Source organism: Anarhichas minor, unplaced genomic scaffold, assembly GCF_050575085.1.
Source record: "Anarhichas minor isolate MPS153535 unplaced genomic scaffold, ASM5057508v1 ptg000011l, whole genome shotgun sequence".
NCBI lineage: Eukaryota > Metazoa > Chordata > Actinopteri > Perciformes > Anarhichadidae > Anarhichas > Anarhichas minor.
The window spans coordinates 11,651,267-11,931,786 of NW_027466457.1; the positions used below are offsets into that span (position 1 = coordinate 11,651,267).

Below are 280,520 nucleotides of genomic sequence, written 5' to 3' on the forward strand. Positions count from 1 at the left end.
TAACTTGTGTATGATTATATTTTGGATGTATTTTGTGCTTGTATTATTGTCACCGGTCGTAAATCACAGTGTAATAGCCTACTTGTACAACAATTTTCAAAAGTTCATAGAAATGTTTCTACGACTTCTTACACCGGACCGTTACACGACGGAAAACTCTAATCGGCATCAGTGCCCTAAAATCACAAACGGGTCGTCTCTGATCCACGTATGGCGACAGTTCAGAAGTAACATGCTGAGGGGAACCACCTTTAGCATTTACCAGATTATAATCTGATGATAATCTGGAGTAACAGTATTTTTCTTCTATGCTGGGATGCCATATGTTACAATAGCAGATGTTTATTTAGTAGCTTCAAACTGTTCAAGAACATTAAATTCAGAGTTATTTGGAAATACAGTGTGCTGTGTTAATAATCTTAATTAACAAGGCCCTTGCCGTGGAGGGCAGGGCTTACTTTCAGTCATACTATCTCCATGACTCATGTCACCTCTTCCCCTGCAGGTGTGGACACACATGCAGTGCAGCAGAGAGGGCTCCTGTCTGCAGCGGGTAGCTAGCCATGCCTAGTGTCTCATCCGGCCGGACTCCACCCTTCTACCTGACTCTTGGTTGACCTCAGGGACGTCCCTGGCCTGTCTCTGAACCGGACCATGGAGGAAAGACGTGCACAGTCCTTTCAAATGACGTGCCACGTGCAACGCAACTATGGCAGCAGGATGGGGAGCTCCTTCATAAGTTGCAGACCCAATGGATATGGCGGCACGAGCCTCAACCTCAGCCTAGACCAGGAGATGGACGCTGACCCCGCGACCTCCACCGGCACTACATCCTCCAGTTCTACCCTACTGGCTCCTGCTGCTGACAGAAGCTGCTACTCTCCCGTTTCACTGGAGCTGGACCCCACGGCGGGGAATAATGGATCAGGCATTCCCTGCTATCCACCAGCGGACACAAATATCCCAGTGCTTCCGTCCATACTCGGCGAGCCCTCCATCACCTCTGTCCCTCTGACTCTCCCTCGTTCGAGCTGGATGCGTCATCATCAAAAGCAATTCCAGAGCCCGTACACCAAGACTAGCATGCAGGGGGATGTTTACAACTTCCTAGAGAGGCCTGCTGGAATGAGATGCTTCCTCTACCACTTCCTCGTGTGAGTACCTGTCTGGTTCTGTGTGTACTGATTACAGCAACAGACTGCGGGTCAGTTTGGCAGCAGTGTTGAATGAGTAGACATAGTTACAGAGAACCATAAACGCTGACGAGCATGTGTGAGGCTCAAAATGCTGAATCAGAGTAAATAAACATTATTAGGAGCAAAAGCCTTCATGAGAACCCTAACAATCATAAGGCTTTATTCCTCAACATGTTAAGACTTTGATGGACGTGCTAAAAGCTGTTCGGTTAACAGTCTCATTGAGTGTCTAACTTCAAACACAGGTCTGTGTGGTGTCTCTCCGTTAGCTCCAGCCCCTCTCTCGTTAATTGCATCTAGTGCGGCTCCTTCCAGTATTTGGTTCTGGTTCCCAGTAACAAACGAAGAGGCCTGCTGGCTGTCTGCGGTTGTTTTAAGATGGCCCAACAGGAGCAGGTCAGTGTGATCTGGTCAACCACACTTTTGGCACTGATAAGCTCAGTCTATTTTGCTCTTCCTCACAGTCAACATATCAGCAACCACATCCATGAATCATGGAACGTCCTTCTTGATGCTGCTAACCTGACCTGCCAGAAACCCACACTGACCTGCAGCTAAAACACTGCTTGCATCTTTTTATTAACTGCCACGTCGGTACGCTCTCCTCTCCTTTGTTAGCATTGATGTTCTCGGAGTGTGATGAAGTTGGATTGTTTTAGCATGGCGGGATGACTGGAAAAAAAAAACGTGCTGCAGAATGTCACACACATTCAATTTGATAGATAAACTGTATTTTATCACCGGTAGACAAAGTTAACTTTGACCCCATATTTCATTTAATTAAAAAACTAGTGGAAATAAAAAATATAGTAAAACTTTTAATGAATTGTATCCTACTTCCATATGTTTTCATGGCCAATAAGTGCTTAATATCTAAGTAATATATTGAAAAACAAAAGTAAATATTTTTAAATCTGGCTTCATGTATGTCTTTTTACTCAAATATGTTTTGCACATTTTCACATTAATTTAATCAAAATAATTTACCCAAATCAAGAAGTGAGTGTTTGTGATGAATACTATAATGATGGTGAGATACATTTGAGTTAGCTTCCCTTTTTGCAAAAGTGAAAATATAACTCTTTCATGGCCAAGAATGCCCTCCTAACATGTGACTAAAGAGTCATCTGTTATCTCTCTGAAGTATCCCTCAATGTGGTCCCAGATATCACAGTAAGCCCTGAGCCCATGGATTTAGACCAGATTAGATGAAAATATGAATGATAATAATAGAAGTTCAAGTGACGGGCGTCTACTGAACTCTTTTACATTCCGCTGAACAGTGAGTCAAATAAATCCAAAGAAAGTTTTTCAGGAAATGGTAGGGTTAATTTGGAAGTAAAATCCTTTTGTGTACAAACTCTAAGAATATTACAACATACTGTATAAAGATCATTTTGTCACATAAATGACATCACAGTAGCCATTACACCTGAGTAGTAAGTTTCCATGTGGTTTTTTTTTCCACTGTAGTTGCCTATTGTTACGAACAGTAAAGGTAAATGTTAAAACCTAATGTTTAAGTTTATAGAAGGTCATCTATATAGATATATATTTCAATTTAAACCTTCAAAGCATCTCACTTTTGGGTCATGACTCAGCAGCTCTGGCCGAGACTAACCAGGAGTGTTTTGCGTTCTGTGCAACGTCTTGCAACAATCTCAATGCCTGCACCTCCTAAAGGTCCCGCTCCTCCCAAATAATCCATTATCCAAACGTATTCATCTCCCTCTACAGCGCTTCAGCTCAGCTTCCTTCAAATTACCTCATCCTTTAAACATAATCCAGGCCTAATGTGTAGTCGTTAAACATGGCAGCTACACCGACCACTTTTCAGCTTTGTCCACGTGAAATTGTGCTTGAAGAGAAGTAGAGTTAGTCAGTCTCATTAAGATAGTACCTTTGTCAGTCAAAGACGAGTGGAAACAGAGCGGGGATCCTCTGTTGTCCTGTTTGTAAATGTGTTTTGTGTGCCCTGCCTTGCTGATAACTCGTCCCAGCAGTAATTGAGGCTCTAATGTTCTCCCCTCACAGAGGAGAGAGAACCTGAGCCTGTGCTTCATTTAATATTAAACCCCTCTGACTGATCCTCGCCGACACTCCTTTAAGTAACTCTTACTTGTCGATGGTTATCGCTGGTGGCCATCTATTCTCCTGGCCTCTTTAGAGATTGGCAGGGAAAAAGAGACTCCTCCTAAAAGGCCGCATGCAGCACTCGTGATAGGCCTAATAGGCCTGCTCTACATTAGGATGACACACTGACGAACCATGCACGCACAGGTCAACGCTCAATTCACTGCTGCCGTTATTGTGCTTATAAATCTGAAAATGCACTCGTCAACACTGCATCTGGCTGTGTCGGAACATCTGTCCAATCAACGGGTAGCGTAATGGGAGAACACACACACATCAACGGTGGAGACAGTTGTCACAAATTAATACTTGCACAATGTACGCATATGTGCATCGAATGTGTACACAAACACCCTTTCAGTGAGTCCTCATGCATTTGACCGATTTGTTTTGTTTTGTTTGAAAAGAGGGTTTTATTTCTTTTGCAATACTCATTTGGAAAAACCCATTTGAAACCCAAACAGATAAAAAGTTTTCATGTGGATTTATATTAACTTCGGCACATTGAGAGAAATGTGGTTATCTTCCTATTTTGTTAACTTTCTTTTTAGATTAGTGCTTTACATACATCATCGTTATTTAATGAAGAATTCATAGCATAAAACTAATTCAAATATAAATGATTTATTTGATGAACTTAAGCATATACAGTTACGGACTTTATTTCGGGGTCATTCGGTCTCCTCTTGATGTTGGAAAACAATCAATTATTAATACATGTTTTAACAAATTAATGTATTATATATGAAATGTCACGTTTGTCTAACCGACAGACACACAAACGTACACGCACATGTCACTCTGACGACAGAGTTTAGTCAGAGTGGGTAGAAATCCCTTGGGCTCGGGACAGCATATGATAAGAGTGCCCGAAAAGACTCTTATGCAATGGCATGCAGTCTCACCAGCACAGAGACAACCTGGGGCTGTGATCTCCTTCACGTTTGGGCCACTCCCTCTGGATTCTTTTACATAACCAAAAGGAATGAACATGCATGTCCACATGATTGCCCTTCTTGCTCAAACTGGAAGCAGATTACAACCATACATCTTCATTTAAGTAGACACGTAAATTCTTTTGAGACAAAATCAAGAGCTAAAACAGTAGAAGAAAGAGAGATTATCTTACTGACTATTAAAAAAACGACCTCAATATTTTCATTTGCAGTGGCTGTAATCAAAATGTGATCGTCTCATGAAGGGGAATTTCTACTGTGGCGTCATTACACCACGACCAGTTTGCAGTGGAGGAAGAATTGCACCCGTTTATCCTGGTGAAAATGCAGCTGGCCAGATGTTGTCTGGAGTACTTGGTTCTGTTGTGTGTTTTCATATCTGGACAGATTATTGAAATGGCGACAGTGAATCCCCTCCATCTATGTGGAAAGGGCAGAAAGGAAACCTCGTGTTGGATATCTGCTTACAAGAGATTACTGACTGAATGAAGAGAACTGTATGGGTCACGTCCATTTCTCAGTAAATGATGTACGCTGGGGCATATTTCATAATGCGAAGTCCATTGTCTTTTGACCCTTTTTGCTTCAGGAATTTGTCCAACAGGTTTAACAATTTAAAAAGTCAATATTGTGCAATATTAAAAGAAACTAAAAAGATAACTGTTATCATAATAGCATTTTTATTTAGTCATTTCTCCTTTTAATATACATGAAATATTTCAACAACCAATGCACATGCAGATATTAATCTGTTGCACTTCAACTTGTAAGCAGCCTATAAAGGGGACTGCTGCTCCTGAATTAAAGAATAAAAGATTGCTATTAAAATACTGACATGATCCATTGCATTACAAAGTAAATTCTATCATAAGATGAACAGAATGCATAATATACAATTTTGGCTTAAATTTAAACCGTGAGTTAAAGGAATATTTTGCTAATTCCAATTAGTCTTGTCAATAAAGGTGTTCGTGTCGGCTCTAAACCTTTACATACTCGTCAGTTATCAACCTCCAAGAAGATTTAAGTTATGGATATTATTTTTGCACCTCTCATTGTCTTGGCCGTCCTTTGTGCCGTTTGCAGTTGGTACAGATATTTAAACTCTGCTTGGTTGATTGTAACGTATCTTGTATACTTCCAATGGTGTGTAACTGTACAACTGAATTCAAGTTGATGCTGTATCCGACATGCATTTAGCGAAGTTGCTAGTTGTGAATGACACTGCTTCTATAGTGTGATACCCCTCCTAACTGTTTCTCTTTTCATTAACTTTGCCCTGCAACCTGTAAGTTGATTTACCTCTTTTTTCCCCCAAGTATTTGGTGGACAAGATGATAGCTAAACCAGGATGGAATATCCATGTTTGTGACTGGTGGCGGATGCGGTGTAATCCATCCTAAGCTCTTCCATGGATGGGATGGGGAGGGGGGGCCAGTAAAGAGGGCTGTGGAGGGCAGCTCCGTCTCTGTCTCTGACCGTGCTTGCTAGCAGTGATGGACAGGGCAATGTGCGTGCCCTTGGCTTGACCTTTGTGCTTGTTTAAGTCACAAGCACTTTTTTTAAGAAGCAATCTCAGAAGCAGACACAGAATGCAGAGGTGTTTAGTCCCAAAACAAATGCGTAAACATTATGGGAATTCTGGAAGTCTGCCAACTCGCATTGGGCAGATTTATTATGGGAGCACAAGTATGCAGACAGTACAACGTTTATACTTGTATTTGACTCATTGTTTACAGCTGGTTGCTGGGCCAGAGATTGGGCACATTTTTGTTTTTATAGGAGCAGCATATAGTGGTATCATCTGCTAACTGAGCAGCATTGCAGCGGCATAGGCATAGCACTATCCGCTTAAACAGACCACCTAATTGTAAAACAACATTTTACAATGTACTTCTTTATTTGACCTTTATTTGTGTGGCTGAGAAATGAGTGAATTGTGCAAAGGCGAGTAGATGTAGGATCTTCAAGCTGGAGTTCTAATGACTTAAGATGAGGTTGAGATAGTTTGCAAGTGTAAACTGGTGTTTTATCAGACGGTCCGATTTATGACGGCACAACCTGTTATCCACTGCTGGATTGAATGAGATTAAGGTTAAGACATCATTTGGATTGGAATAGCGTAGCACCATCTGTATTGATGACTTGTAATCAAACGCAACCAGCCTCTTTGGCCCAACAGCTAAATGTGTACAATTAGCATTGCAGTGCTACTTCTGATTGGCTACATGTGTGAGTTTGCATACTCAATTTATGAATGCGCAATGCACAAATCTGCAAGTGTGAACCTTTCACATTCTTGTCACCCCCACTTTTGAGATGGCATTGTCCCCGCTGTCTGTTTATAGTTGATGTTCTCTTATAAGCTTATATTGCCATAGTTTCCCAGCTGATTGAGTAGAGGGTTTGGTATGGCTCTACGCCTTACTTATTTTAGTCAAGCTGGACAGATCTGCAGTCAATAACACTCGCTAAAGCCCCAGCTGTTTTGTTTTAATCAGATCCCAGGGGTTTTGGCCTGGCTAAATAAGGTTGGCTAATGGTTGTGAGTGACCCAGTCCTGTCCGCAGCAAACACCTCCCCATGGTGTCAATGCAGAAAGCTTCAGGATATGACATTTAGGGAAATGCTTCGTCTAGCTACAGTACACAGCCTGACTTAATGCACAGCCTTGAAACATTTAATGTCTCCAGAGAAACTGTTGGTAAACTTGAAGAAATGACAACTTTAAATATGCAACATTTTGTTTGCATGTTTATGCTCTAACCTCCTAGCTTTAGTAGAACAGTGCATAATGTTGCAGACTGGTCTGCTATTACGAAACACTGCAAGTAAAATGCTGCTCACTGTACCCAAAACAAACAAACACGATAGTCCTATCCAATTAGTCATTACTACAGACTATAATCTAATCTAGTACAGCTTTCTGTCAGTGGTCTTCTATGACACATTGTATGTGGAGTCTCATGGGTATTGCATTTCACTGTTGTGCTTTCAAAAACAGGACAAATATTATAGTCTCATGCGCTGAGGGAAAACACACAGATTACATGACCTTCTCAATGGCCTACATGACTATGACATCGAATTTATGCTCCTAATAAGATGATCTCATAGGAAATGGGGTTTGAGTTTACTTTGCCTGCCCTCGTTTTCACCTGCCTGTAAACATTAAATCTTTGTCATGTGACTAATTCTAATGAAGTTTCAACCAATAGGAGGAGGTTATCTTGACGAGGCAGTTGCAGCAGCAAGTGATGAAGATCAGCAAAGTGCTAAATGCAGAGAGCTGGTCTTTGATGTTTTATGCAGCGATACCAGTGATATTCATCAATGTCCGCAAGTTCCTGTGCAATATTATCCTTTATATCTCTGAAATTGAGCAATATGACTGCTTTTACAGCCTTGTCTTAATGACTGCTTTAATACAACTGGCTCATTCCTCATTTGCACAACCTATCCTCTTCCTATTTGACTTTACATGGTGTCCAGGGTGTTGAATCATTGGCTTTTAGTGGAACTGTACGGCCTACAGAGGGATGGATTGGCTGTAAGTTCTTAGTTGTCATGCACACCTCAAATCTTCCAGTCCCATATGTCGAGGACGCTGCACCAAAGCCTTGTCCAGCCATGAAATCTCACTTTCCCCAGCTGCCACTGCAGCATTCCATCATGTGACTGATCTCAGTGTTGGACATTCTGTCTTCTTTTTGTGGAGCAAATAGAAGATCCAAACCAAACTATAGCATCCTCATTGCCACCCTGGGTTGAGTATCACCTTGGTCACCTCAGTCAAAACGAAAGTACGTGACACTTGTACTAAATCAGAGGTGATGACGTCATCTCGGCTCACCCTCTTGTTGATGATTGGCCTTCTTATAGGTCCAGGAATACTCTCAGAACATTATGCTCTAATGCATTTTTGCTTGCATTTGTGAATCAAAGTGAGGGTGGGAGAGAAGTGTGTGTGTGTGTGTGTGTGTGTTTGGTCGTAAGCGGTAATCCTCACTGTCCCATCTGGCCCATGTGTCAGTCTGTGTGCAAGGGGAATCCTCCTTCAGGAGTGTTACCCTCCATCCCCTCACTTTGTCTTACGCTCATTCTACTACCGGAGAGACCAGAAATGAGCACGATCTTTTAAGTAAAGCAAACTTTACCTCCGTCTTTAAATAAACTTAGGTCACACGGGTGTCCAATAAACAGGTGCGGCTCACATGGATGTCTAACGTGCTTCTCTTTTGGACATATTCGATTCAAAAAATCTCATCTAGGATGGCAAGCCTCTGCGAATGCAACATTTGAAAGTCTTTCTTTAGCGTGGGAGTACTTACATTTCTGCATTATTTTATAGGTTACATGACTAATGATAAACAACAGACACTTACGTAACTCTTCCAGCCTATGGCCTGTAATCCCTGTACCCAGCATCATAATGCATCCACTGCTGTGTGTTTTTAAAGTGAGCTTGGTCATGATGCTGATGATGGTGCATGCAAACACTCGCATACTGTAGTATGTCATGTAAAAGCACTTAAAAGATGTGTTCTAAGGATTATTAATGAGATGATGCACACAACGGACTCTGCTCTTAATCCTGCAGAGTCTGGAGAGACCAAGCAAAGCCCTGCATGAGCCTCTTTAACATTTTAGAATTAACTAGTAAATGAACAGTGCAGTGGTTCAAGAAGAAAATACTGTTTCTAACTAAGTTCGAAAAAGATATTCACTTTATTCCTTTCCTCTCTTTCCCCTCTGCTATAGTCCTAATTATTTCCTCTAGAGCTGAAACAAATAGTTAAAACAGTTGGTAGATTATTAAACTGCACCTGTTTACGTAATCAATTAATGACATTCTCTGTTTTTGGCTTCTCCAATGTAAGAATTTGCTCCTTTTCTTTACATCTGTGATAGTAAACAGAGTATCTTTACGTCCGTTGGTTGGAAGAAACAAGCTAATTTAATGTCACCCAGGACTCTTGGAAGTTATAGGGGGCAATTTTCTTTTTTCCCCTGGCATTTTATTAAAAAAAGACAAATCAATAAATCGAGAAGTAATCTGCAGATGAATTGATAATAGTTGCACCCCATCCTTCCTCTCACACTCCTTTTCTCTTTGCCTTCACTCTCAATTTAATCCCTTTAATTCCCTCTATCCACCTCTGCTTCCTCTACCTTCATTTAGTTGTGCTGGTGCCAGATGTTCAAACATAAACGTGGAAACATCCTGTCAGCTCTTAATACAAGCAGATTGATGAGAAAAAGAACGATGGTTTAATCACATCGACGTAAACTGCATGACTGGTTGGGGGAGGCATGCGGTTTTTGTTTTCTTTTGCGACTCAAACAGTGAGTAGTATGTGCTGATAACTTCCTGAAGAATTGTTTTCTCTCCCTGCAGCTTCATCATGGTCCTGGTGTGTCTAATCTTCAGTGTCCTGTCTACTATAGAGCAATATGCAGAGTTCGCCACCGGAACACTCTTCTGGATGGTGAGTACTGTCATTGTGCTGATATCCCAAACGTAAAACTCTTACAACCTCCAGAATCGTCCTCTTAAATCCCTGAACATGGAATTGTGTTGCATGTAAATGATTGTATTTAATGTCTGTTCATTGCTCCTTGTCTGCCTGCCCAGGGACTGCAGATGGAAATTAGCGAATATATAGATCTGACTTAAATCATTATACTTAATATATGTTTGAGATTAATGTTTTTTTGTGCATGGTCCTTGTTTTAATAAAGACTGATAATCAGTATGCATTGGTGTGTAGGGCCTTTAGAAACACATGCCTGATGACCGTCATTAAACAATAAATTCAGTTCATTGGCAGAAAATGGGCCATTTTTAGCATTTGTTGTCAAGCTAAAAAGCCCAACATTCACCAGTTTCATCTTCTCAAATATAAGGATTTTCTACCTTTTTTGTATTTAATTTCCCTGTAAATTGTTTTATTTAGGTTTTGGACCATTTAAAAGGGAAAAACAAGCATTTTATATTGTCAGATGGGCTGTGGGAACCTCTCCTTTTTCCCATCTTCTAAAAGAAACAATTATTAAATAGATTATTATAATTATTATTGTATGTATATATATATTATATGTATGTGTATATTTATTGCAGGACAAAAGACAAATCACAAACGGAACAAGATGAAGACAAGAACAGTGAATACAGGCCACAAGCACTGGTGATAATAATAACCACGATAATAATGATAATAATAATGAAAATCAGAAAAAAACCTATACTAATACTAATTCTACCTTTACAGCCACCAAAGCTATTATTATTATTATTATTATTATTATTATTAAGTCGATTAAAATAATAATCGCAGCCCACATAATTGCACATATATCGGTTGTTGAAGGTTGTATTACTCCTATATTGACAGAAGGGATGTAGTGATGCTTCCTTGACATCCTTGAATTTTCTTGTGTAAGTTTTCTTATATTAATGAAATTTCTATACCTTTTTTTTTTTTTAAGAGAAACTGAACCAAAGAGTGACAGTTGGCTTATACTATTATAACTGCACTGCAGTACCCTTCTCTATCCACATGATGGACACAGAAGATCGTGGCTGAGAGGGACTCCACCCGCCATCTTACACCTCAGCCCAAAGATATTACAAAGCTTAAAAAGACTAATCCCTTTCAGTTATTGCAAATAACATCACACAACACCTGGCAGCTTGTATTGCATTCATCCAAAACCCCTTACAGTAAGTAACTTGCACATATTGTACATTAATAGTGTGGGAATGCTCAGGAGTCACTGTTTTTAACCTATAGTGGTGACACTTGTTATGCAGAATCATTTGGCTCCTCCAGACTGTACTTGCTGGTAAATTGACCTTTTTTTGTGGCTTATTAGGCTATTAAGGCTGCTAAGTGATGCAATAAATCCAGGGCTTACAACAGGTAGAGACAATTTTGGCTGCTGCTGGAAACTCTACAAAGAGCTTGCATCATCTGTCTCTTGCCAGAACACTGGTTATAAATATACATGTAGCTAATGTGCACTCACACACAGTTTACACAAAAACTGTACAGACACACACACACACACACGTACCACCTCCTGGGTCCCGGGGGCAAACAGTGGACGGAGTGGACACTGTGTTTCTGTAAACTTCTGGCCAGTGCCCTTTGAAGTCCTACTGTCGTGGTTATTCATTTATTTTCACCCAAGAAGAGCCAAATACTCTCTCTCATTATCTCTAACTCTCGGTTTCCCTCTTTCTCTATCTCTCTCTCCACCCTCCACCTTTTCTTTCTGTTTCATTACTCAAGAGGCCAGCAGTAATCGGCCTCATAAAGATGTAGAGAGAAATTAAACACTTCTGCACACAAAACTACTGTTAGACTTTTCTCTTGATTTGTCAAACCCTGTCTATTTGTACACCTGGCTGTGTTGGGGTGTGCGTGTAAGCATGTCTAATAGTAATTCATGCATTTGGTTCAATATAAATTGTGAGATAAGATAGTACCTTATCTTCTGTGTGTGTGTGTGTATATATATATATATGAGGGGGTGGAGCCCAATGAATGGTGTCATTGTGGCATATAGTAGTGATAGTAGCTATACTTAGAAAGTTCAGGGTTAGCTGACATCTGTGAATCACAGGCTGCTTGTTTTGGATGGCAGAGGGGACATAAGTCCTTTAGGATATTTGGCCTTCAGGGCAGCTGCCAAACTAAAGCTGGCCAGACTGGACCGGAGGCACACAAGCATTCATACAGTACACACAAGCATATCACATGGATCTCTTCAATATCGTCTTTTCTGACCAGGTCTTCTTCAAAAGCTTTGTGAAGGTGAATCTAGATGTAAGTGACTTTGTGTGCCTGTATACGTGCACCTGGCTTGTAGTGGGAGACACAGGTGAAGCAATCTAATCACATTTTTTTTAATCTGTTATTATAATTCCCAAGCAGCTCTCTGAATGAGCTTCATCCTAGTCTGGCTTGACGAGATTATCACTGCGCAAACAGGCGGCTGTTTTCAGTAAACACGTAGTTGCCAGTTTCTGATACACATACAAAAATTTCCCAAAATCTGGGTGACCCAATTTATGGAATTATTGTGACTAATCCCATCAAATTCCCCAAATTCATGCGTTCCTTTGACTTTCAAATGTTACCCATATGTCAAAATTACTGAACTCGATGAATTGGTGATGTTTTGATCTTACTGTCTGCTTATAGATTTGATAGAATACTTATATCCACAATAATAATATCCCCCCAATTATAACAGCAGAAGCTTTGTATACAGGATGCAACTATCAAAAGTTCCCACCTTCTTTGTGAGTAAACTGTGCATAGTCCAGAATACAAAGAACTGTAGATAAAACCTCATCTGTTCGCAAAATTGACACCTTTCAGTCAGAACCGATTATACAGTCTTATATTACAGAAACAGCATCAGGGACTTGAAACACAGTCTGTTACTCTCCTACACAAACAATAAGGCTATGGCTGGCTGGTCGAGTTGTTATAGTCATCTTGGTTCCAGATCTCAGAATGTCTGCACACGTGATTCAAATTTAGATGAATAAAGTAAAACCAAATGGTAATTCAGTCTTATTATCAGGCTATGTTATATAGATTTACTGAACCATTTCTGCCTGTCTGTCTTCACTTCTGCCTCTTTATTCTCCTCTCTTTGTCTTTAACTCAGGGACAGAAAATGAGCAATTCATGGGGATGAATGAGGGTTATAGGAATCCCAGGCCAGGCAACTCAAGCGCAAAGCTGTAAACATAATTAATTAATGAAAATGGGCAAACTGAGAAATTCAGAGAGCAGCAAAAGGAATCTGTCCATCTGGCTGCCCCATCCACATGATAACCCTGATGGAGGCCTTTGGTTGATACATATTTAAAAAGTTGTTTTTCATAGTACTGTTGCAAAAGTATTACTAAATGTATAGGTCAGTGCATTTTCTCTTTGTGCTGACATCTTTGCCAGCCAAAATAGTGTCTGATTTGATTGGCAGGTCATTGTTTAGGGGCTCTGTGGTGCTGTGTTATTGCAGCAGGGCTCATAGTATTAAGTTTCATACAAGGGGTGGTCAGGGAGCAGCCAGTTCAAGCAATCAGCGGGATGACCACCCACATGGCCTTAGGTTTTAACAGACAGTAGAGTGACTAAATATTATGCATGCACGGTGGCCAGGAAAACGATCCCCGTCAGACGGGCATTATTAAGTCACAGAGGCTCACATGTATGCACATATTAGAAAAACAAATGGACAGTGGTACATATTGGAACACAATTTAAAAGCACCAACCTGAACTGATATGCAGGTGCGTATGATTATAATTTAAAATCAAGCCCTCATTTTTTTCACAAGTATCTTATCCTGCAGTGTGGCAGAAAGATTTACAATTATAACAAGATCTTATCGCCCAAGTAATGCATTTGATTGTTTAGCCTTCTTATCTGTGAGGCAGCAGTGTGACAGCATTTCATCCTGTGGCTTCAATCACTTAGCCATTGACCCTGTCTCAATATGAGCTGTCATCAGCCATGTTATCAACCTCCATTTTTCCTCCTGGGTGGTTGGGTGGTCTTAGTACTACTAGACCACCTAAGTGTCTCTGTCTCACACACCAGTCATTACCCATTCATATCATATTGTAAATCTTGGTGATTGATTAATGCTTTGAGATTAGTCTTAATGCGAGGCACAGTGTTATCAATGCTTTTAGATAATGAGACCTTATCTACTTCCACATCCACTCGTCCTGCATGCGCTTTACAATTATTGTTGCTGTACCAATGGATTAATGTAACCCTTGCTCTGTGTTTGCATTGTGCTCCACAGGAGATTGTGCTGGTGCTGTTCTTTGGCACGGAGTATGCGGTCCGGCTGTGGTCGGCAGGCTGCCGCAACAAATATGCAGGCATCAAAGGACGCCTCTGCTTTATCAGGAAGCCCATATCAATCATAGGTGCACCTGGAATTTTCTTTTGCTCCCATTTAATACAACGGATGTCATGTATTGTTCATGTAGATCAACAACTTAGATATTTCAAGCGATGTAAGGCTTTACTTTAGTACAATGTGTCCTTGAAGCTGAAATGATTGCAACCCTGATTTGATTTTTTTTTCTATCTTTATCTTTCATTACAGATTTGATAGTGGTCATTGCCTCAATCATTGTGCTTGGTGTAGGTTCCAATGGCCAAGTGTTTGCCACGTCTGCCATCAGGTAGAATGACTGTTTTGTTCTGCATTTGACTTCTTACTGATACATGTAGCTGTAAGAGGGATCAGGAGATGATGAGATGACGTTGTGTGTTGCAGGGGCATCCGTTTCCTCCAAATACTGCGTATGCTGCATGTGGATCGACAGGGAGGAACGTGGAGGCTCCTGGGATCTGTAGTCTTTATTCATCGACAGGTAGGTTGAATGAATTCAGGCTAATGCTAAAACTATTTGCTTGTTTTTTGGCATTATTTTCCTTATCACATATCGGATAGATCAGAATAGGACAATAATAAGTCATAACTCCTATCACTTAGCCTTAGTTTCTTCTATAGGGTGACTGCACAGACTTAACTCCACCTTCCTCCAAATGGCGATGCATGGCAGTCGTAGTATAATACACTTAATCACCGAACGCGTGATCCTCCTGGTGTAAATAATAAAAATGTACCACTGATGACATATAACTGAGCATACCGCCACTTGCTACCTAACCTGACTGAATGGTTTAGGGTGGATTGGAAGTGCTGACTCAGAGTTCTGGCAATGCCACAAGCCTGACTGATTGTAGACCATTGTATGGTTGGCTATAATAATTGCCACATTCCCGTTTATCCTTTTTGCTATGCGGAAGTTGGTGGGTGACCTAGCTGACACAAAGTGCACTATATGATGCCAACACTATTAGTTCTGAAGCAAGGCCTTAGAGCACTCATAAAAGTCAGGGAAATGTGAAGTGTAGCTCATGCAAACTCACGCCTCTACTCCCTTCACCACACGTGAGCGCGGGTAAGACCCAAACAGCACATTTGTTATTTGGGATGAACTAACCTGACACGTCTTACTAAATACAGAAGGATGAAGGTTGGCGTCAGTCAGCAGAAGCATACAGCGCGTCACTCACAGGTCATTTGAAACATACACGTTTGAAGTAACGCTGATGTGCACTGTCACCAACCTGGCTCTCTTAACCAGAGAACGTTCTTTCATTCAACATTTTGATAGTATCGCCTTCGGCTGACCGATCGTGTTTTTTCCAGGAGCTGATCACCACGCTGTACATCGGGTTCCTGGGCCTGATCTTTTCCTCCTACTTTGTCTACTTGGCGGAGAAGGACGCTGTGGACGAGGAGGGCAAGACGGGCTTCTCCAACTACGCCGATGCCCTGTGGTGGGGCGTGGTAAGCCAGCTTAACTAGAAAATAGAATTACATTTTACAGAAGAAGCAAGCCCTTCACTGATGTTTTTGTACTCTCAGCATATTTGTACGAGTATATTATCTGAATTTTGTCTTTTGCAATGCATATATTACTTGGATCCTTGAACGCTACTTGCAATTTACAACCTAGCCTCCACTCTTGAAAGGCCACATCACATGTAAAAAGACTTCTCTCTCGAAAGCTGCAACAAAAAAATCTGCACAATGGAATCTCAAGTGGAGTCTTAACTGGAAAAATGATTGAGATGGCTGGCCACCCTGGCTGGTCTAATTATTAATCTCCTTGTGTTTTTATTTTCCTCATTGGGTCTTTGTGGAGCATGCACGTAATGCTGCGACACTCGACACAGACGCAGGCGCGTTGATGTTTTTTGTGCGTAGAGCTGGTTTCGCTTATTTCCCTCTGAACAGAGGCTCAGGTTTCCACAGTAGTTAATTAAACATTTGAATTGAAAGCGCAGAGTAATGAGAAACCTATGGCAGCCTTGTGCAGGGGATCAGCGTGCCACAAAGAGACGGTAATAAAGCATTCACCTCTGGGCTCTTTGGCTCAAAGAACTTTTAGAGCACCAATATAAAGTGTCAGTTCCCTTAATTAAAACTTTAATTGTGGGATTACTACCTTTTTATGTAACGAGGGTTAGAGGGGTCACAGTGCTCCTCACTGCTCTATGGAAAGTTGAAGAAAAGCTGTCGTTGGTGTTGCTCTGTTCACAATGTCGAGAAAAGAAACGCGGTTGGGGATCTGCACTTTCTATTGTTTTTCTGAGACTGTAGACTTGAGAGTCATGATATGCCATTACAATGGCTTTGGTCAGGTTTGTGTGTGTGCAATGAGATTACGTTGATTGGAGGATGCTAAACTCTCCCCCCCCCCCCCCCCCCCCCCCCGTCTGTATTCCTTCTCTTGGCATGATTTCCACATTCGGATGTGCAGGTGCAGGGCACAGCTGGAGGACAAGCCAATGCCATGATTCATATCCCCTTCTCTCTCCCTCCCTCACCTTCCCTGCCTCTCTCCTTCTTTTGCCAATTGCTGACGGTTAGGTAATGGCTGTTTGTTTTTAACAACCTGTCTAACTTCAACCAGGACAAAGCATAAAAACGAGACAATTAGGAAAATGAGATCTGCTAAACTTGATGTTTTGTAGTTGTGGTGCTTATGTACAATTTGAATTGGGTACAATCACTCAAACAGTATGTATTCATGCAGATCAGCATTCATATAAACATGCATACAGACATGTACACACTTACACATATTCAAAGACCAGGTCTATGACCTTTGTGTAGACATGAGGAGGTTTTTGCCACACACCCTACATTGTGAATAAGAGGGGTGTCTTTGAGTAGACCATTCCACTCTGATGGTCAGGAGGACATTGTTTAGTCATCGGATTTGTGGACGAGGGATTAAATCCCCCAACACTCCTCCCGCCCCCAACATACACCCAGCCACCCTTCCCGCCCTTGCTCCTTCTTTTTTACTCCCAAAGCCCTTTTAAGTATCTCACCTTACATCAGCCGCTTTGTGTTTGCGCACAACGGCGGCGATACTCCATCGACGCCCGCGGTAAGCCAAGTGAGTTCTGAATGTGTCAGAATTGGCTCGGCTTTCAGAGTGGGTGTACATGCAAATGCAAGAGGTATTTGTCCCCCCCCCCCCCCCCCTCTCTCAGACCGGCAAATTCCTACACTCACTGAGGATTAGTGGGTTGGGAATCTTATTCCCTTTGAGGAGCAAGAGCCTCAAACGCCCCCGGCCATCGCTGACAGTTGTGGAACGGGGCCAGAACGGCTTTATTGTCCAACTCTTGTTATAGACTGCTCTGGTGACGCCTTGCATTGACTGACATTTTCATTATGTCAGTTTGTTACAAATTAGAGTGAATGTTGATATCTCTCTGAGTACAACTATACATTTTGACGTGTAAGGAGGAATTATTTACATCTATTTTACATTTTTATCAGCTGCATCGATGGTTAAGGAAAGGATAAAGGTACCCTCCGGTTTCACGGCTCAACCTGCGATGGTGTGGATTAAATTTAGCTTTTATCACATCAGCCTCAAATGTCTTGACCTGTTTTGCATCAGTGAAGGGCCGTGTGCATTTCAGGATTTTTCTTTCCGTCACACATATGCCTACAATCTGCTAATGATCCTCTAAATAGATATAAGAGGAACTTCATCCACTCTCTGTCTTTAGGTGACTGTCACCACCATCGGCTACGGAGACAAAATTCCTCAAACGTGGATTGGCAAGGCCATTGCCTCCTGCTTCAGCGTCTTCGCCATCTCCTTCTTCGCTCTGCCTGCTGTAAATATAACTTTAATCTGAATCACGTGAAACTCACGACCAGAAAGGAAAGATTTATTCAAATGTTTTGTTCCCATTCGTCCAAATCTTATTACTTTGTTGACTTCTGTTTTGGTCAGGCATTACTCTCTGCATTGAAGCACAGTTCAACCATTTTTGTCTCTAATCTTTTTTTTTTTTATAAATATTGTATACAATATATATATATATATATTTATATATTATTATTTTTTGTGAGATTCTGGATCTACAATCCTAACGTCCACTTACTGTTCCAACTTTAATATGACAGGTTTTCTTACGACTTGATTATTTCCAATCAGGGTATCCTGGGCTCAGGGTTTGCCCTGAAAGTCCAACAGAAGCAAAGACAGAAGCACTTCAATAGACAGATCCCTGCTGCAGCTTGCCTCATCCAGGTACATTTTTGGCATTCAGCTTTACGAAATGTAGTGTTGTAATCCACAAAGTATATATTAAAATCTAGGTCACAAACAATGATTTAATAGTAGACCCATGACCACTTTCAAGAAGTTGCCAGTGAAAGACAATATTGGAAACTGAAAAGAAAAAAGTAACGGTGTTTCAATCAGGAGAGACAAGTGACTGATTAGTAGTTAACATTTATTATGACAGATGATGCGTTCATGAGTTACGCAGAAATTATTTGGCGCTTGAACTCGACAAGGAGATTTGTGATCGCGTTGCGATTGCCCTGAGCGGCAACAATATATAAATCCCCCTGAGGAGTCCAGACACTGGTGGTGGTGGCTGGAGGTTCTGCTGGAGTTGGCTGGAGGTTCTGCTGGAGTTGGCTGGAGATGCTGATGGAGTGCTGAATCTCCGAAGACGGATGGTGCTGGGGAGGAGGAGGGTCGCATGAAACAGCAGCAAGAAGCTGGAGGCGGGGATACAGCACATTTAAAAGGAGGCAGCAGCAAGCTGATAGGCTAACGAAGAGGGTGTGACTCAGCTGTTAGACAGCTGATAGAGTCTCTGACAGTGACAACCGAATAGAGAATGTGCTGCTTAGTGAGGGAGCAGTACGAGAGAAAGGCCTACGAGCCTAAGCGTGCAGGGATAGTCTTCCTGTCTGAACTTGCGCTAGAGCTTCATTTGTTGTCTGCAAATTTCTGCTGTGCCATGGAAAAGGTGAGCAGTATCCCACTTGCCAAGAGTGAAATGGTAGACAAACAAGCAGCTATCTTGTGTCAAAGCTAACCATTACAAGGATTACAATTACCCTTAACACAGAGAGACACAACCGCAGACAGTTTAGACACCTGTGACACAAAGACACCTACATTTCTGCAGTGCTTTACATGTGACTAACAAATCACAGTACAACAACAGTACAAATAAGTTAGGGTTAGTTATAGTCTCAAACAATTGAGACTAATGCACAAGAATAAAAATAAATGAATAAATATATTTACAAACAGGAATTTGTGTGGAACACGACAAATAAACGCTAGCAACAGAAATGTAAAAATGTAAATGTTCAGTATTTGTTCACACATCGCTGAATTTGTGGCTCATATTGTAGCGTCACTGGCTAATGGTTCCTAATCACTGGCTTGCTATCCTATGGTTGGTTCTAATTTGTTATTGGGGGAGTAGAAGAAAATATGATATGTGCATCAACTGACTAACACAAATTCTGCCCTCCTCAGACACTTTGGAGGTGCTATGCAGCAGAGAAACCAAACGGCTGTGATATCACATGGAAAATGTATGTTCTAACTCCAGAGACCGTCACCACAGTGGAACCTGAAAACTTCAGCCCTCATGTCAGGATACTGAACATATCGGTAATTATCTCAGTTCAACTTATATTCAGAGCAACGGGTATTTTGTGGCTCATGTTTTGTGCAGTTTTCAGGAGTGATTGATTTACTTTCCTCAACAGAACAGGACAAGCCTTCTTTTTGAAACCACTCTCATGTCCTTAAATATAAAGTATGTCTTTGACGCTGTGGGCATTGTGACATGCTGGCTTTGAATTCAACCAGGGACATTTTTCACATCTTTTTCTCCTCCACTGTTTATTGTGGCTCTTACCTTTGATCCATCCAATAAAGGTGAAATCCCACCCAGAAAAAAAGTAACGGCGCTCATTTTACTGGTTGTAGACGTCTCATTTTGAATAAACACATGTGGTATTTCTCATATGTGAGAAGAACATTTTATTCTTAAATAACCCTTCTAACCTGAGGTGAGAAACATCAAGAAGTCTACAAAAGAGTGTTGTCAGAAAAAGTCGTCGGACTGTGAAACTGCGGTGGAGGGTGGGGTGGGGGGAGATTTGCATATGTCCGGCCCACACTGTATTGTCTCCTTGTGCAGCTCACCTTTCACAATAATATTAGCCATGTTGTGTCCCGAGGCCATACAGCATAAAAGGGCAAGTTAAGTTCCCACAAACGTACACGCACACGGAAGGACACACACCTCCCCCCAAGGCCTGACTCCACCAGGATGACTCGAGGCCTTTGTCTCCGCCGGACAAAGACTCAGTGAGTTGAGATGATGTCACCGCGGCCTTTCTCATGGGACTAAACCTTTGTCTAGTAGAACAACAACAAAAAAATCTTTGTGTAGCATTGAACCCACATGTATTGGGAAGAATGACTGCTGCTCTTTTCTGCTTCAGCATGTGACTTTCTCTTCTGACTCGTCTTTCCCCTTTCCCCGTCTCTAAAGATTCCTCTCCTGTTTCTTCTCTGTTTAACAAACCTATTTCTCTCCTTCTTTTTCTTCCCTGCTCTTCCCATCTCTTTTTTTGCATATCATCCTCTGCCCCATCTCTGCCTCGTCTATTTCTTTCTGATTCATTAATATTTTTTTCTCCCTCTCCTCTTTATATCTAACTCGGTCTCTATTTCTTTGTCCCTTCTCACTATTAAACTCAGAGTCTGTTACAGTTTCTTCATGCCCTTCCATCTTTCTCTCTCTTTCAGTCTTGTGACAGCCCCCCCCCCCCTCCAAATCACTCTCTCACTCTCTCCACTAATGAGTCATTGAAATTGGGTATTTGGATTGAACTGCTGGCCAAAAGTCTGATCCACTGAGTCCAAATAATTGAGTTTCCATAAAGGCCATCGTCCATGATGTTGTTGTGGGTCAGAGGGTCTAAAGATTGGACTGAAGGCACCATTTAGGCAATATTTAGTTTGCAGAAACCCGCTGACTCACACATCCGATAGCTATGATCTCAAAGAAACTGAGATTTAACATGTAGGCTACCGCTGATGTCACCAGCGTGCGAGCACACAATTTGGTAGGAGAATGTGAACTATACAGGTACTAAAAGAAAACAATGTGATTTTGTGTATCAATGTTTTTGGCTTAGCATGGCTTTTTAACACGATGCTAAAATGGCTGGATAAATTCACATTCGCAAGTTTCCTTGACAATGTGTCACACCTGAAACGTATTCAAGTGTTCTGTGTTGTTAACAGGCTAGCACTTTGAACAAATAATATCCAGCTATAGTGCAAGAAATCTTGATGTGCATTTTTAATGGAAGCAGGAAGACTTATTGTAAGTCCTTCTCATAATGTACAGCATTGGAGAAAAGTAAACAACCAGCAGTTTCAATGAAGATGTTCATAAAGCTAAGTGAAGAGGGTTGGTTTCGGTTACAAAAAGTGGCTGCTTTGTCTCCATATATTAACGGTTTTGCTGGCACATTGTGCCTCTATAATACTATTGGCTCAAACTTCAGTGTGAACTCTTTCGTTTGTGAGATTAAGAGACGGTCCAAATCGAATAAAGTCCTTCTTGCCACAACAGTCCCATACTGACATTCCTGTCTGCACAGATAATACACAAAATACAGAAACAAAAGAACAAAACATGATAGGCAATGAATGGTTTTCTCAAACATTATGAAACAGTAGCTCCACGCGTGAACCCCTGTTTTGTTTGTCTCCCAAAATAATATGCAGCACCTGCAAGGCTGTGTGTCCAGACTGATCTCTGGCTACACAAACTGGGTATTGGGATGTTGAATGTCACCTGTCTAGTCGATGAAGGTAGAATGGTCCCAACTATATACTAATTATCAGAGGGAATACGTGAAGGAAAGGGTCATGTGAGGAAAGGTGTATGTGAGGGTCACTTCTGAGGTTCACAATTCTTTCGATTATTTTAAACTATTTACACAACATATCAGAAAGGCTCTTTAAAGATTATTGATTATGATTACAATTTCTCATGATAGTCACACACTTCTTGTTTATTAACCGAGTTGTTGTTTCCTCTGTCTGTCAGAAAAGGGGGACCAAGAGAAGGTTGAAGCCCAGAAGTAACTGCTCTATGGGTGTGGCCTCAGAGAGGGCCGTATCGATCCCCCAGATCACCCTCGATCACATTGATGACTCCGAGGAGAAGAAAGATGCCTCTTTTTCCCTGGAAGAGCCAAGAGGTGCTGTTGAAGGTAATATACTTGCTTTTATGTTACTGTAATGTACAGTATCCAAACTGATATCAAGTATATAAAGGGTTCGAGTCACACACTCATTATTCAGTCTGAGATCCACTAATTCTAGTCCTCCAACTCAGTCCAAGAAAAATCAACTCGCCAAGATTGAATTGGTTGAATAAACTGACTTTATTTTGGACGTCTTCATGAATGAACTTCATCTCAGAATGCCATGTTCTATGTGAGTTACTGCAGTGATCTGTTCCTCTTGATATATAGTACATCTTATTTTTGATGAACTATTGTATGCTGAGGGCCTTGGAAATTCATTATTTTTATAAGCTTTTTTTTTTCTTCCCCCCACTGTTTTTGCATTTATGACATTTTTATATGGCCAACTCCATGATGGATTACATTTTTATGGCAGTTGATTTAAAAGTATTAGTTGTTAGTTCGTACTTTTGTTTTGAATGTCTTTGAAAAAATACAGTAGATACACTTGAGATAGTTCTGATAATGTTAACAAATCTAATCATATACTTATTTTTACACATTTTGCCTCGAGAAAACATTTTACAAGGCATTCACACTTTTACTGTGTTGGGTGCTGACTGCTCTTCCTGCTGCTGCATGGCTGAGATCGCACTCGGCCATCTCATTAGTTCATTCTTTGTGGAGCTATGTATTGGTAAAACATGATACATGTGTGAGCAAATCTGGCAGTGATTACATATATACTGTATGCTATGTATACATGCTGGTGTAAATACAAGTAAAGCCTCACAGAGCTTAAACTTAGACTTTCATTATCATGTTATCATTGTTGGTCTTGAAGAAAGAAGTAAATACAGATAGACAACCTCTTTCAATGTGTTTTTTTGGAGCTAATCTTTTCGCAAAAGATTGCTGTTCGGAGACCTTAAAACAACATGGGATGAGTTGTTATGTGCTGGTTCCTCATTTTCACACAGTAAATAGAGGCCCTATCCTGATCCGCTTAGACCCCAAGATGGCTGCCAGGTGTCTTCAGTAGTGCACATGGAAGCCATTTCAGTCTCAGTGGTGATTAGAGGTCATGGTTACAAGCTCTTTACTGCCTCGCTTGTCCCCTTTGCCGGCCACAGACACTCAAACTAGGCTTAATTGGAAAAGAAAACTTTAAAATGCAGACTTGTTATACTCATTGAAGATCACCAATATTGCTGCAGTCATGCCAAAGCCAAGTTGTGCTATCTTTTTGTCAACTGGCTGAAAAAAGCTCGGACAAAATAATGATGTTGGTTTCAGTACCCAGATAATTGTGGTTCTTAAGTGTTGACAGCACTTGTACATAGCAATAGAAACTATGTTTTTTAAAATGCCAGTCTATACACAGTACTTGATCGATGGCTGGTTGGTTAAGGGGGCAGTGGTTTAACTTCCTGTCTTAAAAGCCATCCCCGCCAAATGAATTAACCCAGACTCCAGGTTAATAAATGCACTTTATGAGTTTGTTTTTAGGTGTGCCATCATAAAAGGAACTGGAGTGACACAAACTTGACATAAAGGCAGACCATCACTGGAGGAGAGACCACTTATGAGGGGAAATGTTCTTTAGTTTCCAGCTTAATTGGGTGGATCTTAGATAATGAAGGAAAACACATGTCTTAAGTTCATGTGAAAAAGCAGTCAAATAAAACTTTATGTCAAACCAGTTAGTTTGCACATTTTATCCAGTATTCATTGTCATATTTACTAGCAACAAAACAAGCTGTCAACATGCAGATCTTATTATTTAAAATAATGTTTTGCTTTTATAATCATTAAATCAACATAAACACACATGCTGGGACTGTACAGTGGAAAAAGGAATTGGCCAAGCTGTGGATGACATGAAACCATGTCAAGAAGCCTGCAGCCTGCTGTCAGTAATGATGATGAGTAGAGTTGAAACAGCATGGGACTGTATGATCTCTGCTTTAGATCCAGCCATAAAACAGACATCTGCAATGTCAACTGTCCACACCAGAGCCCCTGCTTTTTTATTTATTGTTTAAACCACCACTGTTTCAAAGAGTACTATAAGCCTAACAGGTATTAGATTTATTTTGTTTAGTTTTATTAAATGCTTGTCCTAAATAGCAAACTGGTTTAATTGAGATTTTGCTGCTGGGGTTTATATTGTGAGTCTGCCAATAAAAACTGCATGTAATGAAGATTAGCTTTTGCAAAGTTTTGCTGAGCGAAGTTTAGACCAGTATGTTTATCATTTGCTAAACTTTGCTTAGCAAATGATAAACATACTGGCCTCTCATGTACATAGATATATGCATACATACATACATGCAATTGTCTTACCTAAGCGTGCAAAGGAAGTGGAAACGAGTCCAAACTGAAGGAGTTGTTCACTTGCAGCCCAAACCGGCTGGAACAGAGAGAGCTGATGGGTCCAACAGTATTGGAGATGAGCTTTAGACAGTCAGACATAGATATGCACACACACTCATGCACTCACACACAACAGAATACATAATCTCCTTGCAGAGATAAACACATTCTTTGGCCATGATATGGCAAATCTTTGAGCAAACAGTAGAGTGGTGTCTCGGTCCACCTGGTGAACGCAAGTCCAACACATTAAAGTTGCGGGCCGGACAGCTAAACTCACTGTGAGAGCTTAGGGGTGCTTAGGAGAGCTGTAGATTCTGGTGATAATTCACTGCAGGTTCATCACAAACAAGCCCCTTCACCTTGTCACATTGTTTTCACATTGTTGTTTGATGCTTGAAATGATTATAGCTTCTTTAAGTAAATACATTAAATGGAGGTGCATGGCAACACATTACTTGTTGTTAAAAGTGACTACTTATACAGAAATTCTAACTTATTCTAATTCTAAAGTACATTTTCAGGCTGTTTCTGGCCCAGAAATGAATCCCATTTCATAAAAGGAGAAACTAATTGTGCAACAAAAATGCTGTTGTGCTGCAAAGCAGGAACTCATGGGGATTGTTGATGACATAAGTTGGAATGACGTCAGTAATATAAATTTCCGCTTTTCTTCGCAGGAACCTCCGAAATGTTTGGACAAACAGGTGAGTCCTTCCTATCACAACTGAGGTGCACTAAATGGGATTTCCAGGGTTTATGACATTTTGTTCCAGAGATGATGTCAACACATATTTTAGTGCCTCAAGTTTCCTTTTCATAATCTTGTATGTTAAGGCATGAGCTGTACCAAGAAAACAGGAATTGGGACTCTTTTACCTGTTATTCCTATAAACTAAAGCACAAAGGCTGAGTACATAGTGTATATGTGAGCACTGCACTGTCTAACCACTAGCCCCTGTCACTGGTTAAGTACTTCATTTTTCACTCCTATTAAAAAGTCCTCTGTGTTAATCATTAGCTAGCCTGCCTTTTTAATGTGGCCCAGACAGTATTTTAATTAGACTCGCTGGCTGGCTGGGCCTTTGTCCCCAACCGGACCAAACCAGAGCCAAGCAGGGAGACTCAGACACTGGTCCTGGGTTGACCTGGCCTGTTTTCTTTACTGGGTGCCCTGCCAACACCACGGGTGAGGAACATGGCTGGCCTGGCTCGGAATGGACAGGGGCCTGTGGGGATCTGGACTAGGACACTAAAGAGAGGGAGGGAGGGAGGGGTGTGGAGTTGGTAAGCTGCCATTGTGGAGCTCCAGTAGTCAGAAATAAACTGGTCATTGTTTGATTTAGTCAGTGTCCGGCTTATCGCTCCACTTATCTGTCTGGCCACACCCACCTCCCAGTCTGTGAGAATCTCTCAATGGAGCGCGCTCTCTCGCTCTCTCGCTCTCTCGCTCTCTCGCTTGCTGTACTTCTGTCTTTTTTCCCCCTGCATTTGTTCCGTCTTTCTCTCTCTCCCTCCTGCCCTTGACTCATACTCTCCAAGCCAAACACGTTTGCACTGATGGGCCAGATAAAACTACATATTGTTAATAAACCCTTATCCTGTTTGTGTAGCCGATAAGCCAGTTCACGTCTCCTTCAGTGAGCTGAGGTTGAGGCTAAAGGTGGCTCTTGTTAGCTCTGGTCACCCTCCCCCCCCCCCCCCCCCCCCCCCCCCCCTTCTCTCTCTCCCTCATCAGCTTCTCTGCTTCCGGATTGGACAATGTTAAACAAACTTGATGATGGAATACAAGAGAGGCTGAATGGATTTAGCTTGAATTGGACTGGTCATTCATACAGATTTGCCTCTCCATTCTTTATCACAATGGAGGCCTGGTGGTTTGGTGGAGAGACATGTCAAACTCAGACGCTGACAGTCTGGCTGCAGGTCAAGACCTCGCTACACATGTTGTTCTTTGCTGTTGTTTTTAGCAACATGCCAGCAGCCGGCCAGCTGCACTGTTGAGCTGGAGCTCTGCAATTTCTGTTTCCTCATACAAACTGTTAAAAATATGTAACACACACACTTTTTCCCAACTGAAATAAGATAATTTCACCCTAGATTTACCAAAGATTTCCATCCTTTTGAAAACCTCCTTGTTAATTCAACAATTTAGCATTTCTATTGTGCACCAAACAGTTAAACAATGAGGACTGATTTCTTCTTCTTTTCCCTTCTTCTCCTGTCTCTTAACTATTTTTCATGGCATCAGGCCGTCCTCAACATTCTTGGTCGTCTTTCACTCTGAGCTGCCCTGGCTCCCCAGGTATCTTTCTGTTTCCTTATTTCTGCTTTTATGTTTCTGATACTGACACTTGAATATATTCGCACTTCTCAGCTTACTTGGACTGCATATTTGTCATTTGTCTTTGTCTTACAATTTTACTATTATTCAACATAGCACATGAAATTAATTCCTTTTTGATGTAAACAACTATGTGCATCAATATTTACTTGAACGTTTGTTGTCAAGTAAATTGAAAAAAAAAAATACAAGTGCCCTGGAATTACTATCTGTTATGTCTGTCCTTTTGCAGTGAGGGGGAATCATGATCACAGCATCGACATCTCCCGCGCCAACAGCTTAACAGATGAGCTGGACTACATGACTGAGAACATTCCCCTGCCAGTGGTGAAAGCTAAGTAAGTCCCAGAAAATGTCCCTTCTGCTCTTCTCTGGAGCCCCCGTCTCCCTCCGATCCATCACCCTATGCTGACCTCCGTTCTTTGATACATATAATACTGATTTCCCTACTTGTCGGTTGTACCTAAAGGCCTTTTGTCAGACCAGAGAGCCCCTCTAGCTGCTCTCTAAATGAAGTTGTTTTGTTGAACTCTCTTGAGGTTTAAAAAGACTCTCGAGGGCCAAGGCCATATCAGGTACAGAGAGTTATAAAGGGGATTATCCCTTTAGTCTTGAGGGAAATGTCAAAGAAATCCCTCTCAATAGGTTGTAGGACATGTTAAGGTACCGGATGGCTTGTCACCACATGCCCTCATAGGATTGAGAATTCACTGCTGCTGTTTGCTGTGTGAATTGTGAATACATGTCGCTTCCTCCGGCTAACCCGCTCATTCAAATGAGCTTCATTAATGTCAACCAAAATGTAATTCTGATGTAATTCTTTTTCTTTGCTTCCTGTTTTGACGTGCCGTAGCAGAGCAAATTAATGACTGCTATTATTTCTTTACTAACTATTGCTTTTTCACCATTATCAACAGACCAGTCCTCCAACGTTGTGCTTTCACAAGTTTACATTATCAACAGTTACTACGAGTGTTCACAGACAATATGTCAACGCTATTGTTTGGCTTAATTCCAGTTGGAGACTGCTGGAGTACCTCTGCCACTGGGACTGAGTTATGTAGCATCATTGCATACAGATTAGGGGATTATATACTTAGCAGGCAGGTAATACCAAGTCCCATAGGACAAAATGCAGAAGGTTTGAGGTTTCAGTAGATTATGGGCTTTAAAAAGGTCTCAATGCTACATGGGGCTGCCATGTAGTTGATGTGTACGTGGTTTGATCCCTTTCATTATTAATGGATAATGGCTTTATGAAGATTGAGAGATGTAGTTTGAGTGTTGCGACGTTGACATGCAGTGTTTTTTGTATTTATGTTACATTAACTCCTTTGTATGTTCTTGTAGTATATATTTACTATATTTTAGTTCATTTGGGTCAACAGAGAGTTGGCTTTATTGTTTTTTTTCCCCGTGATGGGTGTTTTGGTGGTTCCAACATACTGCATGTAGGTTTTTTTCAATGGACTGAAATGGATTTGATGTAATATCGACACAATGTGGTCCTTACTATGCACCATACTATGTATGCAGCATTCTCCCTCCGTTGGCCTTGCAAATCTAGGATTACCTCTGCTCTACTCACCTCCATCTCTGGCCTTTTGGCCTATTCATTCTACATTCTCCTCTCTGTGCCCTCTTGAAAACAAAAAGCTGAGTGCACCTTTTGTACTAAGGAACAAAGCGTGATTACCATATAGGGTGCAACCTTACACAGTTCCCCCTGAATTTCCAGTTGTAGTTCTAAATATTTAAAGGGAGATAAAATGCTCCCCACTCACAGACGATCATGTACATGTAAAAGCATTAACCTCACAAACCTCTACAGTAAACCGAGAGTAATGAGCAGCAGAACGGTTCTTGTTTCTCTTGCAGCGTGACTGTTCGTGGCACTGGTCCAGGACTCTTTCTCCACCAAGCACTTGAATTCCACAAGGCACTGTACTTCGTTCTTTCTTCTCTCTTTTTCCACTTTTCCCCAACTCCCCATCCTTCCATCCACCCTGATCTTATCTGCTGGTCAAAGGGAGACCGTGAAAAATGTAATCCTTAACATACCGTGACTCGCACTACCCAAACTCTTATTAATCATTTAGAATTTGATATGTGCGCCACTCCTGGAAAATGTGATTACAGTTTCTCATATTTTATTTTCTGGGCTGTTTTTCTCTTTTTAAATGGAACCCTTTTTTCTCTTTTTTTCTGATGCAGGCTTGAACCTTCCTAGCATAGCCAAACTTTTGTTTTCACACGTAATAACTATACTATTTTAGTGTATAAAATGATGGTGGCCATCCTTACATCAAGGAAGGTAACTGAGCCCTAATTCACTGTGGTAATGTGGAAAGAAATTCAATTATTTAGCACCGGGGCCCGTTTAATATTGGGTTTCGAAACGCACCCCTACCTTTTTAGATAACGTGAAAGGATATTATATTCAATATCTGCCAATAAATCCCCCTTAATGTTACACACTGTTCTTTTAATCAATGCACTAATAACCGAATCCAGACTTATTTTCCTTTCTCTGTTCATGTGAATGAGCCCGAGAATGAGGCTGGACTGAGGGCTGGGAGGCGGGGTTAAAGGAAACACTTGTGCGCTTGCTCTTTGGGCCCAGTGATGCAGAAGATCACCATTAGATTCGTGTACTTTTTTTTACTCTGAAGTCAAACTTTTTTTGCTTCATGTCCCACTGAGCAACTTTCATAGGAATGAATGGGGCGCTGCCTCCAACAGTGTATCCAGTTATCTTTATACATCCATGCGTTAACTTGACTGACTAACGACTCATGTGACTACCGAGTGACTAGCCACCCACGTGACTACCTCCTGTGGTGGTTTAACCCATCCACCTCCTCTCCCGTGCGTCCTGTGTAGACTATCAGTTGCTATGCCCAAAATGCAGTTTACTGCTGTAGATGTTCATGGTTGTGGTCCTATCTATACACTTTTTGGGTAGTTTAATCTGCAGCAATGCATTATATATTATAAAACATCATATGTTTGTAGCTGTGAGATCTTTAAGGTATCTCTGAAAAGTCAAAAACTGACCTTTTTTCAGCTTTGTGATGATGCATTGTACAGCTGTTTTTAAATAGTTTATTTAAAACTTTATTTATAGAAGTATAAAGTTGCACAAAATGGAAATACTTAAGTAAAGTAGTAAAGTACTTAAGTACAGTACTTGAGTAAATTGTTGTACTTATTACATTCCACTGCTGGCCTCAGCAATGCCGTTGCCATACATCATGAAATGACTGATAGAGTTAAGAAAGGAGTGTTTGGATTCAAGTTACGCTAAGATAATAACGAAATGTTTAGACGTGAATGTAAACACAGATGAGTTGAGGAACTGCAAGGTGATAGGTTACATCTTGACACCAGCTACCACGCTCGTTACGTCAAAGTGACACTGAAAGCTAAAGTGCTCCCGAAGTGATACTTCAAGTGTGAGCTTAACATGTCACGTTGGAGCCCTTTTTCTCTTAACAGAAGATGGCGCTACTCTTTTACAGGCAACGCACTGCTGCAGTACGCCATAAAACACCCCGTAGTCTGTTGTTTCAGGGTCATTGTCATTCATGCAACCTTTGGTACAGTGAACTATTTTAAAACATTCCATGCCACAGTTCATCTTATACAGTTAAATACAGTATAAACATGCCTTCAGATTTTTTGCCAGTCAATTAATAATTAATGTCCCGTGAAGAGATGTAGGAATCATCTGGACATTATTTTTTTAATTACTTTCATGGTAATGCGATGGGGAATTCATCGTGTAACCTCCCGGACACGGGTACATGTACATTTTTGTGTGTGTGTGTGTGTGTGTGTGTGGGACCTCTGGGTGTTGATGCCTTAGTGTGTGTGAGAGTGAGTCTTCCAGCTGCAGAGACAGACAGTGTCTATATGTATCAACTGCGGGGTTGCTGTGCCCATAACTCAGCTGTAAACAGCCGAGCTCAGATTTGGGCCGTGCTGGGCACATCTCCAGGCCTGGTTTTGTTTTGCTCCTGGTGTCACGCCACCAAGGACAGCGCTGCCATTTGGCATCCTTATCTGGATATCTGCAGACAGCTACCAGATCCACCCGTACTGCCTGAGGCGATCTGCACGCACACACACCGGATCAGTTTTCTGTTGTTTTATATCCAGGAATTGGAGTGTCTCCACACATCTGACATGAGCTGGCACTTTGCTCGGTTTAGCTTGGTGCTTGTTCAAGCAGCCTCTTATTCTTCATCTCTGCTACCTCGATCACTTTTATTTCTCCGCGGCAGCACTGGCTGGAACTTTCCATTGTTTGTTTGGCTTTACGGAAGCACACTACCCCCAAAATGAGTGTGTGTGTGTGTGTGTATTTGTTAACATGTGTGAGAAGCATCAATACAGCTGGCTGTGACGTCTCTGGGCTCCTGAAGAGGAAGTGGTGCAGGGCAGTGTCCGCACGCAATCATGTCTTTTGCCCCTCTGAACCCAAAACATAGACACACACACACCTACACAAACACACATCTGGCATCTGGATAAATCTTTATTATAGCCTCGTTTGTTTGTTTAAAACCAGCTTACAGTGATTTGTTGGACTGAATGAATTATCTCAAATAGAAAAAAAAAAACAACTAACATAAAAAAACAACAGCACATTCACTTGTTCCACAACCGTCAACATCCTATTTCCCTTTTTGCTGTAAACACTTCACACTATCGCTATTTGTTTACTTGGCCCTGTGTAAATGAGGCTTGATTTTTGTTAGGGTTCGGTTTTACGTGATGCAGTGTGGGGGTACAGCGGTACATTTTCAGGACGTACATTTTCTGACAATCACTGGTTAACTGTATAATGAAATCACAACAAACCCCAGCGGGGCTCCTGATCCTAAATCCAAGTACACTTATTGGGCCCCAAACAGAGGAAGGCCGTGTTTAGCTGATTGCACTGATTGTGTCCTCTCTCTCTCTCTCTCTCTCTCTCTCTCTCTCTCTCTCTCTCTCTCTCTCTCTCTCTCTCTCTCTCTCTCTCTCTCTCTCTCTCTCTCTCTCTCTCTGAAACAACCTCCCCCCCCCTCCGTTCTCTGTATTACTGCATCGTGTCTCTGCCTCTCCATGTACCCAAAAGATCTGTCCTGCTTTTTTTCTCTGTCTAGCAGCACCAGATCAGTAATGTCTGTCATCTTGTGACCTGAGGCAGTCGGCCCTTTCCTCCCTGCTGGGTGTGTCCAGGTTCTCCGCCCTCCTCCTCCTCCTCCTCCTCATACTTCTCGTGTCCTCTCAGACCTGTAAAAGCCTGCATGGGCCACCTGCAGGCGGCCCTTAATTAGTTCCCCCTCTTACAAGCTAGCCAGAGATAAACAATGAAAACCCACTGCAGCGCCACAGGAGGGATTGCAGGCAGAGACACATGCATCATGGCCTGTCCTCTTCAAGTATAGGGGCCTCTCTCTGCTGAGCAACTGGCGTCTTTTGTGCAGAGTTCTGAACAAATTGACTTTTTGTCTGTGTGGCCTCTGTACGCCTGTCCTCTACACTGTACTCTGATATTGATGACACGGAGGGGTGTTTCAAACATATGGTGTTTAGTCAAAAGACAAAAAATCTAAAATGCATTCATGGTGTCTGTCACAGAAGTCTTTTCAAACCTCAAATATTTTCACTTTGACAAATGTTTTTGATACAAGTTCCACATCACGCCCCCCCCCCCCCCCCCTCCTCCCCCCCTCCCCCCTCCTTCTCCTCAGCATTCTGCTCCCAAACATGTGCTGACCACAAAGTTATTTTATGGGGCTTTATGCAAGTTTCAACAGTGAATTTAATGTGAAAATATCCAGCAAATCCTCTTAATATTTTTGGCTTTACTGCCAAGTATTAGAATGACAAACTAGACAAGGCAGGGGCCCCACTTTGGGCACATGCACACACACACACACACACACACACACACAGACAAACGGATGGGGATAAGATCCGTGGCCTCCTGCCCTGCAGCAAGAAAAGCTGCCTGGGTGCTGCTGCTTTATGAAAAGATAGAGAAAGAAACGTAGAGAGAAAAGAACAAATTGTGCCCCAGCTTCTTGACTTCCTGCCAATTTTCTAGAGCATAAAAAGAGACAGAAAATAGTCTTGGTTCAGTAAAACAGCCACACACTGATTCATATTGTGTGGACGACAGAGTCGTGCATTGAGGGATTCAATAGTTTATCTCGTTACACACTCCGGGCTTTTTATGTGATTGCTGACCTCCACTCTACCTTTATTCACTTGGACGCATTCAAATAGTTTAATTGCTCTCGCTTTTCAAAAATTCAACCAGCATTAATGCTACAGTCAAGCTGACAGTACAGTACAGTCCAAAGTTAAATGTTGGGGTTGGACTTCTGCTGTGTGTACGGGCCTCACATTGTTAATACAGACGTTCGTTGGCTGTCTTGTGCTGTGTCTGCAGTTGGTCATGTGAATAGTTCAAACATTTCACATGTGGGCTTATGATGCATGTTTGTGGTTGGACTGTTGTTGTTCACATACTGTATATGTCTACTTTGGAAAGATGGAAGGATCGCTGCTCTAAGATAGATCCGATCCAATGTCAGGCCGTTTGGAGATAAACTCATCCTCTGAATCAGCCCCGTCAATGCACAAGCTCCATTGAGCTTCGATGTATTTCACAATGTTGCAAGAACATTTTAGCTACATGTGGGGATTCCAGTTTTCTGAATATGCTAAATGTATTGCACCAAACCTTCTTTAGAAGTACTCTTGCGTCACATTATGATAAGTCAGAGCGTCATTTGTCATTGACTTCTCTTATTTAATTTAGTTTAATCTATTTGACCGTGTCCTATTTGTTTCTTCTGCATTGCTTTACACTGAGGTGTGACTTGTCAGTAATTGGGCAACAATTTTTCAAATTTGGCATGAACCTCAACTAAGACTCAAGGATGAACTGATTCGATTTTTTTTATTTTTTTATTGGTGCAAAAACAAAACGGCAACTTTACAGGTGGTACATCAATGATAAGAAGATAAGAACAGCGGTGGAACTCCAGAGAAAAGACTAAGAAAACAAGGTGACATACAGAGCTCGACATGATGCATAACAAACCAAACAAGTGCAACAAAACCACAAACTTAACCAGGTTGTTTTCAGAATTCAGATAACAATCAGTGACTGTTGTATGCTTTGACTTGCAGTGCGTTTTAGCCACAAACGTCTACACGTGTTGATCAAAGACAATTCAATTGATTAAGTTTTACAAATGTCACCACAGTCCAATAGATCCTGGGTTCTCAGATTTTGGTGAGAAGATTCTGTTCGTGCAGAGTACAGAATGGTGAGGACGTTTTATTCTGGGGGGAGCAGACACCATACCTCATTCCAGGTCACCAGTGACTTTACTGTATAATTCAATTCTCTCATGCACTACATGTGTTATGTCTTCTGCAGTAAAAGTCATCAACAGTATTTCTGTTACACTGGTTACATAAATGAAAGTCATGTGAAAAATACAAGTTCCTGATTGGATCAGAACACACAAATCTAAATGGCACACTGTGAACAGAGTAAGGGTTGTGCTGTGTGTTTAAAATGTTACTCTTCCTCAGAGGGAGATCATTGGAGCTGGTGGAGCAAAGTCTCCTACCGGGGCCAAAAACTGAATCAGCAAGCCATCTTATTTGATATACATGTGACACCCAGGGCAGTTAAAGGCATTTTCATACTTAATTAAAGAGTGCGTTCAGTCTTTGGGCTCTGGTTGCATTAATGAAGGCCGTCTGCTGTTACAAGGGGGGGGGGGGGGGGAGAGTCTTATTCCCCCACAGTGGTGTTGGTGGTTCTGGGAAAGTTTTATGGTGAGGGACCATCAGTGACTGGGAGAATGTCCTGCTTCATGGCCTCTCACCGCAGGTTGGAAAATCCTTAGAGTCAGCAAGCAAGTACTGCATAAATAATCCAGCCCAGACCAACAAAAAAAAAAAGAGGATACTTTCACCATCTTGATCTCTAACGGCTGCATCCAGATTATTGACTGGTCCGTGTGCAGTGGTTGGAAATGATACATGCGCCATTTTGGCTCTATTAGCTCCACTTAAGATTGCACGCAGTGGCAGATTGAAGTGAGCCTGTCACAGCATGCTGGTTTGGTAAGTGTCCCGGTGTGGTGCGGTGGATCAGGCTTCAATCCAAAATCAGCATGAGTAACTACACATGAATCAGGCCAGACTGAGTAGCCTTCACAGCTGCAGCAAGCCAAACTTAGGGGGACAAGAGTTAGGTTCATAACCGTATGATGCTTTAGACGGATTTGTTGTTGTTTACTCTTTCTTTTTCTCTGAAGTCCAAACAAGACGGGGCGGTGCCCTGGCAAATTTTTTTTACGGATATTACTGTAGTCAGTTGCACTGTTTGATAATAATATAATATACTCACAACTGAAGCTCTTATTCATTCTAACAATGAGGAGCAATTCTGCTAATATGCTCAAACCTCATGAGGTTCGGTCACCCTGACGCTGGCTGAAAGGCCAATAAAATATACAAAGTCGTTGGAAAGATTTCTGTCTGGAGCAGATACGTACTGTGTGTTTTTACAACTGGGTGGTTTATGTGTAACGTACGTGTGGCCTCTGGGGGGCATTTCAAATTGGCAAAAGTCTGCCGGACCTACTTTCCTCTGTGCCCTGCATTGCTTTTGTCTTTGGCATCAGTATCTCTTCACCACCACAAATGTTCGGAAAACAAAACAAAGGAAAATTGTCTCTCAGGAAATTGCTGTTTTCACAACATGACTCACTGAGCAACTCTGTGATGTCATAGCTGCTCTGGCTTTTGTTTCGGGGCAAGACGATCTAAAAAAAATGGAAACGTGTTTGTTTTGAGTGCTGTTAACAATTACACACTCGGAGGACGAGGTTAATGACCATTAGCATTTTGTGTTTCTTTCCTTCATAATAATTTAATCCTTGCGTGCAGTTATTTGAAAATATTTTTGTCCTAATGGATTGCAGCATTACAACATTGAGGTTAAATGTACAATTTAAACTAATGAACCGAAATAATCACGCAAAATAGAATTATTAGGAGCCGCTTAATGGAAGAGAAAATAAGGTAGCTTGAGGATATTTATTTCCACACAAACACAGCCATAAACAAACTGATGATTTCCAGATGATTTGGGAATGTTTTTCCTCTTCATTAATTATTGAAGAGGAACCCTAACAAACATCTCTTTTGTATTTCTGGGATAGAGACCCACGCAAACAAAGGGTTTTCTTCATGGTAGTCATCAGCACTTTGTACTTTGCGAAAAGACCTTGATAACAAATAACATCAAACAAATAGTCAATTGGTTCTGTTGAGATGACTTTAGGGGCCTAGTGCTGCTCTAACAGCTGTGGAGAGTCCAGCACTCTGGTGTGTATTAGTGGATGTAGTAGTATTTGTAGTAATAGTAGTCGTAGTATACCGATAAGAGGAGGAAATGTGATTGCGCTTACATTTATATATCGGCTTGTTTTCTCACACTGTTTTTCACTCGTACAAATTTTTGTTTACGCTAATGCTGGAAACTTCTACTCTGACTGTAAAGAAATCAAAGTAAGGCCCAACCCAGTCCTTACTTGGAGGATTCCCAGACTAGTATAGATGCTTCCCTGTCTCTTAGAGGTGTGTCTCCCTCCTCACTCCAATATTAGAGGCACCTGTATAAATACACTCTATCCACTTTTGTGTGTGTGTGTGTGTGTGTGTGTGTGTGTGTTTCTGTCCTCGTTCTCCTCCTTCTCCTCCTGCGCCGGGCTCAGTTTCTGCTTTGCTCCTGTTAATGAAAACAGTAATCTGCAGTAGCACCTGAGTGGCCTGTGTGTACAGCCAATGCTTTAGCCCTCTACAACTCTCTTGGTCACCTCCTTTTTTTTTAAATTTTTTTTTTTAACTGAACTCTCTCAGCTCTCGGGTTTTCAAATAGGCCAGCCGTGCCATTTGATGTGGGCTGGGGTGGGGGGGGGGTTATTCAGGTGTGGCGACCAGTGCTGCACCACCCAGCCTTTTGATGTTGCGTCCATCTGCAGCCAGGTGCCGGAGCTTCGTCAGAGAGCCTAGTGTTCCGGCCCTGGAGATGAATAGAGAGCCTGTTGATGGAGCTCGTCTGTGGGGCCCTGTGGTTTATCCCCTCTTACACGCAGAAGCAGGGACACACTACCGGCCAGGGCGTTTACCTGCTGGAGAGGAGATGGGGTGGACTAAAGGGGAGCTACAGCGCTCTGGCCCACGCTTTGCCCACAGAGGAACGTAAAATATGATGCATGTATTTGTGTGTGTGTGTGTCCATGTGTCCCCATGCGTACATGTGTTTGAACGTGTGGCCGTCCCACCTGTGTGAGTGAACACCACTCTGTGTGTTTTAACTAAGGCTGGGTCCGGGTCAGCGGAGGTTGAATTTGGCTAAAATGGGCCACCTGGCATCGCCTCAAGGATCCCATTATGAGCTGGGAGGGTTCACATGTATTTTCTTTGGAGGTGTGATTGTTCTAAAATATCCCTTCTCTTTATTTTGTGATAGAGAGAGGTGGGTTATTTATATAACATTGACAGAGAGGTATTTTGGTTGGCTATAATTGCATTAAAATATGAATTTAACACCCAATTTTGGAAGTGAAATGGAGACTATTCTTTAGGAAAAGCTCTACAATGTGAATAACTTCACAGCAGGTTTATATTAGGCTTGCTATAGAGGAATTTCAACACATTTTAAACACTGACACATCTTCACGGTGAAGTCTTTAAAAAGTTTTGAATTGAGGCCTTGAGGTACTAAAACGTTTCTAACATTAGTTCTTACTTTTCTATGCATGTGGTTGTGCAGAAGGCTGTTTAATATCTAGTTTCAGTCAATGCCATCAGAGATGTGGGAAACACCGTTGCTTCTGTTAACCACAGTGTCAAATTTAGCAAAAATTTGTTTTTTTAAATGGTTAATCTGTTGCTTTTCCAGATCATGGTCATGTTAATTGATACTAGGAATTATTCTTAAATACAGTTTAAAAGTACTGAAAAAATGTGTTTTCAATTTAAAAAAATGAATGTACTTATTCGACAACTTTAATAGTTGTAGACCTTACTGTATTACTGTGAGAAGGGTATTCAATTATGTTCTACGAGGTCTGAAATCATTTGCTGAGCCCTGCAGAAATCCTGCTAGAGAATTTGTTGCTGAATGTCATGAATAAAACAAACACTTCAAAGCTGACCACGAGTTCTGCTTACGAATCAGCATTACGATTCTGAGAAGGGGCCGGTTTCAGTGGCTTGAACTTCCTGGTAGCAGTGTTTATTTGAATAGAAGATTTCTCTGAAATGTTTTCAATGTGTCGAGTCTCATCCTCAGAACCTTTTTTTTTTTTTTTTTTAATCACTCTGACCAACGTGAAAGACAACCAGGAGAGCGAGTCAGGCTGCTGCTTCTATCACACCACCATCACCAGGCATTGCACAGGGTTTATAGGCGGCACCCCTCACAGCCACACATTTGCAGCTGCACCACAGAGAGTAGGCTACACTGGAATTTGCCACGCTCTTTGCTTCTGAGAGAAAGGCAACCACAGTGTTGCTGTGGTTGGATATCTCACAGATGTGGCGCTGGGAGTTTATCTTGCACGTGACATCTTGGCAGTACGAAGAAAAAGATATGCAGATTAAAGCGAAGAGAAAGAATAAATACTTTTCTTGTTGCTGCTCTATGTCAAATATTCTCTGTAGTTGGAGATAAAGAAGCAGGTTATCCATCAAGAACTTAAATGCCTCTGGAGCCAGATGTTTTAAAGCAGTAGAGCGAAAGAAAAGCTTTAAATTATGGAAGTGGAACAGGTAAGCCTGGGTCATACGTCTGTCACCTCCACTATACAAACTCACTCACACACGCACACTTCTTTCTTCTCTGTGTATTTTTTCCACTGCCGTTAATAGCAGCCATATAGAGCCCAGTTCATAATGAAAGACCCCCCAGGGACCAAGGCGGGGACTAATAACCCTCTAAATAAGTCTCTTCTAGTGCTGAAAGGCCGGCCTCTTTATACTGCAAGTGTATATGTGCTGTAAAGTCCTTTCCAGTCTACTACTGTAATTTTATGGCCTTGTTTTATCCTTTTCTTTCAAAGCTTGTCAGATAAGTTGGGGGGGAAGTCAGAGAGGTGTCTTTGGATCAAAGTGCTGAAGGCCCTTCCAGTTTGAGCCTCTGAAAAGTAGAAAGAATGCATAAAATTACATTCTGATCTGTTTTTAGTTGTAACAATTCAGGGCTTTGTATTAAGTGGGTGTCACCATAAAGAGTCATCAGTCTTAAAGTCATGCGATGAAATCAGAGTGACAGTAAAATTCAGGATTTTCTAGCTTTGAATGAATGCTTGTAGGTGCAGATGGTGTTCATTGTGTGAATAAACTTGACTGGCTGCATTATGAAGAGAGGGTAGAAGTCATACCAAATAACTAAACAATAAAATTAGATTATAAATTATAAATCCTAATCCTTAAATCAAAAAATTCTAGTTCAATTGAAATGGTTGATAAAGAGCACTGTAATGTTAAATCTTCCAGACCAAACTATTCATGTGTGTGATTCAATATAGATACCACAACAATATTATCAACATATTAATGGAACCATGAAAATGGTACACCAAAATATACACGCTCTGTGAAAAGATTGAGACTTCAGTGCAAATATAAGAAGGCTTTCAAAAGCATGTGTTTGAAAACTAGGACAACGCTCAATTGGGTAGTGTGATCTCATCAGAGATATTTCATTGGTTACAGAGATGATGATAATGTTCCACAGTTAGCTCATAGAAATACTGTATATACCACTGGAGTTTGTCAGAGCAGGGTAGGGCAGGGTGGTACATCTACAGTTAATGTTACAAACGTAGTCAGAGGGTGGAAGAAACTGTGAAACATCAAACAGCCCCGCTGAACAGGTCTACAAGAGAGAAAACATTGAAAATGCTAGTGCATCACATAAGTACTAATGTAAAAAAAAAAATAGAAACATATATATATATATATATATATGTAGATGTAGATTAATTAAATGCAAATTATGACTTTTCATTTTTGTGTAATTTATTATTAATTTAAAGTATTAATGTGTCTTAGATTTCAGTTAAGTAACGTTTCAGTGCAGTCACCAAACTTCTAGGAATAAAAGGGACATTATAAATCCTCATGTTTTTCATATTCTTTAGTCTTCTTAGAATAGTCTAATTAAAAAGCAACTAAGCCTGAACACATTGTAACAGACAAAAACCCTGCACGTGTATCCTTTAACTGTAGAATATGACCTCTGGTCACTAAGAGATTCAAAAAATCCCAGAAAATATAATCCCGGTTCACTAAAGAGTAGCTACAGCCCTAGTGATCACAACTGCTTTAGAACAGTTTGAAAAAATACATAGTTAAGTTAATTCATTGTATAATGAGAAGTGAGTGTAAACAGTGTATTCTCAAACACAGCAAGTGTGTTTGTGAATTCCTTATAAAGTATAATAGAACAAACTAGACTAACATAATCATACATGGTTCAATTTTATCATCTGCAAGTGTTTTTGTTTATGCTCGTTTTGTTGGTGATAAACAGGTTGCGTCGGACTGAAATGCTGAAATAACACAGCAGCGTCAAAAAGCCAAACGTCAGCAGTCAGAACAGCGTGTGGAGGAGGGGAGCCGAGTGAATACGTTCCTCTCTCTGACCAGCAGGCTGTGCTGTAGCAGCATCACTCCTCCACTCCCTTCACCTCCTCACTGACAGACAGGATACAATCACTGCCCTCTTTTCTTTTTTTTTGTTTTAGCTTTTTTGTGTGTGTGTGTGTGTGTAGATTTAATAATTCTGCCTCTGCTGTGTTTCCACAGAGAGTAAGAAGGAAATGGTAAGTGTAGGGTTGAGCTCAAGTGGAAATGTCCTTGTCGGTGTGTTTTCATGAGTTTGGTGTGCAGTCGGGTGTGCCCATTACCGAGACCATCAACACCATCTCCACCACCACCACCACCACCACTACCCCGGTCAACATCCTCTGCCTGCAATTCATTATTACGTTTCTATTCCACTTTTCCATTTTAGAGCAAGAAAGAAAGAGCATAATTGACAAAACCACACTTTCCCTCCTCTATCAAAGCTCTGTTTTTCTCTTTGTGGCCCAGAACAGTGTTCAGGCCTTTTTTTTTTGGGTCGAGCTGCGAACAATAGCTGTGGTGTGCCAGTTCCGAAACGGTTGATAACAGTTTGGTTTGAGATAAAGATTGTGAGCAGGCACTTTTATCTTTGAATATGGAGCTATCTGGGTTGGAGCAAAAGCTATGAGTGTGTGTTTGCATGTGTGTATTGTTATGTGTTTCTCTGATTTTGCAGTCTCCATTTGGTGTCACTCCAGTATGTACAACATTTTTGAAGTCACCCACTCTTTTTTTCTCTTTATCTTCCTTGTCTCTCTCCCTCCTTCCTTCCTTCACGTTTGCCCTGGCTTCGGTTCAGGTCCTAGCAGTTGTCAGTTTCAGGAAATGCACTGCGCTCTATTGGGAAGTGAGGTATCTGCCTCAGGGCCAGCCGTCTCTCTCTCTTTTTTTTTTCTTAATTATTTTTATCGGCTACTTACGGGAAGCAGAGCTCCTTCGTGCAAACAAGTCTGTTCACTCAGCCCTCTCCTCTCTTGCTATGATTGTATGCAGAATGTCATCCACTGGCTGGATGAATAGATACGTATTTAAATGAATGGATAGCTGGGTGGATGGATTTAGCACTCTACATGTGCACACGCACAAATATATACACACACAAACAAAGCACTGTACTCCGCTCTCGGTAATCCAAATGCTTTTACACTTTGTTTGACTTGTGATTGCTGGAGGGGCCATATTGCTATTGCTGTGAAACAACGTCAGCTCGCCTGTAAACCCCACCACCCACACCCAACCAACCTGCACACACTTTACGCCCCCAAACAGCGTATCACATTATAAGGCTGTAGAACCAGCCCCACATGATCTGCAGAGCGTCGTTGCAGAAGTGTGTGCAGAAAAGCAACGAAAACAAAGCCGTATGTTTTTTGGCTGGGTGCGTGCGTGTGCGTGTGCGTGTGTGTGCGCGTGTGTGTGTGTGTGTGTGTCAGCAGCAGCTTGAGTCCAAACAGGATATTGTAGTACACGGGAGCACAAATTCTTCCCGCGGCAGTTTGGCTGTGTGGGTTCAGGACAGACTCGACGACAAGCAGGCAGCACCCCCTACGTTGTCTCTCTCACACACACACACTGAATCTCCTAGCCTATCAGATATCTGACTCAGTAGCCGGCCTCCCTTTCTACGAGGGAAACAATATTTGGACTCAGTGACAGTTTCCTGAGAAGAGAGCAAGGTCCATAGAAACAGAATACAATCAGTCAGTTTAAAGTGTTAAAGGAAATGGTCCGGAAAAAACAATTATCGTGTGAATGCAGATAATTCACACTAAACACATATCAAGCTCAACATTTTTAAGCTAGGTACTTAAAAAGTAGACAAATGCTATTCAACTTTTTGGACATAATTTGCTCCCTCAGCTCGGAGTTAATAACAAGTTGGCCTTGGACTTTCCCTTAATGTTTTGCTCTGTGCAAATCCCACCACAGTGGACTGGATGCAACCTGATCAATCTGTCATTCAATAGAAACCATTTGTCAGACATGTTTTTCAAGAGGCGAGAAAACTTCAACCGGCGAGATGTAATTCAAAGAATAGATTCAGGCCAGTGTAGTAGAATAACCTTGCAGCAGTCAGCTCTGAGTACTGTATGATACAACCGACTCAACACTTATGCTAATAGAGCAATGACTTAGACATCCCCAGACTTTCTCCTTAAGATAGTTTGTCATTTGTGCACAAACTCCAAATTAGAGTGGAGGAGGGAGGCCAAGGAAAATCCAGCCGGAGGGAGGGTGGAACGGATTCACCTCGTGTTTGAGGCTTGGAGAGGAAAGAGGAGGACAAGAGGATCGCAGTGTGTGTTGGTGTTCATCTCATGGGGTTGTCAGGAGCATTAAAACAAGCTGTTTGTCAAGCGCCAAAGCCGGCAGCACCCGTCCACTTGCTCTGTCCTGGGTGCTTCACCCGGACCACTGCTGAGGCAGGTTTTTAAATGTCCTTGTCCAGATAAACAGGACGAAGACGGACAGATGTTGAGCTGGATTGTTAGATACATAAATAACATACTGGAAAAAGGAAAATATTTGTTTATAAATAATGAAACAATTTGGACATGTGTAGTTTTGGGTTAAGACCAACAATTCTCATTTTCCTCCGTTCCCCTGTGTTTTACTGTTTTCCTTGGTAGCTCTATGCAGACAGTTAGTTGCCTAAATGCTATTAGTAAATATTACTTCATGAGTTCCCATCATTTCTGAGTGTGCTATGAAATCTAAATTGAGTGCTCATTTGTTACTGAACACAAAGTATTTTGTCTTGAAAGAAAAGAGCCATAATGTCGTTATTGAATTTGTGTTTCCAACAGAATTGTTTATGAAACAATCAGTAATAAAAAATCTATTTGTTCCAAGGAATCTGGAAAGAGTTTTCATTCACAGTTTTGTGTAAAAAAAAAAAAAAAGAAACTTGGCGAAAGATATGAAATGCTATTTAGTCAGCCTAAATATGCATGCACACTATGGGAATGGTTACAATATATTCTGTTCATAATGTAAATGGAAACAGATTGTTGTTGCATCCTCGTTTCCAGACACTTTGTTTAAGTGTACATCTTTATAGTTCAAGTAATCAGAAATGAAGTACACGTGTGCAAAGCTTTTTCTCTCTATTTCACTGATTTCTAAGTTTAAGAGTCAACATGGACATTGTGAAATGTTTTTTTCTTTTTAATTCAAAATAGAAAGTAATTTCAAAACATCTAAGTGATACCACAAAGCAGCTCTAAAAGGCCTCACTCTTATCCCACTTAAAACAACCCATGACCTTTTTTTCTTCCTTTTAATCTCGGGTCATTCCTCATGTGTGCTTACTTAATTGCCAAGGTTATGACTGATGAAAGATGAACTCATCCCACTGCCTTTGCGAGGAGTAGACTCATACCAACCCCCAAGCAGGGAAAAGCAATAGGAAGCCAAAGCAATAAAAGGCTTTGACATTGATGGGCCTGTTTCCCAAACACTTAGGACCTTAAGTCGTCTCCTCTCAAGTCTGGCTGGAGGGGCCGGGGCTCCACTTCTTATTGCCGTGTCTGACCAGAGTCGCCATGCTCCAGAGAGGGTCGACGCTTGGTCTTGGTCCCTTAGTTCCTGTCTGTCTCTGCCACTGAACATGCTACAGGACTTGGCGTGGTGGTGGGGTAAGTGGGTGAGGAATTTCTGTGTGTGTTGAAGGCCTTCAGCAAACAGCCCTCACAGTGTTAAAGCAAATACACAGACCTGTTCTCTTGTGCAAAAAGAAAAAAAAAGAAAGAATACGTTTGACGGTCTACTGATTGGACACATGGGCAAAAGGGAAGAAGGAAGAGATCACTAGAAATTGTAATAGGTTTTAACATAGTTTCTTTTTTAATGCACAGTAAATTCATCTAAAGATTCTCATGACAAAACGACAAAGCAGAAATTATAAAAGATGTTTCTTTCTTTGAATTTTGTGGCATATGGTGGCCCTTTCAAAGTTACAAGCACCTGTGCAAAAACATGGAGGGGATCCATTCAGACATACAAGAACGATGCCCTGGCTTCATTTTCATGTTACTTTGAGAGGATTAAAAGCCAACACAACCTATTTTTTTTTTTTTTTTTGCAGGTTGCTGTTGAACAACTTCTTAACCCCCTCCGTCTGTCCATTTGGCATCGTTGGCTGGATTAGGTTCATGCACAAGGCCCCTACTCATGCCAATGGATTGCTTATGACAGGCCCTTATGCAGACACCTTGACTGCCATGAGCAATTACTTTAAATACACAGGAGAGGGCCAGAGCTGTGCTGACCTGTGGGAGGGTGAGAGGTAGCAAGGGGTGATGAAAGAGGGAGAGAGAGGCACTTCTGCCTCGTTTCCACTGCGTGCGACGGCTCGACTTGACTCAACTCACTTTTGGTACCAGGTCATCTTCTCTATTTTGTTTTTCCACTGCGCATAGTACGTCAGTGTAGGCGGGATTCTCAGCTGATTGACAGAGCGACGCAGCAGGAAACTGCAGCGACATCATCTTTGACGCGATTCGTGCACTTTGAACGGCGTAGTTTTGTGGGCCACCATTTAAAAAAACTCTGGGTCTAGTAAATAAAAAGATTGTGGTCGCTATTGATGTTAGCGTGGCTATTTAAAAATGGCGGGTTTGTGAAGGATGTTCTGTCACGCAAGTGTCGCTTCCCTCTGACCAATCAGTGGCCTGAATTGTTTTCACTCCACCTTCTAGAATCGGCTCAGCTCGCTTGAAACCTCAACCGAGGTGCTGCCAAAAATTCGCAGATACCAGATACTATCCACAAGTTTTGCTAATGGAAAACGAAAAAAGAGCAACGTGAATTGAACAGAGTCGTGCCGCATCATGCAGTGGAAATGGAAGGAAAGGGAAACGCCCCACAGTTAATCTGAATCAGCTTTATTGGCAATGCACGCTTACACATACAAGGAATTTGACTCTGACTACTATGACTGATAGTAGTGCACTATGACTGATAGTAGTGCACTATGACTGATAGTAGTGCAGTATGACTGATGGTAGTGCAGTATGACTGATGGTAGTGCAGTATGACTGATGGTAGTGCACTATGACTGATGGTAGTGCACTATGACTGATAGTAGTGCAGTATGACTGATGGTAGTGCAGTATGACTGATGGTAGTGCAGTATGACTGATGGTAGTGCAGTATGACTGATGGTAGTGCAGTATGACTGATGGTAGTGCAGTATGACTGATGGTAGTGCAGTATGACTGATGGTAGTGCAGTATGACTGATAGTAGTGCAGTATGACTGATGGTAGTGCAGTATGACTGATGGTAGTGCAGTATGACTGATGGTAGTGCAGTATGACTGATGGTAGTGCAGTATGACTGATGGTAGTGCAGTATGACTGATGGTAGTGCAGTATGACTGATGGTAGTGCAGTATGACTGATAGTAGTGCAGTATGACTGATAGTAGTGCAGTATGACTGATAGTAGTGCAGTATGACTGATAGTAGTGCAGTATGACTGATAGTAGTGCACTATGACTGATAGTAGTGCAGTATGACTGATAGTAGTGCAGTATGACTGATAGTAGTGCAGTATGACTGATGGTAGTGCAGTATGACTGATAGTAGTGCAGTATGACTGATAGTAGTGCACTATGACTGATGGTAGTGCAGTGTGACTGATGGTAGTGCAGTGTGACTGATAGTAGTGCAGTATGACTGATGGTAGTGCAGTATGACTGATGGTAGTGCAGTATGACTGATGGTAGTGCAGTATGACTGATGGTAGTGCAGTATGACTGATAGTAGTGCAGTATGACTGATAGTAGTGCAGTATGACTGATAGTAGTGCACTATGACTGATAGTAGTGCAGTATGACTGATAGTAGTGCAGTATGACTGATAGTAGTGCAGTATGACTGATAGTAGTGCAGTATGACTGATAGTAGTGCAGTATGACTGATGGTAGTGCAGTATGACTGATGGTAGTGCAGTATGACTGATGGTAGTGCACTATGACTGATGGTAGTGCAGTATGACTGATAGTAGTGTAGTATGACTGATAGTAGTGCAGTATGACTGATGGTAGTGCAGTATGACTGATAGTAGTGCACTATGACTGATAGTAGTGCAGTATGACTGATAGTAGTGCAGTATGACTGATAGTAGTGCAGTATGACTGATAGTAGTGCAGTATGACTGATAGTAGTGCAGTATGACTCATAGTAGTGCACTATGACTGATAGTAGTGCAGTATGACTGATAGTAGTGCAGTATGACTGATAGTAGTGCAGTATGACTGATGGTAGTGCAGTATGACTGATAGTAGTGCAGTATGACTGATAGTAGTGCAGTATGACTGATAGTAGTGCAGTATGACTCATAGTAGTGCAGTATGACTCATAGTAGTGCAGTATGACTGATGGTAGTGCAGTATGACTGATAGTAGTGCACTATGACTGATAGTAGTGCAGTATGACTGATAGTAGTGCAGTATGACTGATAGTAGTGCAGTATGACTGATAGTAGTGCAGTATGACTGATAGTAGTGCAGTATGACTGATAGTAGTGCACTATGACTGATAGTAGTGCAGTATGACTGATGGTAGTGCAGTATGACTGATGGTAGTGTAGTATGACTGATAGTAGTGCAGTATGACTGATAGTAGTGCAGTATGACTGATAGTAGTGCACTATGACTGATAGTAGTGCAGTATGACTGATAGTAGTGCAACTGAATCTGTCTCCTCCCCGCGGTTCTTACAACCTGTTACTAAAATCCATGTCTCCGTTCATTGCTACAGTTCAGATAGACTTACCTGTCTGTGCGCCCGACAGTGTCAGAACTGACGGCGGTCCTGATCCCTCCCAGTCTCCTCGAGCCCAGTCTGTCTGTCGATCGGGTTTCATACAGATCTGGACTAGCTCTGTTACACTACAGGCCTTGTCCCAGCTGCTGTGTTTTTGCTGGCTCTGCTCTGTTTCACCTAAAATTAGGGAGGGTACTCAGACACTGACTGGGCACGAGTGCAAAGAGCTCATCGGGTTGTTGATGTTGAGGTATAGCAATGTATATGAAAGAGAAGGACTCGTTCTTACGAGGCTGCGAAAGGCAATGGTGCCTGCTTCTTAATTGCATAGTCTTGTGCATCATTCCTATCAGTAAAATAACATTGTACTCTTCCAAGGTTATTGTCGAGAGCTGGGAACATGGCAACATTACTAAAAAAAAAGAAAGGCAGGACAAGATACACAAGCAGTTAGATGATCAGACAGGTTTCAAACAAACTTATCTTATTTTAAAGAGAAAATTAGGGCCCAAAATGTGTTTCAGACATGTTGCTCACTTAAAGTTGTTACCTTCACATTGAGTGGCTAAACTGCTTGTTTAAAACCTGATTGTCTGCTAGTTTCCTGCTTCCAGACTTTGTTGCAGTGATGCAGCTGTGTTTCCACATCTTTGCAATTAGTTTGATGTGTACAATCAGGACTAGAAAGTACGGCCCAAAACAACCTTCATTAAAAAAACCTTGTAGTTTACAAGAATTTTCATATTAATTTGGTTGAGCTGAGGAGAAGCTTTCCCTTTGTGTGCGACTATGAGGGGTTGCTATATCTAGTGTGTGGACAGCACTATAGAGAACTGCTGATGAGAGTGTTAGATCTGTGAGAGAATGAAGAAGTGGTGAAGGCCAGAGTTTGTGTGAGGTGAACCAAAGCTTTTGCACAAGCTTTACTCCACTCTTTTCTCAGTAGACGTTTTTCTCTAGAACTCCCTCTCTGCGTCGTCTTTTCTCCTCTTGACACACACAAATACACACACACACACACACACACACACAGTATAATGACGAGAAGTGTGTGGAGCTGCTGAGCTGTTCCACATGTGTAGGGTGTGTCAGTTCAAATTAGGCCTCGTTGACAAAGGGCCTTTTACACACAGGTGGATGATGGGGGAGTGCGGGGCTGCAGTCAGCCAGGCAGTCCAAAACCCCAGTCAGTCAGCAAACCAGCCGGTCAGTAAGTTAATCAGTCGACCTGCCACTCAGGCAGCGACTTCAGCTGCACCAGCTGTGATGTTTGGACCGACTGACTTGACAGCTTTTCATTTCACTCAAAACGCTCGTTCCAAAAGAATGCGAAGAAAATGTCTGTGGATGTCTGGCTTTTCTTACCATCATCCTCATCATCAACATTTTGGAAATCTTGGACCCTTCACACTATCTTATATCTGTGAAACCGCGTGGATTGCAGTTTTTCAATGGAATATCGACGCACGCCTTGACACTCGCGGTTAACCCCGTCCAATCACAACGCACACCTGAAATCACAGCGTGTCAGCTGGCTGCATTTGTGAAAAGGAAAATGCAATTTCCAAGTGTTTGGGACTGTGTTTACCTCTCTTTCCTTCAGTTTATTGCATTTTCTCTCTCTCTGAGTTGTCACTTTTCATAAGTGAGCATAAATCCCCCATGACACACACCCACAACCCCCTGGGTGCCAGGGTAACCATAATGCAGCTGCGGCAGTGCAGGCTGAGTTATTACGTTTAATCCGTCTAATTGTTGAGTTTCATAGAATGGGACCCAGTCTGCCTTGGAACTAATTATGTCTGGGCATTCTATTTAATTCGCCACACTGGGCCCTAAGCTCTTCTAATGGCGAGATGCCCCCTCCGCTCCCTCCACCCCACCCTTTAAGAATATAAACCCCTTATCTTCTCCTCTCCCTCCCTCTCGTGCATGACAGAACATTGGGTGACTTGTGCTGGAGAGTGATTTCTCAACAGTCCATAAAACATTCTTCTGACATTTTGGACATCCACTCTAATGAGGCAGCATAATGGGAGCAGAGCTATCATGAGCAGCGAAAAGGCCCAGCAGCAGCCTTGCAAGCAAAGACACTTTTAAACAACAACAATATGCAAGTTGCATGAAGACGTGGGGCAAGGCATGAAATGAATGGAAATTGAGATGCACGTCTTGGATGGCTAAAGAGAAGCGTATTGACAGCGTCACGTGTGCGGCCTAAACCCGTGCTAGGACACAAAAGGCTTCTGAAATTAAATCTAGTCTGAAAACCGGTGGCGGATGTTGCGTGTGTGCGCCGACGTGTGCGCTCCAGCTGGTGTTTAATTGTTGCCACTGTACCAAAGTAAAACGACAAACTCAAGAGTGTAGCTTAGCCAACGTGGCTGCGGTCTCACTGGAAAACAATGCTGCTTTAACTGGTCAGATTGGTGGGGGGTTGATTGGTTGGATGGTTGGTTGCGTGGCTGAACGGCGATAATCCGCATTTGCAAATCCCATGCGTTTAGTCAAATTATTCCAGGCCTTAAGGCTCCCATTGTGGCCGCTGGCTGGTGCGCTGCTGTCTGAGCCCCCCCACGGGGACAACAATGCCACCATTCAAGGCCACTCGCTGCTACTGACGGGCAATTTCAGGTGTGAATTGGCCGTGTAGCCAGTGGCTTATATTAAATGACCTGAGACGTGACCTCCAAGGGTAAGAGAGGATAGAAATGGGAGGGGAGGGAGGAGAAGAAACAGAGTAAGCATCGGGAAAAGAAAGAGATTATGAGAAAGAGGGGGCAGCACTGCAGTTGTTTCAAGTCCTGTTATCTTCTTTGCTCTGTTCGTCTTAAAAACTGGCGAGAGCTGCGTTATTTTAGAGAAGAGATGACGAATGAGAGGGAGAATATGTGAGAAAGGTAAAGAATGATCCTTTCGACCCGATATCCTCTCTTCTTTTCCCTCCACTCCGCTCCTGCTAAACCTCTCCTCTGTCCTCCCGCCTTCCCCCAATAATGTGCTTTTAATCATATCTCCTTGGCTGGCTTGCTTGCGTGGGTGAGCGCTGCGTCCAGGCCCTTTGATGGGAATCTGCGATGCGCCCAAAAGTCTTTTGAAGTGGCCGGCTGGGGAGCTACAGGGGGGCTAGCTAAAGGGCCGGGAGCTTTGATGTGCCAGGGTCTGGAGAGGCCGGCTGCACGCTGCCCTGCACCGATCTGTCAGTAGCACAGCTGCACTGCTCGCTGGGGAGCCCCTGCCTCCAAAACTGACTGACTGTTTGGCTGGTTTACCTAGTGACTGCATACACTATGTACCTGCAGAAATAAGTCCCAGCACTTAGGAAAGGGTTAACTTCAGTAGAAGTTCTCACAGAAGGTGAATTTGTCTTTTTCTGATGTCGCTGTTGGGTCAACTTTATACATCCACTACTACTGCACTGTATATGGATTTATTAATGTGTTGTTTTGAGTGAATATATCCCCAGAGTTCAAATGAATCCAAGTCCTGCTGCAGAGCGTGGAGTTTCATTTCCCCCCCCCCCCCCCCTGTCTTCTCCTGCTATTTCCTTTATTTCCTGTCAAGCAGCTCACAGAGAAAAAGTACGTAGTGGACGGCTGTTTTCTGCTCAGTCTATGTAAATGTGCCATTGGGAATTTTTCAGTTTGACTCTTGCCAAATGGAATCTGTTTTCTCTGCAGCTGCACGAAACCATTAAAAAGAGACCATGTGTTCTAACCTGTTAGGTTTCAGTCGAGCTCAACCTTGGCTCAACTCTCCACCTGGAGAGGAGAGCAGTTTCCAAGGCCGAAGCTATATCGACACTTAGCTCACTGCACAACTTTTCTCTCCTTTGGAAGGGGGGGATGCATTAATTGCCTGACTGCAACTGAGAGCATTATTTAACGGCACAAGTATTCTTTTTATATGCATAGCTGTCCCACATTTGTTTTAACAAGATTTATTTCAATCTTCCCTATAATAAAGAGTGTTACATTATGTTCAATGGTACAAATGCACAGCCAGTTACTTTAACCTGTAAATATTATGTCTTTTTTCATTAACTGACGAATGTGAATATTGAATTTTCCTGATAATATTGTGTTGGAGCAAAAGTGTTTGGTTTAATGCACAGATGTTGCCTTCACAGATGCTTAGCTTTTGGCTTTGTATACTTGATGCAGAAGTGAGGTCTAGTTTAACTCCTGCTCTCACCTTTAGAGGGTTTGTAAGGTTCTGTCCGGTGTTTCAGAAGTCGTAAATTTGGCCTGCTTTGACAGCAAGAATAAATGAATACAATGCATGATCAACACTTGCCCAGTTACTGTACACATTTTCACACCTGGGAGTTTGTACTCTGTACAGTGAGCCACTGCACATTTCCTTTGGATTACTGCCTCACAGTAGTTGCTGAGGTATATAGCAGAGCATTTCTTTTTACATTCACTTTTTATTTCAGGTTTTCCCTGCCAGTCTAGAATTCACACCTGCAGACAAGTGGCCATAAGCCGGCTTCTGAGTTAGCTGCATTTCTAAAAGAAGAAAAGATTTAGCAACTACTGTGATAGTCATGGAATATGAACAGACGGGTAGATAAATGTAAATCGTGAGAGACTAATGCGAGTATACCTCATTTATTTTTGAAAGATTAGCTTGACTGCAATGAAAAATAATGATGGTGAATAGCTCTCAAGTGTCGGTTTGTTTGTTGACATAGCCTCTGGATCTTTCCCTCCTCTGGAGGAAGGATCATCCTCAGTTAACCTCGGCCTCAGTGAGCATCGGTTAGATTTATGGCTCTCCTCCTTTCACCTGTGGAAGTACTCCTCTGCAACAGGACAACCGATTCATTGAAAAAAAAAAAAAGGGTACAGATTATTTTTGAGCATTTTAAAATAGCCTGGCTGAAGTCGTGTTTCACTCTTTTGTTGCTCTTTCGCCCCCTCGTTTGCTTTAAGGTTGGAAAAATCATCATATTTTTAACTTTCTGACTATCATTTACATCCTGAATCAGCTTGTTCCGCCTCTTTATTGAAACTATATGATGTTGACCCAAGACCCAGCTGCTTTTTCTACATGTCATGAGCATCATTTTATAAGTTTCAACCTGACATATTAATGTCGGTGTAAGTAACACTTAATAGGGCCAACCAACTGTAGTCTAATGTTGCCTCAGGTCGTTGTGTTCTGGCTCTGCTGACCCTGAATCTGAAATATGGACACACAGCTCTTCACGATTGTCGGTAGAGACTCCATTCTGTTAGTGCTAGGCTCCTCAGATGCCCTCGGTATGACCTGTGAGTGCAAACCCGCTATCTTCAACACATCTGTGCCTAGTTAAGTGAAGGTTGTATTTTAGGCCTATTATAGTCGAGGAGACAACACGGCCTGACTGCTAGCTTGACCACTCACCCCTATCTGACATGCACATGTGGTCAGGCACCATGGCAACCCGCTGAAAAGACTGCTTCCTGAGACTTTGTTGTGTTTGGGGCTTGGCAGGGCATTGTAACCTAGATATTATTTTTAGTCTGTAAAGGCCCGGCGTGTGTTGATTTAGGATGTGAGTTGACTGCCTCACACAAGCCCTTGAGTACACAAATTCACAGACCTACCGATGCTGCAGGACAATATCCGACATTTTTAAACTTGCAATATACTACTACAAAATCACATGTTGATGCTTTACATCTCTGAAGGCGCAGCCGTCTGTCAGCCAATCTTAGGTCATTGAAGTCATCAATAGCAGTGACGGTATGTGAAAAGCTCTCTGTTTCTCTGTTCGTCAGCTGGGATGTCCCACACCCATCTGTGGCCTTTTATTGCTTTTCTCTCTCTCTTTCTTTTTCTGAGTCTCTCTCTCTCTCTCTCTCTCTCTCTCCCTCTCTCTCTCCCTCCCTCCCTCCCTGTGGCAGCCAGTAATAAAGGTCTGACAGGGAGAGCGTGAAGGTCATGGTTATTAGATGGTAAAGGCGAGAGCCACAGCTGGGCTGGGCAGGCCTCCTCTCTGGCAAAAGTGATGAGCTGTGTGCATTGGGACAGGGGGGGCTTTTATTTGACACATTTTTTTCTTTCCTTACGGCCACCTGGTTTGGTGAGGGGCAAAAAAGCCCCAGGGTCTTTTGATAAAGTGCGAGGTGTGAGTGAGAAGAAGGGGTGGCGATTATGAGCAAGCCAACAAGTTCGAATACTGCTCAAGTGTTGTGTGTGTTTGCGTATGTGTATGTGAGCTCATCTGACAGCCCCGGAGGCGTTCACACCTGCTGCTTCTTCAGCTCTATTTGAGCTTCTGTGGCCAAGGTTGCTAGAGCTAAGCTGTGACACATGTGGACACATCCATGCTTTGATCCTTTTCTGATTAGACGGTAGCTTTTTAAAACCCTGAGTGGCTCAGATGACTAAAACCAAACCCAAATAGATTTACGTTTCACTAAAGTTGAGGAAGTTCAGTTGAAATCGGCATCTTCTAATGTGGAGAAACTGCGAGGCGAGGCGTCCATTTACAAGAACCAATTGAAATCCATTTTCTCTGACATCGCAGTGATTTAATATATTCATTCAAATTAAACAACCATTATAATACATCAGAACAGCTCATGCATAATATTGTTCCCTCTAAGCAATGTTGGCACTGTTTAGAAAAATGTGACCCCTTTTATAGCAATTTATTTCACTGTTAATGACAAAACACCATCAACAGCTACACCATTATTTATGAGAAGCTTTAAAGCAGCAGACACTGTAATGGGACTACATTGACACAGGGTTTGATTTATGCTGTTGGCAGGGTAAGGCATATTGATAATTAAGCTAATAATGGGATACAGATAGCCAAAGTGGACATTAGATCATATTAAACTCCTAAACAAAGTCACATTTCACGAAGTTGAAGAGGTGTTTGTGCATCATAGTGACACCAACAGCTGGATTAGACCTTTGTCTTTGCCATATTGCAATATATTTTTTGTCTCCTGTGGGCAGGCTACAGATGATATGAGCTTCAATATGAGGCCCAAGACAACTGAGACAGTATAGTCAGCAAATTCTGAATTTTCTTGAAAAATTGAAGTCTGTGCAAGTTGAGCTGTCGTCGACCAAAGAAATTATTATTCTCAAACTAACGCTCATACCATTTTGTTGTCTAATCTATCAGTTGATTAAATCAACAGATCTGTGAAACAGAGTTTGTCCGCAAAAAAGAGCACCACTTTAAACTCGTACTTGGAAATAAGTCATTCAGTAGGAATAAAGCATGTCAAATGACTATTTGACTGAAGACATCTTAGTCGTTTAAGATCAAAGTGACCAATCAGTCGACTAATGGAATAAGAGGGGCAGCCCTAATGCAAACAGTTTGCTTTCTTATCAAGGATCATTGCCAAGCTGTTCTGCCTCTTCATCTTACACAGAGGAATACACAGTGTTCTTCAACTTGGCTACCATTGCTGATGGATTCTTTGATGGACTATGTTGAATAAATGATCAAATCAGATGCACTCATCAAATGTGGGCCTTAAATAGATGCCTCAAATCGAAGTATTTGCTGTACCACTGTTGTACAATCTAAATGTGATTACTGCATTGGGGATTTTGCCTTAACTGGTGCGATTTTATACATTGTACATAGTTTGGAGGCAAAGCGGTGCAAATGTTTAATGTTATCAATAAGTATAGGATTATTATCACATTCAGCCATTGGCCCTATTGAGCTTGAGCAATCAATAAGGAATGTAAAACTACCGTCAGATTGTAGCTCCACCTGAAAGATCTAATGCCTCTGTTTTCAGGTTTTTGGAAAAGACTGTGTTGATTTATCACAAACCAAAACAATATCTATAACTTAATACCCATATAAGTGGTCTTCTGTTGGGAGCAAAACGCACAGAGAATCAAACAGAAATGTAATAAGTATAGATGATTTGTCTTATGTCCTCTTTTTATCCAAAATATTGCCTTTGGGCGACATCCAACTTTTCTCATAGTTACTGCCAAAATCTGACTCTTCCAAACCTCAAGTATTCTCAAGTGGGCTTAGAGCTGTTTTGGAAAAATAGTGCAGAGAGAGAGAGAGAGTGAGCGCAAAATGGAGTAGCTCCACATTGTAATCATGCATTCAGCAGAGGCTGAATCTGCCCGCTTCTCTCCAGCGTGTACACAAATCTATCATCTCCCAAAGCGTTCTAGGATGAACTCCTCTCCAACCCCATTTGCATTGATATGAAATTTGGACAAAAATCCAATAAAGCGGGGACACCCCTGGGTGATTACGGGGTCACTAGCCAACCATAAAGGACGATCCTTGCAAGCCCTCGCCGCCGCCAAGAAAAGAAGCACCGCGTCGGACGAAAACAGGACTCAGACTAGGGCTCATTGTGTCTGCTATCTGTTGCTACACAATGAGCCGTCTCATTCTTTGGGACGGGTGTCAGGAGTTCAGCCTTTATCGCCACGACCTGCGTTTGACCTCGCAGGAGGGTAAAGATGCAGCTGAAGAGGCCTCTTCGAAGCTGTGGAGACAGAAACGCACAACCCGGGGGTGCTTCTCTTCGGCTCATCACTCAGGAGGAGCTCGTAAAACAACAACGACGCACACTGACATACAGCACACAAAGACCTAAATGCACATGCACAGAAGAAATATCTAAAACATGTCAGCCCACCCTCCACTACTGATTGCTTATGATGGGCAGATAGAGAGCTTAAGTAAACACCAAGAGACACATAGTGATGTGCAGCATTACGGGTCCCCTGGCAACAGCGTTTATTGTTTTGTGTGGAGCGAGGAGGTGAGGGAGAGGATCAAGAAGTTGGGAATGACAGGGTTTCCACCATATCTGCAGCTGGCGAGCAGGTTGGGCTGGATGTTACTGACGTCTACGGTCGAATGACATCTGCGTGGATAAACATCTGCAGACACGCACAACTAATACATGGGTATGTTGGAGCTGGGTGATAATTTCACATTTTTACACACTTACGATACTTGAGTACCACAAGGATAAAATAATTCCAACTTTTGAAATGTTTGTCAACGAACACAAGAATCTGCCTGAATACAATTATCCTAAATTGGCAAAAATCTTTTTTTTGCTGCTTTTAGCACATTGTTTTGGTTTTCTGACCCACAAACTCTGCTGTCATCAAACATTTTTAAGCACCAGCACTAAAAGGCAGAAAGACAAATCTAGTGAATATCTTGTGACCATAGACGAGCATTAAGTAGCTTAGGAGCCAGATAGACGGGTCGGTATTGGCCTTAATTCAGGTGACAAGACTCCAAATGAATGCTTCTGTTGTATGTGTCGAGCGTGTAACTTTAGTGACGGGTTTGGACACTAATTCAATTGGAGTTTGTAATTACTTCCTTAGCGAGATCATTCTTCATGGGCATATGATTCTGTAGTTGATATTCTGTTTGTTTTGTGTGTGGTAAAGGTTTGCGTGTATTTGAAACATTTTCCATTGATGATTTCTTGGCCAGGGCTCCCTTGGAAAAGAAATTGTGTCATCACAATGGGACTTACCTGATTAAATAAAGATTTAATAAAAACATAAATAAAAAACTGTTTGCCGACATATTTGCCGTAACATCAATGTAAGTTCTCGGCTTGTTCATTGCCTCCAATTGGCTAAAAAAACAAAAACAAACAGTGAATGTAGCTTTAAATCAAGAACACTCTAATTAAGGAATCAGTTAGTGTGTAATTTCTCACCCAGTACTGTACGTACACACAGCACCACTATGATCATAACCGACTCTAATTCTCATCACTGTTGTCATTTTAGCTGTCATCAGTTGAACCAGTCATTTTTTTGTCAGTATAAATTACCCAGATCTCAACCTAACCCCAACATTATATAGTGTTATTCTTCCTTAGGCAAAACACCCCACCACACCATGCCCAGCACTCTCTCTCACACACACACACACACACACACACACACACACACACACACACACACACACACACACACACACACACACACACACAGGAGTCATCCACTCGTGTTTGATTTCCACTGGTTTCGGAACAGATTAAATGCCAGCTTGCGCGGGTCTCGGGTCAGCACCGTCGCTCATACTGTGCAAACATTCCACGTCCGTCTGAGGACAGGGCGGACCTGCCATCAGTCAGAGAGGGTGGAAAACATTTACAGTCACATCATTTGGGTGCCCAGCATGGAGCTTATGTCAGCTTCCCCGTCACACATACATATGCAGGATTTTAAAGGGGACATATCATGAAAAACTGCCAACCCACAAACTGTGAAATAAGACAACCCAGTCAGTTTTTTGTGTGCTGGCTAGATCAGAAAACATGTGTTTTCAACAAGCCATTCATATTTGGGTTCCCTTCCTATTTCACATGCAGGCTCATCAGAATATACCCCCCCCCCCCCCCCCCATCAGAGTATTTCCCCCCATAGCTTGGGAACTATACCTTTGCAAAGGTGCACCATATTTTTATCGCAAGCCAATCAGAGCAGACTGGGCTTTTTCGGGCAGGGGACTTAAAGGGTGAGACGCTAAAATGGAGCGTTTCAGACAGAGGTTGAATCCAGGTATATTCAGAATGACAGTAATAGAAAAATAATGTGTTTTTTGAACATTAAACATGATCTAATATGTTCGCTTTTTAAGTCCCAGTGAAAAGAAAGCTAGAGCATCTTTAGCTTCTGTACTGTGAGTATTCCCCGGTGAAACAGATTATTCAGAATATGTACAGTTACATGAGGGATTTAAGTCAAATCCTTCGTGTTTGATTGGACAGCTAGAAGGGCGGCCTTAAAATGTAGGAGCTACAAAGCACTGTGGCTTTCATTTTATCTCAACTTTAAGATGACACATAGATGGTTGTGGTGGTGTTCAAGTCACTTAACATGTAAACTAATTAGCCTTCCTTTGTGATCAGGTAGATTAGTGATTGGAGTAAAGGTGAGCCAGCGAGGGATGAAGTGTACCCAGGTAAACAGGTGGCTGTTTGCAGCTGTTTTAGTTTTACACCTCACATCAGTCTGCCATTGTTTCTCAGTTTTTATACTGATTTTCACTTCCTGGCTTTATTTTATTATCCTGTTCTCTGTCTTCTCTTTCATTGCCGGTTTGTTTCTTTTTCCTCCCCTTTTCACCTCACTTCACACCATATGCGAAGAAGACAGCTGCGTCTTGGATGTGGTGGGTTTCTGTTTGTGTGCGCTCATCTCGCTGTTCGGTCTTGGGTGAGCATGTGCTCATAATCTGTTAGGTGTTTTTTTCTATGCCTATATATGTGTATGTCAGCCAGCTGTGGATATAAGCAGGTTACAGCACCTTTGCAGACTTCTCCTACACACGAAGGGGATAGATGTGGTACCAGCATCAAAAACTATTTGCCACATGAAACAACCTTTGTTCTGCCAGTTGTAACTTCTGTCAGCATTTCTAGAATTTAGAGAATCTGCTTTACGTTTCTGAAACAAAGTTTTTCGGACCCCCGATTCATGAAAACCTCACAGTAAGTATAACCATGTCTTGATGCATGGCTGTACAAAAAATGCAGGGCCCTGGTAACAGTTTTAAAAGATGATGTATAACTGTTTCACCTGTCTGGTTTTCATTTTCTTGAGAGCTTTTAAAGATTTGTGTTTCTCAGTTATTTGCCCTGCCGTTCACTGTAAGTGTGGCTTGATATGTCTCGTCTTGACAATAATATCGTCTTCATTGCATTCCCTGTTGACACAACACCCTCCATCACACTCCAGCTCTTGTCTCTTAGTGTAAAGTCGGGAGAGGAAAACCAACACACAGTCCTAACTCTGCCAATCCACTCCCCTCCTCTCGTTTCGGTGTCGCTAGGCAGCCCCCTTTTTTTTTCGGCACCCTCTTTCTCTTCCTCCTTTCGTGCATCTGAAAAGGGTCAATGCCTCTGCATGATGGAACCACAGGGCTAAAAGTCTTTGGGCCAGACACTGGAGGAGTCCACTACTAATTGCTCTCAGCGAATCCCCGACCATTGTCCTCCACTGGGTTTCAATTTGAATGTGAATGGAGGTAGCTAGCTGGTGCTGAGAGTGTAAGGTACACAAATGACTGTCACTGGGAATGGATAGCAGCGCTACAGGGATTGTGAACTTGTCCCCTAAATAAGCACTGTTGGCTTTTTGGCTCTGCATAAGTTACAGTGTGTTTGCACTAGCATAAGCGCCATATTGATGTACGCTTGGCTGAAGTAGTATTGGGATTGAATGAGAGATGTTTTGGGGTGGACATTTTGTCGAGAGGATTTCTTTTTGGCATTCATGGTGAGGTGCCAAGTCGCGCCTTGCCCTTTTGCAGACTCGCGTTACATCCTTTGACACAGGCATACAGAGTTTTAGAAAAATAACTAGTGGCCCAAAGATAGTCCACTTGATACTCCTGCTTTTTTTTATTCTTAAAGCTATTTGCCTTTCTCTTCATCTGTGACTTAGAGGACACTGTAAGACAAGTTGAAGTTGCCCCTCAAGTGTAAAAGCTAAGTCAATACATCCAGAAAGATGGATGGAAAGACAGTGAGACAGACTGTCCAGATCTGCCCCAACAGACAGACAGACAGCTGAACAAATTGCTAGACCCCCCCCTCCCTGCAGTTCACTTGTTCCTTCTCTATAGAGGCGAGGGTCCTGGTCCGTGTCCCCCTCTTCTCCTGCCCCACTAGTGGTTAATTGAGCCCCTGCCAGGCCTCGCCCCTTTATTGCCTCCATTTGTCAAAGCCTGCAGGCCTGAATGGTGCCAGAGACCTTATACAAATGAAGAGCCTCCTCGCCTCTCCATCCCTCCATCCCTTTATCGCTCTCTCCATCCCAGAGAGCAAACAGGTCTGACCCAGGGCAGTTCAGGGCAAACAGTGGCTCAACAAAGACAGTGGCTCAGTTGGTGGGTGTGGGCAGGTGGCTGATGTTCTCCCTGACACCTCCAAGGTCAGTGGCGCTAAATGTAAGTGCCAACACCCAGAAAGTCACAGATTGCGAAATGAGCATCATGGTTTTGTTGTGGATTAGCCCAGACCTGTAGACCTCAAAGTGGGAGACAGGTGTACAGTGAGAGGTATTGTATGGCGCCAGAGTCTGTCCAGTGTGAGGCTGTCATCAGCACATGTGCTGCTGCCGTCCCGTGGTCCGCATACTGCAGATAAGAGCAGCCATTGAGCCAAGAAGCCATTCACTATAGCCATCTTTGTTTGCCTAGGCAGAGACAGACCTGTAACGTACAGAGAAAGACATAGGAGGGGGGGGGGGGGGCTCTTAGAGGCAGAACAAAATACAAGGGAGAATGACAGACTGAAGGAAAGAGAATCGGTGCGGTGCCATATGGAAACACAAGAGACTGTTTGTCTGTGCTACGTGTGTCGGCTGCCACACGTAGCATATCAGATTAACGCAAAATTAGAATTAGAATTGAAGTCGGCCCAGACTTTCATAAAGCCATGCTGTGGTAGTTCTTTGTGGATTTTCTCCTCATCGTAGTAGCAACTACTATCTCAAGGGGCCTTTTCATGCAGGGTCAGTCAAAACAATTATTATATCTCCATATAAGAACAAACGGATGGAACATTTTAAACACATTTACTGTGATACGGAAATGTGTCAAAAACCACAAACACCTGCCTCACCAGCTTGTTAGCAGGAGGTATGATAAAGACTACTTTGCCGGGAACCGTCAGGTACAGATATGACTGGTCATATCTGAGCCCCAGGGCAAGTGAAACTCAGTTTGTGCAGCGTCATGGTGACTGGAGTTTTATTCTTCGGAGCAGAGGGAGTGCTGTTGTTTTTGATAGTGAGGGCTTCTAAACTTTCCTCAGTTGTAATGATATTAAGTGCTTTGTTGGTCACTAAATGCTCTCTGTTTTACTGTATTAATAGAAGCACAATTTTTGCACATTTGCACAAATACTTTCTCCTAAACACACATTTTGTCACACTAAAGTGTTTGGCAAAAGTAGATGAATCAGCCCAACTTGGCATTTAGTTAAAGGTGGCATAGGTGCCTTAAATACTAGCTAACTAGTATTACTAACTACCAGTCAAAACAAGTCAGTACTTGACTGTCAATAGGAATATGTTTTTTATTTGCCAATATATTTTAACCTCACTTCCCTAATAATAATGGTAAAATGTTCCCTTGATTTGATATGTCCTTTTTACTTTACTATAGTGCCCAATAGCAGGCCTAAATCTCCACATTTTCTTCCAGCTAACTGTTACTATTTTCAGTTTAGAGTCTCGGCAGAGAGCAATTCCATGGAAGTGACAAACTAATGTGCCGCTTTTTGCCGATACAATGGTGTTGAAACAGGAACACACTGCTCAGACATTCAAACTAGTGTCATCTGGCTTTTAGCTTAACCACATTCTAGATTTGAGTTCATCCTCTCATGCATCATCCATTGATTTTCTAGATGGCCTGAGACATTATGCCATATGCGCCTGTCTTTTCCATGGATGACCCACTCTCTATGCTTTTGAAGTTCAAGTTCACTACCAGGATCCTAAAAAGGGTTCATGTCCAAGTGCACAAAACATCATGATATTCCCGCGGTCGTAAAATTCTCAGAGCACTGTGAGACAGATTTATTTGTGTGTGGATGTGGTTGACGTGGAAACAGACACATACAAAATATTTTAAAATGTATCTATCTATGAATTAAGTACAAAATTAAAAACGTTGCATTTAAAAAAAATAAGTTTGTTTGGGCAGCTTTGCTTTGCTTTTTGTGAAGTGCAAACATAATATATCTATATCTGGCTGTATTGTATATTGTTTGCGCAAGTATGTTTGATGTGCGTGTGCACATGTGTTGTTGTATGTATTTGCATTCATGTGTTTTTGTGCTCCACCCGCCGGGGTGCCATGCCCCGGCATAGAGGTCTTTGTTGTGAGTCAGGCCTGTGGGAACAAGCCCAGCTTTTTCTCCTCTCTCTCCCACGCTTTCACACTCATCCCATCCTGTGTACCTCTACTTCACCCCTGGTGATGGGGAGGTGGTGTGTAGTGAACACCGGCGTGGAAAAACTCACACGCACATGTGTAAGGGTCATCAGACCCTGAGAAAAAGAATGTGCAAAGGATTGTATGTATATATGTTTTTGCATGTGTGTGCATGCGTGTGTGACTTTTTTTCCTATTGACTCATGGTGTTATTCTGGCTGCTGTTCTTTTAACAACCCTGCCTAACATGAAGTAGACTGACGTACTAATAGATTCCACATAGATAGAGAATAGGGGATAAATGAAAAAAGCCACGCTCACTAAATTGTATGTGAACCTCTTCTGTGCATTTGTAAAGGTTGGTTTTGTCACTGGTGATAGTTACACGTACAGTTCATAGTACATTTTAATGTCTCTGTTGCAAAAACATGTAATCAACAAAAACACCAAATATATAATGCTCACAACCACAAAGAGGGGCACAAGTGCTTAGATTGCCTTAACTATGGCTGTATGTATAGTCACAAATACAGAATATATATCTGTATCTCCTCAGACTTCTCTTTTCCGAGTCATTGTCATTTATTGTTTTTTTGTTTTTACATTTTGTAATGGATAGACCAACATCAGACTCGAGGTGTATCGATCCAATGGTCAAATTATCCGTAAGTAAGAGGGTCTACACTAGCGTAGTGCCCTGGCTCCCGTGAAGTCTTGCCAGTGTTGTATTTTTCTCCCAGTCTCAATCTGGCCCCAGTACCCACTGATCCCCATCCAGTGGGTGCCATCTGGCTGGCTGTGCCCCAATCAGAGAGCTCATTCGGGGACTTAACTTAGCAGCAGCAGAGCGACAGGGCAGGTTGTGAGGGGCAGAACCAGGCTGCCAGACCAGACCCAGGCCAGGGGGCTTTGAAGCCCCTTACCCTAGCCCACAGACAGGGGGTCTGGGCCAAGCAGCCAGAGCCAGCGAGTGAGAGTGAGAGAAAGGCCTCTAGCAGCAAGCCTGAGTACAATTGTGGTGTGCAGTGTGGGAGTTGGGGGAGTTAACTCTTTGTATAGATGAATGAATGAATAGGAGAGGAGGGCTGAAACACTAGCATCTCCCCCTCCTCACTAAACCCCCCCCCCCCCCCCCCATTCTGGATCTGTGTATGTTTTAGGTTGGCCATCTCGGGGGCCCCGGGGCCCCTCTCCATGGACAGCCCGACAGATACCATCAATTACCAAGGCCAGCCCCTGGCCACCATATGGCCGGTGGCTGTATAGGAAAGTAGGCTGTTCACTTCACAGCACCAGCCCTGCATATGCTGCAAGCTAACTAGCAGAGATGCTGTGTGTGTCTTTGTGTGTATAGGTGTGTGTGCGTGAGTCTGTTATGAAGTGTGCTGGCATACGTTTGGCTAGTGTTACATGGTGGCCTCCGTGTCAAAGGGTCAGGATTGCGTTACAGGATTGAGTTATACCTGTGTGTGTGTGTGTGTGTGTTGTTGTATAACTATCTTTGTGGGGACCACATTGAGTTGTAGACCTTAAAAATTTGGACATTTTAGTCACATTTTGATATGACCCCACTGCTTCAAAAGCTTCTTTGAGGTTTCAGACTTGGTTTTAGGGTTAATATTAGAATTAGATTTTTGTACATTTAGGGTAGGGTACACCGAAAAAGGAGAAGAATAAATAGTCCTTGTTACGTCTCAAAGTTCATTCTAAAGTTCAGGCAACGCTAGTTCTTCTGCATTGAAGTTGACGAATGCAGGAAAAGGTGCGCTTGATGTCTGTTGAAGCTTTCACATTGGATGCGCGTCACTATTTCACAGTACATGTGTTGTTTTTATGACCCAATCATCAACAAGGAGTCCCATGGGTACTGGGCCTCAAACCGTGATGTTTCAACTTTTGAGAGGCATGTGCGCAAGGTTGTCCTTGGCAATTACATAATTGGTGCAATTGCATGGTTTGCAGGTGCGCACGCGAGATTGCAATGACTTTCACAAGAACCATGCAGTGGGCCTGAGCCAAACAAATCATCCAAAATTACAGTCTTTTAGCAAAACTTTCCTCTTTTTGTTTCCCAGGGAGAGTGTTTAATCACTGACTCCAGCGGTAGTCAATGAAGGTATGCTGCTGGGCCACAAAATTGTTGATAAACACACACAGACACATACACACACACACACACTGCTGCAAGGACAAATATTTGGCTTGATTTGTCTAATTCAGATGATGATGAATCCTCAGCTTTCACTGAACTTAAGAATGGGAACAGAAGTCCAAGGGTGTGTTTGTGTGTGCGCAACTGTGATTCATGTTTCATCTGCCAAAGTCATTATGGTCTCCTGACAGCCAGTCAATACACATGATCAGACACCTGTGAACCAGACACTCGAGATTAGGGCTTGTTTTTGCAAAATGAAAGGACAAACAGTAAAGAAGCCAAGCTGTTCTGCTCTGCACTCCAACTTCTTGAACGGACAAATCTTCCCAAACGCACTGTAATTTAATTAGATGTGTCTGTTTGAAATCAAACTGCAAGTGGAAAAGAAATCCTACTCTCGTTGGTCCGCCTCCACTCACTGCATGGCCATTAACAAAAAACACATTGCCTTATGAGAGAGAGAGAGAGAGAGAGAGAGAGAGAGAGAGAGAGAGAGAGAGAGAGAGAGAGAGAGAGAGAGAGAGAGAGAGAGAGAGAGAGAGAGAGAGAGAGAGAGAGAGAGAGAGAGAGAGAGAGAGAGAGAGAGAGAGAGAGATCTGTTTGATATATGATGTGAGAAAGAGCCAACAGCAAAACAAGGAAACATCTGGGTGATTAATCTTTTGGAAGGGAGGAAAACAGGGAGGCAAATAGTACCAGCCAGAATAGGCACACATACTTACACACATGAACACACACACACATGCACGCACAAACAGCTGGGAGCCAGAGACAGTGATCCATGTGAGTCACGATCCTCATTAATATCGTATCAAAGCCTTTTTGATTAAGGCTCTGGTTGCATTAGTTAGATGAAAAAAAAGAATGGAAACTTAACTTTAACTGGTTTGTGCTGGTGTTTTTTTTTCATAGTGTTGTTTTCAAGACAGTGTTGTTTTTCTCTCTATCCAAGGCACTTTTACTGGGAACATATGCTCTTCCCATTCATTCAGTAACACACATTCACACTTAAGAAGCTGCCCAGTACAACCGCAGCAGTTACACATTTTGCCGCCATGCTTTACTCCACTGGAGCAGCTGCGGGCAAAGCACCTTGCCTAAAGGAGGGAAAGTGTTACTCATTCACTTTCCCTCACCCAAATTATGCCTTTCCTGGGATTTTAACCACGCACCTACTTATCACAGGCCAGCCTCTGTAACATCTAGGCTACCGTTGTGTTACTAACACAGCACACAAAGTCAGAAAAGCCTTTTGGTGGGATGGCGTGACTTTGGAAAATCGTGCTTTTGCCAATATGGGACGAGTATGTGTGTTCATTATCTCCGCCTGGAGACTCATGCAATTGCTCGCATGTGTGCGCGCGTCAGCGAGTGAGTGTGCACCTCTGCGTCTGTCCACGGCCAATCCTGCATTCTGCTGCAACAAACTGCGGAATATTTTGGGTGGTCAGTTATGGCTGCATGCTCAAGGACCTCTCTTGGTTGCAGTGACTCACACTCACTCAAACACCTTTTTATTGCCTGTTTCATACTGTCATTGACTGCCTGCTGACTCCTCACTCACTATTCTTAAACGGCCCACAGCCAGTAGGGGCCGCTAGTGATGAGACCGCTGAGTGCATCGTCGAACCCCAGCCGCTGCTCTGTGGCCAGAGACACAGTGGGGGGAAACTATAGACTCTGTCTATGGGGAAACAGTTTGCTGACTTGGCAGTTTGCTTATATTGTATAGGGTGGTGTGTTTGGCTATCAGCTAACAGCTAACGTAACTACACACACAGTTGAATGCATCACCACTGCTCTGCTGCTGCTCTGCCGCCAGAGACGCAATTATTCCAGTCATTTTATTGTCAAAAAAGTAGACTTGAAGCCTAAATATACAGGGAGTTAGCCAATTGTGGGTTCAATGAAACATGACAGCAGTGGTCGTTGCAGACACACCCGGAAGAGATCTGCACTCTACTAAGTAAACCTTTCCAGTTATTTAGTCATTTAGTTACAGTGCTTGCTTTAGGTGTTTTTAGTGCACAGTGTGAGATTAACCTGCATCATATCACTCCTGAGCACCGTAACACTAACAATATTTTTTTTACTTAGAACGTGAATCTAGAATGCATTCCATTAGTTTAGCGTATGTTTACACTAATCAGCCTATGTCCTCCATTTTTTTTGCCATTTCTTTACAGCATTGGTACATTTATTCCAACACATAGGCAGCTGCAGTTGTGCTCTGTTTCATTCCCTCTGGCCCCGGGCTATGAATCCTTGAGGCAGGACAGGGCACTGCTGTTTACTTTAGCTGAAGCTGACTTACAGTAACAGTACAATCCAAGTGGGGATGAGTTGAAACTAGCACATTTTTTGCTGCTTCACAACCTGATGAGATGGACAGATAGACAGGGAACATCTGTTACGCTGAGCATATTGCACTCACAAGCACACACACTCACACTCACACGCACACACACACACACAAACACTCATACACGCACACACAGTATATACGCCATTGATATTAAAGCTCAAAAAGCACATCGCCCATCTCACGCAGAGTTGGTGCTGTGATACTGTGACATCCCATATTGGCACCATCTGTTCAGAGGGAATTCATTGTACAATTGTTTCACATGGAAGTCACCGCCATTGTATCGTCTTCCTATTTGCAGGAGTTAGTAACTTCTAAAAGAACAAGGTTAAATGTCAATGCACCAAATTGTGTCCGTTGTTATTTGCATACACTTGTGAACCTCTTAAATGGTAACCACGATAAAGCAATATGATGCAAATCTCATTCAACAATTGACCCTTTGCTAGGGCCCACCCCCTCTGCTACTCCATTAAGCTGTCAGAAATACCATGGAGCCCACATTGTTACTAACCACACTCCTGAATATATATGTTCTTAGTTCAGACAAGTAGACAGAAGGGTCCACACTATGCGTTTGATATATCCAGGATGTCAAACTTACTCAGCAGTGAAAACAGGTCGTAAACATAAAGATGTGAACTACCCCATCACTTGGCAATCGAGACAGAAGACAATGTAATTAAGGAACAACACTGTTTCTGTGAAGCCTGGTAGGTCTTTATTTAGTTACAATGATTAAAAAGCAAGAGCAGCATATGGAGACACTCAGTTTACCTTCGACAGCTTGCAGAGTATAGAAGTCCTAACGCTAGTTAATGATTTAAGCGCAACGGGTTTTTACTAAAAGACGTAACATTTTAGAAACGTATATCTCCTTCCATCCTCTTCGGGTAACGAGTATCACTGCTACACAATGTTTAACCATGACTAGCTCCAAATCCACAAAACCAGCTCTAAAATAAAGAAAATCATAAGCAAGAGACTGAATGTGGCAGAGCTGGTTAGTTGGTGGGAGCTGGCCGATGCTAAGCTATGATTCCCAGTCTGCGTTTTAGGGACGGGATTTATTGAATGATTAATTATCATTCAGTTCCATTCTAATGCACACTAATATGTTTTATTTTAATTTCTCAACTGCCAGTCCACAGCTAGTAGATGTGCTCTTGTCAACAAACACATGTACACAGTCACAGATACACAAGTGCATTGACCCATGAAGTCATACACATAGGCTGTTGTGAAGGCCTCAGTGCCTCTGCCAGGGCTTGAGTGTGATGTCTGTCAGTGTTCCAGGTTGGTTGGAGCTGGAGGCCATCAACAAGCTGCCTACAGGTTGTATAACATCTGCCCCAGCCAGATGGTCTGGGGGTTACTTCTCGCCTGGCATCATCTTGTGTTACGTAGTTATGGTAGGGATGTGCGCAAGTAGTTGATTAAACATTGCTACCCTCACTTGTCGGCACCATAGACTGTATATAAGAATGGGACTTAGTCATCGTGACATCACCCATTGGTTTGTTGACTGCCGCTTTGAAGCCTTGAGTTCGGCAATTTCGCCGTTGCCACTATAGGTTTTTTTGCAACCAATGAACGGAAGTTACCATATTTGGAATGCGGAGGAGTGATGTAGAGACGCAGTATACGGCTCTGCTCTCTCAGTTGTTGCTGTGGAGAGCCGCCACTGTTGCAGGAGGAGCGGCGCTCTGATATCAACTCATCAGCCGCTCCTGATTTTCTTCCAGCCCTTTGCATTCTCCTGGCCCCTGCCTGCCACCACCTCCTCTTTCAGACTGGGCCCAGCAGTCAGTTTGATTCTCTCCTGATTGACTGGATTGGCCAACAGCACACTGAAACTAGCTTAGTTAGCTAGCAGGCTAGCACGTAAGCAATTTTTTTTTCAATTGTGCTTAATCTTGACTGCTTTCGGAATGTTTTCTTACTTTTTGTCGGAACGCCCGTTTCTCTGTCAGGGGAATAGTCATAAGTTATTTAGCATTAATTCAGATAAACTGCGTTTCCCTGTCAGTCCCATCTGTTAGAGTCAACATTTTTGTTACATTTGTTGAACAAAATGTATCTCTTTTACATTAAATCATTTTGTTTTAGTTAATCCCACGTGTCGTCAGAACCGGGTAGCAACATATTTAAGTCAGCTGCAATTGGTTGACAGTAAGATCAGTTTACTTCTGTAACACACACACACACACACACACACACACACACACACACACACACACACACACTCATTGCTCTGTTAGTGGTGGCGGATGGCCAGTGTGAAGTCCCGGCCACGGTCCCATTGTGCTGGGGTTTTCCATTCAGACACACTGGCATTGGAGGGCCCCGTCAGCCTCATGTGAACCTTCCTACAAAACAAAAATGTACTCACAGACATGTGTTGACGCACATGCACAACTGCACACATGAACTGCACGGTGCACTACAGAGGTTTACACAAAGTATAATTAGAAAAAGCACCTAACAAAACACATGCACAGAGGCAGGAAGTGCAGCCAGTGGCTCTTGGCTGCCAGTTCAAAGCTCCCCTGTTCGTCATGAGACCAGATCCTTTATGAATGTCTTTTCTCCAATTCAGTGGATTTAGAGTGACAGACAGGCTGCCCACTCCAGTGGAAGGGGCATCCATAGTCCAGTGTGTATGTGTGTGCGAGTGTGTGAGACGCTTAATCCAGGATGTGCCTCCTCTCCAAGGAGTAGTGCTCAAAAAGGAATGCATAGTAGTAGTTTTCTTAGGTCTTCCATCTGATTTATATAATGATTATAATATTATCAATATTGGTAATGTTTTGAATAAGTGCTTTGCCCTGCAATTCATGTAGATGATTAATATACTGTTTCTGTTTGGTTTGTTTGGCTTTTTTAGCTGGATAATCCGTTTTAAATACTCGAATGAACAAGTAATACAGTCACTCTTTTGGCTGTTTGATTGTCAGCTACCTAAATGTTATATATTCCAACTCGGTCCTTCTTTGTTGCTGTGCCCTTGGCCTTGATATTAAATTGGGAACGCACTGATATGAAGCCTTATTTTAACCATGATCATGTTTGCTTCTTCTTCATCTATATTATACTCATATTCAATGTGATCATCATTATCATTGACGGTAGCATCTATGCGGTCAATACTGCCACCAGTGTTTTCAATGTTAATGTAGACAATCCCTAACCAGTTCCAACCAGAGCCGATGGTTCAGTTGCTTCAGTTAGTAGCTACAATAACTCTCCCACAGCCATTGAGGTGGAAGCAGTGGATGTGGACCCGAAATCCCCTCTTCCCCTCCTCATTCCCATACCGCTTTCTGTCCCATTCCTGTTGTGGGGACAGAAAGGAATCCATCCGGTCACACGCTGTACAAAACCACGCAGTTAGGTCAAGGGGATCGTCGCTGGCTGCACCGTGCCAGATTGTTATCACTGGATAATCCTCTCTGCGAAGAGGCAATGACACACCGGCTCTGTTATTCTGGTGACACTGCAGAAGATCATTTTACAGTAAAGCTACACATAACCTGCTAGATATTGTTTTTTTCAAGGTTAATTTGAGCACACAGCAACTCAAACTACATCAACAAAAAAAGGTGGGCAAGAAGTCACAGTGTAATCTCTACAATGTATCGCACTGCATGATTGCATGTGTGAGATCAGTGAGAACTGCAGTGCAGGAACATCAAATTCAACCCGAATCAAAATACCATGTTTTATGTGAATTTGTATGTAATGTATTGCAATAAATTAGGGACGTGAGCAATCAACAACTAACAGGACAGTACCACAGGACCAGAGGGATCTGAAAGAGGCAAACCTTACAAGCGTGTCCGAAATATAAGCAGGTGCTAATCTGTCAAGTGGAGGATCTTAAAGTATGTTCAAAGACGAACAGGCAGGCAATGAAAGGAAGAAATTGTTGCTTCCCTTCCTGACTTGGCTAGCATGTGTGCTGTTTCATTTTGGATAACATGCAATTGATATAAGGCTTATTTTGGTAAGACCACAAAAGAGAGCTGGTAGGGATGAAGGCATGCATACAGTAAGGCTTTCATAGTCTGCCAGAAAAGGCTACATGTACTTTTTCATTCTTCTTCTTGTAAGAAATAAGTGGCTATGCAATAGTCTAATAATATAATCTTTACAACATGGTAAACACAATTTGCCCACAGCAGTGACTGCTTTGCACTAAAAATATTACAAAAATGTAAAATATTATATTGTTATAACCACTTTATAAGCATCAATAATATTTTGGTTTATTTATGTTCTACATGTTGTTTTGCACAGTTGTATGTGCGCATGTATGTGAATGCATGTAAGACAACTACAAAGGAAAAGACATTATACATCGCTGTTGTGTTGGAATTAAGATGTGAAAAATCGTCTCAGCAGGAGATGTGACAATGGGGAGAGGTTAGTGCACCGAGGGCCCCATAGCAACAGCCCGAGAGACAGGGATCCATATCATTGTCCATATCAACTCAGGCTCCCCTGGGTTTGATGCTTTCAACAAATCCCTGCTCTTCCTATCTCAGTCACAACACTCCCACTGCGGCAGAGCTGCAGCCCTGTGTGTGTGTGTGTGTGTGTGTGTGTGTGTGTGTGTGTGTGTGTGTGTGTGTGTGTGTGTGTGTGTGTGTGTGTGTGTGTGTGTGTGTGTGTGCGTGTGTGCGTTTTTGTGTGAAATCAATTTCTAGGGACAGTGCAAGACAAAGTGGGAGAGATGCACTATGACTGGTGGTCTGTGTTTATTGTATAGCTGTTCAGAGTTCAGTTGGATGAAGCCCAAAGTAACATTACAATAGTGTTTGTACCCATTGTGTTTGTTTTGATCAGAACTACTTTGATGTAAAAATTGGATTATTTAATCTCCTGTTTTTCATGACCCTCTCAATGTTTGTCATCTCACCGTCAAGCATTTATGAAAGATAGATTTCTGTAAATGCTCATGTTCTATAACGGTACCTTTAAATCTGCTAACCAAAGGGTGCTTATAATGTCTCGGCTAATTAGCATCAAACCAAACTAGCATGAACGCTTCAGTTCCAATGCAAATTCCCTTTCCTGGGTCTTGCCCTAGGAGATTGTACTACGTGGCCCGAGTGAGCGAACCAAAGTGGAGCCACATATGTCTTGCATTTGGACATTAAAGCCGACTATTATAAGATTAAATCAGGGACTTGTGATATTCGGTTCAGATCTCAGCTCCCACCAGCCCCAGTCACGCAGAGGGAACTTTCAAACTGATATTATGTTCAGTTTCTGCCAAAGCTTCACAATCAACCGCAATGAAAAGGAAGTGGACGAAGGTGTTTGGTCTTGAATTGGAGCTCAGATAGATGTGGGCCATGGCGAAGATTCAGCTGATACTGGAAAAAGCCATTCAAACTGCAGGTTAAAAGGGTCGCAGGCCTAAACATGGAGCCTTTCCACTTCCATGAACTCATATAGCACACATATACACACGCATGCATGTTTGTTTTTCCCTGAGAAGTTTGAGAATGCAGGTATCCGTTTTTCAGCACTAGCTGCAACCTTTTTCTTTTTTTTCCCCTCAGGGAGATGCTACAGTTGACAGGACAACAAGGACTTGACTGGCAGGCAAATTAAACCGTTTAATTGTATTTAAAGCAGAAATACGCCATCATGTGTGATGAATTATCATAATAACAGAGTGGTGATATTGGATATTAACGTTGTTATTTGCAACAACTCCCTCCACTGATGAGCCTGGGCCACGTAAAAAGCCTTTTTTTTATTAGACTGCAAATACTGTTACATGCAAAATAACAATCACAAACCTGCCACATGTTAGTGCACTTAAGAGTAGGGAGAGAATAAATTGTAATGAGCAAGTGTGCTCATGTATTATTAGTGTGTGTGTGTGTGTGTGTGCGCGTCTTGTCTTATCCATGCGTACATCTCAAGTTGCCTTGCTTCCTGTACCAAACCTCCTGGTGCCTTTTTCATTTATTGTGTGTGTTTCTGTGTGTGTGTGTGTCTGGCAGAGTGGAGGCTCCTCTGTCCCTTTCTTGTGGGCCTGTTAGGTGATGAATGACCTTCAAGCCCACTAGTGACATCTCGGCTCCTAATGACCAACTGGCTGACTGACTGGTCTTAATGGAGGACCTGCAGAGCTCTGGGAAGCCTTGGCACACACACTTTTATGCTACACATTACACATACTGAATAGGTGGGGATGTATTTCTCTCTTCTCTCCCTGGTGAAAGAAACACATGACAGAAGTTGTTCCTACAGTATTTATCACTGACGCGGGGTATGATTGTATCATATTACTTAGGCCAAAGCCCTGACATTTTACGAGGCAACAAGCTTTTTTTTTTTTCTTTCCCCCAAGTCCATATTTTCCTTTCCAGCTTCTGAGTCCCCTTCCAAAGAAGATGAAGCGGGAGTCTGGGGTGGAGGGGGAAGGAAGACAAAGAGAAGGAGCAAGACGGATAGCGGGAGAAGGAAAAGGAGAAGCAGAAAGAAAAAGAAAGGAAAATAAATATACTGAGAGTGAGAGAAACGGTCTCGTCACTGCCTTCAGTCAGCCAACTGGGCCCGGTCCAGTTACCAGGGGTTCTGGAAAAAGAAGCCATCATCTGCAAACCATCATTCAGTGTCCACACTTGGACCGGCTTTCAGCACCTGTCACCCGTCCCGTCAGTGTGACAAACTCAAATAAACATCCAAAATTAATCAGACCATTACCACTGAACCCAACAACTATCTTCCCCTTGCTCTCACTATTACATTTTGTAAAAACAGCAGCTGTGGGGTATCTTTGGCTCTTTTTTTCAACTTTCTTTTCCTCCGAGCCCTTCATTTGTGCTTAATTGCTGCGAGGCACATGTGTTCGTACGCAAAAGCTGTCAAAAGTTTGGGTGCGGTTGACAAGCTATTTAGTCACGGGGCAGTGAGTGGGGCAGCACCTCACTGGTTGTTTCATTGCTGGGTTTAGCCCGAGGTATTTTTACACTGAAATGCACGGTATTATCAGCAACTCATTCTCTTTATTGACAGCTGTCTTTGGGTGCACACATGCTACAGGATTTACTTGGAATTAATTAAGCTAGTCAATTGCTAGCCTTGCTCAAATTTAAAGAAGTGAGTTGCTTGTAATTAAACATAGGATGAGGCCATGAGCAGGGTGTGAGTGTGAGCTCAACACACTGGGATGGACCTGTTGCTAGTGTCTCATATAGTAGGCAAGCAGCCATAATGAAAGCAAAACAAACTGTGCAAATGTCACAGCGATAAAGTACTGCACCTCATCATGATATTTAACTGTTAAGTTGAATTCATTAAGTTGCTCTCAGGACTGTGGTGTTCCTGATGGCAAAAAAAAGATACTTTTAGAACTAGTGTGTTATTTCTGGTCAATTATTAAACATCAATAAGTTTTCTTGTAATGCAAACTACTGGGCTCGATAGGGATTGGCAATGTTGATGGGTTGTGGCAGTGCACCACTTTGGTCTCGACAGAAATTTTATGGCAACTATCAGATGGGTTGCCATGAATTTTGTTACCGATGTAGTTTTTCAAAGCTCAAGTTTGAATGACTTTGAACGAATGCCGAATTTGTTTGACATAAATAGGAAAGCAACCCATATAGTGCAAAGCAGCACCCGTCCCAGCGATGCCTGTTTATCGGTGGTCAGAGACGGTGTCTTTTTCTTCAGTACAGTCTTTATATTTTCATTCAGCTTCACTATGTGTCTTGAGACATGTTCATTTTGAATTTAAACAGGTCATTACAGTTTATATAATCAATTTTTCCCACTTTCTAACAAAAATTCTAATTTAAAATAGTGGGTAAATCCTGATGAATACATTTTTTTTGCAATTGTATTACAGTTTACAGAAAGATAATGTGGGGAGAGAGAGGATTATGACATGCAACAAAAGGCCGTGGCAGGGAATTAGACCACGGATGTTTTGGCCACGTGGTTTGCACCCCAACCACTTGGCCACTTGGGTGGCCCCAAATCCCAAATCCTCTGGTGATCCTCTGACTTTTCACTATGACTTTATGGTTTATGACTACCGCACTCTGGGTTAAGAGCTAATTAGCAAATGTTAACATGCTAACACACTAAAATAAGATGTTGAAAACAGTAAACCTGCTAAACATCAGCATGTCAGCATTGTCAGCATGCTGATTATAAGATTTAGCTCCACCGTGCCCAAGTACAGTCTTACAGAAGCGGGAGCTTGGCTTGTGTGTGACATAATTTGCAATAGTTATTAGTCTTGCATAGCCAGAGCTCTCTTGACATGGGGGACCTGCTGGGACTGGAACGTAATGTCCTCCACATTTTCTTCTACAAAGAAAAGAAGACAAGTTGTCAAACCTCCAACCTCATTTCATCTGACTTAGTTCTCATTGGACCCCTCCAGGTCTGACAAGATTGGTTCTGTCTCATCCTTGACTGATAGCAAGACATTCTCACACAAAAGAGAAAAGGAAAGGAAATGAGCTGCTTCAATAGTCATTCCACCTCCACTGAGTTAGAACAGTCCTCCATGAGGAGTAACGCCCAGCTCCGAAACTACAGTCCAGAGTAAAGAAAACTCTGAGGTCAACATTTCTGCTGGAAAGAGGAGCCCGGAGGCTGTGCAGCACTGCTGTGTGTTGACTAAATGCAGGCTTTGCATATAATTTCTATGCCGATTTGTTGTTTTTAGTCATTGGAAACCAAAACAGAGTTTTGTTTTTTTCTGCAATAGAGTCTATTATGGGATGTAGCACGCCTCTTGCTGATCATTGCCATCTTCTTTATCTCCCCAGAAAGATCTCCTTTTTGTTTAAACGTATCATTGCATAGTTGTAAATGCACTAAAAAGCATGTTGTACAACCTAAATGCGGCTAAAGCACAGAGTGTGATGTAGTCTGCGAGCAGCCGTGTGGTCGTCTCTACCATGTTGTATTTTATTCTTTTGTGAAGCTCTCCCATGTGGGGTGTTTCCATGGTTTTACTTGCAGGTGTGTTTGTGGTGCAGCAGGTGCTGCTGGCTGCCATGCTGTGCAGCGAGGGAGGGAGGGTGTCATGGCCAATATACGAGGGAAAGAACCTCTCACACATGGCACTGGTATTGTAGGCCTCTGGAAAATCCATTTAAACAGCCCGACACACGCTCACAGCGAGCACTAAGACATGCGCATAAGTCATATAAATACACGCACACATGAGGAAAAGACACATGTGGATACGACTAGACTCTTTTCTTCTTTTCACGTGCGCTCAAGCTTCGAATACTGACTTGTTGTAATTCACGAAAGAAGTTCAAAAAGAAAGTAACTTTTCCTGATATAAAGCAGTGGTAAAGATCATTCAAAGCATCATACTTCAGGAACAATTAAAAATGTCTTTGTGTTTTGTCCAGGTGGCTATGAGTATGGATGAATTGCCTCCATCATCTGTTTAAGTATGGAACAACTTCTTTACCTGTGCAGTCTACCATGTCCAATACTCCTTTAAGTTGTTACAAAATGATACATATATATTTATTTAACTCTTGTTAAAACCTCTTAAGCACGACGCCCCCAAATTTGGGGGCTCTCGGGCTCAGAACCCCTCAAACTCACATGCAGCAAATAGCCTGATTATTAGCCAGTAGTGTGGACACGGCCACTTTTTATTTTCGATGAACCAGCAACGTGTGGACAACAACATCATATAAGTCACTTATTATAAACTCCAAAGACAACTATAGGCTACTCATATAAGCACAAAAATATCGTGGCATAAAAGCACCAAATCCTGGCCCGAAATCGGCGCTATGAGTACAGTAAATCAATGTTTGTACCCTCATGCTAACGGCTACCCAGTCATACAATGCATTTATTAGCATTAGCACACGTGGCGGGACACGTAACTACCTTCTGTTTTACGATCCGTAGAAGCACTAAACCGTTGTGGATGATCAAACGTACCTTCATGCTGAACTTCGCCGACAAAAATCGTGGTTATGCGCCCAAGTTTTCTCAAAATATGGATAATAACGTCGCGGAATTTCCGTTCCAAAGCTGTAGTCATTGCTGCCAACTGCATACTGTTGACTTCCGACTTGTTTCCAGAATAAGAGCGGTCAAGGGGGCTTGGGCGAGTGGTCAGACTGCCTGCGACCGGAAATTTCCGCCGGGGTACACGCCTCACTTCTGGCAACTTTATTGTACGAAATCTTTTGTCGATCACCACCAAATTTGGCATGAGTCTTCCTAAGCCTGTGACGCGTCTAAGGAGGGGTTGTTTTTGGAAATCGACCGAGGATAGGCTGAGATCCAGCCACACACACACACATGAACTGAGAAAATCCTACAGATGACAGCCAAAACTGGCTCTGATGATGTTATGAATATGAATATGATTCCTATTATCTGTATTTGGATGTATTGAATCATATGAGTGATAAAGAAAGTGAAATATATAGTTATATAGTGTATAAAAGTACAATGTAAGAGCTGCAACAGCTGGTTCGAAAATGATGCCTCGCCTGACTAAAACCTCTTATTCTTAACTTTATTCCACTTTATTCCACTTTAACCTTTTTTTAATAACTACTGATCAGTTATGCTATGACTTGGGAAAGAATCAGGGAGCTAGCTGCATTATTTCAATAACCTTTTATCACTGAAAGTGCATTTTTCCCAGGCGAGGCTGAATATTTTCACTTTCAGCTGTGTTATGTCTTATTCTCTATATTAACCAGCAACATATTCACAATATGACCAATGTAAACTATGTCACAGGTGTTGTGATCTGATTATATCAACAAAAATTATTAAAATCGACCTTGTAGTTACAGAGCTATGGTCAGTTTTGTAGGGCTATGCTTTTTCGCTCAGAGACCTCAAAAACGGCTCCGAGATTAAGAGGTTTAATGTAGTAACACCCATCTGTCGTTGCATCAGACACATGGAGATGCAGAGTTCTTTCTGCCCTTTGTTTCCCTCTGTCTCTTTCAGTGTCAAGGTCACTGCAGTTAAAGTTTGCTGTCCTCTCTGTAGGGGGCACTCTCTCTCTTCTTCCCTCCCTCTCTTTCTCTGTCTTGTTTCTGTCACTCCATAACTCCTCGCTCCCTTTATTTCTTTTATTTTCTCACTCGATTTCCTACATCTCTGTCCATTTACTTATGTTTTCTGTTCCTTTTTTTTTTTTTTTTTTTTTTTTTCTCTCGCTGTCATTCACTTAACACAGTTCACCACTGGTCACTGTACACAGTGTCAGACCGCACTGTGTAAACAGTGGAGGTGTTTGTGTCTGCATGGCCAGAGGCCTTTCTTTCTCACTGACTACAGCTAGGTTGCATTAGCAGACAGCATGATGTGTGAGCATGTCTCAGTGACACAAGGGTCACAGGGGTTGCCTGAAAATGGTAACAGTGAACTTATGCAACCCTTCCCCCTTCCCCATTCACTAACACACTCGCCTTTTCTTCTTGGAGTGTGAACCCAAGTCTACTCTCCTTGAAGCGGTATCGTTGACCCGACTCTTGGCTGTTGTGTTTCCCACTCAAATAAATCCCCTGCTCGTTATCACAGAGCAACAAATATTTACGTCAACCCTAAAACTCAGAGAAACATTCTCATGGCCTCCCTGATTGGTTATGTCACCCGCATTCTTGCCGTGCCAGCACGGGTTCATTTTTAGTCATGAATCATTGTCCAGTAACAACCAATAAGACTCCTTTACTGACTCCCCTTTGTGCCCATGACGCTTGTGGGTAATTACTATATTTACGTCCTGGTGGATGGAGCCAGGCTGGCGATCACCTGGGTAGCTACACAGGTATTCCTGGTGTACTGTGTAATTTTCATTTTATACCAGGGGCAAGCTAAATATTTGCATTCCACCGCAGGATGAGCCTCCCCCACAAAATGCAAACTCTCCCACCATATAAAACTTGCAGTCTCTCTTCTCCCAGGCCCTTTAGAAATCTCGAAGTGTTTGAGGCCCCCGACCTGCCATTACACCACCGGGTGATATCGCGGTTTGAGTTTATGTGAGAGGCCCGAAACAAAATGGCCATACGGTGTATTTGTACATGTACGTGCGTGCGTTCCCGTCATGTATCAGCTGTAGGGGACAGCTTCACACAGAGGAAGGGGAAGAGAGTCACTTCCTCCTCAGACTTTGATGTCAAGACTCATTTCCCGTCGTCACCGTGCTAGAAAGACCAGGGAAGGAAAAAAACAACCATGTTCTGTTAAACGGGGCTGCCTTTGTTTTGGCTAGAGGCCTTTCTCATTACATGCAGAATAGTGATTGCGCCAATAGGGATTGTGCAAGCTTCAAACCCAAAGTCAAGTTGGAGAAACTTCCACATTTCAGTAATGTTTTTCCAAGGTTAATTTTATGGATAATTACTGTGACATGGGAAAATATTGCGTTTCAGACCACAATGAGCGCTCATTCCACTCAATCTCTTTTCATAATCATTTGTTGGAAACACAGCTCTGGCGGACCCAGGGAAGACCAACTTGTACATTAATAACCCGTCTGTAACAAATATTGAGGCGGATCATCTTTAACTGGCCCTCAGGGAACAAACCAGAACATTCTGTTATTGTTTTCAGAGAGGAAATAATCTGTTAACAGTAGGATGCGCTCCGTTGGCTGCCTTATTTATTTATTTTCAGAAGCAATTAGGGCCCGTTAATTAGGCCCATAAAACGCAGAAGTTGTGCTCCAGGCGTAGCCATGGCATTCAACTTGGCACGTTTCTAGGAAATGAAATGGTGAAGTTTAATCATTCATTGGAAATGGAAAAGGCGAGTCAGCAAGGGAGACCTGGTCCTAATTTGTGAGGGGAATACATTTGAGTTGTGCTTCGACATAAAGGAAGGCTGGTAACATTATTCATGCAGCAGATTATTCTGAATAGAAATGTGAGATGAAAACATGAGGGTCTATAGGGTTTATTTAGTTTCATGAGAGCCTTCATCGAGCCTATGATAGATGACATGACCTTGCTAATAGAAACATTTTTTTTGTTTTTGAGTCTACATAACACCAGTCATGTGTGAATGTTGTTTGATGGAGCTTGATGTCCAGTGGACCCGGTGACAGATGTTTATGCCTGGCTCTGATGGCGGACTCTCCCCTGACAGCCCTCAGCAAAACAAGACCAGCAGACCTACAGAGCTGCCGCACCACTCCGAAATGTCAGCGTGTGCGTGCGTCCTTATGTGCATATGTCAGTGTGTTGTTGAGTATCAGCAAGTACATAGTATGTTGATGAATTTCTAACGTGTGCATGCATTAATAATCTACTGTACATATGGAAGCACGTTTGAGTACACACCCTTATGTGTTAAAGGAGGTGTGTGTGTGTGTGTGTGTGTGTGTGTGTGTGTGTGTGTGTGTGTGTGTGTGTGTGTGTGTGTGTGTGTGTGTGTGTGTGTGTGTGTGTGTGTGTGTGTGTGTGTGTGTGTGTGTGGAGTTGTTTAGGGATCAGCACACCTGTAGGTGGGTGTTCATTACAACGGGCCTGAGTGATGGCTTGGCCTATGGGAGGCCCTTGTTCATTGTCATCTCCCTTCACTTAATTAGCCCTCACTCACAGGTCAGAGGAGACCACTGAAGGCCCCCTTGTGTGTTTGCGTGCGCGCACACGTGCATGTGTTTAGGATTGAGCTTTGTTCTTGATATGGTGCCAGGGGATACACACGTGCACACACACACACACACACACACACACACACACACATGCTCAGGCACACACTATATCTACACCTCTTCACCTTATCAGCCAACCACCTGTGCATAATTTGAAGAGAGATTAGACTGGCACAGGCCGGCCTTTGTTTCGGTGATACCTTGAAATTACACCTCAGTAGTTGTTCAGGAACAGCAGCGTGGAACCAAATGTCTATGTTTCCATCTCTATCAGGGACTTTCACTCTAGGAGATTAGAAGTTGACCCATTACTGGAAGTGCTGTCAGCAGGCCTCATTGTCGGGAAATAACACTGAGCTCTGCTGCAAAAAAAAGATTCAAAGGCTGAATATATACTGTACATAAAGAGAATTATATGTTTCATCGCTGGCAATAGTATGTGTAACTTTCCCCTTATTTTAGCTCGTCTGGTGTGCATGTATTGTTCTATTTGTTGCTGTTGCACGAATGTAGAGATACTGTAGATTCACAGGTATAATCGATCCTGATTTGGACTAAAGCAGAAAAATAGTCTTGGTTGGACATTTCTTATAGTGTAGATGCCTGTGCAGGCCGCTCTTCGTGGCGTGTGTGCTGGAGTTAAGCTGCTTATTAAATGACATCGCTATACCCCACCTTGGGCCCTGACCCACTTGGCCTCCAGCAAGGAGAAAAAAAAAAGAAGTGAAATAGGAGTAGTGGAGGAGAAAAGAGGGAAGAGAAGGTGTACATTATATATTGTATTTTTAAAGGGAAAGGATGTCGAGAATAAAAAGCTAACGGAGTGTATGAAACTGAGAGAGTGTGGTTTAGGGTGTGTTACTGTGTATTTTCAGTATGAGTGTTTGTGTGATCGTGCCTATGAGTAAGTCATAACTCATTCCAGTTATGCTCAAATATGAAGAAAAGACTGCAGCATGAATGATGTACAACACACACTTGCTAAGGTGAGATTCACTGAATTAATAATCAATTCAATCCATATGTAACTATACTTTTTGAGGAAAACACAAAAATTCAGAGCATATTTATTGCCTCCACGCGGCTCTCAACATGGCGATTGGCTGAGCAGAGGTGGTAACAGTGCTAACAGCGTTAGAGGGAGAGCGGCTTCATTCTCTGCTCATGTAGCCAATGGTCTCACAGTATACAGTTTGTGCATTTTAAGAAAAGCTGATATTTCACGGGGAGTAGTGGGTTCTCCCAGCTACTAACATTTAATTTAGTGGAGTCAGTAGTATTTCTGCTCTTTAAGTCCCCTAAGTTATACCCATCCACTCCCTCCAACGCCGCTCACATGTGTTCTGGCATCGCTCCGGGCCCTGGGGGTGGTGTAGAAGCTGGGGTGGAGGAGGATAAGGAGGAGGAGGAGGAGAGGTGCGTGTGTGGGGCTGGCGGACTCCTCCAGCTCCTCTTCCCTTCCCTCTTTCGGACCTGTCAGGCAAGCGGCCAGGGAGTAATGTGGAAATGTGGCTGGCTGGCGTCGACTTGATTAAGTCTGCGCACGTGTCTCTGCAGAGAGGAGACCCCGGGCTTAATCACCCCTAGCCCTGACACTCTCCTCCTCCTGTCTCTCTCCCTTTTCTCTCCATATCTCTTTTCTTTCTTTCCTTCTCTCTGTCCACCTCCTCCTCCTTCGCTGCCTCTCCTTCTCGCTCCTCCCACTCTGAGGCTAAAGGCAGATTTTTTTTCCCTCTCTTTTTGTGCTGATTTTCGTTTTTTCAGTGCTTTTTTTCCCCCCTGCCCTTCGCGCTCCCTGTGTGTAACTGACTTTTCTTTTGTTTGTGAAGCCCTTCTTTCACTCTTTTTCCCACTGCCCTTTCTCTCGCTCTTTCCCTTTTCTTGCACCACTCCCGCCTCCCCACCCCTTTCTCTCTCCATGCATGCATTCGGGGCCGTCTTTTTGTGAGTGTGCGTATCCTTATCTGCAAGAGAAGCGTTGAATACACATATGAGCTTTTGTGTGTGTGTGTGTGTGTGTGTGTGTGTGTGTGTGTGTGTGTGTGTGTGTGTGTGTGTGTGTGTGTGTGTGTGTGTGTGTGTGTGTTGTATTGTATTGTATTGTATTTGCAGTATAGTGTTTCCCATAGTGCAGCAGTGTGCACCATGCAGGGCTGGACAAGAACCTCTCTCGACAGCTCCAGGCTACCTCACCTCCTGCATGGAGAGGATTTCATGTATGAAATGTCCTCTCTCCTGGACTGGCTTCCTGCCAACTAGACAACCCTCTACTTTAAGGCCCTACACACTCACATGTTTTTTGGTGTAGTGGAGTAAACTCTACAGTAAGTAATATTGCAGCAGGCTTAGGTTGAGGCAATTTTTACCTGTGGTGTTATTTATCAATCTTGTTTTGGTGTGAGTTTCATGTAGGAACTATGGTTGAAAGAAAATAGTTCCTGCATGAAACTGCTCACAACAAAGTCTGTGGATTATCTTGAGTTGATGCTGTTGAGTTTATCAAATGTATATTTCAGCACCTTTTTCATGACCATCCAGCACCCTCAGCTGCCACTCACCTACCATTATCTGTTCCAAAAGTAAACTGTACTTGTTTTATTTCAGAGCTGTGCAGCTTCTTGACATAAACTGTATAAACTGTAGGCGCTTATTGTACTGCAGTAATGACAATGGCTGCGTCCATCTTTTTAATTATTCCAATTTTCTCGACTATTTCTAACTTTGAAGTGGCGATCCGGTTTATCCTTCTGTGTCAGCAAATGAAAAGCTCGATATGATTACATTTCTAAAGTTATTCTTATCCAAAGTATATTTACTTTGCCTGTTTGAGTTTGGAAATTTGGAGGTCAGTGGCAAGCTGTGATGGACAGTTTGTTCCTGGGAGCAGGGGAGGGCGCACAAGGCGGTCCTAAGCCGAGATGGCACAGCGCAGCGGCCTTTCCAAAAGCAACATGCCCAGTCATCATTTCACTCACACGCTCGGAGATAGACAAGGCTCTGTGCATTTTGCCACGAGGGCCTTTGACATGCTTATAAACACTTCAGTGTCAGCACACACACACACATGCAAACACACATATTCAGATATAGAAACATACACACAAGCACACACATAGATCCAGATGCCCGCACCTTTAGCGGTGTTACCTACCGCTGCAGCGACTCAGCAGCAGCAGCAGCAGATGCAGGGCCTTTGCTCCATCCATCACACACTGTCGTTATCCCAGTGTGCTAAATGATTCTATTAGAGTGTCACGCTGGCCCCTCAAAGCTCCCACTGTTCCCACCTCCACAATGTGGTTCCGGCAATCCAACCCATGCGTTGATAATTTGCCCTGAAAAATTGGCCCGGGACAAACATCCAATTATGGCTTTGCAGCCTCGTTCCCAGCGCCTCTTTTCAGATAACCGCCCTCATAACCGAGCTCTTTGAAAACGAGATGAATCCCACACTTCCTCATCTTCGTTTCGATTTTTCTTATTTGGCCAGTTTTTATTCTCCCTTCTTTTTTCTTTTTCTGTTTCTAACTTTGTCGATCTGATGTTAACATTGCTGACACAGTGTTGTACCACGCCGATGTTGGGTGAAGCATGACTGATATCAACTGATCTGAAGTTAGTTTACTATCATGACAAATGAATGCCTCTGAATTCAGTAATTTAATGCTCCGGGCGCTGAGCCAGCACGTCTGTTTTTCCTGTCTGTCAGTGTGGAGCAGGGTTGGAAGTCATATTTCATACCATGGCTTGCAGTCGTTATTATTAGGTCAGTGTTGTTATATCATAGTAGTATTACATCAGTCTGTATTTGTCTGTCTCATGTTTGTGTGCTAACATTTGGCTCTGAGCTAAGACTCAATTAACTATCCCAGAGTTTATATGATTCCTTAAATCTGCAGGATTGTTGGACATATTATATTACGTTAAGTTATTATTCCACCACAGCATATATATTCTTATATATGGTTTTGTTTTGATTTGGAGTTCTGTTTTATCGCCTGGCCTTATAAACTGGACGTTCAGTTCCCTGTGTTCTGTTGTGAAGCTTGGCAGCCGCTCCTGTTTTCGACTTTGTCCAAAATGTTCTGGCTATTGTTTGTTCTCCCACTCAAATTAGATGTCATGTCTTTTGGAGCGCAATCTGGAGATCAGCAGATCCGGCTGCTCACTGGTGCAGAACTTTAAAAAAATACAACTCAAATATCACTCAAAGAGATTTAAACATGTTGAAGCTATAGTATATTGATATGTGGTCGATACTTTGATATGAGGCTAGATATTGTCTTAGATTTTGGCACAATTGTTGTGTTTTATAGGCTGCATTACAGTAAAGTGATGTAATCTTTTGACTTAGACTGTTCTAGCTGTTCTATTATTTGCCTGGTCAACCCTATAATGTCGCAATATTCATATCGAGTTCAAAAATATCTTGATATTTGATTTTCTCCATATCGCCCAGCCATAAGTGATATGTGTTTATGTCCATTACCCATTTACGTAATTTTCGCACAACACTTGAAACACTAAATGAAACATACTGACTCAAAGTACTGAAATAAATGGACAGGTTTTTATTGTAAAGTCACATTTTAAACATCAATACGGCCCAAGGGCCTCAACCAGTGTTCAAATGTTGTTGAAACAGCTGTCCAATAGCACTCAAAATAGTGCTGTTGCAAAAAAAAAAAAGCGTATAATTTTGAGAGGAGCTTAAGAGCAGTGATACAGGCCCATACTTCATCCTGACACACTCCCCTCTCACATCTCATGTCACCAGAGAGCGTTAGGGGGGTCAATTTGACCAACCTTGCTGCACCCCCGGAGCCCCCTGATCCTCTTTCACCTCCTCCTGGGCCTGTGAACTCTCTGTGTACAGTCATCTGATCCCACTATAGCAGCAAGCAAGAAGAAGTTCCTGACCTGGACTGCTTACACACACACTGAGAGGTGGGATCATAGCCTGCAGTCAGCCTTCTAAATGTAACAATGTTCCTCATTTTGTTCACTCCTTCTCTATGATCATGAACAAGAACTGATATGGACTGTCATTTGTTCCAGTTACACGACACCAACCTGTGCTCAGCTTATCCCACCAGGATTTAGAATTGACTCTTGACTGTTTGACCGGATTACGTTAATGTAACTATTCAGAGAAGGAAAAAAGAGAAAGGACAAACTTCTCTCTTTTTGTTTAGATATGAGGAATCCTTTGGGGGAATTAGGAGCCACTGTTACAATAAATAGCAAAAGCATACACTACAAAAGACCACAAATTTAAATTTACAACATGCTTTTTGCTTTCAACAGCAGAAACATAAAATAGCAGATAGAATGAAGCTATTAAAATGTATGGATTATAACAAAAAAGCAGCCGAAGCAGCTGCTTCGGATGGCCGATTGAGACAAAGAAAGAGCAATTGAAACATTTGGACAAATGAGGATAGACTTAAAATATGAAATTCGGGCTGTGTTCAGTAAGTATACCAGGGTAAAGTGTGTTGGCTCAGTGGTTAATAATTTCACTTTGGATTAACTGATGCAGCTCTGAGACCTACCCTCTTTTTCTGAATCATGTTCCCATCTATACAGTAGTTCCCTCTCGCAATCCAAAGGGAGGCAAATCTGGTTGGATAATGGTCATGATTTGAGCAGTCTTTTGGGGCAAGTGCAAGTTAATCCTCAAACCACAGAAGTCAAATCTTAAATCCTGTCAAAGCAAGTCTCAAATCAAGTCTTCACGAGCACATCGCAAATCAGTTGGAAGTCATTCAGATCTCTCAATGCTGACCGTAAAATCATGTGGTATCGAAACGTTTTTCAAGATGTGTTAAAGGTTCTCTATACGATATTCAGAGCATTAATATAGCAGCCAACAACTATTTGCAGTGTAAGATATAGTAGAGTTATGGCGTCGTGAACAGTCAGGCTAGCTCACGGCCGCCGCTCTGCACTGTTTCTCTGTACTTAGCTAAAATCAAAATTGAAGGCGTGTCTGTATGGAATGATTTTGTGACTTTAGAGAGGTTTCAAGTCCTCATTTCTGTGAAGTTAAGTCTGACTTGAGTCCAGGTCTTAGGTCTCAAGACTTAATAAATCAATAGTGGAGAGTTAGCTTTCATGTCTCTCTGCCTGCCTATCTGTCTGCTTGCGTGTTTGGACTGCTGGTTTAATTACCGTCCAGGCAGGGACAGACCTAGAGACAGAGGCAGTGTGATAATTGTATGGTGGACCAGGAACGGAAGCTGTTAAAGCAAGTCTGCAAAGAACTTCTCAGCCTCATCTGCTGCCATAAATCCCTCCCCTCCACTACTGACTTACTGTTACTACTACCACTCCCTCCACCACTTCAGCTCGCTCTCATTCTTTCTTGCACTCTGAGACTACAATTTGAGCGAGTATGGAAAGAAGTGTGTGGGCGTCATGTATTTACTGGTTTGCTTATTATTTTGTTTGTCTATTTTCAATAGCTTGTCTTTTATCAATGTGCAAACAAGTGAAAACTAAACTAAAGCAGAGATAAACAGAGACTGATTTTACAAGCCAAACGGTTCCATACGTTTCCTTTCCACTTTTTTGAAAGAAGCTTGCATCGTTGTTTGGCCCGACCTGTCAGCCATATCCCTCATCTCCAATCCCTCATCTGAAAGCATCTCCCCTCCTCTCTTCTCCTCTCCCGACAAAGGGACTCAAAACAGTGGTTATCCCACAGTGATCATTTGTGTGAGCCTGGTCTATATGGTGAATGCTTGTTTAGTTAAGGGGACTCATGGCCTCTACCAGGCTTGTACACAAACAGACATAGCACAATCGCCATTGGCCATTAGGGAGGCCAACCAGGCCTCATATAGCTGAAAGCAAGAACAAAATGGCTGACCACCGTAGAAAGGCCTAATTAAACAGTAGTTTTTAATGTCAGTCAGCCCCCCACAGTAGCCCCAACCACACATGAATGAAAGAATAATGCTCTTTTGAGAAGGAGCACAGTTTTATAATCCAAACCCATTGGCTTATGAAAGCCCCTTAGCGAAGAAGGCCCACAGGTCACCCTCCATCTCTTCCTTTCTCGATCTTTCTCCCCTTCTCTCCGTCCTCGCTCTCTCTTCGCTTCTTCTTCTCTGTCCGCCTGCTGGGTTCAAAGCCAGTGGCCAATGTGGGCAGGTCTGTGACCGCCACCTCCAGCAGGCCCTTCCTCCCCCTGAGGTCGTGGTGGTGCTAATTGCCCCCGGACACGCACACAAAAAACACACATGAACAGCCATGTGTGTTGGCATGACCAACCACTGGGCTCATGTGCTTGGATTATAGGAGCCCTATGAAAGAGAAACAGCCAATTGAATCCAAAGATGGTGGCTGTAGCGGTTCTAAGAGTTGAGAGGAGGGGGTGGGCTTGGGTGCTCAGGGGCCTCAGTGCAAGGGGTTATCCCGGAAAATGAGTGGGGGAAAACATTGCAAGGGTCCAGTGTGCAAACCCCCCCTCCGACCTCACCTCACCACTACCAAGCTCCAAAAACCTCGAGGGGGGGAGGCGAGGGGACCCCCCGACTGGCAGCAATAAATAGATTCTTTCTCAAACATGCCTAATCCTGCTAAACAGCAACAAATCCTATTAGGCCATGAATTATAAATCCTCCCTCATCCCCTCGCCCCCCACAGGAGAAACCCAATCGCCCTCCTGTCTTCATAACGTGCATGTGCATACCTACACGCATAGACCTCAAGAATGTTGGTCTAAACAGGGAGGAATTGTAAGTGTTGGATATCCATGCATGGGTATGTATGTCTATATATGTGACTGCTTGCTTCCATTCACACTAGATGCTGGTGCATGTGGATTTGTGTGTGTGGTCCCTTGCACGGCTTGCTACTCCCCACTCTCCAGTAAGCTAAGCTTGAATACAGGTTTACAAACGGGTGTGCAAGCAGGGACACTCTCATACACTTTTGCATAAAAAATGCTTAGAAAGTAAAAATGAGGGGCAAGTAATGCTCCTATTGTTTCTTGTTCAGATATTAGGCCCCTCGACTGTATTTGATTTGCGGGACACAGCTTGAAAGACTAGAACATGTTGGCACTGTTAAGAGCAACAGGAAAACATTTACTACTGTGTCAGCAAAATATAATTATGAGAAAATAAGTTAAGGTGCAGTAGCTGGAATATGCCGATCCAGGGAGAGACTGTGCTAATATTGCTGCTTTTCAGGAGAGCGGAGGTGTTGATGCTGAGAAATAGGACAGTGGTGGATCCCACTGTGGGTGCAGATGTTTTGGACTGCCCCTTAAGACAGACCGTCTACGCTAACAGCTCTGTGATGCTGTAATGTTCATTGTAATCTAACAAAAGGTTATGGAAGATATAACATTTTATATGATGACGGTGCTAGATAAAAGTTGTTGAGACATTTCAGTATGGCCTAGAAAGAAAAAAACTGATTTAATGGTAAAAATGCCCTCTGAGAAGAAGAGTCTGACCCTGATGCACCCACAAACATGCATTCCCAAATGACTGACTCACCTTAGGCTAAACACTTAGACTAAACGAAGGACTGGCACAAAATAGGGGGTCATTAACCCCAAATCTCCAGCTCTCTAATTTGGCTCACTTTGAAGAATAGTGAGAGCCACGTCCTCCTCTTAAGGCTACACCTTAAGCTTGGGACTAAACCCTTTGAACCTGAATTAGTGGTCATATCTGTGGGGACTGTCCCAAATTATTTTTTGACTGCTCCCAGTTTGTTGATGGAAAGAATTGCTAGACCGTATCAACTGTGATTCATGTGTTGATCAAATTAATATGTAAAGTACACTACAATGTACAGAGAACCAGTGTCTATAGTTTATGTAAGAATCCTTGGGAACTTTATCCTTACAATTCCTTCAATTAGACTTTTTTTGTCTATATTTTACAGATCTCTATCGTAGTTCCTTGTGGTTTTCATACCCTGGCAAAAAGCTTTTTTTTCCCACGGCTGCAGTTTTACATTTCGCTCGCCTGTCTAACTGGAAACTTCCTCGTCCAAATCTTTAGTTAATTCGGCAGTTACAGTCGTGTCACGAAGAGTTCACCAGTCATTAGTCTACTTGTTAGAACCGCGCTCCTCTCCAATCTTCTCTCCGTGTGGTGGGAAAGAGCGCGGTGCCTGTCTCTGTTCTTCTCAAATAACGACAGGTTGTGAGACTTGGCGTCATTAACGCTAACCGGGGGGCGGGGCTTTTTCTGAGGTCACCGGGATGTCAACCATTTCATTGGTGGGATTCTTTCACAGGCTTTGAGACTTTAATTCACATGTACCTTTGGAGGTATGTGGCGACACCATGTGTGTATTGAGATCACACTATATACTGCTGCTTTGGACAAGCAATGTATCCGATGGTAAAAATCCTAAGTATATACCACCACAGAATTCCTTTCAACATAGTATGTTGAAGTCACAAACAAAAGGCATTGTGGGCTACACTGACAAGAACGCATGAAAGAGATTGAAGCTCTGTATTTGCTTGCTGTATTCCTGCATGTATAAAAAAAAACATGTCCTTTTACAGAGTAGTTTCACAGTGTTTTTGTGATAGAAATGCAGAAGTTGAGAATCTACAGTATCTTTGGCCACACACATCAAATATAGCTGGCTCTCTCTGTTCTCTCTTTGTCATCAGCTCTTAATGGGCACTGGGCTTTGATGTGGTCGCTGCTATTGTCTCCAGCATGTCTTGATCAGTGTCCATTGATCTGGAGGAAGCGGCACAAAAACAACTGGAGCAGGGAGGGGAGGAGGGAAAGGAGGGGAGGAGGGAAATGGTTGTATCACTTAACGAACTGCGTCTTGCTGCATGGAGCGAGGTTGAGCCTTGTGTCAAAGACAAAGTCAGAGAAACACACAGTCAGAGACAGAAAGCAGAGGGTGACTGGGTGAGCGAGACTGTGAGAATGGCAGAGGGAAAGACAGCAGCAATGATTTGTAAGTCTCAGTGCAGCAGCACATGAATGACTGTTGTCCTGGTTAACAGGAGCCATTTATGAGCTTTGGTCGAATTACTATTATTTTCATTTGTCTGCTAACAGAATCATAAATATATGTAAACAAGAAAAAAATAATTGTGAGTTCATCTGGGTGAAAACACACGGTGATGTGCACTTTTGATGTCTGCCGACCACAAGGAAATAGAAGTAGCTGTTTACCGATGAACGAAAACAACATAAGTGTGAACACAGCATGTTCACAAGCAGTACGCTTGTGAGGAGGTGGCCTGAGAAACATGAAGTTACGGATGCAAACCGCTCTCAGAGCTGGTTTAATTTCCCACGAGACGAACACTTTTTTTTCCACATGGGAGAATTTCTTGCGTTAGAACTGCTCAGAAGCCCATTCATTTCAAACCCTCATTGAATGAAGGAACTTGGCTGTGATGATATGGTGTCTCTCACTTATAATTCTTTCCACGGCACCCTCTGGCATGCCATCACTTTTAGATCAAACATTCCTGAAAGAATGTAGTCATCTTATCCTCCCAAGATATGATAAAGGGATGTCTGTTTTTGAGGAGAACAGAGGAGCACATCTCTTTGATGGACCAAAGCACCAGTCATAAAGCTTATCTCTCTCACACACACACACATACACACACACAGACCAACAGTCTTGCTGGGCCCAGACCGTAGCACATTGATGTCTAAGGCTGCTCTCTCCTGACTGACTCCAAGGTTATTGCAGCGCACCATGGAAGCACAGGATATTTGACGGTCCCCTGCCAAATAAAGAGCCCGGGGGGGGGGGGGGGGTGCGGGATGCGGGAGAGTTGCCATTGACAACTCCGGGATCTCCAAAGTGACCATCGGAAAATGAAAAAAGAGAAAACTTATTAATAAGAGAGAAAGGTCCAGGGGGAGGCCACGGGGCTTAATCTGTCACCGCTTTACAAGAAAGGGACAAGGCCAGTTCATGACTCCAGCAGCTACGGCTTTTACATGACTTCTACAGATGACCTAATGAAGAATAGCGAGTCTGTTGAGAAGAGCCAGGAGGTAGCCAGCCTTCCCAATGGAGAATGAATCATAGAGCGCAGGACAATGGAAAATGTGTAGAAGACGTCGTGGGCGAGATCTGAGCTTTGCTGACTCAAGAGGAGTCCCCAGGATACACTATGTGTCAGGAGAAAAGAGAGAGGGGGAGGCAGAGTCAGAGCCAGCAAGTGTTTGAAGGGCAGCATCAGCAAAGAGAGAGATGCAGAAATTACATTCCTCCAGTTTCTTTGTGCCAAATGTTGAATGGAGTAGGGGGGGGGGGGGGGGGGGGGACAGAAACCCCTCCGTGTTATTCTTTAATCGCACTTACCCAATGAACATGTGTGCGCATTTGTGTCAAACGCAGGAAACGGGAGGAGGGCAAGGAGGGAGCGGGGTACAGTTGTACAACGATCAAAACCGCACATGTTTTTTGTTTCCTACATGTGTTTTCTTTCCCAATTATGCTCGAACCTCCGAGTCACACAGAAAAGAAGCGGAACCCAACACATCCTTATCCTGATCGACGGTAGAGAGCAAGGAGGTGGGGGGCAGGCAGACTTTTTTTTCTTTCCCAAAATAGGGCCTCATGCTCTTTATGTTTGGTATTGTTTGTGTGCATTTCCTCCTATAGCTTGGGCAGGCCTTGCGTGGAGGGCAGGAAAAAAGACAGAAGCCCGACAGCCTTTGATGCTCATGTTTTATGGTCCCATGTAAACGCATTGTCTGTTAAGTCCTTTTGTTATCCCTCTGCCTAATTAAGACCTCAGAGCAACTTGTTGACTCCACAAAGACCCTTGTTCTGGGAGGGGGCGGGTGGTGTGTGTGTGTGTGTGTGTGTGTGTATTTGTGCATGTGGGTGTGTCGCCTTTGATTGGGACGTAGTTTGAGAGAAAAGTTAATTTCTCCTACAAACAAAAGCACAGCCATTCATTTTCTGTTTGAGGGCCGTTTGAGTGGAGAAGAACTTAACACACTCAATCATCCCATTGCATGACGTACACATGCTCCAGACAAGTATGTCGAAGTGACAATGCAGTACCGACTATTGTTTGATATTTTTTTACAGTCCCTCTTTCATTTCTGCCATCTTCCTCTGAGTCTCTCCAGCAGGAATATGGTGATGTCAGTTTGCTGTTAATCCACCCCTCTGAGCAGATACGCTACTCCTACACACACTGTCGCGCGGCTTACCCGTGTAACTTTGATGTCTCTGATACCAACAGATGGCGGAATGGTCACCTGTCTCTGAGACATACTGTACATGAAGAAGACAGATAGAGAGACGGGCACTAACAAACGGGAGCAAGTCCCGCTCACCCAGCAGACAGGAACTGTTTTGACTGTATATTTTCATTTTTAGCCACCATGGGTTGGACTTCAGAGCAATCTGGATAGTGCAGAGAGGTTCTAAATGATTAACAAAAAAAATAAAATCAGCATTCATGATTTATTTATGCATTAAAACCTAATTATGAACAGTATCGGTATCAAGAGGAAATGTTTTTTACGTTCACTGTACACACCTTAAGTCGGAGCTTCTCAACTTTGCGATGGGGACAACAAGTGGGGTCATTTGACATGCGGATTTCAATAAATCATATGTTGGTATATAAAAAATACTTACTAGTATTTATTGTTTAAAGGCATACTTGCCAACCCTCCCAATGTTTCCTGGGATTTCCCCTCTCCCAATGTCCTTCCAGGGCCACAGTCCTCCCGTATTACTTCCAATTCAAAAAACCTTTTTTCCTTTTCGTTTTCACAACCTGTTTCTGTCACTGCGCAGCGTGTATACGCCCTACTGTTTCCATCCAGAGAGCAACATTACTAAACCAAATGTTCTTTGCTGGCAGCCGCTGACACATTGAAAAGCACTCATGGGTACTCGGAGAAAGACTCAAACAGGGGCAAACAATGAATGAATGAGTGAATCAATTCATAAAAAGCGGATTTACCCAAGTGGGGTGAATTCTTCTTCTTCTGTATTTTTCCTGAGAGTTAGAAGTAAAGTGGAAAGTGTTGCAGTGTGCTAGAATTCACCAGAATGCAGGAAACAGTCTTCGAAATTCCGCTTTGGTTTTAAATTCTCCATATTTTTGAGGCGTCCAGATTGAAAAATACGTTAAAGGGTGCTCAATACAGAAATCAGAGCATATCTATTGCCTCCACAGGGTTCTCAACATGGCGACAGCTGAGCCGACGGCTAACAGCGCAAGCTACAGAACTAACAGTGTTTACCTGGAGGGAGGTTATGCTAAGGGTGGTAGCTATTAGCTAGCCAGTCGGCCTGGCTATGTAAATACAGCACAGAGAAGCTGTGGCTTCATTTTCTGCTCAGGTAGATAACACTCCACTAAATCTTTGCTTAGCAAGAAGTGATTTGCCGATATATGAATGACCCGAATCCTGTATATAAAACCTTTAAGACAAATACTTGTTGTCATAAATATATGATGTCTTTGGAGTTTCCTCCGTGCCCTTGAAAATACAATTTAACAGTATGCCTTTCTCAAATTCATGTGACGATTTGACAACCCTAACTGCTGGGCTCTGTGTGTGTCCATATGTGCCTGCACAATCTATTTGTGTGATTTCAATCACTCGGACCGCTGAAATCCAGTCACTCAACACATTTTCGGTCCGTGTTTTCTCATTATCTATTTTCACTCAAAGCACACATCGTCCAAACACGCTGCCGTCAAATATCCAAGGACATGTTTCGGGGTTTTTTCTGACAAATAAATCACTTGAGCACCAGTGCACAGCACACAGAGAGCCTCCTTGAAAAAACAAACACAAGTGCATGCCATACAGTCACCATGGGATGCAAGTATGAGTTTGTGTGTGTTGTTTGCTTCCAGTGGTTTCTGTTTCAGTGTTTAGCTCCATACCAGTGGGTTTTCATTTGTGTTGACACAGATGTGCTGCTTTGAGTCGAGGGACGTGTGTTTTGGGACTCCTCTTCATGCAAACTGAGTTTGGTTTCCTTCTGTTTCACTTTGCATCACGTTGCAGAATTGTGACCGATAAGGCAAGCCCTGATAGAAAGCAGCAGTTAATCCATGTTGACACATACAGTTCGATGTTTACTGTGTATTTTTGTGTACATGAATGCATACCTCTTTCTCTGTGTGTGTGTGTGTGTGTGTGTGTGTGTGTGTGTGTGTGTGTGTGTGTGTGTGTGTGTGTGTGTGTGTGTGTGTGTGTGTGCTCTCCTGTCAGGGCCACATGTTTTGCTCTTGCATGGTAAACACATTGTCCATTGATTCTTGAATGTCGCCAAATGTAGCTTGTCAAAAGCAAGCCACTTTTTATGACAAGGAATCATGTATAGACCAAGGCTGACCATCACTGTTTGACCTTGAGACTAAATCAGTCTCCCTCTCTGTCACAGGTTGTCCCATGCCCAGAGGTCGGCTGTAAAAGTCCTCCGCAGAATGCAATACTTTGTGGCCAGGAAGAAATTTCAGGTAAGCAAAAGTAAATCCAGTGGAGAGAAATTCAACAGAGTTAAGGAGAACAAAAGAGGGGGAAGATGCAAAGAGAGACAAATTGAGAGAGGGAGTGCGAGAAGTGTGTGTGTGTGTGTAGTGTGTGTGTAGTGTTTTTGCGGTTATACAGGATGAACAGGGGGAGCCCCAAGGGGCATATGTCAGCTGCAGCGCTGCATGCGTGTGTACGTGTGTGTTTGTGTGTAAATGCCTGAAACTTGCACCTGCATGTCGTCTTTGTGCTCACTTCAGTTCAGGCGAGGTATCAAGGGAAGTCTACTAACCTGTCTCTTGGGCTACAGTAGGAATTCACTTACTGTACTGCACCAAAATACACACTTGCAGAAACACACGCAGCAGGTCATTGCCTCATGCAGCACTAAAGGCAGCAGACTTAGGTTCAAACATTTTGTGGAGTGAAGTATTTCAGTTTAAAAAAAACACCAACCTAATCATGTTTGAGATACTTTGGCCATAATTTTCATGCTACATGTTATTGTCGAATGGTTCTTATATTCTTACCGTTTCCAAGTGGTCTATATGTTTTCAATTATGGCCCTAAGTGACTTCAGCTGCTGAGGCTACACTCTGTGTACACCAAGGATACCCTAAAGAGTTCACTGGGTTCTTTCTGATGCTGCTTGTAGCCACGTCACACTAAACAAAGCTGTGAAAGGACCTTAACACGATTGCTTTCTACATGACCATGCATTTGTCAGTGCACACACACACACACAAACAAACACACACACACACACACACACACACACAATGAGTTAACAATGAACCCTTTGCACCCAAGGGGGTTGGGGATGTTTTCGGGGACCAAGCAACAGCGGCTATGGTTGACAATGGCTTTTGTCTGTGTGTGTGTGTGTGTGTGTGTGTGTGTGTGTGTGTGTGTGTGTGTGTGTGTGTGTGTGTGTGTGTGTGTGTGTGTGTGTGTGTGTGTGTGTGTGTGTGTGTGTGTGTGTGTGATCCACAGCAAGCGCGGAAGCCCTATGACGTGCGAGACGTGATCGAGCAATATTCCCAGGGTCACCTCAACATGATGGTCCGCATCAAGGAACTGCAGAGAAGGTGGTGTCTTTGACCTTGTTTCATGCTCTTTCTGCCTCGCTTTCTTTCTCTAACTTTGTGTCAATTGATTTCAACTTTTTTTTTTTTACATTCTTGCCATCATTATGTTGATTACTTAACAGTGGCAGACACGGCGCTACAACGGCCCAACACATTTTCATTTGGATAAATGTGCTGCAGCTTCAGAAACAATGCCAATTCCAAAACACATGTGAAAATCCAAAACAATTAGGGAAATGTGATTCAAATGCTGCAAGCCAAAACAAATACATTAACAGCGACCATTTCTGTTTCGTTTCTGTAAATACAGAAACGATGCAAAGTCAAAAACACGCAAACCCAGAACAGAAAAGCAACAGAAAAACCCAATATCCAGTCAACACAACGGGAGACCTTGGGAGATTTTTACGTGATTTTGACTCACCCATGAAGGACGTGGCTTGGGTAATAAATTGGTCAAACCTATGTAAGTACGCCACTTGGACCCTCTTAACACCTTTTGCAGTAATTCAGCTGACACATGGTAATGCACTGTGACATTCTGAAACCAGCGGGGCGTCACAGTTTGTCAGTATATCAAGAAAAGGGGGATTCCTTGATTATTTATTACAATGTATAACCTACTGCAATGATGGAAAGCTTCAATACAAAGAGTCAAAGAGCCAAGAGTCTTTTATAATCACAATTGTACTAAATTCTACAATGTCTCTCATAAAATTCTAAGCTACTGATTTTTTGTTTATTGTCTTTTTCTGCAACCCTAAAAAAGAGTAATACCAAACGTTAACATTTAACAGAAAATCCAAAGAAAAAGATCACAGCACTCGCCACATCTGACTTCAAAAAGATCACAATAATGCATTGAACACTTTGCATAAAATGTGTCACCAACATAAAGGAAAGACAGCCAAAGACATGTGATTGCTGTGATATTCCACCCTTAATTTGAGGTGGTGAAAAGAAGACAATGCTTTGCAGTGCATATTGAACTGCTTCAGTGCATTTTTAGATGACTAACAGTCCACATGTGCAAACCTCTTGCGAGTCTGATTGTTTATTTTGAAAGCCTCAATAAGAACATTCATTTATTCATCCCTTTAAAACTTGCATGTGGGTAAGCAGTAAATACCGTTCAAGATGACGCCATTTGTTTAATTGTATTGGCTCCATAAATTGGCTTATACTATTTTAATGTTTTGTTCATGACCTGGAATAAAGTGCTATTTACTCAACTGAATCTCCACAGTATCTGGCCAGTGTTTTCACCTTCCCCAGTTTAATTACTTCTGTCTTTTTTCCCCAGGCTCGACGGCACACTGGGGAAGCCAGGAATGTTTCTTCCAGGTAAATACACAGAAAACACAACAGTCTACATCTGATAGACAGCCATCACTCGTCAATCCATCCCTGTGTTTACATCCCACACATACACAAGCTGTACCAGACTAAATATGAGAGAAAGAGCGGTCCCTGATGTGTGTGTGGGTTCATATATATATATATATATATATATATATATATATATATGTATATATATATATATATATATATATATATATATATATGTTTTTATGTGGGCGTGTTTACATGTCTGTTTCCATATTTGTAAATATTTGAATTTGTGCACACTGCTTGTTTCACCGTGCATGTGGGTATATAGCAGGCTTACGTGTGTTTGCATGTCCATGTGGGTGTACATGTACGGATGTACTTCAGAGTGTATACATTAGTTTGGAAATGTAGCTTGAAGAAAGAAATTAATTAGGAATTAATCATTTGGTATCTTCTAATTATTTAGCTTACTGTTGATGTTTGATTGTATTGTGTTGACATTTCAATTCAGTTTAATTAGTATTCATTAATCATGAAGAAATGATTTGTTGCATCAGCAAGCATAATGTGGGTCTTGTTATAAACTGCAACTGACTTAACAATGGAAATTCTAGTGGAATAGACTTAATCAATAGCCTGATTTCAGACCTCTGAATCACAGCCTAAATCTCAGTCATGCTTGTTGACGGCAATTTTCCCTGGTTAGAGAAAATAATTGACCAATTGGAGCTTTGTAGGCGGGATTAAGAATATGGGCGTCATCTTCCCATAGCTCCCAAGCAACCTGGCTACATTCATGAAAAATAGCTTCAGAGAAAAAGGTGACCAGCATGAATGAAATACAATTAATGAAATCAAATGAGAAAAATACCAGATCTTAATAGACATATTTCTTTGATCAGTGTGTAAAAAAAACGCTAACGCTTTTGTGTTAACTGAAAATGATGTCAGCGGGGCTAATATGTCACTCGCTACCTGATTGGTTCGGGCAAAACTATACAAAACAATCCCACTTCCTAACAAGGAATTAGAAAAAAGAAACATGCTGAAAGAATAAAGTGCCAATTCATTATGTTTATCTGGACCTTTATGAAGTTACAAATAATGCAAGTTAAGTATTATTTTTATATTTTATAGATTGAATTCACACTTTATGACTATTATTGAATGGTGGCTGATATGAAATGTTTGAGTTAAGTCGTGTTTTTAGGGCTACATAACTCTTTCTGACATATATTTAGCGTCTACATTTCAGTAGGGGGCCGTAAACTGCCACTGTGACCCGCACCCACAAAAGCGGCAAAAAATGAATGAATGGATGGTTTCACTAAGAATCATGAGCCTTCAGGGCTCCTACTGTAAATGACAATGTTATGTTTGTAACTTGTGCGTGAGCGCGCAGTAATTGATCCGAGTGTGACCAAATGTGCTATTATGCATCTGTTTTTATGCATCTGTTTTAATAAAAAGAAGAAATTCAGTAGTAGCCATCAAGGTAAATGTATTAATATTGGCACTAAATGTTTGTTTGTGTGTATATGTTTGATTGTCCATTTTTATTCATTCACCAGGAAAAGGAGAAGATAAAGAATACCCGACTATTGGAGCGCGACTGATCAGGCTAGAAGATAAGGTAAGCACACTTGTGCTGCTCAGTGTGTGTGTGTGTGTGTGTGTGTGCGCGTGTTTGTCTGTCTGTGGGTAAGACAGATAAGCAGAAGTATGCATGTGTAACTGCATAACTGTGTGCCAGAGTCTCTGTTATCAGATGAATGCGTGTGGTGGTATCTTTTGATACGACCATGTTTTGGCTTGGCTCGGTCAGTGTGTGCCAATGCCAAAAAAACACACCTGCATTCTCTGCTCTCCAGCTTATCAGCATCTAGTTAGTGCTGTGTTTAGGCCGCAGTTACGTTTATGTTCGTTTTTTGTAATTATGATCCTGACTCCCATTGTGAGCTGAGTCATGATTTTCCATGCCAGCCCTTCTTTATTTCCTGTAATCCTAGGTACGTTGGGTGGTGGCAATTCTTGGGTGTTTATGTTTCCATAAGTGAATATTACTGTACTGGGAGTGTTAAGGGGGGCTAAAGTCTTAACACAGTGAGGCATAGCCAATAGATAACAGCTGTGTTATGATGGGTGTAACTAGGCGTGTCCTCTCTCATAGAGAGAACAGGAACAGCGTGATGCCATCGTGACGCCAACCCTGATGGTTGTACCAGTTGTGTGTGAATGTGCCCCTGCCTTCCTGTCTGCAAAATAAATGCGAATCAAGATATGAAATGTGTTTGTTTGAGTTAGCGTGTAGCTATATCTGTTGTTTGCCTCGTGGCATTTGGAAAAGTTTGGAAATGTGTCACGTGTTCAAGCGTGTTTTTTTCATGTCGCTGGTGATGTCACAAACCTCTATCGTCAAGTTGTTCTCGCATCTTAGAGTGAATGAAAACATACTCCTATACAATAGAACAATACATTCTATAGCCACTTCTATTCTTTTCAAATCAGCCAGCTCAGGATATCCCCCGCTTTGCCTTAACATTTACCATCCCATCTCTGCGCGCTCATCAACACTGATGTTCTGTAATGTTTGCATGCGTTTGCTGTTCTCAAACCCCTTTGTTACTGAGAGAGGAGTAATGATCTTGAACCAATGTACTCTCCGAGCCTGAAGACCTCCCTCGGTGATTGAGTTACGACCCATTTGCTCAGGGCTTCATGTTGTGATCGCAATCTCCTGATTGGAAACATAAACCTGCGTTCAGAAGTGCCTCCCATACCTATGACTCTCTTTCTCGCTGTCTCTTCCCTCTTTCACTTCTTCTCTCTCCCCACCCTGCCTTGACACGAAGGCAAAATACCAACAAGAGGTGGAGGATTGAGAAACAAATCAGTGGAATTCTACTGACCCTCCTAAACAATATGGGACCAATCACCGTTCCTCTTATCAGAACTGCATTTGCGTGCGTTGCTGCAACAAGCTTCCTCTCAAAGTGAAACAGAAGCATAAGCAACAGCCACTTGCGACACCCAGAACCACCCATCCTTCATGATTACTATTTTCTTCGCCTCAACATCCGCCCCCTTCCCCTCTCTCATTTTCGGTCGTGTGAATGTCTTGTTTTGATTGTTCTGATGGGCCAGCACACCTGTTAAATGGGAAACGGGGGCCTCCTTTTCCCCCTCGGGCAGCAGGTGGATGAACCTGCCGACCCTTGTTACTTGGTACATCCCCTGGCCCTCTTCCAGATACGCCTCCAGTAGCACAGACGTTATTGTCCACTCTAGAGAAACTCAACATGTCAGCTTCATGTTTCTGGAATGTGTGGATTTTATGATTACACTCACAGTGCAATCCTGACTGAAATTACCATGGTTGTAATTAAACACAGCTGCTCCTTCGCACTCCTGGCACATTTTCACTTAAATCTACTTAAATGTACTCTTTTGGAAGTTTGTATGTGTTGTGTAGTATGTATTTACTCTTGAAACAGCATTGCAACATGACACTTGCGTTTCAGCAGCAACGCAATGCCCCATCCAAACATAACGCTCCAGCTTAGTGAAAGTTTACAGGAGATGTATTGTGAGACAGTGAGTCAAGTTCAAATGGTTAGCGTGCCCTTGAGCTCAGTTGTCAGCTGTGTTTTGTTTGCAACAGAATCTCCAGCGGCGAAAACCTTTGTTTGCCTCACACCACTGAGTGCATTTCATAACGCTGTGTATTTTTCTGAGTTGCGTCACCTCTTGCATGTTGCTCGTAATAGTAAACCTAATCACACACAAAGCAGAACCCTGGTGTCACAGTCGAATCACCTCTGCGTAGGACCTTTCCCAACAGCCCTGAGGAATTATTTATCAACTCAGTGTGTGTGTGTGTGTGTGTGTGTGTGTGTGTGTGTGTGTGTTGGTGTTCCCATGCCTTTCTCAATACTCACTCTTGGTCAGCCTCCAGCTAATTTTGTTTTTTTTTACAAATTCCCTTTCCCCTGTAAAACACCAGACATCTACCACTCTGACTGCTTTATGCTGCAGCTGAGAAAGTAACACAGAATAATTTTCTTGTCAAGCTTTTGTCAGCACATCACTTGTAGATGAATCTATCTTCAGTGGGCTGAAGGCGGCTCGGGCATTGTGTGTCCTGTACAGGGTTGGACAGTGATTTATCACACAAAGACAAAGACACATATAGGTCTACACACACATACACTCGCACACACAGGAGCATAGAGTCGATTAATCACCAATGTGTCTCACCCAACACACTCGAGATTGAATTCTCCAGGAGCGACTTGGAAACAAAGATTGATGGCACTCTGTGACGGCGTGTTATCTCTCTGTCAGAGACACTCGATGAAAAATACCCAAACGACAAGCGTGGCCTTTTCAGAGCGGAGCTCGCTGCATGCTTTAGGATGAAGTCAGCCCACTGTTTGTGGTAAATCTCTCTCAGTTTTATAGGAGCAGGATTTTTTTTTTCTCATAGCAATGGACAGAAAGGGCATGGAAATTACAACAATATGCTTTCACATATCCTCTAAATATCTGTCTGAAAAACAAGGTTTTTTCGTCCGATGCTGTTTTGTTTCATTAGTGTGTGAAGCAGGAGCCTTTTATTATGTAGGATTTGTTTGTCAAGGTTGGAAAACTATTAGTCCACACAAAACCTGTAAATGTTTGATTTATTTGCTGGCATTTCATTATAAATTTGAAATACTGAATAACTTATTTCAAAATACAAGTTTGAAAACAAAAGATATGAGATACGATAATTATCCTGAGTTTTGAAAAAAAAAAGTTTTATCATTTACCTATAACATTTTAAAAAGCACCACAATTTTATTTAACGTTAACTTCAAATCAACATGTGGTTTCTAATTCTTTTAGAGTGTTTCTCAATTAATTTAATTAAGTCTGCGCTGAAACCATATATGTCTGAATTCAGATTGTGTTACTAATCCAGACTTAACAATACGTAAAAAAATATAAAAAAAAATAAGTCTGTTGGAGGCTGTATTGGTGTTTGGTGCGTGTAAAACCCGTCAGCAGTGTCTAGTGAGGAAAATACCCTCTAATGCCCTCCGGACCTGCACAGACATGTCTCGGCTCAATGCATCATTATTTGTGTAGCTCTAAGTACACTACATGGACCATACATCACGCTCACTCTGTGGTTAACTTCACGCCGCTATATTAGGGCAGATATACCGTGCCATGTATGTCACGCTTATATCATGTGCATTAGCACTAGGCGTGCGCAGGAGAATGCATGTCCTGACCGTAATAGCATCTCAATTAGGTAAGTATGCTGTAAATTACAGCAAGGCCAAATACTGGAAATACTTGAGGGCCGGGACAGAGTGTTGTGTTTGTTAGGAGTCCATCTGTAAGGCATTTAGGGCCCCTCGTCTTTAAAAGCACGGCTTTGAGGGGGGCATGAGTGTGTGTGTGTGTGTGTGTGTGTGTGTGTGTCTGTGTGTGTTTAGACTGGTCCGATCCAGACCCAGTGGAGGGCTTTAGAGATGAGGGCCTGGTAAACACACACACGCTCATGTATAAATATATATACATTAGACCATATACAAAGATACAAGTGGCTATCCAGGCATACCTACATACACGCACACACTGTTGTCCATCCAGCAGTGTCTCGGTTCTCAGCTCAGCTCTCTGCATGAGGAGCAGCATTTAACGCCTTCAATCTATTAATGATTGTGCATCAATAAATCTATTGAATTCAATCGTGTTTTCCCCAATTTTGGATATTGGCAGAAGAAGTTACAGCCCACATCAATAGGAACTATTACTGCAGTCCCTTTTGTTAGTGCTGAGTGATGTTATTTTCTCTTGAAAAATCGTACATTTTTACGATGGCGACAGAATTAATGCGCAGGAATCAAAGACTAGAGGAAATATTTATTCTTAACTGAAACCAAGTAATTCTGTAAAAGTTAACGACCACATACAGAGATGTAAAAGTTTTTAAAGAGATTTCTAAATTCTTTGGACTTGAAAGATACTTTGGAGTTCAATGAGGCTTCCACTGAATGCTCAATTGAATTTTAAGCAGAAGGGTTGTTTTTCCCAGCCTATTTCATTTTAAAGGAATGTATTTAAAGTACACAGTAGGCATCCTCAATCCTTTTGGATAATAAAAGTGGAAATGAACTATCTGCAGACTTCTTTGTGCAACATTATGTTTGTATCCTACACAGCAGAATGATGTCTACCAAACGGACTGGTCTGTGATTGCTGTATATAAAAAAGGAATTTAAGATGCAAAAAATACAACATTAAGACATTTATTCAAATTTAAATAGCATTCCTTTTTTAACTCTTGCAGATGATCAAAGGAGTCGCACCTCAGTGAGAGTGGTCACACTGTACATTTGCCCTACTTCCCTTTGGCTGGGTCATGGGTGTCGCTCTATTCATTCCTCCACGTTTCTGCATACTTCTGAAAGCTGGCCCTCTGTAATTACAGTGACGGTCACAGTGACCCACTGTCTGTTTTTTTTTTCCCCCTGCCCTTCTGTTAGAAAGGGGAGTCTGCCCGCCATTCCACCTCCGCTTGTCCAGCAGTCTCTGTCTTTCTAGTTCTCTGTTTTCCAGCGTGGACACCTCTCTGTCTCTTTGTCCCCCTTTGCTCCTATTCCCAGCACCTCTCTGCCCTGAGAGCACCCTGTCTGTTGTTGTGCTGTGTTTTGATATATCTGTGTATTTGGCAGCGGCGTGCTCAGCGGGGAGCCGGACTGACCGGGCCGGTCTAAACAAAGAGAGGAAACTTGGCAAAGGAAACGCATGCACACACACACACACAAATCCTGGAAAACACAGCTTCACCGCAGCGGCCAAACTCTGACTGCCCCGTGCTGCAGACAAGCACATACAGAATCTCCCTGCATGTCTGGACTTGGCCTGCGATAGCTACAGCACACAACAACCTAGTTCCCCCTGTTTTTCTTTCCTGATTAAATCTAGTTCTCTGAATCCTTTCCTGCTCAGGCATCTTTGCACTGCCACTGAATGTAAATGGATAAAATATGTAGATCTGTGCAAGTATGCTTGTGTTGCATTGTGTTCTCAGTGGACAAATTGATTCAAATTGAAATGGAAATTTTCTTTTCACTGTCCCCCTGCTACAGGGAGGTCAGAGGCCACTGTCCTCTCCAGAACAACAGGCCCCTGGAGCTGCTAGGCTTTCAGTATTTTGCTCACAAACATTTCACGGACAGAATGCATGACTTCATGTCTGGACTGACATTAGTGCTGTGCCAAAATTCTGGTAAAACGTCATAATTCTACTGTTTACCTTGCAAGGGAATGGAAAAAAAAAAATGACAGTCACCATGATAACCTTTCCACAGCTGTGCTGTGTTGAGCTGTCTGATAAACTCCCTGCTCTTACTGGTACCTGTTTAACACACTATTGTTGGCCTTACTCCTGCTCCAGCAGCCTTCCATTTGACTCAGTATGCTGCACCAAGCCGAACTGCTCTTTCTCACGTCGACACCTCCCACCGTTGATGTGGTATCTTCACAGCGTTGTGAACTCGATAGCATGCAACAAGTGGTGTGCTGCTGTGACTTAGATAGCGCACCCAAGAGCGGTGTGCTGTTTGTAGTGCAGTCCAGCAGTAAATCATGTTTCGGCAGTGCGCTGGGGATGCTGCCCCTGGCAGCTCCCAGACGGCCTTTGGCTCTGGCTCCCTTCTCTTAGCGCCACTCTCTAATTTCAGAGCCGGGACCCTGCCTACTACTACTGTGTCTTTACCGCATTCCCACAAACCAGAGACGGACAGTCTGCCTGCATGTCTGGCTGCTTGCTCTCCATCTTGCAGTCTCTCTCGCTTTCTATCTCTCTCTGCCGTTGGGTCTCTCTATATCGCTCTCACTCCCTGTTTTGGTTTTTTTGCCTACTGAGCTTGTCCTTTCTTCTTTCCTCCGTCTCTGTCTGGTTCTGTGCCTTCAGGATTATAGGTCTGCAATCTCACTCACAGCATCTAAATCATGTTGTGCACTACCACTGTCTCTCGTCAGCTGTCCCCCCCCCCCCCCTCTCTCTCTCTGCATCTTGGTAGCACCGACTGTGGGCTCGCTCGTTGGCTGTAAATACCCATGGTACATTTCCATTTTAATTGCCCAAGTTTCACAGGGCCCTGGGATATATTTTCGACACATATATTTTATTGACTTGGCCAAATGCCCTCACTACTTTCGGGCTGGACCTTACCACTAATATACTCCTGCATGGACCAGTTCATTATCAGCAGGGAGGTGTGAGCTTATTTAAGAAGGTTATGACGAGGTCAGCAATACAGTTCATGAAGAAGGAGTCTGTGTTTTATTGGGAAATGTAGTCTTACTAGTACGCAGTGTTAAGTAGCCCTGGTGCCACCTCATTTTTGAGTGCTATTAAATCAGTCTATACTACATGGAACAGTAAACCAGCTGTGAATAATGCCAAGCTGTGTACATGACTCCAGAGACCATGAGTGTAAATGTCACTGCTATTAAGTCAAGCTGGTACCTGGGCAACCTAATGGGGGATATGTTTTATATATATATATAATACTGTATTTGTGTGTGTGTGTGTGTGTGTGTGTGTGTGTGTGTGTGTGTGTGTGTGTGTGTGTGTGTGTGTGTGTGTGTGTGTGTGTGTGTGTGTGTGTGTGTGTGTGTGTGTGTGTGTGTGTGTGTGTGTGTGTGTGTGTGTGTGTGTGTTATGCATAGGTGTATATCTGCTATTCAACCAACATGCACTCATAAAACTCCATAAATCTGTGAATGCTTTAGTAGCTAAGTGAACATTTCATTTGGCTTATCAGCTGTGATTTCTTCCCCTGAATCCTGTAATTGGTCTTGAACTTTGGCTATTTTCTCATCATGCCAAATGCCTGACTCTGGAGCTGAAGACTTAGCGATACCGAGGGCTGTCTATTAAATCTCAGTACTTGTTGAGTACTGGTTCAACTGTGTCTGTAGAAATGTTTATGCAGATTCTTATTTTTTTAAGTTTATTTAGGAAATGTTCTTGTTTGGCTCGTTAACACGGATAAACTGGATGTGTAGGAAAAACATGTTCATATTCTTCAAAGTAAGATCTGGAAAAGTGTAATCTTATGTTAAGTACAATTGGCATTTTAATGTTTACCATCTTACTTTAGCGTGTTAGCATGCTAACATTAGCACTGAACACAGTCAAATTGAGGTTTATAGGGATGTTTTTTGCAGACATTTGTTCATAAACCAAAGTATGTGGCAAATTGTGACTAGATGATTGAGCTAGATGAAAAGTAAAGGGATCACTAAAGTCATTTCAGTTTTCCCTCTGGGCCCCATAAATATCTGTATTATATTTAATGGTAATCCAATAGTTGTAAGGGCGATGGGATTCATCCTCTGGGGACATACATTTAAATCCATCCATTAGTTGCTGAGATGTTTCAGTCTAGCCCAAAGTGGTGCACCAACCAACACAGACCGACACTGCCTTTCCATTATACGGTAGCAGATTCAAAATAGAATAAGGTACATTTTTATTATAGCAGCAGGGTGTTGTGCCATAGCAGGCTAGCGCCTTAGTTCATGGAATGATTTTAACTAGCTGTTGCTAATGCCGGCGTGTTTATGACTGTGTAAAGATTTGACTGGGCCACTTGTGGTTCAGACATTGGCCCTATGGTACTCTGTGCCCAGACACATCCATCAGGCAACAGTGGGGTTGCTATTGCCCACAGTAAATCGTGGCATGTGTGTGTGTGCATGTGCACACCTATGTGTTTGCCCAACTTGCTCCAGCCACTCTCTGCAACAACACTTTACAAGCTTGTCTGTATTCCATAGTGAGTTTTAGGTAAATGACTAATGATTTTACGGGAGTATAATGGTGGGTGTTTTTCTATACCTCTATGCCTCTGGGCCCTGTGTTTCCCTGTAGAAGAATTAAAGTGACACACCTTTCAATTGTGTGCAATTAACTTTGTATTCCACACAGGATACAGGCCTCGCCTAGTCTCTTACGGTGCAATGGATTAAGTCTGGACGCTGGTATTTGAGGTTGAATCAGTAAATGGGGCTGTGAATGCAAACTGCTTATTTGCAACTCTTTGAACGGTGACCATCAAATTGGGTCCCCCACCCTGTATCTGTTATGCAGCCATCGTCCGATAGTACGGCCGCAGGCGATGCAGCTTATTCTGTCTCAAATTTTGAAAATAGAATTAAACAGTTATATCACAATTCAAATGCCTTCCAAGTCTCACATTTTACCTGAAACTAAAGTTGTATTTTCTTTGCTGGCATCTTACAGCCAGAATATGAAAATTGTGTAACTCAATGATACAAGGCTGATGCAATGCAGAGAGCTCTTCCAGAAGTTCAGTTGCTCTGCTCTCCAGTGATCTCACTGGCATAAAGTACAAGAAGCCCCAGTAATGAGGAGTAATTTATATTGCCTGCTGTAGTTCAGGAGTGTTATTACTGGCCTTGATCACATCCAAGTGTAACAGATAAGCCCCTTTGTTGTGCCAGAGTAGATTTTCTGTGTATCACTCTTGCTGAGGACCTTTCTTCCAGGAATCTTTCAACATTGGTGAAGTGGGAACAAAAGCAACAACATTCACAGTTAAAAACACAAAGAAATGATGATCAGAATCACAAGCATTGCTTAATATAAGCAGAATTGGCATGTGAGAACAAATAACATGAAAGACAAACAGCCCTTTCCATTCTCAATTCTACTTTTCTTTTATGTGGACATGACAACAATCACAGATTGATCAATGCAAGTCTAACATCCCTTTCCTTTTTTTGTTTTTGGTCATTACACACTCCAGTTGTTGTCCTCTTTCTCCGAAGAGCTGCCTGCTGCAGCTGAAAATTATAGTGATGATCTAAAGACACTGAAACGCTCCCTACGGCTGAGAGGAGCTGCAGACTGTGGGTTTATCATCACGGGGTGCTGTTTCACATGAGTCGTCATGTGATCCATTGCCCATGTAAAAAATAAGCGAGGGAAAGACAACAAAATGGGAGTATTCTCAAACACTTTCATCAACATATAAACGAGGTGACGCATATACAGTTCAGCTGATGGTCTGTACGCACAGCAGACAGCTCAATGCATCTGTTCACTCTTATTCCAGGGGTGCTAAGGAATCGAGACAGACGCAGAGATAGAGCCAGACGAGTAGAGAGAGATACAGCGAGAGACAGACGTTAGTCTACTGGTCTCGATACTGTACGTCTCCTCCGTGACATACTGCTGAGGAAGAGGGAGGCCGGGAGCGTCTGAGCTGAAGTCGGCCTGATAAGCAGAGCAGATAAAGGGTTGCACTGAACCCGCAGACGGAGACAAGAATGAAACAGAAGGGCAAGCTGACAGGGATATGTCTCTCCCTTCACACACAAGGAGGAGTCTTTTGAAAAGACCAGCCAAGACTGCAGCAACTGGACCAAAGTCAGAGTGATAAGGAATAGATGAGATATTCTGCTGTGTCTTATGTTCTTACAGATGCCGGACAGAAGGAGTGTGATCAAGTAGTCGTGTTAACTCACGAACCAGCATAGAACTCTAAAAATGTTGGACGGCAGAATGACTTATGCTTTTGATTTATCTGGCGTATTTTGCATTATTCAAAACTCCCCAAGTTTCATGAGTCAAACTGTAGCATCTGCACGCTAAGCCACTGCGCACGCACTTGTGAAGCTCAGCAGGCTCTCGAAACACACACATATACACATCAAGTGCGCTCGGAGGCAGCTTGTGGTGAGAAGTGAACATCGAAAGGTCAGCGTCGGCCAAGGGGGTCATTCCCACCAGTCCACCACTGGCCAAACAGCTTGTGTCTTGGGGTCAAAGGACATCTCAGCGGGCCTGGTAATTAAAGGCACAATGGGAGTCCATTCTGGCGGTCTGCGCAACGGTGTGTCTTGTCCTGTCAGTTTGCCTTAGCTGACAGGAGGTTGTGCACGACGAGAGAGAGAGAGAGAGAGAGAGAGAGAGAGAGAGAGAGAGAGAGAGAGAGAGAGAGAGAGAGAGAGAGAGAGAGAGAGAGAGAGAGAGAGAGAGAGAGAGAGAGAGAGAGAGAGAGAGAGAGAGAGAGAGAGAGAGAGAGAGAGAGAGAGAGAGGGAAGCTACAGGAGTTTCCCCAGGAGGGAAGAGGTTGAGAAGGCACTTGAGAGCAGAGAGATTGTGTGTTTGCATGCATCTGCTGAGTGCACGTGAAATTTGTTCACTATTGAATTTTGTTCACTGTTGAATTTTGCAGGAAGGCAATTGAGAAGTGTGTTTTTGCAATGAGGCTATTTTTGACTTTAAATTGAGAGTAAGCCTCTGTGTGTGTGTGTGTGTGCATGCGTATGTGTTTGGAGCTCCCCGCACAGCTCACTCAGCACCTTGACATTGGCACTGGGCCTCTGTGGAGATCTGCTGTCTCAGCTGGATTCCTCCCCTCCCTTTTACTCTAACCCGCCCCCCCCAACTCCTGCTCTACTCCCACCTCTACTCCGGGCCCTTCTAGCTTCCCTCATCCAAGGGAGAAGAGCTTAAATCACTCCCTTCTCTCTCTGTCTCTCCAAGGGTGTCCTCCCCCCCTACACACACTCACTCTGTCCCCCCTTCACGGATAGTGTCGAAGAGGGGGATGATCTGTGATTGTTGACTCGGACTACTGTGGGAATGCAGGTGCTGTGTGTGTGTGTGTGTGTGTGTGTGTGTGTGTGTGCGTGCTTTGGTAGCCCCTCCCTGGGCTCGCTGGACAGCTCCGTGTCTGTCGTCTGTCACAGCAGCCGTTCAGACTGTGCTGTCATTGGCATGACAGCATGCTTCGGCAGATGGCTGCCAAAATATCAAAACAATCTCTTCTTAGCACTCACGCAACTATGGTTTAAGTAGGTGGTAATTAGGTTCTAGTAATTGTATCGAATTAGGTGTTAAACTAAGGATTATATTTGATTGGTTAATTGATTGTTTATCTTTAGTTGTTACTTCTTTAGTCCAAAACCCAAAGATGGCACCAAATTCTCGCATTTTGAATTTTGGGGCATTTTTGCTCGATAAATGACTTAAATGATAAATCGATTATCAAAAATTGTTGTCGTTTAATTATCTAATGATTGACAAGTGGATTACTTGGTTAACAAACAAATTGCTTCAGCACTATTATTCACACTTGTACATCCTTTGATACTTTGTCAGACTGTTTGGATGCTTTGTTCTGAAGGCTATGGATGCATTAAGATAGAATTGTATTTCCACTATTAACAAATTACATGAAATTCAAACAAAAATGTACATATGTCTACTGTAACTCAAATTACAAAGAAAGCTTGTGCTTTGAAATATGAGTGTACTGTTCCTTTAAATCATCGTATTTACCAGTGAAGGCATTTGACAATGACAGCCTTGACAGTCTTTATAATCTTATCTCCCCAGCTCAACAGTGACTGATGGTATCTGTTGCAAGTCGCAAGCCGTCATGTCATGTGCACAATAACTTCTCCTTCCCCATTCCACGTTCCCTCTATGATTGTAAACACGATGCACAGCAGACATAGTGTCACACCGGTTTTCCCCAAGTTTCTTGGCACCAACCCACCCAACCCCTTTTAAGCTTCTCCTCCTTTGTTTTTCTCCTCTCTTTTTTTCGCTTTCCTTATTCTTTTTCATTGCTTCTTTTGTTTTGTCTCTCTTTCTCTTCTTCCCTACTGCTCCCTCTCTTCTCTTGGCCTTTGAGGTTAACCACCACTTGTGTTACACTGCATTACAACTCATCAACAATATGCCGGGCAGAAAGAAAAACAACCCACACTTGTTGTCCTCTCTCTTTCTCTCGCCCTTTTTCCCTCTCACTCTTTTATTCTCTTTTCAGCTAAATCACAAAACAAGCGGGCCAAAAACAGTGAATTGCCTAGAAACCCAATATGGACTCCACCCTGGAGATTACACAGTCAACTCAGCCAGCCTGCACTAGAATAACAGCCTGGCCTGCTCCCACTGTCCCATGCCCTGTGTGTGTGTGTGTGTGTGTGTGTGTGTGTGTGTGTGGCTGTGTTTGCAGGCATCTCTGAGTAACTTACGCTCTCTGCGACTGTCTCAACACTCATGATTGCTTGCATGCATACAGGTATTTTGTAAATTTTAGCATACCTTTCAATAAACATCAAAAGTCACGTTCTGTGCAGTTGAGTAGGTTTATGTATTTGCTCGTGCATGCTTGAGTTTCAGAGATGAGCCATTCCTCATCAGCTGTTGGACAAGAATGTGTTGTAGTACAACTGTACAAAGCATATGTTCTGTTGTCTGACACCATCTACAACGCATCATTTCACACCTGCTAACAACAATCATGTCACTCAAATGCAGCTGTGTCTTTGACTGACCATTTATTTTTCTTGTGTAAAATTGATTTGTAGTTTTTTTCTTTTTTTTTTAAACAGGAAGAAATAATACGGTGATTCACTCAGGATTTTCTGAGAGCTCGGACCCTCATGGTCCGCGTAAGAAAATGTTGTGTATTTTGTAGTTCAATGCATCGACCTGATTTTAGAGGCTGGACCCATGAAGAACTTTGTGGTCCTCTAAACAATTAAATAATAAACGCATTGGTGGTATAGATATGAATGGAGATGGTGGTGACAAAAAAAGTCAGAACAAGACAGGAAAAACACATTTTTGTTAATTAATAAAACAACATTGCGTAACCTTGGTACCACTTCATAAGGGGAGCGTCATGTGAATTTATCTTATCGTTGTTTTGTCACCGAGAGGTTGCATTTATAATGGATTTGGTGTTTGAATTTGATTGTGAGATCACAGTAAATCAGTCCCATATTAACTTCTGGACACAGTCACAGATTGGTCATTTCTGCCAGTAAGTGGTTTCGACAAAAGCCTGATACTAAATTCTTCTCATAACCAAGAGGTATGATAGTCAGACACAGAGTTTCGGTCACAAGATCACAAGATCAGTCTGTAAGACAGTAACAGTCAAAATATTGGGATTTCTAGTCAATTGCCGACACACAACTTTTACCGATATCTTTTATGACATAGCGATAGATTTTGAACAAGGCACTAGCTTTTGCATTTTACTTAAAAACGTTTGACAGGTTGTGGCGTATTTAGACTCCACCACGAAGTGCATGTTATTCAAGTTATACATTACCATAAGAATTTAGCCTTCTATAAAATGCATGAGAAACCGGATACATACTGTATATCTACAGCTGTTTGAGCATTACTGTGCACTTTATGCACCATACTTTAATAATATCCATAAATCATATTAATAATAATCTCTTAATGGTGGTTGGCCTCCCTTTTTCCAACTGTATCAAACCTGAACTTTAAAGTCAAATGTTGACAATAAATGGCTATCAATAAATTGTATGTCTAGGCATCCAGCATGTATGGATGAAATAGGGAAAAAAGGCTATTTTGATTTGGGTTTCTGAGATTGTGCTACCCAAAGTTTGGAAAGCTGGATCCAATCTGAGGCCAGTCAGGCTGTGGTGATGGAGGCTTATCTAATGCTAGGTCTGTAGCTTTGCAATGCCTGACTCTGGCCTACAACTGGGGCAGAGTGGCTGATTGTTTCCAGCCATGATGGAGGTAATGAGGGGGTGGTGGTCATCATGATACACACAGACAGAGACACGCACACGCACAAACTGACCTATAAGTGAATATTCATACATGCATGTGCGTGTGTGCGTGTTTTCAGCCACAGCACATTGGCTCTCTCCACAGACCACAGGGTCACTCTCCTACAGTCGCTCATTAGTGGTCACCTCTGCTGGAGGACACACACACATGCTCGCACACACACACACACATATACAAACACTCACCACCGGCTTTGCACGTGGAGATTTACCGCGCACACCTAAACGTAAATCCACTCATCCACTTCACAGTTTTGTGTTTGATGCACGCCATGTTAGGAGCCCTAAAGTGAAACCACATGCTGCTCAGTTCAAGCAGATCTGCTAAATCTCTGTCAAAAGGTGGCCGAGTCATGCCTGTATTGGGCGTGCAATCACGCATATGTGGATGCTGTATCACAAGATGCAGTGTGACAGGCCTGGGGGAAAACAGCTGACAAAAACGGACACAAACATCCACTCTCTCGCCCCAATACACACGCTCACACGAACACACTTGAATTCACAATAGTCTGGAAGCAGAAGCATTTGGGGAAGTAAACCTCTTTAATAAAGAACAGCACATATAAAGGAACTCTTACAGTAAACCAAAGACTTTCATAAGATGAAATGACTAATACCAAAGAAATTGTAAGAGGCATTTTACATGAAGTCACGTTGCATCGATTAGGGAAGTAGGTTCACTGGTCTCTTAATAAGGACTCTTCAAGTGCCTTAATCAACTTAAAAGAATTACTGTGTGAACGTATGCGGCCCAATATACTACACATTTACACCACTACTCCCCAGTTTGTTCCACAAGCACCTCTCCAACTTTCTTTCAGGCTACATTCTTCCATGTTAAATCTTTAATTATAGACCTTAAGTTATCAGTAAGGCTCTATCACACTTTGTGACACTTTAAAGCACTGCCATGAAATTGAGGGTGAATGGTGTGGTAACATAGGATTGCATTTTCCCACTCTTAACACTTGTGTGTTAAGGTTTTCCCATAGTTCAGCCCATCCTTTCCCAGCCAAATGTCCCAAATCTAGTGTGGCAGGAAAAGCTTCAGCTCTGTATGGCTACTGAAGGCATTAAAGCACCAAGCGCACAGTTGGCTGTCCAGTTGAGCATTGGTGGCTGACTATTGTCCATTGTTTCGACAGTGCGTTTTGCACCATTGCTGCTAGTCGGTCCTTTTTCAGCGTTTACTGCGATTTAGCTTGCATACTTTTTAGGCATTTCTGGGTGTATTTGTATAGCTAGCAGGGAGTAAAGCTGCTTTCAGATGAACTTTAGTTCTCCCTGAAACAACAGCACCCGTAGGGTCGTCCTAAAAACAATACAACGTAATTACGCAAGAATCTCATTGTTAGTCAATCAAATATGTGCAAGAACACATTTCTGGTAGGTTACGTTGTAGTATTTCTACTGTTTACCACTCAATCGTTGCAACAAAAGATAAAATGATTGTTGTTGCTGGAACACATCCGCATCGACCTAGCCCCTTGTATTTTATTAACGCAGGGTGTTTTTTTGTCTGAATTCCCACAAGAGATGTGGGAAGAGAGAGAGGATAACATGCGATAAAGATCCCTAGCTGGATGTTGAATTTGCTTGTGTCTAGGCACCAGAGCACCTCAGTGATGTCACCCACTTATTTGCTGTCTATTGTCTAGGCTTATTGTCTTTCCTAACCAAATACTGAGCTGACAATGCAAATCAAAGCCACCAGTAATTTCCTTTTATTCATCATAGACCATACATTCGTCAGATGGCCATCGGCTATACTCATTACTGTGTGTTCAAGTGCTACCTCTTTGCATAGGATGTCCATTGACAAAAAGTCTTTGATCAGTCAGCTTTTGTCTGCGCTAGTACTTTGAGGTTGGCTTGGTGCGCCAGGGCCATCAAAGAGAAGGACTGAACACAACTGCCAAAGCAGGTTATCCTTTCCCTACAGCACTAGCCGAACAGGTTACACATTAACCAGCTCCCTTGCTGTCGTGAGCAACATTTATTGCAGAATAATACCCCACTTCAGTGTGAGATGGCAGTGGGGAAAAGCTTAAAATATCATCTAGTTTTAGTGCCACAGGTAACATATTGAGCAGCAAAGGGCACTGAAACCGTTCAATAGAGCTGCAAGTTATATAGTAGTTAATCTAGTCATTGAGGAAGTCATGTCTGTGAGTATAACAAAGATTTTAGGAAAAACTCAATACTTAACAGAAGCAAAGACAAATAAAATGTGGCCCCTTGAAGCAGAAACACACTTCCCAATAGTATCTGTTGTCTATGGTCATATGGCTTTCAGGCTGGATGAGTGACAGATTAAGGCTTTTATTGTGTTTTAACAATTGTTATTCATTGACTTGTGCTAGACGTTTCTCAGTCCATAAAGTACGCAACAGCAGCCTAAAGAAAATGTTGCGTCGGCTAATTATTTAAAACACACTACTCAAAACAAACAGATATGAAATGGACTTGTTTTGGGTATTGGAAATAATTGGGGAATAGTTCAAGGCATTCTTGGAAGTATAAAAGAAGGGAACAGATGATCCTACTGAAGACAAAAGTCTGTTGGTGACCAGATCAAATAGAAAACCATTTTTCGTACGCACTGCTTGACAAAAATGAAACAAATGTAATAATATAAAGTATGATAACTGACTTTAGTCTTTGAGAAACAAGATTACAAGGTTACATCCAATCTGTGTGGAGCGATGGGGAGAAATCTGACGTAATCTTTGTTTCTTCAGCGGAGCAGAAGCTTCAGTGGTCGTTGAGGATGCTTTATGTACGTCATCATGTATTCGCTAGATCCTTTTCCATTGCACTTTGATGAATTTTTCTTTTATCGATACAGCAACTTTCCCACCTCAGCCAAGCGTAAAATCCTTTTTGCAATATAGCAAGATTTTCTCAAAATTTTTGCGATACCACTCAGGGTTTGTTTCTGCGCAAATTGAAAATGTGCATAATAACCATTGGATGGAAATGCACCTTGTGTGATCAAAGCCCTGATCGCCTAATATTAAATGGTGAACTATCTCGTAGTTCATTTTCCTTTAAATTGTCCCTACTTTCCATTTTCTATTGGAGGCATGCAGTAAAAAACAGAATAATGGGAGAGAACCCTAATAAAGCTTTGGCCTTGTGCCCCCAAAAAACCCCCTAATGACTTGATTTGACTAACCTTAGCCTAACCAGCTATCAGCCCTTTTACCCGAGATGGAAAGCTCATTTGGGCCTTTTCGGAATGGCTGAAATGGGCAGTCCCACTGTGGTTGTGAGGGGAGAAGAGTTTGGAGCACCGGGATAAGATGCCTTTCTGATATGTCAGCATTACGTAGCCCCAGGGTGTGGTTTATAAGTACATGACTGTGGCTGCTGCTCAAAGTCTGTAGTATGGGTAAATCATTGGCATATTTTGTTGGTGGTGTAACGTCTTTGGTATTACGCGGAGGTTTTGAAGGAGGGAGGATGCTTAAGAGTGACATTAGTGACAAATATCCAGCAGGTTCTAAAATATTTCCTACTCCCTGGAATATGTTTGCAGTCTCAACTGAAAACAACCCTTCAAAAAATGTGTAAGCCACGCACAGACATTTGCATTAAGCCTTATTTGACAGTCTCAGTCTGTATTTGCTTGGGATCTGCAGTGTTTTTGTCAGTTCCTATTTATTTACACTTCATGTATGTTCGCATACCAACGCTAATATGCTTTACATATCAATAGATAGCTTGCATCTGCTAATTGTTCCCAGAAAGTACCTAGCAGCGCTAGCCGAGGAGGGCCCTGTGTATGAATAGCCCGTAATTGCAGCTCGATGGAAAACACTAATGCAGCTCGTAAAAAACAGGACAGGGCACTTAAGACTGGTACAATTACTCTTTCCAACAGACAAACAAAGCCAATAAAACACACCATGCAGCACACTCTTCAAGTCATCAGGCTTCTGACCTACAAACAAGAGGCAATCAATCCAAACTACTCTTCCCAAAACTTTTCTCCATTGTATTCAAATTAATTTAAAAAGCCCCCACAAAAGGAAGAATTGTTCATAACTATAAATCTGTTCAAGATGATGACAGAGTGGGGGTTGCAGTATTAATAGTATTGCATTTGGAAGCTTGGACCCATAAAAATATTAATTTGGCAGTAAGTCATCAAGACTGTGAAGAGGCAGAGAGAGAGAGAGAGAGAGAGAGCCTGAGCCTCTGGGTATTTTGTCAGACCCATGCAAAGCAATCAACTGAGCGTGCTGCAGTCGTAGCAGATAAGGTCGTGCTGCAGGCTCTGCAAGCCATTAACCATTTGATGGTCATTAAGTCATTAATCTCTGTACAGTAGTTTTCCTGGCACAGTGGTCCCCATTTTGAGAAATGTCCAATGTAACTGCTGAATTGAATCATGGGGTCACAACAGACCCAAAACGGCGTGCAATTTTTCAGTGCGCTTTCAACATGCTTTGTTTGTTGAAGAGTAAACTTAACCAATGTCAATGCAACTGGAGAAGTTTGCAGAGAGACGTCTGGCTGAATCACATCAAGCTAAATAGAACAGAACATGGAAAACAATGCTGGTGGCTGCATTTAGAGGACTTTTGCGTGGTAGTGATTTTTGGGCTGCTGTAAACAAGTGTGTGTGTCTGTGTTTGAATGTACTGTGTGGAGGGAGCGATGTGTGTGCATGTGCACAGGTGCGTTATGTGGTCATTGCAAATCAGTATGTGTGGTTATATTTCTGTGTGTGTGTACTCGGCCAGTCATTCCCACCCATTTCTGAAACATTCCTTCTGCTGTCCCTGACTCACAGTTCCCATGGGCTTCATTCTGCTGACTCGCCTTCCCGCCACTTTTGCTCCCCTTCTTCCTTTCACCGTCGTGTCCTCCCCCCAGTCTTTGTTTTGAACGATGGCAACATTATTTTTGAACCTCTTGTTCTAATTATCTTCTGCGATGATGGTAATGAGCGTACGTGACTTCGGGCAATGCTTTGCAGGTTTTCCCACTCTCTCTCTCTCTGGTGTTGTTTGTGTTTCTTACTGTGGTTTGTCCTCAAAGCAATTTGCGGGTGCAAAAAACAAAGGGGAGCTTGTTAGGAGCTCACAATCAATAGATTATAACTCCGTTGACTGATTGAGAAAGAACGTGGTAGAGCGAGAGTGTATGTCTGTGTGGTTTGTCGTCTCGTATTTTTGTGCATGAATGGGTATTTGTGTCATGTGTGTGTGTGTGTGTGGACAGTTTGTCGGCCTGTCTACCCTCTTGTGAAAGGGTTTTGGTGTACCTTGTAATTAATTACACTGAGTTTTAATCAAAATGAATTTAATTGGTCAGTCAACTTTGCACAAACTGTTCCAGGACTCAGGTTTAGGGTGCGTAAGAAAAACAAATTTACATCAATATATTTTATATACATTTATATATAAACTTTAAGCGCGGCAACTAACAAGATCAGTGATATTGATTAATGTGCCGATGATTTTCTCAATTCGTGATGTAGTAATCCATAAAATGTCATACAATAGCAAAAAAAAGATATTCATCAATATATATATGTTTGTGTTATTGTGCTTATTTATGTATTTGATTGCCTACTTAATGTAATGTAACAAATAAAAAACAAATGACAAAAACATTTGTTTATTTATTTATCAAAAGGTACATTTACAAATGTATTAATTAGGTTATTGTCTAATTTGTTAATGTAATTATGCCCCTCTAGTCTTCAGAGAATACTATAATGTTTAAGAAGCTGCTGAAATGTCTACTGCATGTAGCACTTTAGTCCCATTGATGGTCGGTCTGTCAGTGCACTAGTTAGTCAGTCCCCCATTTAACACTTTTTCCAAATGTAGCATATAAAATGAATTGATACTGAGTTCAATGTCTTTGGTGTGTCATTGCCCTTGATTCCTCATCCAAAGAGACAATCACTCTCGCTATAGGTCACGAGGGAATGCTTCCTTACATTTATTACACAAGGATTGTGGGTCTGGATATTTTCCTGCCACATCTATTGTGGCAGCTACAAGACCACAGAACAATAACCTGACAAGAGAAGAAATCAAGAGATGTGTCCAAGAGGGAGTGAAAAAGAAATGTCTGCTTTTGTATGGGGAGTGACGCTGGAAATGATTGCAGTGGTGTAAACTGTGTCTACCTGCGTTGCCATATGGCTCACTGCTGCTGCTGGGTGTTTATAATAAAGATAAAAAGCCAGTGGTCCTGAAGCACATCATATGGTGCCACTGTATTTTGGACAGATTGCTGAAAATAGTGAAATTGTGACAATGGCTAGACTTCCATGAAATTCGTTGTGTATGTTTATAATCCTCAGAGGATGGATTTGTTTGCTTTGGACGACCCCCTGACCTTTTGTCTAGTGCCAACGTCAAGCCTCATATGTAATATTGATTTAATAAGACAGATTGCCATGACATTTGTGAAGCCATACGGGCACATGGGGATAAACTTCGGAGCTTATAGAATGTTGTCTTTTTCATTCAATAGTTTTGAATGATTTTAGGACGTAATGAACATTGCAGCCTCTAGGGGGGCTCCAGGCTTTGAGTCTTGTTGGACCACTTCTGCAAACAAAGAGCAGCATGATTGAGATGAGATTTCCTCCGTTTTCTTTATCTGTTTTAGATCTATCCCTGCAGTCATAACTTTATGGTTTTGTCCTATCCAATCAAATAGTACAGAAAGTAAAATGGAGAAACCCTAATCTTTGTAAAATGTGTAACATGTGAAATGGTGTAAACCAACTGTGAACTTTCCTGTCCTACCTTACATTGATACTATCCTCAGGCAGCCAGCCGCCACATGCACCGTTTCTTCACTCCTATCCCCTGCAGTCCTACTACAATTCAGCCCCGTATCACATTCCCGCTGTCCATCACTGGCACAAGGCCCCCGCTTAGCAGCAGAGAAAGTCCTCGGGGTCAGCTCATAATGGACCTAAATGCAGCTCATTATCCTGATAAGGCAGGGGCGGTGGCCGGGCAATGGCTGCCTGACTGGCTGGATGACAGCCACACAGCTTTGACAGGTAGACAGAGCTAGACACAGCCTTGGCGGCTATCTGATGGACCCGGCTGACAGATCCAGTTGCAACGGCCTGCTGCTCTGCAATGGAAAGGACTGGAAACTGGACGCCGCCGAGCAACACAATGATATCTCCAGTCCTGGCCCTCTGCTGTGTGATGGAGTGTTGTGAATATGACTCTGTCTTCCCTCCCGATGTGAGCCCTGCAAAACATGTTAAGATTAATAAGTCAATTTACTGCGTCATAGGTGTGGGACATATAAAGTCAGTGGGTGTTTATGTAAATTATGTGTTGCATTAGTAGGATTGTTTTATATTACAAATATCAAGGAGGGAGATTTTTGCTCGTTTTGTTCCAGTTTGCAATGAGAGTATATATTAAGGTTTTAAGATCTTGCTAAATTACAACAAATTCACCATTTACTTACCCAGAATCTTTAACGGGAGGATGTCCATTTTTAAAATGACCACATTGAAAGAAAAGACCAGAGTCTAATTAACACATATTCATATTACACGCATATTGATCATAACACATGTTCACAATCCATGTTATCCATCGTTTCGTTGTACTACCAGCTTGAGAAGACCATTCCACATTATGCTAACATCCTATAGAAAGGTCAATGGGTGGTCAAAGGTTAAAGATTTCTTGAGGCAGGTGTAATTCACCTGATGTTAATGGAGTGATATTCCTTGTCCTGTAAGATCTGTCCAGCTCTTGAGGAAAATTAATCCTCATTTTGGAGCAACAGTTAAGCTCATTGTATAAGGACCTTTTCACAGTATGCATGCATGATTTTCTCTCTGACTGTGGTTCAGACACAGTTGGAGGAAGGCCACGTTGCCCCGTCGCTATCAGGCCTTGCCATCAGGCAGGAGGAGGCGTGGGTGGGGGGTGGGGGGGAACTGTCAACAGCCCCAGGCCCCCGGGCATCTAAGTAGCCACAGATTCTCTTACAGCCAGATGTCAGCCATAACACCACCACACACTCTCACTCACTGATCAACTTCTCTGTGTCTCGCTCACCCATAACAATATCCTCTCTGCCCTTAGGTGTGTGTGTGTGTGTGTGTGTGTGTGTGTGTTCGTGTGCCTCGAGTTTCTCTTTATCTACACTGCCTGTGTGTGTGTCTCTGTGGTTGTACATGCGAGGGTGTGTGTGTCGGCCCGCGTTGATGTGCCCGGTGGAGGCATGTTGGGCAGATGCCGACTTTCCGACAGTGGGCGTTTGGCAGCCGTGGAAGAGGGGGGTTACGAGGGCACGACTGTCATTTAATGTACAAATCGTACTCCTCCCTCTTGCCTTTGGCACACACTGCTCTCGTATAGGGTGACGAGGTAAGAGATAGCTGCAACTGGTATGCTTTGGGCACTACGCACACAAAAAACACACTCTACTGTTCAGACACATACAGCGCACACAAGCATCAAGAAAAGAAACCCCGCACAAGCTAAATGCACCAATAGAAAATCATTGTACACACACACACATACTGATACCTGCTCATGTTACATGGTTTTATACCTTACAGTATATATTGTACTAAGCTTTCAAAAGGGGAGGTATTTTGAGGTTAAAGAGGTATGTGACTTGATCAAATAATGGTTGCTGAATAGGTATCATGCTGCTCAGCATATTCTACCGCAATCGCTCAGAGCCATCGTTTTGACAAAGCATTCCTTGTGAAGGTAATCTTCATTGGAAAAGCAGTGATTTGAAAAACAAAATAATCCATTTCTACAACCATTTACATATACGGAGATAAACCTGACTATTATTGCCATCTCCAGTGTAAGTCCACATTATCCAGGTGCATATAGGCTACCCGCACGCCTCTTTTCCCCCCCAACAGGCTTACAATGTGCCTAAACAGATTAAGAAATGTTTTTTTCTCTTAGATGTTGATCTTGCGGGCCTTTTCATTGTCTGCTGCAGACTCGCTCCCCTCCACACCTTCATAAGATGCAAAATACTTAATTACAGCTCTCTCACAGACGTACAATTACAGCTGACTGCTTTTGGTCTTTTTGCACACACCAACAAAGGCATGGAATATCACATAAAGTCTCATCTGTCATTTGAACTTGAATGAAAGCCAAGCCACCAGCGATATTAACGTCTGCTATTTCAACTCGGCATTATTTAAATGAAGTCTAGCTGGGAGGACAGATGTCGGAAGTTGCATAGTGTTCCGATGTGACAAAAGTGACCGACACTCTCTATTTCTCACACACACGTATATACATACATACACACACAGCACCCACCTCTGTTTCTCACATCACTCTGAAGTAGCTCCTTGTTCACCTCTGATGGGAGAGGTGGGGGAGGAAGCGAGAAATGGCAAAAAAGAGACAGAAATGCAAGAAAGGGTGGGAGTTGACCTTTAGGTCCTGCTGAAGCAAGCTCTGTAAGTGAGGGGGCGGGTTGGCTGAACTAAGTGGCTGATTCATTTCCCCAGAGACCCCTTCCCCCAAGCCCGTGCAGACACAAACACACACCCTCTCCCCTGTGGATGGATCAAGTGATCCAGGTGCTGGCCTCTGCAGAGATGGCAACAGGACCTCTATTGACCCCGAGGGAGCCCAGCTGGGGTGGAAGGTCAAGGCAGAATCCTCCCACTGTCTGTCCGTGTGTGTTTTTGGCGGTGAAGACCACAGGCGGAGCCTCAGGAAATATGGCTGCCCCTGGGCCCCGCCTGACCTCTTGTCATCTTTTAACAACAGAGAAGACCAGGAGAAAGGAGAAACTGAAGTCTCAACGTTCAGCTGAGTTCAGAAGTTTAGGTGTAAATGCGCCTGTAGGGCTGGAAGAATCCAGCAGCAGTTAAAATGGAGTTAATGTCTCAGTGCCAGTGGAACCAGAGGTTATAGTATAAGTTCTAATAAAGTTAAGTCAGAGATAGTTTGAATATACTGTCGATTAATGATATAGTCTTTTTGTGGTTTTGAATGTACCCCTTGTCATTGGCTATACCTGCCAACCAGGCAACATTTTCATTTGTCCCACTCTATGTCTAAATACACTTTTCTATCAACCCTGTGTTTGTTCAAGACGAGGGCCTTCAACATTCAGCATCACGCATATGAACTTGGCACGCAAATGAACTTGTTCTCCTCCCCCACCCGTCTTTTCCTTCTCCCCCTTCCTCCCTCCTCCTTCTCCATCCCTGCCTGGTCGGTGTTTCCTTTCAGCTTGATGCTAAGGCAAGCAGCTGTCTTGTTTTGGGTTACGGTGAGTGACGCTCAGGTAACAAAAGCTCAACGCTGCCCCGTCAGCACTCTGCCCTCTGTCAGCAGTGTGCTGTAGCAGATGCTAGCTGAGGTAGTGACACGATGCCTGGAACAGACAGCGCTGAGGGCTTCATAAATTAGAAATGATCACTTTGTGAATAGGATAATGGCCATACATTAGAAATGCTTGGTGGGGGGAAGAACAAATAGCATCAGGAAGTTATTCCATCGTCACAAACAAGTTGAGATACACCTGTGACAGAAATTGTGAAGATGGTTTCTAGCTTTTACACTGAGTTTTCCATATAACAGTGGTCAACCAGCCATTTGAATTGTGCTGATCAGAGGCACAGCTATTTTTCGTTACTGCTTGGGAGCCATTCATGGGCAGAGGCAGAGTTATAGGTCAAAGGTTACAATGTTCTTATGTCCAGCTAAATGACCTGGGGTTGACAACATAAACTGAAGAGCAAGGCAAAGTTAGTCTTGATGGTAAGTGGAAAACCCATTCGTAAAGGGCTCTATGTTGGATTTACGTTAGAGAGACTTCAATAATCAAATGGAAACGTAGAGAAGAGACATGCGTTATACTGTTATGTGGTTTATAAGTAGCGTTATCCGAGAGGGGGTGCTGGCACCAAAATAAACAAGTAGCATGGAAAATGGAGCAAGTGAATTCCCCATCGCTTTAACGTAATGGGCCTGCTGAGTGAAGACCGCCTGTATGGATGTGGCACAGTGTCGTGAAAGTTGCACGTACATGATATAGACGGGGTTGCAAGTAGGAAACAGACGATAGCAAACACGAAGCATCTGCAGACTGAATAATTACAGACTCAACAGAAACAAAGATGGTAAAGACGCTTGAGCGCACACACACACACACATACACACACATACAAGTTGTGCAGTGAGGACACAGCGGGGTTTTAAAGATAAAAAGGGATAGACTTTACACACTCAAGCTCACCCCCCCTCCACTTTGTGTCGGTTCCAAACAGAGACCCGAAAGATACTCCTCACAAAGATGCTGAGTGGCAGGAAGAAAGGGAGAAAAGGGGCTCAAAGAGAAAGACGGAGTGGCACCTAGTAAAGGAAGAGACAGCGTGTCTTTACTACTTCCTGCTGCCTGGCAGCTGAAGCTGAGAGGAAGATCCTCGTCTCCTTTTGCCTCCTTTTAATTATGGCCAATTACAAGGCTAGCACGCCAGGACGTATTACACGGCAACCAAAGAGCCCCCCTCGAGTATGTTTGTGGGACTGAGGCGCATGTTATGGTGGTTTAGCGCAGCAACGTTTCCAAGGCCCGGGCTCCGAGGGGCCTTTGCAGTTCTCTTTTTGTGGTTTTAATGAGAACTGAAAGCATGAAAATGCAGCAGTAGAAATAGGCCCCCTACTATAAATGAGCAGCACTCTTCTCTATAGTTCACCAGAGGCCAGCTTTCGAGGTAACAGGGAGACAATGCTCCTACACATGTGTCACTCCTCGAGCTACGCTATTGTAGCTGGTAATGTCTTCATCATAATTGTGCATGATGGAGAGGTAAAGGGGCAACGAGACAAAAGGGCTGAAATGGTGGTCCTCGAGATGTTGCATAATAGGAAGAGAATGAGCTGAATAAGGTCTCCTGTTATATCCCAATACGTCCTGATATGTTGGAGGGGCAGCATGGTATGTGTGTTCTTAGTGTATCAATCCATTACGCCTGTAGATCTAGGGATGCAACTATATATGTTCTATATAGTTATTTTATATTAGTTATTTTATGGGACTTGCAGAAATTGATCAGGTTGAAGTTGCTGTCTTGTCTTGTGTGAGCAACTTAAACAGACAGCATGATAGTTGGGAGGGATGGGACCTTTAACCTTAAAGATTAATGAGACCTGTGTTGTGGCAACATGCACAACTGTAATATCTTGTGTTTGAGCGAGACTGGGGGCTTTATCTCATGCCATCTTCTCCATCTTCCCAAAATATAATAATTGTTTGTTTTTGTTGACTACCAGTTTTCAATTTCCATTTCCAACTGGGATGGATAAAAACTTTGTGACATGTATACTAAAGAGTTTTATACTCTTCTTTAGAAACATACAAGTCTATTTATTGGCACACATTGTGTGTTACATCCCTCCTCCGGTTGGCCGGTGTTAATAGGGCTGTTTGAGGCCTCTCTTGGCTCTTTTGTAGCTTTGAGTGTTCAGACACCTCCTTGGCATGAGGTGTGAGGGCACGGCGGCTGGGGAGGGCCAAGTTTGTGTGTTGCAGACACGGATTCAACAGAAGAGAGCTTGTCATGTGCCAGAGTGTGACAATGCAGCGTGATGTGAGGTGGGTGGTCACTCCATTAGGCCGCGTCATTCCCTCCACTCTGTAAATTTATAGCACCTGATGATGTGGTGACTTCACATCATCCATAAACACTGACCTAACTCACAGAGTAGAGTTTTCCCTCCTTGTTGTGCCTTTAATGTCAAGCACATGTGGATGTCTCATTGATGCCCCTTTGACTCAAAAAATAAAAATCCTCATGAATTCATACAACTGATAGATTAGTATGTATTAGCAATAAAGAAAAGGAGTTGAACTGAATTAGATCAAGAATAGTAAAATGACAATATGAACTGTTGGTTTGCCCACAGTGGGCCTGATCGTACATTTCCATGACACTCTCCTTTCCTTCCTTTCCTCCCTCTTCCAGCTGCAGGCTTGACTTAGCATTAGCTTTTAGTGGTGCACGGAGATGTCTGTGGCACAGCATGCTAAGACAAAGCACCCTCTGATATCAAATCACCTCATCTCCAGCTCACTGGGCCAGTTTTGGGGAGGAGGGGTTCCTAGACTTTGGAGGGCATTGCGGGCCTCTGATTTACACCCTGGTGCTGCAAAAAAAACAGATGAATGCCTCACAATAAGAGGAACATTGTTAAATCCCCAGCAAAGGAGGAGAGAGGAAGGAGAAAGATAGAGAGCAGGAAATAAAACGGGTTAAGGAGACCTGTGGAGATACCCAGTGGAGTGGTGCCAGAGCTGTTACACTTTTAGTGGGTTTAAGCTTATTTATGTGATAATAAGCAGGATTTGAACTGCATTTGAACCACAGAGATCACAATAAAAACGTGAATCAAATCCCCAAATCGCCATCTGCCTTCTATCTCAAAACACATATTTCCTTTTTCTCTTCCACAATATTTTTATTTAAAATCATAAACACGAGTTGCCTCTGTAGTGACCTTGGGTGTTTTTTTTGGTGCGAGAGCAGGAGCCCCCACTTTTTTAAGTGGCCGATTAGGCTCCGCCCTCCCGGTAGTGTGGAAACCGCTCCGACAGGAAGCTCACACCAAACATTAACGGGGCTCTGACGTCAGTTATCCATTACACATCCCGTCTGTCACCAAACTTCAGTCACCTCCGCTTGTTCTCTATTTGTCCGCTGCCACTTGCATTCTAATCCAGCATCTGAATTTCAACTTTTTCTTTTAAATTTGTCATTTTTCTGCTTTCTCTCTTCCACCTATTTGTCTCTCTCTCTCTCCCTTCTTCCCTGTCGCCCTCTCTATCACGTAAACACACACGCTTTCCCCAGACTGAGCTCATCTAATCGGCATCTTATCAGCCATCTTGTGAGCGTGCCATTGTTATGACTAGAGTTGTTTCTATTCCCAGAACAGGGCTGACACTGAAATAGAACATTCCCATAAAGCCTCTCCGTGTAGTTGGTCAAACATTCCTCCAAATACCAGTTTCAGTAAGTCATCATCATCTTCCGCTCATCCCTGAGCTCATCCCTCCTACGATGTTTTTTGCATCAAAAGCCGTGAGATTTTTGTGTATTAAAAGAACAGATGAGCTGTGCCAAGATGAGTTGTTGCTATTGGGCAGAGAAACAATGCATTCCTCTGACTTGTGCCACTTGAGTCAATGTTGCAGTGGGATCTGTAAATGTTTAGCTTAATGTAAATGCAGATGTTTTCGAAACGCTTGCAAGTGTTTATTACGTGCTCTAGCCGAGACATGACATTGAGCAGTCTGATAACTGTCAAGGTGGTTTGTGTAACTGACCTGTATCATTATTCAGTTCAGTAAAAGGACGAAATACGACTCGCAGGACGGATGTGATTGGTGTTTTTTTCACCAGGAGTGCCTAAAAAGAGAATCAGTTAGAGCCTGCAGGCCATCCATTTATGTGTCAACCTTGCTCCTCAGTGTACGTCACATTCTCTATTTCATTGTCAATTACCACAAAGGCACATTTTCATTCCAGTTCCAACTGAACTTTTCTGTCCAACATCAGCTCACAGTTCGGTTTCCCTATCCCTTATCTTCTCCTCTTTTAATTCCACCTTTAACATGTGGCCTCTCACACACTAATGCTCCGAGCTACTAGCGCGAGAGAAAAACAATGAGCCGGAGGTCCGACTGTGTTCGCCTCTCCGCCCGGTGGAGCCTTTGATGGGGCCAGGGGTAGCCAGTGAGTGTGGAGCCTGGAGAGCCGAGGGGGGCTCGGGGGCAAGCAAGCAGCCGTTCCACCCCTAAACCCCTGTAACTCCATCTTGGGTCATGAGCTAGGGGAGAGGCAGGCACGTGCCACAGGAGCGCCGGAGGGCCCCCCGGCCCCGCTGTTGCTTTTGGACGATGCGGCGTTGCTAGCCTGCTATTGAGCCGGACCCGGTGTCGAGTTCTTCATGGGGCCTCCGAGATGAGACGATGAGATTTTGTACAGGTGCTGCTGCCTAAATGAACACACACACACACACACACACACACACACACACATGATCCTCAGGAAGATTTGCACAGCTGCGTGAAGGAGACCGCTCCCTTGCCAAACGTAGCAGCGGCCCTCTGTGAAGTGCACTCCAACACACACAGATGAAGAGCGGCTGCTCCTCCTGCACCGGCACACAGCGCTCACCAGGCAGCACAGGAAAAATAAAGTTCAAGGGCCTGGCCCTGCACTCCTATTACATTAATTACTTTTATGTGTTTATTCAACTCACACTAAAAAGGAGTCTCCAGATACATCGTGCTCATTTCTGTCTTGTTAGTTTCCTTTTCTTTTATGGTTTTTGATGACTATTGGGTACTTCTGTGTACACGCACTATGTGATCAAAAGTGCGTGTTTGTATTTGTGTCAATATTTCTATATCCATGCACATACCACGTTACCTACGAGGTGTGTATGAGGATGCAAAGGATCAATGCTGTTGGTGTTGAGGCAGCGTTAAGAGTATCCTTTGCGCAGACAGGTAATCAGCTCACGACACATGAAGTGGAAAGTTCCTGCCCGTTTTTAAACGGATCTCTGGGAAATGATTCGTCATCACGTGCTGCAGCTGTACGCCTCACTGCCGCTCAGTGGGCAGAGCGGCAGCACTGGAACATCTGTCTCTCTGTTTCTGTCTGTCTCTCTCTCCCTCACACTCCCGGCCCTCTCTCTCTTTTCTCTGCTTCTTCATCTGTTTCATCAGATGTCTCTCACACTTTTTTCCATTTTCTCTCTGTCTTCAGTATTTGCGCCGTTGATTCTCTACCCCTCTCACATTCCTTCGTTTTTTTTTTTTCTTCGTTGAAATATATCATTGAAATGGCAAAATCCTCAATCCACAAACCTCATTCATTTTTCATATTTAATTAATGTCAATGGTGCATCATACCTCAGGGAGATTTGTATCGTGTGCTCATCCATATACATGCGATGAGTGGCATGAAATGTCATGCCTCCAGGACCATAGTAACAGCTGAAAATAGCAAAACAGGAGCATGGATTACATAAAGTACAGAATGTGCAACAGCATAAAACAAACAATAAGTAAGTGCATTGCGATATACTTGTATGTACATACATAAGGCACGTGCTCTTCTTTAAGCACTTAAAGCATTTTTTTGCACAAGCTTTAATGCATTTAAAGCAGTGAATTAATATCATCCACCAAAAAAAGTCAAATAATAACAGAAAACATTAGCGGTCTTTCTGTCTTCACCCTTCGCACATACACAAGCGCCCTCTCATCCACAAAAATGAAGAGATCAAAACCACAGCACACATATCATGCCGCCCTCTACACACAGACACACACACTCTGTCTTTGAGTTTTAGCCATTCACCACTCTGCACGCCCTCCCCTTCCTCCTGTCAGCCCACTCCAGATGTGCGAGGACAGAGGGAGCCCAGTCGTATTCAGTCAGTCACTTTCTCCCCAGAGTGAGAGTGAAACACCACCTGTGTGTCTGTCTGCATACGTTTAAATAAGCCAGAGCCATAACCATCTAGCTCACCGCAGGCCAGCAAGAAAGCCTCGCTGATGGCTTCCCAAGCTGGAGGACAGTGAGGAGAGTTTTTTTGTTTATCATTGAGTTTCAAAAATCTTATTTCGTTAAAACAAATGAAACAAATTTTTGCAGAAAGGACTTTTTATCCACACAAACAGTTTTTGTGACGCTTCGACAGTCCTTTGTTTTTAATAAGACAATTTGCTTTGGAAATATTGTAATTCATTGAATTTGAAAATGTAAACTTGATTCATATTGAACAACACATCCTAATACCGATGAATACCTCTGTAAACGACTCCCAAAATTGCATATATGACCAGCAACAGGCAGTTTTAAACATGTGGTTGATGTGAACTGAAACTGAAACACTACTTTGTTAGGTTTAGGCAACAAAACTACCTAGTTAAGGTAAAGATAACGGTTTGGGTTAAAATAACATCATTTAGGTTTCAGAAAGACAAAGGGTTTTAAACCAAAAAATAATAAATCAGGGTCAAGAGAAAAAGGAGTTTGCTTACAAACACAGAGGTGAGAAGGAAGTAGAGGGGAAAAGAACAACACAGTCCTGCTGCAGTCCCTCTGAGTATTCCTCCCTCTCCCCTCGATGCTCAGCCATTGCAGGCCCCAGCAGAGTGGTGATCCAACACCATGCTTGATAGCCCAGAGGGACCAGGCCTAAATCCGATACTGGGCCTCTTAACACACGCATAAAATCAGCACATCCCTCCGCCCGGTGAAAACGCTCCATATTCTTTCACCTTTACGACAATAGTGACTTCATTCGTGTGCCATTTGGATGAGGCTATCCCCGAGTCTGTTACTCAGAGTATTTATCTAATGTGAAGAATATTTTAATAAGTCAGATGTAACCAAGAAAGTTGATGATGTAGAGTACAGTGCTTCGTGAGGAGAGAAGGAGCTGCCCAGTCCTATTTACTCCAGTACTTCATCAATTATGTGCATTCACTTACACCATTCAACAGCTCAACAAGCTGTATGTAATTCTGCTGTTTTATTTTAGTCATAAAGTTAAATGTGTACCAGGATGAATAAACATATTTTGGTCATGAACGGATAAAAGGGTTTAGTCAGGTTTGCTACATAGTAAAGTGGAATGTTTGAACTTATTCTTCCCCTGGAAACGCTGAAGATGATCTTGCCCTTGACAAGAGTGATAGCCTTAAAATGTATTTGTCATGCCAGAATAATCCCCATGCTTTGGATGAGTGACATAAAGGAACTGGTTTTCCTGTTATCACAGGCTTGAGTTACTTCTCACGATTGTTCAGTGTTATCATGTGAGGGTGAGTGCCGCAGTCGGCATGCTTTCTCCTACTTGTTGCAACTGTTTGATGTACTGCTTCACTCCACGCTCCAAGTATCATCGCTCTGGAAGCACTCTTTTGTGGCTGCTTCCAAACAGCGGAGTATCGCAGGCAGAGGAAGACGTTGTTAGAAAGCGATCCTGGATATGATCCTAATAAGTAACCACAACGGGCTGCAGGGTTAAAGCGTGTCATCGACCATCGCTGCTCTCTGCTAACTGCTGAGCTAACTTACTAAACTCCACAACAAATCTCAGAGTTTGCCGCCACAAAGCCCAGGTCAAGAGGCCAGTGAGACAAACAAACCCTTGTCTGCCTTTCTGTTTGGACAAGGATTTGTTCCGGAAAAGCCTTCACTCTGTCTTCCTTCCTGAGGTGTTTATTTGCACTTGGGTTCCCACCGGCACCTCAGCTGTTTACAGTGTTTGTTTGAATCGTTTCTATTTCATTTTCAAAAAAGAAAACAAAATTATTTTGGACAATGCTGGTTTGTTTCTTGACCTATAAATATTTCCAGACGGGCAACCGGACAGACATCCTTCCCATCATTGGAGGTCAACCAATTAGCTGAAGGAAGCCATTGGTCGTTGGTTTCTTTAATAGCTGTGGTTTCATGTGTGACCTCACTGGGCAAGTGTAAAAATATCAAAGCCACATCCATGAAATACACTAGTCTACATTCATGCTTCTTCTGTTCTACTTCTTGTAAGTAATGTGAGTTTGAATTAAGATTTTTTTTTTTGAGCCTTCAGACAATTGAGAAAACTGCTGTGAGTTTCCCCCTGTATTTATACTCTTGCATGTTGATTTAATTCAATGACTTCCACAGTTTTTATTTCTACAGTTTATTTTCCCAACACTGTAACACAACTGACACTTACAATGTTTTCATTATTGAGTAATCTGTTAATCATTTGACTGTTTATTCATTTATTCCTTCTAAATGGGAAAGAGGTTGGAAATATCAAAGTTCTCAATGCCCAAGTTGGCGCCATCATCATATAGCTTATTATGTCTGACTGACAGATCCCAATGAGAACAGAGAAAGGCAGTAAATCCTCCAATGATCTTTGAATGATGTGTTTTTTATCCAGGCTTTTAAGGAGTTTTGCTGATCATTATAGTTCCCTGGATAAGAGCTGGTGTAATTCCCTAAAATGAAAATGCAATTAGTGTGAGACGGGGGAGATTACTTCCCACTAATTAGAACGACTCATCTCTGCCTGATTCAGCCTGATGCAGTTGAGCTCCTCACAGACTAAAATCTATGGGAGTATCACTGTCGGCTAAGTTTTGTTCTCCTGTCGACTCCAACCCATTTTCAGCATTGGGGAGCACAGAGACATTACACGATCATCGAGCAGTTTTTCCTTCATTCTTAACCATTCTTTCATTGATTCAAACATTGACTGAAAGCGCCCTTGTCTTCTGTGTGCACATCCACCACCGATCTTGGAGCACATCATCCCAGGTATTTGATTCAGTAGTGTGCTGTCATGAGGGGTCCGGATGTTAGGGGTTGGCTACAGAGAGGTTAATCAGGATCAGAGCTCAGACCCACCGGCCTTGTTCAGAACCAGCAAAGCATACAGCTCACTGTTTTCACAATACACCCTTAGCTGCCATTAGTGCTGTGTCACCAGACAGGGCCTTGTGTGTGACAGTGTGCCTGTCTGTCAGAAAAAGAGATATGAGTTTCAGGAATCAGGAACCTCCATACACACACACACACCTACGTATTCAGTCACATGAATTCACCCACACACACGTTTAAGGGGGATGAGTCTCATTAGCCACCTCCTGTTTCAAGTTTTATTTTGAGGAAGTAGAGGCCAGTGGAACCCTGCTTACTCATGACAAAACATAACTGGCCGACTCAAATTTACACTAAAAGGCCATTATGTGACTTGTATTGTCCAGCAAATTCACTTGCTTCCCCTTTTGTGACTTTTGGCCCTTAGGTTACCTCGAGTTAATATTCCACACAGACACTTTCATCTCATATAACGTGAAACTACAGAGATTTTACTGTGCAGTTTGAACCCAGGTTGTAATTTATTTAATATCTCTGTTTTATTCAATGAGCAGGATTTCTTTATGGCAACATTTAATTAACTGGACATAGGAAGACGCTCTCAAATGCGGTTCTACACTCAGGGCTTTCGTTTCCTGCTGCTCCCGTTTTGCATTTAAATCTGTCAATTGACAAACCACATGGATGCTTTTATTTTGAAGCAGCTACTTTCAATTTCAGTCTATCAGTTTTTAATATTGCAGGGAGGAATGGTAAAGGAAGAAACAACCATAACCAGGAGTTTAGATGAAAAGCTGCAGGCAACAGGATAAACCAGTATACCTCCAACATGTGATTCAAGTAAACCGTGGCTCTTACTGTGCCGTGCTGTTGGATGGAAAATCACTCATTCTGTCCGTGCATCACAAGATCTGATAGTGGTTCCTCATGGCATTGCACACTGTGGGTGTCCCAACCCAATGGAAAAATACTATTATTACCTCTTACCAGAGATTTTATATATTGTCACCATGCACATTTGAAGGTGTGTCCTCTAGTCTGGTTTAGGGAGGTGTGTTTCATTTTGTTCTGTGTTTATAAGTTTCGAGTCCATTTTTTTAGACAAATATACTGCAGTAAAAAGTATAAAAAGAAAGATGAATTGGGGCTTTTTACTTTTTATATGTTTGAGTGTTAGATCTTGGCTAACATTTAATCCCAAGTTTGCAGAAAAGCATGGTCTCCACAAAAGCATGGCGAGGTGGGTCTGATCTAGCAAAGATCACAGTGAAATACACATCGTACTGCTGGCTCTGTCTGAGTCATGATGCCTGGTGCGGCATGATAATGTGACCTCAAGTGGCGTGATGTGACACTGAGCTATTCCCTCTATTATAAACCACAATCTGCAAAGAGAAGTGGCATTCAGCCACCATTGCCCAACTTGGGTGGCTTCCCCTTCCTTCTCATTGTATGTGCACACCCAGGAGAAAATTGCACAACATCAACCCAGTGTTTTTTTTTTCCACTCTAAGTGATGAACGCTCAGTCATAGATGTGGAAGTTGAATTTTCCTCTTACTCTTTTCCACGCATTTACTCACAAACCTTTTTTTTTTTCTCCATTAACTAAACCCAAAATAGACTCAGTTGGGGGCAAAGACGTATTACACATGGCACACACACTGTATATTTCCAGCATGTCCTGTAGTAACCGCGGCAGCAGCAGAACATGTGCCTTTATGTCTCTCACTCTCTCTGGCAGACCAGTGTGCCACGGTGGTGCGGTTGTTAAAAATAGAAAGAGTTAATTCAGCAAAGCACTTGTAAAGCTTTACCTGCAGACACTTCCTGAACAGGGCCACATTTCCTCCCCGCTTCTAGATCAACAGTCATCTAATTGGGGACTGTGATCTGTCCTGACTGCTTCCTTTGACGGGGGAAGGACAGTGACGGAGGAGATCGTGTGAGATGGAGATGCAGAAAAAAACAGAGAGCAAGAGCGAGGGGCAGGGGGTTGTGTTGGATGAAAGCCTGCCTCTCTGTTTACTACAAGCTAAAAATACTATCCATTCTGGTTTGCTGCTGGCATGAGGAGGGGTGGGGGGTTGGCTGTGTACATATGTGTGTCTGTTGTGGGGGGGGGTTTAGTCTGTGTCTGTCGCCCCAAACCCAGCAGCTGGAGGCTTGAGGGCTGAGGAAGGGTTCCACATCGCTGCGGGGGGACAACAGGTGGACGGGAAGGCGTGTGGTTCAGTGTTTGTACTGTACATGTGTGTGTGTGTGTGTGTGTGTGTGTGTGTGTGTGTGTGTGTGTGTGTGTGTGTGTGTGTGTGTGTGTGTGTGTGTGTGTGTGTGAGTGGGCTTTTGGGCAAGCGTGTGCAGAAATGTCTGCTTTCAAGTTCATACATGTACACAAGCTTTACATACCAGTCCCCTTTATAAAAAAAACAAACAGTTTCACATAGAGCCTGTGTCTCTGGTGAAAGCCAAGCCTGAATTGTCTTATTCATGCTTTCCAATCTATTTAAATCCCAACTGAGGCAGTGCTATGAATCAAAATTAATGACTGTGCTGTTGATGCTGATGTTAAAGCTCTGGTATGAGCTATGTATTGGCCATTCACGGCAGCCGCTCACTACGCCTCTATTTTTACGTGTGTGTGTGTGTGTGTGTGTGTGTGTGTATATAGGGGGGCTAACATGTGTGTCTTTCCCCACTACTCTCTTTTACCCTGATGACAAGAGGCAATTGGCCTTCTCGAATGACAGTGACTAGGTACTGTGAGGGCAATTGTACCCGGGCAGCTGTGCATCTCTCTCTCTCTCTTTTTCTCTTTTTCTCTTTTTCTCTCTCTCTCTCTCTCTCTCTCTCTCTCTCTCTCTCTCTCTCTCTCTCTCTCTCTCTCAGTCCCCCTCCATTAAGCTAAAATAAAAGTAGTTACTGATTCTGTGATTAAATTCCTTCCTCTTTGTGCAGGGGTGATCAGATAAGAGTCACCACATACGGAATGCGAGAGCTAAAAACAAGGTGAAGCTGGCGGCCAACACACTTCCCTGGGTCATTATTGGCATACCTGAGATGCTGGAAACACACCAGATGGCTGCACTGACGTACAAAATGTTATGTGGACTTTTCTTATTGTTTACATGTTATTTTATGGTTGGTAAGTTTCCGCAACGCCACCTTTGTGATCACACTTAAATGTTCCCTGTAGATGGGTTTTTTTTTTGGGGGGGGGGGGGGGGGGGGGGTTACCTATAGTAGGCGCTATGGAGCTGTTTGTCCATAAGATAAAGAAGTCCAGCCAATGGTTTCATACTGTAAAGGAAGGGACAAAGAACACTAGTAGCAAGTAAAACTGCATTCTGCACAATGTGTTTTAGCAGTACCTCCAATGTCCGTTGTGGACGCCTGAGATCTTGCCTCATAATTATCAACTTTAGACTTTTTCTTTAATTGCGACAATAATTCAGTGATTGCTCCATACACATCAAGTGCAAACAGGAACCACCGCCAGTTAATGCACCATGACTTTTCATGTTGCAGACTTGTGAAGATGGAAGGGAACACAGGCTGAAAAATAGTGCAAAGTTAACTAGGTTCATTGTCATTATAACCCAAGAGACATTTATGCAATTCGATTTTTTTATTGTTTCAATCTTAATTCAATCCTTATTTTAACCAATTTCAGTACACCAGCACGCACTCAAATACAGTAGCAGCTTCAAGGCAGAGGTAGTGAGCAGAGGAGGCAGGCTGCAGTGACTGGCCGAATGAGTGGAATAGTTTCATCTGGCCTTATCAGTTTCAAGTCTTGTTTTGTCTGCCGAGCCTGGCAGGCCCAGTGTTGGTCTACAGGAAAGAATGTTGGGTCATCAAGCAGAGCTGATGGAGTCCTGATGAAATTTGGCTCTGGAATAACACCAGACATCCCTGTCCACTGTAAATGGGAAACAGTCAGTCCAGCTCTCATTCCAGCTGCATTTGGTAATGCCACAAGGAAGCTGTTTCATTCAGATTTTCTAACATTCTGCTCTTTATAATTCATCATTAAATGAGCCAATTCCTGAGAGCTCCCTCGACCCGCTGACCACTCCGCAGTTTCTCCCCGGACACTCTGACCAATCGCGTGTCTCTAAACACTGTCACCGGCCCACCAGACGTCTCCGGTCTGCTCAACCGTCCTCCTCAGTTTCCCACCGACATTTGCAGACGCCATCAAAACATCACTCCTCTAAAAGCCAAACAAACTGTCTGTACAGAGCGAGGCTCCCAACCAACACTTCTCATGTCCACATCTTTGATGAGGAAAAACGGCACCATAACAAAAACAAGAGGCGAAGAGGGGAAAGATGCTAAATTTGGAAACAGACGAGTGGGCGACAAGCTGTCTCCTCTTGCTCTTGTTCTGTCTCTCGCTGCTTTACCATGCTGTCTCCTCCTCCCTGTCGGTCTGCGTGTGTGAGGCCAGCTGTGGTCATACAGTATAATAAGCTTTCTATCTGAAATAATGGCTTTAATGCTGGTTAAAAGGGGCAAGGGGGTTGGTTGGGGTCACGCTGACTCCTGCGACCAAGGATCAGCTGGCACAGCGTCGGGGCCGTGGCACCAGGCACAGGGCCACTGTCTGGGCAGGGCAGACAGCTGGTGGGGGGGTGGGGCATTGTGGATACTGTCTCTGTCTGAGACACACACGCACATCATCTTCAACTCCCTCCACTGTACCCAGACAACTCTTGTTTACATCGTGTGTGTAGTATCGCGTCTCCCTCGTGTCTGAACTGGTTTACAGTTTGGATGAAGTAATACCTGAGGGGATGTTTGCCAAAGACACTATTAATACTGCATGTGTTGTCTATTAGCACTGCTCCTCAACGTAGAGCTCAAACATAAATCATTTGTTATTGCAGTTTAAACATATTTAGATTTTAAGCTGATATATTTAGAAAATATTGGGAATTTAACTTATTTTTACTGTTGGTAAAATGATTGATTGCAATGAAAAAAGTAACTAACAAATAAAATTACAAATTGATCATCATCATTAGCAAACAATCGCTTTTAGCTTAATTTTTTGTATAATTGTAAATTGAAAATACTTTTAGGCGCACAAGCAATTTAAAGACCTCAGTTTAAGTCCCCAAAAAAAATCTGATTCATCTTTATTGAAAATTATTATTGTCTGCAGCGCTACTAGGCTTATGAATACAATATGTAGGTGTCATGGTTCCTCAGCAAACAGCACCATCTTTGTTGAGGAGAAAGTATTTTCTGTGCATAAGCCATGATGCCATTAGTATCCATTTCAATACCTAGACCAAAGTGCTGGCACGCCCCTTGTCATTTATAATATCAGGCTGACTGGCCTATTGATGACGAGAACAAAGCCACAGTGTGGCCGACCTACAGCAGTGGCCGTAGTAACATGGCACCTCCCCGGTGACTGACGATGCCACGCTGGCTGCCACCACAGCCTGGCACGGGAGGGGGGGGGGTGCGTGGATGTGTGTGTGAGGGTTTGGGGGGGCATTTGGTGGTTGTGGCAGCTGGCAGTGAGAAAACAGGGGGAGGGGGGTTTTCTTATTTTATAAAGACTCCCCTGTGTGAATGCGAGGCCACACCCTGGACGCAATATCTCTTGCCGAGGTGCACGTACACGTGCTCACACACACAAATATGCAGTAGTGTGGACAAAGCGACTGACATGTTGCCTTTAAACACAGAAACCCTGCTCTGGTGCTCCATGTGTTCTGGTGCATATCAGTATTTGTGTGTTTTTTCTTCTTCTTTTCAGTGGATGAGTTTGAGAGATTCAAAAGCAGAGGAGTCCACAGTTTTGTCCTGTTTAGTCATTGCCGCTTGCTAACTTCCCTGTCCAGTTTATTAGCTCTTAGGAGACAGGGGAATGTAATCAGACTGTCCTGATTGAGTCATGTGACGGCCATTCATCCTCCCACATTAGAGCGCAGGATGAAAAACTATTAGTGTTTGGCCTCATTGACTTTGTTGAAATAGTTCCTAGAAGAGGAGAGGCCTTAAATAACCAGAAATATATGTGTATGCGTGTGTTTCTTTGAGACGTTTACCGTTCCTGTTCTACTTTTTTTTATGTGAACATAAAAAAGCAGGGTACAATGTGTGGGACACCGTGTTCTGTCCTCATGGGGGCCACCACACTGGGGACCAGTTAGGAGCAGATCATGTCCAGCTGTCTCTGAGGACAAATGGTCCATCAGGCAACTGCTTATTCCCTCCACCCTATTCCCCACCAACCCCCCCCCTACTGTGTTTCAACTTTTTCAAACTTTGACCCTTCTTAACATTTGACAAATTCTGAAGGAGCATTGAATTTATTAAATAATGGGACACAATCATACATCAGTATAATCATCACACTTTGATTTATGTGATATTTCAGTTTTTTTCTATCCAGGTTTTTAGCAAATGTAATAAGGGTTTCTGTTCCAGTCAATATAAATGCTCATGTTTGATATTTACGAATCATATTTTCATCATGTTTTAAATGTAACTGCCAACATATTCTTGTGGTACTTACAAACATTCTTGTGCTATTCACGGGAGAGCGGAGCCTGAAAGCATTCCCTCACCCCCGTAGTCATCTGAGCTGACAGCGGCTTCATCTCTAGGCAGCCTTCTCGTAATTCATCTCTTTTGGCGTGTTTATGCTGCACATTTATTTTGTTTGCGGTAACATTTACCCAGGCCTCACATCTCTCAACGTGAAAAACGCTAATGCGCCTCCAACACAACATCAAAGTCTCTCCCGCGCCCAACGGTCTCTCTGGCTGTTTCGATTTATGGCTTTTTTTTTTTTTTTTTTACCTCCTTACAACATGAAAGACCATCAGTGTTTCCCAAAACGTACGTATGTGCATGGACACACACAGGCATGCATTAGCACATGGGGATGCACACACACTTTCTCACTCTCTCACTCTCTCTCTCTCTCTCTCTCTCTCTCTCTCTCTCTCTCTCTCTCACAGCCATGTCCAAACAGAATGATCGGTAAATCAAATAAAACACCCACAGTGTTTCGGAGAGAAGGAGTGCGCTCTGAACAACGGAGAGATAAAAAGCCAGAAAAAAAGAGAAGTGGAGAAGGAGGAGGCGAGGAGTGGACGCGGGTTATTGTACGTCCTCATGAAAGTAGCCTTCAGAAACAAAAGCAGCTTTGAGTGCGCCCCCACTCAGAAGAGAGATTAGCCGGTACACACACCCCTCAACACACCACCACCATCACCGCCGCCACCCCTGCAGAAAAGAGCTTTGGCTGCAGTTAAGCGGCACGTGGCGCAGCCCTTGATACTTATCATGTGCGTCAGGTGCTCTTGCTCGGTTTCCTGTTCTTTAAAACATAACCACCATTTCCCTCTTTTACTCCCTCCTCCTTCTCCTCCTCTCAGTCCAGAACTAATCTATCCGCACTGCCGCCATCCAGCCTCACCTTTCATTTCTTCTCTCTCTTTCCCTCTCTCCCCCCCCCCCTCTCTCTCTCTCTCTCTCTCTCTCTCTCTCTCCCCCCCCCTCTCTCTCTCTCTCTCTCTCTCTCTCTCTCTGTCCATCTCTTTCTCCTGCTTTTACAAATACAAAGAACATATTGTATCTGCCAGCGTTAAAGTGAATCCATTCTCCTTGGCAGCGGCCCGGCCCGTGGTGAATCCGAGCCGGGCTAGCTCTGTTTTCCAGCTGGCACAGAGGCCGCTGGTGGAGCGGGTCGGTTGCTCGTCGGGCTGGTGAATTTGAGTCGAGCTGACGCGTTTGGTTTAGGACTTATTCACGCAGTCTGTCGTTCTCGCTCGCCCTCTTTCTCCTTCTCACTCAACTTGCGAGGCATGACCCCAGTTCACCTCATGCGAATGTACACTTTGAGGATGCTGGTTTACGGCTTCGTTTGCACAAACAAAGTATTACTACACACACAGGGATCTCTGTAAGCTCCTGAGAGGTGCACTCAAGAAAAGAAAATTCGAGGATATGATATTAATAAATTCTCTGGAAAGGTTTTGCAAACGGGTCACATGAATATACCAGACTGACATTTTCACACATTCATTGCATTAGCTGGTGGTTTTCAGCTGCTCTTATGGAAACCAGTGTTTAGCCCTTTAGAAACCAAAGAGGAAGAACATTTAAGGTCATGGTAGTGCTCCTATTTAGTTGTCTTGGAAAAGTCAAGGAATTTGACATCAGGGCTACAGCAGGAAGCCTGAACTCAGACACCCTGCACACACAAACTCTGAACTATACAAACTCACAACTAATAATTCCTGTCACCCCTTCAAATTCATGCAGTCTCACACACAGGACCCGACATGCATTACCCACACTCTTTCATGAAAGCTGCACTCAGTGACACAAACGCATCAATAATGCGACGCTATCCCATTTCCTAATCATGGTCCAGGCCCAGAAACTAAACACAAACTCCTCTCCTCCCCTCATGAGCCCAGAAGATGAGCCAGCGCACTCACAAGGCGGCGAAAACAAACTGTTAATAATATGGTCACCAGAGCCTTTTGTAGTTTGTCTGAATGTCCTCCTCTCCTCTCCTTCCTCATCCGTCAATCTCCTCCTCCGGCCTCTCTTAACCGCCGACACATGCTTGTCATAAGACGATCTCACACTTCTGCACTTCTGTTTGTGTTTCTCTTTCACGTTTCATTTTTAGAATGTTTCTTTGGTCATCTGGGGCTGTTTTTAAAGCCTGTGAGAGGAGGAACGGAGCAAGAATTGGGGTCAGTTTGTGTCCTGTGCAGTCATTACATACAGTACAGTGTGCGTCTGTATCCCCACCTCCATCTGAACAACATGTGTGGTCTGTTGGTTAATATTCCCGTAAATTGATTAAACCGCAGGCAGTCACAGATGTCGGTCATTACCAAGATCTTTATCGAAAAGCTCCATGAAAAATCTCTGAAATTAGAAAGTTCTGAGTTAAATTGTGAATAATCGTAATTGACATGCTGCCATATTCTTGCAGGAGAATAAAAACGTGTAGCCATCCTAAATCTAGCAAATTTAGTTACTGATATATGACCTTAATTTGTCAAATATACACTGGGCCTCAACTGAGCTCAGCAGCTAAGTGGCAATGACGTGACTCACTGACGAAACTCATCATCATGCAACTGCATTGCCTATCCTTTTCCTTACATTTATCATGTAACTGCTGACAGTTTAAGAGACATTAAATACTTGTTCTAGAACAACTGCCATGTTTTCTCAATTAAAAAGTCAGAAGCAAAGACGAGTGGAGTGATGGATTCAACCAATTAGGCGTGGGAATGCGTGTCAGTGAAGGAGAGACAGTCTGCCCCAAACGATGCCCGTCCAAAAGAAAGTCCTGTCCTGCTGGCTCTACAAACTAAAAACTCAACACAACTTCACAAACTTCACTGAGAGTAAAGTGAAGGTATTGTGCTGTGTGAGTGTACTGCTCTTTTTCTGAAGTTCTGAAAATAAATCTGGGTGCAGCTGTGCTGAATTTGTTAGTTTTGATGAGTTATAGCTTGTTGCCTGCTGTCACTCAATGTAGTGCTTTTAAAAACCGTGATTTATTCTTTTGACAACATCAGCACGTCAGTGGCCTGCTGACTTTCCTGGTTTAATGTGGTGTGTGTGCGTGTGTGTGTGCGTGTGTGTGTGTGTGTGTGTGTGTGTGTGTGTGTGTGTGTGTGTGTGTGTGTGTGTGTGTGTGTGTGTGTGTGTGTTTTAGTGTCAGTGTTAACCTTCCACTCCTGGAGACAAAAGCCAGCAGTGTCCTTTTCTTTTTCCTGCTTTCAAATTTTTAAATTTATTTTCCTTTTGTTCTGCCTTTTTTTTATTCTTTATTTAATTCCCCTCTTCCTGTACTCTCTCTTTCTGGCCTCTCCCCCCCCCCCCCCCCCCTCATCCCTGGTCTCCATTCTCCATTCATGCAGCTCTGTCACTGCGATGATAATGATGACCTCTGTGTAATACTAGCTTGTTATTGGCCCACCAGCGAGGCCAGTGTGTACACCCTCTGTTGCTTTTTCTGCATTGACCATTGTGTTGCGAGCGACATGCTGGATCGCATATGTGTGTGAGTGAGTGTAGGTGAAACACAAAGAGCAGGCAGCCAGTCTGGGTGAGCCTCAGATCTGTGGAGAGGCAGAGAAATTCACCTGATCTGACCCTATGCTGTTTCTGCTGCTATTCTTCTTCTATATGAACAGGGGTGGAGCATAACTGGAAACGAACACTCTCTCTCTTTGTTTGACTGGATGTTTACACACAAATGCTTTATTTTGTAATAATTATATTCACACAATGCCGCATTCTGATTTTGATTTGCTGCTTCCTGTTGCCAGTTGAAATAACACAACAGTACCTTTAACCTGCAGGCTGTTCGAGACGGCAGCCGACAAACAGGAAATGAGTGCATCCAACTTCTGAGTTTGAATGGAATGCCTTCACTTATTTAGAGCAGTAGCCTATTTACAGATGTTCTTGGTTACTTGGGGGCAGCAGAACGAGCTTTAAACATTGACATATTGTCACCTTAAAAAGTTGACATGACAAATGTGCAACTTCTTTTGGAATCATGTGTCTGGCAACCTGCTGAAGTCTGATATACCCTCTGCTTTTGGCTATGGCAAGGTACCAGTTTGGTGATGTCAGATTGGTTCACACTTTATCACTGGAAACGGGTTAGTACAATTGGTGAGAGTGAAACAATACAGCTGGGACATATTGCAGGGAAGGGCAATGTAAAGGGGCAGCACAGTGGGATATCTGTTAGCGAGAAAGATTAAGATTTATTTAATTGAAGGTACAGAGGTGTTTGAATATCTGTGATGGTTTATTTGATTGGAATGGTTTTGTTATATCTACCCATTCACTATACATTAGCCTTTGATTGTATGCTCTTTGTGACTTAATTATCTAAGTATTTGTTTTTAAAATTATAGCTTTAGGGCCTAAGTTTTTTTTAGTCTTCTGTTACAGGTACCCAGTTGATTTATTTTGACCACTAGTGGCACTGTGGGGAAATGTTTTTAAAAGCAGGTACCCATTTTGTTTGTATCATCCGCGACATACAGGATTAAACCAAACACTCTAAGAACAGGAGAAGCACCTTATTAGACTACCCACACACTGTAATGAACTGAAAACCGTCAAACATGTACTGTTTAGATGGCTGCACATTAGATGTAAAAAGGATTACTTTGACTGTTTAAAACAAAGGAAATTGACATCAGTAACTGGATATTTTCTGTTTTTTAACACCTTGCTTTGTCACCCAAAACTAAATGGTTCCCTTCCAATTGGAATCCCCATTGTGTGAGTCAAAGAAAGAAAGAATGATGCTGTGAAAAATGTCTCGTGTTACACAGGTTGAAGCACCGGGTTCTTTGAGGTCAGAGTGGTGGGAAAACACGTTACACATTCACGACAGCGACCTGTGCGATTGTTATCCTCTCGTCTTATCGCTCCTCCTGTCCCAGCTATGTCTCCATTGTGTCGTGCGATTGAGAGCATTTCAATGACAGGAATCTTGTTTTGTTGAATAGCGCGGCCTAGTCTTACACAGATGCCAAGACATTCCTGGAGCTGGTAGTCTTTCCTTTTGGCAGCCCCGCACCTCTGTCTCCTCGACTCTATTCTTGTATTTTCCCTATACTCACTCCTCTTCCCTCCTCTTCGTCCTCCTCAAGGTAACTGTCAAAGAAAGAGCAAGAAGGGGAGGTAGATGTGTCACTGTGTTTTCGTTTGCCTACGTGCTCCGTGTATTGACTGTTCAAAGGACTGCAATCTGCAGCCAAAAGTGCACTATTGGTTGTATATACCGGCCTTGTTTTCCCTGACCAATAAGCCACACCACTTCACAATAACTAACTTCTATTCATTACATGTCAGGAATACCACAAAACTCCCTCTGTCTACCTCATCCAGTATCTCATTTCTCTCTTGCATGACATGTCTCCATTTGTCAGCAATTATGCGATGGTAGAATATTGCACGAATCAGAGCATGCAGCGATACCAAGCACCAGGCTTTTCTCCAGGCTTTATAACTCTCCAACAGATGGCAGTGTGAATCGCTCTATCGGCTCAGGCCAGCTCGGGATAACTGTGTGAGAATTAATGACATTTGTAGTAAAGCAGATGCCTCTTCCCTGTTCTTACCTGTTCTTCTCTGTTCTTCTTTGTTCTTCTCTTCTCTTATTGTTGCTTCTCTTCTCTGTTCTTCTCTTCTCTTCTCTGTTCTTCTCTTCTCTTCTTTGTTCTTCTCTTCTCTTTGACCTCTTTAATTCTGATCTTCCTTTTAAATTTCGATACATAAGTCTCAAAAGAAAACCTATATTTTCTAGCAGTATATTGAGTGTATATTCAGAACATGTTCGCTATAACTTTCAATATTAAATCTGCATGTTGCTTACTGTACACTAAGGGAAATATCCAAACCCAAGACACTAAGACACTATATGTTCAGTTGTCTTCACAAAATTCAGACATATGGGACGCATTTCTGGAAACGTGTGACTGGCGTGTGCTGATGTCTGTTCTTGTTTACATGCTTAATGCTTTTATTGCCCTTTGTGCTGCAGCTTTAGTGTCTACGAAAAAGTGCCCTGCAGGGATAATGAAGATAATCTTGTCTTATTTCATCTTATCTTATCATGTATTTCATTTAACTAATGTATACAAATTGGACATGTTCCACCACACCAGCAGTTAACATGATACAATTAGTGTTTGCAGGACAAACTTAGATTTGTGACATTTTGGCTCATAATTGCTTTTACTCAGTGGTGTCACTAAGATGTTGACTCACTTCAGCTCTTTATTAGTTTTCCATTATTACACTCTCCCCTATAATGTTCTGACGTGGATGTGTTCCCTCATTACGCTCCTTGTTTATTTGTTATTTGCTACGTGACAGGCAGACGAGCACAAACAACTCTGCGTACACACTGTACGCGTGTTTGTTTGTCTACTTGTGTACGTCTGTGTTTGTTGTAGTGTAGCAGACAACAAACAAACAGCCGCAGGTGGAGGGCAGGAAGGTGGTCAGGAAGGGTGTTCCTGTGTGAACAGGAGCTCTGTGTCCTCCCCAACGTTGTTTCTGTACTTGTACGTGTCTCCACCAGTCGCTGTAATGATTGGAAGTACGTGAAATACAGTTCAAAGACCAAATGTACTGTGGATAATGTACCGATGTTGCTTGTTAAAGTGTGTGCAATATCCCTTTTTGTTCCCACGGCCCATACAACCCATTTCATGTTTGAATCCTCTTAGAGAATAATACAACATTGATGTCAGCCTCACAAATGTGACGGTTGTCCACTTTTCTCTTTTTCATGACATTATAAATTGAATATCTTTGTGTTTCGGATCCTTGGTTGGACAAAACAAGCAATCTGTAGATGTTGCCGACATCTCTGGGAAATGGTAAGGGGGAGTTTTCACTGAGGACAATTTATAGATTAGGCAATGAATGGATTCAAATAAAAACAATTGATAAATCACATAAAATCATCAGTTGCAGCCCTACATGTAATGTATATTTCATTTGTTTAGAGTGAGTCCAAGGAATACTTTCCCATCTTTAGTGAACAAAGAAATTGTGTACCAGTTTTTTTTATACATGTGTGCTGTATTACATCTTTTGTATTTTGTCAGGTGATAAAGATAATATACTTTCTTGGGTTGGGGTAAGTTCACATTTTATTTATATAGTTCAGAAATTAGAGAAAAAAAAAGAAATGAAAGGGATCTCCTACACAAACTGACTTTTTATTCAAGAATAATGTCTACATCTGGTGCTTCTGACTGAGTCAGCCCCACATTTGACTGTCCCATGTGTTGTCCGTGGTCAGAGGGAGGGTTGGGGACAGCTGGAGCATCACCTGTCACTGGATCACATGCGTTTATATGACACAGCAGTGGTGACACCCAACTCCAGCATTTACACACTATGCAGGGTGAACAAGATAACAAAAAACCCCTTCCTAATACAATACCCTTTCAGTAAATACCAATTACGAGAACCTCATGGAAATTACAACTAACAACACAAGCGAACCATATTTAATTTAACACAAAAAAGCAGCATTTGTCTGTACTAATGGCTAATCTCGATTTATAGAGGTGCCAGATAGGTAGGTGGAAAAGTTGCTTCAGCATCTGTCGTAGGCACGCAAAATTATGTAATGTGGCAAAAGGAAAAGTCTCACAAATCGTGACAACATATACTACGGTGTGTCAAACCCAGGAATAGAGTTTGTTAGCAAAGAGGAACAGTGGTTACAAGCAGGCAGTCATCAACACTGACTGTAGGACTCATAAAATGATATTTGCATAACAGACAGAACGAACTGCAGCCTGGAAAATAATCTGTCATTGCTATCTATAAACTCAAATTTCCTTCCTCTCTTACTTCCCCCGCACTCACCTGCTGTTGCTTTTCTCATTTGTAATTGCATCATCTCTTTCGCCTGTACCCAAACTTGGGAACGCATACAAGGAAATGTTCTCTATCAACACACAGGTTCACAACAGACAGTGACACATCCATACAAATGACACATTTGCATCCCTCCTCCACATCCATCCCCACAAAGCACACAGATACACATAATCAGTGGCAATTGAAAAAAGTCTTGCGTGTTTGCAACACACCTGTCCAATAATGTTTTTCTTGTCCCTCATGTGTGTCCCCAGGGCCACTGCTTTCAGAAAACACTACAGGAGGAATTCCTGATCCATTTTAAGCCCCAACGAGAATGTTGATAAGTCTGTAGATTACTGCCCAACATGTTTATGATAGCCTATTATTCTCTAAACTTTATCCGGGCCCAGCGCGTGCTTCATCTACTTAGCACAACTATTTAGGTCATGGTACAATCACAGAGGAAAGCACTGTGGATGGTTAAATAGCAGGAAACCTCAGCTGTAAGTGTCAAAATCAAGCTATTCTTGCTCTGTCATACTGTATATTTCTGTCCAAATAAGTTAAGTTATGGTCAGAGTTTACATGAAAGTAGTAGTCCAGTCTTTCGAGCAGCCAGCGTACTTGACCTTACACATCACCTTAAGCTCACGATCTGTGTTATCATTGACTGTAGAAGCACACAACTCTAGAACACATACATGTTGAGTATGTAATGAGATTTAGAAACAAATTAATTTGTCTGGAATCTTATCAGTTATTTGTGAATTATGACCATTGGCATGCTGTGATGTGATTTCATTCTTTTCTGAGACACGCCGTGATATTTAAGATTTACACTTGCTATTATGGCTCATATTTCAACAACAATAATAGCTGCTAAATGTCTAGCTCTGCCGTAAAAGTGTCCAGTCCATCAAGGCACACGCACTAAAAGATGGGGAGAAAGAGGGGCCATACCCTTAGGTCTATGAAAACGCCATTGATGTTAACTATCTGACTGTGCCCTGCCAGAAATACCGCGGTTTGGCCTGAGTTCTTCGCTATCAGCGTCTGAGACAGGATTCTGAATCTGTCTGTTCTGCCCGGTGCGTGAGATGTTATGGCTCTTTGATGTACATTGCTGTTTAGTCTTTGATTTACAAAGCACCATCTTTATCATTTTACCTGGTTTTCTTGAAGCCATTGGAGCCATCAGAGCATATTGATTTGTGCGGGTGTTTGCTGTTTAATAAGTACCTCAGGACGGAAAAATAAATAAGCGCAGAGGTAAAATCAAGGCCGAGGCTGTGAAGATGTAGACAATCTCTTTGAAGATGCAAAAGTCTGTGCAGTAAGTCTGTGCGCCTGCTTTTTCCTGTGGCTGTGAGGATGTCTTGGTGTGTACATGTGCCATATGTCTTCATTGTATTTGAATGTCACCAGACGGTCTGTTGTCTGTTTACCTCTATTACTCAGGTGGGGCCATTCATCTGTGTTACACCATGGCTGGCTGCGCCCTGTCAGAGATGTCTCTGTTGGGTGACACACCTGTGTTTACAGTTGGGAAAGCACGTAAACAGCAACCTGTATGTGTGTGTGTATGTGTGTGTGTGTGTGAGTGTCTGTCCGCCTACTCAAGGATCATATGGCTCAACAGCTTTTGTAATGAGTGGATCTAGCAGGTAGACGGTGACTGGCAGACTAACATGTCATTATAACCTGTACTGCTCTGTCATTGGGACTGCAACAATATTAAAGAGGCAGCTGGATACGAAACAAAAGCGCAAACTCGCTTTGTTTGTTTCGTAATGCACGTCTGCACTGTACTTATGTGCAGAATGTTTATACCGGAGGCATTCAGCTGACTGTATTCTGTCATCGTGTTAAATCCAGGTTCACCGGATGGACCAGAATATGAACTCGATCCTGCGGATCCTGATGGAGCAGTTTCCGCCCAAGCCGGAACTGACATCCCAGCCCTCCATCCGCAGGGTGACCATCCAGAAACGCATGGGTATCAGCATCGACGAGGAGCTCTGATGTCGCAGCCTTGGTCGAACTAGGATGTCGTCATCACCAAAGGAGAAATAAAGGACCAGCCTAGCCCCCAACATGGTGGTCCAGCCTGCAAATTCATTTTCTCGATTCTCCAAAACCCTCTCTTTCATTTGCAATCCAAAATTGACTTTTGAAGAGTGAGAAGAGAACAACTTTTAATTGTCCACTTGGCAGCTGCATTGCTCTTGGACATGAGGCCAAGAGTACCACTGAGAGTGGGATTCGTGGTGTAGAAAGAAGGCTAACTGACCCTTTCCTTCTGATGATTTGTGCCCCTTTATGGGTCTTTTTCATGTTGACTAAATGTTGCGTTCTCTTCTATACCACTATTGTGGGCCCTGAGTCTTCCACTGCAGGACACAGTCATTCAAGCAGCGACAGGCTACATGGATTTATTTCCCTACATTAGCCTCATAATCACACTAGTCAGACAATGTTAATTTATGTGTGGCCTGTCATCGAGCTGCATTCCTCTACTCCAAATATTATTCCAAAGCTAACTAACCCAGTAATGAAGTTGTAATGCAATCAAAGCACCCGGTTCCCCAAAGACACAGAGAGAAAAAGTGAGAGTCCAGCCATGGCCGAGGCATTCCTCGAATCCTTCTGATTATCTTGGCACCATCCGCACCCAGTACACAACAGGGTTATTTCCATAGCCACATATCCATCAGGACTAACTGTACTTAGGCTGCCGTGGGTGTTTGTTTGTAGTGATCGAATAACACAAGGAGGGAAGGGCCGATTATCTGTTGACTTCGAAAGAACAAATGCGTCTGGGGTGAGTGGCTAACGTGGTGCTGATTTACGGATACATTAAAGCTAATGAAAATAAGCAAACTGCCATGACAGGGTGCCGCGTTACAGGAAAAAAGTCTAAAGTTAAGGCATGGTCTCTCAGTTTGCTTCAAGATTTTCACTGAGAGTTTTCATGCATATATCAGTCTCAAACAGCACCACTACTCACTCCACCCTGCTTAATATCCTCTATTACCCTCTTCAGGGGGCTCACGCTGCTGTGTGCAATTTGAAATAAATTTGCCCCATTAAAGCTCTGATTATTTTTGCTCTGCAGAGCTAATTAAGTGCTGAATTCCTGGTAAGAGGAGATTACTCACTGCGAGCGACTAATGAAAAGAAACACTGGAAAATGTGCAGAATTTAAACAGTAAGCTTTAAGGAGCAGGCGCACTAATTCTGTGTGAAAGGTTTGGAAATATCAGGATACCACTGAGAGCACACGTTTGAAATTAAAAGACAATGCTCTCACTTGTTCCCATAGTTTTTATCTGACGGGACGCCGATGTAGGAAGTAGAAAATAGAGAATAACTCAACTATGTAGCTACTGTATGAAAGGCCTCCCGTAATTATAGCATGCACACTCCCAAAGAGACGGATGCTCACACAAAATAGGGGTGAACAAGGAAAGGGGAAAGAAGACAGGCATTCTCTCTCTGCACTAGTATACAGTATGTTTTCATATCTTTGCCGTGGTCGAAAGAAATAGCTATTATCTTTCTCACATTGAATAAAATGGTTGTATTTCAAAGGCACTCTAGTTTTGTGACACTCCTGTACAGTTTTATAAGAGTTGTAAATAGAAACATTGCCTTATTGTACTGTATTTATTACCTGGTGGAAAGATCAACCTGGAACATGTCTGCTTGTTGGAGCAATGAGAAAGACAGAGCAAGGCTCCTGTTGTACAGATGGATGGAAATTATTGCCACCGATATTGACACACACACCCTCTGCACTGTAGCTCTTCTGTAAATAATAAAAACTCCATTTCATTATGCTCCAGTCTGCTCTCTTGGCTTGGGAGGAATTTGATTACCAGCTCATCTATTCCATGATTTGCTTTCGTTGGAGGGTGAAACATGTCTTATAGATTTTCGGGGGCCGTTTGTTCCAAGCTCAAGCCGAGCTGGGTCAAGGTAAGCCATGGGCCGGAGTTTCCATCCAACTAAAATCTCCTTATTTCACTAAATTCCTTTCACACTGCAATCACCACGAAGGGGGAAGAATAAGGAAAAATAACACGTTCACCGCACCTACTTTGAACTTCAATATTCCAGAACCCATTGAGGGAGGCACGCAGAGGAAAAAGAGAATACATCTCATATTACCACTCAATTATATTTGCCTTCAAAGGCCAAAAAATACTGGGGATGTCCCAAGATCAGCACGGTCCAGCGCAGAGAGAGAGGGAGAGAGAGCGGGGAGGAAGGAGGGAGGGTCATCCCCGGGGGAGGGGTGGACAGGCAGGGGGAGAAAGACAGAGAAGGGGGAGAGGCAGGAGGAGGACAGCAGGAGCATAAGTGAGGGGAAGAGAGCAAAGGGGAGAGCAAAGCCATTTTCAATTAGCCAGAGAGACTACATGGGCCGGAGGGCCGCAGTGCTCCGCTGCCTTTTGTCCTCCTCTGGTTTCTATCACTGTGAGGGGATTTTGGCAGGGCGATAGAGAGAGAGAGGGGAGAAACAGAGACCCAATGGCTACCTCCGTCTGCGGTGGCCACTCTGTGCCACCCCGTGCTCCTCTTTCATCTCGAGACTAGACGGCGAGAAGAGAGAGACTACCACTTCAAAAGGCAGTTTGATCTCAGAAGTACACAGAAGCACAAGCTAAAAAAATCTGAGGAAGCAGTTAAAAGGAGAATATAAGGGGCACACTGTCACAGACGCTGGACGATGACATCTAGCAGTCTCTCAGAGTATATGCAGAGATTGGACTCCGCGAGGTCATGAAAGGCTTGACTCACTGAGCTTTGTCGATTCTGCCACCTGAGCCACGCTCAAAATAGAACAGAACTTCTTTATGCTGCTGTAAATAGGCTAGTAGAACATAGAAATCACACAGATTTGTTGTATGGTACTTTTATAGTTTACACATCAGATTATGAAAATAGCCATTATTAAAATAAACTGCATCAGAATCAAAGCAATATGTTCTATGGAATCCTGTTTCTGTTGAATCTAAATCTTCACTCATGTTAAATCCCAGTTGGGTTCCCCAGCTCACTGTCCTTACCACTCACTTGAGCAATTCAACTGTCTATTTTTTTACTGGGCAGGTAATGTTTAACTAGCTCATGTGAAGTCCTGCATCCTGACGTGTTCTCTATAACTGGAATGTCAGGTAGGAATAGCAGCCTTAACAGTAGAGCATGTCGAAAAGTCAAAAACTATACTGACCGTTTTTGACTTTTTTCGACATGCTGATTTTACTTTTAAAAATAAAGTAACTTAAAAAGTAACTTAAAAAATAAAGTAACTTACAAAGTAACTTAAAAAATAAAGTAACTTTAAAAGTAACTTAAAAAATAAAGTAACTTAAACAGTAACTTAAATAATAAAGTCACTTAAAAAGTAACTTAAAAAATATAGTAACTTTAAAAGTAACTTAAAAAATAAAGTAACTTAAAAAGTAACTTAAAAAATATAGTAACTTTAAAAGTAACTTAAAAAATAAAGTAACTTAAAAAGTAACTTAAAAAATAAAGTAACTTAAAAAGTAACTTAAATAATAAAGTAACTTAAAAAGTAACTTAAAAATTCAAGTAACTTAAAAAGTAACTTAAATAATAAAGTAACTTAAAAAGTAACTTCAATAATAAAGTAACTTAAAAAGTAACTTAAAAAATAAAGTTACTTAAAAAGTAACTTAAAAAATATAGTAACTTTAAAAGTAACTTAAAAAATAAAGTAACTTAAAAAGTAACTTAAAAAATAAAGTAACTTAATAAGTAACTTAAATAATAAAGTAACTTAAAAAGTAACTTAAAAATTCAAGTAACTTAAAAAGTAACTTAAATAATAAAGTAACTTAAAAAGTAACTTCAATAATAAAGTAACTTAAAAAGTAACTTAAAAAATAAAGTAACTTCAAAAGTAACTTCAAAAATAAAGTTACTTAAAAAGTAACTTAATAAATTAAGTAACTTAAAAAGTAACTTAAAAAATAAAGTTACTTAAAAAGCAACTTTCAAAATAAAGTTACTTAAAAAGTAACTTCATAAATAAAGTAACTTAAAAAGTAACTTAAAAAATAAAGTAACTTAAAAAGCAACTTCTAAAATGAAGTAACTTAAAAAGCAACTTTTAAAATAAAGTAACTTAAAAAGCAACTTTAAAAATAAAGTAACTCATTAAAAAATGTCAAAAACAGTCTCAGTATAGCATGTCGAAAAAAGTAATTCAATCAGGAGCAACTTCATTAGAATTTCACAATCATTTATTACACATTGTACAAATTTGAATAATGCAACGTCTTTGACGATTGGACTCCATCCTGAAGGAAGGCAATCGAGGGCTGATGATGCTGAGGTCAGATAAGGCATAATCCCGCTGGAGTCCAGCCACTGGTCGTGGTGTTGATGAAGGGAGTTGCTGCAGTTATAAACGTCATAGTAGAGCAGAGGTAGCCAACACGGTGCAGAGAGTTAAGAGAGTTGGGTACCCGGAGGCGCACGGCGGACAGCCAGGACGAGGCTGCTGCACCGCACTAGGTTTTCAGGTTCTGAATGGCGGGCGCATCCCGTTGGTGCCAGACGCGCGCCGCGAGCGCACCCCGTCGTCAGGTCCGTAATTCCTCGGAACAGGCCGCGGGGCAACAACTCAGGGGTGGCGGGGGTAGAGGCGAGGCAACGCAATCCGACCGAAAAGGCCCAGACTAGAGGTTTGAACGCGGGCGCCCGAAAACACTCGCGCGCCTCGGAGGGTTGGATCCCCCGCTCGGCTATAGACAAGACTGGTTACTAGTTTCTTCGTTGAGAAAAAGGTACCATTGGAAAAGCTGGTGTCGGTGACTACAGACGGGGCTCCCGCGATGACGGGCCGGCATGCAGGCTTCATTGCGCAATGCAAAGGTGACCCAGACTTCGCAAAATGTCTACATTACCACTGGATCATTCACCAGCAGGCGCTATGTGCAAAAGTAACCGGCTTTGATCATGTGATGATACAAAAATATCAGAGATGTGATACCTCTGACTTTCAAATGTTGAAACAGATTAACAGAAATAAAAGTTGCATGTTTAAATATGTATGTGTAGCTATACCATCATTGTTGTGGAAATCATTATTAATAATTATTGTGAGGAATAATTAACTGACATGTGATCAAACAGTGTCTTCACATATATTATTATTATTATTATTAAGGTGATCTGTGCAATTTTGTTATTCAGGAAGTTCGTATCAAATAAGTAGCCCTTCGTCCTACTCGGTACCCTTGAAGTAGCTCTCAGTTTAAAAAAGGTTGGTGACCCCTGTAGTAGAGCATGTCGAAAAGTCAAAAACTATACTGACCGTTTTTGACTTTTTTCGACATGCTGATTTTACTTTTAAAAATAAAGTAACTTAAAAAGTAACTTAAAAAATAAAGTAACTTAAAAAGTAACTTAAAAAATAAAGTAACTTAAAAAGTAACTTAAAAAATAAAGTAACTTAAAAAGTAACTTAAATAAAAAAGTAACTTAAAAAGTAACTTAAAAAATAAAGTAACTTAAAAAGTAACTTAAAAAATAAAGTAACTTAAAAAGTAACTTAAAAAAAAAAGTTACTTAAAAAGTAACTTAAATAATAAAGTAACTTAAAAAGTAACTTCAAAAATAAAGTAACTTCAAAAGTAACTTCAAAAATAAAGTAACTTAAAAAGTAACTTCAAAAATAAAGTAACTTCAAAAGTAACTTCAAAAATAAAGTAACTTAAAAAGTAACTTCAAAAATAAAGTAACTTCAAAAGTAACTTCAAAAATAAAGTAACTTAAAAAGCAACTTTAAAAATAAAGTAACTTCAAAAGTAACTTCAAAAATAAAGTTACTTCAAAAATAACTTAAAAAATAAAGTAACTTAAAAAGCAACTTCTAAAATGAAGTAACTTAAAAAGCAACTTTAAAAATAAAGTAACTTAAAAAGCAACTTTAAAAATAAAGTAACTCATTGAAAAATGTCAAAAACAGTCTCAGTATAGCATGTCGAAATAAGTAATTCAATCAGGAGCAACTTCATTAGAATTTCACAATCATTTATTACACATTGTACAAATTTGAATAATGCAACGTCTTTGACGATTGGACTCCATCCTGAAGGAAGGCAATCGAGGGCTGATGATGCTGAGGTCAGATAAGGCATAATCCCGCTGGAGTCCAGCCACTGGTCGTGGTGTTGATGAAGGGAGTTGCTGCAGTTATAAACGTCATAGTAGAGCAGAGGTAGCCAACACGGTGCAGAGAGTTAAGAGAGTTGGGTACCCGGAGGCGCACGGCGGACAGCCAGGACGAGGCTGCTGCACCGCACTAGGTTTTCAGGTTCTGAATGGCGGGCGCATCCCGTTGGTGCCAGACGCGCGCCGCGAGTGCACCCCGTCGTCAGGTCCATAATTCCTCGGAACAGGCCGCGGGGCAACAACTCAGGGGTGGCGGGGGTAGAGGCGAGGCAACGCAATCCGAACTAAAAGGCCCAGACTAGAGGTTTGAACGCGGGCGCCCGAAGACGCTCGCGCGCCTCGGAGGGTTGGATCCCCCGCTCGGCTATAGACAAGACTGGTTACTAGTTTCTTCATTGAGAAAAAGGTACCATTGGAAAAGCTGGTGTCGGTGACTACAGACGGGGCTCCCGCGATGACGGGCCGGCATGCAGGCTTCATTGCGCAATGCAAAGGTGACCCAGACTTCGCAAAATGTCTACGTTACCACTGGATCATTCACCAGCAGGCGCTATGTGCAAAAGTAACCGGCTTTGATCATGTGATGATACAAAAATATCAGAGATGTGATACCTCTGACTTTCAAATGTTGAAACAGATTAACAGAAATAAAAGTTGCATGTTTAAATATGTATGTCTAGCTATACCATCATTGTTGTGGAAATCATTATTAATAATTATTGTGAGGAATAATTAACTGACATGTGATCAAACAGTGTCTTCACATATATTATTATTATTATTATTAAGGTGATCTGTGCAATTTTGTTATTCAGGAAGTTCGTATCAAATAAGTAGCCCTTCGTCCTACTCGGTACCCTTGAAGTAGCTCTCAGTTTAAAAAAGGTTGGTGACCCCTGTAGTAGAGCATGTCGAAAAGTCAAAAACTATACTGACCGTTTTTGACTTTTTTCGACATGCTGATTTTACTTTTAAAAATAAAGTAACTTAAAAAGTAACTTAAAAAATAAAGTAACTTAAAAAGTAACTTAAAAAATAAAGTAACTTAAAAAGTAACTTAAAAAATAAAGTAACTTAAAAAGTAACTTAAAAAATAAAGTAACTTAAAAAGTAACTTAAATAATAAAGTAACTTAAAAAGTAACTTAAAAAATAAAGTAACTTAAAAAGTAACTTAAAAAATAAAGTAACTTAAAAAGTAACTTCAAAAATAAAGTAACTTAAAAAGTAACTTAAATAATAAAGTAACTTAAAAAGTAACTTCAAAAATAAAGTAACTTAAAAAATAAAGTAACTTAAAAAGTAACTTAAAAAATAAAGTAACTTAAAAAGTAACTTAAAAAATAAAGTAACTTAAAAAGTAACTTAAAAAATAAAGTAACTTAAAAAGTAACTTAAATAAAAAAGTAACTTAAAAAGTAACTTAAAAAATAAAGTAACTTAAAAAGTAACTTAAAAAATAAAGTAACTTAAAAAGTAACTTAAAAAATAAAGTTACTTAAAAAGTAACTTAAATAATAAAGTAACTTAAAAAGTAACTTCAAAAATAAAGTAACTTCAAAAGTAACTTCAAAAATAAAGTAACTTAAAAAGTAACTTCAAAAATAAAGTAACTTCAAAAGTAACTTCAAAAATAAAGTAACTTAAAAAGTAACTTCAAAAATAAAGTAACTTCAAAAGTAACTTCAAAAATAAAGTAACTTCAAAAGTAACTTCAAAAATAAAGTAACTTAAAAAGTAACTTCAAAAATGAAGTAACTTAAATAATAAAGTAACTTAAAAAGTAACTTAATAAATAAAGTAACTTAAAAAGTAACTTAAAAAATAAAGTTACTTAAAAAGCAACTTTAAAAATAAAGTAACTTCAAAAGTAACTTCAAAAATAAAGTCACTTCAAAAATAACTTAAAAAATAAAGTAACTTAAAAAGCAACTTCTAAAATGAAGTAACTTAAAAAGCAACTTTAAAAATAAAGTAACTTAAAAAGCAACTTTAAAAATAAAGTAACTCATTGAAAAATGTCAAAAACAGTCTCAGTATAGCATGTCGAAAAAAGTAATTCAATCAGGAGCAACTTCATTAGAATTTCACAATCATTTATTACACATTGTACAAATTTGAATAATGCAACGTCTTTGACGATTGGACTCCATCCTGAAGGAAGGCAATCGAGGGCTGATGATGCTGAGGTCAGATAAGGCATAATCCCGCTGGAGTCCAGCCACTGGTCGTGGTGTTGATGAAGGGAGTTGCTGCAGTTATAAACGTCATAGTAGAGCAGAGGTAGCCAACACGGTGCAGAGAGTTAAGAGAGTTGGGTACCCGGAGGCGCACGGCGGACAGCCAGGACGAGGCTGCTGCACCGCACTAGGTTTTCAGGTTCTGAATGGCGGGCGCATCCCGTTGGTGCCAGACGCGCGCCGCGAGTGCACCCCGTCGTCAGGTCCATAATTCCTCGGAACAGGCCGCGGGGCAACAACTCAGGGGTGGCGGGGGTAGAGGCGAGGCAACGCAATCCGAACTAAAAGGCCCAGACTAGAGGTTTGAACGCGGGCGCCCGAAGACGCTCGCGCGCCTCGGAGGGTTGGATCCCCCGCTCGGCTATAGACAAGACTGGTTACTAGTTTCTTCGTTGAGAAAAAGGTACCATTGGAAAAGCTGGTGTCGGTGACTACAGACGGGGCTCCCGCGATGACGGGCCGGCATGCAGGCTTCATTGCGCAATGCAAAGGTGACCCAGACTTCGCAAAATCATTCACCAGCAGGCGCTATGTGCAAAAGTAACCGGCTTTGATCATGTGATGATACAAAAATATCAGAGATGTGATACCTCTGACTTTCAAATGTTGAAACAGATTAACAGAAATAAAAGTTGCATGTTTAAATATGTATGTCTAGCTATACCATCATTGTTGTGGAAATCATTATTAATAATTATTGTGAGGAATAATTAACTGACATGTGATCAAACAGTCTCTTCACATATATTATTATTATTATTATTAAGGTGATCTGTGCAATTTTGTTATTCAGGAAGTTCGTATCAAATAAGTAGCCCTTCGTCCTACTCGGTACCCTTGAAGTAGCTCTCAGTTTAAAAAAGGTTGGTGACCCCTGTAGTAGAGCATGTCGAAAAGTCAAAAACTATACTGACCGTTTTTGACTTTTTTCGACATGCTGATTTTACTTTTAAAAATAAAGTAACTTAAAAAGTAACTTAAAAAATAAAGTAACTTAAAAAGTAACTTAACAAAATAAAGTAACTTAAAAAGTAACTTCAAAAATAAAGTAACTTAAAAAGTAACTTAAAAAATAAAGTAACTTCAAAAGTAACTTAAATAATAAAGTAACTTAAAAAGTAACTTAAAAAATAAAGTAACTTAAAAAGTAACTTAAAAAATAAAGTAACTTAAAAAGTAACTTAAAAAATAAAGTTACTTAAAAAGTAACTTAAATAATAAAGTAACTTAAAAAGTAACTTCAAAAATAAAGTAACTTCAAAAGTAACTTCAAAAATAAAGTAACTTAAAAAGTAACTTCAAAAATAAAGTAACTTCAAAAGTAACTTCAAAAATAAAGTAACTTAAAAAGTAACTTCAAAAATAAAGTAACTTCAAAAGTAACTTCAAAAATAAAGTAACTTCAAAAGTAACTTCAAAAATAAAGTAACTTCAAAAGTAACTTCAAAAATGAAGTAACTTAAATAATAAAGTTACTTAAAAAGTAACTTAATAAATAAAGTAACTTAAAAAGTAACTTAAAAAATAAAGTTACTTAAAAAGCAACTTTAAAAATAAAGTAACTTCAAAAGTAACTTCAAAAATAAAGTCACTTAAAAAATAACTTAAAAAATAAAGTCACTTAAAAAGCAACTTCTAAAATGAAGTAACTTAAAAAGCAACTTTAAAAATAAAGTAACTTAAAAAGCAACTTTAAAAATAAAGTAACTCATTGAAAAATGTCAAAAACAGTCTCAGTATAGCATGTCGAAAAAAGTAATTCAATCAGGAGCAACTTCATTAGAATTTCACAATCATTTATTACACATTGTACAAATTTGAATAATGCAACGTCTTTGACGATTGGACTCCATCCTGAAGGAAGGCAATCGAGGGCTGATGATGCTGAGGTCAGATAAGGCATAATCCCGCTGGAGTCCAGCCACTGGTCGTGGTGTTGATGAAGGGAGTTGCTGCAGTTATAAACGTCATAGTAGAGCAGAGGTAGCCAACACGGTGCAGAGAGTTAAGAGAGTTGGGTACCCGGAGGCGCACGGCGGACAGCCAGGACGAGGCTGCTGCACCGCACTAGGTTTTCAGGTTCTGAATGGCGGGCGAATCCCGTTGGTGCCAGACGCGCGCCGCGAGTGCACCCCGTCGTCAGGTCCATAATTCCTCGGAACAGGCCGCGGGGCAACAACTCAGGGGTGGCGGGGGTAGAGGCGAGGCAACGCAATCCGAACTAAAAGGCCCAGACTAGAGGTTTGAACGCGGGCGCCCGAAGACGCTCGCGCGCCTCGGAGGGTTGGATCCCCCGCTCGGCTATAGACAAGACTGGTTACTAGTTTCTTCGTTGAGAAAAAGGTACCATTGGAAAAGCTGGTGTCGGTGACTACAGACGGGGCTCCCGCGATGACGGGCCGGCATGCAGGCTTCATTGCGCAATGCAAAGGTGACCCAGACTTCGCAAAATGTCTACGTTACCACTGGATCATTCACCAGCAGGCGCTATGTGCAAAAGTAACCGGCTTTGATCATGTGATGATACAAAAATATCAGAGATGTGATACCTCTGACTTTCAAATGTTGAAACAGATTAACAGAAATAAAAGTTGCATGTTTAAATATGTATGTCTAGCTATACCATCATTGTTGTGGAAATCATTATTAATAATTATTGTGAGGAATAATTAACTGACATGTGATCAAACAGTGTCTTCACATATATTATTATTATTAAGGTGATCTGTGCAATTTTGTTATTCAGGAAGTTCGTATCAAATAAGTAGCCCTTCGTCCTACTCGGTACCCTTGAAGTAGCTCTCAGTTTAAAAAAGGTTGGTGACCCCTGTAGTAGAGCATGTCGAAAAGTCAAAAACTATACTGACCGTTTTTGACTTTTTTCGACATGCTGATTTTACTTTTAAAAATAAAGTAATTTAAAAAGTAACTTAAAAAATAAAGTAACTTAAAAAGTAACTTAAAAAATAAAGTAACTTAAAAAGTAACTTAAATAATAAAGTAACTTCAAAAGTAACTTAAAAAATAAAGTAACTTAAAAAGTAACTTAAATAATAAAGTAACTTAAAAAGTAACTTCAATAATAAAGTAACTTATAAAGTAACTTAAAAAATAAAGTAACTTAAAAAGTAACTTAAAAAATATAGTAACTTTAAAAGTAACTTAAAAAATAAAGTAACTTAAAAAGTAACTTAAAAAATAAAGTAACTTAAAAAGTAACTTAAATAATAAAGTAACTTAAAAAGTAACTTAAAAAGTAACTTAAAAAATAAAGTTACTTAAAAAGTAACTTAAATAATAAAGTAACTTCAAAAGTAACTTCAATAATAAAGTAACTTAAAAAGTAACTTAAAAAATATAGTAACTTTAAAAGTAACTTAAAAAATAAAGTAACTTAAAAAGTAACTTAAAAAATAAAGTAACTTAAAAAGTAACTTAAATAATAAAGTAACTTAAAAAGTAACTTAAAAAGTAACTTAAAAAATAAAGTTACTTAAAAAGTAACTTAAATAATAAAGTAACTTCAAAAGTAACTTCAATAATAAAGTAACTTAAAAAGTAACTTCAAAAATAAAGTAACTTCAAAAGTAACTTCAAAAATAAAGTTACTTAAAAAGCAACTTTAAAAATAAAGTTACTTAAAAAGTAACTTCATAAATAAAGTAACTTAAAAAGTAACTTAAAAAATAAAGTAACTTAAAAAGTAACTTAAAAAATAAAGTTACTTAAAAAGTAACTTAAATAATAAAGTAACTTAAAAAGTAACTTCAAAAATAAAGTAACTTCAAAAGTAACTTCAAAAATAAAGTAACTTAAAAAGTAACTTCAAAAATAAAGTAACTTCAAAAGTAACTTCAAAAATAAAGTAACTTAAAAAGTAACTTCAAAAATAAAGTAACTTCAAAAGTAACTTCAAAAATAAAGTAACTTCAAAAGTAACTTCAAAAATCAAGTAACTTAAAAAGTAACTTCAAAAATGAAGTAACTTAAATAATAAAGTTACTTAAAAAGTAACTTAATAAATAAAGTAACTTAAAAAGTAACTTAAAAAATAAAGTAACTTAAAAAGCAACTTCTAAAATGAAGTAACTTAAAAAGCAACTTTAAAAATAAAGTAACTTAAAAAGCAACTTTAAAAATAAAGTAACTCATTGAAAAATGTCAAAAACAGTCTCAGTATAGCATGTCGAAAAAAGTAATTCAATCAGGAGCAACTTCATTAGAATTTCACAATCATTTATTACACATTGTACAAATTTGAATAATGCAACGTCTTTGACGATTGGACTCCATCCTGAAGGAAGGCAATCGAGGGCTGATGATGCTGAGGTCAGATAAGGCATAATCCCGCTGGAGTCCAGCCACTGGTCGTGGTGTTGATGAAGGGAGTTGCTGCAGTTATAAACGTCATAGTAGAGCAGAGGTAGCCAACACGGTGCAGAGAGTTAAGAGAGTTGGGTACCCGGAGGCGCACGGCGGACAGCCAGGACGAGGCTGCTGCACCGCACTAGGTTTTCAGGTTCTGAATGGCGGGCGCATCCCGTTGGTGCCAGACGCGCGCCGCGAGTGCACCCCGTCGTCAGGTCCATAATTCCTCGGAACAGGCCGCGGGGCAACAACTCAGGGGTGGCGGGGGTAGAGGCGAGGCAACGCAATCCGAACTAAAAGGCCCAGACTAGAGGTTTGAACGCGGGCGCCCGAAGACGCTCGCGCGCCTCGGAGGGTTGGATCCCCCGCTCGGCTATAGACAAGACTGGTTACTAGTTTCTTCGTTGAGAAAAAGGTACCATTGGAAAAGCTGGTGTCGGTGACTACAGACGGGGCTCCCGCGATGACGGGCCGGCATGCAGGCTTCATTGCGCAATGCAAAGGTGACCCAGACTTCGCAAAATGTCTACGTTACCACTGGATCATTCACCAGCAGGCGCTATGTGCAAAAGTAACCGGCTTTGATCATGTGATGATACAAAAATATCAGAGATGTGATACCTCTGACTTTCAAATGTTGAAACAGATTAACAGAAATAAAAGTTGCATGTTTAAATATGTATGTCTAGCTATACCATCATTGTTGTGGAAATCATTATTAATAATTATTGTGAGGAATAATTAACTGACATGTGATCAAACAGTGTCTTCACATATATTATTATTATTAAGGTGATCTGTGCAATTTTGTTATTCAGGAAGTTCGTATCAAATAAGTAGCCCTTCGTCCTACTCGGTACCCTTGAAGTAGCTCTCAGTTTAAAAAAGGTTGGTGACCCCTGTAGTAGAGCATGTCGAAAAGTCAAAAACTATACTGACCGTTTTTGACTTTTTTCGACATGCTGATTTTACTTTTAAAAATAAAGTAATTTAAAAAGTAACTTAAAAAATAAAGTAACTTAAAAAGTAACTTAAAAAATAAAGTAACTTAAAAAGTAACTTAAATAATAAAGTAACTTCAAAAGTAACTTAAAAAATAAAGTAACTTAAAAAGTAACTTAAATAATAAAGTAACTTAAAAAGTAACTTCAATAATAAAGTAACTTATAAAGTAACTTAAAAAATAAAGTAACTTAAAAAGTAACTTAAAAAATATAGTAACTTTAAAAGTAACTTAAAAAATAAAGTAACTTAAAAAGTAACTTAAAAAATAAAGTAACTTAAAAAGTAACTTAAATAATAAAGTAACTTAAAAAGTAACTTAAAAAGTAACTTAAAAAATAAAGTTACTTAAAAAGTAACTTAAATAATGTAACTTCAAAAGTAACTTCAATAATAAAGTAACTTAAAAAGTAACTTCAAAAATAAAGTAACTTCAAAAGTAACTTCAAAAATAAAGTTACTTAAAAAGCAACTTTAAAAATAAAGTTACTTAAAAAGTAACTTCATAAATAAAGTAACTTAAAAAGTAACTTAAAAAATAAAGTAACTTAAAAAGTAACTTAAAAAATAAAGTTACTTAAAAAGTAACTTAAATAATAAAGTAACTTAAAAAGTAACTTCAAAAATAAAGTAACTTCAAAAGTAACTTCAAAAATAAAGTAACTTAAAAAGTAACTTCAAAAATAAAGTAACTTCAAAAGTAACTTCAAAAATAAAGTAACTTAAAAAGTAACTTCAAAAATAAAGTAACTTCAAAAGTAACTTCAAAAATAAAGTAACTTCAAAAGTAACTTCAAAAATCAAGTAACTTAAAAAGTAACTTCAAAAATGAAGTAACTTAAATAATAAAGTTACTTAAAAAGTAACTTAATAAATAAAGTAACTTAAAAAGTAACTTAAAAAATAAAGTAACTTAAAAAGCAACTTCTAAAATGAAGTAACTTAAAAAGCAACTTTAAAAATAAAGTAACTTAAAAAGCAACTTTAAAAATAAAGTAACTCATTGAAAAATGTCAAAAACAGTCTCAGTATAGCATGTCGAAAAAAGTAATTCAATCAGGAGCAACTTCATTAGAATTTCACAATCATTTATTACACATTGTACAAATTTGAATAATGCAACGTCTTTGACGATTGGACTCCATCCTGAAGGAAGGCAATCGAGGGCTGATGATGCTGAGGTCAGATAAGGCATAATCCCGCTGGAGTCCAGCCACTGGTCGTGGTGTTGATGAAGGGAGTTGCTGCAGTTATAAACGTCATAGTAGAGCAGAGGTAGCCAACACGGTGCAGAGAGTTAAGAGAGTTGGGTACCCGGAGGCGCACGGCGGACAGCCAGGACGAGGCTGCTGCACCGCACTAGGTTTTCAGGTTCTGAATGGCGGGCGCATCCCGTTGGTGCCAGACGCGCGCCGCGAGTGCACCCCGTCGTCAGGTCCATAATTCCTCGGAACAGGCCGCGGGGCAACAACTCAGGGGTGGCGGGGGTAGAGGCGAGGCAACGCAATCCGAACTAAAAGGCCCAGACTAGAGGTTTGAACGCGGGCGCCCGAAGACGCTCGCGCGCCTCGGAGGGTTGGATCCCCCGCTCGGCTATAGACAAGACTGGTTACTAGTTTCTTCGTTGAGAAAAAGGTACCATTGGAAAAGCTGGTGTCGGTGACTACAGACGGGGCTCCCGCGATGACGGGCCGGCATGCAGGCTTCATTGCGCAATGCAAAGGTGACCCAGACTTCGCAAAATGTCTACATTACCACTGGATCATTCACCAGCAGGCGCTATGTGCAAAAGTAACCGGCTTTGATCATGTGATGATACAAAAATATCAGAGATGTGATACCTCTGACTTTCAAATGTTGAAACAGATTAACAGAAATAAAAGTTGCATGTTTAAATATGTATGTCTAGCTATACCATCATTGTTGTGGAAATCATTATTAATAATTATTGTGAGGAATAATTAACTGACATGTGATCAAACAGTCTCTTCACATATATTATTATTATTAAGGTGATCTGTGCAATTTTGTTATTCAGGAAGTTCGTATCAAATAAGTAGCCCTTCGTCCTACTCGGTACCCTTGAAGTAGCTCTCAGTTTAAAAAAGGTTGGTGACCCCTGTAGTAGAGCATGTCGAAAAGTCAAAAACTATACTGACCGTTTTTGACTTTTTTCGACATGCTGATTTTACTTTTAAAAATAAAGTAATTTAAAAAGTAACTTAAAAAATAAAGTAACTTAAAAAGTAACTTAAATAATAAAGTAACTTCAAAAGTAACTTAAAAAATAAAGTAACTTAAAAAATAAAGTAACTTAAAAAGTAACTTAAATAATAAAGTAACTTAAAAAGTAACTTCAATAATAAAGTAACTTATAAAGTAACTTAAAAAATAAAGTAACTTAAAAAGTAACTTAAAAAATATAGTAACTTTAAAAGTAACTTAAAAAATAAAGTAACTTAAAAAGTAACTTAAAAAATAAAGTAACTTAAAAAGTAACTTAAATAATAAAGTAACTTAAAACGTAACTTAAAAAGTAACTTAAAAAATAAAGTTACTTAAAAAGTAACTTAAATAATAAAGTAACTTCAAAAGTAACTTCAATAATAAAGTAACTTAAAAAGTAACTTCAAAAATAAAGTAACTTCAAAAGTAACTTCAAAAATAAAGTTACTTAAAAAGCAACTTTAAAAATAAAGTTACTTAAAAAGTAACTTCATAAATAAAGTAACTTAAAAAGTAACTTAAAAAATAAAGTAACTTAAAAAGTAACTTAAAAAATAAAGTTACTTAAAAAGTAACTTAAATAATAAAGTAACTTAAAAAGTAACTTCAAAAATAAAGTAACTTCAAAAGTAACTTCAAAAATAAAGTAACTTAAAAAGTAACTTCAAAAATAAAGTAACTTCAAAAGTAACTTCAAAAATAAAGTAACTTAAAAAGTAACTTCAAAAATAAAGTAACTTCAAAAGTAACTTCAAAAATAAAGTAACTTCAAAAGTAACTTCAAAAATAAAGTAACTTCAAAAGTAACTTCAAAAATGAAGTAACTTAAATAATAAAGTTACTTAAAAAGTAACTTAAATAATAAAGTAACTTCAAAAGTAACTTAAAAAATAAAGTAACTTAAAAAATAAAGTAACTTAAAAAGTAACTTAAATAATAAAGTAACTTAAAAAGTAACTTCAATAATAAAGTAACTTATAAAGTAACTTAAAAAATAAAGTAACTTAAAAAGTAACTTAAAAAATATAGTAACTTTAAAAGTAACTTAAAAAATAAAGTAACTTAAAAAGTAACTTAAAAAATAAAGTAACTTAAAAAGTAACTTAAATAATAAAGTAACTTAAAAAGTAACTTAAAAAGTAACTTAAAAAATAAAGTTACTTAAAAAGTAACTTAAATAATAAAGTAACTTCAAAAGTAACTTCAATAATAAAGTAACTTAAAAAGTAACTTCAAAAATAAAGTAACTTCAAAAGTAACTTCAAAAATAAAGTTACTTAAAAAGCAACTTTAAAAATAAAGTTACTTAAAAAGTAACTTCATAAATAAAGTAACTTAAAAAGTAACTTAAAAAATAAAGTAACTTAAAAAGTAACTTAAAAAATAAAGTTACTTAAAAAGTAACTTAAATAATAAAGTAACTTAAAAAGTAACTTCAAAAATAAAGTAACTTCAAAAGTAACTTCAAAAATAAAGTAACTTAAAAAGTAACTTCAAAAATAAAGTAACTTCAAAAGTAACTTCAAAAATAAAGTAACTTAAAAAGTAACTTCAAAAATAAAGTAACTTCAAAAGTAACTTCAAAAATAAAGTAACTTCAAAAGTAACTTCAAAAATAAAGTAACTTAAAAAGTAACTTCAAAAATGAAGTAACTTAAATAATAAAGTTACTTAAAAAGTAACTTAATAAATAAAGTAACTTAAAAAGTAACTTAAAAAATAAAGTTACTTAAAAAGCAACTTTAAAAATAAAGTAACTTCAAAAGTAACTTCAAAAATAAAGTCACTTCAAAAATAACTTAAAAAATAAAGTAACTTAAAAAGCAACTTCTAAAATGAAGTAACTTAAAAAGCAACTTTAAAAATAAAGTAACTTAAAAAGCAACTTTAAAAATAAAGTAACTCATTGAAAAATGTCAAAAACAGTCTCAGTATAGCATGTCGAAAAAAGTAATTCAATCAGGAGCAACTTCATTAGAATTTCACAATCATTTATTACACATTGTACAAATTTGAATAATGCAACGTCTTTGACGATTGGACTCCATCCTGAAGGAAGGCAATCGAGGGCTGATGATGCTGAGGTCAGATAAGGCATAATCCCGCTGGAGTCCAGCCACTGGTCGTGGTGTTGATGAAGGGAGTTGCTGCAGTTATAAACGTCATAGTAGAGCAGAGGTAGCCAACACGGTGCAGAGAGTTAAGAGAGTTGGGTACCCGGAGGCGCACGGCGGACAGCCAGGACGAGGCTGCTGCACCGCACTAGGTTTTCAGGTTCTGAATGGCGGGCGCATCCCGTTGGTGCCAGACGCGCGCCGCGAGCGCACCCCGTCGTCAGGTCCGTAATTCCTCGGAACAGGCCGCGGGGCAACAACTCAGGGGTGGCGGGGGTAGAGGCGAGGCAACGCAATCCGACCGAAAAGGCCCAGACTAGAGGTTTGAACGCGGGCGCCCGAAAACACTCGCGCGCCTCGGAGGGTTGGATCCCCCGCTCGGCTATAGACAAGACTGGTTACTAGTTTCTTCGTTGAGAAAAAGGTACCATTGGAAAAGCTGGTGTCGGTGACTACAGACGGGGCTCCCGCGATGACGGGCCGGCATGCAGGCTTCATTGCGCAATGCAAAGGTGACCCAGACTTCGCAAAATGTCTACATTACCACTGGATCATTCACCAGCAGGCGCTATGTGCAAAAGTAACCGGCTTTGATCATGTGATGATACAAAAATATCAGAGATGTGATACCTCTGACTTTCAAATGTTGAAACAGATTAACAGAAATAAAAGTTGCATGTTTAAATATGTATGTCTAGCTATACCATCATTGTTGTGGAAATCATTATTAATAATTATTGTGAGGAATAATTAACTGACATGTGATCAAACAGTGTCTTCACATATATTATTATTATTATTATTAAGGTGATCTGTGCAATTTTGTTATTCAGGAAGTTCGTATCAAATAAGTAGCCCTTCGTCCTACTCGGTACCCTTGAAGTAGCTCTCAGTTTAAAAAAGGTTGGTGACCCCTGCTTTACACATTACAGACTCATATAATTTATTGTTAATTAAAAAAAAGAATTACAGCTCAAATCAACAGAGAATTATCATCTGACCCTGCGATTTCCTTCTGTTTTGCATTTCAGAGTATTTTAACTCTTTGTTTTGGGCTTACGACCGTCAACATAACTGTTTTGGGTTACTCTCACTGCTCTCAGCAGTATCGTTTTCAGACGCAGCAGCTGTTTTCAGTGAAAAAGCTCTGATAAAACCAATGTACACTAACTGACCAACACTAGACCGCACACAGACAAAGTTAACGACTAGCTGGTGAACATAATGAAGCATCTGGCAGCTAAAGGGACAGATATTTCTTTCCCTCAGGAGTTGGTGGAGAACAAAACAAAGCTGCAAGTGGAGGGAATATCGGACTTGTCAGCTTGATGCAAACACAAGTCCACCTGAATGCTAATTTTGCTCTGTCTGTTCAATGTGTAATTAAGCCACTAAACATTTTACAGATTAAGTCATAAAAAGTAGATGTGTCAAAGGAGCTGTGTCAAGTTCAGAAATGAACAAAGCCATATGTGGCACGAATGTTGTCAGGCTGGAAATCCAGGAGATCAGTAACTATTGTTGCTCCCATGTCAAAAAAGTTGCCAAACAGGCTCAGCTGGGAGGCTGTGGCTGGTGAGCGGGTCGTAGTTGTCAGGCAGTGAGGCCGTGCCTGGCCACCATGGGGGTGCTTGGAGGCCACCTGTCTAGAGAGACCCAGGCATAGAGGCCCAGCAGTGCTATATGAAAGCAGATATGGGTCAACAGGTGTGTGTGCATGTGTGTGTGTATCGCATCAACCAGGATTGTGACAAACAATGTCAGCAGCAGCTGATGCCAGCCACTCTGTCAGGAGTTGTCCCTAAATAGCTGAGGCCAGCAGTTGTCTGGAGGACAGTTGGTGCAGCTCCTTGCCCTCCATGCACCTCGATACCATAGCATATTTGACCATCCCATTTTTGGCCTTCAAGCATAAAATATACTGTTCCAGTTTATTCTGACGGGCTGGCTCAAAGCCATCCTAAAACATCCAATAAACACACACCTGTGATCCTACTAATGTGCTACCACATTAAAAAGAATACCCAGCTCATACAGGAACTGACGGGGAGTTGCCTGGAAGAAAAACGTTCAGTTTGTATTGTAGAATTATTGTTGGCTTACGTAAATGTTTGTGTGTAGGCAGTTTGGTGTGAAAGCAGGTAAGGTCAAGATTAAGTAACAAGAGACATTCATGTTGAGCCTAACAGCACCTCTTAGATGAAAATAATCACTGTTAATTAAGCCCTATCGTTACTTAAGAAATGACTACATGCTTGTGGGAAATGCAGCAATGGTTAAGTTCCTCATCTTAAATAGACCTACAGTAGTTAAAGCTTTGTTTTCAGGGCCCTCTGCATCCACTTATCCCTTACTAAGAAAAATGGGTTTCTATGCAACCTTTAACAACAGATACAGTACGCCCTTTGACCCCTCCTCAGTTCGGTCTGAGCAGGGCGACATCACCCCATGAGATTATAAATCAACCAGAGGCCAGGAGGTTAGGTTGTGACCTTTGGCCTTACGAGGTTTCCCTCAGCCATATGTCTGTGGCTCACCGTGCCTCATCCATCCCTGTGTCCGGAGGAAAGCTCAGCATCCAAGAGCAACAGAACAAACCGGCACTGATCAGATCCAAAGATCTGTCTGAGCTGCTCAGTTTCACATTCTAGTTCCAGCCAGCCACAGAAACCCCACCGAGGACCGGCTATGCGAAGTGGGACTGCTGCTCATGTGTTGTCAGGAGCGCTGCAGAGGTGCGGTAGGGCGGGCAAAGGAAAGCTGGGGGCTATATAGGTCATATTATTGGGGACTTTTCCCCCAGACAGGGAGAGAATTCCTAGCTAGAAACTGGAAGGACTTCAGTGGTGTGCCGGGGTTTGGCCAGCCGAGGCAGAATGTTCGGCATGGTGGACAGCTGCACCATGGAGCTACTGTAAGACAGAAAGGGGGGGGGGGGGCGTATTGCAAAACAACACGGAAGTCATATACAGTACAAGCTTTGACTGTCAGTCTGGAGATATGTATAGATTTGTTAAAGTATTTTTAATAGGAAAAGGGAAGTGAAAACAGAACATGAGCGTAATGCTTGAGGATTACTAGAAAAAACTTGTCGTGCAATTCTGTGAAACATGGTTTCACTATTTCACACTTCTTTATACACACAACACAAATTCTCAGAAGTGAACGAAGAATGAGGTTCATTGGGGAGGAGATGCGGTAGACGCAGATTTCTATCCAACCATCAACTATTATCATAATCCTGATCGACCTCTGTCTAGTCTGTTATTTAGAGCAGTTTTTTTTTTTAATTGACTGAACGAGGAGAGTAATATTCACAGCTTTACAGCAAGGCGGCTCAAAACCCCCCAAAACAGCAACACTGCATTGTGCAGTGAGTGAAAATTGAAAATAAAGTGAAAAATGTAATATTGGGAAGCTAATGGACCACATCCACGGCTGTCCAAAAGCAGAGGTAGGTTTCATATGGTGAGGAGTCTGTTTTTCTCATCAAGTCCTGTGTTGGAGAACATGTTCACTCATTCTTATGGCAGGAATCTTTTCAACACCAGAGCCGAAGACCCAGCAGCACAGAGGCCTCACGGGCCTCCTGATGAGGGCAGCAGAAGCAGGACAGGAAGAAAAAAAAGACCCGTTAGAGAGAAGTCAGGGTATATTCATATGAAATGTGGACCACTGTATTGCTCATGAAAAGTGGAAAGTTGAAAAGTCTGCACAGATGTTCCAGCTGGAAGCGCTGCCTCTATTTCTCGGCCAAATGCATCTAAACGCATCCTCGCGCATTCCTGACAGGATTACCGGGCCAGGTACCATCCCCTGGTCAGGAGACGCACAGAGAGAATGAGTCAGACCGAGCGTGCAGCGCGCCTGCTTCTTTTCACGTCTCGCGCTGCCTGCTTGAGCAGATTTGCCTTGATAAAAGATAAAGGCTCTTTGATAGGCTGCAGGTGCGCTGCTTTAATGAGCATTACCCCCCCCCCCCCTCCCCCCCTTCTTCTTCCCTACAAAAACGCAACACAGACGCACATCTGCACATCTGTCATTCGATGCTCCGCAGCATCTCCCTCTAACCTCGCCTCCCCCTCCTCCGCCTGTCACTCATCCCCGGAGTCTCTCGCACGTTCCGCACATCACACACTGCAGCACATTTGAGAAACCAAAGCGACGTCAGAGATTCGCTGTTCAATGAAATATTGCATTGACTCACTGAATCCAATTGAGCACCACCCACTCAGGGCATTCTGAAACAAACGCTCGGAGACGCGCGACAGAGAGAGAGAGAGAGAGAGAGAGAGAGAGAGAGAGAGAGAGAGAGAGAGAGAGAGAGAGAGAGAGAGAGAGAGAGAGAGAGAGAGATTATATTAATGTTTTTGTGTATTAATATTATTGTGTATTGATATAATTGTATGTTTTAATTTGTTGATGCTTTGGCAACACTGTTTCAAAACTTTCATGCCAATAAAGCAAATTTGAATTGAAATTGAATTGAATTGAATTGAGAGAGAGAGAGAGATGTTAGGGGTTTGTTTGTGGGCACTTGCTTTCCCCACATTCAGAGCGCGGGGTGCCAAGGGAATAACTTGGTGACGTGGGTTGTGGCCTGGGCAGGAAACACGGGGAGGAACTTGTGACTTTATATTAAGTGCCGGGGCGGTTAACAGGAAAAGATAACCTGTTACTGTTGATACAGCAAGGAAGTGTGAATTCTTGGCACATGCGACGATGCCTTCTACGTCTCTGATTGACTGGCTCACTGGAATTTCGTCGAGCTCACTTGTGGTCGTGTTTGGGTGGCTGCGATGGAGTGTTGGAGTGTTACAGGAATGCTTTCAGGGACATTCCTGCTGTGACAGCAAAGAAAAAGGTGTTTCTTATGCAAGGAGAGGCACTGTTGCGTCATACTGTATCAATGCCCTGCTGAATAACTGACCCTATTGAAATGTGGTGCTTACAATACACAGTTTAGTTTAAGCAGACATGATCTACAAGGAGCTGCTCAGCAATGACTCGGTGCCGATGAGCCACTTGAAGAGAATGGAATGATAAGGCATTATCTGTCAATGCACGTGCAGGACAGAAAGATATGATAAATGCTATTTAACTTTCCATATAGAATCCAGCAAAAAAAAGTAATTAATAAGGACATCTGTCAGACTCTGACAAACAATAAAACATTTAGCAGGAACTGTTTGTAATTATTACATCAGTGTGATGGGATTGCACCTCCCACTGCCTGAAGAAATACGATAATGGTCGTGTTGAACATGAGTAATAACAGGTTGTTGACACCCTGCACGTGCTCACTGAATAGATAAAACAAAGTATGCTTTGTTAATATGCTGTACCTGTAGCATGTAAGGCTCTCTGCAGACATGCAATTCTCCAACTCAACCACACACACACACACACACACACACACACACTTTTCTCAAACACACTTTTTTATTGTAAAAAAAACACAGTAATTGTTATAATTACACAAAAAATACTACATTCAAAAGCAAAGGTGCACGTTCATTTTTACCATTAGAAAAAAAAATATTTGTATTGAACGCTTATTATCCAAAAATTGTCAACACTGTGGTATATTGCATGCTGGCTGGAACACACACTTCCCCCTTTTCTGTCTCCATCCGATCAATCAGTCAACCAAACAGACACCCAGTCAGCCATTCAGTCAGTTAGTCAGCCAGCGAGCCACCTCAAGCAGTCAGTCAGACACCCAGACACCCAGTCAGTCAGTCAGTCTTCTGTTTGGGCAGGGTGGAGGCTCCTAGACGGGCTCTTTGTCTGAGCAGAGAAGCCCCAGACACAACAGTGACCGGCCCCGGACCCTCACAATGGCCCTTCACACAAAAGCCCACACACAGGGACAATGGGCCGGGCTCAGAGTGGGGGTGGACGGCTGAGCTGAGGTTACCCACCTGCACACTTCAGGACCAGCGCTGCTGCAGGTGTCTTCCTGTGTCGGTGGCACAGGGAGGAAGCAAGGAGATGCCGTGCAGTGAAAGCATTATTTGGGGTTTTACAGCAGAAGATGTGCCATGACAGAAACCGAGACATGTGAAGTAGAGTTACTTCAGGTCAAAGAGCGTCTCGGAGTAGGGCTCTGCTGTTGGCATGTTCACAATGACCAGAAATTCATATGTAAAATAAAACAAAAGATTTTAACAATTTTACAAGTTCCATTAGAGCAAACATGATTTTGTTTAAGCAGGTAAGTGACTACAAGGTTGGGTTTCTATTTAAAAAGGTGTTTTTTTCAGTTTTATAATACGAGCCTATATCACTAAATATTACAACAAAATCAATAATTATATTAACATATTTGAAATAGAAGATGGATTTTTTTTATCATTAATTCCCAATTTTAGATTTAAATAAGAGGTACAAATATACACTTCCCATGTTCACTACTAAGCATAGCACATTCTACAAACATTTAGTTTTCTTCAAAAAATAAAAAATGTGATAATCATATTAATGGTAGAAACAATTCAAAAATTAAGATATATAATAATAAAATATATCATAATTTAAAACACACTGCAAAAGATTTAAAAGGGAAACAGTGTATCTTGCTCTTCTCTCACTCACACACACACACACACACATACACACACACACACACACACACACACACACACAGAGTTAAAGATGCTACTGAGGCCAGTGAACAAGTAAAAAAATAATTCAAGTTGCAGTGTTTCACCTTACGGTTGAGGATCGTATTCTGAGCTCAAAGCGCTTACATTTATTTTCCACAGAAGCCATTCACATAAGTCACGAAATATGACTGGCTGCAACAAGTGGTCTGCTTTCCACACTCTTTTTCATTGGATGACCAAGGTGTCAATCATCAGCCCACTCAAATAACTGGCAGATTCATATTGGGAGCGTCACTACATTGTACCAGGATTCCTCCAAGCACAGCAATGTACTCACAGCTGCTTCCAAACGTGTGTTTTGGACTTTAATATTGTTACATTTTGATGATATATTTTTTCTGCAGTTACGTATTTTGTTCTGCATTGGGTTTTTCCCACAGGGTTAGCTTGGCCAATACAAAGTTTTAATAGATTAAACCAAACAAGTTGCGAGCAGCTTTAAAAAGCAACCAAAAGTCAGATAGATTGAATTTTCTCTTTTAATTGATTGCAACACATTTCATAACCACACATTACAAAATGCACATCAAATATTTTATCAGGCTCAGTTTGCAACCTTATTGATAAGAAAAAAAAAAAAACTACCAAAAATATGCTTTTACAAAATAAGACAATTATAATAAAGTAAATGCCACTTTGGATAACCGTAATCAAAAACCCATTTTTTTTTTTATTCTACATAAAAAAAAAAGCTTGACATAAATAAGTTAGTATAATTTCTCAGTGTTTTTACAAAATTATGTACATAGGTACATTGCAAAGTTGAACACAAATACACAGGCATGGTGACTGCATTTCTGAGAAAAGCTGCTCTCTCTCTCTCCACCCAGGTGTACACTGGTCTCTTTGAACATAAGCCACACTTTAGGCAAATAAAGGGAAGCTTTTAGATGCTCACGTTTGCATCCTCAGCAGGCTAACAACATTGGTGAAACAAGTACAAACAAATGAAAATTTAAGTCTAGGTTTTCACAAAAAATGTGAAGTCAATTAAGGGGCACAGGCGGCTCCGGCAACCATACTGAAGCAACCACGTATTTGGTATTGTAGGACATTCAACCCTTTTCAGAAAACCTCTCTGGAGAGCATTAAGGCTGATGAAACAAAAAGATTATAGTCAAGGAGAGGATGACTTTTACAACACAACCTGTGCATTTTGTCCTTCAATATCTGAGTACCTCACAACTCCAAATCAAAAAACACACCCCCACATTGTGGCTGAGGTGTGCAGGAGAACTTGAGAAAAAAAAAAAAAAAGTTGATCATATTCCAGGAACCAACCGATGCTAAAAGCACCTCAAAAATAAATATTGGGTGATGTAAAAGGAAACCCCGAGCAGAAATATTACTTCTTTTTTTTTTTTCCTGTGTGGATTTCCTGTGGGAAATGGATCTTATGGGAGAACCTGCAATTGGTGACACTGAAGTGACCAGAGGATGGAAAAATAAACAGATGAGCTACATTTGTACCGTTCTTCACTGCTGAGTTAGGAAGGCGACGGAGTGAAGATACACTGGTAAAAAACTGTAGGAAGCCATGATTTTTGTTTTAAATGTAGCATTGTGGGACTGTGTCAGAGTCGCACTGCTTTTCAGGAAATAAAATAAAAAAAGCCAACAGAACAGCATTTTGGAAACATGTATCAAACTACACTGCAATTCTTCAAGTCAAATCAAAATTCACACCTTTTTACATAAAGGATTGGTGTTCAAATCATAATGTTTTCTTATGTGCTACATATGGAAAGAAATATAATAGAATATGCATATTTATTTACACACAGGTAGTAAAAAAAAAAAAAAGGAGCAAAAAAGGAAATAAAACCTAATTGCACACTGCTACATTGACTGCTTTTAGAGGCAGTAACTTTTTAATTGAGTGCCACAACTTTAGTGTTTCTATTCAGTGCTTCAACATCGTCCTCCCCCGTCTTCAGGAGAGCTGATATGTTTCTGATGCTGTGTACTTCCTCCTCCAAAGTCGACCAACACTGAGGTTTTCCCACTTGAAAGGGGAAACACATCTCCGGCTCTGTAGGGGTAAATTAGATGGAAAAAAAACAAAATAAGAGCGGGCATGGTTGAGACACTGACTGTCATGCATTACTTGCAGAAAACGTTTGCCAATGAGTGAGAATAGACAGAACTCTTTGTGCAAAGTTTTCAGTTAAACATAAAAAAATGACGTCCTCTTGTACTTTGACAAACAGGGAGGATTATCGTCAACGCAACAAGACAGTATCCAAAAATACGGTGCGAAAAAAACAAAACCGCATTGCAACTTCCACAGAGTTACTAAAGTGATGCAGGAATTCATGACACTTTGCAAAAATATATAGGTTTAAAAATAGCAGACGGTGTGATTATACAGCAGCACTTGCACCAACTTGAATATTACACTTCTAATTTATATTAATATTTTTTAGAAGGTGGCTATCATAAGGCCAAAGACTTGATATTTTTCAGAGAACCATAAACTCATGGTTCTTCTTCATCAAAAACGCCATGTTTTGTAGACATATGTGAGTGGACTAAAGGAAAATGTTAGCCATCCCCCCAAAACACTTTCTACCAATTAAAAAAAACACTAAAATATATTAAAAAAAAAAAAAGGGGGCACGTTTAGGTGTTTTATCCTTCACTTGCAGCCTTTAACAGTTCACATCCTGCCACGGACAATGACAGATTTCATGCCTGTTCTCCCTCCGCTTTGGCCAACAAGCGCACTAGATTTCAGAAAGCTGCACGGCTCTTCTGCACACACTCTGCGCCGGCAGCAGAGACAGATGTGTGTGTTGTAACATTAGTGTGCAAAGTGTGTGCACCACACACACGCGCACACACACACGCACACACACAGAGACCTGCCCCTTCCCGTCCCTGCTCTGAGGGCAGTGGCTGCTGACGTGTTACTACTACACTGTTGTTCAGCACACTTGTTGTTTACAGTTTAGTCTGAAACTCAGGCAGCCAGTGGCTGTAGTAAAAAAAAAAAAAAAAAAAAGGTGCAATAGTGAAGCCACTCATGACTCTTCTTGGATGATCCTATTGAATCGAGACACGTTTGAGTGCAAACATACCACTGTTACTCACACTATCACTGTTACTACAACACTCAATGACCTGGACAGACACGTTAATTCAATCCAAATGAATTATCATTATGTAAACTACACTGCACATTGGGTTGCATTAAGGACACCGCCTGATAGCATTGGGATATTAAAATAAAGATGTTTTTTTAAAGTGTGTTTTGTTTAAATTGCATCTATAGTTGGGAGAGGGTGGGGGGGGGGGGGACTCGAATATACAGCTAACTGTAGTTACACACAGAAGCACATTAAAAAAACACATTAAAAAAAAGTTGTATCAAAGCAGAAGGTTGCCCCCTTACCGTGCTCGTCCTCACGTCTGCCTCCTGGGACTGGTCTTTCTGGGTGTGCGTTCTGTAGAGTGGCTCAGGCTCGGACAAGTCACCTCATCTGAGCTGCTGTGTGATCTCTTATTTTGGGTTGAGGGGTCTGCAAAAAAAGCAAAGACAGCAGTGATTATTAAAAACAAACACTGAGAATAAAACTATCAAACTAAGTCAGATTGCTCGTGCTGAACGTTAGCACATCCTTTTAGGATGCACATGTTGCACACTATTAAAGGATAGTATTTCCAGTGCGTAATGAGCGTTACACAACTGATCTGTGATTGCCATACGCACCGGTCACTGCTACCAGTAACTCACCGTGACACGCTGGTCTTTTCCTCAGTCCGGTGCACTGTTCCGTGCATTCCATCTGTCCGTCGGAGCGGTCGGTGTCCTCGCTCGAAGCCACCACAACACAGCTATGATTCCCGTTTAGATCCACATTGTTATTCCCGGCGGAGCAGACGCCCTTCTCCCTCCGCGGCTGCTTGTTGTAGAAACCCGGGACGTCTCTGCAATCCACTAATTCCCACTCGAGCCTGGCGTTGGCCAGCGGCGTGTGATTGGCGAAGTCGAAGCCCCACTTGGCGGAGGCAGCCTCTTCCATCTCCCGCAAATGTCCCTTTAAATCCCTCTTTAACTCTTCGTGATCCACGAAGCCGAAGAGGCTCCTGCAAGCCGACGGTTTCGGGTGATCCGACACCCGGGAGTCCGTCCGCTCCAACGTCGGGCTCCCGTTTGATAGTCGAACATCTGACATTTTCCCCCCAAAAAAGAAAAACAGGATTTTTGCAAACAGCCGGGAGCGTCCAGTTTTCACGAGATAAAAAAAAAAAAAAAGCACACACACCGATCAAAAACAACGGGTATCTCCTCGACGCTGGGCTGGATCCAAAACAAGCGTAAAAAGGATTTATGCCATGCGTAAGTCGGGCTGGAAACGGTAACGGTCGCCGTGTTTTTGAAGCCGAAAGTAGTCTCCGCGGATCATCTAGTCAAAGTGCCCAGGAACCGAAGCCGCTCTGTTAATTTCGTCCCGTAGTGAGAGCAATTGCGGACAAACCTCAGTACCCAATATGGCGATTGAGAGATGTAGCGTTACTTGGGATTGAGAGTGGAGCCTGACTAGGGAGGGGGGGGGGGGGGGGGGGGTGATTGACACAGAGCTATTTAAATGCAAAGAAGACCGCTCATTGGTGAATGTGCTTAAACCCGCCCACTTCTCTTAAGGTGGACCAGCTAGTTGCGGCAGGCTTGCAACATCCAGCACGTCTGCATATTACACCAAATCAGAGTTTTTCTTCTAAATTAAGACCGATTTGGAAACAAAAAATATTATAAATTAAAATTGAAACAGTCAGCATGTCCTCAAAACAGCTTCAGCACATCAGTACTTTGAGTAGTGTTCAACCTAATCTTTTTGAAAATAATGCATTTTAAATTTTGTCCAAGAAAATATGTTCTCATTAGTTTACTTTTGTGTTTATTTCAACAGTAAACTGAAAGAAACATTATCTTTGCTAACATGTGAATATTCACTGGTAGGTATGTTTAATGACATTTTAAAAAACTGCATCCTTATGGCAAAACTAGGCTAAACTTCAGGATAGAGTTTTAGACATTACATGTCTGTTTTAAATTAAAAAAGACCTAACTACATACATCTACTTAAACCTCAACCAAATATAACTTAAATACATGTACAAATCATAAAATACACATTTGTATAGAGATTTTAAAAAATAAGTCAAATGGCTGCCAAAACAATAAGCATTAACATTTAGAAAAATAAGTTATGGAGGCTAATAAAAATCTGTTAAATGGAAATGCTTATAAATATTCCACCCTTAAAGAAATTACATTTCTGAATAGACATGGCGTAAAACTCCAATATGTCGGCCCTCTGTTGCAGTAGGTATACCCGAAAACTATCACGCAATGGCCGGAAATTACATCTGTAAATTGGGTAACTGTGTGACCATATGGCAAGGTGTTTCCACCAATTCTCTGGAGCTAGAAGTGTAAGTCAAGGTTCAGCACACAGCAGACCCCGTCCTCATGTCCACCAGCCCCCAGGACAGAAAGAGATGAGCAGATGTACAAGACATAGAAAGCTACGCACATCTTCACTTTTAGAAGTCTGCAAATGCAAAAATAAAATCACAAAAGAAAAAAAACTAAGAATGACAGGCAAAGGCCCTGCATGCTGAAAGTTATTAAGTTATTTACACCACAGTGAGAGGAAGTCGGTACCGTGGTGGAAAACCAATGTCAATATTGCAAAAAAATATTCTGCTAATGATAATATCAAATTTATGGAATCTGACAAATCTACAAGCAAGATTAGTTAATTTCAGAAATCATCCAAAACCTGGTTTCTTTCTTTCCGGTACAATTTACACCTTTCACCACTAAAGACAGGAAAACCTGCCACACCAAGACAGATGTTGGCCTCATGTTCACATTAAATAAAACAAAAATAACAGGATTTCCTTAAGATAGAACTATAACCTATTTGCGAGACATGATGCAATTTAATTTTACTGTGAGCAATTATTTACCGATGGGGTCACAGCAGGATATGTGGTGCAGCTGTGGGCGCCTGCAGCATCACCTTCATGACTGGGACAATGCTGCCCTCTAGTGTCCGCTGTCCAAGCTCTCTGTAGCAGCACAAAGTCAGCAGGCGACAACATCTGTATATCAAACGCCTTTTAATACCATAGCTTCGGATTCAGTACACATGCATATTTATATTTACAACCACAGGCAATCGCTACGCCACAAACCCAGTATGTTCCAAAACATCAGTCCATCCACGTCTCCTCACCGACCCCTGCCGGTCGCCTACCTTTCCAGCCAGTCCGTCATTGGTCGAACTGGTCCCCTTGCGAGAGCAGAGGGCCTCAGAGAGTGAGCCACTTGATGATGTAGAAGTTCCTTTTGCCCACTCGGAGCAAGGTGAGTCCGTTCGACAGGATATGGAGTTTGGGGATCAGCAGTTGCTCTGGTCTGTCCGTCCGCCGGTGGTTGATCCACACGGCTCCCTCTGAAACCATCTGATACCTGCACACAAACATGTCAACGGTCTGTTAGTACAGCGTCACCCATCTTTATTTATATATATATATATATATATATATATATATATATATATATATATATATATATATATATATATATATATATATATATATATATATATATATATATATATATATATATATATATATATATATATATATATATATATATATATATATATATATATATATATATATATATATATATGACACCGGGTGCAGAGGATGCTGTGATAAGTCTACGGTGCAGCATATGGCTTATTGCTGTCTTCCCCCTTCGTTGGAGATGTGGAACAATTTTACACACAGTTTGAATCCAGCTTTTGTATTGTCATTTAGGATCCTTAGCCCAACAGGCTTCATACTTGGGATTGTCAAGCCAGCCATCAGGCACCCATTGTGGCGATTCGGTCCACACGGCTACGCAGAACGTTGGGACGACATTCTACAGTCAAACATCTTGCAGAGCTGTTTTGCAGGCTGCGACGCAATCGAAAGACCCGTTTCTAAATCTTGTGTTTACCAGAGGTGTGCTCATTCGTTTCTTGGACATGAGCCATTCAGCATGAAAAAGATTAAAGAATTACTAATCGACTAAAGAGATCTTAGTCGACTAAGACCAAAACGACAGAGTAGTCCACTGATCGGCTAAGAAGGGACAGCCCTGATGTCAACGGCATCGTTCTCTCACACAGTATGCACATGCAATGATGCGCTGCTCTGCTCGGTTTTATGTAATTGGACATTGAATAAAGGTTGGACCGTTGGTCGGACAAACCAAGCAATTTGAAAACATCATTATAGGCTCTTGGAACTTTGCGAGGGACGTTTTAAAATTATTTTCTGATATTTTAGAGAAGAAACGGTTAATATCAAAACAAATGACGGATGAATAAATAATCTTTAGTTGCAGCTCTACATGAATATACGCTGACAAGTAACATGAAACAGACAAGGATTTGTTCGTAAGAGTCTGTTCACGTGGACATTTAACATTCATATTTAAGCACACTGTGGTGATGTAGTTTCATTTCTTATCAACTACTGTCTGGTAAAGAAGAATCCAGTCAGAGGCACAAATCAGCAACTATAGCACAGAGTTCCAACAAAGTTGACTGCGGCGCATTTTCTACCGCAGATGTTACTCTTTTAGACCGAAGCTTTAACCTCGAGCACCTACCCTCTGGGGCCCTCTGGGATGGCGTTGACCCTGCGACAGGCGTCGATCACAGTGGTGCCCGGCTCCATCAGCAGCTCATGGAACGGTGCCTCCTTGAAGAGCTCCTGAAGCTCATCGTCACTCATTTCCTCCAAGGCCTGCACGCTGCTGTGGTACAGTGCGTTGGTACATCTGCAGCAAAAACACACAGTATGACTTTCCTTGTCTGAATAGGTAGATTATCACTTCTGCACGGAGGTCGGAGGTCAGGGCCAGCTACAGGACAAGGACCCTAGTGGAGTTCCTTTCTCAGTTAACCCAAATAAAACATAGCATTTAGAAAACTTTAACCGTATTGAATAAAGTATCATTAAATACCTCATACAGTGCAAACGCATGCAGCGTGTTCTGACCTCTTTGCGCTCTCGAGGCCCTCCTTTCCGTGCACCAGTTTCGTCACCTCTGCTGCCAGCCGTTTGTGTGCGAGGCGTTTACCTGGGTCCTCCCTCTGCTGCTCCATCAGCCTCTCCACCTCCGCCAGAGGCAGGAAGGTGAACAGATTCAGGTACCTACAGAAAAAAAAACAAAAAAAACACGCAATACACCTCAGCCTCCTGTTACAGTGCACAGAAGACCTACACTTACAGTATGTACTGTGAGACGCTTTCAGGTCTTGCACTGGTCATCATATCTTTCATCAACAGGCCTCATCTTCACCCACCTTTCCACACTGACGTCAGGCTGCCTGAGAAAGAACTGGTAGAGCTCAAAGGGAGACGTCTTGTCTCGGTTGAGCCACACTGCGTTGCCCGCCGTCTTCCCCAGCTTGTCCCCGGCAGAGCTGGTCACCAACGGCACGGTCAGGCCGTACACCTGTTCACCGGCCACCCTGCAGAGGAATTAGGATTTATTAACAAAGTGTTGCATGCCTGGTGTAGGTATTTAAAAAAAAAACTGAGTGGTATTGGTCTACATTGGTGAATAATTCAATGTTCAGCGGAATCAAATAGGGATGATATGATTATATTGTGTTATTGATTTACAAAACAATGTTTGATTTCAAGCAAATTCTAACTAAAACTTACATCTATGAAGAGTTTGCCTGATCTGCTTAATAGCGAAACGCAGTCCTAAACGTCATTATGGTTATTAATAGAGGATTTTGGATACATTTTCCATTTATGATATATTTGTATATAGACAGTCTCATTAATATAGTGGTAGATACATAAACATTTTCACTTTTGGTTCAAGGGGGAAGAAGTCGTATCTTTATGCCGATTAAAAGAAGATGGTCTCCAGTTCAAACACTACAGAAAGAAAGATATATATATATATATATATATATATATATATATATATATATATATATATATATATATATATATATATATATATATATATATATATATATATATATATGGGTGGGAGTCAGGGCTTTCTGAAGACTTAGGTGACATTTTGGAACGATGCCCTTACAAAACAGAGATCCTGCCGCTGATATGACCCGTTGTACAGTCTTGTTTAAGTACAGTAGACATTTACTTGTGAATGTACTCATGGCCAGACATCAAATTGCCCAGCTGGTCGGTGCCCCCGAGCTGAATCTTGCAGCCGTATATTTGGTTCAGGTGGTGGAAGTCATAAGCTTGGAACACCTGGTAGGTGAACTCTGTCAGGCTCATACCGTCTGCGCTCTTCAGCCGGGACTGCACGCTGTGGCGGCTGAGCATGGTGCCCATCCTGAAGTGCCTTCCGGCCTCCGACAGAAAGTCCACCACGTCCCAGTTCTTGTACCAGCTCAGGTTGTTCAGCACGCTCACCGTGCCCAGCTTTCTGGAAGTGTCCTGAAAGTGCAGCTCGTGGTTGGTGAAGATCCGCTGGATGCTCTCGCGGATGCCGCGGGTGTTCGCCTCCACAGCGTCCGCGGGCATCCGCTCTCGCTCGCTCGTTTTCCCGCTCGGGTCTCCGATCTGCGCCGTGGCCCCTCCGAGCACGGCGAGGACATGGTGCCCGGCGCTACGGAAGTGCAGCAGGCCGATGATCGCGAGCAAGTTGCCCACGTGGAGGCTGTCGGCCGTGGGGTCAAAGCCGCAGTACACGGTCTGAGCACCGGACTGGAGCAACCGAGGGAGCTGGTCCTGAGCTGCGTCTTCTGGGAAAGAGTCCTTCAGGACACCGCGTTTATTTAGAGACAAGAGCAGTCCGCTGTGTGCCGGTGAAGAACAGTGAAGTTTAGACCCGAGTGTGAGGCAGAGACTCGTTCGTCTACGCAGAATACACGCTCCATGCCGCGATACATGACAGCAGGTCCTCGCCATGGACGCAGCCATGTTGGACAAATGCGACAGGAACACGGAGGCGGAGTTGAGAATCACGGACAGTTTGTGAGGAGTATAGCGCCTCTAGTGCACTGGTTCAACCGTCTGGGACCATAGACTTTAGGTTTACTGGATGTCATTTAGCCACTTGGGGGCCCTGGGTAAAAAAAAACAACTAAATGAGACACTGTCCCCTATTGGACATCCTCCACCACCACCATTAATCTGTGCATTGTGTAGGACCAATAATGTCAGGAAGTAAAGTGACATTTTTTTATCAAGCTGACAAAATTACGTTCTTGTGGGAAGAAAAGAAAAGGCAACACTGTAACTTCTTTACATTCTAATATAATGTAAAGAAGCTACAGTGTCTAGAATGATTCTATTGAAGTTATTCCTTTTTAAAATGTTTTAGACGAGTCACTAATCACTTTAAAAGAGTGATTATAGCTGATTTAACTTACAAACATGAGATTGATCTTCTCATGTCACTCTCTTTATACAATGATATAAATTCATCCCCGTTTTATTGATATTTTACGAAAAATTACTCCTCATTTTTCATGCGTTTTTCCTGCAAAAGTCCAGCAACATGAGTCTGTCTTCGCTTGTTAAATGCATACTGTCTTTTCAAAATAAACTTCCATCTTCACAGGAAACAACTAAGGTTTAGGTTAACTGTAAAGACATCATTTAAAGGGATGTATATAGGAAATTGCATGTTGTAGGTTTTACAATAGGTGTTGTGGATATTACAACTAGTGTTAAGGACCCTTCTCAAGGATAGAAGCACCTGGCCCTTTCAGTTTAAGTTGATGTTGTAATTTAGTGGTGCACATTCTTAATAAACATTATTTTCCCCAGACCTTGGGAGCAAGCTGCAGTGCAATAATTTTGCACACATGCAAATGTATTTTATTCTATTAATTTATTTCTACCCTCCATGGACATTGAAGTAAAATGCAGTACGTGCACTTATTAGTTCACTCAATTGTACAAGGAGAATAGTCACCAATAGATGGCAAGTTGCATTAGGTCCAGCTGACCATGCAGCCCAGAGTTACAGCCTAAAGATGACTAAGCATTTTAATATTTGTTTTGATACATCTTTACTAGAAACCTAGCTAAGGTGTGAGAGGAAAAGGAGGCACAGGAGATATATTAACTATTATTGTCCATTTCAATTCAAACAAACAAATACGCAAAATGTGGTGGATTTAAAAATCATTTTATTTTTCAATGTCAACTTGTTCCATTGCTTAAATGACTAGATATACATTCATCAAACATTTACAGCATTGTTACCAAGCCACATTACACATTAACAACACACCCAAAGACAGTCTCTGTTGTCTCTTTGCATGACACTATAGCCACAAAAACAAACTCCATGAAATCCAGGAAGAAAATCAAATACCTAGTTGCTATGACTGCTGCCCCCTGGTAACAGTTTTTTCTGCATGTCCGTTTTGTAAAATAAAAAATAAAGGGCATATCAATATTCCTGTAATCATCTTTGTTGTTGGTGTTTGTGTGCTGTAAGGCAGAGCACTACAAGCTTCCTCTAGAGAGAAAAAGAGAGACTGAGAATAAGAAGGAACAAAACCGTTTCTTTCTGTGTCCTGAGCTAGTTCAACAAAGGAAGGCTAGGTTTCCCTGATACAAGTTAAAACGTCCCTTGTCAATTCAACACAAAACAGACTTCCCTGGGTAAGCAAGACATCACAATTTACCCGACTTTTCCTCTAGGGCTCTAGTGTTTCAACCGTTTAGTTTTTAAAAGTCTGTCCTTCACTTTTGAGCCCCTCTCTTGCTGTACATTGGATAGTTTCCTAAATCTGCTGTGACATGATTTTCTGTCTGCGTGGCCCTATTGTGTCCTAAACAGCTAATTCTAGCTGACGACACACATAGTCTATAAGTCTAAAAGTGTGTGTGTGCACAAGTCAAGTTCTCTTTTCTGAATCTCTAGTGTTTTATGGCATGGGAACACGCCAAGGCACAGATTGTTTATGGTTAATCCCGAAGCGTGCCTGGGAACTACAAGTCCCTGGAATCGTGCGAGGGGAAAAACCGAGCTGCGTCGCATGAATTCTGCATGTGGGACTGACATTCTGTGAGAAGTTGTAAGAAGTAAGTAGAGGCAGCTTGAAGGTCAGTAATCTACTCATGGCATAAGAAAGGTTTGGTGAGTTAGTACGATATAGCAGCGAGTATGGAGAGGAAAGTCAGACAAAAAGCGTGACGGAAACAGGATTATAAAACAGTACATACTGCATCTTCTTTACTAATAGCATGTGATGTGATGAAAATTATGAGTGCAGATCAACAGAGACGTGATGTGTAATAAAAAAAAAAAAAAAAGTTTGTTTGTTGAACAACAGGAGGCAACTATGGATGATTTCTGATAATAATAAGAACATTCTGTGCATATATTACCCTTACTTTCTATATGCAACCTGAGAACAGAGTATAAAAAGTGGAGATCAATATTGTATGATCAGTGCTGGGCTGTAGCTTGATTTTTAAAATGACAAAAGTCACGGAGGTCAGGTTGTAATCAACCATTTAAAGTTGTGAGCTAGCACAGCCCTGCGCAGCCCACATTATGCTTTCACTTTAAATCACAACAGCTTAATTTAACAAAGACAAGACAGAGTGTTGAAATGAACTGAATGCATTGATGGTTCTCTATCTAAAAGTAGCAATCAACAAAAGGAATGTCCCCAGAGGGATTCAGATCTATATATTTTGATTACCAGTTGCCCTGTTTTAAGTCTATTTACACTGCACTCTTCGATCGTGCCATTTCAAATACACAACTAAATGATTTAGTCATACATATATACTTTAGTATAAAAATATGATCCAATTCAATTAAAACACATGTATGTGGCCTTTAAGCAAAAAAAGAACATACGGTACTTCACTACATTTGCTGTAAAATTTCAAACACTATTTTCCAAACGGAGAAATACAAAAGTTGATCATCATTAGTACCTTGTATACCTCAAGAGTTAAAAAGTGGGGCGAGCAGTCAATGTGATCATTTCAGCTATGTACAGTACACTCTGTTTATACAATGATGATGTATTTATAAAAACTTCTTGTGACTGAATTTAAATGAATTCATGATGATTGTAGGATTTGGGTGGCAGGGGGGGGCACAGATTTACATATATATATAATCCAAAGTATCAGCCATGCATTTTTTTTTTACCATTTCCTTATCAACATTCCCTTACTGTAGGTCTTCTGCGTATAATGTTCATTTTCTACAAAAGGCAACATGACAACAAAATACAGGAGTGGCCTCTTCACATGCACAGTTATCGTCAAGACAAAAACAACTTGTGGAAATGTATTTGGTCTTCATCAATCCCCGGCAACTTGTTTAACCCTGCTAAATTGTCAAAGTATCCGTTTAATCTATGAGGGCATCACTTTATGATTTTTCTCTATGAAAAGAAGAGCAATGGTTTTCATTTGCCATCATGTAAAAATGGGCACGCAAGACCCCCGAATCTTAATAATTGCATGTGTTATGAGGACCAAAGAAAGCCTGAGAAATACACTAGAAGGCAGATAGACTGACAGGAGGAGAGACCAAGCACCACTAACTGGGAGAAACAAAACAATGAGACATATTCTGGAGTAAACAGGGCTTCACTGAGTGAGAAATGAAGAAACAGATGTATGAATTTCTGGCAAATCTGCCTGTATAAAGGTTGCAATGCGGTTTATCTGGGTGTTAACCCTTGAACGCCAGGATGCAAAACAGGATGGAGTGCCAAATGTCTGTGCATGTATTTTGTGAAAAAGGCATTCAACAGAGGTCCAGTATAAAATGGTGTCATATTAACATATCACGGGCGTGTTCATGCTTCGGACGTGCATTGTGGTGCGTGTACACAGTGAATCTCTGCCTCAGATTATTTCAGTTTTGAGAACATTTCTTATAAACTAAGATTTAGCTATCTTATTCTGAAGTTGAAAAATACTATTGCCTGTACAGTTGGTGGAGAAATTGAGTAATACGTGATGATAATCCACACCAACAATGTTGCCAACAACCAACAATATTCCGCTGTTAGGAAGAGAAAGGAATATGAAAGACATTGTTCATTTCCGGTATCATTACAAACACAGTATGGCTTAGAAGACTTACAGTACAGCTGGTGCAATTTGGCAGAAGCTGCCCTTCTTGAAAACTCTATCTTAGTGTTGCTGCCCGCTGCAGTCATTTGGGTGTTGTTAGCTTTGAATGTATATGGCTCTTTGACATCGGTACAAAAATCTTCTTTCAAGCATACTGCTGGAGTGGTGACTGTCGAGTTCACTTTCTTTCCTCATTTTTAGGGCTTGTTAAGGGTCAGGATAGGGATAACCATGGAGATCACCTCCGATACTTCAAATTAGCAGTTAGCGTTTGGTCAGCGATTGCATACACTGGTTTCTAGATTGGGGCTCAATCATCTGTACATCACGTCTTTGCATTCATGACTTTTCTGCCGATGAAGGTCCACACAATGGAGTGGAGAGCACTGTGTCAAACCAAGAGAACCACTAGCCTCTTGCCAGGGCCTTAACTGGACCCGGTGTGCTAAACCAGAAGCCAAACTCTTGCTGCATTATGGGGGGGTTAAGTGGTTCAACCTAGCTTATGGAGGACTCCTCTTCTGTCCCTGAAATAGTTGATTTGTAAAGTGCCTCTCCTGGTTATTCCTCCATAAACCCCTCAGTACATGTCTCTGTAGATCTCCTGCAGGAGCGGGTGCAGTGAAGTGTCTTCTGTCTTTTTGATCTCCTGCACCAGCTGGGCATGCTCAGTGACTAGCTGCCGGAGGTCAGCCAGTTTCTGCAGCAGCTTGGGGAAGAGGAAAGAGTTGTCGGGGTGATTGGCCAGCAGATGGAGGTGTAGCACCTGCACAATGCTCTCCTGCATTCGCTCGATGTGCGCCACATTCACCAGGCCTGGGCGGTCTGATCACAGGGGAAGCAAAATAAACTTTAGTGAGACCACCTAACCATAATCTCCCATTGGAATACAAATATTGAGTAGCAAGGTAGTACCAGAACACTTTCACAACAGCAATTTGTGTAATATGGAAGCATTTGCTTTGAGATAGATTAAAAGTCCTCAAAGAGCAAAAGGAGAAAGAACATAATCCAATACAACAAATTAATAGTTTAATCATAAACAATATTTTTCCTGCATCCTCACCTCCACAGCAGATGATAGCGGCCACAAACAGAGCCAGGTCACTGTCGTCCAGCTCCAATGCGTTAAACTTCATTGCAAACTGGAACTTTGGCTCCATCATGTCACTGAATGGCCGTCGCAGGCTCTTGAGGAACTCCCGGGTGATGAAGCCCGAGCCGTACGCTACAAGAAGCCCGTCCTTGTTCATACTGGAGGCGAGCATGGCAAAGAGGGCCTCGTACACGCCGTATTTCAAAAGAGTCACCTGATCGTTGAGGTCCAGGCTCGAGAACCCGGGGACGGACTTTGCGAACTCTGTCAACTCGGTGACGGTTTCCACCGACGTGCACTGGCAGCAGTGGAAAATCCGAGCTTCTGCCTCCCGGTCCTTCAGCGTACCCACTGAGCCCACCATCTTTGCCACCAGCGTCTGCTCTGCCAGCTTGAGGGTCTCCATGTCATGGATGACGAAAGGCTGTGGGGACAAGGACAAACTTATGTGAGCTATATGTGTAAGGCAAAGTTAAAAATGGGTTTCCACTTGAAATGCAACACAGTCAGTACAGTGCGTGGGCCTACTATTTGGGCATACATTACATAAATAAACCTGCCCTGACTACATAAATATGGAAAAGCTGAGTCCGCAAACCTCTCGTCATGAAAAACCATAGTGTATGTGGTGTTTACCCATAATCCTTACTGAAAGGAGAGGCTAAGGCCAGAACCGTCATACCCCTACAACTACATAGTTGTGGGTCATTTAACACTCACCAGAGGTTTGAGATGCAAATAATTTCCCTATAGGAACAGAGTTAAAGTTGGAGCTGTTGAGACTTGTACTTAATGTTGACAAAGCCAAAATGATGCGCTTCTCAAGGTCAGAAAGGAGACAGCTGATGAGGTATTTCAGATTAATGTAAATAATAAGGTGATTTAGTCTCCACTTATAAATACCATTTTCCCCCCCCCTAGAAGATCTTACAAACATTTTATCCAGTGCTTTACTTTCTATTCTAGAAATAAATGTTGTTTTTCTTTTTCTGCAAAGAAAACGTTAACTCAAGGCCATTTCACACAAATTGCCTCCTTCGCCATGTTCTCTCAGTAGCTGCAACCTCCGATCATACAGATACATTAAAACCGTTTTTGGTGAAGCATTTTTAAAGTTTTTTGGAGCCTCATCTTGGTGTGAGAGTAAGAGACATTGTAATCTAGATTATTTTATAAGCATGCAAGATTTTTAAAAAAGGATTAAGAAAAATTTATTTGAGCACTGAATGTACTTGACCTGACACTGAAATACAAATTATATTATATATTAAACAGTTATAAGTCTTTCGTCTCTTTTAAGTGAGATTGTTCGTGTTTTCATGCAGTTTTTAACTTTTTGCTACTTTGTTTTTACGTCTGTTATTTGTGTTTTTATGTGGCGCTTGTATGAAACTATTATGCAGCCATATCACATGTATGTACTGTAAAGGTAAGCCACTTTGTAAGCTCATGCTATGGTAGCAGTGATGCCCTTGATTCTACCTAATAAGTGTTTTTAGCTGCGTCACTGTTTCCCACAGTGGATAAGTTACACCATCTGATGAGCAGCTCCACCTGCTACTTCCCATCATAGCAGAGCTCTGACTCAGAGTGCTGTGCTAAATGTGGGCTCGAGTAGCAGGATATGGTATGAGGGACATGGTATTTCTACATCAACACGACACTTTATCACTAGTTGTGACAGATCATTTATAATAAACAAGTTAATAATCATAATGTTCTTCTGAACAAATTGTTCATGCACATTTGTATAAAGCAACAATCTAAGTTTTGGCCTTGAAATAGTAATCTCCAACTCAGAATGCTTCGAAACAATGTTGTGCGCATGCACATTGTGTACTGTCAATATCTTCTATGCTTTGCCTCATTTTGGACCACTGCGTAATGTGATGCTTTGTGATCTCGCGGAAGCAAAGAAGCCAGAATTGTCATCTTATTGTCACAACAACCTCAGCCGTTGGTTCTTCAGTGGGTAGAGAAAGGAACAAAGCCCACAGCCCTTGTTGACTCTTTCAAGATTTCCATGAGGACACAATTACTCTCCTTGACCCTGCAGCGACAACCTTATGGACGCTCAGAAAGGCTTTGCAGACCATTCTTTTGAATTCATGCATTTTACACAGTCGTACACTGATAGAACTACACTTTGCCTGACTAACAGCTGCAACACAAATGGGAAAGCAAAGTCCCTTTAGGCTGATCATAACGCTGTGTGTGCTGCAGAAGCTGTCTGATGAAAACACTGCAACGTCTCCACAAGACTACAGCTCTTTAACAAGGTTTAAAGAGAGCTACAGTTAGCTAAAACAGTATAAAAGAGTAAACTGCCATGCTATAGCGACTTTGCACAATAATGCTTTGCGCTAAAGGCTAACACCAGCATGATAACATGCTGATCTTTATGATGTTTACCATCTTCAGTATCTTTGTGTAGCATGTTAGCATGTTAGGATTTGATAAGTACAGCTGTTACTGATGGAAATGTCTTTAGTTTTGTACAAGTATTTGGTCATAAATCAAAGTTTTAGGTCTAATATTTTTGACTTTATGACTTCATAACAATATTTTTGATCAAATGCCAGTGCCAGGGCCTTCTTACTCTTGAATTATCCAATCAATTCACGGGATCATACCCAGTGAACAGTGTAGCCCAGAGCAGCAGCTTGACATTTCTGTAGCCGTTTGTTTTTTAGGACACCCTGTCAAAACTGTATGTACTGTTAGTATGAATCACAGCTCAGTGAAACCAGTTCAGTCAGACATCAAATTGGATAATCACTGTGCACAAATCAGAGCCAACAGTGACACAATTATGGCTCAGTATTCCTGCCAGACGTTGAGACGGTTGAGTCTAACCTGATGGAACATTTCTGACTCGGATCCAAAGAAGTTGACGATGGAGCGGTGACATTCAATACAATAATTAAGTTGAATGTTTTCTATGTCAACTGTCTTCTTGCAACATTATCTTCTGTAGTATTTATCTGTTTAATTAAATAAGACTTATACAATATTAGGAAGCTATTCTTTCATTTGAAACTGTTCACAAACAATCCCGGAATCAAATGTTTGAGACACGTCGGAATCTGTACAGAGCTGTGGGAAACTGTACAATATGACTTTCATGGGAGTAAGGCTGGGCGATATGGCCAGAATCTTCCATCACGATTGAGGCAATTTCCTATCTCGACAGCGATATCGCAATGTAGCATGTTTTCTGGTAGGTCAATAAATAAACAGTTTACGTATATGAAATAACCACATGGTAACTACACGTGGTTTTTGTATACTCCTGTGTAAATTAAATACTACACAAATGAAAAGAGCTAAATGAACATAACAGTTTCAAGTGAAATTATAGAGAAAAATATATATTTCCAGCTATGTACCCACTATGTTTAGCTGCAAGCACACAAATACAGAGGAATTAGATTAGACAATAGTTTGATTTAACTGAGTTTGATCAGATTTTCTGAGAAAGTTAGTGAGTATGTGCTTGTTATTATCAACTTGGATGATGGAATTGTGTATCACAATATATCGATATATGATTTCATCACGATACGATTCCATAGAAAGATGATACATTATCATATTGAATTATTGCCCAGCCCTATTGTGAAGCTCCATGTTGTATACAAGTGCTGTGACACCATGAGTGAGCACTAAAATCAAGGGGGTGGATCAAACACTATGTGCATTTCAACTGACGGCAAACCCCGACTCCCTCCGGACTCTAAATGGACACTTATCCACCTAAAAGCTTTGATCTCCAGAAGCAGAGGGGGAGGTCGTGTTTGAACATTGATGTGCACTTGGACTGTCCTGTCCCTCTTGACCTTATTCACACCTACACACATCCATCCATGGTTTTCACAACAACTCTGGGCCGCAGTTCACGACCCTCCGCTTGTCGGCCCCTCTTTTCTGATCAAAGGAAAATTAAAGAGACGAGGCTGCGAGGGAATGTTTTCGGTGAGATTGGCGATGGGTGATGAAAAGAGTGCAGGCATGGAGGTAAACAGGCAGGGGAGGGAGAAGTGATGGGCTCATACACTGGCTCTTTATACAGATACAGATGTTTCCTTGTCCAGCTTGTGTGTTGGCTTGCACTACCGATTGAGCAAGTTATTTCTGTTATTGGCTGGCTGCTTATAATCTCTGAGGGGCAGGCTGCCAGGTCATATTGAGACATTTGTTCGATTGCAAATTTTAAATGTGCTCAAAATCAGATTTAAATCACTCCGATGGGGAGGAAATAAATGATAACATTGCAAGACAACATGACCTTGACCTGTGAGGAAATTCTGGTGATGAGAAGAGCCGTGCACGCGCAATCCACACACGCAACACCTTTCACTCACCAACCCACTACTCTTAATCAACGTACAGGTGTGGTGGTCTTGCCGGTGAGTATGGTTCGAGCCTTGGCCTTGTTCATGTTGAAGTTCTTGAGGTAAGCCTCATAAATCTGCCGGGCGAGCGTCTTCTGGTCGGCCACATGGGGGTCTCCCACCTCCCTGTCCCCCGTTACCATCTCCGCCTTCAGCTTTAGCTTCTCCGACTGGGGCATCCGGCCAAAACGGATGGCTGTAAGCAAAGCAGATAGAAAGTCAGACAGAATTTGTGCAAGTATAAATCTGTCAAGTCACAGATTCATTTTACAGTGTGACAGACATTGCAGAAAATGCAATAAATGCAATGTGAATATTAGATCAATAAAACACTGACAAAACGACTGTACAAGAACAAAAAGAGGTCACGGAGTACTTTAAAACAAACCCAGTTTAGGAAAATGTAAAATAGCTTGAGGTCCACAAAACCACAATTATCACTTATTTAAGATGCTGACATCTGGAGGAATCATTTTCAAAATCTCTAAAAAGACACCCGGTTATGTCAAATGAATTGATGCCAACACATCAGCAGATTACACAAAACATTTAACATATCTACAAAGTATTAAATCTGTTCAAATAAAGCGTGTGGCGGAGTTGCAATGAAATGTTCAAAGATAGCACCACTAAACGCTAAACTAAATAGATGCTACTAGAATCTGGCATTTCTTTATGTCAATATAAATAAATTACCTTTACAGCTCAACCAAAGTGCAGCCCCAGGCCTTACTTTCAAAGTCAGAGAAGTCCAATTCTATTATTTTTTAAAACATTATGTATTTTCTTTCCATCTATAAAAAATGACTACAGCAGCAACTTGAGCTGCAAACAGCACAGTGCAAGCACTAGACACACACACATACACACTAATTCTAATGACAACAATATTCCAAAAAGAGACTGAAAGGTCAGTACAGACCAGTTTGCCATAGAAGGTAATTTCAAAGACAAAAACATCACCTGACTGCTTCAGTTTCCAATATGCATACGAGTCTCACCCTGGCAGTGAATGTATAAAAGCAACACTTGGCTGAGCCAGAGGGTTGACTGAGGTGAGCCATGGCCGCCCACCACGGGCTAAAGTCTGAGGGTTGCTTACCTGCCCTGACACAACTTCCACACTGCAGTCAAACTGTTGTTTTTTTGCTGCAAAACGGCAGGAATTCTTATGAAGCCTCAGGCATTTGGGGTGGAGAGTGTTGTTTTTTTGTGTTTTTAATGCAGTGTGCTTATTTGTTTCATGGTATGAATAATTAACCTTATAGCCATGGGGTGCTATTATTATTATTATTATTATTATTATTATTAATATAAATATTCTAATAATAGTTTCTGAATAAAACATCATAATCAAGTCACTTTACAGCGCCGTGCCACAAAAAGACACCCCAAAGTGAGTACTGACCTCAGCATGGCCAGCTCTACAAAACGCCAGTGAGAAACAAATTCAGTTCAGATGAAGTCTGAGTCAAAATAGTTCACTTTGATTAAGTCAAATGTAAAATGGTAAAGTATTCAGATCCCTGAAAAAAATTGTTAAAAGCCCCAAAGATTCTTTTTCTTCATGCTTTAGTATAATTTTTCATGCCAATAAAGCACAATTGAAAGAAAACAATAAGAATGGAAACAGAATCAATATCTATTCAACAAAAAAAGGTAACACTTCCTTTTTATGCATTACAGCAATAGGAAATTATGAATGAACACAAAAGGTTACTACATATTACGAGGTGTATGCGAAGAATGCTTCAACACTGTACAAGAGATGTTTTTCTACGAGAAGATTTCGGCATACTGCATCTCAGACGGCCTGATCCCATTTGATGAATGAGATTAGAGGTGAACTGTCTTCAACCTCTCGACGCCAATTTAAATGGGCACAAGCTGATATACACACGCACACACACACACACACACACACACACACACACACACACACACACACACACACACACACACACACACACACACACACACACACACACACACACACACACAGCTTTCTGAGGTCCCAACATCCAGCTGCACCCAACACCTGCATTTACAAGACAATAAAAGCATAAAAGGAGATTGATTTCCAACGAGCCGCCCGCTGTTGAAACAAATCCAGGCCAACTGAGCAGGACTGAGCGGGGATGAGGATACTGATCTAGCAGACAGCATGAGGGCCCATTAGATTACTGCTCACAAAGTGGATGGATCCTCTGAAACTGATAAAGCTCAACAGCGAGTGCCTGTGCAGGAGCCAAGTCTAATCAAGATGAGAGGAAGTGAGTGATGTTAAGCTGAGCATATGTCCATTTCCTATAACGCCCACTGTGAGGGGATGACTTGAGTGGCGAGGGGGCTAGAGAGGTGGACAGTCTGTCATTCCATTAAATCAACTGTTCCAACGGCTGATTTGTAGAGGAAGATTCCAGCCATTAAACGCTTCCTTTGCTACTGTAAGACTTATTATTCCTGTTGTTTTCTCCCTCACATCAGACACATTAAATGATCCGTTTATAGTACATGAGATCTGATGTATTATTACATTTTTGGAGGAGACAACCGATCATGTATGCGTTGTGTGATAATAAAAGCACGATGCTGCTGTGTTGCATTAGCAAAAAAGGAATGTTGTTGAAATAGCACACTCTATCTATATGCACATGCATATGTACACAACTCACTGTGCTTTATTGCAACATTATTTTAATGAGTAAACTTTATATGTACAAAACACAACTTCCTAAATGTTCCCCTTTCTGATGACGTCTGTACCTTTGTTGACTTCAATTTAAAGAAATTAAAACCGTTGAACCGTTTTAGAAAGGAAAAATCAATTGTCCACAAAAGTTCCACAATTAGCAGTCCTGTGGTCGTGTTGTCTCTTAGACCACCGAACCCCAGAAGATGAGGTTGCACTGGTCTCAAATCTCCTTCCTCCCCTTCTACGGTTACATTTAAGCCCATGAAACTCCATACACTTACACCGTTAGAGGAAGTGGAGCTGACAGAAATACTTGAATCGTATTATCATCAAAATCTGGGCTATGCTATGTGGAAGCCTCTTCAGTCAATAACCCCATGGGACAAAATAAAGACGCTCAGTCCGGCCTCTGCATCCTCACGTTCAATGCCACCGGTATGGGATATCTGCAAAGTGTGCACAGTCTATATGTAAACCCCCCCGATTGCATTGACCTTTTTATATTATTCTTTTAAAAATACCCCGACGAATCAGAAAAGACACCTACAAACACACACAAACGTCATCTCCAAAATCAGTTTCAGTGTTTCTTTCTCAATCAGTACATTGACCTTGACCAAGGGTCAGCATGCCATGTTGTATGTTTACAGAGTCAACAGCATTCACCAGAATTGCAAACTTTGACCTCAATATTCCTGTATTCCAAACAAAGATAAGCCGCACTGAGGTGAAAATCGGATGTATGGCTTTTAAGACGATATTGTTGAACACAATACTGATTGCACAGATGTTGCAGGTGTTTTCTCTGCAACAGTCAAGACTGAAACACAAACTGCAGAAGCATGTGCTGGATTAATCGTCACTAAATAGTTTCTAGTACTTTAAAATATTTTGACATACTACAGAGTATTAGGGTCACTCTTGTGGAAAGAAAACTCTTGTTTAGTTCTAGAAAATGCTGCAATGTTATGGGAAGAACATTGCAATAAATAAAACATTCGAAAAATTACTGAATTAATTTGTTTCCCAAGAAAAATATTCATTGTGAAAGTAAATTCTTAATTTGACAAGCAAATTTGACTTTATTCTCTTTCAAAATTATGATCTTTTTAAAAATATTATAAATTATTGCTGTAAAACACAATGCAGGCGAATTACAGCGACAAAACAAATGCAACATGGTTTCATTTTTTGAATGACAATGATTTTTTTTTATCACGTGATTAATTATCATTATTCGTAATACTTTGTGACCCTGAAAAATGTTGGATCTTCGGATCAATGTGAGCAGCACAGTTGACTATTCGGGTGCTATTAGGGGGTTTTTGTGAGTCACATAATCATGTGGATTGACTCACTTGGTCATGTGATTTTCAATCTTGTTCACATATCTTCAACCAAAAGGGTTCAGTGGGTTCAGCTTTTGCAATTCAATATGATCCAGCGCTGTAAAGGCTGCAGTATGCACAAAGATGGATAGACCATGTGCTGCACATGAATGAGTTGCAGCTCTAAGCGGTCTTTTTCTGAATAAAGGAAAGTACAGACGGTCCATATGATTAAATGGGTACATTTGGAAGAAGCTGTCCAACTGCCTGGATTAGTCCTCAGTTAGAGACTTGTCTTAACATGCAACTTAACACCCAACTGTGGTGTTCGATTTCCTATTCATACTAATTATGTGCGTGTGTGCATGTCCGATCTTTCTTCTGCATCTGCACAACTGTGGTACTCTGTTTAGTAGAGTGTGTTTACAGGTAACAAGAATCTTGCATGTGTTTGTGTGTGTGTGTGTGTGTGTGTGTGTGTGTGTGTGTGTGTGTGTGTGTGTACGTGCTGGGCTTGGAGCACCGCACAGACCGGCCCTGCCCTGCAGGACTCACCGTTGTGGGACATTCCAACTGACAGGCACTTCTGGAAGCGGCAGTATTGGCACTTGTTGCGGTTCTTTTTTTGGATCTTGCAGCGACGCTCACACTTGTCATACTCCAGCTTCAGACGGATGGTCCGCCGAAAGAAACCCTAAAAAGGAATTAGGGGAGAACATTGTTAAAATGTGAACGCAGCTCACATGAAGCAAAAATGCAATTGCTGTTAATTCTTTGAAAATGATGTATGAATGAGACATGAACACCATGGACCAGATCAGAAAATACACAAGCACATTAAACCTGAAATGTAGTAAATACAGTCTGCTGTCACCTGAATTCCCCCTCTGGGGATCAATAAAGGCTTATTGTTATGTATTGTATTTTGTCTGTTATGAAACCAGTTTCAGGATCCAGTTAAAAAAATAAAAAGATATATTTTTAGGAAAGGAGTGATTTATTCCCATATTACATTTTTTGTATATACTGTATATATATATATATATATATTCTTGTATAGCCCAAAATCACAAATTACAAATTTGCCTCAGAGGGCTTTACAATATGTATACATTTGACATCCTCTTGTCCCGGAACCCTCACACCGGAACAGGAAAAACTCCCCCAAAAAAAACCTTTAACGGGGAAAAAAGAGGAAGAGACCTGTGGGAGAGCAACAGAGGAGGGATCCCTCTCCCATGATGGACAGAAGCGCAATAGATGTCATGTGTAGAACAGAATAACATAATTACAACACATTCAATGTAATTACAACACATTCAATTGGGTTTGTGTGCAGAGTGAGTGTGAATGGTGGACAGTAAAGGAGAAGATTATAGATTATAGATTATAGGCACAAACTCATCTTTTAAAGAGCCCTGAAAACTTGGTTAAATCTCTGCAACATTAAATGTTCATGACTAAATAAGCAACAATCAGCGTTAAAGTTAAGGGGGAAAAAAACCATCATTGCATATTAAACACACAAAACCCCAGTTTATCTGCTTCATCTGAAAGGTGCGTGACAATATCAGACATAGTTTCACCATCCGTTTCTCTTCTCTGACACAATCTTGACAAAAATAAACTTTTGGCAAGGAACACAGGGACCAAGAGGCATGTGTGCGGTAGGCTGGAGGGTAGATAATGTCCTGGGGAATTGCTTAACATCATATTTAGAAAAATTTAGAATTTAGAATTTCATCCCAGCCTGTCACCCTGTGTGCCAAAATACTCACACAGTAAGAAAAGTGACAAAAATGGTCAGACAATACAACATTACACAGACACGCTACAACCACGTGAGCACATGCTAAGTAACTCTGACTGACTCTCACCCACTAACCTCCAACCTCACATGTGCACACACGCACGCACGCACACACACGCACACACACACACACACGCACACACTCGCTCATAAAACAAGGGTGACATGATGTTCAAGCCAAGTGGGCTTCATCAGTGTATTGACAAACCAGAGGTCAGCCTCCTCCCATTACTGTTCCATGATCAAATAACAGGGGGAAATGATGCACAAGAGAGGGTATGCATGTATGTGTGCGAGTATACAAGAATACTTTATGACAAAATTAAAACAATTCAGGTAATTTCACATGTGAGATTTAGTTTGTGCTCTTTTCAGTGATTTGACGGGCCGGGTTCTGTCAAGCATTTACATGCACCAATCAGACTTTCAAAAAAAGACAGGGCTGCTTTGAGGCGTCGCAGTGGCGTGGATGTTAAAACGCATTCCAATTACTGTGATTGCAAATTCCCTCGTTCCCTCGTTCAATATCCATTGGGCGACCCATATTTTTTCAATTTCCTGTCACCTCTCTAACATCTCTGTTAAATTTGGAATAGAGGCTTATTAAAATCATGAAAAAATTAAAAATTCCAGAGGAGCCTTTGAAATGTGCAAAGCCTCGCTGGCCCATCAAGAAATGCTGACTTCAGCTGATCCAGCTAATGCTGCAAGAAGGGGCTTCACCATTACCCTCTGGCACTTCTGATAGATGCACTTTCAATGACTCCCCCCTAAAGGTAGGAGAAGCTAAACCAATGTACCTTCACTTTGTGATAACCTATTGTTTTACAGCCCTACGGCTTCACCCTGCATAGGTCACATAGCTTTGGCTCCTGCCCTGTGGACCCACCAAAGCCTTTGTTCAGTGTATATACTTCTGTATTGATGCAAAGATGCAAATACACATGAAACAATCATTCTACCGCTGCACAGACTCACACGTCCTGCTCCGATGTGAATGTTTATGTAACATCATGTTGACATGATGGAGTGTTTATGTATTACTTCCTGACATTCATACTCCCACTGCTGTGCTGGCAGCACTTTATTTAGCTGCACTGAGTGGATTCACAGTGCGGAGGTGTAAAAACGTCTCTCCCGTCAGCCACTTTTCCTTCAGGTATTTTTTTTAACCATCAGCGACTGATATAAAATAACAAAAATATAAAGGAATGCAGATTACCGACACACCAGCATAGGTTTAAAAACACATGCACACACACTTCAAGTCGGGGCTATCTTTGTCCTTCGGCCCCTCTTAAAAAAACAGCCTTGGGTTGCTCTTCAACATGACTGGTAAACAATTAACTGAAGGATTATTGAGCGACCACGTGTAAAGGCTGAGCCTGGTAGCTCTGATGCTTTTAGGAGTTATCAGTAGTCACAAGACACACAGCCTCTGGATTTCTGGCCAGGCATGTTTTCAATTTTTCCGTTGTTTAAATTTAACACAGTCAGGAGGCTGTTTGGGATTCTTGGCTTGTCTGTGCGAGTGTGGGTGACTTTGGGAGGAAGTGATTGATGGATATTGACAGAAATATTGCCTGGGGGAGAGAAAAGAGCAGTAAGTAAAACACAGTGTCCGGTGACAAGATACTGAGGCATGTGTGATGACTTCAGACAATAATGTCCTTCAACAACCGTACGTCCATTAAAAAGACCTACTCAGTCACTAATCCTTACGCTGGTCTAGTCTTCGCCAGAGTCTTACGCTGGTCTAGTCTTCGCCAGAGAACCACTTGTCTGACTGTATAATTCATGTGTGTGATCGTCGTCTCACCTTGCAGCCCTCGCAGGCGTGGACTCCATAGTGGTAGCCCGAGGCGCGGTCAGCACAAACTCGACACTCCAGATTCAGCGATGAGGAGGCGGACGAGAACTCATCCTGGCACACTGCCAACCCGTAAACAACCGACGACGGGCTGGATGCTGGCGTCAGGGCATCTGCAAAAACACAAGCACATGGGTGATTAGACGTGTCATAGAACAAACGCATCTTAAGACAACGATTACACTGATGGCCGGTAAAATGAAAAGTTTCATGAGCACCAAATCTGTGGCTGGAAATTGATACATTTTGAATAGCGCTGGTCTTATTTTTCAAAAATAGTATTTTATAAAAAAATAAAAATAAAAATGGATCCATGTTTTCTTTTGCAGATCCAGTGGAGAAAAGCAGTGGAGGAAAGGCTTATTTTTGTGCACAGAGCTTCTCACAATGGTGCGACCCACAGCTGCACATTCAATCAGACGAGACAATGGTTGTTATTGACCCCACACGCTGTACAATCATATGTGATTTGAAAGTGGGCGCATGCACAGTCTCCGGTACCTCAGTATGTACGTATATATATGTATATATGTATATATGCTGTAGACCTACTTTTAGTCTCATGAGTATGAGTTAGGAGAACGTGTGCACACTCATGTTACTCTTTATTTGCAGTGTGTATAGAAAAATGGTCTTTATTGCACTGAAAATACTGACATAAACATTTTGAAATGAAATGTATGTATTTTTAGTGTGGATTTTTTTACGACACGGTTTCTTAACAAAGACACGGAAGATAACTGGATGACTACACTCCTCGTAGTCTATAGCCATCAGGACTCTTCAAAGACTCCAGTTGTCTGAACGTCAAACAGTGACTGAAACCCTCTCCCCTCGTACCTTTCAAATGCCGGCATTCGGGAAGCTGCATTTGACAGTTATTTTAGCTCACCGAAATAGGCAAACCGACAAGCATGGCCACTTCACATCACTTCACTGATTGGCCGGGTGTGTGTGTGAAGGCGAGAAAGTATGCAGGAACTTGAAGTTGTCTCTCTGTTGCAAAAGTGTGTTTGCTGTGTTCACTTTAATGCATCTTGTAGACTTTAAAAAAGTAAAACACTTGATGTCTCACCACACTTTGTTATAAGTTGATCTTGTCACCACAGTCAGGCATCAGTGGAGTCATTATCTTGGGAAAATGTAAGTGAAAATTAAAAATTTGCCTGAACGGCTGCGCATACTGTCTCATCTCCCTCAGGCAAAGAACTTGTGGAATTTAAAGTACAGCTTGACCTTGACCTCACGCCTGTCACTAGCATAACACTGATGGAGTAGTATTACTCATCCTTCTCAGGGATGACAGGTCAGAGGTGTCCAACAGTTTTCTATTTCCACCTTGTGAAGGTCACATGGTTGGGTAGAACTTGCTTGCTACATAAATAGCAAAGACGCAAGGGTACAAAACAGTGGCACTAAGTCAAGCCACATGAGTCGGTCGGGAGACGCCAGAATGGGGATAAAGGACATTTGGCAGCGGACATGGAGCTGTGGTTCCTGCCTGGTGCAGATGTTTCAACCGAGTGTGGACAAGAAAAGCGTGTCAGTGTTTCTTCTTCTTCCGTTGCTCACGGTTAGCACTCCTAAACATACATAAATCCTGAACATCCTCTCCCTGACATCATCAAATGTTTCCACAATGCCTTCTCCCCATACTTCCTTCACTCTATCTCACTCCAACCCTCTATTCTTCCATTAAATGTTTATCTTTCTGGACTATTCACGACTTCTTTACTTCTTGCGTAATCTGGTATAAGGATAAATCTCCCAGAAGCCCATGGGACTTTTATTCAGATAGTAACACAGTGGCAGGATGGATGTTTCCAGAGAGGTGGTGCATGGTGGCTAAGGAATGTGTGAATTCCTCATTGGATATGGGGCGAGGAGAAGGGCTGGAGGAGGAAAGAGAGGCTAATCAGGGAAATATAGAAAAAATATAAATAGTAAAGAGGAGGAGAAATAAGAGAGAAATATGGAAATAAATTGGCAAAAAAATGCATCAAGACATAGTAGATCAGAGACAAGGACAAACCGATTACGACCAAGGGACTATTGCCATGAGGGGTAAAGTGGGGGAATCAGACAACCTGAGTAAACAAAGTGCTGTTAAAGGATTGTAGAGAAGATTTGTTGTAGTTCAAGGCAAGAGGTTAAATTAGCCAAAGTGTATGTCCTCTCCGTATATCCAGGTGGCGTAAATAAGGGATTAGGGGTTAAACTGAGGAACCCAGCTCTGACAACAACAATGGCAAGGAGATTACACTGAGTTGCCGGGGACACTTTGAAACTGGGAAATGGGAGCAAACCCCACCTTATTATTTCACTAGATTATCAATAACCTACATAGATAATTTGAATTCAGTGATAATGAGACTTCACCTAGAACAGTGGACCCTTCCGAGCCATTGCTGGAGGACTGGTATTCGGGGACATCAAAAGAGCTGAGAGCGTCATCGTTGATGGACTGGGAGATGTCCTGGAGTTCCTCCATGCCGCCCATGAAGTCGTCATCGTCACACAGGGGGCTGCCCAGCACCGAGTCCTCCAGGGGTGAAGGGGGATGGTAGTGGCTCTCCATGTCGACCATCGCGGTGCAGGAGCAGGCTGCCGGCACCTTCACTCATCAGACTGGAGAGAGAGGACAGGGGGGGAGGATGAAGGGGGGAAATAAAGACCAAGCAAGAGGTCAAAGAGGTGATATGGAAACACAAAGCTGCAGACAGAGGAAGACACGATGACAACTCATTTCTAAGGTCACCTCTGCCTGAATTTCTAGGCTTGCTAACAAGTGTAACAATGACAACGCTAACATGCTGACGTTTAGCACATACTACGTTCACCATTATAGTTTAGTGTGTTAGCACGCTAACATTTGTTTAGTAGTGATAAATAGAAAGTGTATGTCGTTAAATTGGAAGTACTCATAACCCAACGTTTATGTAAAAGTTTCAGTTATTTACAAATAAAAATGTTGGTCTGATGATGGTGCAAAGTCAGGGGATCACCAAAGGGATTATAATTCATCCTCAGGGGGACATGAATGTCTGCACAAAAATGTCATGCAATAGTTACTACAAATGACAACCTCATTGTGGCATTAAAGGAAAAGTAGAGGGATCTACGCAGTCATTAGGATCATCTGGGAACCATGAAGGTTTCTACCAAATTTCTTGCCAATCGATCGATTAGGTGGAGATATTTTACTTGATAAGTGAACATTTTAGCTGGTGGCTCTAGGAGATAAGCTAGAGGATCACCATAGTTGTCATGATCCATCCTCTGGGCATCATGAATATCAGTTTTGTGGCAATTCTGATAGCTGCTGAGATATTTCAGTCTGGATAAAAATGGTGGACCAACTGAACATTGACATCCATAAAGCATGGCTAAAAAAAGGATAACATCATTATTACCATTAACACCACAGGGAAATATGGCATTTTTTTTTCAGTGCACATAATTACACACTGCAAACATAATGCATAATACACTTAGACCTGATGAGTAGTGCTGATGCAAGCGTGCGGCCATCCACACTAGCAGAAGTTGCATGTTGCTATAACGGGTCAGCAAGGGAGTGACGGACACGGAGTATCGTATGACATAACACAGGCCCCTCCGCTCATGAGCTATTCACTCCAAATACAGTAACCATATCCTTGTAAATCTCATCGCGGGGCAGAAAGAGGAAGACAGAGGACAGAGAGTGAAGCACGGGGACATGTGGGAGGAATGTAGGTCACTAGGCTGGTTCAGGTTGGCCTGACAGACAGGTCATGACAGACAGTGTCTTGAACAGTAGATGGGTGAGATTTTGCTGAATTGCACAGTGGAAAGTGGGAGGAGCTGGTTAGTTAAGCTTTGTAAGATGAGTAGCGGGAAAGGACCTTACACCACATATTAGAACTTCATACATCCGCATGTAAACTGGGTCAATCTTCAGTAAGCCCTTTCCATCAGGCCCCGCTAAGAACATCAAAACGAAGGGGCGGTGGGAGGTCGGAGGTGGGTGGTGCGGTTGAGGGGTGGCTATACGCCCACAACACAGCAGCTGCTGCTGCTGCTGCTGCTGCTTCTTCTCAGCCCTTTCACAGCTTTACTACTGGCAGCCTTCACTTTATCCCTTAGATGTATCCCTTATCTCACCCCTGTACAGTGCAATTTACTGCAGGCTGTTTGTCGCATGCTTAAAACGTTTCTGCCCCCAGTGCTCCCTGTGAGTCTATTTTAAAGATCTAATGACAGACATTATCGGTATTCCATTGAAGGAGCAATGGAATGTATAGGTCATTTGCATACTCCCGCCCTGAGTGTAGAAGGCAAACAAACTAGATGAAGTAAACGTGATTCTATGTGTGAAGTGGCTGTTAAAGGTGCAATACGGGATTCAGAGCATTGACATAGCAGCAAACTATTTGCTATGGAAAGATATAGTGGAGTAATGTCTATCTGAGCAGAGAATGATCACTCTCCCTGTGTGTGTGTGTGTCAATCAGAGCTTCCTCTTGCGTTGTTGGCATAGCCAGACTCGCCATGCAAGTCTTTTAGTGCATGTTCGTGCATGTGAACGTGCTCCACTGGCTAGTTCACCGCCTCTGCACATGGCGTCGTCGCAGAAGAAGAGCTTCCACCCTAGGTTCCCCCTCAGGTAAACACTATAAATTCTTTTAGCACTTTTGCCATAGTTTGCAATGTTAGCGCTGTTAGCACCCATAGCTGCAGGCTGTCGGCTCAACCGTCACCATGTTGAGAACCGCTGAGAGGCAATAGAGATTCTCCCAATCTCGTATAAAGCGCATTTAATAACAACAAAAGAAATTTCTCCTTGAAAATTTTAAAACTTCAAATAGGAGGGAAAAATGGAAGAACCATGGGAAGGTCCCTACTGCTTCCAGGCTTGTAGGGGACTAGCATGACTAAAGCAGATCAGTAACATAACTGAAACTTTAACAAATAACAACAACAGCACAAAATTAACACCTGATGGTAATGGATATCGATGAGAAGTAAGCCAATCTTTAGAGCACATTGTCTAATACAAATCTGACATTGGGCAGAGGTGGAAAAAACAAGACTGTTCCTGCACTGAAAACAAATGTCACAGCACATTTCAACTTTTACATATAAAAAAGGGAACTTCATGGTAACATGCCTGTTATGCCACATGGAGGTTAGGAATTTTGGAAACGCGACATCCCAATGTTTTACGAAACACAATACAGCAAGTGATAAACATGGCAGCATTTTTTGTGAAACAGTCAACATTTTCAGCTTTAATACAGAGTCCAGAATGCAATGCAATGAGTAAAGTTTTAACGTCAAGAACCACAGCCCACAGGAACTAAACTGAATCTAACAGTTAAGGAGCTGAAGATTCTTACTTCACAGAAAAGAAACCTGGCATGTGAGCGGGCCGCTTTACTGAGCTACTCACTCTTCAATACACTTGGAATTCTGAATGGAGGCAGTGTTGGCTCTGCTAGGATAAAGCAAACCTCTTTAGCATTCAGCCTCTAGCTCCTGACCCGCAGGTCTTCCTTTAGAGGACATCCTGTTTCATACACTCACTTCACTCAGCACTGTCTCATCATAGTATCGCTTCGAGGGGAAAATAAATAAGCTTCTTGGCTACAGCTTGACTAACCTTCATGAACCTTCGAGAAATTATTAGCTAGTGGTAAAATTAGACACATTTAGACTTACAAACTATCCAAAAACTTTTTTTTTTGTATGCATAACTTTCTACTCAAACTACATACATGACACAAGTCCTTTTCTGAACTCATGACCAACTTCCAGCAGCTATGAAGTCGAACAAAATAAACCTTGCGTTGCCATCAACATACAACAACATGACAACACATACTAAAGCTGCTTAGCTGCAGACTGCAGAGGCCTTGAGGACTGAGACAGAGAGAGACATGGTGGGGTGGAGAGGAATGTCAGTTACGCTACATTACAGGGTCTTTATCAGCGACGTGCAAAACAGAGTTTAGCAAGTGAGGCACAGAGAGAGAGAGAGAGAGAGAGAGAAAACAGCGGTTCCTGCGGTAACAGCGAGCCTTTGTCTTTTAGGTCAAGACCTCTCTTGTGCTCACTCACCCAAGCCTGCTGAGGGCACTGTACACACTGAGGAAGATGAGCAAGGCCACATGTGTTTGTGTGGGTTAGGGTTGGAGTTAGGGTCCAAAAAGGGCGGAGGGGGGGGGGGGGGGGGGGGGGGCGATGCACAGACTTTGAAATCAGCTGCGGGCAGCAGGCATGTGAAGACAGCTACTACCACTGGAATTCAACCTCTCATCATCGAAATCGATAAATCCCATTACAGACCTACATGTTGGCAGTGATCACAGGGCCGGATGTACGAGTGGAGCACAAGTAATCCATACTGTCCGATGGTTTGCTTAGCATGTTCACCCAGCCCCCCATGTTACGCTCATCCATCGCAGTGAAGACCCATAGACAGACAGGCCATGAAGCTGCCAGTAAGCTCCGGCTGAGGTGAATAAACACGCGGATGAATGAGACCCAGGCATGTAGACAGCCTCTTACTCCACCAACTTGGAAAACTCTTAGAACAGAAATCAAGTTAGTCAACACAGCCGTCTGAGCTCGTCGCGAAAATGATGTGTAAATTACTTGCACTGTTGAGCTGACAGTCTCAGTAGTGATATCAGTCACTCAAGAAGTAGTGCACTTCATGTAATCCGATCCTGTGGCACCTCCATAACTAACTATTGACTCCAGGGTATCCAATAAAGCTCTATGCTTTCCGGATCCATTATCGGTGAGGACAACAAACAGCAAAGAGTGCGATGATAAGAAAACGCAGACAAAGCTGGCAGCGGACCAGCACATTAGAGGTGTGTATGGGCTTGTCTATCCAAGGCGTGGAGAAAAAAGCGTTACTGAAGAAAACATTGTAGTCCTTCCAAGTACAGGGGAACATACCTCGGCAATGAGCGTCGATAGAGGAGAGATAAGTTCTTCACGTACTATTTGTCTGCAGTCTGGCTACCAGTCTATAAAATGTGTTTTTTCAAAGACTACTGAAACCCAATAACAACTTCAGTAAGTAAAAACACTACTGCCCTACCTTCCTGGTCATCCATGCAACTTTGGTCCCTGACAATATGACATCCAGCTCTTCCCATGAGTTTGTATGACCATTCAGTGTGTGAGAGAGAGAGAGAGAGCAGACCACATGTTAATGTTTAATCCACCCATCCTGTGGTCTGAGTGCTAACAGGCCTGTCAGAAGAAGGGCTCTAGTGGGCATAACGGTGGTCTTAGAGCATGAGTATGGGGTGATGGGGCTGACCTGCCAGCTCCGCCTGTCCATTTGTTTGAAGAGCTCACTCTATGAGCTCAGTCTGGACCGTGCCCACAGTGTAAACACTCAACTGAACCCTTATCACTCAGGGGCTGATATGCTGGCCGGCGCCCTCTTATCATTATGGAGATTGGCCAAAGTACAGGTGGAAGCGATTGACATTGGACTTTAGATGTAGTCTGCGACAGATGATCCGCGTGTGATGACTAACAGTTCAATCGTTATGCTTTCAGGTCACTAACCTTGTCATTTCAGGGTCAGTGACAGCACACAGCAAATTTTGGCTGCCATTTTTAGACTTGGGAGGGTCCAAACTGATGTTTGCAAAGGGGAGTTCCTTAGTATAAGTCATACATACTTGACAGTCTTAGAGCTGATTTTAAATGCATGCTTTAAAGATTCATATTTTTGGAATGACTGTAATATTTCCAGACGTCCATTGGTTTCCACTCATTTGTGTACATAATGAATATCTATAAGTAAACTTGCTTGAGTTGCTAAATCCATCACCATTGACATTAAGCCTGCACTAGGCTTTGGCAATTTACATTATTGGTATGAGGTAATGCAGTTTAAGAGCAGATTGATTTGATACTTCTGCACTATATTAACTCCTAACGGCAATCTAGATATGACAAAAAAATCATGCAGACTTGATCTGCATGATTACACAACTCAATCAAGTTGCAAGGGTCTGCTAACAGATGTTCGCATCATGGAAATGGGTGGAAACAATGGCTGCTTGGAATGGGAGGCTACTTTACTCAATATGTCATATTTGTCAAACTATTGGAGTAATCTATTCCACTCATGGAGGACAAGGCATGTTTCTCAATTACTATATTTCTAAATGGACGTGACTTTTTTTTAACGAGACAAGTGTTACTCAAGATGAGCGCTTTCTTTGGCCCGTGAGCATATTAAACACCCGCTGCTGCATCGAGTTGAGAAATAAACAGTAGGTTGCATAAGCCCCAGTGGACTCTGATCTCTGCAATGAAAGCGTGTTCATTGTCAAAATAATAATTAAATATTTGTACACCATGCTGACCATAAAACACTGCAGAGGGTGCAGTGTGACATTGTACCGCGTCACCTCAAAGGTCAACGTTGACCCTTCACACTGGCTCTTTATAGCACATCATTACGGGGTGGAACGTGTGCCCGTCAGTATTAGATACATATTAGTTTTCAATAACCTGTTAAACACTAAAGGGCAATAAGGTGTTATAGTGAAGCATTGAGCGATGCACTTATAATTAACAGTAAATCTAATTGCATCTATGTCTGGGAAAGTTGGTGGATTGGTGGTCATGATATACTGGTAGTTGTTAATAAGACTTTAGTCTGTGTTTCCTAATTTGGAATAAGTCTGAAGTGTCAGCAACAGTGAGGTCATATGGAGAAATGACACAGCTGCTGTGAGACCTTGACCTGCAGTGTAGCTACAGCTTAACGTGCTTCCCCAGTGCGTTAGATGTATTTACAGCTGAACAAATGACTCAACCCTCATTGTTGCCAGCTGCTAAAAATGACCAATCGCTTACAACACCGTCCTTAAGCAATACCTCCGTTCTGTGGCCAAACGCTGGCCCCTGGCTGCCAGTTTTGTGCTTAATTACAAATCAGTCGCAAGGATCAAGCAGGCCACCGTTACAAAACCTCCCTGCAGTACATCCAAACTGTACATTTCAGAGGGGGGGAAACAGCCGATATCTGGTACAGCTACTTTTCTCTCTTAACAGATGTAGAGCTGGGAATGACAAGACAGCAAGCAGCACTTGCATATCAAACTGGGCTAACAACACCATAACGAGCTTTTATTGTCTCTATGAGTCACCTTAACTTTCACTGTTTTTATGATCCATACCATCGTTGATCTGGGTTTATCGGCTTAATTAAAGTTTCCTCCCATTGCGTACTCATGTTCTGACATGCAATGGGTTGGACTGACGGGCTGGATGGATTGCAGAATTTAGCATTTTCCGCTGATACTATACATGAATACAGCTTTTTATCCAAGTTTGGCAAGTTTGAATATTATGTAAGTGTGCTCTACACATCATCAGTACAGACTCAGAAACAGATATTTGGAAATTAAAATATTTCACGTGATCAGCACAATGTACATACCACGGCTAGTGCCAAAGAGAAGGGAATGTCCAAGTGAGTCTGTACTGTTGCTCTGACCACTAGGTCAGATGGTATAAAACCAGCATCCCCTGGTCACGCAGGGACATCAGGACAGCAAACAAAGCTCTCTGTAGCTCTGCAAACGTTGGCTGAGCACCTTTACATGCTGTGGCTTGATTCAAGAGGACTTTTTAAATGCTTAGTATGATGCTAGATGATGTATAGGAATAACTCTGGGAAAAATCGTATACTACAGTTAGTGGCTGAAAAGATTGCGTCATTTGAGTCAATTGCATACGTTTTGCTGACTACAGCTTCATACTGTAGCACATTTAATATATTTGGGTTTCGGATTTTTGGGTGGACAAAAAAAAGATGGTATTTTGCTATCTGGCAACTTACGATGGGCAGTTTACTCTATTTTCTGAAATGTTTTAGAGTCAACAATTGATCATAACAATAATCCACAGATTAATCCATCTCTACTTTAATAAGGCCACAGAAAATGCAGTCTTCAAACTTCTCCAATGCTACCTTCATTTTTGCCCGCAACAATCTTTCTAAAAAGATCAAGGGAGTTACTGCATTAATAAAAAAACAACATAGCGGGGATTGCCAGACTGCAGAAATCCCTAAAACTGAGATGAGAACAACATGAAGCTGCTCAGACAGCTGAGTGTATCTGATTACATTTTCCAGCATGACACTGGAGTCCTGAGTTCCCCCTTGCTGGCTGCCAAACCAGCCTACATATTTGTGGGGAGGCATGCTGCACACAGGCCCGGTGACAGAACAAAACCAATTTGCTGCTGTAGCGGGATCACAGTGTGACAAGAACCCAGAATGTTCTTTTGGCTTCCAACATGCAGCAAGTGAGCAGAAGCTGCAATAAGCAAATCTTGAAAATGACATTGGTTTTCCCAAGGGCCTATTCATCCATTTCATACATACACATACTCTGCCATCAGCTCGTAAAATACAACCAATAGTTCACTAAAAACACCCATGTAAGCTACAAAGCTTACACGTTATGGTTATGTTGCTTCTTGTAGTAATCTCCCTAGAAAAACTTCTTTGCCTTGTCACGTTAATAAGCAATTTCCATGAGAGTGTCAAAGACCTCTGTTCCACTAAAACAAACAAAACTGACATCAGATGAATACAGAACAGGCCTTGAGTAAAATGAGGCTAAAACCGATGGTGTTTCTGTCTGAGCTTGTGTGTGGAGCTGAAAGAGAGTGGGCTTGGTCGGTAACAGAATTAGAGTGGGAGAGTAGATAAGACCAGGGAGAGGTCATTGATGAGGATTTCTACAGGCCGTCGCTAACGAGGGTGAGGATCAGACCACATTGCCTCAACTACAAGTTCCAGTCCAGAGCTGCTTACGGTAAGTCTGGCTGGAAGGGCCTCAATCCTATTCAACCCAGAGGGACTTTGCCTAAAGGAAAAGCTCAAAGGGGAATAGACCTGCTCAGAGGAAGGTCACACCTGGGCATTAGAGGACGCGAGTTGCAAATCAAACAGACCTCAGGCGTGTCGACAAACAGCCACGCAAGCCTGAAAATAGCACAGCGCAAAAAAAATAATTCATCGATGTGGGTGTGTTACTACAGAGGACGACGAAGAGGGTGAAATTTGGTCCAGGCGAGTGCAGGTTAAATAACACATTCGTGAGTTTGAAGGCTTATCAGACACCAAAACACTGGTCAGCTGAGGGGATAGTACAACTGTAGAAAGTCATCACTTTGCAGGATGTTGTCGCAGTGAAGTTTAACCAAGTTTAACTCAAGGACGCCCCGTTGTGCCAATTCAGTGGTCTCGATGCCATGAATGAGGAAGTGGTGTTTTGTGAGCGCTGTTGTCGCTCTGAATGCAGCGAAGATACATCAAACTAAATGCTTCTCGGATCCTCACCTTTCGTCTGACTTTGTTCAAATAAGTACACCACCATGGATTTCTCCAAGGAGAGAGGGCCTCAGAGTGTACCCTGTTATTCCCATTGGCATGATTAGCGCATCGTGTGCTGTATGTTGGCAGTCCTTTTTCGAATGTAGCCATCTGGAACTGCTATAAACAACTTTTTGTTTAAATGTGCTTGGAAGACGCTTAGTAAAACCTGTATACTCTTATTTCATTGGGGCTCTCACGGATTAGAAATACCAAAAGCGCTCTTGAACCCGAAGAGCCAATAACAAGGCGCTGGTACCCTTGATTCTTGCCAGGGAATGTCTATAATATCTAGAATCACATTTCCTTTAAACTATGTACACACATAACAAATGCTGGATGTTAAGATCTAAGGCAGTGTCTTGTCTTACACATACTTTCAAAACTACTACTGATATTTCTTTCACTGCTCTTTGGCCAGTGGCGATGCAGAGAGAAATAGGTCAGTGGAGCTACATTCTTGTTGCTAAACACACAATACGTCCCTTTATGGACCCACGACAGTCACTAAATGATGAACGCTTGAGACCGTGCCTTTGAGAACAGAACCTGAAAGTCTGGTTGGGGGAGCAGAGATGGGAAAACTCTGCCATTCACTCTGTTCTTGTTTAAACTCTGTCATTCCAGGCTGTGAATGCAACCAGTCAAAAGCTGATTACAGGTCTCAGGTTCCTGGAGACAAACCTGTCAGAGTGCAGCAGCATTGTTGAACAGACGCCAACTACGGAAAAAAAACAACGTCAGGGAAAGTTCCCTTAAGGCTTACTTAAAGAAACACAAACACTTGTTTGGGAATGGGCAGTTCAGACAGTTTGGTTCTTAAGACATTCCTGCATTGTGTGTGAGAGATAAGGGTATCTTAAATGCATTGTATCCCTCTGATTACATAGGGAAGTTTGAAGATGAATTACAAGCACTGAAAGATTCACCACACCTTTGGAGAAGAGCAAAAAAAACTGCATACCTACTTTTAAGTGTAATAAAAACTCTGCAGACAGAGTAAGTGAGATCCACATCCTCCTATTACACAGAGTGTCGAGTGAACTCTGCAGAGAATAAAAAGAAACAAAGATGGAACTTCATCGATATGTTCGGAAAACCCCGGGAAAAGGTTTTAAATGTACTTCTCTGATTTTCTAAATGAAAAGTTATTTGCTACTATTGTTTGATCAGGGTTTGTATGCAGATTTTGATTACATCTCTTGCAACCTATCTCTTGCCTATGAAGTGACTTATTTTTCAGTCTGAGACAAAAAAAAAAATATCCTCAACTTTTTGTTTTCAATTTGCTTTACTGAGTCAACACAAATAAACAGTGTCGCTTTGAGGCTGTGTCAAACATTACGCGATTGTTAATGGATTTCTAGCCACACTCAGCAGAATGATAAGGTGGTTCGGAGGGAAGACCTTTGATCCCAAGGCAAATGCCACATCAATGTGGAGACTGGCTTTAAGGGTCAGCAAACTGAGAGGGTTCCATGTAAAAGCCTGGTACACAGAGCACCGGTAAATCAGTGTGTTAGGAACCGAACCGCAGAATGGAGCGTCTGTCTTCAGATCACCTTCAAAGTCACTTTAGGATACATGTCAGCAAAGATGCAATTTTCCAATGATTACTAAAAACCAATGAAGTGACTTTAACCATGCGCATTTTAAAACATAAACAAACCTTCAACTAGGGATGCACTGATCCGACTTTTTCAGTCCCGATATAACTGGGCTTTGGGTATCGGTCTGAATGCCGATCCAATACCAGTGTTTAATCGATAAGCTGTATGCCTCACTATGTGGAAGTGACTTTTAATGCGTTAACCCAAGCTCAGACTACAGGTCAAATCGGTCGATTTTGAAGTTGGTTTGCATCACACACATGTAAGGAAAATCTTCACAGATGTTCCTCTCTCTAATCTCAAACAAGCACACACTATAAGATTTGAAAATATCGGCGCAACACACACTATGGGATATTATTAAGGTTAACATGATGATGTCTCTCTCACGCGATCTCATGGTTAAGAAGATGTAAGCAAAACGGGGACAGACGTGGCGCTACAACTTGCTGTATGTAGTAAGGCTTGTCAGTGAGAGAAAAACAAAAGCAGGCCAAACGAGTCTGGATGAGAAAATGGTTGGGAGACGCCGTCAACACTGGTTGTCCATTCTTCGACAAGAACTGGAGGAGTGATATCAGTCAAAAGTAGAATGTTACTTTTTCTTAGCCTGAATGGCTACAACGTTTACTGCTGCTTGGAAACACCGTCAACCGCTCCGGCTTGACTCTCTCATTGGCCTTCATGGTCCCGCTCGGCCCCAAAACTCCTGTATAGCCTGAGCACGGCTAAAGGCAACATCAGGCTCGACTCAAACATTGCTTTCCTAACTTTGTGAAATAAAATGTAGCAAATAAATACATCGATATTATTATAATAAATTGTTATTTATCATTTCAATTATAAATCGTACATCAGCAACCAGTAAACAGAAAATCTGTACATTAATACAGCAAAAAATGTGTCAAAACTTAAACAGGAATTAAAATTCCATTATATAGTATAACAATTGAATTGAATTGAATTGAATTGAGTAGATCAGTCACATTATCACCGATACCCAATCCAGCTATTTGAGTCAGTATCCGCCTGATATCCGATATCGGTATCGGTGCATCCCTACCTTCAGCCACCACATGCAGTCAGTCCTAATGTCATATTATAATAAAAGCAACGACAGAAAAACCAAAACATGATTTAAGCAAAGTGAGATGTTGGTTTTTGATGCACCGTCAAGGTTTTTTACTTTGGAATCCCTTTGAACATTTATGTTACCCTATTTTATGTCTTTTAACCTCAAACAAATAAGTGGTAAAAGAGTAAACTTGCTACTTGTGGGGGAGAAAAAAAGGCTACATTCCTATATTGCTTCAGGAGAACTGAACAGGTAGAGCAGGATTTGGCTCACATTTCCCTTTCACAGAACAATAGTGTTAAACAAATACAGACTGCGAGCCTGTCTACTTTCTATTGCAGCTGTTGAGCGGCAGAATGTTGCACATTATTCACACAATCACTCAAACTAAGTGTTCTAAATATGAGGATGTGTTTCTGCCTGTGCAGAGGGCCAAACCTCCATCGCACGCTGAACAACTTGAGTTTTGAGAGGCAATCATTAGTGAATAATTATGTGACACTTCTGTTAGCTATGAATGATCACACACAGGGAGGGAAGGAGAGGGGGGGAGGGGGGGGGCGAGAGAGAGAGATGCTTCAGGGTTATTTTATACTTCACAGCACCTGCAGCTACACATTAACTACTGCTTCACCCATTTGTCCATCTAACACTTCACAGTAAAGCCTTCCTGATTGCACTGACCACTGGCCATAAGAAATCCTAAAATCCTATGATTTCCAGGCATGATTTCAAGCCTGCCCTTGAAGTCTGGTTCAAGTGCAGCCGGGAACCTTTGCTGCATGACATTCACTTTCTGTCTCCCCTCATTTCCTGTCAAGGTTCTTCTGTTTACTATGAAATAAAAGGCAAACAATGTCCACAAAATCAAAACAAAACTTTAAAAAAAAACTAGATAACATGTTCCAAACTCCTTGGTACACCGTGGAAACAATATTTACACTCAAGAAGCCACATGCAGGTGTCATGCAGGTGCTTCAGTTGGAGCACAGCGTCTCCAGCTCTTCAGACCTGACAGGAAAAACGTTTGTATCACGTCCAGACGTTGACATGCTTTATCCCACAGAATTGACCTTTGGACATTATTGTCACTGTCACCATGCTGACCAGCCTCCATGACAAGCAATAAGCAACCTTCTTAATAACCACTGTTACAGTAATAAGGGCGCACCAGCAAGCCAATAAACAGTCGCTGTGGCTTCCTAATGAATAGAGATGTTGTCTATTGAAACAAGCGCCACTTTAGCTGCGCAGGCGTGCAAACTGAAATCAGATTAGCCTGCCTCAATACAATAACAATGGTCCTATGGTCGTGGAAGAATCTTCATGTTGCCTCTGGACTGTCGTGTGCAGGTGTTGGGCTCTCGTTCTAAAACTGGAAACATATGCGCCTTTTCTAGGCTGCAACCATCTCTGTGCATTGAACTAAATTCCCTCACAGACAAGTCTCTCAGCTGCTGCAGGAGGGTGCATATCTACCTTACGATGGACAGCCCAATCCGAAGCCTCCATGTCCTCTGGAATCACGCTGGGTTGAGAAGCGCTCGGTGTGGGATCGAGAGAGGAGCGCGGAGGAAAAAAAAAAAAAAAAGTCCCCGACCCCGAAAAAACGTCCTTGTTTGTCTCCCAGCAGCGCTGCCGCTGTCATAAATCCTCCACCATGTCCATACAAAGCAGAGCCATGAGTTCACACCCGCAGGAAGTGACATCATGACGGACAGCTGGAGGAGAGAAGGCGCACACCCCCTGACACACCTATAGTTTTAGCGAATGGAAAGAGCGCAGCTGATTCCTTTGAGACGGACGCCCCCTAACCATGGTGACAGCAAGAAAAAAGCAAAACCTCTTCCTCTCAACGTGCTCTGCACACCTTCCTTTCACCAAAGCAGTACACAAAAATACAAATAACAGACTTAAAAAAATAAAACATAAATGCATCAAAAAGTAAAAAAAATATAAACATGGAAAAACACAAAAGAGACAACAGACCAAAGTACTTTCAGTGCTCAAATGATCCGTTCCCGTTTTAAAAATCTTGCATGCTTATAAAATGATCTAGTTTAAAAGGTCTCTGTATGGTGAGGGGATATAGGTGATATAAATTAATTAACTCATTACTAGTATGACTTTCAAAGAAATACACTCAGCATTCGAGTAAGAAAGAAGGACAATTCTGTAAAAATTGCAGTATAAAAACAAAGAAAGTCTGATTTGATTTTGCTTAATGACAGTTAGCGCAGGAGTAACTTGACTACACATGTACAGGAGGATACACATATGGACAAACAGCAATGCAAAGATACTCTTGAGGTCAGGGTACAATACTAAAGTAAAGTAGCAGTGGCCTACCACACTATAAATACTTCATTACAAGTAAACATCTTTAGAATTTTACCTGAGCAAAAGTACAGTAGACATGTTACTCAGCAAAATGTGCTTAAGATCTGAAGAATGCCTCTCTCAGTGTTGCATCACTATAGTATATTAGGTCTGACTGGGAATTTGGGGATCATTTTTGTTGTAGTTTGGTCATATTTTGTCTAGAAATTGATCTCTCTCTCATCCTTGCTGATGTACAATCATCAATATACATTTTATTTATTAAAGATCTCCTCCAAACATGTTTTAAGACATAACAAATGCTTTACTTTGAATAATAATTTGACAGTTCTCTTAACAAAATCAGGTACATTTACTGCATTTTGGACCAAGATTGGCTTCCTAACTGGTGGTGATGTCGCAAAGTCACGCTTGTACGCATGTACACTTAGATTTAAAGTGAGTACAGAGGAACTTCAGCTGATGAATGTGAAAAAGCCTCCGATCAAACTCTGTACATGAAGCATACATATCTAAGTGAAGTTAAAAGCAAAATGACAGAACTGAAGGGACTCTGACAAGATTTGAGTTGACCGCACGATTCTCTCACATCTGAGCAACAGGACGTTTCCAGATACCTTGGCAGGCATGGTATAGTTTCTGGGATGTTGACCAGTGCATGGTCCCACTAAGTTAGCACAAGGAAACCCATGCACTCGTCAGGAGAATCACATGGCAGCTGGAGAAAACATTGCATCCCGCACTGACAGCAGGCCAACATGTGAGGGTCTCCAGTCAAACTGTTGCAATAAACCAACCCATTAATGAAGCGGCTCTCTCCAGTCATGCCAGATGCTGAGTGTGCAACCTTGTTTGCAGATTGCATCTCTCTGCTCTCTCGTTTCTTCATCCAGCTCTCTCCGTCCCAGCTCTCCCTCATCACATTCTGTCCACGGCTCTGGCAAAGCAATGTGGGCGTCGCTCTGCTGCTCGGCCTAAGGCCTGGAAGCAGATACTGGATACTAGAGCTTCCCAAAAAAAGTGGAGTGAAAAGTATATTTCCTTCTGAATTGTTGTGAGTTAGCAGCAAGAACTACTCAAACACAAGTAAAGCACGTCGGATTTTGTTTTTACTTCCTTCCCAAACACACACATACTGCATGAAGACGACTCTTCAGATGTTCTGCATGGAGAAAGGTCGATCCAATGATCTCGTCAGATTGGTGAGGTGAGTAGAAACTCTGGAGGATCCAACTGGAAATTCAAGGCCCATTGCAGCCAGCATCAGCATGAAGGTTCACCTTTGTCTTTTGCAATTGTGATACTGTAAATCACAGTAACGTTTGACTACAGGTCACTGTCCACTAAGACCAAAACCATCAAAGTGCAGCTTTTTCCCTTAGCCATCAGGACTCCTCCCTCCTCCCTCCTCACATACCAAAACTATGCATGACCAAGATTGTCTGATGTTGTCTGTTTATGTATTCCCGCTGCAGAGAGTAACATTCTGTACCAAAGACAAACTCCACCGGCCAAAGCCGTGTGGCTGATACACAATCTAATCTAATCTTCCAACACGATAATTCAGTTTATTGAGCCTCTCTATGGTCTGTAGTAATCTTTAACAATGTGACAAGAACATGAAGAAAGATCAGAACAAAGATATACAGTAGAGCAGTGCAAGTATTCAGATCATTTCTATCAATACAAATACTAGTATTATTAAAGCAGCTACACTATATTATGTAGAAAAGATACCCCCTGTGAGTGTTAATTGTCATGTTATTGGTTGTTAATACTGATCAATGTGTAGTTGTTCAGGTCATTTTAACTACTTTATGTACTAAACATGGACGTTCATTCTTGACTTTGGAAATAGTAGTTTAAAAAAGAATCAACAAGTCAAGTACTTTATAGCTTTCAACCCTATCCCATGACTTTCATCAGCAGATGGAGTTTACTTACGTGCTGATTTCAAGACTTATACTGTGGGGTAAAAAATCTATAACAATGGATCATATTTTATGGGCTGAATGTTTTGTATCTTAAATATGAATCTGCAGAGTAATATAGTACCTATCTAATAAGTACCTCAAAACCGTACTTGACCACAGTATTTGAGTGAATCTATTTATATTCAACCCCTGCAGTCGTTGTAACTGCTACCAGAGCATCAGGGAGCGACACAGAACAGCTCGACACTAAATATAAAATCTGTCTTCTTGTAGAAAGGGATGACTCTCAAACACACACCCACACAGATGTCAGCTGCAGTACACTTGGAGTTCCTCCACGGCAGCTGGTGATTTCTCCATGCGAGGAGGACATGGAGAAACACTAGACCCAGAAGCCACGATTCGTTGCAACATGACTCAAGAGAGCAGGCAGAAACACGGTTGGCAGCAACGGGCTGCGTGGTCAAGACATTCTGTCTGGACAACAGCTGGTTTCCCAATTAAGGGGAAACTCAGAGTGCTTTCCACATCCAAATGACTTCATGACAGATGCCCCATTCGCTTACAACATGTCTGTCCCTCAACTGAACCTGGCCGAAATAAAAGAGACTATGAAGTAACAAAAGCTTGATGAAGTGATTTATGGTGATACAATGGCACCTGTCCATAGGATTACAGTTTAGGGGGAGACTCACTGCTCCACTGTCCACCTTCAAGAGATGGATTTTTCTAATTGTCAAATGATTATGTCAGTGTTTATGTGTTATCCTCTGGTACAAGCGTGAATGCACATTCCTAGTGTATTTCATTGAACCCAGGAGTGAAGCATAAACAGGTTAAATCAAAAGTTGGGGGGGGTTGAACACATCATGTACCTTATTTGACATTGGTTACATGATGACACACTGAAGTACAGTAAGTGGGTCAATGTTGAGGCCAGATCTCTGCTGCCACCTGCTGCCTAGAAACTGCAAATGGGTGGAGCGTATACAGTCTTGATCTAGTTTTTTAGACACGCTACAACTTTTTCCTCAAATCATTAAAGTTGCATTTTTGCAGCTAAGTCCAGTTTATTCTATTTTACATACAAACCTTTACATAGAAACCTCTGGAGAAGCGATTTAGGAGGGACCCCTCCCACAGGATGATCACTGTCACATGTAGGTAGAGCTACAATGAGTCAATAAGTCAATATATCCATTTGGTGATGACAGAAAATGAACCAGCAACTATTCTGAAAATTGATTAATTCATAATAATAATTTACTGTATTTCTGAGAAGAAATGCCAAAAATCAATCGATTACAAGTTCAGAATTTTCTATTTTCTTCATGAATTCTAAATATTTCTGGATTTTGGACGTTTAAACAAGACATTTGACGACATCACCTTGGTTTTCAGGTAATTGCGATGGCCATTGTTTACTGTTCTCTGGTGTTTTATTGAAACGACTAATCGAGAAAACAATCTGGAAAATATATTTGTTGGTTTCAGCTCCAGGAGTAGGCAGAAATTACACAGTAAAATTACATTATGGAGAAAGAGGATTACAATGTTGGGTAAATTAGGTACAAACAATTGTATTTGAAGAATGTTGAATGAGCATCCACTAGGAGGCGCTTTTGCCACATCTACAGGTGAGTGGGGCCTGAATACTGCTGTTATTGACGTTATATCGGTGAGTCACTATATTAAATTGATTTGCTTCTATGTGCAGAAAATCGAAATATGAAAATGGAAAGAATATCGCAACAGAGACACACAATTGAATTTCCTTGCCCTACATTTCAGCCTGAATAATACTTTTTTTAATCACTGTTGCACAGATTTAATGTGGTTGATTCTATTTAGAAACCGGATTAGCTTTTCTTCATTTCAGCAAATGCACTCTGCTCAATGGTGTATTTGAGGGTCCTGCCCACACAGAGCCTTCAATCCTATCCACTTACATTCGATCAATAACACTTTTCCATTTATACAGCCATGACATCATATGAAGGCTTAGAAAAGCAATGCTGTGAGTGTTGCTCTTGTCAAATTCCTGGCAACTTTTGGACAAAACAATAGTATATTATTGAATTCTGACTCAAATGTTTCAGATGGAGCCTCGAGATCTTTTCATTAGTTCCTTTTCTCATGGGGGAATAATATCCCATGGTGGACGTTAAAGCTTTTTGCAACGTTTTCGGTGAAGCGAGAGGAGATGAAGGACGGAGCAGGGGCTTTAGAGATGCAACCCCAGAGGCAGGATGCACACAGAGCCATTGTCTCACCGGGCTTTAGTATTCAGCTCACTTTGCTCTATCACCAGGGCCAAGGCTCAAATCAATTCAATATGGTGGCTGGCGGGGGACAGCTACAGTGGGTGCAGCCCACATACAAATACATCCACTGACGTACTTCACATGATCCTTCTCACTGTGCTGCAGACATTTGGTGAAGGTGTAATTAGCTCAGCACGTTTGGTATGACAGACATGTGTGAAGCCGTACGAGTATGTACAGTGGAATTGTAACGCGTCCGTTACATTCCGTCTGTGCATATTTATGGTGAAATGCACGTTAATGAGAAGTTCCCTGCAACACAGAGTTGATCACCGGTTATGCGACTGTAGAGGGAAGATAAAGGGGGCGAGCGAGGGGGTCTCACTGTGAATGACAGCCGCCAAGTCTGACCTTGATATGAGATACAGGGCTGCAGTCTCAGACAGTGAGGCACGTCTGATGCCCAAGTTGGCCTGATACCGGCTGGCACTCACCTCGTCATCCATCTGTGTGTGTGTGTGTGTGTGTGTGTGTGTGTGTGTGTGCCGTTGACCAAAGAGGTACTGTAACCATCATCTGTTGCCATATGAACCATGCTGCAGCGCTGGAGGTGAGATTGTGCCACAGCTCTTCTTTCCATCTGCTCTGCTCTGGGCTGCTGGCTGATCCCAGGTAAGGATGAAGGTTGTCACGTCAGGTTTTTTTCCTTTTTGGTTCCAAACATTTCTCCACCATTCAACAGACGATGATACAAATGTTGGGTTATGTTTTATACCAGCAAACTGGTCAGGACCAACTGAAGACTTACTTGAATTTGGTACTTGAGAAGAGAGCATGCAATACTTAAACATATACTGTCTGTACATTTCTTCATAGGGAAGGCAATGCTTTGGAAACCATTGTGCACCAATGCTGTCATTCAAATGCAAATAGTCCCAAAGTCTAAGACATTTAAATTGACACTTAAAGGACAGAACAAATTAAAGAACTGAAAAAAAGCCAAAGACAAACTGATTCTTCTTCATATTCTTTATTAATATTCGGAGCAGAATAAACAAATCAAAGACACGTCCTCCAGTGAACAGTATTTACCTGCTGGTCCCCTCTGCTGCTGTGATTGGCCGTGCTCATTCCAGGTAAGAAGCAGACTGGTGGCTCAGGGCCAGACAGCTGAGCTGGTTTGGTTTGTTGTTGTTTGTTGGGAGGTTTTTCTTTTTTCTGATGCTTTGAACTAGACGCCCCCAGTTGTCTGTGTGGTGAAGTATTGCTGCCCTTCAGGGAAGGCAGTAGGTTGTATAGTTATCTCCTGATTGGGCAAAATCACTACCCTGAAACCACACAACCTACTACCTCACCCTGTTCGAACATCAGAAAGGTCGGACAGGTTGGCGGAACTATTACCAGACATCATTAAGGTGGAGTGACATATAAACACGGTACACCCACACCCTAACAGACTTCATATCTAAACATACATTGACAGAAAATGACTTAATCAAGTTTTCATTTTTAAAAACACTAACATTACAAGCAGTCAGATCTTAACAGTTAGAGTAAAAACAGCTTTGACAAAAGTCCTGTGATGATCATAAATGACAATTTAAACAAAGACGAAGGAAAGAGGATGACATCTAGATAAGAGAAGTAAAAGTTAACACAACATACGGTGTCTGATGAAGAAAGTATTTTGTTGTTTGTTTGGTACAGACAACCAGCAAAACATTACACTTCTGATGACATTTTTTTTTTATTGACCTTGACAGTTCTGAGAAAACAACTTCAAGCAACTACAACCCTAACTGATCAACCACTATCAAATGCTGTGAATGAGGTTATGTTCTTAGCAGTCAGTGGGTGTTGATCCAGATCCAAAAGCTCCAACAACGGCGTCCGGCGACATTACAGCCACTTCAGGAAAGACAGTAAGTTGTATAGTTATCTGACAGGAAGGGTGTGACCCTAAAACTATACAACCTACTACCTCACCCCAAAGGACAGTCTTTAAAAACAAAGTCATTTCAGGTCCCCGTTCATGCAGGTAATCCGCTTCGACACACCCTGATGAATGCAAGAGAGCGGTTATGATTCACTGAAACGCAAACACACATGCCACTCTCCTCTGGGACAGCTCACCAGTGTGACGGGAATCTGTGTGTTCAGAACACAACGTGACGACCGGGTCACCTGGTTCATGCCTTGAGGGGGGGGGGGGGGGGGGGGGGAATGCAAATGATCCAATGAGGTGGATATGTCCAAAACAAATTGTATGGCTGAGATATTTCCATATTCAAATGTGCCCAGCAAATAACTTGATCCTGTGACATCCAAAGTAAGAATTTTATGGGAAATTGTTTAGCGTCAAATCTGTTAAAATATTCCATTAAATAAGGTGACCATGTTTTAGTCTGCATTCAATTGGCTTTTGATCAGAACCGAAAGATGGTGGCACATTTTCTGTTACCAATCCACAGCATCGCTTGTCAAAAGAGGTCAAGTGATAACTAAAGAAAGAAAATGTAATTTAAGCAAAAAAAAAAAAGGTATCAATGTTGTATAATGATCTGCGTAGATTATTCCACCGTGTGTTGTCCCTTTTGTTCTCAGTAGAGTCTGTGCGCTTCGGAGAGGAGAGTGTTAACAGCAGTCACCAGTATTGACAGTGGGCGAGCTCAAGCTAGCACATCCTGGCCCACATGTGTGGAGCAGAGGGCCGCAGCTGCTGCCGCTGTTAATGTTTCTCACCTGCACTGTAACACGCCGCTCCCTCCATCACGGTTTCGGCAGCATGTCAGGTAACCCGTCGTCTCAGAGAGGGAAAATCTGTTTCTCCTGTAACAAAGGGAAATGGAGAAAATATTTCAACACAATGACTTTTAGATATGCCTTCTGTGAGCTCGACAGCAAACACACCAGTGAATCAAACACTCTTTACAAGACAGTTTTAGATTATTGGGTAAAAACATACTTTTTGGGGTTTGCTTGCAATTTGAGTTTGTTGTCAAGTGTCTTCCCAATATGCATGTGTGGAATTCTATATCGCTTATACTTCTGTGTGAGCAAACCACACCATCCTGCATGTTTAACTGTCACACGATCTGCCGAAACAAAGTCATGTCAGGGTAATCTTTGTCAGCACATAACGCTACAGTAATATTACTCTGTCTGTGAAGGCACAAATGTACAGCACAGCATAAATACAGATGGTATGTCTTGAGCTGAGAGGCCCCATTGTGTCTGCTCAGTGGTGATTCTGAGGCTCTTTGCATTATTCAACACTGCCGTACTTACACCATAGCACTGGATGAGTGGACTGTAAGTATGTGCAACCACACACACGCCCTTAAAGGCTAACAGGCAGACGCGAGGGGCATACAGACACTTTGCAGACGGAAGGAAAGATACAGTATGGCAACCTACAGTATGCAAACACATACATGTACACACATACAGTAATGACAAAGAAGTGAGCAATAAAGTGAGCATACGTATGTTCAATAAAACAACAAAGAAACTAATTGTCAAATTGGAAAATACATTTTTCTTCATATTCCAACCAAGCAACGTTCAGATTTTACTCTTGATTTTAAGTGTTTAAACACTAACTACATATAGAAAGCTGTGGCGATATGCTCAAAGCTCCTATCACCGTCTATTCTCATTGCAAAACGCTCAGCGGTGTGGGGTCCACACTTCATAAGGTAAGGTCAAGGCACACTGTCCTCTCAAGTCTGCTGACTGGACATACTTCAGTCTAATATAGTTGATGGCTCTGGGGCCCTAACCAACAGAGTGCATGTTGAGGAAAGCTATTGCTTTCAAGTGAAGCCAGTTGCCATCATTTAGTGACAGGGAGATATTCACACTCGCACCCACACACACACACATACCGCAGGGGACCAATATGCGATGCAAGCACACACACACACACACACACACACACACACACAGGTACACACACACAGACCCTTGTGCAAGCTTGTTTTAGGCTGTCTACACAGTTATGCAAAACAATCTAAAAACAGCTCCTTTTAAGATGAGCTTGTCCATCTGAAAATGCAGCTTCTTGAAAGTGTGCAAACTCGGTAAGCACAGCGTCTGTAACTGAGACACCGCTTCGGCCTGGCACCTCCATTAGCTGCTAAGAAGGGCCGGCGTGCAAAGTCGAGCTTTCTACACCTCATCGTCGCCTAATGCCACACAAGCACGTACCAGTGCTCTGGGACATGCACACATAAACAAATACATACACGCACACGAGAATGTGGTTCCAAAGACACACGCGTGCACACTCGTTCACACACCAACATGGAAAAATAGCCTTTCAACTGAGGGACGAGGCAAAAACATGATATTGATTTACCTCGTCACATTTCCACACAGCAACAGGCGCACACTACTTGAAAGGCCACTTTGATTCAATCACACTTCAGTCGAAGTGTTACAGTGGCCGTTGATCGATACTGAAGCTGCTCTGCAGTAATAGTAAGATAGAGAGATGGAAGCTTGTAAACTGATCTTTAAGGCTCTGGTGGTTTTGCGGTTAGTCAGTGCGGCGAATAATTTGTAAAAAGAAGCTGGACATTCATATTCATCCCCAATCTTCCCTTTTTTATGTCAATTTGTACTCATCCACCATGCTACATTTAATATTACATTTGTTTAGCGTATGTGGCCACCTATTCTACGTTCTAGATTCTTGACCTGTGTTTTAATGGAGTTTAATCCATTTAACATTTTCTTAATTTAATTTTTGTAGAAAACACATGATATATTCCTGAAGGTACTCTAAGTTACAAGTAACAAAAAACAGGTTTTATGTTGGAACACACAATTAAAACGATATGTAGAGCAGACAGTCTGCTCACTGTAGCTGCCTCTTCATCGTTATTTAAGCACTTAACTTGGTGGGTTTCAAGAAACAGCACTCTTCAGACTCTTGCTCACATGTACCCTTGTCCTCAGCCTAGCCCTGCTGGATGCCTTTAGGCACCACAAGATTATACGAGTGCTTATGTTTGAGTTGCAAGTATGCGATGCACAGTACATGTGCTCATTAGTCCTCGTGTTTATACATGTGTGGCTTCCTTTCTGTCAGGGAAGTGGTCAGGAACACTTAAGACGCTTGTGTGAATGTACTTCTCTCTTGTCTGTGTAGATCTACGCATATGTGTGCCCTGAAAAAAAGTGAAGTGGTGTCTGGGCGCAGACAGGAGGAATCCAGCAGCCCCCTCTGGGTAGCACAGCAGGCATGACCCATCTATTTATACCAGGGCCAGGGGGGGTGGGGGGGAGGCAGCGGGAGGAGGGGGAGGACAGGAGCAGGGGGAAGAGGAGAGGTTGCATGGGCAGGTCCTGTTACACATGCCAGGGGGGATGGCTGGGGCAAGCCACAGGGGGATTCTGCTCAAAGTCAGACAGGCTGACCTCGCCGTCACCTCTGCATGAGGCCGATACTGAGCTCGCAAACCGGACGTGAGTGAGGAAAGAAGAAGATGTCTGAGTGGACAGTATGTGCCTACGGGCGTGTGTGTGTGTGTGTGTGTGCGCAGAGCTACAAGTAAGTATTAGTGCATGCATAATGTATGTGTGGTGTCTGTGTGTGTGGATCAACATGTATGTACGTGTGATGGAGTGCGCATGTACTCACGCCTATGTGCATAATATGCGTGTCTGCCTGTCAGGCGGTGAGACGAACCGGCCCCAGTGCCTTACCCTCACCCGCCCCCATCCACCCCTCCTTACCCCAGCACAGCCGTAAACATGCCAGGTGAGGAGGGCTGGATTCGGCAGAGTAGCTGATCCCAGCGCAGCACCCTCCCCCCCCACCCCGCCACATCCTTACAGGTAAAAAACGACCCCAATCACTGTAATGACAGGGGGTCGCCCAGACCACTCAGTCCAACTTTGCCAGCTGTTTCTCATCGCTCACACGCAGTATACAGTAGTGTATGTAGAAAAACATGCACACGCTTGCACGCACGTGTCTGCAAACAATACGCAGATTGTGGTTTTGTTTTTACACGATGCAGAAATAGAAATACATCAAACATCGTCATGTAAAGACTCACAGGCTCAGTCTTTGTGACTCCACGCTAATAGAAGCTGGTGAAACACGCACTGCCACGCGGCTGCTGGTGACCCGTCGGGCCTCTATCTATTAGGAGAAGTCTTTAGTCCTGACACGTCTACATGCCCAGCTCTGCTCTGGCCTGCCTGCAGGGCCCCTTTCAGCTTGGGCAATGCCCCATCGAGCTGCATCTGTCGCCAGCTATATTTAGCGGGTGGGACGAATACCTTTCTCCCTGGATATGAACTTCAGCTGACAGACAGAGAGGCAAAGTGGGCAAACAGGGATCTGTGCAGTTTGTAACCTTGAAGAACTCGTTACCCCCGTGCTACAGCTGGCAGCAGTCAGACTCACTACAGTGGTTAGCAGTTATAACTAAAAGCTAAGGCTGTAAATACAGTGTAGTTAACCACAGTTAGCATTGAAAAGCTTGATTTGGCAGCAGCTATTACCGCCAGTGCTTATAGTTCCAGGACTGCTGCCAACATGAAGGAGAATATACTCTGATAGTCCTACATTTCTGCATACAAGCATTTGGTGTGTGTGCGGCAGTGCCAGCGAGGCAGCCAGTGTGTAATATGTGACCATGTTGCATGGCCATCTGCTCTATATAATCATAAACAAATGCAGACAGGCCAGCCTCACAGTATCATTTCCGAGAGGTGTAGGCCGAGTAAATGTATTCATGCTTTGGTCTCCGGGTAGATTGCTGTAGAGATATGCCCTAGAAACAGACCGCGGTTATGCAATAGCATTCATAATTCATTCCACAAACACAATATGGAGGCCACTCTGTCCCATATGCAAACACATGGCCAGATTAAGGACTGGTGATCCAAAGGGGACAGAGTGCATTCTGAACGTTAGCAAAGCCATTGACTGTCTCAATGAGTTTGTGTCTGTGACAGGCCTAAATAGGCCAGGTCCTACTGCTGGCGTGACCTCGAGTCTAAATCAGTTACATACCAACAAAGCCATAAACATAGAGTAAGTTGAACTAAGTTGAGTGACAGTAAGCGGGGAAAAATGCTTCAAAGTTCAAATAGCAACTGTCTATTAAGATAATAAACAGTTTTCAACATTTAGAGGCTAATTCCATAAATGGTGAATGTAGTGGGTACTGTGCAACAGATGGTTATCGGTTTGTTAAACTGAAACGTGCAATGTGGTTACATCAGTTTTATTGAGTAAATTAGTTAATTTTGGTAAATGTTTTGAGGTCGAATGTCACAAAATGACAAAAACTATTCCTGAAACGTCTGTCCTCTAATCTTTCACTATCACTCGACATAGTTTAAGCCAAACCACTTGTTTGTGTGTGACTTTGACAGGTACGTTTTGCAATGATCAGCACTCACCCACTAAAAAGCTCGATATAGTATCTGTGGTCTTTGGGGCCAGAATGAGAGGAGGATTTTAATAACATCTGCCCATGTAATCAAATGCCTGGCACATGCAGAATTCCAGAGCCACAGGCAGCCAGCCACCGAGGTTGTAGGGTGGGGTTACTAAGTGCATTTGATACAGGCACAGTATGGGTTGAGACTACTCAGGCTCTACGGTACTAGAAGCGGGCAGGTTGTGTTACTATGGGGGGGCCGGGCTGCTGAGGACTCTGGGTGTTGTGGAGGAGAGACGGAGGACTGATGGAGGGGTGGAAGGGGGTCATGCAGCTGTGGGCCCTGCCAGCACATTCGCCCCAATGGAAAAGAACCGTTTATGGCATCCACCCAAGGTCAGCCCTTTGAGGAGAGGAGCTGGGAAGGGTCCAGAGCGGAGGCTGCTTGTTTGTATGCAGTCAGTCGGCAACAATAAAAAAAAAAAAAACTCTCTCCATCAGGAAAAAGACATATTAAGTGTTCTATCATTATACATTGGAACACCACTTTTCTCCTACCCCTACCACTCTTCTCTGTTTATTTTTAATTTGTTCCTCAACCCAGCGTCCAGTTGCGCCCACTTTCTCTCCCCCCCCCCCCCACACTTTACTCCATCCCTCTCATCCTGCTACCTGACTACATTGGCAGCGATACACAAAATGGCGGCGGGGAGCCGAGAGCTGGAAGGCAGAGAGTGGACGCCATTTTCTAACAGATCCAGGCCCCAGCGCTAGACTTCCTACGCCTGGTGGACAATTAAGATTGCACCCTGAGTGATTTCTGTGTGTGTGCACTAAAGATTAGGTTTGCTTTTGTTTTTTCTTTTTTAATCTACTGCACCAACAAGCCAGTGGGACCACTTCAAATGGGATAAAGGCACAATATACAGCCACTATGATTTAATATAATGCAAGCTCATGTTATAATAAGTCTCAGGAAGAGAGAGAAAATAGATGTAGATGGAGAAGCTCATGCCATGCGTACGTAACAAATTAAACTTGCGCAGCTTCTAATGCCAGCCTCTATCTCCTAAAATGAAATGCAAGACAGTACAACAGAATTTCAATACATCATTCAATAATGACATATTCAATTTACAATAGATTATGGTACTTACAATGCTGCTGCGATCGCCAGTCTGTCTGTCCTTGATTTCACTTGTTGGCCAAATTGTTTGTGCCTCTGGCTGAAGTCAAAACCCATCTCACTGCCTGCATGAGGGAGAGCGAGAGAGAGAGAGAGAGAGAGAGAGCGAGAGAGAGAGAGAGACAGAGGAAGACAGACGGAGTCGAAGGGAGAGACAGTTTACAGCAATAGAAAGAGAGAGGAGGAGAAAACAATGGAGAGGAGCAGAAATGGAGAGAGTGATCAGTTGGAGAGCCAGCAGCAGCAGCAGCAGCAGCAGAGGGCTGTAGGGGCTCCTTTCTGTAGCCTGTTTACTAATAAGCTCGCCCCGCGGTCTTGCCTGGCCGAGGAAACTCATTAGTGCAACATGTAACACACCGCACCCTCTCTGCTGGCCTGTGCACCCGCCAACTCTCACTGCCGCATGCTCACCCAACACCAACACACAAGCTCCACCGTGGCCTTGGCCTTGCCCAGTAGCACCCACTCGCTGCATACGTGCATACACTTTGGCATGCTGCATTACTGAAAGCCTGCAGTGTCATGTGCGTGGGCGAGGCGGCGCGTACGTGTGTACTTGTGAGCGTAATAAGCGATCTTCCACACACGCGGCACAGTATGTTCACGTTCACACACACGAGGGCATGTGCAGACCGCGCGGCGTTAATGTACGAGGCAGCTCTTGACATGTGCCCGTGTTATCCTGTGCTCGCGTAGGCGTGTGATGCTTGCGGAGGTGAAATGGGACAAAGGAAAACAGAGGTATTTTGTCATAATTTATGAAATCTCAGATTGCAGAAAAATAAAGCCGGCCGATAGAGATAAAGAGACGCGAGGGTCGTCCTCTGGCAGACCGAGGAGGACACGGCCAATTTAAAGGCCTCCACGCGGCTGCTGAAGGATGATAATTCTGTACAAGGACACTAATTGCAGCCCAGGACACGGCCTTGCCGGGGAAGGGTCCTTTATATATTGTTTCTAACGTTCGTAATTACAGTGCAGTGCCTTGGACCGCCGCCAGCACATGTTTATGGGCTCATGAGTAACCCAACTCCTCCAGCCCATGGAGGGAGATTCATGCCCAAGCTGTGCACTCACTGCACTCTGTGTGTGAGTAAGTGTGTGTGCGTGTGTGTGCTGTGTGTGTATATGTACGTTGATGACTCATGACGCCTGGGTGGGTAAGTGCAGGGGGGATAGTCTACAGTATATTAGAATACCACATGGATAGCTGCAAGTATTGCAAGAAAACACAATATTTACGGTATCATTTTTTAAAGCTGATATTTAAGACTGAAGTGGAGGTAATGACATATCAAAGCACATAGTATATTCACTATAATTTCTCAGGCCAGTGTGTTTGTTTCTAGCACTAAAAGTAGCGAGTGTAATTCATCTCAGCACCGATGAACAGTAAGAGAGTGATGAAGTGGAGGTGAGGCGAGGGAAGGGATTTACAGTATTTTGATAGTCTGAAAGTTGCAGGCGAGGCCTTTCAACACTCCCAACTCTGCCTCCGAGTGGAACACTTTTGCTGATGCTGCAGTTTTTCTCTGAGTAAATTACCTTGGCGACAGCGGAGGCCAAAAAGCTGAGGAAATATATGAGCGGTGGAAAAGAAAAGTTGAGTGGGCGCAGCTCAGCGTTATCTGGAATATCGCTTTGCCTGGCAGGTACATAAAACAAGGCTCTATCCCGACGATACGTGCAGAGACACTCGCACGTGATGCCTCAGACTTGAGTACAGCGAGCGGTCAGAAGCAAAGAAAACGTTGAATGATTCTAAATATTAATCTGGTTGGGTGAAATAAAACGCTCTGGCTATCACACTTCTGACGAATCCCCTTGACGAAGTTATTTAAATGCTCAGCAATCAACAGCAAGACTCTGGTGGTACAGAAGGTGTGTAAGAACATTGTCCTTGGCTAAATACACTCAGGGGAAAAAGAGAAGAAAAAAAAAAAAAACCTTGACCTCAGCCAATGGGCCCATGAGGTAAAGGTGAAAGTTGCACAGGTCTCATTTCAGAACGTCTGGAGGAAAAGTGGGGGAGGTAAAGGGGAGGAAAATCTACATCATCTGTCACCCCCCCTCCCCCTCCCTGTAACTCTCCACCAGTCCAATATTATGTCATTGTGACTGTGCTCACCGTCTCTGTGGAGTTGCTGTGGTTTTGTGGATAAATTACATGTGACACTCCCAGCTGACATCCTGATTAACACGGGGAGAATAAAATGGCCCCCAATCCTCAGTAGTCAATGGACTAATGGCTTCCATGTATGGCGCAGAGAAGCGAGGAAAAGCAGGTTTAGAGACTTTGGTGTGTGTGTGTGTGTGTGTGTGCATAAAGTGTGACGTGTGTGAGTGCATCAGCATACTTGTCTGTAATTACTTTATTTATTGAGCCTTGAACTTTGGGCTTTTGTGCAATCATTTTGGCACTTGCATACACAACACCAACCCCCAAAATGTACATGTGTCTGTGTGTGTGTGTGTGTGTGTGTGTGTGTGTGTGTGTGTGTGTATCGGGGTCTCAGGCCTCTTTGTCCAGCCCCTCTCCTCTCTTTTCAGGCCTGGCCTACTTTCTACTGTACTGTAGTGCTTAATCTGCATGCGTGCGCCACACAGCCTGTAGTGGCCACTGTAGATCCACTCGTCTGGTCTCCCAAGTCCACAGTGCAGGAGGGCAACAGGGAGCCTGGCCAGCCTTTCACCACAGAGACCTGATCTGACTACACTGCCGTTCACCTCGAGGAGGTTTCAACAGCCTTTTCCACTGACGGACCACTGCTAGATAAAAGCCTGAAGCAGATGTTACAATGATCGACACAACCGCTGTAAAATTTAAGCAATTGTCTCACAGTTGTTTTTTTTGTAGTTTTTTGCAGAATGCACTGTGACCTTTTGAAGAGCTAGGCTACCAAACTGTGAAATTTAAATGCAGCTCTAGTTCAACAAGCAGTGACCAGCTTGTGCTAACCTGCAGCATAGTGTTAGCTACTTTGCAGCACCGCTTATAGTGTCAGTAAGAATACTGGACCCAAATCGAAGTCCTCATATCAATACCCTAATGTAGACATATTGTCTACCTGTTTTCCACGCCCTTCATTTTATTAATGAATACACTATATAGTATATAAAGCAAAGTAATAAAGTACATATTTACTTGAACAATTGGAGAGTTCCACAATAAATGTATACATTTCTGGCCTAGCGGTTTATGTAGAATTAATTTATATATAATGTATATGAAATAAAAATATCCTTTAAAAATATCATTTAGTTAACAATGAATACATACTGTATCATTGCTGATTAAATATTTAAAAAACAAAATGCCAATGAATTGGTACTGTATGTCAATCAAATCCCGAACCCTGACAGTCATCCAGAGAGCTCAGGCATACAGTGTAACTTTCACTATGCTGGGCTTCTCGGCTTCATTGTACTAAAGACTGCACACTGAAACCGTTTTAGAGGGAGAAATAAAAGTGGCTTCATTATAATATCAGAAAAAATATATTTACAGTGAGTGCTCACACTCACTTGGCCCCCATTCATCACTCCAATCTGGATTTCATATTAGCCAGGAGGAAATTGGATGAGATTCACAACATCACAGCAAGCTCATAAATGAAACAAAAATCACATAATCTTAAATACCAATTTACCCACTTAACAAATGAAGCAGTGTATTGGTGGCTTGGTGCTGTGTTGTACTGGTGAGTGACTCATTTCCACTGTGTGTTGCACTTGTAAGAATACACTGAGCACTGGCACATGACCTTAACCACATACTCAACACTTCAAAAGTATCTGGCAGAAATACTGGAGTCATAATGTAGCCTTTACATGACCATTAAAACCTGCGACGGGAAACATCTCATTCAAAAAGTTATCTAGAGATCAAAACCATCTTTTCTGTTAATGCCACGAAATTAGATAACTGGAGTAAAGATGCCTTCACATACTTTGTCCTATCCTAGTGTAAGGGCATGAACTAAATACTAAGAAGTGTAGTTTTAAATGAATAAATACATACAAAAAAAATCCCGATGACCCTTTAGAAGCCGAAAGAATAATAATGAGACATCTATTTGTGTTTTCTATCAAAGAGGGAAAAAAACAGGCAATATTGCAATAACCTCAATATTATAAAAAATAATCTATGGCAATTTATAAAAATCACGAGTAAGTGATCTAGCAAGAAAGTGGAGGACACACAGGAGCACACACACACACACACACACACACACACACACACACACACACACACACACACACACACACACACACACACACACACACACACACACACACACACACACACACACACACACACACACTGATGCTGTGTATTTGGGAACAGTACAAATATTATGTTTCAGGCTTTCTGGTATTCCGCAATACAAACATATGCTTTTTCTCGGCAATTATTCCCACTTCTGAACTTTATGACAGAACTTTTAAAATTCTTAAAGAAGTAATTCTTTAGAAGAAAAAATAGAGTATATTATTTTGCAACATTTGATATTTTTCTCTCTAAATATGACATAATATTCAACTGTAAAACTCCAATATGTCTAAATGAAATGCAAATAAATAAAAAAAAACAAATCACATAAAAGTTAAACCACAAATGAAAAATATTCAAAGTTTTTTTTAAAAGCTTGAATTTACACATCCAGTAATAATAATTACTTATAATTCCATCCAATGTTTAATTCATTTTGAGTGTTCTCGTTTTGGCATTTTTCTGTTCATAGCATTAAAAAGTTATGAAGTGCTGTCAGTTTGAATTTCTTTGATCTTTACAAAAAAACATTTACTACTAAGCAGTAACTAATATATTCATGAATAAAATACTTTAAAAAATACAATTTATAAAAAAAAATCCAGAATCCTATTCATTCAGGTTCAAGGCTACAGTCAAGTTCAAGTTTGCGGACGTGTTGTTCGAGCTGTTTTCTGTGGTTTCCTTTAGCGCTGCTCTTCCAGAATATTAATGACAGGCTGGTACTTGTGTATTTAAAATATATATATATAAAATGATGCAATCTTGACCGTTTTACAGGTTTACTAGTATTAACACATCAAACACAACATTTCATCAAGCCTAAGAACACACACTGAAAGGGCAACAACTGACAAGAACTTAAAATATGCTCACAATTGTTAAAAAGTATGAATATCTGACATTCTGCACAAAGAAAATTATCAAATAAGCCACGAATGTATGTGTGATTGTGTACTTATATTTGCATGTGCGTGCGTGTGTGTGTGTGTCCCATTATTGACTTTGCTGTATTTGCTACATGTTGCTGCAGTAAAGCTGAAGTTGTGGGCCTCATTGTGGGCTGTACCAGACTGTTGGGATTGGTCAGGTATACTTTTACAGAGAGCGAAAATACTGCAAACCCTCACCACCCTGCCATCTGCCTCTCAACATGCACCCTTCCCCTGGACTCCTGCCATCCATTCTCCAAAAAGGCCTGAGGGGTGGAGTAGTGTGATACTCTGCCAGCCAAAACCATGTGTCCACTGCTGGTTAAGCAGAGCTTATATCCATATGAATGAACAGAATCACCTATGTATGGAAAAGCTGACCCTGAATTGTAAATCACCTGAAAGCTTAGAGAAATATCGGGTTGGCTTTGCCCTTCAAAAAGTCCCATTTTCTATAAACCCTGATAAGCAGATGGACATCTGAGCAGACATTAGAAAACCAAAGCACTTTAAATCTGCTAATTTATGGTATTGAGATATTCGACAAACAGTGATTACTATGTATTTAAATACTACAAATTAAATGTTATTAATAGACCCGGGGATTGTACATTTCCATAAGTCTCATATACCGATACAACTTGAATTTTCCATTAATTTGATGAAGTTAACTAGCAAGTATTTGACAAAGAGCCAAAGGAGCCACAGTCGATTAAACGTTTTGTCCAAAGTAACTTATCTTAAGTCAAGTTTTACAATCGTTTTGTGGAATTGTTTTACGACCGCATACACAGTTTCTTCCTTCAAACGAAAAATGTTTTCATATGTTCAAATAAATATAATTACAAAGGCATTTTGAGAGTCTTTGTGTACACTTGCCACAAAATGTTGCTGTGCAAAGCATAAATTCCTGTGTTCAAAGAAGCAAGATATAGATCCACAAAACAAACAAAAAAGAATCAGGAAATTATGCATTATTTTCCTATACAAATGTCTGTATTGGCAAATACATTGCAAATGGCAAAGCGATGGACTATTTTTTGATGTATTCTTCATTCTGTCTTCTTAAACTAAACAGAACTCTGATAAATACAACCTGCAAAACTTCAAATTCAAAGAAATGCAGTGTTCTTGTTGAAATTTAGCCGACAGTCAAGCTTTTGAGAACATTAAACCTTTTGAAACTTTTCTTTTTCTTTTCATACACTACAAACTAAGCCCGGACCACATCACTCATATGAAATCCCTCCAACACCGTGGCCTTCCGCTCATCTACTGATTACCACAAAGTAGGATTATCCAGGCGGCAATCAAAGTGCTATTAAGGAGCTATGTTTTTGCATTACTAAATTACAACTAGGATTCAGTGAAGGCTGGGAAAAGTCACAGAAAAGCATTCTCAAAGTTAACGGCATAGCTCTGTCTCTCTATTGTATATGTTCCGAAACTACACGAATGAGTAGGGTTTTACATTCAGACGTATAAATGCGCACTGAATAAAAAGAAACTTTGTGTACAAATGTTTATTTGTACCGGGTGCCTGTTAAACATTGAAAGCCTAAGATGTAAAAACAGGAATAGAAGTTTCTATTGAAACCATGCGAGCATACAAATATTAAAACAGATATTACTCACCAATTTTGAAAGCAAAGGTGGTAAATGTCCGGTCGGGATGGGAGATACGGCAGCTCTTCCCGCTTTCATCCGCATCTCTGTCAAGAAGAGGAGAAAGCCATAAGCTCCCCGTTTGGTGGTCCTTGCAACACCCACTCATTTCCCCTCAGACTGTCCCCTTCACAGCCGTGCCTCGGCCCCAAACTCCAGCTTTGAGCCCCAGCCTGAATCTCAGCTCCAGCCTCAATCTCTCTTCCAGCCACAGTCTGAGCCCCCAAGCTCAGGGCTGCACGGCTCGCCTGCCTCTGGCGGGGTCCGGGCCTGGTGAGGCCCGAAACAATAGGAGGCCATGAGGCTGTCTGCAAGGCTCCAGCTAAGCCGGTCCGCTAGTTAACAAGTCTTTGAATGAGGAATGTTAGCAAACAGACAAACAGCATGTCTGATGCATGCAAATAGCACAACCAGTTCAGTCACAGCCTTGGCTGGGCACATGAATAATTCAGCAGTCTATATGCTGCTCTCCCACATTACTCCCTCCGTCTACCCGAATGAAATGCATTCACTAGAATAAGTGTGGCAAAGTATTCAAACTTCTGCTTTACCTGCAGCCTTGGTCGCAAAAATCTGTTTTAATGCTTCATACAAACATGCAATCATAGCGCAAAGTGGCCGTGTAGAGACACGACACGCGGAGCTACTTCTGATATTTCGATGCAACAATTAGAAATTTTGCAGTTACTACATTTTTTTTCTGTTATTGCCTTTTAGTAATGTCTTTTGTTTGCAGCTGGCACCTGTCCCAGAAAGAGCTCCGGCTCAGCACACCACTCATTCTCCTGTGGAGAGAGCGAGTCGGTGTGAAAGAGAGAGAACAAGGGGGAACGAGAGACAGACACAGGAACAGAGAGAGGACATGGGAAGGAAATAGTGGGAGAGACCGAGAGTAAAGACGAAGGAGGTACATCAAGCCAGTTGCTGAAGAAGGTCTTTAAAACACTGATGGGTTTCTCACTCGGATACTGGTTACAATATGCTCGTCATCCATAGTGGTCATCCAGACCACGAGCCCACCCCACGAAGGTTACCCGTCGGAAATGGCGCCCCGACACTCCAGATGGAACAAGGCCCATCACATGGCGAAAAACACCACCTTGACGAATTCCCATCCAGAAAGAGGGAAACTAAATAAATACTACTAGAAACCCATCGGCAGAGACAAAAATAGGAAGACGCGGAACATTTCTAGAGAACAAAACACAAAAGAACGGAAGAATCGGCGCCCAAATCCAAAGTGATGCAAAAAAACAATGCGCCAAAAGTGAGAAAAGGCAACTAAAAAGCAACTTGTTGCCAGGTTTTGCAGAGCTGCTGTGCAGCTAGTTGGAGGCAGAGGGTTAAAATCCAGCTAGTAGTGAGTGAAAAAAAAAGCTCCGTCTATGGAAGGGCGGGCTGTGGGGAGGCCCTGACTGTAGAAATAGCAGTAGACTTTCTTTTTTTTTTTTTTCTCGCAGAGCTTAAGTCTCCCCCTCGCGTGTGGCTGGAGCAGAAAGAGGGGAGCGAGCGGAACAGAGAGAGAAAAAGAAGAGAGAGAGAGAGAGAGAGAGAGAGAGAGAGAGAGAGAGGAAGAGAGGAGGAGACAGCGAGCGCACAGTGAAGGGGAGAAATGCCCCGCTGATGATGAAATAGGAGGTGCGGCGGAGCGCGCGAACCAGTCACTTTTACATCACATGTCCAACGCGGCAAGGAACTGTATTTGCACCGGAGACGGGGGAGAAGGAGGGAATAAGGGAGGGGGGCATAAGATGGGTGGGAGACAGAGACACAGAAGGAGAGAGAGACAGAGAGAGTGTGGGAGGGTGGAAAGCACGAAATGTGGGAGGGGTGGAGGAGGAAGAATGACACAGAAATACACTCCTCCAGCACTGCGCAGACGCAGTGCACACACTTGCACGCCATACTGGGATACACTATACAGTACCTCATATCAACTGGTGAAAAGAAAAACGAGGAAAGAGTGAATACACAGTCGTTCAGAATGGACTTCCCCCGCTGAAGGATCCTTGAAATATGCAGCACTTTTGAGAGCTGGTTAAATTATTAAGCTCATCTCATACTGTGGTGGGGCTCTTCTCGCTGGAGCAGTCTTGGGTGTGCACACACACACACTCTCTCTCTCTCTCCGAGTGCATTAACTCTTTAGCATGCCACAATGACTGGCGTGAAAGCACAGAATAGACCAGACGCACGCGCGCACACACACACGCACGCACGCACGCACACGCACACACACACACAGGAAAAAAAGATAAGCTTCTGCAGTGTTTATTTCAGTAACGTGGCAAAGAACGCAGGGCTAGGACCCTCCTCCTTGCCCCGGCTCTGTCACAAAGCGAGCTGAGCGCTGCAGCTGAACCCTCGCAGCTATTTTGGCACAAAGTCAAAAGGCTGATAAGCATTTTTGGGTGAGACTTCGCTGCTTTTCCTCGAGGAAAAACAGCTGCCACTTTCCCGGTAAAATGCATTCAACAGTTCGGAGAACATTTCAAGAACCCCCCCCCCCCCCCCAAGAGATGCTAATTTGTCTTGTTTAAAATAGAGGAGGGGTAAAACAGAAAATTAAATGGTCTAAACAATCAGTCCGAACTGAATCCACGCACTGATTTACATGAGGAGAAAGCCAGAGAGTTAACCAGAGGGAGAGACCTAAACAGCATGGCCGTTTCCACCATCTTAGATTGTATTGATTATTCTTTGCTGGAACGTCTGTCTCTCTCACACACAGGCTAGCTCTCTTTCTGTCCCTCCCTCCCTCACTTTTTCTGCCTCTGTTCTGCCACCTTCTCTACTCGCCGATCATCATTTGGCTTTTTCCATTCGTGGAAGATTACTGTAACACTATTGTACAACAACTTCCTGCCTCTTTTGGCTCTGGTTCTAAAAAAAAACTGCAAAAAGCAGAGCTCGTGGCTCCAACTTTTCCCCCCCCTCGGCCTTGAACTACAGGAGCTCTATAAGGAAAGAAAAGGAGGAAGGAGATATGTAAAGTCGGTTACTGAGGAACCTTTTTGATTGCATTTCTGCTTTATAAACTGCTGTGATTTAAAGAGGGGACTGCATGCCTAGCAGAGACAATGAGAGACAAAAAGGTGGGGGTTAAACGTTTCTTACTTTTACTCTGTGACTACTTTCTGTTGGTTTTTTCGAGGGCACTGCAATATTAGCGGGACTCGAGCTCGCGCAGGTTTGCCTAACATGGCTGCTCCAGCTTCAGGCTGCACAGTTTGTGAGGGCTGCTTTCATAGCACGGCCACCACCCCGTTATACTCGCCGGCTCTCTTCCTCTACTACAGCAGCACAGAGACGGGATTCTCCACAAAAACTGTTCTCCATTCTGCACGTCTCTTTGCTCCGCAGGTTTAAAAAACAAAACAACAGGTGGCTAAACACAGACGATGTGCAGACAGAAACTGCTAGAACTATTTACGCTAACTTGGTGCAGAAAAGGCTGGAGTGCAACTCATTTGTTCTCCATTCTCTTTCCCCTCAATTCAGGCATCGACATTGGCATGAGCTATAGAATCCTATTAGAAGGAGTGCAGCTGCACGTCACATCTCGCCATGCATTTTAACCAATTGAGAAAAACCAATGACTTCATTGTGGCTTCAATGTATCACATGGATACACTAGAAGTCTGAGCATTAAAAAGGTAGCTGTTCTAGAGAGGCACACTGTGTGCATTTATGCTTAGTGTGCAACACTGCACTTTGCGTGGCATAAAGTTCATTCGAGGATACAGATTTGGGTAGCTGCCAGCTCTCACCACATTGCTTCTCGACATTTTAAACCATTAACGCAGTCATAACTTACAATATTTTGGCAACTAAGAAAGACTTTATTTTGTTTTAAAAGAACAGTTTCTGACGAAATGCATTGCTACTCTTTTAACTAGTGCTAATATTTTTGGGGGATTAAATTATCAAATATATATATTTATAAATGATCATTACTTCTTAGAATCTTAACAATGACATGACATTCAAACTGCTCTTTGATGAACACACTTTTATGTCGAGAGAAGCAACAGCTTTTGTCCACGGCTGCAAAATCTGTGAGATACAGAATCAGTCAATCTGGAGAATTGATGATACGATGTGAAGCCAAATGGCAGAGGGCACCATGTTATGGACTCTATAACATAGTCCATAACATAGAGACCATGTTATGGACTCTATAATTATTTATGAAAAAAAAAGCTCTCGAAACTGCAAGTCTTTTTGTCGATTTTGTAAGAAGCACCAGGTGACTATTGAAGTTAGTAATATTGAAATGTCTAAGCTTTGTATCTCATAAAAAGCCCAACAAAAAGCATATTAAGATTATTACACAGTGGGATAAATATTAATAAAATGGTTGAAAGACATACATTAAAACAGCAAAATAAATGTTCCGACTTCTTTAAAAATTAAAATGATCACATGGGTATCCGGGCCTTGACTGGACTTTCAGTCTCACACTGATTAAACCTCGTATAGTACACAATGAGTGCTGTGGGCTGCACATATTTAAGTTAGTCATGAGCAAACACTCTATTACAGAAAGTTCAGATAAGGGCACAGGGACATTATAAAGACACTGTTTTGTCTACAGCTTTCTCTCTTTACGGGTACAGGAAACAGTGAGGAAAGCTGGAGGAACAATAAGGGGAAGGGGATCAAACAACATTTGCAATTAGTCATTTGCAAACATCAAAGAGGCATTAGGAGGTTGGGGAGGGTGAGAGAGGGGTGACTCTGTGCTTGCTCAGCAACCACCACTACATCCACATATACTCGACATGATGTGCGGCACATAAAAACACATGTATATTCTAATGGACTCATTTAAGGGGCTAACCACAAAAGTATCACTACGCTATGGAGGGAGGGCTTCATACTCTCCAGGAGCAGAGTCTATGAGGTGGTCTTGCTTAAGCCCCGCACGTGTCTAAACAACTTCTCTATTACACCCGAGACCTTTGAGGGCACTCCCCATCGAGCGGGGAACAAAGGCCATGACCCCTAGGTCAAAAGCGTTACACGGGAGGCCAAGCGGGCCCATTGAATGCTGCACTGCTGTTTGCTTTAAGAAGGTAAAGATTACTAACACATTAACTAATGCCGATTAGGGGGTTATCCCTCATGGGACAGAGGTCCCAGGGCAGCACATCTCGTCTTATTAACACAGCCTCAACTTTGACCCCACCAGTCACCTCAGGCAGCCAACTGTGACCACCACTTTCTGCTCTCTGTTTGACACACACACACACACACACACACACACGGACTACAAATAAAGAGTATCACAGCAAGGTGCAGCACAGCTTGAAAAAAGAATTGTTGTCTGGACAAGCATGAATAAATGATAATATACTATCACTGCACAGTGTCTGCACTCCTGTTCATTAAACAGTTGACTTGCATTAGCAGGTTGTGCTTCATCTTACATTTTCGGAGTAATGTTTCCAATAAGTAGAAGTATGTAATTGATCCTAAAAATGATCGATTAAAAAATAAAATAAAAAATGATTTCAAGGCCTCGGATTTTCAAGCACATGTTCTACCGAAGTTCATAAAATGGGAGCACATGCAGTAAAGTTTTCATCACAAAATGGTGGACGCAAGACATGCGCAGTATTGATGTTCCAGGATCATATGATGAAAAGCAAGAAAGGGACAACTTCTGCGAAAAACTCACCGTGGCGTGCGATTCAAACATTACTTCTGCATCAGAAGAGACGTACAAGTAGAAGGACGAGCTGAGCTTATTTAACCCCACCTTCCCATAAAGAGCTAGCCAATAATACCTTATAATGACACATAATTCACCATCTTCAAAATGACTGCTTGTGATCAGATCATTTGCGATGGTCTTTCTTAAATTAAAATAGCATGTGCATATTAATTTAATAGATTCAAAGAATATCAGCATTGGTGTATTTGAATTGCACATTCTCATGTAAACCTTGTAAACATTATATTACAATTGAGCACCTATTTGATACGCAATTTAATAGTTGAATTTATTCTGGATAATTGAAAAGAGAACATCTGTGTAATAATAAATGAGTACATTTAATTTATCTAAGAAAATAAATATTAATTTTGAATTTGCTTTTGGGTTAAAAAGCTGATGACAACAAACTGCTGCCTGTGTAGGTGCTGCTTTCATACGAAATAAAAAGAAACAGATTAGAGTCAATGCTTGATGGAAATATATAAGATGTATATAATGGGGAAAGAATTTCAGTTGAATTATTATCTATCTATCTTTTTTATGGTAGCTTTATTGTAAGGTGTAAGAGGGCATTTATTATCAAAAAACAAATGTTAAGTAAACCGATTTGTTTTGCCAAATATTCATTAATGTATCAACTCTATCCACCTATTTCTTACCATTTTAATTAATTTTGTTTCTGCAAAAAATAATTAACTTTAGCACAAATACAACACATACACATATGATCTCCCTGAATAATTTAGTCTAATAAAAGGTACAATTTTTGGTTCCTGGGCAGAGATAATCTTTTGAACTTAATAGGAATTGTGGAAATTTGTGCCTCACAAAAGGGTGTTTCGGCTTTATTAACTTTCCAAAGTTTGATGTTATTTAAAGGAAACAGATTTCAGCCAGAGAAAACTATATAAAGAGGTGTTCAATTTCGAATTAATGAAATCTAATAATTCAAGGCAAAGTATTTTTCCCCACTGAAGGAATATATCAGACTTGGTGGCACTTTTTAAAACATGGCATATTTGAAAATCACTTGCTTGCTTGTAAATGCATGAATTGTTGCGCCTCTGCCTGCTCTCGACTTCGACTGAAATATTAAAAAAGTGCCCTTCTGTACTCTTCAAGCACAAAGCCAAGCATTGATTGATTGATTTTGTTGCTAATCTCCTGCTTTCATTTTTAACAAATCAAAAACACAAAATCAGGAAACATCTAAAGTTGGTTGAGCTGTCTTTTACATCATTTAAAAGACATTTTCTAGCGAATCTACATTGTTAGAAAGGTACACTGCACTTATTCATTTTGATAAGAAATACACACGAATTAGCAGGAATGAACTCACCTTGCTGTTTCTCACAGAACTCGGAAAGAAGAAGAGGATGAAGAGAGGCAGAGAGAAAAAGAGAAAGGGAGAGTTTCTCCCCTGGGAAGAAGCTGGAAATTATGGACCTATTCGATATCAGACCTCAGAGTGGATAACCTATCCAAAGAGGGACGCGCCCTAACTGCAACTAACTACTTCTGGCCGCCCTTCAACAGTCAAACATATTGTCCTGGATCAGGGCAGCATCGAACTACAGGGCAATTTAGGCAATAAGTCGACATCAAATAGTATCAATAATGGTAATAAAATGTTAATACCGCATAACTATGCATTAAAAGTAAATTAATGACATATATATATATATATATATATTTATTAAGCTGTAAACTATGATACCTACAACTTTGCTCATCAAACTTTAAATATGATAAAACTAAAAAGGCAGATTTCCTTTAGCCAAAAATGGGGATAATCCTGACAGGAAGTACAGATATTTGAATTATTAATATATATAAGATTATGCTATCATCGGGCTATTACATACATATTTACACTTACTTTTTTCATCCTGTAATGTTAGAAGACCAAATTTAAACCCTGATAAAATATGGTATACTGACTTAACCTAACTGTCAAGGTCTAAAGATCAGGCCTTTCAGTTGCCAAATTATATTATAACAAAAGTAAACTAAAATTAACATGTGAGATTAGATTCATTTCGATATTGCAATATAAGATATTCTTTATATTAATCAATCACTCGACTAATGTAAATTATACAGTTTATCAAAATTATAATTTCAGCAGCAACAATAATGAATATAAAGTGGTGTTGGCCAAACTGTAAAAACATTGATCTAAGGCATTACGTTAACTACGCGGGGAAAACTCAATGAACCGCATTAATACAAAATTCTCCTTTTCTGTCCACTTGACCAGCCTGTGCCGGGCTTCTAAATACCTGAACTCTCCCTTTTTACAGTTCCGGCTAATACCCACTTTAAACAGCCTTGGCCATTTTGTTTTATTCTTCCTCAATACTAAGCCAGCAGTGCACAGGCCTGGCATTTTAGGAGCCATGTCACAATGCCCGTGTCTGCGCTGCAGGGCTGCAAGGAGTCCAACAGCCAAGGCATACGCACTCAGCGGTTCACTGCCTCGACAAACACTGTATGCGCACTGTTTTGTTATCTTACACACTCTCTGCAGCATCCTTGCTCTACTGAGAAAAGCAAAACATGCACCTAATGTGCTTTATCCATTCCATAAACATGCTCTCCTCCATGTGCCGTGTGCAACACAGAGCCACTCAGCCTTCAGCCCCTGAATCACTCTCTCTCTCTTCTGATTAGCACAGCAAAGTTAGCTCGGTCACAAAATAGATATTCTCAAATTCAGCAATGCCATTAAACAAGCTAGATAACTGCTTCTCATCTTCTGCACAATAAAAAAGAAACCCTTGTGGCGTCCTTTTAAAGGCAACACAGTACTGCTATTGATATGGAAATGATGAAATTGAAATTGGAAGCAACAGTGCGTGTACATTGCATATGTTTTCGATATCAATATATTTATTACTTCTGTCTTTTGTTTTGTGTGTGTATGTAAAGCAATGGTCATTTTAAGGACATAAAGACACATTACTGTAAATGTGACGGTTGTTACCTCCGTTTGGAGATAATAACTGGCCAGTGTCTTTAAAAGGAGCTGTATTTAACATTCTCAACATTAGTATAGCAGCAAACAACTAAAGATATAGTGGAGTAATGTCTACCTGAGCAGAGAGTAAAGTTGCTTCCTTTTTGTATGTGTTGTTATCTAAGTTTCTCCTTGCTTTGTTGACACAGCCATGTTAGTGCGAGTGAGCGTGCCCAACAGGGTAGCTCACTGCCGCCACTCTGCACTGCTCTCACACAGCGGTTACAGCTAATAACGCCGTCCAGACCGTAAGCCACGTCACACAAGCGCAGCAAACCACCCTCCGGTTCCCCCACAGGTAAACACCGTTTACTTTCCCCGTTGTTTACACGGTTAGCGCTGGAAGCATCGTGAGCCGGCGGCTCGCCGGCGCCATGTTGAGAGCCTTTAAGAGGCAATCAAAATGCTCCAAATTTCGTATCTTGCACTTTAAAGTGATTTAGTTTATAAAACAAATGAGTCTATAGATACTGTATACTAACATAGAGGAGTTTGGTCATCTGAGGACATGCACATTCTGCAAAGGGTTTGTTTCTATGAATCTAATCTGAAGCGTACAAAGGTTTCCTTTTATGTATTCCTGTGTGTTTAGAACTGGTCTGTGTGCTTTATGTTTTTTCTCTACAGTACAGCTGTTTGCTTCCACAGGTTATACTAGAAAATGATTGTGCAGTTAAAATGTTTTAAGGTCTCTGTTCTTTATCATATGGAAATGTGAAATAACGTTTCGTCCGTTCTTCATTTAAGGTTATTTGAGTTACATTTTATGTGAAGTGTGATCAAAAATAATGTTGTTAATGATGCTATTGTCTTTATTATCTTTATAATCATTATTTCACATAACTTGTTAGTGGTAGCAAGCTGCCTTGTTCCTCATGATTCTGGCTACATAAACTTTATTGGTGCTAAATTCCCGCTTTCTTTCTTCTTCACTGTCCCAGTGTGAAAATGGTATGCACTACATACTCTAAACCACGATTGGGCCGCGAGCGCCACCTAGAGGGCCGCAAAAAACGTTCAGTTTTGCACCTGTGGGCCGCGGGACCGCATAGGTTATCAATTGAAGACTGTGTGCGCAAGTACAATCCTGACTTTCTTAAGTACGGCTTTGTGAACGGAGGCAACGAGGCAGAGCCGAGGGCTCAGTGTGTGGAATGTGGGCTAATGCTATCAAACGAAGCACTGAAGCCTTCAAAAATAAAGCGACACCTAGCGACGAAACATCCAACGCTCGTGGGAAAGCCTGTTGGGCTTCTTGTTGTGTATGCAGGTTTACATACACATGATAAATGAATGTCTTTGTGATCATCACATTGTATCATCTCATTTATTTGACAAGGGTTTTGCCTGTTCAACTCCGCGAGGACGCCGGCGTCCTCGATCCCCTCCCCTCCCCTTCCGTTCCTACGGCTTGCTTGCGCAAACTACGTCACAAAACATGGCCGTGTTTGGTATCCCAGCATGCCCAAAATCCTCATCTTTGCTAATAAATCATCGATTTTCTTTAATTGCTTATGGATTTTTCACAAAAGGAGCCCAAACACACACTGTCCAAAGTCGCCATAACCGCTGCAAGTCGGATCTTGCAGCATTACGACGGAAAAAGACATTACAGACCCGACAATGTGCTAGCGGATGTTACCATGGAGCTAGTAGCTTCAGAAAACGCTAGTACTTATAGTACAAACCTTAACTTCTCTTTACATAAGCCGTCAACCAATGTATAACCTTTGCGTAACTAAGCTACCCGCATACTCGATCGTGCGCTCGGTCGCAGCAAGTCCGCTACTCACACACCACATCTTCGACCATATATACATAGATTTTGCAATTTGCAAAGGCTAAAAATAAAACGAAAATAATATAATATCAAAATATAAAGAGAGAAACACCTTTAGTGTGTCAGAATATCATTTGGTTACCATGTGTCCATTTGGGTCTCCAAATATCCTTTTAGAGCTCCGCCTGGATCTCTTCATGGAAGAAACACTGTAGAATCGTCATACTTTGTCCAATCTTCTTCAAATTTGAGGCAGTTGTTCACTGATAGTGTAGTTACAGCCCTATACTGTCATTTACCCGTACAGATACAGCCACAGGCAGTTATTTATACTGAAATATACTTTTTTATTTTATGCGGACAAAAACCTTCAATTTTTACTGACTCCAAAGGCCCACTGCTCTGTTTCTGTATGACCTACAGGTTCTCTGACACTTTTGATGCATATAGTCCGAGTGGTTCAGAAGCTACAGCCATTTTAATTTGGGTATGTCATTTTAGGCGGTTTTGCTCCAAAATAGGGGTGGAGTTGAACAGGTAACAATATAGTTATTGAATACAAATCAAACCAAGAGTGAGATCAATTTGTTAAACTAATAGTGTTAATATTTGAATGGGCCCCAGGACACTTTGTACTTGAAAAGTTGGGCCCCGAGTTCAAAAAGGTTAAGAACCACTGCTCTAAACTGTGCTGACTAGATGGTGCATGACAATTCTCTTGTGTGCCCGTCATCGTCACAGTAAAGGTGTGGACAGCACACGAGAGGCCGTAATATGACAGCCACTGACCTCTCACACCAGCTTAGAGAGGCAGAGGGTCATGCAGAGGACATGGCGGTGGCGGGAGAAGTCAATCTTATCCTTCCGTTCCGCCACAGGCCTGTGTGCAGCGACAGCAAGATGAGCAACAGGGCTTTCCAAAATCCACACTCGTTTGGCTGGGAGCAAGGCATCAGGGCCGTGTGTGTTTCAAAAGGAAACGCTGAGGAAAGCGTTTTTTTGTGACAGCAACACCGTGCACTTGACAGTGTGTGTTAGCCGGCCCTCTGTCTTTGCTACGTCCCCACCCTTGCTCAATATCCCTCAACGCCAATATCTGTCATCTTCAGTCGCCAAAGTGGCATGCAGCCCGTTTGTCTCACAACGGTGGAGTATTCCACCTTGATATGGTTCACATGCGTTTAAGTACATTTCCTCGTCATTATCTCTCCACATTACGAGTACCTCCAGCTCTGCTAAGCAGTGTAGGGCCGAGAGGTTAAAAGGCAGGAGGCACCGAAATGAGAAGGAGAGAAAAGCATCAGCTCTCGGGAGGTGGAGGGGCGGGGGGGGCGATAACCTGGCACAGAACCAAGCACTAATGCCCCTTAAATGTCAGAGACTGCAGCACAAAGGAAGGCAGACAGCAAGAACGAGAGCACATTCATATTTCAGTACGGCAGATGCTATAATGCGTCGATGCCTCACACTGAGTGCACACAAGGACAACAAGAGAGAGGAAAAAAAGACATCGGCCATGAAAAAGGGGGGAAAAGGGGACTTTGCAGCAGTGATGGAAGCAGCCCCATCTGAGGGTTGTCTCTATTCGACAAAGTTGAGAGTGGATCTGTCTTACTCACCCGCTCTCTCTCTCTCTCTCTCTCTCTCCACAGACGAAAATCTAGCGTGGTGGGGGTCGGGGGACGGGGTTGAGTCTGGTGTTGGGGGTGGGGTTGGATTGCTGGAGAGAGTGATCTTTTTTTCCAGAGGGGTGAAAGGCGGACGGTCATGTGTGCAGAGCTCATGACAAAAGGCCCTTTTATGTGCAGCAAATGCAGATAGAGGAGGCTCCTTTGTGCACAGATGGAGATCCCATGCCTGGGTCTGCCTGCGGCAGAGAGGGAAGGGAGGGAGGAGAGGAGAGAAGGGTGTTGGTGAAGGGAAGGGAGGGGAGGAGAGGGAGGGGTGTCTCTGGCACTGAGTGCCATCACTGTGTCTGGTGGGGGGAGGGGGCACGGAAAAGGAGAACCAAGCCATCCTGGTCCTGCCAGGTTCATACATTAGGGAGGGGCCCCAAGGCTCGCTAAGAGGATATGGAAACTGGTAAGCCCATAGCGGGATCACAGAGAGAGCTGCATCTACTGTCTAACAAGTGGACCAGGGTCAGATAGTATTTGCAAATAATCTGTAGTGTTTGTTTCCACCAGCATGGCTTGCCATATATAGTGCCAGAGAGTTTATACGATTACAGGAAATCACGTCAAACTTATCCGATACTAAACTAAGGATGATTGGGTTCGAGAAGCTTAACCTACTTTTTAATGCCAACTATCGCATGCAGGTTAAAACAAACATAAGCATCACTTGATTACCATTGTGCTTTGGACCCGCTAAAAAAAAAAAAGGTCGTGCAGGTATTCCTGGTGTGAATGATCAAGTTGAAAACATGACATAGAATTTCAAGTTCAGCTTCCAATTGATTCCCTCATAGATGACTCTGCCACTGTCTGCTACACTAGTATCTCTACGCTGTTGCTTTGACCGTTGTGCAGTCTCCGTTGCGCCTGTGATCTATCAATCTCGGGATAAGGCTGTCGGCTGAATGTTGAAAGTGTCTCTTCCATGCTGGTGCCACCTCTCCCCTGAGAGACGAGGTGACTCCCACTGACAGCCCGTCTGCTGAGAAGACGTCACATCCTTTAAGCGGCCTCCTCCCACTGACCAGGACATCTTAACACTACAGCTGGAGCACCGAGTCATATGGCCCTCTTCACCAGTGGACAGATGGACAACCCCCCCCCCCCCCCCCAAACACTGACAGTCATGTTAGCCCCAACACATAAGCCTGACGCTGCTGATAAACTCGCACTGAGCTGAGACGAGTTGTAAATATTTAACTGTAGGAAAGTGGAAGTTTTCTTCTTCTTATAGCGATCTGCTTAGGGACGTATTTAGCAACATGCTTGATCGCTAAGAGTTGTTAGCTAGATAGTGAGGTCATTATCTCACTATAGTAAGCCTGCTATAGCAACAAGGTGCTCAAGGTTATCTCATGAGATTATGATGATGATGAGCCACTTCATATATTTAGACAACATAGTGTAAATAAATGAATTCAAACAATAAATCTTACACAGTGCATTTCTTCAAACTGCAACACACTTTACACCGTGCTTTCAGGCATAACACTGTACAGTGCAGTTAGCTTAGCATTGTGGGGAAAATCATAACTTTTAAAGCTACCAACAGCCATACTGAGATATCTTTCCCATGGTTTAGTGTATGCTCAGTGTTTAATATGATGTCAGTAACCACATTTTATTATTCTTGGTTAAAAAAGAAAAGAAAAGAAAAAGTGACTTACAACCAATTAGCATTTCTTCATCTCCCTTCCTCTTCTTGTAGCCCCAGTCCCAAATGTCCCTGCATAATGTACTTATCTTGGCCGTTTAACGTTCAAACAGAGTGATATGTAGAATTTGATTAAACGCATATTGGGTTAACATTGTGACACACACTAGCAAGCAAACCTGGTTGCGCGCTCAACAAGGTAGGCTTAGGCTAATTAAAGTGATTAGGTGTTCTTGTCTGAGTACTGTCTTGGTTTGCCGGCTCTGGCCTAACCCAAACCCGGCCCACCTGCAGTCTGCCTGCCAGGAGGCCAGGAATGAAAGGCTGGCACGTACCCTTCTCTCCTCTATCTGATCCCTTGTTGCTACCCGAGACGCCAACAAAGGTATTCTGCCCACTAATCAACAGACAGGGCGAGGGAGAGAAATATGGAGGCATGCAACAGGGATTAAAGTCACAATAGTATAAAGTATTAGGAGTATCTAATATCAAATTACATCCTTTTAAGCCAACTCAGTGCTGAGAATAAAACTGTCTCCTCCATTTAATAGTCATCTCATTACTTAAATGCATTTACTGTGAAATTTAAGTGAAATCCAAATATGATGACATCTTCTCCTTAATACATTTGATCAGACTATTTGTTACAGAAAGCAGTATATGGTGACACTGGGGACATTTTGAGAAAAAAAGTCATAGACTGGTTGAAACAGACAAAGACGAGAGGATGATGAAGACGAAAGACGAAGACGAAAACTCTGTTTGGCATGTTGGATATCCGCTTGTCTCAGTTGATGTGTAAAATCTTTGAGACTGGAACAAATGCAAATAGTGCTGACTTGCTCGCACAGAAAAAAATAAATCCTGAAGGCTTTTCAAATGAACTCACTCTCACAATGGTGAGGGGAGCCCAGAGCAGGGTGAATATACGGTCTGGGCTCTGAATGGAACAATGTGTGAGAGCCAAACAGGGAGCTGTGAAGTGAAGGCTCAGGACCCTCCAGGCTGCCTGCCTCTGTTGAGCTGAGCCTCGGCTGCCTCCAGAGCCCATGCTGACCACCACCCCTACGGTGCTGTGCTCAGCAATGCCTGGCTAACACGCCACTACAGGTCTGAGCTCAAAACAAAATTCAAAATGGAAATCCTAATAACAAAACACAATTACTAATAATTTTAACATTAAAAAAACTACGGTGGACATAATCTAGTAAATGTAGTGTAAATGTAAATGGGGTGTTTAAAGCCATAGTGAGCTATTAATGTAAAACAAGGCAGCACTCAAGAAGAACAAGTGTTCTTTGCCTTTCTCTGCTGGATTAGTTAAGATTAAAAATGAACTTTCTGACATTAAATAAGTCACTGTGAACTGTATCAAGGCCAGTTTGTCCACTGTAAAGCAGGTCTTTACCGGTTTGGTTGCCACCTTCTTCTGGTTACACAGCAAATCTGACAGTTAAGAGGTTAAAGGTTGGATTCCTGCAACAGTGAATGTCAATCACCACCCATGCAACCTGTTGCCCTTGAGCAAGCCACTGGAGCACCTTTCTGCTTACGCATTCCTAGAAATATAGGCTACAAGTGAAAACAGAGAATTCGAATGCATCAAAGCGTCTTTTAGATAGCACATACAATTCAAGTCACATGGATTGATTCCTTTCCTCATTTCATCCATATACATTGCACCTGTCACCAACTGAGTTTTCGTCTCTTTTTTTTTTAGTCCGAGGTATTTTTTAGCTTCAGTATAACACAATAAAAGGTTTAATCACGTAATCTTGAAAATAATTATATCTCCAACAACACTACTGGGATATTAGCGAGCATTCGTGTTATTTCAAAACTTAAGTTACAAATTATTTTGTCTCTTTTGAATATTAATGCTACAGCATATTTACATGTTTAAACATTTTAAACGGAATTGGATACTGCAAAAGGGAGACATTTAAATAAATCACCAACTTTAAAAAATAATCGAAATCATTATAACTGTAGCGGCAAAAAAGAGATCCGATTGGTTACAGTACGTTTAAACAGCACTTTACTGTACAGCCCAAGCATGCCCATGACTGAGGAATGTTTTGGTAATATCTCTTTAAGAGAAGGCTGCGCCTACAGCTGGGAGAGCTCTCTGCTTTGCTGCTCCTCTGATTTCTACTTTCAAACTTCATTTTCAGCCCTTGCAAAGATTTTCAGAGCCGCTCTCTGGACGTTGGCAGGCAATTTCCCCAGCAGCCAAACTTCCCAGCATGCCTTGTGGCGGGGCTGGATCTGCTCACAAAGTTAACTGTGAAGTTGCTCCGCTCGACATGAGATACAGTAGAGACCCTGCTTCACTCGTACCCGCGCAGGATGACATGAGAAACTTACTGTCAGAAGAGTTTTTACATGCACACTGTATTTACAGTTCTTTACTTTGCACGGCCTTTCATTATATCAATATTGAAAATGCCTTCAAGAATCTATTAAAACTTTAAAGCTTATAATTTAAAAGCTGCGGTTGAACCCCCCCCCCCCCACACACCCTAAGATCCAAACAGTGGTTATAAACTGACATATAATGTCTTCTTTCATCATCTCTCCAAATATTTGATTTAAACCACTGGAATTAAAAGACATGTCTTCAATCACACAGTATGTTTTCTGTAACAGCTGCATCATCAAAGCAACTTAATAGCCCAAAATTGGACCTATTTTCAAAGATGCACGACTAAATTGTATTTAATCCTGTATTTAAACACCATGGAAACAGTTGCAAGTCTTTGCACCAAAGTGGACAGTACATCTCTACTGGCTGACATGCATGGGACAGTAAAGGCTGCCTGCAGCATCTGGTGGACACCTGTAAGACTGCAAGTCTCTGGAGAGAATGAGAGAGGCCTTTGTGATTCTGCGAAGTCACCAAAACTCTGGGCCAGAGTATACTGACCCCTCAGTGCTCCAGCCAGTTCCACAGTCTTTAGCATGGCGGCCATTGTGGGGTATTTAACCTGAGCGTTCCATCACAAAATCAGAGTCAACATAAATAACAATGTCCCGTCAGCGAATGACAAGACCGGGTTCTTGGGGTGGACATGAAATCAAGTTCTGCCAACATCTACGGGTTTATCCAAGATCACTGACACAGCAAGAACAAGCCGCGGCACTTTAGTCCTTTCCAGGTCGATACAGTGCGATCTGCACCATCGTGGATTGAAGTATAAAGGGAGAGAGATTCAGAACTGCTTCTGGATGTTACTGAGGTCTTAAAAACGTTTCTATATTAGCACATGTGTAAACTTAGTGACATGATTTATATACAGATACGCAAATTAAAACAGTAAACATCTGTAAAATATAATACAGTCAAACAGAATATAAAAAAATATTATTGTTATTAATATTATTTATATAATAACGCCTCAGTTTATTTGTGGTTTTGTGGGCTACAAAAATTGCACAATATTATATTTCACAGACGTTCAGGTTACCGTGTTGGCCTTCCATACATACAAAGTACTCACAGTGATTCAGGGACATTTTGTTTCCTCTTCATTCATGGATCTGTTGGGTAAACAGAAAAGAAACAACATTGTTAGTATGTGTGGAAAAAGTGGAAAATTGTGTCTTGCTGACAAAATCTTTAGCTCTCAAAGACAAAGAAAATGGTTCAACATGTGTTTTAGCTGAAGCACTTTAGACCTGTACCCAGTGCACACCGTTAGCCCTTTCATTTATGAGAGCTAATCACTTCAAGTGAACCGGATCACAAAGGGATAGTCACTGACACCAGAGCAATTACGTTGTACATGTCTAATCCCTTACACAGCACTTAGGACAGTTTTAAAGGGCACCAGCGCACACTGCAGAGCTCCCTTAACTGTTAGGGTGCAGTTTGGTCCATTTTACAGCCACTGGTGCACATGCCTGATTGTTAAGACCAGGGAAAGTAATCCCTGGAGTCAGGCCACTACACCCGCTCTGTCCCTGTAACCATGGCAGCAGACAGGTAGTGTCTGGGTCACAGGGCAAACATGGCCAGACTTCAGCACCGGCCGCCGGTTAATGAAAAAAAAAAAAAAAAACTAGCCTGCTGTGAACACGCCGAGCGAACGCACATGTGCATTCACACAAATGCAAATGTTCATGTGTGCACGCGAACACGTACACACTTACAAAAAACTCACACACAGGTTCAGGTGAAAGTCGAGCTGACAACTGATACGACTACAGAGCGGTCCTGGGTTTCTGTTAATCAATAGTGGAACCGGATTTGCAATAGGGCTAAAACACCATCGCTACGTACTAATACAACGAAAAAATACATCTTTCTCAAAATAAAAACACCTCAGAGAAGCACATGCTATCCCAGGCACCGAAACTGTCATTTAAAATGAGCTAATAAATAATGATGCGCTGGGTACGAGAAGAATGGTCCAGTTCTATTATTCCTCTTCCTAAAATGCCCAAACGATGGTCTGGTCTATCTTGCCCTTTTGAAAGAAACACATGATCTCCCCTGGCCTTTTCACCAGCTCTCCCTCTCTCTTGTCAGTTGCTATGAGACACTCCAGCTGAAGCCAAGGCTTCCACAATTCATTACTGGAGGAACAAAAGCCAAAGCACTGGACAAAGCGGGCCAGAATAACTCAAACCAGCTCCCACTTAACACACACATCACACCTCTGAGTGCTCTGCTGACATACAAATGGCCAATTCAAGACCTCTTCTTTTTTCTTTATGTTTTTTTTTTCTTTACAATGCCAGGGGGGTATAGACGAAGAAAACCTTTAAGATACCCAGTAAGAAGACGACAGATTGAAGATTTGCCACATTTTAAGGTTTCCTTATATTCTTCACAAGACATGATTCTTGTCAGCAGCAAAAAATGATTTCAGAGAATAAAGTGTTTCCACACAACAGCGTTTTAAGGATCTTGTGCCAAAGACTGAATAGGCTACGTTGCACCATCAGTGCAACATCACCTGTCTCTGGCTTTCCACCGGCTCTGCCTCGCCAAAATCGTGAAACATCTCTTTCCCCTCCAACCAATCAGATCTCAATCTCAGGCTGTTCTTATGCAAAGAAAGAGGGGAAGGCCAATGAGAAACAGTCCTCCTCCTTCCCCTCGTATCCTACACACACAAACACACACACACAAGACAATCACCGTCTGAGAAATGCCAACGGACGGGCAATCAGTCATTGTAATTAGGCGGGCTGCCATTACCGAGCCCTCATAATTCAGGCTGGAGCTTGAGGACATAGGTAGTGAGAGCCCAGCTGCCGGCTGCCACAGCCCACCCCTGGCTCACCCAAACCTCAACACAGGCCATTCCCTCTCCCCTCCCTCTGGTGGGGGGGAACCAGCAGAATTATAAGGGGGGCAGGCTGACTGCAAATGTAAAAACTCCCTCCCTCCCCATCTCCCTCCCTTCCTCCTCGACTACATGTCCTAAAACCGCTCCCACTCCCACTTTCTTTTCACTGCACTGCAGAGTTTTGTTCTCCAAACTGCATGAGCGACAGAGCAGATACCTTGTGCTGAGAAAACGGCAGTTAGAAAGAGAAAGGGTCTCAATCTAAACGTGTAAAACGCCTTCATAAAAAGTGGGCAAGTGTCATTTTCCCCGTAAAATTGTACTTGAAGGAGTAAAGCCTGCAGATGGTTATTGTCCACGCTGTTTCTAGGTGTTGGGAACACTGGATTTACAGTACAGACATGGCTCGCTCTTTTCTCTATGGAATTCACAGCTAAACAGGAAGCTATGACAGTATTCTGCAGAGATTTATTCTATTTGCATAACGGCCGTGGTTGACTCTGCCTTTGCCTGTCGCATAGGACCTGAAGTTTTCTTGGCAGAGAAATGAAGAACTGCAAGTTCAGCCAAAATAGACAATAAAGCAGAATGGACAAACATGCCAAATTGCCGAGGCAATTCAGTACAGAGGCTCATTTTTCCAAAATGATTCACACTGGAAAGAAAAGCATTTCCCTGTCCTTAGATGAACTTAGTTTGCTCTGTGTCGGCTTTTACAAGGAAGCGATGTGGGGGGGGGGGGTGTTGCACGTGCAATCGTACACGTACACATGACCACACAGCCATCACTGTAGATTCTTTGCTCACTGTGGAATTAGGTCATGCACATAACAGCAGCAAAACACAGACACGCATATAAACATGCACTACTTCAAAAAATAAAAATAAAAAAAAAGACATAGTCACGGGGTAAAAACCACAAACTTGGAATCTTTGCAAGAAAAACCCAAACAATAACAGCTGAGCCGGGTAAGTGCCATTGTGCATGTGCTGTACACTGTACAGGACACTAACAGCTTGTACCATAACTACGGGACAAACTGTTTTTGAGTGCAGAAACAGCAGCAGCACAGTTGAGGAATGAGGGAGGACTGAATGCAAGTTTTGCATCAGTCAGCAGTGTCCTGAGGCTGGTTTATTGGCTTGTCTCGCTGTGCGGCCTGACAGCGTTCACCTGTTCCTTCTTCTGCAGGACGACGGTCAACAGTCTGCTGCTGCACAGCAAGAACAGGAAGCTCAAACTCATTCGGCATTATTTTCCATCATCCACAAAGACTGCCTTCGGAAAGCAGATGTTATAAATGAATACATACAGCTGTGGCCTCGAATCAATAAATACCTCAAAAAATAATAAAATGCTTTTATTACAAAAAAATACAAAAAAACAACAGCCTACTTCTGTGTGTCGGCATCACATGATATCTAAAGCTTGTGATAGAGGAGCACAGCTCACTTGCAGGTATCCAATCATTACATCTCATAATTCGATCTTGCACTGAGCAAACATTAAGCATTGGTTACATAGAAAAGATAATTGGCTTCTGTATGGTTTTGCCGGGAGCTTTGATGCACTCACAACTATGCCGCTACCAACGATAAATATTTGTGCAGCTGCTGTTCGGTGCATCAGTGACGTGCAACAGATATAACATTTGATCAAAAGAATGATCAGTGAAGAAGGAGGAGAAGGCGGAGGACCGAAAATATGCAGTCACCACAATCTATTTGCTTACCCAACAGATTATGCTCAACAATCTTTAATGGCAGCTGTAATATAATGAATGATTCACCTCAATGTTCATCCTCCGCACAGCTATAAACCGATGAGCTAGCTCTCCAAGCAATAAAGAGCTGAACGTGCAGCAGAGATACACACACACACACATCTGGACGGAGGCATGGATGTGTTTGGACGATGCGTTGGAATTGAGAATAAGCAGGCCGCGTCATATTATATAACCTCTAATGTTGCTGCAGACAACAAAAATCCTTGATTTACACAAAATGTAGGTAAATACAGAACGATCTGAACAGAATCACACAGGGGTTAAAGTATCATTTCAAATGGTAACATGAATAGTGAGCATTGTGACGAGGGTTCTATACGACACAAAGCAGGAGTATATCTCAACTTTTCCTAAATGTTTGCTCCAGACGTTCCGGTTCTGTAAACTGTAAATGAAGAAAAGCAGCATTTCCTCTTTAGGAACGGCAAGTGAGATTGGAGCTGAGCTGCAGAGCTGCTGAAAAGTCTTTGAGCGAGGAACTCAATCTGTGACCTTTGACCACCCTGGAGGTCCCTGTGAGGAACAAGAGCTTCAGTGTTATCAGAGTCACTTCTAATGGGCAGTTTGATGTGGTACAGGGTTTCAGCGTTGAAGCTTGGTGTCTGGTTTTGTAAAGAAAATAGGACAAAAATTCCTAATTTATCCTCAAGTGACTTCAACATGTCTGATATAAAAGAGGTTGTCATGATGAAATGAGAAATTTCCTGTCAGCCTGTAAAAGCCAGGGAGTCTGGTTATGAACAGTCGACACACGACAGGTCATCACAGTATAATCATTTGTGTTTGTTTTCCTCATACAGGCTACAGCCACAAAAATGAGATCTGATGTAGAACAAGTCAAGCTGCAGAAAAGTTGTAATTAGATTTTATTGTACCACCTAATCCACACTAGATATTGCATCTTGTGCTACTAAAATGTTATCCGAACCCGCATTATATTAACTTAAATGTGTACTGTGTGCTGTATTTTGACAATTATTACCTTGATGTTTTATGTTTTCAATAACTCCTTTTAATGGGGCTCTTCCTCTATAGGTCGTTCCGACCCGCTATTCTCATTTTAATTCAGTAAATCATATTTCTGTAGTCTTTGGACCAGACCTCTTTGTGCTGAAATGACTTAACTGAACTAATATAATGTTGTGTTCCCTCATCACAGTGTTTTCCAACTGCATCTCTATTTCAAGATTTTCAAAATACATCAAACTAAAGACCATTGTGCTGCTGAATGGATTTCATCCCGCTGTGCTTTAGCTTTATTCATGTTTGCACTCACCAGCTGCATAAATTACACCAAACATTGACACTGTTCAGTGTTACAGAGTAGCTTTCTGCTTTTGTTTTTCCTTCCCATGACAGTGGCCCTGAAACCACATGACACCTACCAACAAGAGACAGTGTGTACAAATACAGGAAATAAACTAAAAAGAGAAGAACCACAAACGGAATTAACGTTACACCACAGGACCAGTGACAAGTTTTAAATACCAGTAAAAAAATCTAAAATAATAGTATTATAATAAAAATGTTAGTATTATAATTATTTTCAGTGGGTTTTGATCAGAAAGTGAATTTGACACGAGGAAAAACTATACCACAAAGACACAGTCAATGTTAAGTCTGTAATAGACACTGCTTTGTACACGGTTTTTTTCCCACAGACATCTCGTATAGAGAATAAAACCTTTTGGCCTACATTAATAAAAAAAAAAGATTTTTAGAATAAGCCACAACACGTCAAGTACATGTCTTCGGACATACAAAGCGCTGCAGTGGACTCACCATAATAACGCGCCATGTGCTTGTTGCTTGTCAGCTGCAAGTCTCCTCCTAGCGCCTCGTCCACGGGGTCACTGAGTGCAACAGGCGTGAGTGGAAACCGAGGAAAAAGTGGCACATTAAGGCATTCTCTCCGCCTGCAGAGCTGCAGCTGCTGCGTGTTGTTTTTTTTTTGGGGGGGGGGGGGGGGCTTCAGACATTGTCAGGAAGAAGGCGGTTTAGAGAACTGTGCGTGTGTCACCGCCGCTGATTCGAATAGCCTAGAAAGTGATCCTCTAGCCGAGTTATAATCTACGAGGTGCTCTGACGACCGTCGTGAGGACAGGATTATACATGCACATCCCGGCGAGAGCTTCCCATCTGGTTCATCCGCTGCGCAGGCTGTCCCCGATCTCTGCACACGGCTACATGGCGACTCTGACTAACTCCTCTGCGCGTTAAGGCTGGACTGCAAGTTATTTTTATCGCAGCCAACTAAGACTGAAACTAAAATATGCCATTGCCCTTGCTCGGTTCATCCTTTGTAGTCGCTTCGTAGTGGCCTTTTGTGGTTTTTGTTTTGCTGGAGAACAATGAATGCAGAGTTTGAGGTTCTTATAGTGGGGTCATGTTGCCCACACGGTGCGCGTGTCACATGATTTGGCCTACATTCTGGCTGTGGGACGAATGGAAGTTAATATTTGATGCCAGAGGACTGATCAATATGACACATCTGCTGTAGTGAAGAAGTTAGGAACTGAGTGACCGACAGGGCATCATACAGGAGCCGTTAATCCTCCTTTGAGTTGGGCATGAAGTTAATTTGCTTTGACATTTGTTCAGATAAAAATGTAATTATCATGCTTACGCAGCTTGACCCTGCATTGAACACTTGCCTGGTGAAATATATCTTAATGCACATATTTAAAAAGTTATAAAATGAAGGTTGTGACATAAAAGTCACCTCATGAACTATTGCACATGTAATAAAGGCTTGATGTTGTTACAAGAGATTCTCTAAACAGCGGCCCTGTGATCAATGCAAAGTTTAGCCTTTGACAAAGCAAAGCGTTGACAAATGATTAAAGTAAACACCAATTGTTTTGCTTTAAATAATTTTACTTTCCAATTCTCACTGTATTTCACCTGAATTCTCAATATAGAAGCCAAATCATGTCAGAAATACTGCAACTTTTGTTTTTCCTCACATTTAGTGAGCTGTGTCCCGAGTGTTTCTTAAATGATTTTTAGAATAAACACATTCCCATTTGAAATCTCAGCAGTGGAGCGCCAAGCGTCCTCCGGTATTCTTTGTGCACTTAAGCAGAGAGTTGATCACTCTGCAATCCTTCAAACAGACCGAGGCCCTCGGGAGGTTTTAATGGTGACTTGAGCCATCACTCAGAATAACTCTCACTGTATCTTGACTTGCACCTGTTGCATGAACTGCTCTAAAATACCAGACTTGACAGACAGTAAACACAGGCTGCGCTGACTTTTCACCCTGAGCACACAAACAACTTTGACCCAGCCGCATGTTTTGCTCTAAATCCGGGCCCACTTAGGACGCTTGATAGCATCTATTAATACGACCGCCACCTCTTGCATTGAAGTGACTCGTGTTTCTGTGAGGCCTCGCTGAGATTTATGGTCATTTTGATCTCGGTGCCCTGCGGTGGCCCGAGCAACACAACCCCATTGACCCCGTACTGCATAGAGACAAGGGTAATGAAATTAGCCGTGCATGAGTGTGACTGCCGTTTGTGATGTGTCCTCTTCAGATTGTGCGTGCACACAGCTTTCAGGCTCTGCAGTTCACGTGACAAAATAACCGCAGTTAGAAGGGCGGGGATTACTGGGAGGGGTGAACGGGTTCACGGAGCTCATGGCAAGAGTAAGGCAGCGCGAGGTTGTGCCAAAGGAAATTACATGAAACATTAGGGATTTCTGACTGTTTCCACAAAGAACTTCCTGCCTCTTTATGATATTTGGTAAGGCCTATTCTAATGCACTTGGACAAATGGTTCAGCTTTTGGGCCATGTTGTAAGCCCCGGTGATAGTTCAGTTTTTTTTTCATGTTATCTGCGCATTTCAAAGAAAACTGTGTTTTGATGTTTGCCTAATCTTTTGTTTGGATTTCCTGCATGCCCTGGGATTTCAGATAAAGGATAGAAACCTGTTGCTCTCAACGATGGTCTTAAATATGCATATCCAATGCCAAATACCTCACAAAGTATTTAAGGGTGTTTAAAGACGGCTATAAACCATATTGATTCCTGAAGACAATCTGCGTCTTGATCTCATATTGTAACTCTTCAGAGCAGTTGTTGGCTTGAGCCTTCATGTATACGGACCGACTCAACACGATAAGTCTGTGGAAGCACCACAGACTTACCCCGTCTGCTCCAGACACGAACGCTAGGACAAAGACACAACTATGATTCTGCTTGTCAAATCAAATCATCTCTGTCGATTTGATGTTAAACTGTTCAGAGACTTCTGCTCAGCGTCAATACTTGGATTCATTTTATGTTGACTGCTCGATCAGAGCAGTTGCAGTAGCTTCGTATCATCAGTGGGCAGACAGTTGTCTGGCCTTTTAATATTGCATCATAAGGGCATTTCCTGATGAAGTATGAAGATAAAAAAAGGCCACAGTTTATGGCTCTGGGGTGAATTTGCACTTTTTAACATCTTTTCAAAGTTATCGGACAAGTTGTTCTCATTGTACCTAATAAATGGCCGTGCCACTTGCACAAATTTATTCTGTCCTTGAAATCATTTGTTTTCCTCCCAGGACAGCTGCTCTTGGTCTCCACCCTTTCCAGCAACACACAAGTTAGAAAGCTAAATTCAGATTTTGAATTCAAAGTCACTCCAGCATTTGTGCGACGGACCCTGAATGCACAAATCCATACCCTGTTTCTATACTCTGTGTCAGACAATGAATCTCTTATGTCGCTTGATCAAGAGTCCAGACACAACATGCTTGCAAATGCAAAACCACTTGATTATTTAGATTGAGGATTACGACTTACTTGTCCCATTGCTTCTTCTAGAACTCAATGGAGAGTTCGCCATCATCCATAAGCATGTGAATTCCAGTTTTGGGGTGAAGCGATGAGCTGTAGCTGTGCCGAGATATTTTGCTTCGAATGCTCCTTGACCTCAGACTGTCTGGAGGCTCTTTACACGCTAAGCCATGGTTATTTGTAAACAGAATGCTTTGCTAAAGTTCTCCACGCTCAGCCGAGAGCCTCTGAAGGAGGCCACTTTGCACAAAGAGGCCATTCTCACTGCTGTTTGGACCCCAGTTCTGCTTTATATTTGTAGTGGAGGCCTTCATTTGCTTTGGATTGAGAAAATGGAATAAAATTAAATGCATAAAAATGCATTTAAAGCATGCCTCAATCAGTGAATTGAGCAGAGCATTGTGAGTGAATGACTTGAAGGTAATGTTTGATGTCCGTGATCTTTCATAGTACCCAGACCACCAACCTCAATGACAATTGCATAAAATCAAACAAGTTTGTAAACCAAAACTGGCACCGGACCTCAAACTCTTGGCTGCAGCTAACTTTCTCACATTCTCCCTTGTGCTAGTCCGTTAACTTTCAGAGCTACCTCCTCAGGAAAGCATGTTCATTAAATTCCCAGCAGGAGTCCCTACGTGGGCTTCACCCTGTCATTGACAGATGCATGAATGACTCAATATGCGTCTGGATTTGTAACCTGCGAGGGCTTAAGAAAAAAAAGCCTGTGAGACAAAGGCAACTGAGGCGAAGCTGCAGAGCCTTCAGTCTAAACAAAATCTCATTGTTCCTTTTTTCCACAGCTAGGGGGTTAGTACTCTCGCCCACCCCCCCACCCCATAACACTCCCAGAACCTCAGTCCGCTGTCCCACCCCAGTCTCTGTATTCCGCCAGCTCTGAGTGCTGTTAGTGGGGCCAGTAATTAAACAGGGCTACCTCTCAGTTTCTGCAGCTCCATGGGGGGAGTTCTTCCATGAAATGCACTCCTCATTCTGAGTACAGACGGCAGCTGATGAGGGATTATCTGCTGGCTGAGGCATGACATACTCCCCACCATAGTCTTCAATTAGTTCAGTTCACGGTGATGTATTGGCTGGACCTGACACTATTTCCCACGGCTTCCTCATAAACACCACACCAATGTATTGCAACATATACTATATCACTTTGGTTTGTCCTACAAAGGGTGTCAGATCAGTATTGAAATTAGCTTGAAACAGCATCATTTTATTTTGGCAAAGATACAAGTGATAAGAGACACACCTAAAACTTGTAGGTTTGAAATACATTGTATAGCATGACGTGTTGTACAATATCTTAATTCAGCTTCTCTCAACCACCAAACAAAACATTTTCCTTTTTTTCAATTTTGGTTCCTTACAAAAAAAGACACCGAAACTCATTAAAACACTAGAAACGTGAGTTTTGTCCTCTCCTCTGCAGTTGGTCAATTATTCTGATGTGTGAAGCATACTGCATCATAAAGACTTGAAGTTCAAGTTCGTTTTCTTATGCTGCCATTCATCACAAGCACAGTAAGAAACTACCTGAAGACATCTGTTGCATGGAAAAAAAATGGAATGGGAATCTTGTGAGCTGCACAGTCATGTAAAGGTGTTTTATACCAATTACCTTTGACAGCGACAAAAACACAAACAACATGAAACCGGATAAAGAACCCTGATATGTCCAATCAAGAACAGAAAAAAATAACATTACTGGCCTACCAAGCTCAGCTATTATGACTTTGCAGCAGATACCTAAGACTCTCAAGCCTTATAACAGGCATGTTTCACAGTCTGTTCCTGTAAGTCTTGTTCCATTTACAGTTTGAACAACTGAGAATTCAGTAGGTGTGTCTCAAATTACAAAAAAAAAGAAAACCCACTAATTACTTTGACTGAAAGATTTTTTCCAAAAGCTCAGGATGGAATATTAAAACACAGTTCAGTGACTTGATGAGTGCAATACTTCGGCACTTAAGTAGTTCGAGTACGGCACCTTTAGCTGTTTGAATACATTGTATTACATGCATTATATTTCATGTAAGCAAATATGAAATGATAGTGCTATTTCCCTATATTAGCAAGTCCAATTATTATCCACTCATGTTACCGGCCCACGCTGATATTTGTTAATGTCTTACAGCAAGTATTCTGCAATACGCAGAACTCTAAAAACACTTCTACTTTAATAGTTTATCTTTCAGCAGGCATCTCAAGTTCTGGAGACATGCATGTTAAATGGAATTTGGGTCTGTTTTAAATGAGTAGCAGTGTTTGGAGAGGAACACAATATTTCGTTCAACCAGTTCTCACTGCTTTTACATCGCATGTTGTAAAGTGTTGGCTCTTATATTTAACGTCACTCATAACTGTGAGGAAATATGGGGCCTTTTTGGTACATAAAAATAATATTATAGGGATCAATAACTCCATGTTGTCAGTGCAAAAGTTATTTGATCCACTCATCAAACTGGAACGTGACAGCCAGATAGGTTGGAGGAGGTTGTGAAATGAACCCCCTAAGCCACGTCTCGCTCTATTGATGATCAGCTGGTTTTCCATGAGAAGTCACCATTGAAATGTCTGAGAAACCTGGAAATCGTCTCAGACATGAAAAAGGCAAATCCCAAGTCCTTTGAAAAACGGAGGCTCAGCGTAAACCAGCATCATCTCATGATCAAGCCAGAGCACTTGGAACATAAAAGAATGATATGTTGCTTACCGCTGCACCACTGCACTGACTCCAGCCTTGTATAAACTTTATTATTCTCCTCATGGTATTATTCCAACATGAGGAAATTACTAACACTGCCACAGATTTTCAAAAACACAGCACATACTGTGTCATATACTTGCAAGGCTTTACACAAAACAAAAACTCATATGTAATATATTTTGATACAATTTTGACACATTTGGGTTTAATAACTTCTCCATGCTACAGTAGTATGTATGTCAAAATTCCTGATGTGAATCAAGGAGTTTTCAATGGTTTTATTATTACTCTGTAACTATGCTAACAAAACAACTCTCTTGCAAGACTCCAGGAAGCATATTTATATTTGTATTCAGTCGAACCAAAAGTTTACTTTAATATTGGGTAGTCAGAGCGGCACTCTCCATTGTTCTACAGCAGCCGTGACGGCTGATGTTTTGGCAACTTAAAAGTTAATTCACTCATGATTATGTCACACTCTCTTATATCAGGCCTGTCTCCCCAAGAGCTGTTCTCTGTCTGCCTCCTGTGGAAACCAACTTCCAAGCCAATGCTGTCAGAAGCAAAGTCACGGAGTTAGGCCTTCAACTAATAATTCCCAACAGAAGGAGGCAGAAAGAGACACTCTGCACATGAATCTACAGACAAAACTTATAAACTCTCTCTCTCTCTCTCTCTCTCTCTCTCTCTCTCTCTCTCTCTCTCTCTCTCTCTCTCTCTCTCTCTCTCTCTCTCTCTCTCTCTCCAGACAACTGGGAGATCCACATTTGCAAATGTGAACCTTATTAAGGACATGCTCTCTCTTTGTGAGTTCATCTTTGAAGTGCCACCACAGCTGACAGTATAAACATTGGTTGTATTAGTATCAGTACAAACTCTAATATTTCTATTACTAAAAACATTTCTAATTCTAGCTAAAGTCCGGACTTGTGTTTCTGGTAGTCAACAGTATAAAATGTAGTGCCCTCAGGGTGTACCTACTTCATGTCTGCTGATTGTGGATTATTACTCAGAATCCTACATATCTCTTATCTTTGTTGCAATTTGGTTAATACCGACCCCATGATCATTACAGTGAACATTGGGTGCTTATGTAAATTGACACTCCATCTTGTGAATCTTCACATGCACAGGCAAATCAAATTAGAAATCATACACGACAAAGCTCAAGGCATTACATATGCTAGTTGACATGTTGCCACTGTACAAATGGAGACAACAGCTTGTGAAGCGTACCCATGCATGAAGAGTTACAATTTGCACTTCTCTACTTTGACAAAAATGACTCAGGCAAAGATTCCATACACCGGGTCCTATTTCGTCATGCAAACTTTAAAAAAACAAAATAGAGCACAACTAATAATCTTTGCAAGCTCCAGTGCAAACCATTCAACTGGTGGTTTAGTCTAAAGTGCACGGCAGGTCATGTTACTCTATTATAGTGTGCATGAAAACCACAGCAACACCGTTGGGTTAGTCACATTCATGTGGAGTAGAGTCATATCAGGTAAAGTAATCACGTGGGCTCCCCTGGCACTTCAGGTCTGGCACTTCATCCTATAATTGTTGAGAAAAACCGGTGTGTTCTGCAAGAGAGTCGGTCCCGACACTGAAGCAAGGCCAGAAACGCCATGCACAAACAAGGCATGTGACAGCCCCCGATTTACCTGTGACCTGCTTTTTAAGGACAAGTCTGAAAGGATGAGAGCGAGTGCCAAGTGATTTGGTAGATATGTGGGGTTTTATTTGTTTTCCCTCTGAGCTCAGCGATAGGATTAGATAGGTTGGCGGACATGCCTTAACAAGTTGTGGGGCAGGCCTTGATAACATACTCGGATGAGCTGTCTATCTTCGGTCATTGGACTCCATGAACTCGCTCACCCCCAGCCAGAGCAAATGGAAAACAGATTCAAATAAAGTATAGCAGGGATTTCGTTTTGTTACACTATTCATACACATACATGCAGCACGAGTACAATTGTGGCTCATGCACATGCACATTTGTGTTTTGCATTCACTATTGCATTCAAAATGTGCATCTATTTATCTGTGCTGCGTGTTTGCATGTGGCAGTGCACAAGTGATCTTTGCATGTGGCGTCTAATGTTTACCTCATGTGGCCTGGCTCTGTCGTTTGTCTGGGCATTACCGCATCTGATCCCTGTCAGTGCTCTTGGATCATCTCCATTTGAGGGTTTTATCCCTCCAGCTGACCCAGAGGATCTTTGCCGTTTCATTTGCCGTCATTGGACCATCCCCACACAGCCCTGCTGCGGTTCTCTTACTCAACATGGCATGTGTTATTCATCGCATGTTGTCAAGAGCTGTCAAAAGCAGCTGGGACAAATGCTGCCTTTCTGTTTATGAAACGATCATGTTGGCCTCTCACTTCAAACCTCCGTTATCATCCACACAGTTGAGTGCTCTGCACTTGCAAAATCTGTTTTGTGGGCACGCCGCGCCATAATTCAAAGGCAGGAGGAAGTTTCGTTTGCAAATTCAACAAAATAGAACGCTTAACCACGTGTCAGTGCAGTGAAAAAAGCTGAGAAGACATCAGGAAAGCCATTAGTATAATTAATGCTCAGATTTGAGGACCAACATACTCTTTTCCCTTACAGTAAGTGACCTCAACGAACTGACAACGTGAAGCAATCTACGCTAGTCACTGCACAATATGATTACTGTATATCTCTTACACCCCCCCACTGCTCCCAGAGATGACGAACATGCATTGTCCTTGTCCAGGGCCAGAACAATCACTTCCTTTGTGCGGGAACGCTTAGGGTAAAAAATGCACATACTGTATGTGTGGAAAGGAAAATAGGACTCACTCACAAGAAGGTTTTGCAATGTATTTTACTGTGAACCCACTACCACCAGTTGAAATCAAGCCTCCGACTTGTGTTCCTCTATTTTGTTTTTGCATCTAAAATTCAGACAAAGCCTTCCCTCCTTCACAGAGCCGTGCTGAAGATATTTGGGCTGCTGCATGGAGACAGTTTTGTCCCTTCCTGCGTCACTCCTTCTTTCCTTTCACCCCTCCTTCTGCACACAGGCTGAATCAGCACACTGGGCCCCCCGGTGTCGCTTCGCAATGGCATCACCACAAATTTGCTTTGGTGAGCTAGCCCATGCCTCACAGACAGAGAGCTGTCTCCTCCAATGACAGAGCCAGAAGGGACCTGGTGGGCGGGGTATGAATTTAAATCGGGCTAGATGGCTCAAGTGAAAGAATCACCGACTAAAAAAAAAAAAAAACTTTTGCTCAACTGAGATTTAAGGGGAAACAGGCATAATAAATCAAAAAGAGCTCATGGAGCTTCTCTGTAATGTTGTTTTGGCTCTCGTTCGCATTTTAACATTCAAAAGACATCTGTATTCACTTTTGCTGTGTGAAAACCACAGAGTATTTGTCATGTTGAAATACATGGCTAAATTCTAATCCTGCCTGATAACTAAACATCAAGCAAAGGAAGGAGATCAGTTTAGGTTGGCATACGTAAATATTACTCGCTAAACTTCTATCTGACCCGTATGATTAGAAGGGAGCTTACACGTGCAGCGAGAGGCAGAGGCAAGGAGTTTATGGTCTGCTCTAGTAAATGTGCCAATTGGTCTGGACAAAGTGAAGATTGATTGTATATGGGTAGGAACTCTGGTGCACGCTCAGCCAGTATAATTTACTGGGTCACTGGATCTTGATCTTGGATCTTTCTCATAATCTTTGAAGCATTTGGGGGGAAACAAATCTCATTAGTGGCAGTATATTTTCTGATATTGTATCAGGATGCCTGCTGACACATGCAAAAATACCAGATGGAGAAATCATTAGTAAACTTTTACAACAACAGAGTAGTAAATAAAATCCAGTGAAAGCAAATATCTTATCATTTTAATTATAAGCCATGTTCTCGCTTGCCTTTTTGGTTTCCCTTAGATGTTCCAAGTTCACCGCTTCATCCCATCACTTCAACCGAGGCCATCCTCTTCTCTTCCCAGAGTCTAGACAAGTGGGTACTCGATTGTGGTTCCATGAGCACTTCCACCACGTCCTCTCCTCGACTGGCATTTCTTCCACCCTTTACTCCGGTCAGTACTTCAGGATTGGTGCTGCTACCTCAGCCTCCTATAATGGCATCCTACATTACATTACATTACATTACATTACATTACAGTCATTTAGCAGACGCTTTTATCCAAAGCGACTTACTATTCAGATTCTATCACATTCATACACCGTAGGCGCAGCTACGGGAGCAATTTTCAGAATCTTGCCCAAGGACGTTTTGACATGGACCGAACCTGGCTTCTCATTTACTATATATTTTTTATTTTTCAACAAATCCGACCAAAAGACCAAAACCAACAATGTGTTGGGTGCAACTGACAGACTTGAAGCCTAAATACATATAGACCTGCCTGTCAGTGCAAACATGTGCATAGATTTAATCATGTGGATTGTGTTCATTCAGTCACACAGTACAGCAGTGGTTGTTGCAGACACACCTGGTGGAGATCTGCACTTAACTGAGTGCACCTTTCTAGTCGGCAATAAGAAAAAAAAAATGAATTAAATGAAGAGTCACCAGACTTAGCAGTGGCCGAAAAAATCTGACCAGGGAAAGAAAACACTCTTTGGTTCTCAAGGTTGTTTTGCTTTAAGCAAAGTATAATGTAATGCAATGTAGTCACTGATGCTCCTAAGGAGGAGTGTGGTGAACAGAAGACTGGGGTTGTAGGCTACTGAGGTCCTTAAACTAATGCAAGGTGTTGATAAAAGCTATGGTGCTCTGCAAGGTTTCCTCTACGCAATCATGGACATGAATGACATTTCCTCACAGGGGAATAATCAGATTGCTCAGTGCATTTGTGATTATTATTCAGTTTGTCTAAGTAGCGCACACCACTTCATATTCCAGATTTTTTACGTCGGACCACGTACAATGAGCGGAGACAGTTTTGACAATTCCTTCCAGTCGAGATCGGACTGAGATTGTACAATTAAAGAATTTACATATGCTTAGGGTTTAAGTGCTTTGTGTAACATGCTAAAACACAACCCGGCACTATAATGCACTTTGACTTCGGAGCAGTAGGCACAATGTCTATCTTTGATCAAGCTCTTTTTGAATCTTAATGGGGGTACTGTTACTGTACAGTGATACGCCTGGTGGGACTCGGGGTGCGATGTTTCCGAGGCAGACACTGTTTCAATCACACGGCAAGGCTGGAATTGGAGGAGATGTGTTCCTCTGAATTTAAAAAGTGGTGTGCAATCAAGAGTCAAGAGCCCTTCTCCCCCCTCCTCCCCTTACACACTCACACACGCACACACACACATACACACAAGCCAGTTGGCAAACCAATCCACTGTAGTGTTGGCTGTAGTCAGGAAGTGCTAATGAAGTTATTAATGATATTCATGTGTGCGGTGGCGTGCAAGCAGGGACTGGGCCTGCATTGGCCAGCTGGTAGATCTGTCTCAACTTGAGTTGATTGTGACTAATAAAGCGGGGAAGAAAAGAGAGAAAGAGACTTTCACTCTTTGAGCTTTGAGCTTTGTCCTGTAAAACTGAGCACAGCGATACTGCAGACAAACACATGGTAAAATGGCCAATTCCACAATGAGGGAAATGCTGCATATGATTAGGTGATTAGGGGTTAATCTCCTGAAACACACTTTGATTGCACTAGATGGCTGTTAGGTCAGTTAACACTTTCAATTGTTTCCTTTTGCTTAAACTATCGAAAGTCATGAACCGTGTGAAAGTTTGAACAAAAACCAATGCAAAAATAAATCACTGCAGACACACTTTCTAATACAGAATGACTAACAGATGCACAGATGTAACGTATCACCACTGTTCAACTGATCACAGACTGGTCTTGTCCACATCAGGACGTTCCGTTATCGCAGCGATAATCTTGAGCTGTGAGTCGCTCCTACAAAGATGGCAGCAATTAAGATGGCGGAGGGACTTGGGGGACAGTCAGACCCCGGCTCCAGGCGGGCAGGATCCACTGGCTCCACTAGAGGACCTCCTTCCCACTGCTGCCTCAATGCTTGTCCAACAACTCCCTCTGCTGGGTGACCAAATTGCTCAAGAGTCGAGGAGCAGCTCAGTTTAATCTAACTCCTAAGAGTTGTTGTGCATACAAAGAGTGTAAATCCATGATCAGCCCCTTATTCCAGCATGCTTTTCAATTTCTAGTCTTTTCCTGTTTTTGTCTGTCTTAAAGCCTACGTCTTGTAGTTGTTTAAAATCACTTACAAATCTCAAAAAAAATAAACTAAACGTCTAACTTCATGTATGTCCTGGCCAAATGTATATTTAATAGTCAGCGGAAGGAGACAGAAAATTGACTCACACGAAATGGAACAAACTCATTGTGTTGCATTTTGTGCAGCATACTTTGTCTCCATCTACTGGGAAGACTCAGCTTTCACTTTGTTTTCCAAGTTCACTCTGGTGTCTCTCAACATGTGGATATTTTACAATAGCAAGACACACACTAAAATGCTGATAATGTTGGCAGTATTTAGGAATATTGCACTTGGCAGCATATTTCATGTCAGAACAGAAAAGTGATTTGTACATGACTCCAACAGCGAGGTAGAGTCAGGAACAGATCAGATCACAAAGAACACAAAAACAGAATATTTCAGAAACATCACATGTAGATTATAATGTACTGAGCTTATTTTTTTTTGACATATTGCTCTAATTTATTGTACTACACACAGATGGGCAGTGATTCCCAAACACATCATCATTCGGATGGATTCCCGATGACAGCGGTCAGGTCTGAATTTCATACAGGAGTGCCAGGATCCAACCACCCATTAACCACCAATATATCCCTCAATATATTTAATCGCTTGGTTATGAATGATTTATCTGTCCGACAAGATGCGGCGCCAGCACTGTGCACGTTTGGGAGTCATTATTCTGTTCAAGCTAAACGAAGATAAAGGAAAGACAAATTTATTGCTCTCGTGCACCATTGGTCGAAAAAGAGGAATTGCATTGTCCACATTTGTGATCTGCCACTTTCTGTGAGCTTTCTGTGCGTCTGCGTCTCTGCCAGCAAGCGTTTGCTAAAATTCCACTAGATTCCAGTAAGTTGTGTCAGACAACTTTCCTGGGCTTAACGGGAAATCTGTCTTTGGGGTGCAAGATTATAACCTCTGCAAACCGCTGGTCAATGGAAAAGTCCTAATCCACTCACAGGCAACCACTCCTGGGTGTAATATTGGCTCCGGGAGATATGGAGGTGGCCGATTTGACCAAAAACAAATAAATGCTGTGAAGAATAAAATAAATACTCAGAACAGCCTTTTGGGAACGGAGGAACATTTCGGTCTCTGTTTTCTTACAGTCACTTTTGGTTATGTTACGAATGTATTCAAAGACTAGAAAATGCTGCTGTGAAGATGTGGGTCCACGTTGTCCCATCGGATTAACTTAAAACTGCAAAAACCTAAGTATTGAAATTCATGGACTAATTGCAAATTACTATGTAATTAGTAGCATATTCCACATAAATGCCTTTTACATTACACTGCCATTCCATTCTTACAGCAGCCTCTCATCAGAAGCTGATAATGACTTTTACTCTTGCTCTTGGACTGATTGTTATACGGCAGTCCGAACAAAGGAGACGTTTCTTTTTATTCTCTGACGGAGTGCATGTTGTAAAAAAAGTGTTGGACGCACCGCAGCAAAATAAAACCAAATGGGAAGCCTTTCATGTCTCTGCAGCTTCAGTTTACAACGGGGTTTACGCTATGACTTAAAATGTCATTGCCATGCTGGTGGCGGCTGAGGTAATGGCCCGGCCTCAGTGCGGAGGATGGCTCCCCTTCTGCGTCCGCCAGCCGTTGTTGTCATCTTCGCCCAAAACCCCGACACCAGACAGAAGGAGGAACTGAGGACGATGTGAGGAAGATATGCAGAGGAAGAAGAAGAAGAAGAAGAAGAAGAGGAAGAAAGGAGGATGCCCTCAGAGCGGCCACAGTCCGAGTCCAAGGGAATGCTGAAGTGCCCTTTGACCTCTGCTCCAGAATTCTTTCTGTTTGCCGCCCCATTTGGAGTCGAGCCAGGGTTTGGCAACACTGGCTGTCACTCTTCTGTCTCCACGGAAATGTCTTCTTCCTCTCCTCGCCGAGGGGAAGCTTGAGGCCAGACACTCAGACCGACAGACAGACAAACCGCAGGCAGCCCAGCGCTCTGGAGTTGAAATAGCAGTCACTTTTCACAGGAAGTCGTTGCTCACTGGGATGCTTCACTGCTCAGACACAACAAAGTGGGCTTTTACAGACCAAAACACACAGGAAGAAAAGTGTGGGGTTAACCGGAGGACAGGAGCAGGATAAGAGTTGAAATAGAGTGTGTGTTGACTGTACATGCAAATTATGTGGGATTCGTGTCTTTGAAAGCAGCTTGGAAAGGGATGAAGTTGAAGTAAACAAATGGCAAAATAACAAATAGCCTCAGATAGTGTGTTCATAAGGAGTTAATTTCTATCTCAGAAAAAAGGTTGATACAAGTCTCTATGCGGTCTGGTGGCCCCTTTCAACACATGTATTGGTATGCGAACTGATAGCCGGTAAGCTGTCAGGGTCTTTACGCCAATGTCACCAGGACGACGTCTCGCACATTTATTGTTCTTGAAAATGTAAGTGATTCTGTCAGTGACTCTCCGGTTCTCTCTTTCCTGGCTGCCTCCTTATCCACTGCAAGGCCTCTACGCACTACAAGAACCTCCCTGACCCAATTTAGATGTCAGATTACTGTTATGGAGTCAAACAGGCAAACAAGCAGTGTGTGTGGCTGTGTAACGGATCCATCCAAACATTCCTTTGTGTAGGTGAGGCCCCTGCAAGGTTCAGTGTGTAGCTGACACAACAAAGGGAACCTGTGTTTGTCAAGCAGCCCGGAGCCAGGCCCAACCCGAGGCTGCCAGAGAAGCCTGGGACACTCTGAACCCACCTGAGTCTGGATGTCCAGCTCATGGACACGATGCAGAAATTCATTTGGATAATGTATTCGCATGTTGAGGAGCGATTATTGCCATCATTTGCTTTCTAATGTGGATCTTGTGACATATTTTGAGCTATCTCTTTTGTGTTGTTGTTCTGTAACTCGTTGTCGCTGCAGGGATATTCAGTTGGGATAAATAATGAATAATGAATATGAGCTCCTTTTTGTTTTCTGTTAATCTTTCACCCCACATTATTTAGTTTGGTGAAATAATAACAGGAGACTGAGATGAGGAAAAAAGGGAAGAATTATCATAAATATTTGGCTTATCAAAGGCAGTTTATTACTTTCTTCTGCTACCGTTGAATATGAAGATTCCATGTTATCTGAAATGAAGACATTAAATATCATTTTATAAGTAAATCAGTTTATTCTTGACCTTGAAAAATAAAATCGTACTCAATGTTCACATACAGCTACATTTAATAACTTGCAGACAGTTTCACAAACGTTACTTTATCGTCTGCTGCACTTCTATCACAACAGCAACCTTATATATTCTCACAGCAACTACAGCCTCGACTGACGTGGCTCTTACACAACACTTACTATTCCAGAGCTTTTGAGTGCGTCTCATGGTCTTCCTCAGTGGATGGATAGTTGTCCACATGACTTTTGGGGTTATGGTCTCTCTCATATATCAACTGTAAATCAGAGTTTTATGATGATCATCTACTAAGGAAGACTGTGAGGTGTATTTGAAAGCTCTGGAAAAAGCTAAATGGACGAGTCAAAATTCAACATTTCTTGTCAACTGTAATTGGTGTTTTTCTTTTGGTTTTCTAGTGTGACCGGACAATGCATACTTGCTGCAATGAAATGAAATGTAAAGCAAAGTCATTTCAAAAAATCTTCAGCTGTGTTGTGCAATTGGTAAAGTTACAACAAAAGAACACTAGGGGCATAAAGTGGAGCGTAAAAGTGGGGAGTCAATAGCCTTTTCCCTACTTCCTACACCTACCCTTCTTCCAGCGCCCTTGATCGGACCACCCATTTTCGAAATTACCCTTAAATTTCATCTAAACTACAAACCTGTAAAGTTTCGCGACTGCTTCATGCACGGTTGTGACACTAGCGCATAGAGAAAAACACCTGGCAAAGTACTCAAAACTGCTTCTGCGGTAGTTCCCGCTACAGTAGGTGTCTCCACGACCACATTTTGTCATGATGACACACACACACACACACACACAAGATGAAAACAATACCAACCACACACTGTCGCGGCTTTTAAGAATGTACCAGATATTTTATAGTCTTTTAGGGAAAAATGTAACCATTGCGTAAAACAAAATCTTGGCATGCGCCACGATGCGATTTGAAGGATGATTGGTCGAGCTTATTGCTCCCTTGGATCAACAGCAAATCTAGCTTGAATATCATTTCACATCAGCTCTCCTGAAAAAAGGCAGCACTGTAAGGAAACATTTTTGTGCCATTTCTCTCAACCGCAGTCTATCAGGCCGGTATTATTAGGCCTCACTATCCAGCTGCCAAGCCAGTGAGCAGGATTGAACACCACAGATGGCCTTTACATATTACATACCCAGTGTTTGATGTCAGGATGGCATACGAAAAGACACACTGACAGTGCCAAAACAGGAAAACCGCATTCTCATATCCAAACATATCAGGCCATTGGTATAGAAACCTCAATCTGCCAAACGCAATGCTGAAGATAAACAGCATGGATGGATTGAAGGGAATGGCATATGCAGAGAGACGGAGCAGATCAAGAATAGCCAAACACTTTGAGCTGATGCACTCAACCAGTGATTTATGTTGGAACAATGAAATTCTGAGAAAATTAAAGGAACAGTAGAGTCTATTTTAATTGGATGACTTCAAAAAAAGTAATTGTAATGTATGAAGCGATTTACAGTAAGACAGTAAAAAATGTCTTTTGTTCATTTTGTGAAGACATTCTGGAGTTCATCGTTTGTCCACATTTCTTTCTTAACCTCTCCACTACTGAGCAGAGAGTGAAAGCGAGGACAACGATCTGGCTTTGCGAACTTGGTGTACCAGCTTCAACCCAACAGCAGATTTGTCTTTGTGACTGCCATTGTTAAGGAAATGAAATAGTGCACGACTAATATCTCTGTGACCCTGACTGGAATGCCAAAACACTATCAATAGCCGGAGGAGAAAACACAGGGCGAAGTGTATCAGGTGCATTTCTGAGATTCTAGTTGATTTCTCAATGAACTTGGCCCATGTTTTCCGAGTGCGACCTGAGGCCAAGCCTTCACAATAGCGAGCCTCAGAGTGTGCTTGAATGGCAAGGGGACGGAAACGAACGCTGTTTGAGCTAGGTGCAGTGCAAACACAGACAGTGCATGGGTCATTGTGTGAGACCGAGAGGGGAACGAAGGACCCGCTCGCACTGCAAACACTCCCAGCTGTTCAGAGTGAGCTTTGCGTGTGTGTGCGTGTGAGCGCGCATGTGCACGTGTCCATGCACTTGTGCCCGTCCATAGCTGCGGTCAGATACAAATATGGAGCCACGCCTTATGTCAATGCGCTCTGTTTAACTTTCCCAGGTATGTAAACTCCAACGCCAAAGCATGCATTTGATGTACCCGCAAAGTTTACCCAAAAGGGGAGGAAAGTTAATACCTAATTCAGTTTTGCAATGCTATCTCATCCATATTCCTGCCTATTGAGGCAAAACATGCTCAGAACATTCACTAATAGCTCTCGACCAATGAACCCTGGAATCAATGATGCAAGATAGTTATTTAAAGAACCATATAGGCCATGTTGGAGTGCTAGGAGCCCTCTATGTCATGAAACGAACCTCAAACTTACTGTTTTATGTCATTTGTGTTTTATTAATGGATCTTTTTTTCACAGTCAAGCTGCCATTTTGAAAACAAAACAGCAATTATCCAGTTCAATTGTTGCTTCTGGAAATGGGGAGCATGTCATGGTATCAATATTTCAGATGAAATCCCATCCAATGTGCCAAACTGACGAGGACTCTGTCTGTTCTCAGACCCTTTTTCATATCCCCGGGCTTATTAGAGGCCAACAGAGAGTACTGCTTGTATTCGCTCCACTGCACACACGGTCTGGGGCCTTTGCTACAGAAACACATGAGCCGTATGTCTGTCAGATTTTATTGTGAATGTAAATGCCTGGGTTCCATTCTCTGACCGAGGAGACTGAATGTGGTCTACGTAGTTTTTATTGTAAAACCAGTCCTTTTGTTGTTGTTGTTTTTTGGTGTCATTGTTTCTGCACTAAGTAATCTCTGTCCTCAGCTTTGCTTCTCGTCTTCTATTAAGTCAAACAGGGCGATAGACATAAGAATTTAAAAAACAAACAGCAGTGATGTTCCCTTAATGTCCCTAAAACACAACACAAATGTCTCTTTGTGGACGTCCCATTCTCATTCCAACTGTCAAAGCCCGTCGGCAAACTGTAGCACAATGGCCTCCTATCGTTTCGGATTGCAATTCATGCACCTTCTTCGAGCACCTGCCGTATCAACTAGAAGTCATCTTTCGGTTTGCATATCAAAGTCTTAGTCTGGATGTGGGAACAGCCGCTGACGGTATTGTGATCTCTGGAAATAACATAACTTGAGTTTAATCTCCCACACAGCGTCAACACATCATTCTGGTTTTCACATTTGGGAAGGGAAAGCTAAAATGACTAATCAAAACATACTTTTGGGAAATCATAAATGCAACAACGGATTACATATACTGTAATTGATGAATTGGCATGACTTGAAGTGTACAGACATATTTCTTTCCGATTTGACTTTCTTGTGCTCAAAAGCAAATATGAGCGTGTAAATCAAAAGTGTTTGAGTGGAAGACGTAAAGTCAGAAAAACAAACCATCAGTTATGTGTTGTGTGGCAAATATTGCTGATCGTGGCACTAGGGTCTGTTCTAGCATAACTTATTCCTGCTGAACTATCAAATTCAGTAATTATTAAATGTATATTATATTACTTCAATGAAACATACAGTCATATACTCAGGAGCCAGGTCTAGAGACATGGCACAGTAGCAACATATCCTAATCTCCGTCATTCTCAGGCCTCCAACTTGAAACTGGACTCTGTTCTTTCCTCTAAGACGTTTTATTCATTTTACTGAGTGTGCTCTTGAATAGGGGCTACAGTTTTGGCGTGGTGTTCCAGACTGTCAGATTTGGGTAAATTGATCCTGCCTCCCTGTTCTTTCCCGGAGCCCTGGCCTGATCAGGAAAATACCCATGACACTTTGGCTAGCGGCCTTGCTAAGAAGTGAGTTTTATTTAAAATAGCAACATTGCAAATTAGTGTTTAAAGGTTTTAACATGAGAAAAAAAGCACTGCTTTGAGTTTCCGTTCAACCTTTATACGAGCTCCCCAAGTGGTATCGGACTCTTGTGAGGGCCAACCCTCAGAAAACCTGCTTTCCAATCGAGAGGGCATGGCACAGCATTTCAGCCGGGCCTAATCAGCCAGTAAGAAGCAGGCTGGGATACATGCGGCATGGCAGATCTGCATGCATGTGTGTGCACTGATATATCAGCGAGCATGGTGAGGAATTAATCAGACCACACCCTGCTTCCCTATACACAGCTGTGACCGAGCAGTAGAGAGAAAAAAGGTCAAACCCATTGGTCGGGATGGGAGGACTGGTAGAGTTGGTTTAACCTCTGACCTCACACTTAGATGTACGAGGAGACATCTGACATCCAGGTCGAGGAGGTCACTTTCTCCCGGCGTACCTCTGTGAATCGTCATCCTCTGGGGCTGCTTCCTTTCACCGTGTCATGTTCTCCAACGGAATCTGAGCTAATTGACGGAAGTGTTAAGATCAAGACGAATAGGGAGTTGGAAGGAGATGGCCCATGGAGATGGAGAGGGGGACTTTGCGAGTGCATAATAGCCCATAACCCCCCTCTTGCCTGGGGCCCAGTGTGTAGATGTGGTGGACCCAGCCCCAGACGCCACTCCATGGTTTGGCACACTCTGCATTTCAGCCCTCTCACTGTTTCCAGCTGAAACAGCTCCCATGCAAACACATGGGCAACCGGTGGGTTTTCTTATTTAGTTGTCGGTCAAGAGTACTTAATAATATTCAAAAAGACAGTGCGACATATCATCCCATGCTTGCCAAAATATGATCCCCTTCTTTTTCCCCCATCCTTTCTTCCCAAGATTTTCCCTGCAGATGAAAAGGAACAGATACACAATGGGGCAATCTTGAAAAGGTTTGGCTGACAGTTATTAAAGTAATAGAGCAGAATGAGAAGAGAGTAAGTACGGAGCAAGGAGGACAACGACCGCCTTTCAGGAGACTGCAAGAGGACATATTTCAAATACAATGGCCCGTAATGCAGCGTAAAGCACAAGCAGTGATGTGGCGTATGACTTACTCAGATTGATATGTCCTTGCTGACCCAAATGCTCTCATCCCTGCCTCAGCTTTTTGAAGTTAAATAAACAGTGTGTCACAAGATCTTCCACATACCACCCAAGTGCTACAGTGTGTGTGTGAGAGTCTCCCTGTGTGTCCGCAGTGCATGTGTCTACAGTGTGATTTGCACGCGTACTTACTGTATGTGTGGACACACAGAGACCGATATAATGTGTG

The 280,520-nt window shown here is 42.0% G+C and overlaps 4 protein-coding genes and 1 long non-coding RNA gene across 6 annotated transcripts; 1 reads left to right on the forward strand and 4 right to left on the reverse strand.

Annotated features, from left to right (window-relative positions):
• Positions 1 to 684: 684 nt before the first annotated feature.
• Positions 685 to 149,187, forward strand: kcnq1.2 (potassium voltage-gated channel, KQT-like subfamily, member 1.2). Its single transcript, XM_076089444.1, has 18 exons — positions 685 to 1,154; positions 9,684 to 9,774; positions 14,120 to 14,246; positions 14,429 to 14,507; positions 14,603 to 14,699; positions 15,545 to 15,685; positions 17,932 to 18,042; positions 18,366 to 18,461; positions 19,716 to 19,853; positions 22,318 to 22,483; positions 25,516 to 25,542; positions 27,087 to 27,140; positions 27,412 to 27,517; positions 95,157 to 95,232; positions 96,239 to 96,333; positions 97,637 to 97,677; positions 99,237 to 99,298; positions 149,041 to 149,187. The coding sequence occupies exons 1-18, from the start codon at positions 685 to 687 to the stop codon at positions 149,185 to 149,187; spliced, it is 2,124 nt and encodes a 707-aa protein (XP_075945559.1).
• A 26,700-nt stretch (positions 149,188 to 175,887) lies between these two features.
• Positions 175,888 to 179,393, reverse strand: cdkn1bb (cyclin dependent kinase inhibitor 1Bb). The gene is made up of 3 exons (XM_076089446.1): positions 177,730 to 179,393; positions 177,388 to 177,514; positions 175,888 to 176,025 (listed from the first exon to the last, which is right to left on the reverse strand). The coding sequence occupies exons 1-2, from the start codon at positions 178,169 to 178,171 to the stop codon at positions 177,399 to 177,401; spliced, it is 558 nt and encodes a 185-aa protein (XP_075945561.1). The 5' UTR covers positions 178,172 to 179,393; the 3' UTR covers positions 175,888 to 176,025; positions 177,388 to 177,398.
• A 317-nt stretch (positions 179,394 to 179,710) lies between these two features.
• On the reverse strand, positions 179,711 to 184,012 carry yars2 (tyrosyl-tRNA synthetase 2, mitochondrial). Its single transcript, XM_076089445.1, has 5 exons — positions 183,199 to 184,012; positions 182,375 to 182,542; positions 182,067 to 182,222; positions 181,675 to 181,845; positions 179,711 to 180,477 (listed from the first exon to the last, which is right to left on the reverse strand). Exons 1-5 carry the CDS (start codon positions 183,984 to 183,986, stop codon positions 180,318 to 180,320), a joined length of 1,443 nt encoding a protein of 480 aa, XP_075945560.1. The 5' UTR covers positions 183,987 to 184,012; the 3' UTR covers positions 179,711 to 180,317.
• Positions 184,013 to 188,712: 4,700 nt separating this feature from the next.
• Positions 188,713 to 203,912, reverse strand: pparab (peroxisome proliferator-activated receptor alpha b). 2 transcript variants are annotated; one of them, XM_076089447.1, is made up of 6 exons: positions 203,705 to 203,912; positions 201,275 to 201,438; positions 198,201 to 198,339; positions 193,619 to 193,818; positions 189,199 to 189,652; positions 188,713 to 188,957 (listed from the first exon to the last, which is right to left on the reverse strand). In XM_076089447.1, exons 1-6 carry the CDS (start codon positions 203,910 to 203,912, stop codon positions 188,713 to 188,715), a joined length of 1,410 nt encoding a protein of 469 aa, XP_075945562.1. The 2 variants fall into 2 exon arrangements, with proteins under 2 accessions (XP_075945562.1, XP_075945563.1); XM_076089448.1 differs by lacking the exons at positions 189,199 to 189,652; positions 193,619 to 193,818.
• Positions 203,913 to 230,533: 26,621 nt separating this feature from the next.
• On the reverse strand, positions 230,534 to 260,262 carry LOC142948091 (uncharacterized). Its single transcript, XR_012953436.1, has 4 exons — positions 260,141 to 260,262; positions 254,775 to 254,814; positions 237,394 to 237,470; positions 230,534 to 230,618 (listed from the first exon to the last, which is right to left on the reverse strand). It is a non-coding gene; the product is annotated as an uncharacterized LOC142948091 (long non-coding RNA).
• Positions 260,263 to 280,520: the final 20,258 nt, after the last annotated feature.

Bases quoted from the DNA above. Each gene is read 5' to 3' on its own strand.
- pparab (XM_076089447.1), bottom strand. From the start codon at position 203,912: ATGGTCGACATGGAGAGCCACTACCATCCCCCTTCACCCCTGGAGGAC. The intron at 193,819-198,200 runs GTGAGTCCTGCA...CTTTGCTTACAG, and splicing joins AGTTGGAATGTCCCACAACG to CCATCCGTTTTGGCCGGATG. The intron at 188,958-189,198 runs GTGAGGATGCAG...CCCTGTGATCAG, and splicing joins CGCTATCATCTGCTGTGGAG to ACCGCCCAGGCCTGGTGAAT.
- cdkn1bb (XM_076089446.1), bottom strand. From the start codon at position 178,171: ATGTCAGATGTTCGACTATCAAACGGGAGCCCGACGTTGGAGCGGACG. The intron at 177,515-177,729 runs GTGAGTTACTGG...CTTTTTTTGCAG, and splicing joins GAAAAGACCAGCGTGTCACG to ACCCCTCAACCCAAAATAAG.
- yars2 (XM_076089445.1), bottom strand. From the start codon at position 183,986: ATGGCTGCGTCCATGGCGAGGACCTGCTGTCATGTATCGCGGCATGGA. The intron at 182,543-183,198 runs GTAAATGTCTAC...ATTCCTCTGCAG, and splicing joins GGCCATGAGTACATTCACAA to GGTGGCCGGTGAACAGGTGT. The intron at 182,223-182,374 runs GTGGGTGAAGAT...TTTTTTCTGTAG, and splicing joins CCTGACGTCAGTGTGGAAAG to GTACCTGAATCTGTTCACCT.
- kcnq1.2 (XM_076089444.1), top strand. From the start codon at position 685: ATGACGTGCCACGTGCAACGCAACTATGGCAGCAGGATGGGGAGCTCC. The intron at 96,334-97,636 runs GTGGTGTCTTTG...TTTTTTCCCCAG, and splicing joins ATCAAGGAACTGCAGAGAAG to GCTCGACGGCACACTGGGGA. The intron at 99,299-149,040 runs GTAAGCACACTT...TGTTAAATCCAG, and splicing joins TGATCAGGCTAGAAGATAAG to GTTCACCGGATGGACCAGAA.